Source organism: Lepeophtheirus salmonis, chromosome 4, assembly GCF_016086655.4.
Source record: "Lepeophtheirus salmonis chromosome 4, UVic_Lsal_1.4, whole genome shotgun sequence".
Lineage (NCBI taxonomy): Eukaryota > Metazoa > Arthropoda > Copepoda > Siphonostomatoida > Caligidae > Lepeophtheirus > Lepeophtheirus salmonis.
This window is the reverse complement of record NC_052134.2, coordinates 22,737,003-23,025,360: the sequence shown is the minus strand read 5'-3', so window position 1 is coordinate 23,025,360 and position 288,358 is coordinate 22,737,003. Positions and strand designations below refer to the sequence as shown.

The following is a 288,358-nucleotide window of genomic DNA, read 5'->3' as shown; positions in this document are numbered from 1 at the left end:
CTTTTTATGGATTTTGTTAATTTGAATATCGACTTTAAAAAAAAATCAATATAATAGTAAATAAACATTGTAACCCAAATAATACTCATAAACAAAAAACTAAAATTTTATTGAATTTTTTTTTTTTTTTTTAATTTTACTTATTTCAAAATATTAACTATTTAGTATTTTTGAGAAAAACAAACCCACATCGTCTAATAGATCTATTATAAAATTGTGTCCTCTGGCATTAGAAGAATTTATTGTACAGTAACAAAACAATAAGTAAGATCATAAAACGATAATACTCAGGGAATAAATGTAAACCCTCACACTTATCAATGTACTCTAAATGAAACTGAATAAAAATTCCCCATTCTTCTCATCTCTATTAATACACTTTACATCCTTCTTTGTCGTTAAAAATTAGCAAGATCGACTCTTTTAATAAATTAAAAGTATAAATAGTAATTGTAGCCTTTACTTGACAATACTAAACCTAAAGATGTCCAAAACCCTCAAATTTTCATATACAAAATTTGTTTTTAACATTAATTACATTATTGTAAACTTTTTATTATTCACTCATGCAATAGTCCAACGCCTAACACTAAAATAAAAAACGTGCAACCTAAATATCTCTCTACCCTATTACCTTGTCTCTAAATTCTAGTTCCTCCTCCTAAAACCGATATGTCCTTTTCTTTAGAAATCAAAATATGTTGACCCAAATGTAGTGATACTGTAAATTATTAAATATTAAGTAATTGCAATACTAATTGAATATTGTAAAAATATGTATTTTATGTAGTGTTCACTTTGTAATTATAAAACTTAAAGATGAACGTTTTAATTATTTTATTAAGTTTTAATAAGGATATGAGATGCTTATTTTCAAATTAGATCTTTTTTTTTAAATATGAACATGACTCTCTTTTTCTGAAAAATATAAATATTTGTAATATACATATTATTTATTTGGTGTTTTTATCAATTAACTTATTTTGATTTAAAGGATCTGACACTACATGATATGCATGATTTTTTTTTTTAAATGTGAAAACAATTAAATATTCTTCACATACTTACCAATTATTTTTTTTTCTGTTGATTTTCTATTTCGTTTTTTATAATGGTACTTCGGGTGGACAAAAAAGCTCGTAGTGGCAGTCGATACTTGCTAAATGAGGACTGAACATGGTTGTTCCATTACCCAGTTTTGGTAACAGGCACTTAAAATAAAAAATTTGGGTCCTGGAAAGGATATAAGATACAAACTTTGCCGTAGCTACCTTATCCGTAGAGTGGGTTGTACCACAAGTTCCTGAAGGGGCCCTGAAAACTAAGGTTACTTAAGACATGGGTTTTCAATTTGAGCGCCTTGAGGGGAGGCTAGGGGGTCAGGAAGATGGAGAATTGAGGAATTTTTATAGTCTACACATGTTTCTTAGCTAAAAATGTATATGTGTAGGGGGGCCTTGGCATAGTAAGGTTTGGGAAACACTGACTTAAGAAATATTATAGGGACGGACAAGCTTAGTAACAGGCTCATACCCATAATCTACCCACTCCTTCCCTCTTCTATTTATATCCTCGGGCTCATAAAACCACTTTTGCAGATCCATAAGGAGCTCTTAGGTATTTGGAACTCAAATAATAAAGAAGAGTTACATGGAGGGACACTATGTAACAAAACTATAATCGGAACCTTTCATTTACATTTAAATATTGTAGATGGAATATTAAAAGCTTATAAATTTCCCAAAACGAAAATATGAGATCAGAGACTTATCCTTGGTTAGAAATTATTGTTTCAAGTTCAAGAATCTGAACCTATTGAACCGCTAGACCGTTAAAGAAACGACCTTGGGACTAGATGAAGCTTTTTTAATCAGTGAGCAAGTTATTAAACCTATTATGAACATTTTCCAATTTAAAACTGATAACTGCTGATCACAGTCAACTATAATATATTAACTTATGACGTAAATTAAAATATAAATTTGATTGGTTAATATATTCATCACTTTTTGTGAAATATTTGTCTAGTGTATTGTTTATGTCTTTAGAGTTTTTTCCATAATTTGAGGTGTTTTTTATCTTATATTTTCTTCATAATCAAGTTATCACTCACGATAAACCAATCCATTTTAAACTCGAAATATTTAACTTCATATGCAATTAAGTTTTTGTATTGGCAATTAGTATCGGTATATTGATACATATACCACAAAAATAAGTTCAATAATTCACATGTTCTGATGTTACTAAATATGTCATTTGAAGATTGCCCACTTTTTGTAATTATAATCTAAATTTTATTTTAAAAAGGTATTATCCTAATAATTTTATTCCTGAAGAGAGAACAACTAGTATAAAGTGATAACTAGTGTTTGAAAGATAAAGAGAATGTTTTGTGGAGTTGAAAGTGTAAGTCCTTGTTGTTTGTACTTGGAGTGGAATTGAGGATCGACTTCTTTGTAATTTCTGTCTTTATTATTGCTGGATACGGAGTGGGTTCGTGTTTATTTACTTAATATCAAACTGTCTCGCAGCTAATGTGATGACACCTCATGACAGCTAAGCTGCTCTCTTCCCAGACATTCTTTAAACTGTTAGAGTGACGATTGTTAATTTTCGGTTTCTTTTCTTTGTTAACATAAGGTGTTTCATATAGTTTGAATCTCTGCACATGCCCTAACAGGAGCGTCCGCTGAAGTTTTGGTTGGGGCTGGAGAAGGAGACTATTTTAAAAATTTGATGACATTATAAAATGTTTGATTCTTGCTTTGTTTTATAAAGTACAATTTTTTCTATACCAGAAACTTGGGGAGAGAGGGATTTGGGGTTTTGTTACAATTTGTTTATGGCATAATAGCGTTGCAAGAACCATTTCTAATATCAAATTACAGGTGTAGAGTGTTAATTGCACTGAAATATCGGTATAACTTTTGACAATGAAGCCAAGCTCTAAACAATCTCATATTACACTTAACAGTTTTCCCCAAATGTAATAGTACACGCCCAGTTCAAACTGGATAATATTATTAATGTGTAAAATAAAAACCTTTGTGTCAATAAATAACATTCTCTTTAAAACAGCTGTATTCGTATCCAACAATACCAAACAGAAAAAGTAGACGCATATTTAAAATATGTAAAAAAATACTTATACAATATCCTTATAACCTCTCTTCTTGAAAGAATGTCTTAAAGAGTGAGAAAACATTCATTTTTAGGGGTTATGCAGATGTAAGTAAGGAATATTATTTTGGTATTTTTTATGTTATTACTATGTCAAATGTATATTCTCCCTAGAATATTAAAAAGTTATGCATACAAACACTCTAGAATGTAGGTACAATATATTAACCTATTCTATACTTATACCGTACCTGGTGTTCCAAAAGTCATGAACATCTTGACATCGGTCATTACTGGGATTTTTATATGTTATACGTAAATATGATATAATTAATTGAGATGTGAAAATAGATGAACCACTTGGGTGTAAAATATTAAAATATGATAAAAAATGTTTACCCTGAAAAAAATAAGGTTAGGGCAGACAATATTACTAGAACAAGGTTAGGCAAACAGAAAATGGCTTGGTAAGCACAGCAGATTTATTAAAAAAATATATCTCTTTCTATTGTTGATGACTTCATTGGGGCAATTCTATGATATCATTATCATAAAAGTGGTTAATGAAATATTTCTTAAGCGATACTTTACTAAACATAATGCCAAAAGTAATTTCTTAAATTTAATATATTCTGTAGAAGATCTACAGAATTGATGTTTTCTTAAGCATGGAGACAATGAGGTCTATGATTTTGATGTGAAGGGGGATCTGTGCAATGAAGTATCCTTCCATTAAAGGTGATGAATATCTACCAAGTGAGGAACGAAGAAGCAAGATCCTAAGAAAATAAAATTTTGAAATTTCAAACAGTTTTTTTTTGTACAATCATTGGGTTCTGTTTTATTTAAACAAATTTACATCGACTGTCATTATTTTCTGCTTATAACTCTCACCCATGTGTAAAGCACAACTTAAACATCCTGCACATGCGCAAAGCGTAGAGAAGTGTATACTGCATCATCCTCAAACTATAATCAAGGTTTTTGTTTTGTTTTTCTGTAGCACAAGTTCGAAAAAAAAATAATGTAAAGCCTTGCTTTTGAAAAAAGCAAATGCCCCTTTTTTATGAAAAAAATACTTTTAGAAATAGATTATAATATTACTTTATTAGAACACATTCGAGAAAAGGAATTCAAAAAAGTAATTAACAAAATACTTTCTAAAAAACCACTAAAAGATTACACATGAACCAAATTATTTATCAAATAGGACCCTTTGTTATTCTTAAAAAACCGTTAAATGTCCAATATTAATGTTTTTATATTAACTACATCAGTCGGAAAATATCAGATATCAGTTGTAAAATTTGAAAAAAATATTCAAAAAATCCTGCGCCGTACAGAAAAATCAAGCGCTGACCATGTCTAGTGTTATGAACAGGGTCTTTCATGTAAATCTGAACGATATTTAAATACAACATAAGCAATAAGGAAAGCATTTAACTGGGTTATTTCAATTTTAAAGTGAGAGGTTTAGCGTTAACTGTAACTTATTTGCGTAACTTTCAATACAAAACAAGTATTTACATGTATGGAATGAAACCTGGAGGAACACCATCCTCGAATTAGCTTGGCCTACATCAAAATGATGCTTGGGTATCTAAAAAGCACAGCCTATGACTTGTTCAACCGCCGAAAGAGGAGGGGCATATAAGTGAAAATTCCACCATGTCCTGGAGTGATAAAAATCTACTCCCAAATTCCTTTTAGCCCTAAAACGCTACTTGAAGGCATCTCTTGGGACTCAAATTAACGTTCTTGCCAAAAAGCACCAAGTATGCCGCTCAACAGTCTTCAGGGCCATAAACACTGACGTAGGATGCCTATACAAAAGATATATCCTTAATATTTAATCGATTTTGTTGTATATTTAATTTCAAAACATTTCATACAATATTTTTATTGCTTATTTATTTAATATTCAAAAGAAAATTAGAAATTAAATGAAAAATGGATTTTTTTACAACAAATCTTTTTCAGTTGTATTAAAAGGTTTATTTTTAACTTTTAGCTATAATATGGGCAAATGAAGCTTCCCAATTTGAGCCTTCATCTAACTTGGTTTAGTATGATTAGACACATTTTGTATGAACAAGTGTATCAATTGTGTACATATATGCACTTATCTTTGTCAACAGATAACAATTCTCTCAAAATTATCAAATTCACACTTTTTCACAAATTTACTCACTATTTGATTTTGATTTTAGCCCAACTTTTCGGAGCCAAACCGGAGGTCAAAAAGGCCCCTTGAAGACTGAAACTTTACAAACCTATTTTTTTTTATTAAAATACAACGAAAGATCGAATTAAGAGGTCACCTTAAAAATTGGACACTCTAGTACACACGCTAAAATAAAAATTTAGAAGAAATCGAACTTTTTGTGATCTTTTATACAAAAAAACTTTAAAACTGTACTTTGTGAACTTAAAATGTATATTGCTTTAAACATTAGAAGGCTTTAATGATCACGACATTGGCAAGTTTCCTCTTTTTACTTTGAGAATAAATTTAAAAAATATGCATTTATGGGTGATGAAAGTAATTTTGGGGGTTAGTGTTGGCCTATAAATTATTAATTTTTTTTCAAGAGTGGTTAAAAAATCATATTGCATCCGAAAAATTGTGCGCAAATTTAATTTGCTCATTTACATGAATTAGCCACCCCCTCCACCCCTAAGTTGAGTGGAGTCAAAAAATCATCAAAACTGAGTCTATAATTGTTTGAGTCGACACAACACAAATTTTAAATAACTAAACAATTTAAAAAAATTTAATTTATATTTCACCTCCTTAAATATTAATTAAATGAAAGCAAATCCATTTTTTGAAAGTCTTTTTAAACTTATCTTTTCTATAAAATTATTTATCAAAAGTTAAATTATAGTAATTTCACCTATTTTTTTGCGAGCAATTGATTTTTCTGATTAATTTTCTATTAAATATAAAATAGAATATATGGGAAAAAAATCAGTAGTGCATTTTACTACCCTATTCTATAACACAGAATAGAAAAGTCCCGGGTTTTTAAAATTATTATTCGCTTTATGTAACCGAGTCCCATTATTTTCCCATCAAGAAGCAGTATAAAATTAAAACTTGAACTTGTTTTGATCCATTGTTTTCGAAATAAACAAAAGTAGCGTCACACAAAGGAGAATAATGTACTAACTAAAGAGCATATTGTCATTTCTTTTGAACGTTGGTACTAACTGAAAATTAGAGAAATTAAATGAAAATACCATCTATGTGTGGAGCCCCGGACTTTTCAGCCCATTTGTTACATTTATTTATCGATAATATTGTCTAACTATCGTACATATGGTCAATTAACAAGTAAATTCAAGCAAACACAAACACTCGGCCCCTTATCTCAAAGGCCAGAAGATCAAAACTTGTTTAAAGAAAAGAAAGGGTAATTTCGGCACCCCCGCACCTGGCCCTCTAACTCCCCTGATTTATAGTACAAGGTCTCTTCCAATTCAAACAGCATCATCGATTACTTGAAGAATAACAAATGAATACTTTTGATTTGATATTAAATCATTAAATATAAGATAATGTGCTTCATTGCAATATTACTTATTAACTTTAAAAAAATATATTTCTATTGTTAACCATGTCCTTGTTTTTGGCCTCACATGACCTTGGAGGTCATTTTGATATTGAATAATCTCCTATTAAATTTTCATTGCAATATTTTTTGTTTCACACATTCTTTTGATTTATTTTATAGAACACGACTATACAGATTTTTTCCTCAAAAAAAGGTATAAAAAAGGTAATTAAGTTTATGGTCATCAAAATCTGCAGTCTTTTGTTAACCTAAGTAAAAAATGTTTCTAAATTTTTGTAGATATCAGGAGCAATTCTTTGGCTGTGATACGCATATGAATAGATGGATAGGCAAAAAGGCTACATTTTATTTAAATACTTGTATCGTTCTTTTAGACAATTAAACAATGTTTTATTATAAATATTATTGGAAAACTTTTGATAAAAAGTTAACTTAACTAAATTTGTTCATTTTACTAACAAGTTGTAATGAGTAGTATACGGATAATATTAAGACAAAATCATCTTTTTTACAAAAATATGTAAAATTTTAAAACTTTAGTACCATTAAGCTACCCCTGAATATTCATAGAAATTGTTCAAGCATTGTTAATTATATTTTTTTATCAAAAGGAACGCATTGGAACCATCAATTTTCGACTTTGTCTCAAAAAGTGATTTATGTGGCACCCTCGTACACACACCTACAATATTTCATTAATATTTATGAGGTTTACATCCGGGTATTCTACATACAGTGCACCCTGTATAAAAATTCGATGGTATATGCTCACCCCTACAATATTTCATTTATATAATTACATTATTATTTCTTAGATTGATAAATGCATTCCAGCATTCAAAATATAAAATATTTATTAAGTTTTCTTGAATGGGTCTAATCGTACAAAAATCAAATCAAATCAAGGTTCTTATTTAAATTTTAATATTTTTTCAATTCCATTATATTATAGCTAAAACTAAAGAATAAATCTTTTTATACAACTTAAAAAGATTTGCCTCTAAAAAAGATGTCGATTTTGATTAATTTTTTTATGTTTAACTTTAATGTATCCTTCGTTTTAATGGAGTTTTATACCTTAATTCCCCTTTTGTATAAGCTGTATTCGAGATAGCTCAATAATATTTCGAATACTGGATTTTTAATCAATTGCTATTATTACCTTTAATCGTTATTTCAATTTATAATATGGCATTGAATCGAAATTATATACAAAAACGTGAATAACCCAAAACAAAGCTTTAAAGGCCAGACCTATTGTATAGTAATGCTCGTGGCCTTTTGCTTAAATAAAAATAATAAATGTGAGTTTTAGCTGGTGGGCGCAAATGTTGTTGCATATTGAAATTAAACATAAATTTTGAAGGATAAAATCTCCCTTCACACCCAGAGCGACATCTGTATTCCATTACATTAAAAGATGAACGTTTAACAAACAGTACTTTCAGATACCTTCTGGGATTGAAAGAATTCTTCTTTTATACAGGTGTATTGTTAATAACATATGTATGTACAAACGTATAAACAAATTAGTATTACATTAAAAATGATTTATTTTATTTTTGGGAAAAAATTATATCCTAAGTTTTAAGCTCCTTCAGAACTTAATTTCCTCTTATGTATGTAGATTAGTGGTGGATCAGGCTCGAAAATATCGAGCGAAGTCGGGCTACATCTTCTTGGATTTCGGGCTAAAATATTAAAATCTATATGCTGAAGATAATCCAATATATAAACATGCGTGTTAAATATATTTAAACATCATCACGTATACACTTTTTTTTATGATGATGGAAAGTACTAGTACAATTCGATGAACGGTCTTGATTGTTTGTGTTGTCGTCCTGAAAAGAAAGAGTACCCAAGATCCATTGTCCTTAATTTAAAAAAGAAAATAACGTTTTATGTCTAATATAATTAAAATAATAATAATTATGTCAATCGTGTGTATTTATAGCTGGCCCGTCCTTTTTTTTTGGGGGGCGGATTGGAAATTTGAGTAATGAATTTTCAATTCCTTGTCATTATTTTTATTATTTCTTTTTAAAAATTTGTACATTACAATGTATCTAATAAAAAAAAATTCACCACATAATTTGTAATAAATGTTATCTTCTACTACGTTTATTTTTGTCAGTATTTATTTTTTTCTACCCCCGCTACACGCACAGGTAGTAAGTGTACTCCTGTTCCATCTTGAGTGTATTCTTCTTTTCCTGCACAGGAAACGCAACGCCTTGCATGATGTGATGACTGATGTGTTTTCTCACCCTCCCACACGCTCGAAGATGTCTTAGATAATAGACAAGCAAAATATTGTAAAATTATATGAAAATAAAAGGAGACAATAAAACAAATACGAAAAGAGATTAATTAATATACATAAAAGCAGAGATCTTCCCTTATTGTTTGATAACACTGGATCCACTTTCTTTAAAAGAGTCAAGCTCTATTAGCAATCTCTTAACTAATTTTCCAATCCCTACACGCACGGATTGATCGTTGACTTTTGCCAAATATATTATAACCGGAGCTTCGCCTATGATCCTCCTCAATATTTGCTTGTTGTAGATTCGTGTGCCCTCAAGAAAGAAAAAGATTAATCTCGAGGATTTATTACAGAATTATAATTGTAAGTCCATTTTTGGCTCAGGGTAGAATTGAGGATCAACATCCAAGTAATTCTTGCCAATGTCCTTGATTATTTCCTTATCTCACTCCTACCTTTTCACAGGTGAAGAGGGCTGATCAAATTAAACGTAATGACAGCTAAACTGCTCTCCTTCAAAATATCAGGATTACCATATTGATTTTCGGGTTTCCCGAAAATACACCCATTTTCATCACAAGTAATGAATGTTATTATTCATATTTGTGTGTATAACATTTATGAATAAATAGTGTATAACGTATACTTAAGCTTATTTTTCCTTAGGTGTCAAATATATAATATGTTTTTTATTCAAAATGAATATATAGGATTAAATTTGATTTTAGTTTTATTTAAAAGAATGCATTTTTATGAAAAAAGTTATGATTTTGCATATATTCATCGGTTTGTAAATATAAAAGTATGTAGATTTTCTGTCCCTTTGCTCATTCATAATTTTGCAAAACTTCAATAAATGGCATGTAGTCTCTAAAGACAATTTATTTCAATTGGGCTTGAGCGTTTTTTACTTAGTTCTAGGTAATTTTCCAACGAACAAATTTAGCTAGAGGTAATTTTGCCCCCTATATTTTTAGAAAAAGAAGAAAACAGAAAGTAATATCCTTATTAGCCTGTTTTTCTTTTATTTTTAATCCATCATTTTTTGGGATTTCAAAAATTATCCCAAAATGGAAGAACTGCTATAAATACCACGTGATGTTGATAAAAAATTACAACTACAACAAATATTATAGTTTTACAATTGAATTAACACCACTTAAGTTCAATAATGGGAGTTTCTTATCAGAAATTCACGGCTTACTTTTATTATTTTGCAAACTTTTGCTCCAAAAAGTGGAACCGTCTTGGAGCAAAATAATACAACTCCCGGAAAGAAAATTTTATTTAACCCTTTATTAGTGAACATCCTTTTTCCCACGCAGTTATTGAATGCGGTAAAAAGACAAAACCAACTTATTTATCAACATGATAACCAATTGATCATCAAAATTACGTCGTTTTTTATTTAACTATTTCATCCATTTTTCACTCGTAAATAGCAATTAAAATACTTTAATAAATAAATAAGGCATAGAGAAAAAATAAATTTTTGTTTCAAAATAAGCGTAAAAAAAATGATTTTTGGGTTTCAACGCGATATAATTTGTAATTCTTATAAAAAAGATTCTGTAAATTAGACATTACTGTATGTGAGTTTTTGGAAATCAAACTAGTACACATCACTTTTGGTGAGGTTGTGTGTACTATGAATTAATAATTAACTAAACATAATTTGTTTTTAAAGTCACACAACAGTATGCCTTAGTACTCTAATTGAAATAGAGAAGGATCCAAGAGTAAAAGACAAAGGAACGACTTTTAAGCAAAACGGTTAAATAAACTCACTTAATCTAGATTAATTATTGTGAAATATACGATTAAATCATGAAATGGACATTTTTTAGATAAATAAAGAATGGGATATAACTTAATTAAATATTTCAGAAGCCTGCTGAAAGGTATAAGCTATAAAATGTAGATTTAAAGGAATAAGAAGCATTTTTTTAAATCTCCGTTAGTGGTCCATTTAAATCTTAGCACTTACTAATTCAATAATTACTGAAGTGATTGAAATTAATTTATTTTCAATATATTTCAGTATAAGCAATTCAAAGCAAATATGAGCTCTCTAGCTTACGTACAAGTTGAGAAAATGAAACTAGAACGTGAATAACGAATTTCCATTATCGAACACCTTCTACGCCGTCAGCAACTTCAAAACGTAGGAGAGAGAAAAAATATCTGTCAAAAAGGCCAAACTGGACCCGGAGGAGGTAGAATAATAGCCAGGTCAATTCTCTCAAGTCCATGAGGACCCATGGAAGAGATCTCAGGATTTCACATCGCTCCACTTTCGAGACAAGCAATGAAAGAAACTCATTTCCTCCGTTGCAAGACTCTTTCAAGTCCCCTACAGTCCCCAACACCTTCGACTACACCTTTTGGTTGCATGTCGATGAGAAGTCCTGCATTATCAATCATCAAAACACCGATGCCATCAAAGCCACTGTCAGCCAGAACTGGACCACCATGAAAATATTAAGAATATAAACAATAACTATCTGACAAATCCTTCGTGTTACTCACCGTTTTTTTTGATGAGCACATTCAATTCTCTCCTCAAGAATGAAAGAAAGATCCTAACAGCTAGAGGAAAAAAATAATAATATGACGTTATGACTCGTGAGCTTAGGAGTACTTTAGCTCTCTAAGTGCTACCTGGCTCACCTTAACTACAAATATAGCAAACATGCAAAACGCTAGGTATTACATGACGGTTTTTCATTCATACATATATACAGATAAACTTTGCTATATTAATATAGATTTGTATTTACTGGAATTTGTAGGGTTATTTAAAGAATAAAGTCGATTGATTCATCAATTATCGAGGGGAACTCCATATAGGCTGGTCTCTTAGGCTGGTATGTGTAGATATAAAGTATGTATTTTAATTAATGTATTCTTTATTTTATGAGGACTTGAAATGGACCCAATAAAAAGAAACCAAGGATTTGGATTTGTGAGCAAAGACATGACATGGAAATTGGATTTGCAGCATAAAGACATCGTCCCACCTTTACTAATAAAACATATTCTCTCATTTTTTTAAATCCCGTACTTTTATCATCAGGTCTTTACATTTTGTTTCAGTTCTTAATCTATAGAATAAAGATATCTACATATTCTAATAACATATATATTAAATATAAAGCTTATTTTCAACGTTGTTAAGGGGAGAAATGAAGACATTAACTTTATTGACCGTAAAATTAAATGATTTTTCATTACATTAATAACTATTAAGTCTTATTTAATGAAACACATATAAATTTAATTATATATACAATGATATGTATGTTGAAACGTTTGATCCATGGTACATTGGTACGTAGTAGTGACTTTTTAATTGTCCAATTTTAATGCAGAAAACAAAATATATATAGAAAAAACCCCATTAAATAGTGAATCTCCCTTTTCGCAATCTATCTATATAATTACGTTCATAGATAAAAAAACCTTGCATCAAAAGGATTAAAATGAATAATAATATCTTCTCATAATATGTGTTTGACCTGAATTGCTTTCCATTTTTAATATTTTGCTGAATCACCATGTCAAGGATTGCAACTTTTGTAGAGGAAAAATACAGTTTTATGTCTGGAAAAGGAAAAACGGTTGGTAACATTTATCATTCTTTTTAAAAATACTGTTTATTCTATTATAGATTGTTTTGTGTTAAACATAAACTATAATAGATAATTTCATATTTTTATTATATTACAAACGTATAATATTATTATTATATTAACTTAATAATTAAAAAGGGAATGCGCGTTCAATGACGTCATGATGGATGACTTTACTTTTTTTAAAGTACAAATAAATGGGATTAGACAAGACTAAACTGAAGCAACGTAGCTTAGCGGACAACGCATCCGGGAAAAATTATTCTCTTGAACTCAATGTGCATAGGCTCAATTTACGGCCACTCCTAGATAATAAGATATATAATATAAATAAAACTGATCGAAAAGTATAGAAAAAACGGTTGTTGTGGGTGCTTTTTTTTCTTTTGTGTTTTTAAAAGTCAAATCATTTCTTTGATTATGTCTCCCTCTATTAAGTATCTATTGTTTACATCCTATCTTAGTGCAACATTATTAATGTATTAATAATTTCTATGTTTTATCATTTGTCATTATAAACTTACTGATTTTCTACTTATCAATTCTAATAAAATTTATAACTAATATATTATATCTATAGTTTATCATTTTTTATTTCTGTGTTTCAATTTACCCATAGTAATTTATTATAACTTGAATTCTTGAGTGTTGGAGGATCATTTTTCTATTAAGGTTATGTAAAGATGTAGAGCGGGCATTTTTACCTACTCTTTATAAAAATACTTCTTTGAACTTACAATTTCATGCCATTACTATTCATTATACTCTTGAACCATTAAATTTGTTGATATTAAATTCTTAATTTATCTAAATAATGTCTTATTTAAGGATTTAATCGTAGATTTAGCCATTTTAATTCGAGGTTTATTAAATTTAATTAAGTATTTTGCTTTGAAAGTCGTTTTTTTTTTGTTTTTCCTTTTGATTCCTTGGTTCTAATTTTTCTCGATGACTTAAATTAATAAGTACTTTTATCATTTTAATAGATATTTACGATTGAAAAACAAAATTTAAATGGAGTAATTATTTTTTTAGTTTTAGGGGGTTCTTTTTACCTCGATCACTACAACGTTTTAAAATTTTGTTTACTACCGGAGGGTTAAGTAAGTCATCCTACAGCTTATTTAGAAAAATGCGATTATACATGAACTTTACCTAAGTCTTTTGGAAGCTCTCTCAGGATAATCTACACTCTTCCTCATGCAGTTGCATTTTCCATGCTCATATAGATTAAAACAGCAAGAATAAATGATATTTGCGTAAAAATATACCTTGTAGCATGAATATTATTAGAGACTTTCTAAGTCTCAGTTACAATAACAGTAAATTTTAGATAAATTTCAGTGACAAGTGACGATACAAGAGAAGTCGGATACATCCCAAATATCTACCCCGTAAAGTTAATTTAATAATAACGTTTGTATGGTTATTAAAAGATTGAATGTGTGGTTGTATGGTTGCTATTTATTGTAATAAGGAAATGCAGGGGGCGGGAGATTTAATCTGTGTGACAATCATTCATTGAGGTATGCAAATAATTAGACTTCGGTGTTAGGCATTAAAAATATTTTTACATTTGGACTTTTCCTCTCTATTAAAAACACAATTTTTTTTATAAATGATCCTATCCATTGAATTAATGAGCATTCTACCAACAAACAATCCATTATTAGAAAGCAACCCAATTTCTTACACTTTATACTATATGGGAGTAAGAAATTGTTACGTTTGTACAAAAATAAAACCAGGGCTTTTAGCATATACACGTACTCGAAGGAACAGGAAATAAAAAAAAACATTATTAAATTTTTTTGGTTTATGATGTTCCCAATCATATGTTGTTTTGAGGAAAAAATCATACTTTTTCTTGCTTGTACAGAAAATTGCCAAGGAGAAAATTTATATAGTTGAAAATTTCTTATCATTTTGAAACAAAATCAAAATACCTTGTCCATCCAGCAAATTAGAAAAATGTGCCACCAAATCAGAAGCATTTAGGACCCTTACAAATTCTTCAAAATAAACTAGAAACCCAAGGGTAATTTAAACCTTGGCATGGACACCATGCAGGTAAAAACGGCATACCACACTTCAAAAAGCATTTAGACACCTCCAAATACTTCAAAATAAACCCCAAGCTCATGGGTAGATTAAGTCTGCGGGAATGGTAAGTTATAGAACACCACCGCTTGTTTAAAAATCCTATAAATCCCTTCCAAATGCTTCAAAATAAACCTCAGGTCCTTGAGTTGATTAAGACTACGTCAGGGGTACCAAGTAGGTTAAAAAACAGTGCCTATACATCACAAAGCTTGTAAGCTCCTTTCTAATACTTCAAAATGAACTCTGGTCCATATTTTTTAAGCTGCTTGGTGTCTTTTCCTTAGCCTTTATCAACCAATGGACCCTGAATTCATTGGGAAGTATTTGGAGGGGCCCTAATTGCTTTCTGAAAGGAAAGTGGTGGGGTTAACCGGCTTGGCGGCCATACCATTGCATAAAACAAGATTTGAGGCGGGGTATTGCGATTTTGATAGGGAATGACGGGAAATTTTCCTCAATTTTCTCGCTACCATTTTTTCACTGGCAATTTTCCTTTCTCTTTCCTTTTCTCTTTTAAAAATGTAATATTATTTATAAATAATATAAGAATATTTTTGTAGTGACCTCGATAAAAAAAAATTCACATATACACTAACACGAACTTTATATATTTTTTGGGACTTTATAGGAAAATTATGTAAATTAGTAGACATAGCAAAAGAGTCTTCTTTTTTTTTTTTGGTAATTATTTTGGAGTTCATTTATTTTTATACTGCTTTCTCTTTTAATGACTTTTTTTTCCTTCATTATATTTATTTTCTTCTTTAACACAGTCCATTTTGATGCAGTTGAATTTTAGGATTTTTAATAAATGTAATTTTATTTTTAATTATTATAATGTATGTTAATTATCTCACTAAATTATCCAATATATATATTCCTAAGAACTTAGCGTATGTAAAAAAAAAGAAGCCAAAAATCAACATGGTTCCTATAATGATATTCAATAATATTATAAATGAATATGCAACGATATCCTCATATCACCTTCAACATATTTATTTAAACGTATAACATACGCCAATGTACAGCAATCGCCTTCTCTTCATGTTCAGGCGTATAAACTTCCTATTTCTCCAATACAATTCCTGTTCTCGACCTGAATCTAGTAGCTTCTATTATTATGTGTTATTATGTTTCCAATTATATCCCCCCTCTTTGATACGCTATTTTGAATACGTACTTTCCTCCCAACCTCGAGTACGGGTAGATCTTTTGATCGTCTATCATAATGCTTCGACTTCACTCTATTTGTACTGAATCGACTACATTAGTTAATGTCTTCTTCATAGCGGATTTGTGTGATGTGATGTGGAATCTTAAATTTTGACCATTAGTGTCTTCATTTGGCAAAAATCCACATCGAAAAGGAGTATTCTAGCACTCTAATAAATCATCACGAAATTCTTCGGAGTTGATCGATGAGGAGCTTCACATATTAAGAAGTATCTTCATATTATTCAATGTAGACACATCTATGCACGTCTCTCATTGTTGCTAAATCGTGCACGTATATTTGTGTTCGTAACTTCTTGATGAGCAGAGTGGAGTTTAGTGAAAACATCCCTTTGGCATGCCTTTGGAACAATGATTCTCATCAGGTGAAACTTAGTTGTCCTCAATTCTTCCTCGCAGGCAAATACATCTGACAACTCATCCATCAAGTCCTTCAGGTAATTTCATGTAACTTCTTCTGATATGTTGGAATCTAGGGTACATTTAACATTGTCATTCACTTACGACTGATTCATCCATTCCTGTTTCAGAGGTTGAGGAAAATCTGGGTGTAAAATTCCAAATCCCATGCATGCATGCTGAGAGATAAACATATCATCTTCGCCAATATCCTTTACAAAATGCACAATCTTCTTATGCTGACAATTTCCAAGTCTAAATATCAAGTCAACACATCTTACGACTTCCAATCTCAAGCTATTCACTCCCACAATTTTGGGGTGGCTGAAGAATTACCTGGTTTGCTTGATTGTGTCTAACTCTTTATAAAATCGTAAGTCTGAAGTAGAAGCCATTGCACCACAATCACATACTGCAATTTGGTTTCCGACGAACTCTCCGCTTTTGTCCAATTGGGTGTTTTTCAGCTCACATTCAGGAACAAAATTGACTATTAAACTGAAGTTACATTTTTAACTCGACTTTCTCAAGCATAATATCCTTTTTTCTTTCAGTTCCGGCTTGCGGTCTTTCAAATTGATGAGGAGCATTGAAACCACACTTTCCCTAGACGTTTTTTTCACTCCTTGTCCATAATATCCAATAACTTTGATTCCTCCTTTCATCCATGACTTCTACTATCATCGTCGGCCCCAAAGTTCAATTTACACGCCTCAAAACAAAGTTGTCTTGATTGGTCTTGGACGTTTAAGCGGTCCTACACGATGGTGTATTTCAAATTGAGCTGCAGGTTTTTTCTAAAAGCTTTTGGCGAACACCTTCATCCTTGAATCCGCAAGTGATTAGAGTAGCAAACCAATCCTCTGATTTTATTTCGTAGATGTTTCCCTCCTCTGCTATTATTTTTAATTTGCAATATAATGCATCGATTGTTTAAAAATCTGCTTGCTAACGTCACATAAATCTATATCTAGCTGCTGCAATCTGTTTTTAGCTTTCAAATACTAAATTTTTTGGAAAAAAAAAATCAAAAATGCATAGTTTTTTACAAATTTTTTTTTATAAAATCCAATAAATTCTCAATATTCTTAGCTGTTCCCTTTTTTGAACAAAAAACTTCAAAGATTGAAGTTCTAGAAAACGAATTTCATTTTTTTTTGGGGGGGAATATTTGGAAGGGGGTTTATCCCCTTTAGCCACCCCCTGCGGACGGCCCTTTTACTCAGGATCAAACATGGACGTGCGCTTATAATTCCCTACCAAATCCTCACTGTTACTTTTCGTCGCTTATGAGCACATAAACTTTTTACTTACCATTCATTGTTTATTTATTTTTTATTTTTTTGCTTGAAAAAAAATTTTACAAGTGAAAAAAAAAAAAGTTTTGATTTTGTTTTACTAATCATTAATTACCTACTTAGCGTGCTTTGAAGATCTACACTACCCAATAGGGTTGTTTGATATTTGAAAATAATTGCAATTTGACATATTTTCGGTGAATTTCATATATAATTATATCCTGCGTGTAATCCAAAAATGTAGAACAGATATGTACAAAATTTAGCAAGATACACTTAAAAAGTCATTAAAATGAGGATTTTGAGCAAACAACAAAACTTTCCCTTTTCTCTTTCTATATATTTCTCCCTTTTCCTTATTTTCTCCCCTTCCCTTTTGTCTCTGTCTTCATTATTTGTTTCTATTCCCTATATGTTTAAGGCAACAATGTGGGCACCCTGAAACAATAGTGTTTTAAAAGGCTAAATTGTTTTGGTATGTTGCATATGTTGTAAAAGATACATATGAGGGATAAGTTTTATATCCTCAAAAATGGTGTATGAGCTTTTTTACTTATATCAGTTTGTAAATAAAATAACAGATATGGGCGCCATCTTGTGGCAACATAATACAACTCCATGAATGATAATACTATTTAGAATAAAATATAGGTGTGTGTGACTCAGATAAAGGGGATCTGAAAATTATTCCCAGCATACCGTATTTTTTTAAACAAAAAGCTATTGTCTGTCACATTACCTTGCTGATCATATATTTTTAAAGTTTGTTTATTGTCTATTAAACTAGAGCAATAAAAGTTGTAGTTTAACCTTTCGGACAAACCTGTCTTTCTCTCCAACGTTTCGGACCTGCTGACGGCATAGACGGTGGTACTGAAGGCGTCCAAATGCTTGGAGTTGCCGAATGAAATTCGTCAATCATTTTCGAGTGTCCTTTTCTCTACTTGTAAGTAAACTAATAAGCTCAAATTTGTTTTGTAAATAATTATTTATACTTTAGTATATTAAAATATTAATTAATTTCAATAATTTAATCTTAAATAATTATGGAATTAGTACGTGTTCAGATTTCAATGGACCACCCGGTAATATGAGACCTTATATTTATAGAAATAGTGTTTGGAGGAAGAAAACTGCTGAGTATAATCCCGAAGACGCCATTCCCACCGCCAAGCATTAGGGTAGAAACATTATATTTTGTTTTGTGTTTTTCTACTAAGGGGAATAGACGACTTCATCCCTGATGAAATTTTGGGCGATAAACTTCTATTCCTCCTTTTCTTTTCCCTTTCCACTAAAACGTGTCATGTAATGGGACTTCCAGCACGACAATAACTCAAAGATACGGTTATGACAACAAAGGAGTAGCTCAATAAGAAGGAAAATTAAGGTCATAGACTGACATAACCAGTCTCAAGACTTCAATCGGGGAAAAATAATTTATCGGTTAACAAACTTACAATAAAAGAGAAGGGATCAAATATGTTTTTCTTCCACTTTATGTAGCATATTCTACATATATGAATTATGAATACACTAGAGAAGTTATATTGTGCTATTTTGGAATCTTCATTATTGGAATTGTGAAATGCATTATTAATACAAATATGTTCTATTTTACAGTCACATCTATTTTCGTTCTAGTTTATCGATTCTTAGCCATTTTGGAGATTCCACTTATAGAATTGTCATTCATCATAGTATGATGGGCAGTTGCCTCAAATACTAAGAAAACTCACATTTTTCATATTCTTTAAGAAATTCAGATCAACAAGGACATCTATTTGAACTTTATGAAGATTAAATTACAGCAATGGATCCAGAATATATTTTAAATAATCCAAATCTGTATTTAATGCACTCTCTTACTTTATAAAAAATATCAAGGAGGGTTGTGTCTCCAATATTAAGCATTATTAACCTGATTACAAAACCCTAGATATATCCTTGTAGGCTCTGATGTATAGGAATGTCAATCCTGTTCCGTGAATAAGTAAGGGTAAGCCGATGGCAACTTCAGAACCTATTTTGGATGATATTCTACAAGAAACATTGTGAAGGAGATACCTATTGTTTTTTAATAAGTTAAAGACTGTGATCCGTATCAAGGGAGAAGATATTGAGTTCTTTTTTAAATTATTAATATGCATTTTAAAGACATTAAATCTTATTTTGTACACTTTTTGAGACTCTTATTACAAAATAACAGATATAACCTAATAGTATAGTATATAGTACCTAATAGGAGGATAATTTATAATAACTAATTAATTAGTTGAAATATTGTATTGTTTTAATTCTTGAAATTGTTCCATTTAGTGAGAATTTAAAGTAGCGAAAGATCTAAAATCTCATTGGTATATAATTTATTGTCTTTTTTTTAGTATATTTATTCGTGAGCAAATATACGAGTATGTTGATTTGTTGTATAGTAGCAAATGTAAAATTATTTCCATAAATTACACAAAGACAAATAAGAAACACAAAGTCAGATAACTTTCCACAAAAAGTAGTCTTAGATGGGAAGGCACCTCATAAAATTGGAATAGTTTCAGAATCAACAAACTTCTTATAAGTTTGAAAACTCGAGTAGTTTCTGAGAATGAGGTTTTCAAAAGAAATTAAACCTGGCTCTAGAGGCGGGATAGCACATCTATCGAGCACGTACACTTATATGTATTGATCAAAACCCGTTGTATTTTGTGCCCACCCAATTTTTTGGAGTTGGTAAGCTGAAGAATGAATTTTCTATTCCTATACTGTTGTCATTACTGTTTAACTCCTTAGTATTGAACTTTTTTTCCTACTACATTCATTTCTATTTAAAACCTGGTAAAACATCAATGTGTGCTCATAAAAGACTAAGAAAAGGCTTGAGGATCCACATCAAAATAATAATTTACATTGTAATTGTTTATTTCCTTCTCCCCCTCCTCCCTTGTCACAGCTGATTGTAGCTGATTTAATGAAACGTCATGACAAATGAACTGCTCTCCTCCAAAAAAACAAAAAATTGCCAGGGTTATTTCCTTTATATATATATATTAGCCAAAAATACATTTAAACGTGTAGATATATATTAACTCTTGTTAGTAGAGGAAAGGAAGTCTCCGAGAGAGCAACTCTTATCTTTAACACGGTTCTATTTTTTTCAATTTAAGGGGCAGGTCCAACCGACAAATCGAGACATCCGTAAGTCCTACTGATTCTTTGAATTTCAAAACAATGCACGTACACGCACGATAGTTGTGGTAACCCTGGAGTCCATATTTTGATCACTTACAATTAGATGGACTAGATCAAACAATAAATGAGTCATACTTCCACTTGCTCTCGAAAGTTGATTCATACTTAACTTAAAAAAATCTTTAACACCATAGGAATATTGTATATTAACTATGGACTTGACATAAGCTCAAACGAAATCTGAAAACTTTAACTGGACTCGATCAAAATATTCGAGGAATCAAATTTGACTCTATGAAAATATTCCAGGGCTTGACTTGTACTTATGAGAAAAGACTTGAGACTTGATTTGAACTTGCAGAATAAGGACTTTTCCCCCACTTCTTGTATTAATAACCTAATTAACTTTGATTTACTATAAAAACCTAGGATTACATGCATAAAATAAGACAGATGGGTCTACTAGATGGTATTATCTATATATTTTTTAAATTACATAATTACTTTATTCTCTGTACATTATTTTTTACCTATATATTCCAAAAACACTTCGCAACTTGATCACAAAATAATATTGTAAGAGTGAGAATCAATTGTTATGCAAGGTTCCAACAAAAAAATAACCATGGGTAAATGAAAAAAGATAATAATAACATCTGAACAATAATCTGCAAAATAATTAAATTAATTTCAAAACTATAATAAAATTCCAATTTCCATTCATATCGAACATTTTCAGTACTTCTTGGTATATTAAAATGAGTCTGCCCTGACCAGTAGGTATCAAAGAGTTCTTATTTCTTGCTGTGTAAAGAATAAATAAGAAATGTGTAAGAAAAAAGTATTCTACTTTAATGTGAAATCTATATGTAGGAAGTGATATTACAAGCCAATCTCTAATCGTTATTCTTCACTCCAAAACTCAGTGGTCATGTGCATTAAGAGAAACACTTTTGGGAAATCCCAAAACAGATGTCTTGAAGTCTAAGGACTAGACTTACAGAATGTATAATCTCTCTCTGTGTCTTCAACTCTCGATTTATTTGTAAAAGGGTTGAAGTAGCCATCCTGTTGTGGAACCACTTTTCTTTTGAGTCCATTAAATATAAAATAATCTACATATGTTACTCACATAGAGGGGGCTGTGAAAATTATTCTAAAAACATGCCATTTTTTTATGTGTCAAGATACAAACGGTCACAAAACTTTGCAGATAATATATCTTATTTTAGTTTGTTCATGATCTGTTTCTTAAAAATTCAGTTTTATAAGATTTTGATAACTAAAGTTAAAGGTTGGTATTCCATACTACATATTTCCTTGCTTTCATTAGAATACTAAATAAAGAGTTTTCTAAAACTCAATGAACTATATTTTTATTTACTTTTTAAAGGTTGGAAATAAATTCATATCCTTAAAATTTCGAATTTCCTTTAGAAAGGGGAAGAGTTTAGAACAAAGCTTTTAGGGCTGGTAGAGTGGTTGTACAGCAGTTCGTTTTGTTACAACACTTATGGTCGGCACGTTTTTTCACTCGAGTTCGTACGTATATTTTTATTCAAATATTAAATATTTTGATTACTTTTTGTATAATTCTTTATTTGGTTTATATAGTATACCATAGAATTCTAGAGACATGGAGGATTCGCGTTTTTTTTTTTTTTTTTCATTATATCTGTGTCAAAATGAAATAAAATATCATACCAAGAGAAATAGAAATAATGATTCACAAGTTATAAATTTCATCTAAGTTGACGAAATCAAGCGGTATGGTGGAGTGATAATTTAGATCAATTTCCCAATATTTCCAAGACAGCTTCACCATACCTCAGAACTACAGGTACATTTGTATCAAGCAAAATACTTTTTTCGACGACTGGTGATATTGTGACTGTTAATCAGTCTTTTTTATTAGCGTAAAAGGTAGATAAGGTCATCTTTTTGTAAAAATAAATAAAAATAATGCATGAATAACAGTATTAAATAACCTATGTATATGTTATATCAATCTTTGTTTTTTATTTTTTGGAATAATTTATTTTGTACAGAAAATCAATTATTAAGGAAGAAAATATCGAAAAAACATGAGAAACTACATTTATTCAATAAAAGAAACTGTTTTACTATTATATCGTACCGAATCGCGAATCGTGAAGGGTGTACTGCGGTGTATACCGAACCGTGGGCTTAGTGTACCGTCTCTGTACTTAAATAGCTAAGTATAGATTTATTTTATTTTTGAGAAGGGATAATTTATTTTTTGTACGAAGTAGATATTTAGCATGTTTGTAATATACATAAATTCCCTCATTGAAAAATAGAAGGATAGTTAGATAATTAAAGAATTTTTTAAAGCTCATTATACAGGAAATATGCTTATATATAAGTACTTATAATATATTAATATTTAGGAGCTCAACTGGATGAGTGATTAAATTGATCTAATTGAATAAAGTTTTTTTTTCATTAAAAAGTAGGATTTTAATAATAATATTAAGTTCATCATTAAATTCATTTAAATATATGAACTTTCTTAAATATACTATCAAAACAAGTAATGAACGATATTTATGCTCAAATAAGTAACACTAGTCAACCAATATTTTCACTTGGATTAAAATAATTTATTTTAAGCTATTTATATGTATATCAAGAAACATAAAAATGATCTATATTATCCAAAGTGTATACCTTGGTGGCAACATTTCATTGTACTGTCAACGAACCTCAATGGTTTGATATTTATAAAAAATAAATATTTTTTAAAGCAACAAATCTTATTTAGCTTTTGAAAAATTACGTTTTTTAAAGTGATCGCCAGGGGCGTTGCTAGTTTTCATCAGTTGGGAGGTGGGTCAAGCTTCCCCAAAATTTATAAACACCCTTATACTTATGTAAGTAGGATGATTTTATGTACGAGGTGGATACAAAAAGTGAGGTGACTTTTCAAATTTCGATATGTATATTTGATATCCTGTATTGAAAAACACTGGTCAAACAATTTGCATCAAATTTTGTGTAAAATTAAATTAGGAATGTTCTCCAAAACACTAGAATTGTTGACAGTGGCACACGGCAAAACTGTTCTGACTAAAAAAATCTTTACTTGTTGTACAAACTCTTCTAAGATGACCAGGAAGATGTCAATGACGAGCCTCACTCTGTTAACTATCGATAAAAACGTTGAAGTAGTGAAGCAATTGTTTTTGAAACCCGTCGAATCACTATCATGATGATATTGACATATCAGATAAGTTTTTCCGAAGCTGCTTAATTTTGACCAAAAGAATTTTTGCATCTTTTCTCCAAAAAAAAGCACAACAATCCTTCCCAAGCCACAATTTATTCCGGAATAAATGGAAAATTTGCAAATACCTGTTAATAGTGATATATATACGAAAAATTCCCGTGTAAAAGCTGTAACCCATATAAAAATACTTAAAAATACGTGTATTTTTTCATTGAATTTCCAGGTACGATTTCACAGGTTTGGTTATTTGCCGAACTTCTTTTTAGGTGTAGATAAATGTTTCTAAAAATAAAAATCATTTTTGTTATTTTTGCATCCTTTTCTGAATCGAAAATATTTCATAAGAAAAAAATATATAAAGAGAATAAATCTATCATCTTTGATCACCAAAATAAAAATAATAGTTTAATACAGATAAGTAATACCATTTCATTTTCTTAGTGATCACCAGGGGCGTATACATACGAGGTAAATTTTCAAAAAGTTAGGGAACTTAGCATTTTTTTTACCAAAAAAAAGTTATTTATTCCTTAGTATTTATCTTGTATCTTTCAAAGTAATACACCTCAGATACAATACACTGTTGCCAACGCTTTTTCGAATCTTCGGAGAACTTCTCATAAGTACTTTTCGATATAGTCTTGAAATTTTCCAACGATGTAGTTTTTATCTCCTCAATCGTTGCAAATCTCTGTCGTTTCATTGGTCTCTTCAGTTTTGGTAACAAGAAAAAGTCACGATTACGTCACAAGAAGTTAATAATTTATTAAAAAAGATAAAAAAAGGTCATTCAAAATTAATTAAAAAAGGTGAATAAGCTCAAAAAAAAAATTTTTAGGGATATAAATTTATCCTATATCCTGCCACTTTGCTCTTAAAGTTTTCCCAAAATGCCATTTTTGATGCTTTTGGATAGTTTTTGGACAAAAAGTATATATAAAACAAACGATTAACTGCCAAAAAAAGGCATTAAACTAAAATATAATGATTTTTGAATAATACATTTTAAATATTTTATAATTTAAGTATCAAGTTGCCCAATAGAATGAAGCAAAAGAGAAATATTTAAAACTATTTACTGTTATCTAGCATTTATAAATTCCTGTTATATATACTAGGGATGTAACAAAACCAGTATAGTCTTAATATAGCATTATTATACTTGTTTTAACATTTTTAGAATGGAATAAATCGAGTATTTTTAGATCTTCGATTATACTTAACACGTACAAATGTATCATCTATACCATGTCTACTTTTAAGTATATAAATTGAATTGATCATAATGTTAAAATTTATTTATTATTTGTCTAATTAATACTAAAAAAAATGTATTATTAATTTGTTACATTTTCACTATTTTCTTAAATCTAACCACTTATATTAATAAACTATTATGGAAAACATTTATTTATTATCTGTAATTAATTAATTTGTGTAGAAATACTTGATATTCATAAGTGTAATATTAAAATATGGCGAAAAGCAATTTATTAATTTAGAAGCTGAATCCCGACTCAAAAAGTTTTAAAATTGCAATGACATTCAGATATTCCTGTAGAAGTTAAAAAATCACTTTTCTATCACCTAATCAACTCAGCAGTTCCCAAGAACTACTTAGGAACATAATCCTCTTAGAGTAGGAGATGAAGCAGAGTTAAATTAAGGAGGGATTGCCTCAAGAATTTCAATAAACGAGCTGTGGATGGAGGATGATAACTTTTTCCGCTCCTTATTGGGCCTCTGATCCGATTATTGTATTCCTTTATAGAACTCTTGTAGAAGTATGTTATAATTCCATAGAAGATCTGGAGTAATGGATGTATTCCTTGACTTTTTATATTGTAACTCTCATTACATAAAAAAGATTCTTCCTTCATAAGCCTTCCAGCCTTCATCACTAATATAACGTTATCCATCATACATGAAAGGATCTATCACTATCATACATGATATATGATGGGATTTACACATTGTCTCTTTAGTAACTAAAATTGAAGGTTAACAAATAATGAATTAAGTTTCTTGTATACGCATCAAGACAACAATATAAAATACGCCTTCCTCTTTTTGAATGAGCTGATGAATCCTGACAATGAACAAAATTGGCCTATGGAACATTCAATAGTTAGTATAACAATAAAGATAAGTTATTCGATTATCCATTATAATACTGAATTCTTCTTGTGTCATTTCATAAATATATGCTCTTCGCTGTTTACATCTAATATTGTTTGAGTCTTTATTTTTGGATCTCTAGTACCAGTCATTGGAGGAGCGTCTATAGAATTTCCATCGAGGGGAATGTCACCATGAATATATAAAAAGCAAAGAGTATATCATAAGTGTAATGATTATTTGGGAACTACGGCTTCCTTTAAGTATATTTATGTATATAATTAGCATTAAGATTTTCCATGGTAATAACAATCGAACCTATTTTCATTTAATGTTGATATTACTAATGAGTAATTAGCGTCATCAGTTAGCTGGCTCATGAATAATGACGTCACATCAAAATGTCAAAGTTGTCACTTATTTTCAATCATTCCTTGTGATAACCGGTTTTAATCTGTAACAATTTCCTCAATTAATAACAATAACTATATTTATTGATAGGTATCGCAATAAAATATTATATAAAATTTCCGATAGATTTTACACACACCTCAGTTTCTTATTTTAGAATAATATTTCTAATCCCAATATGAAAATCAGAATTTTTACATTATTTCATATATTTTCTTAAACTTCTATAATAGAAACACAAAAATCACAAAACAGCGATAATTTATACTATCCATTTATCTATTAAGGATATTCTTTTTTAAATTTACAAATCGTTTCCTATAGTATTCTACAGCTTGAAGGAGATACTCTCTGGGACTTTTAGATATTATGTTCGCATAGTCAGTCATCATTTTTATTCATCTCCCTGTAATACCCCAATATAATGTATATATTGCTTCATTTCATGTAGTTTGTATTTCCTGAATATGATGTAACAGGTTCTTTAAGTCAATCTGGCCTTATATCCAGTATGACTAAAAAAATATGCAATTCTGGACCAAGGAGATCATCTTTTTTTATTTTTTTCAGTTATAATCTGAAATATAGGCTTGCCTCATCTAAAACTCTCAAGTTTTTAGTCGAATATAATTTCATCCTCATTTTATCATCATTTAAAATATTGCAGATAGAGCAAACGGATCCAACTCCAGAGTCAAATACCACATGTGATTATAAATGTTCTACATGACAATCTCTACTAAATCATCTGATTTCATAATTTTATTCATCTTCTTTACACAATTCGTTCAGCCATAATCTTTTAATAGTGAGGCTTTTCGGGTGTTCTTTATTCAAGTTACCCTATTTGTCCTTGAAGTGTTTGAACCAGGTATTTTCTGGAGACTGAACATTAATAAATAACTTTTTCCAGACTGTGCCTACAACTAAATATATAGTATATGCTGACTACATTCTAGTTAAAATAACTTTATGTCTAGTTTATTTTCTATAAGCTTAGTGACTTCCTTGAAACCCTTATTCCTGGAGGTGGTGTCAAAAACCAGGGCAGTAATCCTTTTCGTGAATTATCATGTCTCTATTGATGCAATAGCTTATAACTCTTTTGTTGAGTTGCAAATCACTGGCACTCCCAACAGTTTCCCTTTAGGATATCCGGGTTGGATTGAACCTCTTTGTATTTTACTATAGTGCAGCATATGGAGAAGGATCTACAATAAATGATGACACGTATGTCTGAAAATATTCCTGTTTCGACGGGTATGAAAGTATGTTAGTCAACCCCACCTGATTTTGCATGTGGCACTAACAACGGCTGTTAATGTGTTTTCAGATACTCCTAAACAATCAGCAGTACTCCATATTAGTTCTTATTCCATAATTTTTTGGAAAATTCATTCACAGTATAAATCAAGAAGTACTTTAGCAAGTAGTTAAGATCCTCTGAATTCTTAAATATTAATAAACAACTAGCAAAACTAGTTTATCGAAGCTTAATCCAATAATTACTTGTCTAAATTTTACGTTTTTAGAAGTCTAAGAATGTGTATTAAAAAAATGTAAAAGGTTTATCCTTCTGATTTTCAAATTGGTATTAGAAAAATTATTTGAAAATAAGAAATTGAGGTGTGTGTAAAATCTATCGAAAAAAATTATACCTTTTTCACCAAAGAAAATAATATTGATAGATGAGAGTATACAATTTTAGTATTACCGTCCGCCCACCTAAATAATTATTCTTACCTTCATTCCACTGGGCAATCTGGATACTTTAATACTATAATATAAAAAAAGTATTATTTTAAAATTTAAGTTTATGTGTTTTTTTTGCATTTAATCGATTGTTTTATTTATATCTTGTTGAAGTTTAAAATTCAATGTGTTCATATTTTAATGTACCATTGGGTAGCAAGCATTGAAAGATGCAACGTTTTCCTTGTGATACTTTTTGGCCTTAGGAGACGTATGAAATGATGATCCATTTCGAGTCTATAAATATATTTGGTCTGATTCTGCAAAATCAAATTTAGGGGTTGAAAAAAACTTGTCCATTTTTTGTATTTGGTTTCTCTTTCATTCCTCAAAAATTGCTCAAATCAAATACAACTGCACAAAAAAATTCCCACCTGTACCTTGTACATGAATTCATTTCATTGGAAGCAAGTAATTACTAATACATATGAGTCAATAGTTCCTTAAGACGAATAAATTCCATCTCTGTTTGAAAATGGTTTTCTTTTTCATATATATATATATATATTTTTAAATATGTAGACAGAATTAATTGAATGTTAAGATTAAAATTATTTACATTCCTGTTACAATTTCTACAATGGAGAAATATATATTTTTTTAAATTAATAATAATTCATGTAATAGGAGATAGAAAAAGGGCCGTAAAGCATTTGTACCCTTAAGCACGTATGTCAAATCAACTGCTGCATTTTTATTAATACATTCACATCATAATTATTCTTTTGGTATTTTTGGTTGGAGGGTTGGTACTTAATTGATTAGCAACTATTGGAATAAACACACAATCCACGATAATTAATCAAAGCAATATTGTGAATAAGTCTCTTCTTTTATTATTTTAAATTTTTGGTATATTTCAATTAATAAAATTAGTTGAAAAACACTATAACAAACTAAAAACAAGTAAAACAAAATAAATGAATTTTCAATCCCTTAAAAATATGTTTTTGAGTATTTTTAAAGAGTATATTTTAGCAATCTATATTTCTTGGACTCTGTCAGTGAAGTAATATTAAGTAAACTCCATAAAGGTTTGATTTAGTGGTACACACATTTTATTATTTTCAATCCGGAATGTCATTGCTGCAAAATCAAGGAGGACGACAACAAGACATATTATCTCTGAAAAGAGCAAGTTGAGACGAATGGAAAGAGCAAAGAAGATTCTAGATTATCTCAAGACCAACAAAAATCCAGTTTTGCTAATTTCAGATTTAAAAAAATTCACCATTGATGCCATTGTGGTGAATAAGCAGAACAGCCGCTACATCACATCCGAACATCCAGACAATATCTCAGCTTCAGTCGTCAGAACAAAAAAATCCAGCCGGAAACATTGTCTAGGGCGTTGTTGAGTCTGTCTTCCCATTTTTGTGGAGAGGAAGGAGTGGCTTGATGCAGATGCTTACATCGAACTACTGGATAAGAAAGTGCTACTTTGGGCCAGAGAACAGTTCGGGGACAACTTTGCTCTCACTCCTGACGGAGTTCCTTCTCATCGCGCCTCTAATACCCAGGCCATCCTGAGAAACAACTTTCTGTACTTTTGGGACCTCAACATATAGCTGCCCTCCTCTTTAGACACAAAAACCTTGGACATCTCTATCGAGGCGCGTCTGGAATAGAGGATTCCATCAAGGAGGAGTGGACCAGGCTCGAGTTTGACTTCAAGGTCTGCAAGGGATTTATGCCTCGTATTTTGTCAATTTTAAAAGATGAAGGATCACATAGTCAATAAAAGTTGTGCCGACCACTATTTTCCGATGATTTGTATAATAAATGTCCTCACAAAACCTCTTGTTTAAATTTTACTCTTGGAAAAAAAAAATGTGCACTACTAGATGAGATAATCTCTGTATGTTCACCCTTTTATTCACTTTGAGGTATGACATTAAATAGTATTTCACCACGTCTATATCTTTCATCTATCCATTCTTCTTAGTCACAATAATGAGCTTTTTTTAAATTCAGAGCGGGTTCCTCCTAATCTTTGCTGTTAAGACTCATATTTGCTAATGTAGGTATTGCTATAGTACAAATTTTTCTTTCAATACCCTTTTATTAAAAAAAAATCCAGAATATACATTAAAAAGAATACAATACTAGTTTGTAAATCAAACAGACCTACTATACTTACAAAACTAATTACGTGGGCTACTTGAGGATTTCATATAATAGTAATGTATAAAAGAGTGAGGAAAAGCCAAATGTTGCAAGTCCGGTTAGAGTCCAAAGTCACTAACAATTCTAAAACCTTGATAAATTTTATGAAATCAAATTAAGACAGTTTCAAACAAAACTATATTTATTCGGTTATTTAGTAGGATATATATGTATATGGGTCATTCCATTAAAAATTTACTCTTGATTATATTTTTTCCATCCCATTAAATAAGTTTTATAGTGATCAAATAGTCCATTAGTTACATCCATCAGTTTCAATGGCTTATGAATTACAATCGATAGCACAATTTTTGATCCAATTGATTATGAAAAGAAGCGCATAACTCAGAGCTTCATTGGGTTACAGATCTGATATTTCATTTTATGATTTACCTATAGTAGGTAATTTAACATAGCAAATTTTATACAAATCAGATGAAATAAATAAAATAGGGTGTAAATTTTTCATAGAATTCCCGATTTTTAGTTGGATATTATTGATTATTTCATTAAAATAAATATATTAACCAGATTATGGAATCCGTTCTAATTCAAGCTCTACTCTGAAGTTGAATAAAAAAAACCTTTTAGCTTTTGTAAAAGTATGTTCATAATATAGATACCCGAACACATAAAAAGTATTATGTAAATACTAGCACGAACACCCTATCTTATAACTGGACAATGAAGAATTGAAAAGATTTTATTTATATTTAACTTGTTTAACCTCCTTGCATACAAACTTTTTTTGTTATTTTCTGTCGTTTTTTTGTCATATAATCAAACCTATATATACCTTGACAAACCTTGACATATTGACCAAGAGGAAATACTGATTTTGGTAAAAATAAAGCAATTTTTTCAAATGTTTGACCTTGTGATTTATTTATTGTCATTGCCATTGCTAAATTGTAATATTCCTACTCCAACCATAATGAAGATTAAAGATACATAGTAAAATTAACTCGCTAATCCTCTTCCTAATTCTCTTTTTTATTTAATATACGTTCTCCTTTGTCTTTTGTACAATAATTTGTTTTTTGGACTTTTAATTTATTTTTGGGTACATTTTGGAATCAACAACCCATACTTTAAAAAACTTTGAAACAAGGGGAATCGATCTTGTTTATGAGAAAAAATAACTTAGTAACGAAAAATCAAACTTTCCCTCCAGAACCCAGTCATCTGATCTTATAAGAATGTTACATAATTTTACTAACTTAAATAGAAATTCTGAACAAATTTTATTTTATGTTTATCTGTCTCCCTTTTTGAAATAAATGCGTTTTGATCATTACATTAAATTTGATGAAGAATATAATTTTGTTAAAAAAACACTGTTCAATTTAAAAAGAAGTGTAAATTAAAGATTCAAATTTAATTAAAAATATCATTTTCTTGCTTAAGGAAGACAAAAATACTTATAATAATAAGTTACTTGGTTATGTATTATGCGGTATTTTGTTTTTTTGTTTCGCATAAACCATAATTTGTTTTTTTAAATAGTAGTTATGAGTTATTTCTATTTGAATAAGCACAAAAAACTAATTTATTTATTGTGGTAAAAATGGAATTAAATCAAAGCAGTTTGTAACCTGACAAGTATTTTGCTTTCACTCATAGTGTGGAAATAATGCATGAAAACGGGAAAAAAGGTCATTAAATCCAAGGCAACTACTTTATTGTGTTTTCCTTCAGTTTTAGGTATGAAGATGTGTAAGCACATATTTAGAGAAAAAGAAATATACAAAAGATAAACTGTTGTACGGGGTGGAGTAAAATATTTTTAGACTTCATAAAACACAAGATTGATTAAATATTACATCACTTTGTTGCATAAATAGTAGAAAACCAAGGTATCATAAATTTTTATTAGTACTGGGTGGTCAAAATAATTTGGGAAAATCTTTAAAGGCTTATAAAAAATAAACTAGACAGGGTAAACCCATATTATTTTTATTTGAAAGGTAAATTAAATAACTTAAAACTATTTATAATTAGATCTGCCTTTGTTAATAACCTTGGGCACAAGGCGCCAGATACTTTGGGGGGTTTACCTTTTTTTATTTTTTGGGAAGGATTTACCAAAAAGTTTGATGCACGATATTAATGGGAAAAAGTGCCTAACAGTTAAGGGATTGAAGATAACCTCAAAAAAAAAAAAAAAAAAGATTGAATCAAACTTCTGATTAAGAAATTGTTATCTTGGGGGAGAGAAAAGTTTTGGGACAACACTTTTTTTTCGTTCAAGACTATGTAATTGCGCCGCTAAAACCCAGACCTTCATGTGAGACAACTTTCCGGACTTTTGGGACCTTAACATGTGGCGGCTCTTCTCTTCAGACTTCCATGAAGAAGGATTGGACCAAGCTTGAGTTTGGCTGCATAGTCAAGGTCTCCAAAGAATTTAGTCATCCTATTGAGGAAACTATTAGAGTTGTAGCACTATTTCAAGATGATTTTGTTAAACAAATATCCTCACAAAACACTCTTATAAATTAAACTCTCTAAAAAAAAAGTGTATACCTAGATAAAATTACCCCTTTACATATTTTATCAAAAGTCAAGATCTCGATGTAGTTTAATGTTTCAATGAGGCTCTATTTCTAAATTACCCTATACAGTGTTCACTTTCCAATTAAAATAATTTAAATTCCTGTACAGTTTAAAAACCAAAGTGTTTTTTTAATAAGGAGCCATGAGGAAAAAATAATGAGTAATCGAATGTATGTTTTTTGCACGTAAATTATAGAAGTCTAATTGGCTGTATGAGGTTTTTTTATTGCATAAAAAAAGGTTTATTTATAGTCAAATTATTGATTTAATCAAATCTTGACATGTTATATATATAAATAGTTATTGATTAAACTCTTATTAATCCCTTAACACGCAACTTTTCTTAATAAAGAAAAATATTAATATAATTATAGCCGTTTATGATTTAAATTTTAAATATAAAAATACTGTAGCTAAATATTTTATTTGATTTATATTTGTTTCTATTATTATATCTACTATAGAAAACATTACGACAAAAAATTAGGTAATGTTCTTAGGAATGCCAAACTTGATATATTTAATATTTACCGAGTGGTTCATTAAAGGCTGACATTTTGAATTCTAATCTTGAACAAGATATAATTTATTATTAACAATAAAATTTCACCAAAATGAATACTATAAATAGATGTGTGTATGAACTCTCTTAATCATTAATGTAGCCGCCCTTAGTGGCAATCATGGCTTCCAGAGAGGCGGCATAAGACCTGTCACACGCTGCGGATGTCATGAACTCTCATTTCTGGTTGACAGTTAACTCAAGAGTTGGGGCGTTTGGATGACAGCCATTCAGACGTTTTGGGTGCATGTCCAGGGGACATCATTTTGTAGTCAGGAAGGTTGGCATCGGGGCTGTAGGTGCACAAGGAGGGTCAAAAAAGAGTTCAAAAGAACTCACAATACTCATTGATAGGTACTGTATGTAATCGCCGTAGATCCTGGGCAACGCACTCGGGAGAAAATTATTCTCTTGAATTCAGTGTGCGTAGGTCCATGACTAGGTGATTCCTAAAGAAAGAACAATACATACTTCACACAAGATTCCTCGGTTAGATGGAGTTATTATAATAGTATATTGTTTACTTATACTTAATCGGTACAACTCCATCTAACCAATTAAAGGAACATTTAAAAAAACTTTTAATTGCTGTGATCGAAAAGGGCCTCTCCAGCCTCCACCTTCATAAAGCCCTTTCCACCTACTCCTTTGATAGCTTTCTGGACAGTTTGGTGTGAAATCCCGTTATCTCTTGCATGAACCCTCATGGACTTGGCCCTCATTGGCCTATGGTGTTTTCTTTAAGACCTCTGCTCCAGTTAAGCCTCTTTGACAGAGCTTGTCTACTTCTCCAACGTTTTTGACTTGCTTACGGCGAAGAGGGTGGTCCTGGAGACACCCAACTGCTTGGAGCGCGCGAATGGAAATTCGTCAATCACGTTATAGTGTCATTTTCTCAACTTTTACTTAAGCTAGAGAGCTCAGACTTGTTGGTTTTTGTAACTGATTGTTTAAAATTTAATAAATGGAATTGAATATTATGTTTAGATGTCAATGGACTACCTGGTACATCTTTAAAGGTTAATATTATTTAGTTTTTGTTTAACCAAAAAAAAAAAGTTACATATTTCATCATTGTGGTTGTGGTTCTTTTTTAAGCGATCTGCTTCAAACTTTGAATGCTGGGATTTTATTTTGTGTTTATAACATAATGTTATACTCTTTGTGTGTGTGTGGAAGACGGCTAAAAAAAGAAGTTTTATTCAATACAGAAAATTAAGTCTTTTTTATTCTTAAAGCCATTTAATGAAGTTTCATCAGGTTTTATTGGAAAATTGTCAGTTTATGTAGTTAGGATATAAAATTTTAATGCGTGATCATCAATTACGATGCAATTTATAACGTCAGTGAAAATACCTCTGAGAAACATCATATTAATATTTTGTAAAATTTGGTTCGTTACTTCCGGAGATAAGAGAATATTATTAAATGGACGTTGAGGCACTTGAGGCATAATAAAATATGAAAAAGTTTTAAAACTCATCTCCTTTTATTCTCCTTTTTTTTCTTTATCAAAGCTATTCTAAAAATACGTCATATTTCTTTAAATAGTTCATATCAGAAAAAGTGTTTATTTCTTTTTTTTTTAACTTTATAAACATTATGTATCATCTCTAACATTATCTTTTTATGTTTTTACTAAAGATGTCAAAAAACTGGGTGGTCCAGATAAATCTGTATAAAATTTCAAGGCTTATAACGAGCCAACTAAATGAAGATTTTTTAATTGTTTGAAAGCTCCAATTAATTACATTAAATTATTTAAAATGAGATCCGCCTCTATTGATAGCTTTGATCACTCGGCGCCCAAAGCTTTTGCAGACTCGGGCGAACCTGCGCCGATTCAGCTTTGCTATTGTATTGGTTCTGGTTTTGTACTTTTAATTCACATTTCTTAAATGGATGGAGTAGCCCAATGAAGAAATTACACCTTCCAACAAGACAGTGAACCGGCCCACCATACCAAAAAAGTGCAGGATGCTTTAACCACTAAATGTCTTCACTTTTGGAGCCCAAATTTTTGGCCTATAAACAGCCCACACCTGAAGCCGTACGAATTCTTTTACTAGAAAATGGTCGACTATTAGGCCTGTGCAAGTATTATTCGTCTATGAAGGCCCTGAAGAAGTCCATTACCTGTACTTTGGCCAATCTGGGTCTGCACGAGGTATCCCGGGTCTGTCAAATATTCTGACTGTATGTGACACAGATTAACAAAAAAGGCCATTCTCATTATGAATAATTGAATGTAATTAATTGTTGCTTCCATATAATAACAAAAAATATGTGTCTACCCTGATCTAGTTCGTTTGTTATAAGCTTTTAAATATTTTCCCAATTTATCTGGACCACCCTCTACTAATATTTTTATTCCGGTTCCCGCAACATAATAGGTATTGGTCTTTCAAATTTTTTTAATACTTTGTTCACCTAAAAAATACACCAAAAATTTTGTGAAAAGCAATCTTTATGAGTTTAAACAGGGTTTTTGTTTAAGTTTTTGATAACCATTTTTCTTTCTTAACAGAATAAAATTTTGTTTTGATTGAGAAATTTAGAAGTTATTTCATCTGTATTATTACATAATGTAACCAAAAGTTGGCAACTTCGTAATCAACAAATAATTTATATCGGGATCGTTGATTTACGTTTTTTTTTTCTCTCCTGTTTGTTATTTGCATAGAGATGAATATTTCAAATTACCTATTATTGGGTAATTCAAAAATGGAAATTCATATATACATTCGTATATATCAATTTTCAGCTCTGAGCTTCTTCTCTTGAAGCATTTGATAAAAATTTTTTTTGAAGATTTTTGCACTTTGATTTTAGTTGGTATACCACTTAACTAATTTATACATATATTACCGATTTTATCTAGTGGTACACATTTTATTTTTTTCAATTTCTTAAAAGTAAAAATTAAACAATAAGATTTGTGAGGATATTTATCAATCATCTAAAAGTAGTGATCGGTAGGACTTTTATTCAATATGTTCGCCCTCAGTTCTAATAATTGCCTCAATACGAGGCTTATATCCTTTGCAGACCTTGACTATTTAATCAGACACGAGTTTTGTAGGCTCCTTCTTCATCGAAGCCTCTAGACACTGGATACTCCTGTGAAAAGAAGCACACACCCTTTCCTCCAGAAACACTTGTATATTGTAGTCGAAGGGAGTTCGCGTCTAGAAAGGAGGGCGGCCAAATTTAGAGGTCCCATATGTTCGAAATGTTGTCCCTAAGGATGGTCTGGCCACACATGACACGGAGCTCTGTCTCGAGTGAAAAAAAAGTTGTCCACTAACTTTTCTCTAGTACAAGGTAGCCTTTCTTATCCAGAAGTTTGATGTAAGCATCTGTATTGAAATGCTCCTTCCTCACAACAAAAATAGGAGGAAAGCAGACTACTAGATTAGGCCAACCTTGTATAAAACATCATTAGATAGCTATTGTTAATCATCTCATTTTGTTCCATTGTTAATTCTCCTTTAAAAAGTAAGATTGATAAAAAATATTTTTTTTCCTAAATATTTCAAACATTAAATGGTTATATTTTGAAAAAAAATTATCTGAGAAAATAAAAACAGAATCTCACGCAAAAAAAGATTGCAATATTTGTATTATATTCTATGGGGCTTAAGAATAATTAGTGAAGGCTTAAAAATTTAGAAAATTTTAAAAGCCGTTTCAATTCTACACATTTTTATTTTGTGGCAATTTTTGAAGCAAAAATTGGTAATTCAACAATATTCTACACTCGATATTTCCCCCTCTATTCTGAATGACGTTTTCAATATGGGGAAGAATAGAAGTACTGATTGCCTTGATGAAGTCTGAGAACAAGCTGCTCCACTCCTCCATGATCACAGCCTTCAGGCAATCGACATTCAGGTGAGAAGTCTTGTTATTCTTACCTTCCAAGATGCACCAAACAGCGAAGTCGAAGGGGTTCACGTCAGGTGAGGACAAAGGGAATAAGTCTGCCGGCAAGAAGGTAGCCATGTTCTTCATGCAGAAATGCTGGATCTTCTTGGACGTGTGACGGGAAGCTGTTTTAGGTAAATGCATAGTTGTCGCTGGACATTGTGCTTTTCAACCATGGCAAGATATTGTACCTGAGGACGTTGTAGTAGAAGTCGGTCTTGACTTTCTTGTTACCCTTGAAGAAGTAGGGACCATGACTTGAGCTAGATTATTTGTCCTAAAGGTTCCCTTGACCTCAGCTCTTGATTCAGTCACAAAGTGATCATTTCTCCTGTTCAGTAAAGTGTCCTCTGTGAAGATTTTCTTGTCAGCGATAGACTTGTGCACGGGGGAGATCGCATACCCTCTATCATTTTGCTTGGATTTTTGATTGCACAAAAACAAAACAAATTGTAGCTTTTTGTCAGTTCTTTCGAATGGTTTCAAGTACAAAACTGTTTGATTTTTAGAGGTGAGGCTAGACCGCCTCTAAGAAGATTCTAATTTTTGTGTTGCTACCCTGTATAAAAAGTCTAACTTCATCATTTAAATATAATTAGACAATAAAAGTTCACATTAGATAGTTTTGTAAAGGTGTAATGCTTATAAATAGGGGAATGGCTATTAATTCCATGAGAAGCCCAACTTTTCAAATGAAAGAGCATCTTTTAATCACTCTGAAAAAAAAAGTTATCTTACCCAAATTTAACCTCGCATATCCCTTATAGATTATATCCCATTTTTTAATTATACTGCCTGAACTGTTTAGTTATTAAAATGGTGACTGATAGTTTCATTGCTTATAGGTTTTGTACTAGTAATACAATCATTGGTTTGCTTAATTTTATAAACATTAGATCAGTAAAAACCATATAATGTGAAGTTTTTATTATATAATTTAATTTATATGAACAGATTAAACTTCTAATTTCTCCAGAACCCATTTAACAACCACTTTTTATTTTTAAATGCTATTTCATTATGACGTCAAATGTGCAAAAATTCTTCTATAAGATGTATTTGGGCCCTAATTCTGATAAGCTCTTAAATTTTGGGACTGATAAGTCCGTAGCCTTTCTAAATGTATTTTAAATAAACTCGGAATGCATTTCAAGAAAATATTAATTAATAAACATTTTTATAAAAATATTATCTTTTCTTTCTCTGTTTCAGTCTTTTAAACAACTACACTTGGGGAGGCACATGGAAATATGAACACTTACTAATTCAATAATTCATTAAGGTTGATTGATTGACATCAATTCATATTCCGATATATTAAAGCATAGACAATTAGTCACAGAACAAAGCAAAGTCGAGAAAAGGACACTTGAACGTAATTGACGAACTTCCATTCGCGCACTCCCAGCAGTTGGGCGTTTCTAGGACCACCGTCTACGCCGTAAGCAAGTCCAAAACTTTGGAGAGGAAGAAGAGCACTGTCAAAACCCCAAATTGGACCAGGAGGAGTTTAAGAAAACAGCCAATTCCAATCCCCTCAAGTCCATGAGGGCCTATGCAAGAGATCTCGGAGTTTCACTCCAGATTGTTCATAGAGATATAAAAAAATTGGGTGAAAAGAGCCGTGTGAGTATAAAAAAGCCACTTTTGACACAAACATGAAAGAATCCCATCTCATCCGTTGCAAGACTCTTTTAATGTGTCGTTTTGAGTTTATTTTTGATACTTTTGGCCCCCTACAGCCCTGATGGCAACCCCCTCTGCTACACTTTTTGGGTGCATGTCGAGGGGAAGGCCTTCAGTGTCTGTCAACCAAACACCGAGGCCCTCAAAGCCACTATCTGTCGGCACTGGTACGCCAAGATAGAGGAATATATCTGCAGAGGCCTATCCCTATCGTTAATTTATAAATTACCTCTTGTTGAAGTTTAAAATTCAAATTGTTCATATTTGAATGGATCACTCGGTAATATTTGGTAGAGATGTGTCATACATATATATGTAATCACATTTATTTTCTTCGTATGAATGCTGAAACTGCTGAAAATCATAGTACATAAATTATATCCATCTATTCAACAAAACATAAGTAAAAAATTGTCATCTAAGGGGTTTTTATAATATCATAGTATAATTTCACCGTCAAAAATATGTAATAGTTAAATCATACTCGAATATATTTGGTGCGGTATTTAAACGTCTATTAAGAGTAGACTATTATTCTTCTATAAAAACACATGTAAAATATAACATTCAACATATTCAGGATGTAGGATAGTAAAATGAGACTATTTTTCCCTTTTCGGTTGATGTTAAATACATTTTTAGTGTTATTCGATCCATTCATTTTAAACAATAGTAACACTATTGCTATAAATATAGTACCCCATTTACCAATAATTCTAAAAATGAAAAAAGTTTTAACTAAAAATACTATATGGATAAGATTAGTTTAAAATCTATCATTTCTTCTACAAATATTAAACAAAATACTTTGTTTCCCATTAGTTATTATTTACTAATGGGATAACGTAATTTCAAAATTTGTTTACTCAGACATTAGAAACTCACTTTCCTTGTAATTCTAAACGTACTTTAATAACAAGTGAACGAAAGTTTTACTTTTAATTTTTTATTAATTGAGGTTTTCATTAAATGCACAAATAACAAAGGAAACAAATAAGGATCAAGTAAAAAAAAATTACATAAATAAACATTTTATTTTATAATTATCCCTCTTCTAAAAGCCTGCCTCATCATAATACACATGTCACAAAGCAAAAACAACAAAAAAATCTGTCAATATACAACATTTGGAAGACACATGCAAGCATATAACAATAACCAAAACATTATTAAATAAGAATAAAATCAGAAATTCACTGTTAAGCGTACCAGCAGTCCCCATAGTAGTAATATTTCTTTTTAAAAGTATTGTAAGAGCTTAGATTCATAATTAAAAGTCTTAATATTTTCCAACATATAAGGATAGTACCTAATAGCATCAGCACCACATCTCCATCTAGATCTAGAGATGTCCAGAATCATCAAAGAGATACATTTTCTCTCTCAAGCTAATAAGGATGAGCGAGTGAAGTGCTGTACGGCCCTGATAAATTGCGAAAATCTTTAAAACCTTATTACGAACGAACTAGATAGGATAGAACCATGATTTTTTATTGTTTGAAAGCTACATTTAGTGGCATTGAATTATTTAGGATAACCTCGGTCACACGGCGCCGGAATCTTTAGCTGACCACGTGGACTCGTGCAGATCCAGCTTTGTCGTTGTACTGTTTTTTTGTACTTGTAATTCACATTTCCTGTATGTATTAAGTATCCCAAAGAAGAAATTACAACTTCCAAAATGACAGAGTACTGGTGCATAATCCCCCCCTCCCAAAATGCACAGGGATTCTTTACACAAAATTTAATAACTTTTTGGGCAGAGATTTTTGGTCTGGAAAAAGCCTGGAACTGAAACCATGCGATTTATATCTGTGAGGAGGATCAAGCATGAGGGTTTTGCGAAGTACAATTCGTCTGTAGAGACATTACAGAAGTCCATTACCCATACAATGGCAATGCTGGATCTGCAATAGATCACCCTGGTTTTTCAAAGCTTCTGGGTCCGTGTGGCTGAGTTTATCAAGAAAGCAAATTTCCTTATGAATAATTGAATGTTATTAAATGTAGCTTTCAAATAATACGAAATATATGGTTCTACACCATTTAGTTCCTTCGTTACAATCCTTTAAAGATTTCCCCAATTTATCTAGACGACTGAAGTGTACGTTTCAAAATAATTTACATAAATGCTTAACATTTTTTTTTTTTTTTCGAGCTTCGATGATGGAAATTCTCCTGATATTTCTATGCTTATACGACGAGATACTTAAAAAAATCTTGTTATTAAATTCAATAGATAACACATTTAGCTTGTTGCAAGTATTAAACTTTTCTCAAAATTAGCCGTTAAAATTATTTCGGATTTACCTTGTCTACATAATGCAGACTGGTACGTAACTCTCCCTTTGGACATTTACAGGACTATTCCTAAAGAGAGGAACTGTAACAATTTTATACCTACACCATTTTTGATGATGGTATTTCTGTCGGCCTCAATTATATTTATCCTTCTGTCCACAATGCAGATAGAGCGTACAAAAATAAAAAATAAAAATTTATATATTGAAGACATTTTTATATAAATTTATTAAATTTTATTAAAAATAATACTCATTGACTTTTCTTTCAATGAAGATTAAGATTTAAAAAAATAAATATTTCTTTACATTGTTAAGATGGGTGAAAGCTGTTATATACATACATATATCAAATATGAATAGTGAATATGATCATTACATGAATTATTTATCAACAAGGATTGAAAAAGATTTTATTCTTTATATTTTATGAAAAGAAATTTAAGTCATTGACAGATTCATTTGTCAAATACGGAGTTACACAAATATTTTTTTTCTCATGTATTAAAATATGTTTTATATATTAAAAAAACAATTTGATGAATATATATATTTATAAATAACGTTTTCAAATATTCAAAATTTATGATTTTATCACGTTTGATATTGTAAAACTATTATTTATTCTATTGATCATAACAAGCAAAAGTTTAATCATATTAAATTATCAAAAAATTGTGACTTTAATCAAACTCTGGTTAGAAAAAAGTTGTTTACACAAATGCTTTAAGTACTTCAAATCATATTTGCTCCAAAATAAAGCAATAAAAAATCCTTTACAATTAATTATAAAGCAAATAAAAGTTGTACCGACTCCTATTTTCAAGTAATTTTGATATTTTTAACCATAAATATAACATACATAAAATTTTAGGTTAAATGAGTGGTATTTGATGAGTCTTCTGAAATATGCCTTTAACAATTAATGAAATCTTTGATGAGCATTTATTTTTTTTCATTGATCATTTATCTATTTAATTTAGCTTCGCCTACTGTACAATGAGCATTACATCATCAATTACTGTGTTGTGTCGTCATCATTGGCATATGACACTTGTCATTCAGTTAGCTTGGTTATAAGAAAATAAATTTGATGGTGCTAATAAATCATTTTGCCATTTAATATGTAGAAAAATAATAAAAATAAATTATTATTTTAAAATACATATTTTTATCCAATGCCTATTGAACATCTCAATATGGAGTTTTTATTACTTCAGGCAGTTCTCCATGAGGGAGCTGCACAGTTTCATAGATATATCTATAACTAACAAATTACAATTTTTAAATTTAATTTACATATAGAATTCTTTAAAAAAATCCATGCGGCACTAAAGAAACATAGAAAATTAGTCCTTTCAAAAGTATTTGAAAAGTGGCAACTTCCGTTCTAAATAATTTTCTCCTTGCCAAGAAAATATCTTTTAGTTAACAAGCACATTTCGTCACATTGTGCCCAAGCTTTGTATACAATCAATAAGAAAAAAAAATATATTTATAGAAAAATATTTTTTTTATACAGCTTTTTTTTTAATATTCCTTGAATTGGTCAAGTGGAGTTTCACTGATGAAGTGTAAGTAAATATTATAGTATTACAATTACTCCATCTGACCTAGGAATGGTCTTTGAAGTCCATATAAATAATGTATATTTCCTTTTCTAGGAACGACCTATGCGCGAACCTACGCACATTAGGTTCAAGATAATAATTTCTCCTGAGTCCATTGATCTACGTCCTTCCAGCTTTGTAAATGACATATTTATTAATATTTTACGCCCACTTTTATTCAACATCTTTTTACAACTGTAGCTGTTTATTAGATTGATGGATTCTTATAATCAATCCTCATGATTTAACCCTTGGATCACCAAGTACTCCATTTTTTTTTACTATAAATAGTTGTCTATGTTTTATTATATAGTATCATATTATGTGGTTGATTAAAGTGCTCCACATCTCTCTTTTTTGTTATATCCAGATCCTTGTTCAATGTTCTACCTAGTACTTTCATCAAGGGTTATTATGCTTAAAAAATTTAGAAAACCGACTGTTATAATGCAAAAATAATCAGTAATTCACAAATTACCTTTGGATGTATTTTCTCAAAAAATATCCAATTAAGTTTTAGATAACCAAGTTTCTCACTTTCTCAAAGTACAAAAAAAAATCAAATCAATTAAATTAGAAAATAAATATTTATTGAAAACAATTATTGAATGTATCTATGTACTCGTACATATGTTTTAATAAAGAATCCCTTGAGATATATAATTGTGCAAACAAGTAGATTAATTTTTTTTTGCACGCTTTTTATGTTATCTCCAAGTTGTTTTTACTCTCTAATTCCCAGAGACGGTCATAGTAATGTTATTTTAAAAAGGAGTCCATTCCTAATGTTTAAGTATTATCCAAAAAGGAAACTATTATTAAAGCTTAAAGTTTTAAGAAAACATTGCTGACAATTACTCAATAATTTATCACGAAATTTTTTACAATGATATCATTCAATCTGAAAGAGTTATATAATTTTAATTTTCTTATAGTATTTAGGGACACCATGTATATAAAATTCAAAGTGTTCAGATATTAATGGACCACTTGGTAGGGAAACTTATCATAATGTGCTTAGTTTAGTAAAAAAAATATATATATCATTGCTGAATAAAGAAAACTTATTAACATTTTTAAAATAATCTTGGTGTATTGTAGGAGTGTTCGTAAAAGTCCAAGGTATACAAGTTTTACCTAATATATAGACATGAAAGCAATTCTTGTCCATATCTACTCAATACTCATTAAAGATAACTTGACAAAGGAAAAAAGAGGCTTCATCGCTGGTATACCCAAACATTTATTTTTATTTTTTGATATTGCGCTGTAAGTTTATTATTCCTCTGTGATTTGTTATTGATATTAGAAGAACTGAATTTGAGGATCAGTTTATTTTATGGATTTATTCGTCAAAAGGAAGATTCAGTTCTATGGAATGGAGAGAATTTGATGAAGTAACTGATGGGCAAGGAAACCAGAAAAACATATGTAGACATTGTTGTCAAAATAATAGTCCCAAAGTTGAACAATTAGGAGAACATTTGAAGAAATGCACTAAGTATGTTATGAAAGAGAACAGCCGTGCATATCAGACTCCAATGTCAGAACACAATCATCAAAGCAGCCACTAAAAACTCTTCTATAGTTCAATCAGGTGCCAAATACGTCCATAAAACTATAAAAAGTGTTTTATGCCTCTATCGGCAATTTAGTATTGCCGAACATGAACGCATGAAAAAGCTTATCAATATTATTAGACCATTTTATAAACTACCGGCAAGGCAAGCTATTTCTGGTCATTGGTTGGATAAAGGTTGGATATCCAACGAATTGATTAAATAACTATATGGTCGATCTGTAATAATTATACAAGACAGTTGTTCTATAATTAATAACAAACAAATCATTGGTTCATGCCTACATGATGGGCAAAAAAGATTCTCCATTCAAACAGTGGATAGTGGTTCCTCAAAGAAAACAGTGGATTATTGCTTTAAAATTGCAAAACAAGAAATATAATTCTCTGAGAAACCGCAAGAAAGCAAATGAGAAACTTATATCTGCAAAAAAAAAAAAAAAAAAAGAACAAGACGAGGAAGAGGGATGATAATTTATTGTATATGGATGTGCAGCTTCTTTTCTTAATTTAGTATTAAAAGAGATTTCCTCGAAATCTATGCTACCCAAAATTGTTGAGGTGCAAAAATATTTTCAAAACCATCACCAGCATTCAAAAATATACTTTTTTGAATTTTGATATGTTTCTGCATTTTTTCCTATGCTTTAAGATGCAAAAAGCTCGAAAACCATTTTGATAGGGATTTAAGTATGTCCTATACCCTGCCTCATCAACCGTAACGTTTTTCCAACATCCATTTTTCGATAATTTTGCGTAGTTTTTGGACAAAAAGTATTTATAAAACAAGCCGTTGAATGCCAAAAGCACATTAAACTAAAATATAAGCATTTTTGAATAATACTTTTTATCTATTTTATTTTCTAAGTATCAAGATTATCCACTGAAATGAAGGTAAAAAGAAATCTAGATGTTATTTTCTCTAATATTAATTATTTTTTGCGGAAAAGATATTAATATTTTCGAAAGATTTTACACACATCTCAATTTCTTCACTAAAAACAATATTTTTTAGTACCAATTTGAAAATCGTAATGATATACATTTTATACTAGTTTATATATTTTCTTATATTTATATAAATTAAAACGTAAAAATCAAAAAAATGTGATTATGTTTGTTATCTATTAATTTATTGAAGAGATTCTTCTTCAAATCATTGTATATTATATTATATGGATTGAAGGAGATACTCTCTCTACTTGAAATTTTTAGTTATTATTTTCGCAAAGTTAATCATCATTTATTTTCCTCTCTGTCTCTGCAATACCCGACTATTATGTATATAATTATTTCTTGCTTTCCTATGGTCTTCATTTCCTTACCTTGATGGAACAGGCTCTTGAAGCCAATTTGAAAATTTCATGTCATTTACAGGAATATCTGTTGCAAATGGTGAATTTATCCACATTTGTGTATAAAACAAAGTTAAGGATTTGTTCATTGTACTTTTATCATATTTCGTTTCCTCAATGAATAAAAACATCTTTTGGGAATATATATTTATGGCCATCAATCGTGCTTGATGAATTGCTCCGGGTTTCTTCCATGGAAGAGAAGTGAAATTATAGTGTGTTGTTTCATTTTTGATAAACAGCTCTTCGAAATATGTCTAATTTTAAAATTTAACCATCTTCTTTAAACAAATTCCCCTTTTTCCTTTCCGAAATAATGTTTTATTATTAAGGCTTATTTATTCAAGTTACACCATTTGTCCTTGTAATGTTTAAACCAGGGATTTTCTAGAGACTGAACTTTCAAAAAAAAGTTTTTTTCAAAACTGGGCCTACAGTCACTGTCAGTATGTGCTGTTAACATGGTAGATAAAATAAATTGATGTCACTTGGTTTCATATAAGCTTAGCGGATCCATTGTGAATTCCCCAATTTCTGAAGTTGGTGTAAAAAAAGGGTAGTAATCATATCAGTGTATTTGTATGTATCTAATAGATCTATTCGTGCTTTTGTTTGGCATTCTCCGATAGAGCTGCAAAACATTAAGACTCCCAACAGTTTTCCTTGAGGATATCCGGATTGTATCTATGAAAATCTCTTAAAGTTTTGATATCCCTTTGTAGTGCAGGATATGAAGGATGATTTCTAATTAATAATGACATACATGTTTAATTAATTTATGTCTTGAGATCATCCTGTTCGACGAGTAGTTGATGTAGATACAATGAAAATATCTAAGTCACCCCTACCAGATTTTGCACGTGTCAAAAACAATTCATGTTACTGTGTTCTTCGGATAGTCCTAAACGATCAGCAGTATTTCGTATTATTTAACATTTTATAATTTTTTGGGGGTAAGTCATTCGCATTGTAAATCATTTTTGCCAAGTCATTTCATTAATTTTGATTCATTAATAAAAGCAAACAAGTTGTAAAATTGTTTACTAATAAATTAATTCAATAACTTCATGTCGTAATTTTACGTACATATTTATGATAAAAGTCTAGAAAATATTTAAAATAAAATAAAAAGGTTTATCATTTTAATTTTCAAATTGGTATTAGAAATAATACTCTTAATTAAGAAATTTAGGTGAGTGTATATTCTATCGAAAAAATCATATCTTTTCGCAAGAAAGGGCACAATATAAAAAAGAAAATAGCATAGATAGATGAGAGTGTACAATTTTAGTACTGCAGTCTGAGCAAATAGATGTGTCTCTTTATTTTAATTTCACTGGATAATCTTGATACTTTGATAAGAAAATTTATAAAAAGTATAATTCAAAAATGGATATATTTTAGTTAAATTTCTTTTTTGGCATTCAATGGTGCGTTTTACATAATGCTTTGTCCAAAAACTACGCAAAATCATCAAAAAAGGCATGTTGGAAAAACTTTAAGACCGATCAGGAAGTAAATAGGACATACTTAGATCCCTATAAAAATGATTTTGGAGCTTCTCACATCTTAAATCATGGGAAAAAAGTAGAAAGATATCAAAATTCAAAAAAATATATTTTTGAATAGGTCTACTAAGGCATGTTTTGGCGAAAATAAAGGCATAAAGCCTCCGTGACCTAATAAGAGTCAATGGATTAGCTACGATATGTGCATTGAAACTTTTCTTTAAAAAATAAATCTATTTGTTAAAGATTACACCAAATTTGTTTGTGTATTAAAATATCACATCTACCAATTAGCTATTGTTTCTTGATTACCAAAAACAAATTTGATAAAATCATAAATCCATTTATAATCTATTCAAAAAATAAATCAACAAAAGATGTCATTTCTATCTGCAATTTCTATAATTTTTTTGTCATTTCAGATTATTCAAATACATGATAAAAATAGTATTCATATGGAAATTATAATATAATATTTATAAAGACAGCACATATGTGTGTATTTCAAATCCACAGAAGATTTTGATGGCAGTAGAATTGGTATTCTTACTACAAAATGGCAAAACTTGTGGATAATATATTTTATTTTATGTAAGTCTTTCGTAGTTATAGCTATTTTATATTCATTGGTATTAGTAGGTAACAAAATGTAATTGTCATTACTTTATTCATAAATCCAATCACAATTTATCGAAAAAATTGTGATTCTTACTTTTTTTTTATGTTTACAGCTTGACAAGTGTTATATAGTAAGTATTAAAGGATAGAAGAAATATCAAAACAAAAATAAAAGAGTTTTTTTCATATCAGTTCACACTTTTGCAGAAGTGGAGCTCACTGGACACACCTCCCTCATAAATAGTTTTACTTAAGAAGAGTCCTCACTCCACATTCCACAAAAGTGGGGCTATAGTCAATAGTCCAGCCCATCAAACGAATGTTTCCGATGAAGAGATCGGCGTTCTCCATAATCCTCCTCTTCATCCTCAATTTCTTCGTCTGGATCCCCATAATGGTCATGATCTCCGAGACTCCATTGAGAGCCGACATCTGTATGACGTGAGGAATTGTGCAGGGGCTGTATTTGTATGTTGTTTGTAAAAGGAGATGGCACATTTCGAGCTGTAACTCGATGTAAAAGTTCTTGTTGATAGGCTTTATCAACTACTGGATGGTTGATTTGTACTTGTGTCGTTGGCTTGGGGGGTGGCTGTGGTGGAGTGGAGTGCGAGATACTGGAGGATGATTGAAGGGTTGGGATTTTTCTAGTTTGAGGTGAAGGCTCTGATTGGTGTAACACAGTCATTTCCCAAGTTTTATTCTGATATTGAGTTCCTGGGTCTTGATGATGTTGGGTTGAGGGGATATTAGTCGTTGCTTGTTGAGCGGGAGGAGGGGGCAGAACGACTTCCATTTCAGCAGGAGCAGCTTGAGGTGGTGAGACATAGTAGTGACTCACAGAGGTTGATGGATGATTGGTTGTGGTTAGAGTCGTCATTTCTCTGAAATAGTTTAAAAAAATAAGAATTAACTATAGTGATACACATAAACATTTTCTTCAATCATTGTGTCTAGTTTTTTGTTTTTTTTCAAATTCTGTTTCTGTGTTGTTCTTTGAGTGATAAATTAGATTATCTTGATGTAAAGTCTTAACGATTTATGCTACAGGACAAATGATGTGTAAGGTAAAAAAAATGATGTTCAACGGAGCACCTATTATAAACCAAAAAAGGAGTATTTAATTATTCCCTTTTCAGATAGAAAAGATGAATTAACTTCGCAGATTTCACACATGTTATGGTAAGACCTAAAATAAATAAGTACTATCTGCTTCATGACGTCATATTATTTTTGTTTCTTGAACTTTTATTATTATTATTTTATTCAAGAGAACGTCCAAGTATATTGTAATTACGTGTGAGTTCTTTGACATCCCAAAACTCCGGGGAATACCATGTACTAACGCTAGTGTTGTATAAATATAGCAAACGACACTCGCCCAAATTAATGAACCCACAAAAAAATATGAAATAAATACCTAGAAGCTGTGTGATTTTGCTGATTGGAAGACGCTTGCCCCTCGTATTTTCACCTAATCTCTTCATATTGAGCTTGATGAATCGTTTTAGCAAGGCAACAAGAGAGAAGGACTCCAAGTAAATGGAAGCCAGCGATGCATAATATTCCGATTCCTACTTTAGAAAGATTATCCATAAAGAAGTTCACAACGATTCGATAACAGCCCTAGGAGATCATTAAAATTTCAAATTAGATCATTAAGTCATTATAATTATTTAATTTATATGTTGAAAGTAAAAAAAGAAGGAACAATGTAGGTATGTATAGGTATGGCTCAATGGAAAAAGGAATGAGGAAAAAAACTATTATTAATTAGTTGTTGTGGCTATGTTTTGCTTAGTTTTTGGAAGAACCAAAACATTTTTATTTTGTAGCAGTTTACGCGTAAACCTTGGAATAACTTTGTTGGTAGGTTCCTTCTTCCTTTAATGTCAAAAACTTTTGTCTAATTTTTCCCCTTCCTTTTCCACAATCATTCCTTTGTGATAGGATAGGTACAAAATACAATAAAGACACGAAAATAATATTTTTATGAGCTTCAGACCCATTAATTAATCATATCTATTGAAAGGTTATTATGGTTCTTTTTTTTAGTTGCCTTTCTTTATTTTCGCATGATTTTTGTATGTATATACGTTATATGATGGGAAATAGACACGAAAGTATTCATAAAACTTGGAAATAAAAATGCTTTACCTGTCGATGAACAAAGGCAGTGTCTCTATCAGAAGCACAAACAGCCTCTTCTGTATATAAACAGCACGAATGTGGCAACTTCCCTCGATGTCCTGTTCCCCAAGGAGTATTTGACCAATCAGAATGATTAGACAGGCCACAGCAATGTAACTATTTAACAAAAAATTAAATGTTTTTAGAATAAATAACAATTGAAGATCAACTTACAGTTGTTTGAATCCCATCAATGGCTTGAGTTAATCCAGTATCCTTTCCATAGTTATCTAAACCTCTGTCTAAGCCATCATAGAATCCAGATGAGATCTTATCCCTGTATACATACCCAATCACGAATACAAGGACTTGAATACAAAAAATAACCATGAGTAGTGATGAGTACTGTAAGAAAAGGAATGCATTGAATTGAAATTCTTATATGAACAGATAAAAAAATCTTTAAAGAAACACTAAATAAATTGTAAGACAATTCAATAGAATCATTAATAATCTGTATATATTAATAAATTAAGCCATTTATGTCTGTTTCTCTTTCTTTCTGTATGTCTATCTGGATAAAGTCATTTTAATGAAATATCAGAGACCTTTTGTAACATCAAGCATCCATATAAGGTGCACTGTATTAATTTTTATCGTATCAATAAACAGTATAAGTTAAGATATGTATACAATATCAAAAATAAAACCTTGTAGGCGTTTGGTAGTAGAGCGGGCTGGTTTGAGGAGGTAAAACTACTTTTTGGAAATTGATATATGGCTAGTGATAAGAAGTTGATACGTACTGTTGAAAAATAGTATGCAAAATTTTAGGGAGAAAAATAATTTTTTTAGCTGCCGTCAATCCATTAAAATTTTTTGTGTTTTAATTTTGGTAAAACGCTCACTTTTATTATATCAAGAAATATTTAATACAAAAAGATAATTATTATTTGTATGGGTTAAAGCTAATTATATTCAAAAATACATTCTTAGAAAATAGCATTAGTTTAAGTAATAAATAAAAGCTTTCGGAAAATTGGTTTTTAGCCTAAATTTATCAAAAATAAATATTTTTCAGACTTCATATAGTAATACCCAATATTTGTCTTAACAAGCAGCATTTTAGTGTTTTTCTTTAACAAAAATTACCACAGCTAGTGCTGGTTAAGGGGGGACTTGCCCTTAGCCTGGTGCTTTTATGTAAAAAGAAGAAAATTGTTTTTGCACGAGTTGTTAAGGGCATTCTATCATAATACAAATTTTAAATTAAATGATCCCTTCATAGTCAGTTTTTTAATAGTAACTGATTTTTAAAATGCTTAATTATATTGTTGCACCATTTATTAAGATCAGTTACTATTAAAAAACTGACTATCAAGGGATCATTTAATTTAAAATTTGTTGAATATACGATGGAGTTAAAAATATATATATTTATTAGGTTATTATTTATATATTATTTTGTACATTCTTCAGGGACTTTAAATATATCTCCACACCTATTTGTTTTAACCTGGTTATACTTGAAGAGGTATATAAATAGACAATAGTTCTATGTATATCAAATATCTTTAAAAATAAAATAATCAAGAATGAAAAAGTAAAGTCAGGATTGTCTCATTTCTGCAATACTATTTTTCTTGGTTTATTGTTGGGGTTATACAAATATGTAAAACCAGATTTGATTGCTTATAATCCTATGATTCTCAAATGGGTGTACATGGAGAATTTCTAGGAGATAGGTGAGATTTACATTAATAAAATATAATTTTACTACATTTAAAAGTTTGTGCTGGGTGGGAATATACGGTTGAAAACATATTTCGAATGTGTAAGTAATCTAAAACCACTGTTTTATACTTTTGAAATTCTTTTAAATAAGATACCAATGAATGAAATAATAATTTATTCAAAATAAACTTTAATATTTTGAATTACTATGTAATGTATGCTAAAAAATGAGATATAATAAAATAATATAGGACATTGATATTTCAATCCTGATTTGACAGCTTAAAATGTTTTTCCACCCATCTGAAATTTGGTATGTATTTTTATGCATAATGTTTAAATCTAATTGGCCATATTCGATTTTTAACTATTCGGTTTTCGGGCCGCCCTATTTGGCAGGTAAAATCAATCTTGTATACAGGGTGTACTGTATATATTTGGACCCCTAATATATATTCATATTTTTGATCTACAAATTAACAATATTAATGCCAATCTCGCAGGCATTTTACATGTAGCATTGAGTGTGTATACAGGGTGTACGGTATATAGTGCTCCTCATATTTTTGATCTAAGATATAATACTGTAGTAATATTAACAAAATCTAGCAGGTGTTTTACCAGTATTATCGAGTGTGTATACAGAGTACATTGTATCAAGTGCTCCCTGATTTTTATCATATACCTATATAGCAGTGGCGTTGAAAGCTTTCTTCATTACAAAATACTAATTTTAGTTGGTGTATTATGTATGTTCATTAGGGTATATCAGTGGATAAGGGATAAAAAAATAAAATGTCCCAATTTTTTTGCTCAGTTGATTAATTGTGCCAATTGCTCAAGAAAAAAACACACAATCGCGAAATATTTAGGGGTCGCACATCCCTCGTAAAGTTCTGTATTTTTCTTAATGTTTTCCTTTTCCCCCTACAAAATACTTTTAATGGTAGTTTATTGAATTATTTAAATAAATGTAATATTTATTAATAATAAAAAATAGCAAAATATAAATTCCTGGAAGTAAATTTTGTATGTTTTATGTTGTATGCCCCCTTCGCAAAGGTTCACCGATGTTCTTTTTTGACCTAGGAAAATCTTTTACGGTGCTCATATTTGATACCATCTTGAGTTTGCCGCTATTCGTTTGAGCGTCATTAAAGAGCGCAAACCCAACTGCGACCTCTGATATATACTATAAATACTGATTCATCGCTTTTGTATCAATTTCATTAATGATATAGTTTTCATACGATTCAAGTGTTCTTTGAGTAATGTAAGGTCCCGTCGAGATACCACGGAACCATCCGTAGCTTTAAATCATGAGAACAAGTAATGTTTAGTTATTACAGCCCACAAATCGCCAAGTTTGATCCAGAAATGTGCGTCAAATGAAACACGAGATGAAACACGCCGTGGGTGCAGTTTATAAAGCTCCTCCTGGAACATCCTGATTTTCAGGGAATACAAAGCACCGGGAGTACGAAAAAAAACCATGTGGAAGAGATTTAAAAAAAATAAAATAAATAACAGTTAATTCCAAGAGTTAATTCTTTATAATCATCCCATGGTTGGTGAGAGTGAAGGAGACTTTGAGAAAATTGCAAATATTATCCTTCCAACACTATATTCGGAGTGGCATTTTTTCTATTACTTTTCCGTAATGTGTTTTGTTAATTTTAGCCCAGCAATCTCTAAAGTGTAGAAACAAAGTAATTTCTGCACTTTTTGATGGCTCAATGACGAGTTTAGAGAATACAGATCGAAGAATAATCTCCAAAATGTGATGTCGACAGGCAAGGTGCAAGAGCTTCCCTTCAAGTAACATTATAAGCCTCAGAGAGACACCATATAAGCACCCTTTATTTGTTACTGTGGTGGAAAGGGAAAGCGATTTAATTATGTCTCTTATATGTCATTTTACTTAAAGTGATACGATCTCCGAAGCAATTGAGTTTGTCTCCCCCCTATTAATCTTGGGTAATGAAAGAATCTTTTCAACACCTTCACCTGAAACTAAAATGGCTAAACATACAAATTTTTCTTGGCCAACTAAGTTAAGCATTAGTTTTCCCTCCCAATGTTATATTAAAGGACCGTTTGGAGGAAAGCAAGGATTTTCATTTTCTTCCAACGAGGATGAGACTGCTGATGTTGTCAGATGTTGTTCTTCCAGTCATCGATCGCTGCACCATTGTTTCTCCTCCAACCTTTTTCTTTTGTTAGTTTCCCAAGCAGACCCTTTTCTGTCTTCTCCAACCATGCTACCCGACTGTCATGGTCCGTGGTTTTGATTGATGCAAATAAAAATATAACTTTCAGGGATTCACCACGGCTTGGAAATTTAAGTCCAGGAAATCTGAGAATTGGTTTACCTAACAACCAAATTTCATCAGTTCGCTTCATGCATTCCATTGCCATTTTTCCTATCCAAATTGTAAAGACAATGAAGAGCAATTTATTAATAGATAATGTTAATTTTTTTAATAACTCACAGTTCCAATTATTCTGAATAGGGTTAGTGTTATAAGATCAAAAGAAGTTGGCTGAATGACAAATGGCGTATAGCAGCTTTCCTAAGTTCACACCTTACACAAACAAATGATATCTGTTCTTGTTGTAACCTGTTCAAACATGATGAGATGACGACCTGCCAATTTAACCTTGACGCGACAAGAATTCCAAAATTCCTTTGTTAATTTTTGGGTATTGAGAAACCTCTATGTATAAATTTAATAACTTGATTTTTACGTTTGAATAGCTTTTCATTGAATGGAACCAAATTATAAGAGAGCGACCATGTATCACAACTTTTGGTTTTATGACGCACCCTATTGTAAAGGGTGTTTCAATAGGGACGCTCACATTTTACGTTGATAGGTTTCGAAAACAACGTCATATTTGTTATTGTTTTTTTGACAGCTGTGCTTAGAAATAATTGTAGTTTTATCCTGAAGCAGTACACACTCGAGCAACGCTTACAAATTATTAATATTTATTACAAAAGTGGTGAGTCTTTGATCCAAACTTTAAGAGCGTTAACGCCAATTTATGGTCAATGTAATCGACCTGCAAAATCAACAATTCAACGTTTGGTGAAAAAAATTGAGTCCACATACACGCTACATAATGTTCCTGTACCAGTGAGACAAAGAAATGCACGAAGTGTAAAAAATATTGTTGCCGCAAGCGCATCAATTCAAGATGACCCAAATTTGTCTCTTACGCGCAGTTCTCAATCGTTGGGCATCTCTGTGACATCGTTGTGGCGAATTTAGCGAAAAGATGTTGGCGTGCACCCGTATAAGATCAAGTTGACACAAGAACTGATGCCGATTGACCACTTCAAACGTCGGGAATTCGTAAAATGGGCTGAAGGAAAATTCGAAAATGATCCTGATTTTCAATGTAAAATCATCTGCAGCGATGAGGCACATTTTTGGCTCAATAGCTTTGTTAACAAACAAAATATGCGCTATTGGGCCGTGAAAAACTCACACGTGATACATGAGGCGCAATTACATCGCCCAAAAATTACTGTGGTGTGGATTGCATGCTGGCGGTGTCATTGGGCCGTACTTTTTCGTCGACGATGACAATCACCACGTTACTGTGAATGGAAATCGTTACCGCACCATGATAACCGATTTTTTTGGGCTGAATTGGAAGATATGGACTTGGACGATATGTGGTTTCAACAAAACGGTGCCACTTCACACACAGCAAATGTTACAATCGATTTATTGAAGAGTAAGTTTGGTGAGCGTCTTATCTCCAGAAATGGACCAGTTCATTGTCCGCCTCGCTCGTGCGATTTAACTCTTCTAGACTATTTTCTTTGGGGTCACGTGAAAGCTCTTGTCTACACTAATAATCCGTCGACGTTTGAAGTGCTTATAACAAATATTTAACCCAAAATTGCTGCAGTTTCAGCCAATTTATGGGGAAAAGTAGTCGAAAATTTGGTTCAACGATTGGACTTTGTAAAACGTGCACGTGGTGGTCATTCAAACGACATTGAATTTCATTCTTAAATTAACTTGAATGTACATATTTTAACGGCAAATAAAGAAATCGTTGATATCTCAAACCGTTTTCGTTTTATTGAAAAAAAATGTGAGCGCTGTTAATGAAACACATATATATGTATATATGAAAAATATATTGAGGGGCTTCAGATACTTTGGTGGCTAGTGACGGATTCTTATGTCAAGATCAAAAATAAGTGGAGTTTGATATACAATGTGCACTGTATAATATTCAAGGTGGTAGATAAGAAAGGTGTGTCGCATACAACTTTTATTAGTTGACAGAAGTAAGCAAGTCCATTTTATTGATGTCACATATGTGGGGAAAACGCTGGCCCGTACGTTTATTTTTCTCTAAGATTACAAAGAATCTAACTCAAAATATAAAATTTGCCACTTGCAAACTGCGCCTGGTAGTATATAAAGGGGGGATTATATTTTATTTTCGTATTATATTCTTGTAGGTATGAAAAAAATAAAAATGAGTGAATATCTATTAACGTTTATAAATATAATACAGTAAATCATTTGTTGCCTACCTTCGTAGCTTTGAACAACTCCATCTAATTATTTGTGAATATTATTCAAATTTCTTTGTATAAGGGATATAAACCATTATCTTAATATTGGAAAAATAAATGGATATTAGTTTTTCTTAACATGAAACACTCATACCAAAAAAAAGACCTTACAACTATATCTTAATTTGTACATATAGAGTTTATCTTACAAACAGAACTAAAAACGATGCATTGAATAAGCCTCTGTTGCCTTGTAATTTTTATTTTTCTCTCCAGAAAGAGATATATATTTTAGTAAATATTTGGATGATACAGGGAACATCAAATTTTCTAAGGATTTCCTACTTTCATATTGCTGCAATAGTTTGTAATACTATTGCAATAATAGTTGTACAACTAATAATAGGAAGGATTTCGACATTTCTACACGCCTCACAACAATCACAATAACAAATTATCATTTGCATATCCCAAATAAACCCGAATTAATCAATAAGATAAAAAAAAAAAAAAATTACGGAGAAATCATAATTAGGGAATGTAAATTTTGAGGAATATTTTTTATATTATTTTTTCAATCAATTAAATAGATAATAAAACAATCGTATTATTATTTTGTTACATTTTAACTATTGTTTTAAGTAAAACAACTTATAATTATCTAGTTTGGAAAACATTTAATAATTTATTAATTTGTGTTAAGGTCCTCAATCTTAGCGAGAACAATATTCCATTAAGGTGATAAGCAATTTGCCTGTTTGGAGAAGGATTTCCGACTGAATTAGTTTGGTAATTTCAATGATATTCAGATAGTTCAACATAATTCTACAGAAGTAAAGAGGTTTATTATATATTATGTAAAACGCATAATCACTGAACAGCTCCCAATAACTATTTATATGTAAAAACAGAATAGAATATGCTTTGCAGACCAAAATATCCAAAAAATATAAGCATATTATCTTTACGAGTGTACAATCATCTTCCCCTTGTTTTTCAATCAATGACCAGTGACTATGTAGTAATAAAGCAATCAGGTATGAGCTTGAAGTGTCCAGATTTATTATTCATGACGGTTATATCATCCAACACCTTGATAAATTAACTCTCTTGACAGTCATTAAATTAATATTATTGTTTTCATTACTGAGTGAATACAGCAATCAGAATGTAGACGCTAAGCTATAATATTATTCACTGATGCCGATCATAATTTATATAAGTACATTTGCAGTATATGTTAAGAGTTGTATAAAATATGAAATCTCACAGGCGTTCTGTTCAACTCATATTAAAGAAAAAAAAGGAAATGGGAAGTTCTTTATTTAATTTTTTAAATGAATGTGACTTTAAATGAGGTTTAGCAACAAGCTGAAATACACTCACCCTGGCTCATCAAATTATATTTTAAAGAATTCAGAGGCTCTTAATATTCTTTTTGTATTCTTGAGGAGATAACAAATACATGATATAAGTATTGGGTAATTACGTGTAAGTGTGTGTGCTCATGAAAAACAAAGAATAACACCGAAAATGTGTTGTGGAGTTATCTTCTATATTATCAAAACAAACTTTGTATGTTTGTCGACACTTAATATTCCAGATAATGTCAGGTACTGTATTAAATACATTTGAAGCAAAAAGTAAAAACTCTACACACCTCTTTCATCTCGTTAACTTTATTGCATCTTGCGACCTTTCACCCGAAAAGAAACAGAAAAAAACCCAGAAATCAGATGGGGAATATCCAATTATTTCCAGCTATTAAATATTTTTTTCAATAATTGTTGTTAATTTTTCACAGCTTAACAAAGCTCATTAAAATTAACCAAAGCTCTGAACCTTGATTAGGGAAGATAAATCGACAGTTGACAAAAAATCAAGTGTATATTTTCGTGTTACTGATGCCAGCCATACCTTGTTTTAGTCAAAGCTACAAACCAAATGGCGAATCATATATCACTTCATGTATATTTGTTTAAATTTGGTTGAGGCCTTGTATATAGTTGAATATTACAAATGAGCTATATTAATATAAATAAAAATGATTTATATTTCTCTATAGCTAACTTCGTAACCTCCATCAATTCGAGGGAAACATCCACATTTTACCAACAATCTACTCTATTTATTTACAACATATTCTCTTGGGGATATGATCCATTTCAACTGTCAGGAATCCTTGGTTTAAACTACTTACGACTGTGAGTTTAAGTATAGTGTATATTACAATGAAATCCTAGATTTAATCCATTTTTCCATTAAGATTTTAAAGACAATTTTCTCCTTTTAATGAACAAATCAAGGTATAAAATACACATTTGATCAATTGTCATAGTAGAAAGTATACATTTATATATGTTCAAATATTAGATTTCATTCTAAGTAAAAACGAACGCAACAAATGAAGTATAATATATTAATTTATCCCAATATTGGCTTTTGCTTAGATAACAATAAAAATAATAACAGGGTTTCTTAAGGCGTGAAAAATTACTTTATATTATTTGTAACTGATGACATTTTGAAATAAAGGACTAAAGAAAAAATACTTTATAATTATTAGTTCGTTTACTAAATAGTAAACCAATATATACCATTTATGCATAATCATATCAAAATGATTATTTATACTTAACTTTCATTGCATACGCTTAATTTTTAGCAATAAAAAGTATGTACATATATTGTTATAGTTATTTTGAAGCCACGTAGAATAATAATAAAAGAATATGTTGTAGCATTTATATTCTCGATGTTCTAACATAATTAAACGTATCAGTGAGTCAATGATACGTTTTTCAAATGAGAAAAGAAGACATTAAGTTCAAACTTTTAGCATAGTTAGCAAAAGTATTAACTAATAGACGAATAACAATACAATCTTTCTATTTTTTCAAGTTTTAGAATCTACTTGTCAAAAACAAAATCAAGGGTCAAACAATGAAATCTTATCTGATTCAAGAAGAGCTTTTTTAAAAAAGTGATGATAAAAAAACAACATACTTTTTATTTTCCAAAAAATACTTAAATGGTTCTAACTTCACCATTAAAATAAAACATGGGGGCATTAGAGTGGCCCGATTTTGAGGGTAATCTCTGGTATATAAATTTTGTATTAACATACTTTCAAATTCGTAAAATATGAAAAAAATGTTATTTCAAAAGTTTTATCCTTTAAATGTTATTCTTTAGACATATTCAGTCATTTAAAAAATGAAAAAGAAGGTTTTTTTTGTCTAAAATTGATTGAATTCAATGGACCTCCGAGATCTTGATTTTAACGATATGAAGCTATTTTTTTTCATACGATTTAATTAGGATCTCAAACTCAATTTTTTTATGCAATCTAGAGAATAATAATTTTATTATAGCTTTATAATCATCGTTCCATTTACTTTATTGTTGTGATGGAGTAATATATCTATTATCTATGGCGGAGAATATAATTACCGATACGTTTGGTATAAGTTTCAAGGCGTCATATCGGCTCATTACTCTTATAATGAGACGAGAAATATATGAGTAGAAGCAAAAATACCAAATACTCCAGCAATAATTTATTTTTGCAGATCAAAAAGCACACTTCTTCCGCAATCGTTTGATATACGGACTCAATGGCATTTAAACTGTAACACAGTTATATATTTTTATAGTATAAGGGGACTTTTCCCCATCTTTTAATAACTTGTAAACCATTCATGTGTTTTTAAATAAATGGAAAAAACTCCATTTCTTATTATTTTTTTATTTTTATTTTAAACAACTGCATCATTTCATGCATTTGGCTGATTATAATATAATTTAAAAGATTCCAATTCCCTGTAATTTAGAACAAATACATATTTGAATGAAGATAGTAGCTTGAATTGATCACAGAGCCGTTCTTCATTGATTGGCTAGGTAAACGAAAACAATTTAAGACCGATTTTTACATTCAAGGTACATAAGACACAGATTTAAAGATACAATCCAAGTATAGTCATAGGCGAACCCTGACATTTAGTAAACATATATAATCTGAAAGACGCTCCATTTACAAAAGTTTGAGAACCACTGAAATATTACTAACATACATGAACAATAAAAAAAAACGAAATAGAATTCATTGCATGTGTTGTACTCATATTTACATACATATTCAATTATTAAATAAAATTACAGATGTTGTTTGATACCTTATTGGAGTTCCTCTGTATGTATGTGCCCTATTTTTAAAGAGAGTCATAATCATTATATGTATGAAAGGACATACATAAAAAAAAGGTATCATTCTGTATAACATTTGTATTTATGTACCATACACATATGTAGTGTGCATTACATTTTAAGTTTTTTTAGGTCTTACTCAAAGAGAGAAAAAAATATAGAGTTGGCAAAAAACAGCCTAAGGGTGCTGGGAAAAAGGACAAAACGTTGAATAGTTATTCAAAAATATCAGGATTGTTGGGGTGTAATACAATATAGCTAGTCAGATAACAGCTTGATCTTAAACTACTACTTTTGCTGAGTATTGAGGGGAGAGAGGGGGGGGGGTTATATTCTACTTTTTTAAAACTATATTTCAACTATTATCCAAACCAAACATTAATCCTTAATTCTTAGGTACGTTTGAAACAATATTCTGCAATATTAAAGTAAATCCTTCGGCAATTGAGTTTTTCTGCTTCTTAATTAATCTATAGGGGGCTCAAAAATGAAATCCATGCCCTCTCTCGTATATACAAAAACAACATTAATTTTTTAAAGTTTTTACTTCAATTTAAAAAAAAAGTCATTTTAGGTCATGCGTCTTGAAGCTTACTTAATATAATTTCCCATCTATACAAGGCCCCAGGGGATGGATGTGATCCTTGATGGCTGCCACCAGACTTAACTTAGTTGTGTGGGAACGTCTATTAGTGTGTAGCCCTCATACAAAGTAATCAGCCAGATAAAAATCAGGGCTGTTAGGTTTTTTCGGTCCTTGTTCAAGAGGTCGTATCAGTTCTCCTCAATCCAGAGAAGATACTTGATTAACTCAGCAGTTCTGATCTTCTTGGAGTCCTCCTATTACCTCCACAACATCGAAATATTCCTCCAGGGGTTTTTCCAGTTTTCTGGATCTAACATATATTATAAACTAGAATATTACAAAGACACATCTCTGTTCCACTACTGCAGCTACGACTATAGTTCTTCCATTGTGACGAAATTAGACTGAATGAATATGTTTTGAGAGTATAATACATGGGATTTGAAGAAAAAAACGACAACTACATTAGCTTCTGACCCAAAGAGGGTGCTGATTTCATATTCGGGCCTTGTATTGTACTTATAAATTATGAAAAATCTTAAAACCTTATTCTCAATTTGAACTCAAACAAAAAAATGGAACAACGAAAATGTTATGATGTCTGTCGTGATTTTTTTCAAAAGAAACATGTTCTGCCATAGTTAGTTGGTAACCACTCAGTACTTCACCCGATGGAAGGCATAGTCTAACATCTTATTATTAAGCCTTGTGACTATATCCCGCGCTGAGGCTTTAGAGTGATCTCTCTCTTTTTTCTTCTATATCTTATCTAAAAATTGTTAAATTTTTGATTTACTCAATAAATATATAAGAAAAAATGTCACTCAAAAAAAATAAAGAAATATAATTAAATTTTATGTTTATAATAGGCTGATTACACTACGCATACAAAATGAAGATTTTGGAGCACCTGTATGCTTAAACCTACGTTAATTATTGTTATTTAAGCCATACAGCCCGAATATGACCATTAAAACTTTCAAAAGATATTGTTTTGGCCTTGAAGGTTTTTTTAAACAAATCTAGTTTTTAGGGTATTACTACAATTCAGTGTCATTTCGACATGAAATAACTATATATAGATGAAAATAAAGTTAATATAAATTGATACAAACATTTTAATATTTCAAAAAATGAATTATTTATTACTCTATCTTGATTAAAAATAATAACAAATGTATATAACCTCCAAAAAATCGAGTAAAATGAAGACCCTTACATAAAAGCTAATATCTTTTTTTTTCTCTTCAAGTGCTTTAAATCCTATTAGAAGTTACACAATAGACTTTATATGTGTTTGTTTTTTTAAATTGGCTTAAAAAAGGTCAATTTTAATAGATTTTTGGTCAATTTAGTTCTTTATAATTATTAAGATATTTAAATATAATAAGCTGGCGAGGTTGCGAGAATATAGATTACAACAATATTCAGGAAAAAATTGAATCGTTTATTAAATTGATACCGAAATTATCATTAATAATTTAGATGTAAAGGATTAATAGATGCTTCATATTCAAAATAATTAATTAATTAAACTCATAAGCAATTTATTTATTCTAATCTATATTCACGCAAACTAACTACCTTATTTTTTTGAAATTTCTAAATAAACATAAAAAACCAAAGATAATAAATTTAGAAATATTTATATAACGCGCACTCTTATTTCCATTTTGTGTATATTTTACATATCGTTAGTAAATTTGTGTACCTTTAAGTCGTTCTTCTGCTTTTCTTATTTCTTTATTTTCAATACAAGGTATATCCACTATGTTCTTATGTAATATCACCTTTGAGATTTTGAATTACCTTTACGATGGGGATGCCAACTAGAGGTTGCATTAACAAAAATGTTGTGTGTACCATAAACTACTCGATATTGCTGCGAATGTGAACTTGACAGATTGTCAAATGAATAAAATGGCTTTATTTTGGGGTATATTTTTTACCCAGTTCCCTAATTGTGGTATAAAAAGGACAGGGGGACTGATTTCTTAGTCTCCATGAGTTTTAGTGGACCCTGAAAATTTTATTTCCCGCTAATCCTTTAGTAACTCCCGTCCACATCAAGCCAAAATAATACTTTTTATTTGGCTACGCTATTTTGCACTCAATTCTCATCCAACATGGAGAAGTTATTGCTTTACCTCTCTCAGAAAGGTTTTTATTTCTTTTCCCTTTTTTATCGTACAACAAAGAGAGAGTCATTCCTGCCACATTCAACCCTATTAAAGCCTTTATATTTTGATCCTTTCTTAAGATTTTTGATAACCTAACTTGGATTAGGGCGAAACTAGTCGAAAGGGATTATATTATGCTATGATTGATTTATACTAGTGTGTACTGTTTTATTACCTTATTACGGCGTTACTCAGACTAAATTCTGAAGTAAGATTTTTTTATTGGAAAGTTCTATTAAAAAGTATTATGGAGATACTTAACACCCGAGTACAAATTACTATTCAATACTATTACTAGACAAATATTCCATTTAAGTAAACTCTGACCATATTATGCTTAATTATTGTAAACTGAGCTCATATTACTATCCCACCAATTGGTTACCCACACCCGGCCATTGAGGCCATCAAACTATAATTGCCTTCGTAGATTTTATTCAAACCTTAAATGAGCCACCGTAAAAGTAGAAATACTACCTAGGGCACTATATTATTATTAAGGATATGTAACTACTTTATGCTATAAAACTTTATCATATAATATAAATCGGTTTCTTGGTTACCTGCTTGAGACTTTATGTTAATAAACTCTTAGTTTGGACCTTAAAGACTAAAATCTAACTGGGGGTAAAACTTTATACTCATAACATATGGATCGGCACCCTAATGTACTTTGTTTATTTTTGATATGTATGTATGTACATTTTTACTTATGGAGGTATATTGAGTACATATAACTAGGGGAACCCCTCAATTCAACTTTATTCACTTTTTTAAAAGTTTTTTTAATAATTCTTATTGTAAATGAATACATAGGAATGTGTATATTTGAGAAAAACAAAGTTTTATTTTCTTCTATATATTTTTCGTCTTTTCCCTATATAGTACATATATTTATAATAGGTTGGGAAAATTAGTTACTTCGTATTTTTTCCCTTTATTTCAATGCTTAATAAGAAGTGTTACAATCATTTGTTTAAATCCAAGTATTTTCTGGTTCTATGTGATAACTTGTTGCAAATGAGTGTGTGTCAAATTTGTACCCCCCCCCCCAGTGCGTAGGACATAGAAAGGAGCATGTGTTAGTCACTTGGTGAAAGGACCGGACTGTAGGGTGGATGCATAAGAACTTCCCATCCGATATCTGATGTAACCAATCACAAAAAAAAGACGAGAAACTTAGTTTAAAAAACAAGGGTGTTAAAAGAAAAATATAAAATTACATATACTCCAACCTTATATATATTTATTATGGTGTTTTATCATTTAAAGACAAAGAACAAATATGAATGCATTCATATGAACTCGGACATAGTAGACATCAAAATAGATTTTTTCAGTATTTAGAGTGAACCCTAAATACTGTAAAATGAATAATTGTATGTAACTTTTTTATTTCTATAATTAGTAAACCGAAATTTTCCATGAATACTACTATTACAATTATTTAGAAGAATAAAGCCCAAGTGGTCCTCTTTAGCAGAAACTACAGCTTTGACTCTGTAAGACGAGGCATCATCAGAGTAGGCACGGGCTATATCCATGGCAATGTTGCCCTATTGCCAAATTAGGATGGTGCTTTTTGCAGACTCTGTCATTCAAAATGAACCAAATTCTAAAATCAATTGGATTGGAATTTTAAAGGAGGCTGAATGTTCTTGCTTAAAAAGATAGGGAAATGAGTCTTATAATACCTCTATGAGTACCATTCTTTTGAAATGTATAAATCTCTTACCTGAAGTAGGAATTGGCACATGGCTGAATACTTTTCTCCAAGATTGTTGCCATGTGACCACTACTGTAAATATTGTCCCCCTAATGCTACCTATCCTACAATTGACTCTGGTTTTTGTATCCAATAGATCCTATAGGGTAAATCAAATCATTTTGTGAGTTTGAATAGTTTCTCAATAGAAAAAACTTGAGAATTACTGAAGTGTTGTTGGGAAGCGCGCCAGACTTCAACAAACTAAGAAATTTCTTGCATCTCTTTACTTTTCTTTTCTCTCGTATTTAAAAAAGAAATAATAGATGGAGTTGCACAGATTAATTATAAGTAAACATTATAGTGTTAAAATTATTCCATCTGACCTCAGAATTGTCTTTGAAGTCCATATACATAATGTATATTTCCTTTTCTAGGAACGACCTGTGCGCGAACCTACGCACATTATGTTCAAGATAATAATTTCTACCATGGATGTTGTCCGTTCAGCTGCATTGTTCCACAGCGACAAATGTTTTAAGCAAACATTGTTGACAATTAATCAATAATTTATCACGAATTTTTTTATAATGAAATCTATAAATCTATATGAGTTATACAAGTTTTATTTTAATTTAATTTTAAGACAAAATTTAGGGTCCACCCTGTATATATAATAAAATTATTTGTTCATTTTGCCGCAAGTAGTGATAATGACAGCTTATTAGCGGACAGGAAAACCGCAAACACTTGTGAGATGTAGCTGCGGATCATCTTATTCCATTCCTTATTCATAGAGAACTTGAATTTGGAAATGGTACTGAAATGGAATCGGCAGGCTTTGAGCTTCACTTGTCACAAGATATTAGGCTAAGGGCCAAAAGTTTTTTATTAAAGATTCAAATAATTGACACTTATGTCTTCATATGTAAGACATAATTTATTTCACAGTTTAAATTGTTATTTTGATACTTTTTACTTCAAGAAGTAATACGATATCAGCACCCAGATAACATATATACTTATGACAACTTGTAAAAGAACATTATATTTAATAAATAGCCATACCATCGTTAATAACGTGAGTTGATACTTGTTTGTACAAACAATAAATTTATTTTGTTTGTACTCTTTAAAACTAGTTCATTTATAACTATGACACACGATACTATAATTGAGGTAATAGTCGAAGCATATTTGGATTACCCTCAGAAGTATTTTGTTTATTAGAAAATCCCATTTTGAAAAAAATAATTTTAATATTTTTATTGACGAATAAATGATATTTGCAAAAATTCACACTTGAAATACTTTTTTTTTAATTTAAAAAATTAGTTTCCTTCTTCAAAATTGCATGATTTTTTTATTATATATTTTCTTTTTTATTAAATAGCAGTAATACAGTTAAAATTATAGCTTTTTTACTTGATTTGGAATTTTAATAATCGGTGATCAGACAAAGGAAATATAAATATTTTTGTTTTATTTTATTCGAAGCAACTGTCGCAATTATGTGTTTTAATCTCTCAAAGGTATACGTTTTTTCCTCAATTGATCTTAATGAAGTCATCCGAAAAAATTGGGTTCCCAATCATCAAAGTTAAGTTTTCTCAATACCTTCAAAATCATCCAAGTATTGGGAGAAGAAACGTAACATTAAAATTATATAAAGCTAAAGTGGTTTCAAAACATAGCCTTATATAGTTGCAAGATTGTATTTTGCATTTTTTCATCCAAATGCACAAGAAAATCTTTTGGTTAAAAAAATGATAAATCACCACAGAAACGTGAGGTATGAGTATATTCCCAATACTAAGTACCACTTATTATACGATACAAACAGTATGCTGATTTATAAAGGATCAGAGAATAAAATTTGTGTTATAATTTTGCTAGTAAAGTTGGAGGAATGGAACTTAGAATGCGATATAAGGTATTATTTGTTAACAAAGTTAAAAAACTAAAGGTACTAAAAAAAGTTGCATTAACGAGTGGTTTTAAAAATTTCAAAATAGGATAATAAAATTTAATAATTTATGAGGTCGAATCACCAATAAGGATGCTCTAAACGACTATATTTTTGGAGAAAAAGGCCACATTTCTTTTCCATTTTAATCTTTTTAATTCTTAATTGACACTTACCGTTACCCATAAAATGATATTTTTTGACAACGATATTTTTTTGAAAACGACTTTCAGACAAAAATAATCTTATAACACCGTTTACATGTTGGAAACTTTTCAGGCCAATGATGACGTTTATTATCTAAATCCCAATATAACTATCTTTTAAATACAAAATCAAGCTCAAGATATTCAGCCACAAGTTCAAAAAGTTGTATTTTTTTAATATTTAACAAGATTTTTGTCTTGTTCAGGTGGAAAACTTTTAGAATCCGCCTAAAAGAAAACAAAGTCATTCCAAAAACTTTTTTGTACTTACAAAATTATAAAAGATATTTCAAATTTAATTGGCACTCCAGTCAGAGGTGTATAAAAACATGTCCTTAAAAGCGAGAACGGGTTTTTCTAGTCAGGAAGAACAGATAGAACAGATTTAAAAAAAAAATATATAATTTGTAAGTTAATGGATAAAAATATTCTCATAGAGCTCATCAAATAGATGATAAAATATAAACACAAATAAGAAATACAGGGACAGACACACAAACACAACAGAGGCAAACCTGATAATATAAGAAACAAAAAATACCCTTGGGAAAAAAAGGAAAAGAAAAAAATGACAAACAGAAACAGAAAAAGAAAAACAAGGAAACGATATCACAGAGTAATAGTTGAAGTTCATACAGATAAAATTGCCTGTTGTTATATAATTCTAACTTGCTAAGAGCTGCCCTTTTCTAATTTAAGTGGAAGGGTAAACATTATTATATCGTGCCATGAAGATCCATGTTTGCAGTCGAATAATTACTCTAGAGGCCACACAAAGTATTTCACTGGTTCCTCAAAACTGTACATATAGGAGGTCGTGTAGAGAGGGGCTCCTTCTAATCCTCTACCTTATCCCGTTCCAGAAGTATTCCATGATATTAATCAAAATTCCTAAACTATCGTAAAAAGGGTTCGGATTTTTTTTGTGTGAGTGTTGCATTCTGCACAAATAGAATGTGAGTCTCTAAAGACTTTCCCTGTAAAGGAAACCCCCGACACTACTATATAACTAAGAATATGATTCTCAGACGGACTTTATGTAGTGAATAACTCTGTCTTGCTTCTTTGTTGCTTCCATAAACTTATACGTAAAATCTTCTTTTTGTAGCTCCTCATTCTCGAATTAGAAATGTTATATGGATCTCCTCGGTTCATTCTTGATTTAAAGTTGTATTTTTGAAGGATTTTTTCGGCATTTTCACTAGTAGATGAGTTTATTAAGTTTCAAGGACGTCATCCACTGTATTCAATCCAAGTCTACGTCCAATCCTTTCAGAGAATTAATTTTGACGAACTCACTCTCAAAAAGTGAGGCATCCTTGCCTTTCAAAGTATAAAGTTATCAAAAGTTTTAAAACTTAAAACTCATAATCAAAATTTCAAACAATAATTTTTTTCAAAAAAAATATCTAAAATCCAAAGCTATTCACTAACAACTAAATTTTTTGAATATAATTTCAAATATTAACATATTCAAGATAAAATTATAAAATTCACGGTTTTAAAAAATCAATTTAGAAAAAAATGTCAAGTATTAAATTTTTTGATAAAAAGTATCATAAATCTGTAGCTATTTACAAAAAGTTAAATTTAATAAGTAGTTTCTTGGGAAAAAAATTCAAAAATCCATAGCTATTCACAAAAAAGTTAATTTTTTGAGAAAAAAAGAAAGATAAATTTTTTTTTTAAATACACTCATTCACAAAAAAAAAAATTTTAGAAATAAACTTTTTTATGTCCTTGCCTTTCAAAGTATAAAGTTATCAAAAGTTTTAAAACTTAAAACTCATAATCAAAATTTCAAACAATAATTTTTTTCAAACTATTACTTTTTTTTCTTCAAATATTACATTTTCTAGTAAAAAGAAAACAAATCAACAAGGCTACTGCCTGCGGACAACCTTGTCCAACAAAACGTAATTGCAGCTAAGCTTCTCTCCTTCCAAAAAATAGTTCATGTTGCGTTTATTTTTAAATATTTTTTTTTTGCAGAACAGCGGGAAATATTTTATACATCACTGCCGATAATAAAATAATCCAATTGTCAATTTTTTTGTAATTTGTAAAGTTGTTTTTTATGGAGTGACTTTTTTTAATTACTACATTATTTTTGTCAAATTCTATGAAATTTTTTCAACACATGAACACCATGAACTTTATTGGTTAGAAAGTATAAACCAAAGTACTCGTATAAAAGAGTCATAAGATTTTTTGCAATATAAGTATACATTTTACAAAATAAACCAGACACAATCAAGCTTAGAATTAATGATCCATTTAACGGTCATAATATGAAAATAAAGGTTCAAGACAATTAAGCTTTATACTTCGTAGTATATAACATTTATAACTAAATTAATGTTGATAAGATAACAACGTTTATTTTTATTAGTACTGATGCTCATATATATATATACTATTTTTTTGGGTGCTTCAGTAAAACATTAAATGTATTTAAGAGATCAAATCGTTTTCTTTTGTTTTGCGTTTTTTCCTTAAATATTACTTCTTTTTTATTTTTTGCCAAGAAAAATGACTTTAAAGAATTTGATGTCATTCTGAAAAAAAGACAATTTTTTATTAATTTTTTTTCTGAACATTAGCGAAAACTTTGTCAAATCTAAAATACACAATCAAACTTGGTTCCAACAGTCACTTGATTTAAATGTCTCAATGCACTATTTGGTCACATCCGGTTTCCACAAAAGAATTTCACAACATAAAGAAAAATCTATTAAGCGTACCCTTGTAATCTTATAATGAGTATTGCTCATTATGAGGATCCACCGACGATGATTTCACGGAAGCCTTGTGGCCCAGAATTGTGAATTGTATTGCTGTATTTGACAAAAAATTGGCAGTAATCAAAAAAGTCCTATGAGTGTATAACTAAGTAGATGCATAACGAAGAGACGTTCAACTTATTGAATGTAAGGTGCTTTCATTATCTTTAGTTCGTATGTATGTTGCAAAACCATTAAAAAATAATATATTAGCCATAACAGTTATTCATGATCTGTATGTACATATATATTTGGATGAAAAGTATACAAGAAGTGACATATATCATATCATCAACTGGAGAAAAAATGATAGAATAATCACATACCTTGCCAAGAAAAGCATTTTCTCCCGCCTATTTATTATTTTTTCACCAAATATCTTTTTCATCAATTATTTTTATATCTTTTAAAAAAAAAAAGAGCATACATCTATATATTTTGAAGAATAATGCAGAAAAAAAGGGTTTGGTTATTAAAGATGAACCACAACTTGGGGAAACAAATCGAGGGATGAAGAGATACAATTAACACTTGATCTCTTTGTGAGTTGATCGTATCAATAGTGAATGCAATGGAATTACGGAAGAAACCAAAAGTCCCTGGCGAGAAATATAAAATTAAAAGGAAAAACGTGAAGAGATCCTTCTCATCTCCTCGAGAAAACTCCTTGGAAAAAAAAATCAAGAGAAAACAATACTCCTGAAAAATAAAATGCAATCATCAATTCTATCCTACCCTCAACCTCAACCCTATGGTGAATCCAAAAAGGACAAAAAAAATATTTTAATACGTAAAAAGTCCATACATAATTTTTTAGTAGAAACGAGACGGACAAATATAAAATCCATTGAATATACGTTTCCAAGTTTTCGTATTCAATTCATTCCTAAAGCTTCTAACCCTGGTTTACGCCTGTCAAGGGGTGTCATCGTGATTAAATTCTACATTTTGTATTTATTGCTTTAACTCTCGCAGAATTCAAAGTAATATCGGAATGCATTTTGGACCACTCTCCACTCCATACCTCTTTCATTTACTCAAGTAGAGCTTATAAGTCAAGTAGGAAATTGAATGTTTATCTCTTCGAGGATGCGTTGACTCGTTAGAAAAAGAGAAAATATCATTGATATAACGATTAAAAAACTTGTAGAAGGTCTTTATACACCTTCTATGACTTTACAAAAAATTGAGTCGTCTTCTAGATCAGTATTGAAGAAGAAAGGAATGGAAGCCGCAGCAGCCAGAAGACAAGTTTTAAAGAAACGAGGATTCTTAAAAGACACTCAAGACACCTATGATATCAATGTCGAAGATATTAGAATACAAAACAAGAATGTACCTTATTAGAATGCGTAGCAAACTGATAGAGTGCAACATTAAAGGAAAATTTAAAATTAAACAACTGGAGAGCTCTAAACAAATCTATAAAAAAATTTAAAGGCCTTCGTCTTACTTCTGGAAACGGAAGCAATGATCCAGAACGAACTGCACAGGAAGCCCGCTCATGTTCTACTTCTCTGTTTAAGTGTAACAAATGTAAAAAAATTTTAGGCAATGCAGACAAGACAAGAACAATGTAGTGACAGGTAGAAGAACAAAGGCGAGTGAGATTCCAAAAACAATTTTTAAGCAACTCAAACTCCCAATCTCACAAAATCTCTTATAATGAGTTTTTTTAATGGAGTTGTGCCTCAGTTCATGAATACTGGTATCATTATGCTTATTCTCGAGAATGGAGAAGGATCCTCTCAACCTCATCAGTTATAGACCTATCACACTTCTCCACATATCGTACAAGATCCTCACTGGAAGCATTAACAAAATAATTAACTTAACTCTCTATTTGATCATACCTCCAGCACAGAAGGCGTTTATGAAAGGCCGGCGAGTAAAATACGTTCCAATATCCCTTCAAAGTCTATCGAAATGGGCAAGTCAAACGGAACAAATTTTTCTGCCTTGCTAATCGCTTTTGAAAAAACCTTTGATTCGATTAGTCATTAATTCATAATAAACCAGTCTTCAGATGTCTTCCTCCTACATTCATCCTTGCAAAAAAAGAAAAAAAATGTATATGTATGTATGGTATCTTGTGTCCTTAGAGTCTCTTTCCCAAAAAATCATTTACCAAATGCGAATGGAAAATTTTTAATAGAAAGGGGATACAAACAAGGTAATTCTCTCGCTTCTTCTTTGTTTCTGATTTCTACATGTGTGCGCGTCTAAAACTGAACACTCTGAAATTTTTAAAAATAGTTAAATAGTTCTGTAATTTTTAAAGTGGTCGACGAATTAATTTATTTGGCATGAAAGATAAGAGTCTTAGACACATGTCTATTCAATATGGCCACCTATGTTCTCCATTAACAACTCAAGCCTGTACCGGAACTTGCTGCATGACTTGGCAATGAAGCTCTGTTCGAGGTTGCCTCAGGCGTTCTTGAGGGAAGACTTCAGCTGGTCCTTGGACTTGTATTGGACTTCCGACAGCATCCTTTATAAACACCCAAACACTGTGAAGCTAAGCGGCGAATAATCAGGTAAGTGAGGCCTTTTTCTTAAGCTTGTTGAGAAGAATCTTCGACCTTGCGAGGCATTTTTCCTTGTCTACAGACTTGAGGGCTTAACGAGCGGTTCTCTTGTAGACCTTAAGGCCAAGATCTTTCTTAACTATCCGGTCCATGGTCCTTCTGCTGACGTTGAACTCCCTGGAGAGGCCGCTGACGGTGACCTTACCTCTCTTGTCCTCGACAGACTTTTTCACAGCAACAACCATTTTGTCCGACCTTCGAGGCCTTGACTTAGATCTTGTGGTCGCCTCTGGAGTCCCCTTGGTTACCATGCTGTAAACAGTGGTGCGACTGCAATTCAGAACCTTGGCATTTTCAGTGGGAGTTTTTCCCCGTTCCGAAATTGCTACTCGGCGTCTCCTTATATTATCGGCTGTTGTGTCACTGTTGCTATTTCGATTTTGCTATAGTTTTGTTTATAACTAGTCAAAACCCTTGCCTCGAAGTATAAATCGGTTTCAACTCAATAAAATCACAAATATTGTGCATGGCGTAAAATTTAAGGAAATGTTCAGTTTTAGACGTGCGCACCTGTATAAACGATTTCTAATGCAGAATCAATTCGAAACATCTCGTGAAAGGCCTAAAAATTAATTATAAATCATATAAGACTCTTTTATTTGCAGATGATCTCACAATTTTACAACGGGATAACAAAGTGATATACAAATCTCGTTAATAATTGTTGTAGATGAACTTGCTGAATTGAAATCAAACACGATTTAAATGGAATTATTCACTTCTCTTAAAAGTAAGCTTGAAACGTAATTTTCCACTTTCGGAACGCATCCTCATGTACTCTCCTTAGCGTGGTGGTCATAGCGATATCCCAAGAACATGCCATTAAAGAAATTTACGAGTTTTGTCAGAGATAATGACAAAGGACACAAAGACACTCACGATTATGTACGCTTGTAGAACAATGAGGACTCATCTTATAATGAAAATAATCGCAAGATATGTTATAACAATGGACTTTTATACAGGACAAATTTTATACTTTAATTTATAAAGGGGATTGTTACCCTATCCTTTTAATAACCTTGGAATCTTTGATGCTATTTTCAATAACTTGAGAAGGCTCTGTTTGTAATTCATCTGTATTTATAATTTCAATTTTTGATCTTTTGTGGGAATTTTGTATATGTGATAGAATAAAAAATAGAATACAAATTAGAAAATTAACTTACAAAATTATTTTAAAAGTTCTTTTTAACAAATAGCAGTAACTACACACTTGAACGACAATGATATAGCACTTTCCTTCTCTCACTGCTCGTATCAAACATGACCCCCCCCGCCAATGTATCAAAAATATTCTGACCAACTACAGAATAATGATTGAAGTATGTTGTTACTAGCATGTACACATACAATAAAATTATTATCTTGTTTAGTAATAGATCAAAAAAAAAAAATCATATGTTTTAGTACGAGTTTGAACAACTAAAATTCAGAGAGTGCAGAAATGATTCCGCTGTATGAAGAGACTATTGCTCCAAAACTTCTTCCCGACTAAATAAATTTCATTGTTTTAAGGCTAGAGTTTGAACATCGTACTAGTGTTAAATGGTTACAACTAAAAATGCACAGATAAGGAACCCCAAACTTGCAGTAGCATGAATAAATTAAGAAAAACGTCATTTTTATAGCAACACGGAAAGACAACTCAAAACCAATTTGTCATATGTTAGAATACTATGTCTATCTATAATTTTTATTTTACATGTCTTCCTTCACATATAATAACAGCCTCGACACGCCTCCTCACGCTCTTGAGGATGAAGATCGTGTCCATGGGGTAACACATTGTCATGATGGCAGATCGAAGCGAATCCAAATTTAGATGATAGGTGACACAAAAAATTTTCTCCAAGACACCTCAAACTGCAAAATACAGCAGGTTGTGGTAAGGGCTGGATGAGGGCTAAATGGAGATAGGCCAGTAGTTAGCCATATTTTTTCTGCAGGAGTTTTGCTTTTTCTTGGCTCCGTGGGAAGGGGTGGCATCTTGGCAGCCCTAATGGACTTCTTGAAGTTGTAAGCAGTCCGGATGGAAATCTCTGTAGCCTTCTCAGAACAGACACCGTTTTTGATAAAATTGCCTTCTTGTCTGAAATGATTCGGACTCGAGTCTTACTTGAATTGGAATTGTACTTGAAATACGTCATATTGGACCAAGACTCATGGCGAAAGGGAACTATCAAACAACAGTTAATCATACTTTTGGACCCATCATTGAATTAAAACCTAGCCACCCAATTTCCAAGGAATTGCTTTTAAATGATGAGCCTCAAAAAAAAAAATTATATAATATCCGTCTATATTTTTTAACAAATGAAAGGAGCAGTTTTTACTTGCTCTTTTTCTTTGTATGCTACATTTGTTTACAATATTAATATACAAATGAACGTACGAGTGCGAATAAATATTTTTATAACTTTATATTCTTCCTTAGGATACTTTTCCATAATTAAGCTGATGATTCGATCCGTCACATATGTTTCGATATCAAAAAAAAATTCCATGAAACTTAATGAAATGCATCTCCTTTTTTTTTTTTTTTTTTGCAAACTTCCAAAAATATTCTGATGTTTGAAGCAGCCCCCCACCCCTCTTGACAATTTTTAAGCCATGTACTTGGAGGAACTTGGATGCTGGAAGTATTTCACGCCAGGGTGGGAAATTTTTGATGTAACGATTTGGCCACATATCCAGCAACATGAATAAATCCTTCATTATCACAGATTTTAGGAAGATGTAAATCATTAGATGGTTGTTCTATTGTATTTTCATCATTAGTTATATCTTCCTCAATCTCACCTTCAATGACTTGAGAATAAATTATATCATCAAAGTCTTGATAAAATTATATGTTATCTTCTGAATCTGCTTCGCTCAAAATAAGACCTAAAAGGAGGTGCAAGATTAGTATATATACATTAGTGCATTGGTGATACTACAGCCTGTAATATTATACATTTAAAGATTATTATCATTGAATTTTACCCATCCCTTTATTGATATAGGGTGATAAGGGATTATTCAAATGTTATGTTCAATTACATGATTAAAGGCTTTTTTGTTGTATTTTCGTTAAGTGAATGATTAATAAAAACTTTAATTAAAGATCTTTTTTGTTTACTAGTATAGCCAAAACATTATTTATTCTATTGTTATCATCTAATGATGAAGAAGAAGAAGAAGACAAAAGCACTTATAGAATTATCTTCCTTTAAACTCCCTTTACTTATTTATTTAGAGCTATACATACATATGGAGTGGTAATTAAGATATCTCCTATAATATGTAATAATCTCTTACAGAATGATAATGAAATAATATATGGAATGAGCAATAGAAACTTACAATGTAGAGAAGAGGAACAATTCCCTTGGCTGTGAAACAACAGGCAAGCGTTGCTAAAATGATTATGATAATTCCAAGTCCCATTACCACAATTCGAACGAGTGAGAAAAAGTCATTGGAGAATTCAATATATTTATAGAGTTGAAACTCCATCCAAATTCCGAGAAAGAGAATGACAAGTCCACTGAACTGAAATTTGAAGAGAATAAATATTATTGTCAATATCTATAAGAGTTTTTTGGGCATTTTTTATAAGTCTAATTTACAATGGTGTTGTACCCAAAAGATCAAAAATGACTATGTACATAGTCTGTTGTTACCTGTTGTCATAGAAATATATTTTTTTATATAACGTCAAGTACATATGAAGCAAAATTGAGAATATTTCTCGAAAAAAAAGTTATTTTTTTTAAGGACTTCTATAAGACTCTTTTTTTTTTTTCATTTACTCGTCTATTACAATATATATACTTTCAATAAAATATATGTTTTTTGTATACATTAATAATTGGTTCGCAATAAAATAACATTCCTACTTATCTCCTCTCTTTCAAAGTACTCGGTAATAATTTATGAGAATAATAAGAACAAGTAGTAAATAATTAATTAATAAAACCCAGCTTCTTAAGCCCTTTGCTAGAAATAAACAAATTAAAAAGACTGCAATATTTTAAATTCTGCATTTATAAAGACATCGAGGTCTTACAACTTTGCTTGCTGTTTTTTTTAAAAATATATTTTGCATTAAATTTTTGTTACGACAGAGTTGGATTTTAGGCGTCGTTGTTGGGAGGAGGGGGGGTATCGGTGTTACAAGACCGATATCTCAGCCATCTTCCTAGAAGTTAGTGAACGAATTACTTAAGTTGGATTTTCATCCCAATTTTCCATGTCTGAGTTGGACCGACCCGAACTCTGGAGACTTTTGGAGAGACTAAGAAAGTATTTTCATTAATGAGCTTTTAAAAAAACTTTGGAATGAGGAAATGGCTTAATTGACATTAAAAAATTAGGTAATAGAGATAAAAAAAGATAAAGATAATGATTTAGTTTTGTTGAACCGGAGGAAGCCGAATATTTGTCCAGATCAAATTAGGACCAAATTAGTTTTATCCTACAAAAGTTATTATTATTTCCACACTGAAAAACAACTTTATGATATTGGTATTCGACTTAAATTAATACATAGTTTAACAGTAAACATATTCCCTTATAGACCACTAATTATTTTTTAAATTTATTAGTTATAGAACCCAAAACATCCCTATTCTTTATTCTTATTCATTCATACTTTTATATCCATTCATTGCAGGAGCAAAGGGCCTAAAATAGTTTATCACATATTTCGTTGACCCAGTGCAAAAACATGTAATCCGGACAAAACCTTGAACTGAGATATTTAAATTGAAATATTTATGTTACTATATGATCGTCAATATTTAAGCAAAAATATCAAACTTTGCTATCTTCATTAGCATAATTGTGTCCCTCAATTATAAGTTATTTGATAACTTATGCCTGTTATAAATACCAATTTATTCAATGCATTTACCAGATGGTATATTTTTGATAGTTTAAATATCTTAAATTTAGTGCTAAACTCTGGTAACTGGTTTGAATTGAAAAATAAAGTTTTATAATACAAGGATATATAGCTTTTTTATTTAACTAAGAGTTGATACTGTTTACTAAAAATGGTATTTTATACTAGTACATTTAGCTATTGAAGTAGTATATTGTTATAATTATATTAGTTAAAAGCTATTATTATGGAATGTACACCATTGCAGCTAATGCTCAGTGTAAAATAATCACAATTTGTCTGAAATTTTGAAAAAATATTGACTTTTAGCAAACAAAAAAAAATATTAGGAAAATCTCTATCTATTCCTAAAAAGTTAATAACCCCACTTTTTCTTTACTAGTTAGTAGGTTTTTGCGCTGGATCAACGATTTTTGATTAATCTTTACTTTACATAATAATAGAAAAAGTTTTATTTTACACGGAAACCATTGCAACCAAAGAGATGGAAAGGATGTTCTCATTTTCTATCAATTGGAAACTTTTTAGTTATTTTACACTGTGGACTAATATCCATGATATTCACTAGTATTAGGTACAGTATATTTCATTAGTTGGGAAGAATGACGTCATTGATCAACAACCATATTTGAATTTTTGTCCCTCCCCTTTTTGAAGGAAACGTAAAGAGTTGCAAGGATAATGAAAATGTAAATTTTAAGAAACATTTCCACCATTGGTTATTATTTTGGATGTTGGTCAACTTGGAAAAGACATACCAGACCATATTTATCAAAAAAAAAAGAAATGTTGCTCCTACTCAAGCAATACAGCTGTTAAGTTTTTTTTTCTTTTTTAAAGGCAATAACCTTAGTATCCACCCATTAACAATACATATAAAACAATAGTTCAATTACTTAAAATAAAATAAATTCTCAATTTATATCCTAAAACTCAAAAATCTTTTATGTTCACTAATTTTCAAAAATAAAACAATTATTTTATTAGAAATAAATATGGATTCTAATTTCAAAAATCAAAATATTATCATAAGGATGAACTAAATTAAACCTAGTATATTTCGTTTAATTATTCAATTTGTTACGTTAGAGACCAATTAAAAATAAAAAAACAGAACGTAGCATCCTTTTGAAAAGGAATTAAAAATTAACAAAAAATATTCAACGAAGTGTATGAAAAGAAGGGAGATAAGTTTTTAATTTGGCTTGAGTATCCATGCGACTAAATTTGCTTTCTTTATTTTGTACGAATCAGTCTACAAAGAATATACCTAATAATACTTATTTTTTTCTATTAAATATATTTTTCTTTGGATGTCTTTTTTATGTTCTATTATTATTTTCGTAACTTCATCTTCAAATGCTAAAATATTATTGTTACTTCTATAAACTCACACAATGGGAAAATTTTGGTGGTTCTATTTTTGCAACTTTTTTTGTAATACTTTCTTTTTATTCGATGCTTAGAAATGTCCTTTTACGTAAAAGTTGATAAAAAGTTTGTAAAAAAAGAATAAATATTTTGTCATATTGTCAAAACATTCAATATTTTAAGTATTTTACCTTATTACCACGCTGTTACTTCACTGTCAAAAAGATTTAAACTATATTTTATTCTAGAAGGTTGATTTTAAATAGTGTTACTTATTTTATTATTTCGTAATCCAGAAAGGCATTGCTGGAAAATCACGAAGGAGGGCAAGACATTTTATCTCTGAACTGAGCAAGCAGAGAGGGTTGGAAAGAGCAAAGAATGTTCTATATTTTCTTAAGGCCAAAAAAAATCTGGCAAAGTTTTGTTCTTTTCTGAGGAAGAAATTTTCACCATTGATACCACTGTGAGAAGACAGAACGCTCTCTATACCACCTCCGAATATCCAGCACACAAAAAGATCCAGTGGTAAGCAAAGGCGAAGTCTTCCCTTCCATTTTTCTGGAGAGGAAGGAGCGGCTCAATCCAGATGCTGCTTACATCGAACTTCTGGATAAGAAGTTGCAACCTTGGAGTGGAGAAAAGTTCGGGGACAATTTTGTTTTAACTCAAGATAGAGCTAAGACCTAGGCCTTCCTGAGAGACAACTTTTGGGACTTCAACATGTACCCGCCCTCCTATCCAGATGCAAACCGTTTGCTTGGACTACTCTATCGAACCGCATCTAGAGGAGAGGGTATGTATTACTTCTAATAGGAGTGTTCAGTCTCTAGAAGCTTCCATAAAGAAGAAGTAAACGAAGCTCGAGTCTGACTATATAGTCAAAGGCTACAAGGGATTTAGAAAATTATTAGAGTGGAGGGCTCACATATTAAATAAAAATTGTGGCAAGTACTATTTTCAGATGATTTTAAAATAAATATCCAAACAAAACCTCTTTTATAAATTTTACTCTTGAATAATTGAAAATGATTAAATGAACAACCCTTTATTTTTCTACTTCTTTCTCTCTTATCAGGTCTTTGATTGTGGAAAATTTGCAAGATACAATAATGTCAACAAAATGATATGTATATATACACAGAGTGCGGCAATATAACCTCCTTTTTCTATAGGCATAAAAACAGTTTTATACATCAAAAAGCTTTGTTTTTGTTTCATAAGGATAGTACACGCTAAAAATATATGTTTTACAATGTTTTAGAAAAATTATATCAGATAAATGACCACCTCATTAACTAATTGTAATTTAGCTCTTGAATTTGTAAAATTTAGGAATTTGTAATGAATATAAAACAATTTTTTAAATTCATTTTCATAATTTGAAGTTTGTAAAATTCTTTAAACACAAATGACTGCACGTGTAATAATGCTAGAAATCCTTGAAAAAATCAACGTTTTTCAGACTTTTACAAAATTGCCAATCAATAGTTTTGTAATCAACCTATCATTCACATTAAAAAATACATTTGTTCCTACTTTTGTTGACAGCTGTAAATTTTAGAAAATTGTTTCCAAAAAATTGATTTTCTTGTGAAAAGCTAAGGATTTTTGAATTTTTTTTCCAACAATTTAATACTTAAAATTTTCTGTAAAAAATTAATTTTTCACATTTTCTTTTCAAAAAATTTAATAATAAATATATTACCAATAAAACCCCCTTCTAAAAATATATATACATTAATGATACTGAATTTATTAATAATATCATTTCTTTATTAAATCAAGCATCATCGAGGGGAAAATGCTCTCTGCATTCACAATTTTTTTTTTTTTTTTTTTGAAGTAAAAAGAGATCAAAAAGGGGGAAACGCTTTGATAAGAAAGATATTACTACTGATCAGTGAAAAAGATCAAAGTTGAATTGTTCATTCTAAATATTTATTAGTACATATTAATACTATTTAATACGACTTTTTCTATAAATGTTGTTTTCCAGATATTCTCAGATATTCTCATATTTGATTATCTATTACAAATCATTATCAATATGATAATTATTCTCATTTACGGATTTTTTCTCAAAATATTCAAATTTCGAAAACACATATAATTCATTTATTGGGAGTAGCTATGGTTTTTATTACGAATAATGTATTTGTTTATTTTTGTTGCTTTATACATCCATTCTATATATTTAACAATAAAACAAGGTGGTTTTTTTATTATATATATACGGTAGTAAAAAACCGAGAAACAACTTTCGGAACTGTTTTCGAACTTAACATAATCAAAAATATTACTTTCCATTATGGGCAACTTTTTTTTTTATGTATTTGTTTGGAAAAACATTAGTTTTATCCTGATTCGTCCTTTATTGGGGGGGGGAAGAAAAAAACGGGTTTTCTTTGTTCAAAAAATTGGCTTTAAAAATAATTATAATTATTTATTTATTTTTATTATTGGCTTTATGGAGAAGAGTCCCTTGACACTTTTAAAGGTATTGCTTGACCTGAATAATGTTTTATTCCATCAATTAGGAGTGTTAAATTAACATAGGAAACCGTTTTTCACCCATTGATTTGGAAATAACAACAATAGAGTCACACTTAGCAGAATAACTCAAAAACTAAAGAACATTTAGTCATGAAAGTTTGACTTTTGAATGTTATTTCTATTTTAAAAAATACTAACACAACTACCAATGGTTGAAACCCATTGTTTTAGTCTATTTGATGTATAACTTTTGATTTGTGATATATTTTGTGCTAAACCAATGATATGCAAGTATCATTAATACATAATTAAAAGCTATTTATTAGCTGAATCAAAACTTTATCATAATTTGAAAGGGATTTTTGTTATAAAAAAGGGTTCAGAATGAATTCAGTTTGTGTTTTTTCATTTTTCAAGGTTGGTACATTCTATTTTTTTTTTTTTTTTTTTTTTTTTTTTTTTTTTTTAAATATTGAAAGATAGAGCATTTCAAATTTTAAAAAACTGTAGTGGCGTAAAGTAATGGAAATAAAACTTTGATTTCTAGGAAACATAACTTCATTGACTTAGTACTTTTTTTTTTCGATGAACACATAATTTTTTTTTCTATATTGATGCATTTATATGTTCAGCTAAATTTAGGTGCTTTTCATAAAGAAAAAATGAAAAATAGTACTTGTCTAAAAAGATTGTACAAATTGCAATTTCTACTTATGAAAGTATATTATTATTTACCAAAGTATCATCTATATATTAAATGCAAATGTATGTCTGTGTATTTGTCCGAGAATTAAACCCAAACCAAAGAATAAATTTTCCTGGAATTATAATGTAGCTAGTTAAGGCTCCAAAAACGGTTCTGTAAACTTTTTACTTTGGTTTTCGAGCCCATTGGAACCTTTAAATAGCATTTTTCTAAAAACGATTTTTTTACAAACTTTCGTCTATTTGATAAAAAAACAATATATATAATTTAAAAAATTATTTTTCCTGCATGTTTGTCTTTACACACTGTTTTTAAAATAGATTATAAAGAATAAGACAAAGGATATTTTGACAATAATATGAATATTGAGGTAACGATAGTTAACTTTAATATTTTTTCTTCTATAAACATTATAATCTTCTTTAAAAAATGCAAAAGAGTTCAAAATTAATTACAATTTCTTGCTGTTCCGGGCAACCCCGGGTAGACCTACTCCATCTCCTCATAGGAAAAAGGGGCAAAGATCCATAAGGGACAATGATTCTAAAAATTTTACGGTCTGTATTTTTTTGGTTTTATATGAAGCAAAAAATTCTTAATTAAATTTAATTTTTGAATTAACGCCAGGAAAACCTACTCTAGTATTCTATTATACACATATAACTTCAATCATTTGATTCACCAACTCTTAATTGATGAAATTATTGCATTTTATCAATTGAAGTTAATTATTTATAATATACTTACGAGTAACATAGCTGTGGGAACTTTAATATATGCCTCATTATACTAATCAATGTGTAATTTTCATCAAAAATTATAACATTAGTTCTATATTGACCATCCAAAAGAAAATTCAATAATTACATTATATAATATTACAACTTGTTCACGACATAATTAATCAATCATTATGATAAATCAGACACTGCAAATTCATTTGAAGACGTTTTCCCTTTATTGTAGCACATAATCCTTCTTCCGAGAAGAAACCGTGAAGAAAAGGCCCAAAATTAGTTAGCAGTCCAATTTCTCCAAAATATGGAATTATTATTAACTAATTGTTCAGAGTGAACATAAGCCAATTCTAATTCAACCAATCAACGTTCAGATCCCTCATTAGGGCAAAATAAGTTTACTGTAATTTTTTCATTTATAATCTCATTTTTTGGAATTTAAATGGTACAATCTTCCTTCGGAAGTAACAGCTTGTACAAAATCTCAACTTGTACACAAAATATATCTATAGGGTATAACAACAAAATATGGTGCTTTGTATGTATCTACCGAGTGGTCCATTAAAGTCTGATCACTTTGAATTTGAAACTTCAACAAGATATAATTTATGAATTAACAATAGAATTGCAACAAAATTAAGACTATAAATAGATCATAGCCACCCTTAATGGCAATGATGGCTTTCAGGTTTGGGAAGGGAAGTCAGCACTCGCTAGATATGTAGTCCTCTATCATGACGTACCAATGCTGGCTGACAGTGGCTTTGAGGGGCTCGATGTTTGGATGACAGAAACTGCAGGCCTTCCCATCAATATGCATCCAAAAGGTGTTGGCGAGGAATAAAAGATAAAACTAACTTTTGAACAGACATGGCATAACATTCATTTCTCGGTAGGTAGGAGCAAAAGACAGAAATGTGAAACATTTATATTTTAGTACAGGTGTATAAAATATGTCCTAGAAAGTGGGAGGGGATTTCTGAGTAGGATTTTATATTCCTTAGCTATCATCTTTATTATTTTACTTTTGAAGACAGCATATCTAAGTATAAAGTAATAACTAGTACGTATCCTATTGAAAAATGAAGAGTAAGAATGAGGATTTGCACGGGAGTTATAAGTAAAAGTATTTGTTGGATTTAGACTAGCATTGAAGTAATTCCTGCCTTTAAGGCCTTGTTATATACGGAATGGGATTTTCATTCATTTCCTTCCTCTCACGACGGCTTGTACATGATTTAATAACACGTAATGAAAGCTAAACTACCCTGTATTTGTTAAATCTATTATCCACATGTTGTTAAGTCTTTGTCTTTGCCTTCATAGACTAAATGATTTTTTTTCCAGATTTGTTCCTATGATAAATTAGTCATTAACTCTATTGTTAAGATAACAAAGTGACATGACTTAACCTTGGGTAATCTAAATATCTTTTACTATCACAAAAAACGGTGGTAGTCTACATGGGGATAATATATGCTTTAGAAGCAGAGTGCAGTATATTGTTCTCCTCCCAAACATTCTTCTAATTGTCAGAATTACCACATTCATTTTTGTTTCCTTTTATTTTTACATACTGCTAAAAAATATTTTATCAAATGATAGGGTAAGGGTATCTCTACATATTTTATTTGGTAACTCGTTAGGAATGGGTTTATAGATCTAAAGCCGGTCATTAATTCTTTGTTTGGTACTTAACAACAGTCTATGTAAGTCGAAAAAGTGAGCATCATCAGCAGGCTTATCTATGAATCTAAGTAGACGCTACTACGGCTAGGACATTAGGCAAAACCTACAGTTTGGTACAAAACGTAGTACATCCTTTTACAGTTCGTGGTTCCATATGGTATAATAGTAAAATGGTTTTAAAAAAATAATATTAGTGTGTTTTTCAAGTTTTTTCAATATTTTATTCCTGAATACTTTCTTTCCTGTACAAATAAATTATTTCTAAACATACTTAATTTTTCTAAAAACAAAGTTTTATATAAAATATAGAAGGGTTATATAATACTATTATTCATGAATTTATACATATATATATTTTTTTTTTTTCAAAAGATGATCTTGTCTACATTTTCTGGTAATAAACAAGACCAATTAGAAGTCACAATATCGCCAGCTTTTGCTTTATACAGATAATATGAAAATTCTTAATACGTAATGAAAGATACACGTTCTGCACGGAAAGTAAAAAATACTAAACCAAACCGAACTGCGGTACAACCCGTACTGTGCCAGCCCTAGTAGCGACTCTATCTGGAGATTGAATGTACACACTTAGGCCGGTTTTTTTGTTGTGAAATTTCTGCGGTGGAACATGACTACATAGTAAATATACCACGCTTAAATCAAGTGACCTTTAGAACAGGCTTCTATCCATTACGCAAAGAATAATGAGAGATGTAAAAAGTTTTGCTTCATTAACTATTGCATTATGCTGAAGATTACAGCAAGACAATATCTGCTATTGTCAAAGAATGATGTATGAGCCTACAAAAAAAAATATCAACGGGCATCTTTTTCTTTGTCCAACTTAATCTCTTTAAATGTTATGTACATGTGTTCTAATTATGATTCCGTTTTTCTTCCTCCTTTTCATATGTAGTCACTCATTCCTTGAAGGAAACTTATTATTATCATTTGTTGTTAGACTCTTTTGCTGAGGCATAAGAATTAGATGAGGCTGAAAATAGGACAATTTAGGGATGGTTAGATTTAACATAGATGAAAAGAAATCTGTGTACAGGGTGTACCATCAAAAAATGGCAATAAAAATATCGAAATAAACAAACAACAGTGAACCAGTATAGGACGATTAAAAAAAGTCCTTATGCCAATTTCGATGCAATTCTAGTAAAAATTTCCGATGCTTATTCTTCAATATCTTAAATAATAGTTTAAAAATATAATTTTACCATCAGGGGGGTCTACAGGGTTTTTTTTTGTGGAGGGGGGGGCTCTTGGTTTTGGATTTTTTTTGTTTAAAAATCCAAAAATTCAATTTTTTGAATAAAAATTTCGAATATAGAATTTGATATTAGAAAAATCAACAACTGTTCATATTAAAATATATTTATTTTTGGAAAAAGATTTCAGATACCAATAACTAGTCTCAAAAAATTTCATAAATCCTCAGGAAGTCACAAAAAAAATAGAATTCAAAAAAAAATCCACAGTTGTTGAAATATTGATATTTAAATATTAAAATTAGGAAGAAAAAATTCAAATATTAAATTGTCTAGTAGAAAGGAAAAATTGCTGGGGTGGGATCTATTTTTTTTTTTTTTTTTTTTCATAACTTAAAAAAATAATAAATCAGAATTGGAATTGCAAATAGAACACTATTTTCCCAATGCCGATCTTGATTCCAGAAAAGACACCAGATTCTGAAACAAGCCTTCCACTCAAAATCAAAAGATTCCTTGGTACAAAATTTAAACTTCCTGTTGTACTATTACCCAAAGTAGTAGCACTCTCTCAAACAATACAAACAAATACATGCCCAGGTACATTCCAATACTCTACTCTAGAAAGAGAAAAGGGTTTTCTGACGGTTGGACATGAATAATGTCATAGTTACTGCTATGGAAAACGAGAAAATGAAAGTTGACATGGTACAAAAGTCCCATCCCTATTAATAATGAAATTTGTAAATCATGTCACTTGTGAGCAGGGGTGTTTGGAAGGGATCATGCCTCAAAAAAATAGGCAAGTGATGCCACTGCTTGTCAGTATGTTAAAAAAACTTTTTTTTTAAATGATAACCAAGAAAATTAAAAAATAAATTTTGGGGAGAGAATAGCTTAACTATCAAAGAGTTATATTAGACAGGCTGTGAGAATCTATAAGAGCAAGGAATGAACACAAATCCATCACCTTATCCACAAACGACATGGACAGGAATTACTCTGTTATCGCTCCTTAATTCTACTCTGAGTCCAACAAGGATTTACACTTATAATTCAACAATAAATCCCAAGTATTAATCTCCTTCCTTTGTGAGCACGCGCACTAACAGGTATGTAGTCACTGGGGCCTGGTCACCCACAAAAAATAAACTTGAACACAGAAACATCTTTCCAAATAAAATCTCGCCCATAATTATTTTTAGACTCCCCGAAGGAAAGTTATTGCTTCGGACAAGGTAAAATCAATCGGATTTGGCATTCTGAACGCTAAGTCTCACGTTACAAAAAGATTAACTTTAAATGAACCAATGGATATTATGGAGTAAAGAGGCATACTTATTGTTTAAGATGTAGTTAAAAATGGTCCAGATTTACCCAAAATACCCTGTATTTATTTAAAAGTAACTTCTAATGACATCAAAATAGTTATATAACTTATTTTACGTAGCTATTTTTAACAGAATAAAATAAGAAATTTATTTTTGTTGTCGTTTTTATGTTTTACCAATTTCGACCCTTTTATATTTATTTATACGTTTGCAGCTACCCTTTACAGTCTTTCAAATAAATTATTCAGAGAGGAAGTTGTAAAATAGTACCTCTCTACAATATACAAAAAAAAAAAAAAAAAAGGAATCAAAAATGACTTCTTATCTCCTATTTCAATTTTTTGTATGCATCACGCCGGCTTGTAGAAGAGTGGTCTGAAGATTTTCCGACCTTAGAAAGATACATGAGATTTTTTCTGACTTTTTTATTTTCGTTTTCAACATAGTCTCCTTGAAACTTTACATACTTCTCCCTGAGATACTTCAACCTCTATAACCTGTCCAAATAGTACTCGTCGTTTTTCTCTGAAAAATAATGGTTTATTAGACACTTTTGTTTTTTGGCTTAATTACTCCGCGTTGGATTGACTTAGACACGTCAAACTTTAACACAGAACGCATAAATATGTTAGCTATTGTCAGAATATATTAAAAAGCTACACTTTCATAACAAATTATTTCATGATAGCTAGAACCTCAATTTGTCCATGTTCACAAAAACACTACATCAAATCACTCCAACAACTGTTACATAACAACTGCGAGTGCAAAATGGTTAGAACTTTGGTGAGTAACTGACAACAGATGCTAGATAGATAAAATAGGTTAAACATAAGAGTATTGACATCTTCACGTTGAGGTCAGAACCTTTTCTGAACGCCCTCGTATTTTCAAGTGGGAAGGCCAATTGGTACCATGATGACGTTATCAAAGTCCTCTACATTATTACAATTTTTTTTTTTTTTTTCGGGGGGTCCCAAATCCCAAAATTTGACACAATTTTTTTATTAAAAGAAGCAAAAAAAAAGTTATTTATTTTAGAGTTAAAAATTTTCAGAATGGACTAAATTTGAAGAAATAGCAGTTTTCCGCTCCAATTGTTTGGAAATTGATTATTTTTCTTGACAAATATCACATTTAAAATTTGACAGACAAGAAGATTATTATTATTATTATTGTAATAATTCTAAAAATTCGCCAAAAGACGGGGACCAATGACCTTTAGGTCAATATTGTTGTGGCGCCAATGATGACGTGTTATAATAAAAGCAGGCTGAAATTATTTTCGATTATTAAATATAAATAATCCATTAAGTTCTGTTCTTTTAATTACATACACAAATATCTTGGATTCGATGGGTGGAAGCCAAAGTCTTAACTGTTTTATAACATGTGATCAATGTTAAATTAAGATTAAATAAATTTACTTTGAATAAAAAGCAGCAACTTGTAATACTTGTAAATTTTACATAAACAGCATAAAAAAAAGCTTAACCCAGCCGTTCAGTTTGTCAACTAGAAAAAGCCCTCCAGCTTTCTAGTACATATTTTAAACAACTCTGCTCAAATATAAATGTTTCACATTTATATTTCAATCAGATTTGGTATTTTGGAAGTTGGGCTAGTTTTTTTAACTCCTCTAGGTCGATTTTGGTCTTTTTGACAGAGCCCTTCTTCCTATCCGACGTTTTCGACTTGTTGACGGTATACAAGGTGGGCTGGAGACGCCCAACTACTTGGATGTGCAAATGAAAATTCGTCAATCACGTTCAAGTGTCCTTTTCTCGACTTGTACGAAGGTTAGATAGCTAGTGTTTTTCTTTAATATACCAAATTACTTCACCATAAATAAATATTTGAACACCTTACTGTTCAAGAATAATAAGCATGTTTTGAATACGGTTTTTTATTCTAATCGTATTTAACTACATTAATAAACATTGAAAGTCCATCAATTTGTACTCCCAATCCCAAGAGTGCAGTAAGTTTATGAAACAGACAGAACATACATAAATACACATATTATATATGAATGTATTTAGAAAGCTGCAATTATTTAATCAAATTATATTATGTCATTATCAGGAGATATGATTAGAATCTCATTTGCTAATAGATACGTGTCGAATAATAATGTTTAAAATTCATGGGAGCTATTGGGAGCATTTACAATATGTAGTGCAAATCAAAAATTATTCTCTTTGAACAAAAATCAAGAAATCAAACAAAAAAATTGAAATCTCCCTTTTTTTATCAAATATTAAAAAAACAAATAATAGTTGAAAGTATTGAAAAAAAATAGAAACATACTTTTGCGTTATGTTTGTCAAAATAGGGAAAGTGCAAACAATTGAGCACATCTGAGATCCCTTAAATTTTATAAAATACTATGCACTAAAATATATAACTACGGAGTGGAGAGCCGAAACTTGCAGTAAATACGATTTTATATCCATTATTATTTACTACGGGGGTTACTACTAGGCGACTAAACAACAGCTGAAAAACAATAAACAAGTTTTAGTTTGATCCCATGTCTCAAAATGTAAAAATGTCAGAGGAGCAACAAAACAGCAATACGTCTGTATCTTCTCCGTACCGGTGTCATTGCCAAGAAGGTTGCAGAAACTGTCGATATCTCCATCTGGACTGTCCATAACATCAACTAGTTCATTACAGGCCCAATCACCCAAGAAGAAAAAAACTTCTGCAGAAACAATATGGCTAACATCTGGTCTGCCTCCATGTGGTTCTACTTCAAACCCCGGACTTTGCAGTTTCGAACGACATGGAAAAGTATGTTTGCCGTGCCTCTCCTCCAAATTTGAACTGGCTCCCAACTGCTACCATGACAGTGCTGGACTTTGTCGTTTAGACATGTCAATCTGTTCGCCAGTGTGTCGAGGCTGCTTTTGTTTGTGAAGGATAAATATTGAATTAAAAATATTAATCAATATATCTTTAGTTGTTTTTGGGATGTCTTTTTTTGATTCCATAAAAATTACGTTTTTCGTAATTTAGTACTGCCACTACAGGTATTGGGTACAATCTCAATTGAAATATGTTCAAAAATTAAGTTGACTGTATTTTTAGAAAAAAATATTTATTTATTTATCAATGTTCATGTTGTCCCCATCAAAATAATCGTTACTAGATACAATACACTTGTTCCAAAACTTTTTCAAAACCTTAAAGAAATTCACATAAGCCCTTTTCTGTATAGCCTTTAGCTCTTCCAGCGATGCAGTCTTAATCTCCTCAATCGTTATAAATCTCCGTTCTTTCATAGGTGCGTTCCGTTTTGGGAACAAGAAAAAGTCACAGGGGGCCAAATTGGGGAATATGGGGGGTGAGTCATGATTGTGGTGTTGTTTTTACAATTGACCCAAAAATAACCTTTTTTCCAAAATAAAATGGCAATTTTGTTAAGAAAGACTGTCTACACAGCGTTATTTTACTTAAACAAAAATTTACACTGACTTCTGTATCAGCTGATTTTAGTTCTGCTCCCTCCTCCTTATTAGTATACTGAACGTTGATTGATGGAATAAGAATGAGCTCTTGTTAAGTTGTGAGGAATTTCCAACAGTAATTGAATAATATTTCCTTAGTTGGTAAGAATTGGCTAACTACCAATTGATTTTTGGGCTTTTTTTTGGAAAGAAAAATGATATGATAAAATAAATGTAACTTGATGGTACTGACTGCAAATGTGGTCCCATAGATCAACAAGACCATCAAGAAATCCAATAAGGCCATGTACGTATTTCAGCAGGGGATCCAGCCCATACTGTTAATATTGAACAAAAGTGGATGGGTATCAACATGAACTTCTGGTCTAAGAACCTTTGGCGCCCTCAGAACCCAGATCTGAATCTACTGGATTACTCCATTTAGTGACAAATTGAGAAAAGGGCCTGCAAATTATGCTACCCCAATATTGATGACCTGAAGACCTGCGTTAACCAGCAGTGGAGGATCATAAAAAAAGGACTACAATGCCAATGTGTGTAAGGGTTCCGGAGTCGATTGGAGGCTGTCATTGAGGCTGATGGTAGCCAGATTCATACAGAAATGTTCTGGTTAGACAAAAGAGCTGTAAATTTAGATTATGATTGTTACATACACATGCCTATTTAGATAAATAGAAACTTCAGAAAAAGAATATAAAAAAATATATTTTATAATTGGATTGTCACTATGTAAAATGGGCTCAAAACATATGTACAAATAAGCAATTTGGTAATTTAATTAAGTCCATGAAGAAAAACATGCCTTTTTCAACCTTTTAAATAACCCTCGCATTTGTATGTATGTACATATGAAAATCCTGGATCTTTCTTTTTAAAGGATGTTTATATATATGTGTGTGTGTGTTTTGAATATAGTTTAAACAAAAGGGAAAAAAACACATTCTAATGAATAAATTATTACAAAAATCTAAAAATAGACGAAATACATAAAGAAGATATTGTATAAAAGTTTGTAAACCAAAAAATTAACCGGGGTGCTGCAAGGAAATTAGGACACTTTTCAAATTTTTAATTCATAACAAATAGTATTTTTTCAATTTTCTTTACACACTCCTGCAACCAAATACTTCTTCATGTGATCGCCCTTGCTGACGATAATGGCCTCCAGGCGGCGTTGAAAGGCTACGCACCCGTTGTAGATAGTATCTTTGTTCATTCCCTACTAGAGTTCATTTACCGAGGCCTTCAAGGCGGAAAATACAGGTCTTTCACTCGACGTACACTCAAAACGTTTAGACAAGCAGGTTTTATATAGGACTCTAGTGATCCTTGGACAGAACGTCTCATCCCCGATAACTGGAGCAAATGATAATCATATCAGGTGTATTGGTAAATTAAATGTAAAGTTTGGGTTCAATGGTTGAATTTTCAAAGATTACATATTTGTGCCCAGGTATTAATGATATAATAATGCCTTGGTACGCATTGAAATAATTGGGACTTCTCTCTAAGAATTATCCAATGTCTGATTATAATTATAAAATTGCATCAAATATAACCTTTGTTCAAGATTTATTGAGAAAGTTAGTGGATGTATAAGATGAAGGTGAGAAGTTGAAAACAATGAAGAACGACCCTATAAATATAGTTTGGAACGATAATGAAGAACCATATTTCATGCGATCAGCTAGACCAATGGCTTACGCTTTCAGAGAAGATATTAAAAAGGAGTTGGATTTAATTTTAACATCATGGATGGAGAGAAAGGATATGTAAATACTTAGAATGAATTACTATCATGATTGAAAAAAGCATGAAACTCAAGGAGAGAGTAAGAAACCCAAAGTCTGAATACAAGACAGAGTTTCCATGCTTCGGTATCTGAATGGGACTGTAATTGGGAAAGTTAATCCAATAACTTAGATATTAAGGTTAGGGAATTGAAAAGTTCTTATAAGAAACAGGAGATTTATAAACTCTTGAAAATTGGTTTGGTTTAAGTAGCTTGTACAGGTCTGATAGAGTTGGCAATAACTGTCCCAAAAGAAAGGGGCATGTGATGTGCCATAAAGTAGCAGCACCATACACTTTCCAGTGGTCAAAAACTAGATAAAAGTACCTTTTCCATCATATGTATGTATAATCCCTGTCACCTCATGTATATATGTATTTGTTAATAAATTAATACCAAATACATCACCAGAACGTAAAATTATAAAAGTTGGCAGGAGTATCCTTATTTGCTTGGAATACCTGGTACATTGTCCTGATATAAATAGCAAGTGTATATATTATCTATTAGTAATATATCGTACCAAATGCAGTTTCTAAATTACTGATAACACAGGTCCACATAGAATTATGTAGTTCAAATAAAACTTTGAGTGTATCTTATAACATTTTTAACGCTGTAAATTTTAATACCATTTGATGGTATAAAAAATGATATCATAAGATAAACATCAATAGAAAGAAAATAAACACATTTCGTACTCCGTATCTATCAAGAACAAAGCTTTATATCTGATAATGATGTCGACTCTCAATTCTACTTCGAGTACAATAAAAACTTAGACCTATAACTCCCCAACTAACTCTCCGTCTTGTATGAGAAAATGCACTTGCCATTAATTTGTACATAAATGTTCTCTCTTCAAGAATGAAAGAATAATGGAAAATAAAAGACACTGTTTCGATTGTCAACTACTGGAAATCTATCTCACGTTTAGGTTTACTACTATAACCATGTCACAAACAATGAGTCTGTCTTATTCATTGTTAGAAGGAGTTTCCAGCATTGCTCAAATTTATTTGGGGTTGATGAACTTGCCTCTAATAATATAGATATGAACTCTCCTTTTTTTTTTAAATATGACTCGCTGAGCTTTAGCTAAACGCACTCGTTGTTACATTGTTATTATTTTGATCACGAAGTTCTAAGATATTAAGCATACACTCAAAAATGAGTTATTTACAGACAGATAGACAAACGTTCATTCAATAATATACAGGGTAGGGCAACAAAACGAGGATTCGAGAAATAGATTTATAAATACAAAAATATTTTTTTATTTTCAATAACATGCAAAAAATAATGTGTACAAAATATTCAGACAAGGTTTTGCAAAACTTTTTTCACTCAATATAGCCAGCTTTATTCTCTCCAAAGTGCTCTTATAGAAAAGTTCGCTGGGTTCAAATCTGGTGAGGAAGGGGGCCATATCTCTTTGGACCAGGATCGAGCCATATTATCCGTGCAAAACTTTTGCCACTTGACGGAACCTATTCCACAAGCACCTAAGCACCTTATAGTAGGTCTCCTGGCCAATTTTCTATCGAGCCTTGAAAAAGAACAAAGGCATCTTCTTTCCATCAGAGGCCATAACGCCAAGGACCATTTTTTTAATATTTGGTATGTTAAACCCCTTGGACCTATTCTTTTGTTTCCACAAGCCAGTGGTAGTTCCGCTGGTTGTGGAATTGATCAACTGAGAAAATCATCTTGTCCGATAAAATTTTTACAATTGACACATTCACCTTGATCCATGTGAGGGGTTTCTTGCACCTCTCGATCCTCCTGGCTTTCATGCCCTCTGTCAGATTGTGGAGTTAGGTCCTTGTGTAAGAAGCGAATACCCAGTTTTACTTTATAGCCCTCCTGATGGTCCTAGGAGCCACGGAAAAGTCGTTGGTGAGGTGATTCTTCGACTTTGTGGGATCCTCCTTTATATTATTCTCCAAACTGAATAAGAACTTTGTATACCTCTTTAAATTATGCCCTTTACATTCTGGAGAGGTCTCTTTCATTTTTTCTCATTTTGTCCGTCTAAAAAAACCAGGCTCTTACAATGTCCTTATTCTTCATCACATCAACTCCAACATCTAGGAGATCTGAGATGAGCCGACTTTTTGCTTGTAGCTTGCTCATGATGATGAACTGACTAAAATATTAGTATGGTATGTTTTTGTAAAAAAGATGGCGTAAAAAGTATGTCAAAAAATAATCACTAAACATTTTATAGTAATGAGAAAATAAATTTTAATTTGCAGTCCACATTTTACTGTCCTGCCCTGTAGATTATGCAATCTGTGACGTAAGTGGAGGACTCAATGGGTTTCTTTACAAGTTTAATTTTTGTGACGTATTCACAAAATTTTGGCTGGCTATTTGAAAATCCAATAATAACAACTAGTGTAAGAATGATTTCCCTATCATAAATCATACATATGTTAGGATGTTATTCTTCACATAAAATCGACATTGAAACACTTTTCCTTACCAATTATGTAAATAGAAAGAGTGGTATGAAGAAAACAAAATATATATATGTATATGTAAACATTACATCATACACACATATTTGTCATCATCTCCCTTCTTATAGCTTTCGGAATGTAACAGAGAACAATTTGTTGTTGATTTATTTTCTATATTTTTTCTCAAGATTACTAACTTAAGAAAATAAATTGTATGTTTGTTTTTTTTTTTGTTTTTTTTCAATTCGAAGCTTGAAAAATAAAAGGATCTTTGCTTTGATCAACCTTCATCAATTTTCTACAATTTATTATGAACTTTTTTTATTGGTTTTTTTTATTGGCTGTATTTTATAAAAATATATATACCAAACATACACATCATGAGAAAAAATAAACAATGAAGAGAGAATGCGAATATAAAAATCAGAAATACACATCTAAGTTCAAAATTATCCCCCTCAATTATAGCCCCTCACCCCAATTGTACTCCTTTGAAACATAAAACACAAAAAAAAAAAAAAAAGTTTTCATAAAAATATGTAAACATAAACAGACCTACAACAAGCACGTAATGGATGTATAACCCCTTTCTGAAATAAAAAACACACATACAGCCGAGTAACATAGACAACTATAGCACAATTACAAAAATTAGATTTAAAGAACGTTCATAATAATGATAATAAAAGACCCAAAAATCAATCTTCATTCAGGTTTTGTATATAAATACATACATGTAGTAGGAGAATAAGTTCACTACTCAGAAGTTAAATTAATTCTTCGGATTCCAATTTCAAAAAAGCGGGCCAGCTAAAAAAATACACACAATTTGCATTAAAATATATTACATCTTGTATGTGTCATATTTTGAATCTACATTCTTCTTTCAAATGGAAGAGTTAAGAGCTCAACTTACGCATTGATCATAATAATTATTACAGATCTTATTTTATAAAAAGATAACAGTATACATATGGGCTAGATAATATATAATTGGATTATGCTGCAAAGCCACACTTGTTGACCACTACAACCTTGATCCTGTGGTGTGCCCTGGGGCGTTTGGAAGAAGTGGGTAGGAGGAACTATAACCCCCACCCCCCTCCAAAAAATAAAAATAGTTTACTTTTTCATTGAAAACTTATAACTTTTTTTCAAAAAAGTTATTTATTCTATTGCATTTTTTTCCAAAAAAGTGAATTTTACAAATTTTTTCTCGAAAAATTTAATTTTCTTTGAATAGCAATAGATTTTTGAATTTAAAAAAAAAATCGATATATTTAATTTTTTTCGAAAAAATTATTTTTTTTGTGAATGGCTGTGTATTATTGAAATATTTTTTTAACAAAATTTAATATTTGAAAATGAATTTTTAATTTTTTCCCCCAAAATAGAGACCCCCCATAACATAATCTTGTGGACACACCTGGTGCCACTTTGTAAATAGCACAGAATTCTTCTACAGTGATTTTATCATTTCTGTCATCAATGATTGGGTGAGAGTTTCACATTTGGGCAATTTTTTTCTTTTTTCTAAAGTAGCCTACTCCGATATTTCTTAATCTATGAAAAAAAATTTAGGTATCCTATTTTATAGGGATAGTAACTTAATTAGTTTTTTATTTATATACAAATTTAGAAAATAATGATGGCTCGTTGACAACGGTCTCGGGAAAAATTATTGTCTTGAACTTGATGTGCGTAGGGTCGCCCCTATGTAATTCCTAGAAAGTACAAAATACTATATGTTTATAGACTTCACACAGGATTTCTAGGTTAGTTTGAGTCATTGTGATACTATAATGTTTACTTATACCTAATCAGTGCAACGTGATCTATCCAATTAAAGGAACATCAAAAAATATAAATAATAATGATCCAGATTTCAGATAATGATTTAAAACATTCTGATTCTTCTTTATCTAACCTAACGATGAATTTGAAAGGGTAATAAAATTTGTCTTTCATTCGACATATTGAACTTGTCTTGTTAAAAATATTTTTTTAAATTGAGAAATAAACCATAATCTTCAGTCTACAAAACTTAATTAACTTTTCTATAACTATTTTTTTTGAATTATAAATTCACTGATTCGGTTCATATTAAAAAGTATTCAATTTATTAACTAATCCAGATAGTTGGGATAGCTAAATATAAGAGGGAAGAACACAAGTTAAGTTTTGAAGGTAAGTAACAGAGATTTAATAATGTTATCGGGTTTTTTTTTCTTTTTTCTTTTCTGTATAGTTGCGACAACTAAATATATTTCACTTACTTTAAATTATAAGTACCATTCAACAACACATTTATCATTTTCTTAATAGTTAAAACTAAACGATCTAACAGGAGTGTTTTTGTACATCTAAACTTATACAAAATACTCTGCAATTTTATAATAATAAAATTAACCAACTCCCTTTCTGGACGGGTTAAGAAAAAGAAAGAATCTTCTTCCCCATCTAAAAAAATATTTTATAATTGACTAATATTCTTTGAATCAAATGATCCCACACTTTGAATGTATCTCTGCATCCATCTAAAAAATATTTAGTGGTCTCTAGTTCCTTTACGCAGAAAAAAAAACCAGACCTCTCTCTACATAACTTTTGCAGTCTATACATTATTTTAGAGTATGACATACCAGTCTATATATTTGAAGGGTGAATATTTTACTCGTTAAAAAGCTATAATATAAGCAAAATTCTAACTTTTTACAGAGTACTTAAGTTTATTGAATTCATCAAAAGAAGATATTATGCCTTTTGATAAGTGTTTAATCAATAAGTACTTCATTACACACTTTCAAACATGCAGAATTAATGGTATGTGATATTAATCTTATTATAGATTTTCGATATTCAAATAGTTTAATCACAATAAAATAAAATAATCTTTTTTAATCTGATAATGAACCTGCGGGAATATGATTATCAATATGCAAAAACTTGTGGGAAGTTTTCATAATAATCTAAGTAAATCGTCTCGTGGAAAATACAGTGGCAGGACTCAAAAATTAAAAAATCTATTTTAACTTCTATTTATTTTTATTTTGTGCCCTTTTTATGGCAAGCAAAAGTTGATAAATCCACAATTTATACAATTTTTATTCAATATGTCCCTTCCATTCAGAATAATGGCCTCAATACGGGTACGAACAGAAACAAAGTTGACCTTGATGAAGTACGAGGACAAGTTGTTCAACTCCTCCGTGATCACGGCCTTCAGGGCATCGACATTCGAGTGAAAAGTCTTGTTTGTCTTGCCCTCCAAAGCACACCAAACAGAAAAGTAATGCGGCACCTTCTTGGACGTGTGTGCTGGAGTGCCGTCTTGGGTAAACACATAGTTGTCCTTGGGGAATGTTATCTTCAACCAAAGCAAAACATGGTACCTGAGGACCTTGTATTAGACGTGTGGGGTGACTTTTTCGTTGGCCTTGAAGAAGCAGGGAGGCATCTTGCGGTTGTTGTTCGCCACGCCGCCGAGGAACATGACCTGAGCTGGATTTTTGGTGTAGAAGTGATTACTTTAGGCTGAAATGATCTATCTTTAAGAATAATGATACAGATTTGGTAAAAAAATGTTATCAAATCATTATTTGGTTTCTTCTTTTTCACACCTGCAGGTCATATTTTCTACAATTATATCTATTTACCAAGTTTTCCATTAAAATCTAGACTCTTTGAATTTTAAACTTCAACCAAATATAATTTATGAATTAACAATAGAATTTCAACAAAATTACTACTCTCAATAGATTTGTGTCTGATCTCCCTTAATATTAAAGTAGCCAACCTTAGCGGTAATAATACCTTCCAGGCGGCGGCAGAAGGCATGGCGCCCGCTGCGGATGTATTCCTCTGTTATAGCGTCCCAGTACTGGCAGACGGTGGCCTTGACGGCTTCTATATTTGCATGAAGCACACTGCAGGCCTTCTCCACATACACCCAAAAGGTGTAGCTGAAGGGGTTGGCATCAGGGTTGTAGGGGGGCATAAGTGTAGAAAAAGAGTTGAAAAGAACTCAAAGAAGGAGATGGGTTGTTTTCATTTTTGGTGTCAAAAGTGGCCTCTCCACCCACTTTTTGATAGCTCTCTCGAAAGTTAGGAGTAAAACCCTAAGATCTTTAGCAGGGGCTCACATGGACTTGAGGAAATTAGCCTGGGCGTTTTCGTTTAAATCATCGGGTCCAGTTTGGTCTTTTTGGCTGAACTCTTCTTCCTCTCCAACGTTTTGGAAATACTGATGGCGTAGACGGTAGTCCTAGAGACACCCAACTGCTTGAAGTGCGCAAATGTAAATTCGTCGATCAAGTTCAAATGTAATTTTCTCAACTTGTATCTAAGCTAAAGAGCTCAAGTTTATTTTTCCTATTAACTAATTGTTTATGCTTTAATGTATCGAAATATGTATTCGTTGCAATAGCTCATCCTTAATAAATTATTGATTATAATCGCCCGGCATGTAAAACAAAATGTTAGTTCATTTTTTTTTTTTTTTTTTTTTTTGAGACTATTTCTAACATAATTAGGAAGAAGAATTAAGTTATAGGATAAGAAAATTGTATACGTCATGAAGGAAAATGACACAAATTATAAAGTGACGTAGTCTTTGCTATAACAAAAGTAACATTCACATTGGTAAAAAGAATACTAATACCACAAGAAATGAACTAAATTAAAAAAAGTGCGTTGCATCCCATTAATTTAGAGCTTTAGGTTGCACCAACTCGACTTTAATTAAAGTTAGGATCTTCTGACCTCACTACATTAAACATCCGTCAATGTAATTTTCATGAGTATTCTTTTTGAATTCACATAGACCTCTATAACTACATTACTACAAGTTATAATTCGCCATATAAATGTTTGAAGCCCTAAGAAGAGGCAAGGAAAGATAAAACCGCTTACAAGAAAATAATGTACGTTGCAGATATAGTGCTTAAAATGAAATAATGTGTTATTACTACAAAAATCACGTGATTAAGTTTAACATTGCTTTTTAATTAGTGTAATGGAGTTTTTATAGGATAAATGTATTTATTATATTATCTAATACATTGTTATTTTAATTGATGATCAATTTGAAATGGGTGTGGGACTGATGAAATATAATAACAAATTTTACTATTAATTAGTGCTTTATCTAATCAAGATATTTATATATATATGTATTTATTCAAAAATAAACTTCTGAATCTTCCTGTTCAGTTTTTTCTGCCTATCAACATCTTTTTGTTCTACAGTATACTTTACTCTATTAAAAATTGAAGGCAAGGGGAAATTGCATTATCCAGTTAATCCGTCTTGGATTGCTGTAATTCACATGAACTATAATGAGAATTTAATTTCTTCAATAATGCCAAATACTGACATTGTATAATTAATTTGATATATTACTTTTGTAATATTTTGAAGTACTTATGGGACATATGCCTTCTATTGAAGCATTAGATATTATACATGATACTAATTTATTTGGAGGTAAAGTAATTTTAAAGTTGATTTGTATTTGGTGCATGTATTAAGCGATCTTTACTTAAGGCAATTTAGAAGTAGGTTAGTTTATTGACATCACGTCACACTTTCATTATCATCCCCCATGCAATGGGGAGGCTCATACTAGTAAATAAACATTAAGTAATGAATGTAAATATGTATAATCTTCTTCTTTCTTCTCCTTCTATCCTCTCTCACTGACTACGTCACAATTTCAAATAATAATAAAAATACGGGTATAGATACACGATTAACTTATATTTTATAAATATAAGGAAAAAAATAATAACATGAATAATCCAACCCAGTAAAAATAAGAAAATTGTAGTTTAGTTTTAGATAATAATATAAACAGTTACATGAGTTATGATTTATATATACGTATATATCATTATAACAACAGCAGACGGACATAACAATAAACATGGCAATCTTAAGCCTTGGCCCCACAAAGAATTTCCTTCAAGTTGAATTTCCGTATTGCAACTTGGGCCACTTTCCTTGAGATATGGCATGACAGGGATACTCCCTTCGACACAATCCTAAACGTATATTTTGGCTTTCAAAATACCGTAAAATAGTTCAAGTTTTGTTGGTAGTCTCTCCATATTTTTCAGAATACCCTCTGCTAAGGTTCCTACTGCTTTCTCTAGTCTTATGCATTCCTCGTAGTCATGCATTAATATATCTGTGTCACATTACACTAACTGCTAAAGTTATAGGGTGCCATATTGTTTCAACATATTAGTTCGTGTTTTTTTTTCCCTTTTTTATTGTAGCCCCCATAAAAATGTGGAGTTTATCTGGATTTGGATCTTACAAACGCAATCTACTTTTGATGGAACGATTTGGAGCATTTATAGCCAAGTTCATGAGTTTGGGTCTTATGGTCGGGTTCAAAGAGAGCTGAAGGGATTGCTATTGTTGGATGAGTATTTTCATTGCAGTTAAAAACATTATTTATATTATTAAGGCCCCAGTTTTTTTTATCTTCCTGAATTTTGATCTCCTTTTTTCCTTGAAGTGGTCAACTCACTCCCATTATCTCCCAACATATCTTCTTGATCTTCGTTTGATTAGTAGTGTACACTAAGTTCTCCTTACAGGCTAAATATAAATAATTATTTAGAGAAAATTGACCTGAAATGCACTCTTATACTAGGAGAACAGAAAAATTTGCTAATGAAGCATCACATCTATAATATTCATAACCAAATCACCTCCTTACTTGTAATATTTCTATATTTTTACTCTCCCTACTCTCACAGTATAAGAAAATAATCCTGAAAGGAACAATAGAGATGAAGTAATTTATTTTCAAAGTAAGTATGAGTTGAGATAGAGAAAATATGTTTTTTTTTTTTTCAGCTCAACTCATTAATTTACAGAAAAAAATGCAATAATGAAAACTTTTTCTTTTGCTCACTTTTTAAGGATCACATTTTTTGTTTCATCGTTGCGAAAAAAAAACTTTAATCAGGTTTGATTTAATGTAAATATATACAGAGTGGGAATAAGAAAGTTTCTAAAATGACTGAATTGCAAAAAGCGTGTTTTTATCGTCTTAAGAAACGACAGCTCAAAACTAATTTGTGATGTATTTGAATACTATATTTATCCAATATGTTTATCTGCAATATAGCTTCCTACATAAGCAGCTTCGATACGCGCATAAGTGAAAGGATTTGCAGCTCTGAACGATGAAATCATAACGTAGCAAGCTGTCATAATAGCAGCTTAGAGTGAATTTGGATAAGAGTTGCAGCAGATATTCTTCTCCAACACATATTGATATACTAAATCCATGGGGTTGAGGTCAGGACTGGAGAAGGGTGACATGGAGGTCTGCCCGGGAAGACCCCACTGTTTTTACTGCTGCTTGGCATTTTTGTGTTGTTATAAATTCATTTATTGTCCATATTTACAATTTTTCCCAAAAGATTGTCTTTATTCCGGCTGAACAACTCCAAACACAAGTGCATTTGTTACCTTACATACCAAAGTGATCCTTCAAATTTGAAATAATGTAGCTCGGTGATATGCCTATAGTTTCCACGTTCTCCTGCACCTTACATCTCCAATCAAACAACATCATTTTGTGATATTTTTCCGTTTTCACTACATTCAAGAATGTGTTTTTCCAGGGGAAAAAATTGTTTCCCCCAAGATAATCCAAGACTGCACACATTCATGCAAAGTTTGATATAAAGGGCGGACAGGCCAAATTAAATGACGCAGCTTCTTCAAAACTTCAAAGGAGTCAACTGAGGTATGCGTGTTGACAGAAGCAGTGTTTCCATACCAGTAAAGAGGCAGAATATTCAATAAGTTACCAGCTTTTTGACCTGTCCTTGTATCAATTAAAAAAAGCTTGGGAAAAAAGTTATTAGAAATTAAATTTATCCTGATCCACTGTTCATTGAATAAAACAATGTATAATGAAAAGGGGAGAAATTAAAACCACCTAGAAAATTTTGGTTTAAAATATTTTTTTATGAACCCAAGTCCTGTATTACCTCAAGCCATTTGATTACAGCTAATGGTCATATATGGAGTTCAGTGCCTGTACTAAACGTGTATTAAATTTAAATGTTATCAAAGAACGAATAGATGAGTTACTGAACAAAACTTGGTATGCAATATTGAGGTGTTATTGAGGTGAAAGGATTTTTATTTAATAAAATATGAGTTTTATAGTATTTGTACGATATGTTAACATATCAAATACATATTAATACTCTAACTAATATTTTTGTACCAATTTCGATACCAACATAGGTTTAAAAAATGTTGTACTTTTTTAATAAAAGATTTGTTAAGAGCCAATCACACATCCACTTGCAGGATTTTTGTTTAGTTAAGGGCTAGTTGGAAGACATTTTTGTAAATAACATTTTTTTTAATTCCTTGTTTTATAAAGGACAATTTTGTTGATAGGGAGGGGAGGTTCAGAAATTTCAGGGGGTAGACTATCATCAGCATAATTTTTTAAAGTACTGGTTATAATACCTTTTTAAGATAGTACCGTTTCAAAAGTGATGTATCGGTATACCCAACAACACAAATGTCTAATAATAAATGCATTCATTTCATTGATCTAAAGTACGAGGGTAATCTGAAAAATTTCGGAGCTCAACGTGAAAATGGCAGCAATTTTTAAAGAACTGCTAGTCACATCTATCTAATATGTATTGACAGTTACTCATCTAAGTCTCAGCCATTTTGGACTCGCATTTGTGATGTAACATTCGTTAGAGTATTTTTCTGAGAATGGGCAAAATCGAGTATTGAACTATCATTAAATGTTTGTTGTCAAAAATGCCTAAAACAGATAGTCACATTTATCAAACGTCTATTGTCAGTTACTCACCAAAGTTTCCGTCATTTAGGTCAACAAATATATAATAAGAGCTCGATGTTCTCCGTTTTCACAAAAGCACTCACATCAACTCACTCAAACGACTGCTACAGAACAGCTGCACATCCAAAATAATAAAACTTCGGTGACAAACTCTCAACAAATGCTAGATAGATAGGACTAGCCGCTATCTACGAGGGCTGCCATCTTCCCGTAGGGGTTGACAACTTTTCCCGCACACACTCCTATGTCATAATTAAATATACAAATTCATACATATACGTATATCATGATTAGAAATGCCAAAAGCTCTACATCGCAATCAGATTTATTTTTAAAAAACAATCGTCAATGCTGGATGACCCTTAAGTCTTATGATAGCAACTTCAACCTCCGTTGAGGTAGTAATTATTGTATTTGAGATCATTGAAAAGTATATGACTCCTAAATTTTATCTAAACGTGTTCCCATCCTTTAAAAAGTGCAAAAATTTGGAAGGCTTTGGACATTAGATAAAAAAATTGCTACAAATTCAAATGACTATAAAAACGGATAACAACATCATTCAAGTGTTATTCAATGCTTATTCTAATATTTCATAAAAAAAAAAATGAAGATTATTTGAACAATAGCGTTCCTAATTAATAGTTTATTAGTAGAATGTCAATCATTTTAAAAAATAATAATCAAATTAACCTATTAGTTATAAAAATTATAATTAATACCATTTATTTTCTTTTTGAAATACAGTAAAAAGGTTCTTAATTGGAGTTCATATTGAATTTTGATAGATATTTCATGCCTTCTCAGAAAAAAGAAAAAATTATTGTTCTTCTAAGTATATTTATTAAATGAGCAAACTAAATACATCAATAATTCAGTTTATTTGTTGTTGTTTTTAGATCTAAATTATCATGAAAAAATGTATTTATATATATGCCCTAGCAACAACAGGCAAGCTGAAAATATTAAAAGGAAACATTGCAAACTGAATTCTTTATCCTTGACTCATTCTGATAACAGGACAGCCAATTCCTTCTTAAAACAAAAATATCATGAACGAAAAGCAAACCCCCACCAATGTTTTCGGTGGCAAAGCGCCTGAAGAACCTTAATATGGAAGCACAAGCAATCAACTCAAGAATAATACACTAAAATCCCTCTCTTCATGGTCACAGAGGTATTTTCGGTACAGGTTGACAACATCCTCGATATAAACCAACAAGTCGAACACAAAGGACCGTGAATGTTTTTTTCAGCAAAGAAACTATTGAATCTTTGTTACATTTATTTTATTGTTGATACTACCTATGGTGGAGAGTATCATTATTAATAGATTTTTATAAGTCTCAAAACGTTAGATTGGCTCGTTTTTATTACAATGAGAGGAGAAAATAACTTTAAAGTGGAAGCTATTGTTTCAAACACGCTCACAATAATTTATGCATGCAGATGAAAAAGGACTCCTCTTCTAGAACTTAAATAACTGGAGAAGACTTCATTTTTTTATAAAACTATTTTTTGTAATTTGAAACAACTGTACATTTTTATGCATATGACCGATTATATAATGATAATAAAAAAGTGTGTTCATATTTTTTTAAAGCCCGAAAAATGTTTCTACATTTTAAAGTTATATGTTTGGGCTTTTCGAAAAACATTTTTTGCTAAATATGAAAATATCAAACAATTTTTTATTGTTAAACATGTGTAACAAAGTTAACATATCATGGCGTCTGGCTCCAAAGAATAATCAAACTTTAATTATACCACATATAATTTAATTGAGGAGGTGAATACATACATAGAAGTCACGTATTTGCAAACAAAAACAGAAAAATATGAAGACAAAATGATCATGTGGGCGTTATTTTGACACTTCATTTTATAAGTCTGTTTGCAGTTTCTTCTCCAAACTTATTGACGGACATTGTCACCTGATTGAAGTTTTATGTTTTGTCATATCAGGGTTCTAATTAATTAATCTTGGTTTGTTTTGATTTTTAAAAAAGGATATAGAGTGTGTGCTAAATTCAGGAAATGTGTAAAATTCAATGCATTATCAATCTCTTGTGTGAGAAAATAGAGAAGGTATAGTTGTTGGTGCTATAAAGGTTCTTAAAGAGCACATCATCCAGAGGTCCAAGAAGACCAACATAACGAACGACAGTTAGAAATCGGCATACAACTTATTGTTTATTTTAATGCAATCAAATGCATGGGACAAACCTGAACGTGGATACCAGTCGTAAATTGTACCAATTTTGAAGATCTGAAGTTTTGAAGAAGAGGATGAAAAATGTACGGGCCACAGGGAGTGGTGATTGTGAGTAAACACACAGATTTAAAGTAATTATAGTTGGTATTTACTTTGTCATTTAGTAAGATTTTGTCACACACAAAATGGGTTAATTGAAAATGCTCGAAAACATAAGTCAGACCCTTTACTACCGGCTGGTGCATTGAAATCTGATCACATACTAATTCAATAACTAATAAGGTAATTGGTATCATGGAGATGAACTTCTATCTCATGAAATCCTTAAACAGAAAACTACTATAAACATAAATAAAAAGAAATATACTGTACAAATACCAATGATTCTCAATAAACGGAGCGATTTTTTTTTTAACGTTGTACGCCAAAGATGATATTTTATCGTTCCGTTCCAATAGTACTTACAAAAAATTGAAGAAATCAAAGTTTATATATATATTTACTGTTTTAAATATGATTTAAAGGAAACTTTCAACACTGTTTTTCCAACTACTGTTTGTTTCCAACCTTGGCCTGACATTCTGGCAAATGTTCCTTGTCCAAATCACTTTTTAATTCTATACATGGCCATGATCCTGTGATCATTGGCAACCTCATTTGGGTGTGTTTTGATGTGCCAGCATTTCCAGCAGAAGAATTCTATGGCTTCCATTTTGTTGTCTTTGAAGATACAGTCAATATTTATATACAAAAACAATTGTAAAGGATTATTGGAAACTATTGTAAAAATTTGTAGCAAAACTGGAGTTGTGAACATTTTCATAAGTGAAAAGTCAAATATTACTCATGGGGTTAAATCGTTGTCGAGGAGACTTTGGTCTGCTCGACCATCTTGTTTCTTTCCAATCCTGCACCAAGGAATGCATAAATTCAATATGCTTTCCTTCAACGAATTTTTGTGTGTATAGATAGCTTCTTCTAGTTTGTCTATATAGATTATTTGAAAGAATGGAGCACTTCAAATAAACTTTCTCTCATTTTTGTATGAAAAGTAGGAATTTCTGACTATAGAGGAGAGAAAAAAGAAAGATGGTTTTTTACTAATATCTACATGGTACACTTTTATACATAAGGATCGTTTATTCTTATGATTTATTTCTGTAAAATTCGATAATATAATGATTTATGAATCTGTATTTTATATATTTACTTATAAATATGTATGTATATGTCGTGGTTGAATTGCTTAAATCTTTTTTTTTACTATGTTGAATATACAAAAAATAAAAATTTATTCTTTTCAAAATCTGAATGTCATTTCTTAACAGTAGATACATGTTTTCATTTTTTTAAATTATAGTTACATGAAATAAAATAAATAGAAACAAATAATTCCTAATATGACAAACTTCGACTCACATCATTATTTTTGAACTACGGGTGAATAATTAAAAAAAAAAAAGAAGTTAGATTCATGTGGCTTTAAGACTATATTATATAATATAGAAACATCATATCCGGGAGTAATTACCCACCCCAACATTAAAAAAAGATGTATTATTTGGGGTTTGTCACATTGGAAGATGTGTTAGATGCAAGAGAGGTTCATTCTGTATTGGTGGTGCCAAAGAATCAACTCCAGAAATACTCATTCAATCCAAAAAGGTACAAAGACCACATCAACTATCAGGGACAACATTTTTTGGCAAGACCACAAGGACAAATTTAAGGAGACTACGAGGGAAACAATATAGTACAGGACTTCATCAAACGTGTTCGGAATCTTATCCTTACACCAAAACAGATGAACTTGAAATATCGTATCTCGTCTCGGAACTTTTCAAGACCTCTTCAAGAACGACCCGGCAAACTGCACGGAATGTAATAAAAAACAATATTGAATAATTTCATGGACTGCAGGCTCCTGAAGTATATTACAAGAAATTAGGCAAGGTGTGGAGTCCAAATTGGGTAAAAGTCATCAAACTCTTATATGGCTTTGAGGAGCTAGCGATTTTGAGCGAGTGGCCTTGAAGGTGATATGCAAGCACCAGACTCTTATCTCTGCAGTGCGTTTCAGAGGTGCCTCCTCTTCACCAAGAATAGTGGAGGTGGCTCTCAAAGAGTTTAAGTTAACTCAAATGAAGCTGGACTTTTAATTCCTTTAATGCAACGAGAATGTTGTGGTCGGGATTGTTTATTTGTTGACAATTTATAGTGTTGGTAGCTTTTCTTATATGTAAAATTTACATTAAGTTGTGTCAGTAAGAATTATCTTCACTCGAGCAATTGGCTAGGTCTGTGGTAGCTATTCCTGTTTTTCTTCAATTCACCTTAAGGCTGCTAAGCTACATGTATTTAGTGCTGGTATGCTCTCCAACACAACCACTACGTAGGTACGTATGTACACGCTGAATGAGGATGTGTGGGGACGGAGAACGAAGAAGAAGTGTGGAAGGGGGGAATAAGAAAAAAGTTATTGTATATCAATAATATACATACATATATCCCAGATTAGTATGTACTTTAAATGTTTAATAGATTTAAATGTCAATTAGATTGTTAAAAAAAATATATGGCTATCTGCAGTACCTGGCATTGCCTGGACCTTTCATTTGTCAATCAGCAGTCAAACTTTCTCTAAATAATATAAAAGACTGGCGGTAGTGCTTCTCATTGCCTGTAGTTATTTTAATTTTGTATCTAAACAAATAAAAACAAGCGTAAAAATTTATATAATGACACAGTAAAGCGTTTTTGTAATAGTTGCATTCTTAAAGTATAACGATAAATTTTCAAAGTTCTTCAACAAAAAAATTGCAAAATTTCACTGCAAATTCAAGACACTGTTTGAAATCTATTTTTATTGTATAAAATAACTGAGGAAATTTATATTTTTGATTTTTCTTAATGTAAAACTTCATGTATCAAGTTTGTTAAACCAGTCATTTTCTTTCAACTGTTGAAAGACTTACATATCTAAAAATATATCCATACAGAGAAATTAAATGCTTTTAGATAACAGTATCACATATGTTCTCATTTTTAAAAAAATTCTCTGACATAGAAGATTAAGAAAATTGATTTAACCGGAATTTGGAATGGAGAGAAAGGAGGCTCTGTTTATATTTTTAGAATAATCCATCAGATTAATGGACCATAACAAAAAAGAACAAATATTAAATAGAATTTCCACTACAAGGACTAAGTATTATAAATTATACTGAAGAAAAAAAAAGGAAGCTTTAAAGCAGCAGAACCGATGCATCTTTTGATTAAAGATGGGGGGAGTGGATAAAAGACCAGAAAAAGTCAAAAATCTTTTTTAAGTGTGTGTACATTTTGTACATCTTTTATTTAAGGCGTAGATGCATCCAAATAAATAATAATTACGTAATACTGCGACAATTAACAGATCCATTTTTAATCAATGAGTAAGGTCATTTAAATTAAAAGGACAAGCAAGGGAGTCCACAGGATTATATATCAACGGTTTTTTTTATTTTTATTTATTTGATTTTCTTTTTAAATTCACAGCTGTTCACAAAAGTTATTATTATATTTTTATTTAAAAAAATCCACAGCTATTTACAAAAAATTAAATTAATAATTACTTACTCAAAATTTCAAAAATTCAAAAAATTAAATTTTGTAGAAAAACTTTTTCAGATATCCACTACTTTGACAAAAATAATTCAGAAAAGTACTTTTGCACAAAAAAATTACAAAATTCATAGCCTTTCTTACAAAAATCAATTTTATTTGGCTATTCACAATTAATTAAATTTTTTGGGAAAAAATTTCGTAAATCCACAGCTGCTTACAAAAATTAAATTTAGGAAACAAAATTTGAAAAATTAAATGAAACTTCAAATATTATTTATTTTTTTAAAGAAAAGTTCCAATTTTAAATTTTCTAACAAAAAGCTAAAATTCCTTTATTTTTCTTACAGGAGGCTTACAGCCCCTCCAGCCCACCCATTGCAGACGTCTCTATCGTTATATCTAATCATATTTATAGCTTTAAAACTATTATTAACTCTTTAACTTGTTTGAAGGACCATTCAGCTTCACATAGCTGATATAAAATATCTAGAAAATATATATAATCATATGAATTAAAATTAAACAGCTTTTGATAGTTGGTAAAAAACTATCCCATGTTGGTATGTTATAACAAAGAAACCTAAAAAGATATTAGATATTATAACGTTTAATTGGATTTGCTACTAGAAGCTATGAAAGGAGTGAAGTTAACGGAAATCTCTAATTCATTTCCACATTGCAAAGACATAAATAGAAACTACTCCGATTAGCGATCCTCAATTCTAATATGAGTCCAACAAGAACTAATAACTCTTCAAAAACTCACCAGTGTAACTCTCTGTCTTTCATGAGCACACGCACTGGTGATTACTTTATAACGAGTGATGTATTAAAGTCTGCACCCTTTGAATTTTAAACTTCAACAAGATATTCATTAATAATTAAAGATGCAGGTTCAACAAAATTAATACTTTAAACAGATGTGTGCCAAAGCTCTCTTAATCATTAATGGAACTGTCTTTAGCGGCAATGATGGCTTCCAGAAGGCAGCAGATGTCCCAATACTGCCTGACAGTGGCTGTGAGGCCCTCGGTGTTTGGATGACGGTTGCTGCAGACCTTCCCCTGGTGACAAAAGTGGCCTCTCCACCCACAAAGGCACTTTTTGATAGCTATCTGGATAGTCTGATGTGAAACCCCAAGATTTCTTGAATGGACCTGATGTACTTGAGGGGACTGGCTTGGGCTTTTTTTTTTCAACTCCTACCGGTACACTTTGGCGCTTTTGACAAAGCCCTTCTTCCTCAAAACGTTATTTGGACTTGATGATGACGTAGCCGATGGTCCTGGAGACGTCCAACCGCTTAGAGTGCTCGAATGGAAATTTGTCAATTACGTTCAAGTGTCCTTTTCTCAATTTCTACGTAAGCTAGAGGGCTTATGTTTGTTCTGTTTTGTCACTAATTATTTATACTTAAAAAATCGAAATATTACTTAATTTTTGAGCACTCAACCTTCATCAATTGTTGAATTAGTTATTGCTCAGATTACAATGGACCACCCAGCACTTTTTAGAGTTATGCTAAACGGCAGCATTTGAGCATGTTATAAAAAAGAGAAACTGAAAATCAAGATGGTCGCTTAGCATTTGGAAGAATATTTTTTGGGAGAGCTGCTTAGTTGTGATCCCGTTTCATTAGATTCGCTACAAGTCGCTCTGACTAAGGGGGAGGAATTGACAAGGACAACTAGTAGACAAGAATTACTACGATGTGGATCCCTAATTCTACTATAAGTACGACGAGGACTTATGTTCACTTATAATTCCTCAACAACACATTAGTGTTGTTCCACGTCTTTTATGAGCACATGCACTGGTGGATGTGCATTTTACTTAATAATTATAGACAGCGAAACTACTCACTATAAATTTGGTCATGTTAAGGAAAGACACAGAAAATAAAAATGGTAATTTCAACAAATTGTAGGATATTTTGGAAGAGAGTAGTTAAGTTGTCATCACGTTTCATTGGATCAGCTACAAGCAACTGTGACGAAGGTGTGGAGGAGGAAATAAACAAGGACATACTATTAGCCTAGAATTACTATGAGAATTCAGAGTTACTAACAATTTCAAGCAATTTTTTATAATTGCATATGTACCTTCATATCTCTACCTTGTCAGAACGTTGGAAATGATAAATAGTAAAGAAGTCTGTAAATATATATATATTTATTATAATTTATCTTTTTACATTAAAAAAAAAAAACCACCAAATAATTAATATTTTACAAACAAGCAATTTCTGTTAATGATATTTTACATTTATTACCCCTCTTTTTCACAATTTTGTAATTACTTTTTTGTAGAAGTATACCAGAGATAAGATCTATCTATGTATGTTTTGTTTTTTATATGTACTTTGCAATTGTCACATATTAAACAAATAATATTTTCATGCAAATTGTAAAGGTGTGCAAAGTAGAGCTTTAACATTTGGGATAAGAAGTCAAAAAAAGCCCTGACACGGAAAGTACAATTTGAGTATAAAGTTTTTTGCTCAACAGACTAATTTCATAACATCCGGATCGAGTCCAGTTAAATTACTCACAGGTGAAATATACTTTAAAGAGTATTTGACATCCAGTGAATTCATTGTGAAATGACTTTCGAGTGAAAAAGTTATTTATCAGACTGATAGACGACCACAGCAACAGAAAGAACGACATATAGCTGGCCAAGAACAATGAAGAGGTCGTACTGAATCAGAATAGTATGTACCTACCACCATAATGATCCTCGACCAGGTTTTAGTGAAGGCAACTTCATTGGGCCCTTCATCTTTCAACCGAAGTAAAGATTCACCTAGGAGGACTAATCCAAAAGACATAAATCATCTGTAGTGTCAAAAAATAGTGTTTTCTATCCCAAGCTTTAAGTGGATGACTTCCATCCAGGTCATTGCTTGACTTTGCAAAATCAAGAAGGGATATTGAAAAGTCAAATGACCAGGCATACTCAACCAAATACTAATAAAACTGTTTTAAATACTGCGTTTATCATGGATTATCTTCAGCTTAGTCATCAATCAGTGCAGCATGAGCTAAACAGCTTAGAATAAAAATTCGGCATCCGTCCACAGCACTGTCGTCCTGTGAATGAACAAAATCGCGAACAAGCGGCTGAATTTGTTCCAAGGGGTATTAGAAGGCAAGTGATTGGTAAGTCACACCCCTCCGTGAAGGTCAGCATCGTCTTACGTGAGGGCAAGAAGCTGAATTATGCTAATGGCAAAAACGTCTGTGCCAGCTTCATGTACAAGATAGAGCGCGTGATGGCAGCCCAATCGAATGAAATTTTAATTATATGCTTAAATTGAATTGCTGAGTTAATGAGTCATAGCGAAACGTGCATAGAATATGCAGACTAGATATAGACTAACAAATCATGAATTTTCGTTGAAGAAGAAGCAAAACTTATGAAAAAGCAAGAAAATATGGAGGTTTAAAAATTAAAGATTTTATGAAAGCTTACCTCAGCATAACTATATAACGTGCATTCATTATACAGAGTAAGGATTCAAAAGCAAAAATCCTCTTCAAGGCCGTCTAGGCTTAGCTCTAAAAGTTTGACAATTTTGTACATCACACTATTCGAAATAGCTGACAAAAAGCTACAATTTTATGTTGTTTTTGTTTTGTTTTTGTGCGATCAAAAATGTCTGATACTAAGCAAAGCAGCAGAGGGTGCGCAATCTCCTATGCGCACAAGTCAATCTCCTACAAGAAGATCTTCTCAGTGGACGCTGTTCTGAACAGAAGAAATGTTCTTTTCTTGGCTGAATCAAGTGCTCAGGTCGAGGGGACCTTGAGAGCAAACATTCAATTCAGGAATGGTCTGCAACGTCGTGGTGTCCTACGGCAGCAAGATGCCTCCCTACTCCTATGTCTTGCTATGGTTGAAGAGAATGTTCCCCAAGGACAACTATGGGGTTATTCATGACGGCATCTGGTATACACGTCCCAGAAGTTGCAGCATTTCTGCAGGCAGAATATGGTTGCCTTCTGCCCAGCAGAAATCTTCCTTTCGTCCTCACCTGACATGAACCCACTGGACTTCGCTGTTTGATGCGTCTTGGAGGGCAAGACGATCAATACTTATCACCCGAATGTCGATGCCCTGAAGGCTGTGAAAACGAAGAAGTAGCACAACCTTCCTTAGACTTCATAAAGGCCAGTTGTGATTCTGTTTATCTCCATATTGAAGCTATCATTGAGAATGGAGAGGGACAAATTGAATAAAAAGAGTAGAAAATTGTTAAATCACCAACTTTTGCTTACTAAGTTTGCCACAAAAATGACACAAAATAAAAATATGTAGAAATGAAAACGGGATATAAATTTTTTTTAATTTTTGAGTTCCCACCCTGTACATGTTCTACTTTTTTTTTTTTTTTTTTTTTTTTTTTTTTGAGTGATCATCATAAATTTTATTATATATATGATATTAGAATGGATATTTTTTTAATAACCATTGATTACTCTTAATTAAAAAACTCCTTGTGGTCAGTGGTATACTCTTATATTAACTACATTTATGGGTATATAATGAATCTATCACTCAAATATAAATTATACTAGAGAAGATATGTCCGGCGTTGTCCGGAACATTAAGAAATTAAAAATAACTTATGAACTATTCTGTTTTTTTTATAAGGTTTAGGGGGAAAAAATTAAAGTTGAACTATCCTTCGCTCGTCTTTTATGTTACTGTCCAAAATCCTTTATTTTAATACTTTCTTCCTCCATATTCTTCTATAAATCTTGTAATCTCCTTTTAAAAAAGTGTGCAATGATACATACTAACACTCTTGAAGAATAATTCTTAAAATTGTATGTTCTTTATTTTTTGTTATATATAAAATAGTCATTTATATTTAAAAAAAAAAAAAAGTTTTTTAGAAAAGAGCCAAAAAATTGTTACCGGTAACATTTCTTGATCTTTAAAAACCTACATGAAAAATTTCAAGAAAATCAATAAATTGGTTTGTCTGTGATTCCCGGATAAACATACTCACAAACACAGACATTCGGATTTAATATATGGAAGACAACGAAGAAACTCAGTATCTAACTTTTTTATCCAACTATTTTTTATTAAGCATTAGGAAAATGTTTTCCTTCTTACAGTATGATTTTATGGTATATTTAATTGATAGTTATAGATTGATCACATGAAAGTTTTATAATACTTAAACTAATGACTTCATAAGTTTCATTACATAAATTTATAGGAAGTAAATAAGGGCGATCTTTCCTTATGGAACTTACAAAGATAAATAAATATTAGATGATGAGAATTACGAATTGTAGTCAAAACGGCATGTAGATATTATGATTTAAACGTGGTTAACTCACTACAAAATGGTGAGCCAAAACTTTCACAAGGACCCTACAGCCCATTTTGAGAGAGGTCATGAAAGCAGCGAGGAGGCTTGAGAGGTGCAAAAACAACCTGCACATGGATCAAGGCAAATGGATCAATTGTGAAAATTTTGGGGGACAAGAATGGAAAAAATTTACGGGAAAATTGAAATAAAAATTATAAAAAAATTTTAAAGATTTTTTTTTTAAAAAGGTCATCTGGGCAAATTATGCAACAGAACAATACATACGTTTTACTAGCTACGAGTTTTTAACAAGTTACGAGTAAATACTCGCCTTTTAAGTACACAAGCCAAGTTATTTGTGCATATTTTTTTTTTTTTACTTCATACAAAAAGAGATCCAATTGACGAGTTTCTTCACGCAACTACATCAAGTGTGTCTGCAGGGACAGGGTGAAGGGGCTCTAGCCCTCCACAAATTAAGGAATTTTTGCTTTTTACAAGAAAATTAAATATTTGAAAATTGTTTTCGAAAATTTAATATTTGAAATTTAATTTCAGGACGTTTTTTTATTTATTTCTTTTTTTTAATAGCTGTGGATTTTTAATATTTTTCCAAAAATGAAATACTTGAAATATGATTTTTGAAAAGTTTATTCTAAAGTTATAACTTTTATGAATAACTGTAAAAAAATTTTCTTCAAAAAGTTTAATTTTTTGTGTATAACTGTGAATTTTCAAAAAATATTAATGCTTGGAATTTCCTTTTTGAAAAAAAAAATTTTCTTTCAATTCTTATTCCAAATCCCCCCTCCAAGAAATATATTCTTACGGAGTACATACAATATGTATTACAGAAATGATAATAATTAAGCAATTTCATTTGCTTATATATGCTTTTACGTTAACCTAAGCATATATGTGCTTGGGGAAAAAGTGAATAACATTTATTTACTTCAAAAATTTAAATAAAGCTGTATATAGTCTTGTTATGCTCAAAATATATTCAGCTTGAGAAAACAATATGTATTCTCAGTAGACTGTTTGGTTTTTTTTTTGTGCCAAGGGAAAATAAAGGGATTTATATTTTTGTAGTAAACAAAATGAATGAATATATGTGCAAATAAGTGTTACCACATACTACATCTTCCTCATTCTATTTTTTTTAAAGAAGAATCCATAAGCCATAACATTGTTATTAATAATAATATGTATCAAGCTTTGCTATATGTATTTGCATTTCAAAAAGGAAGAAACAATAGGAAGGAAAATATGCAGATAACATAACTTTTGATCATTTCAATGGGGAATATGTAATTTGCAAAAATAATTTAGTCCAAAAAAACAAAAAGTCGAATATTCGGACTAACTACGAGCATATGCATGTACAGGTGATCTTATTTTATTATTCTCAATTTTTCAAGAGTAAAATTTAAACGAGAGATTTTGTGAGGAAGTTTATTTTACAAAATTATCTCAAAATAGTGCTTGGCACAACTTCTTTTTACTATGTGAGCCCTCATCTCTAACAATTGTCCCAATACGAGGCTTAAATCACTTGGATGGCACGATGAAGTTTGACCCGAGCTTGGTCTACTCCTTCTTGATGGAAGCCTCAAGAGACTGGACCTGTGAAGAGTAGTTCTCCTCCACATGTGTCTAAAACAGAATTCCAAGTTCACGTCTAGTGAGGAGAGTCGCCACATGTTGATATCCGTAAATTCCGGAAAGTTGTCTCTCAGGAAGTCGTGAGACCAAAGTTGTCTCTCAGGAAGTCGTGAGACCAAAGTTGGCCTCGTATTTTTCTCTGGCCATGGTAGTACTTTCTTATTTAGAAGTTCGATGCTAACAGTTGCATTGAACCGCTCCTTCCTCTTCCCAAAACTGGGAGAGATAACTTTGCATGTGCTGGCCACAACGATCAAAACAGTGAATAGGTCCCTGGCTCGATAAAAAGTGGTTCGTTTTGCCATATAGGACATACTGCATGGGAAAAGCTTCAAAATTTCCCTCTTTTGTTTGGTCAATTTTACTTGTTCTTGTTTGTTTTGTAAATAATTGAGTCGAAACCTTACATAAAAAATCTGGAGTAACGAAACTTATCTTTCACCAAGTTTGAAGACAATCGACGAATAAATGTATAATTTATCAAAATTTAAATTAAGTGTACTACTAGATAAGATCAACTCTGTATTTTCCAAATCTGTAATCATTATTATATCATTCTTGAAGAGAGAACATGTATTTATAAAGTGTAACTACCAAGGTTTGTGTTCATAAAAGACGGAGAGTAACACTTTTCATTTTACTTTCTGTCTTTCATAAGCACAAGTGATATTCAGATGTTCTTTCTACGAGAATTATAATGTTATATTTTGAAAATAAAAAACATTACCAACTAAAACAAGTATAGCAATCGTTTCAAGTCATATTTTCTACAACTTTAATTATAGGTGTAGGTCCTTGCTGTACTCATAGTAGAGTTGAGGATGGGTATCGAACTTCCGTCATGCTGTGGGGATTATTTCCTTTCTATCACGCTAACATAATAAGTGTTATGGCGCTGTTATCCACCCTAACATTCTTTCAATTGGCAGGGTTACTATATCTTTATTCAGTTTATTTTCTTAAAATACCAACAGAACATATTTTTTTACAAATCTAGAGGGTAATAAACAGGGTGGTCCAAATAAATTGATAAAATATTTGAAGACTTATAAGGAACAAACTAGATGGGATAGATAATTTTTTATTGTTTGAAAGCTACATTTGATGACACTAAATTATTTATAATGAGTCCCATCTTTCTCTTGATAACATCGGTCATACGGCGGTGGAAGCTTTGACTAGCCCGTACGACCTCGTCCAGATCTAGCTTTGTCATTGTAGGGGCAACGAACTTCTGCAGGGCCTCTATAAAAGAATGATACATGTAACAGATCTCATACTCGACCCTCCACCATAGGGTCTGCCCGGGGCTTCCAAAGCTTCCGGAGCCGTGTGGCCGAGGTTATCAAAAGAGACAGATATCATTATAATTTATTGAATGTCATTAAATGTATGTAGCTTTCAAATAAATAAAAAATTCTGGGGTTTCCCCTTCTAGTTCGTCCGTTATAAGCCTTTAAAGATTTTCTCAATTTATCTGGACCGCCCTGTAGTGATAAATAATAGGTTTGGATTTCACATGACAGGGCAGAATAATTAATAGTGTCACTAATATATTACAGGTACCTCCATTTACTTTCTTTAAATTTATGTTCGCTAGGATTCGACCTTTTTAACATCTACCAAGTAATTGTATCAAGCAAACCCATATTGCGCGTAATAGTTATAATTAAATCATCAATAAAAAACGATAGTGGTTATTAATTAGGAGTGATAAGTGATGACATACCACTCTTGCATTGGTGGTAAAACTATTTGGCAGTACAACATTTTTCACTAAACTTACCTATTGTTAGAGAAAAAAGTATATTATTTAATAAATTATTAAAACTCGTGGGATATGAACTTTTCAATTAGTAATATAGTTAATTATATTTCATTTTATTATTTCATATGAAATGATTCAACCATTTATTATGAAAAAACATGCATAGACCCCCTAACATGATCACATCAGCCATCTATAAAATAAAATACCATTCCACTTAATGCAACATGAGAGTGGTTAAATATATTTATGACTTTCTCCCACAAACTAAGAACTCGTGTACCATAGTTTCAGAAAACACTGCTACAAACTATTGATATCTATTAGAATTTCAATCTAACCCAGCCATTTCAATAAATATACATGTCTTATAAAATTTGAATTGTTAAAAAAAGAAAGAAACTTTTTTAATTAAAATCTTTCACAATGCTTAATTGATTCTTTGAATTTTTGGTTTACCCGTGCGGTTTTTTTATTTTCAATTGTAGCGCAAAACAAGATCATGTGTGACTGCAACAATAAAAATTTTTATTTATAGAGTAGGATTCGAATACGATTCGAACTAAAGTAAATGACTAAGTTTCACAAGAATATTCTGAAAATTACTCCAACTCGTCCGAAAATATTTACTGAAATTCTACTTAATCTCACTCAGAAGGATAATACAAAAATTACATAAATAAGTAAAAGTAACTTGATGCATCAAAAAGGAAAAATCGTATCCCATAATATTAGAAGTATTGATCTAACAAGACTCCCCCAGAACTCAAAAACTCGAACTCAATTTTTGACTCGAAATCAACCCTAGTATTCTAATATGTGTACCCCAATCTATAAGTCGAGTGACGAAACGCCCAAGTCAGTTTGAGTAGTTTCCTTGTCCTGATGATATTTTTTCGCGGGCAAATGTCATTTTTATTGTACCACAGATGACGTAACTGTATCATTTTCCATACATCCTTATTATTTAACAAAAATCTTTAATAATAAACTCAAGAAAAGCATTCACACAATGTACACTATATAATAATTATACCTGACCAACCGTTATTATTAACCCATTTAAACGCACAAAGTATTGAAGATCCTGGGTGACATAGGAAAAAGGTTTTTTTTAATTATTAGTTGAAACCCAAAAAACATCCGCCCTCAAAATTAATGTGAGCTCCAGCTGGTGCCAGAAGGCAGCCCCTCTTGATTTACTCAGCCATCATAGTAGCTCAGCCCTTGTTGACGGAGATTTCCAGGGTCCGGGTGCTACTGTGGCGTCTCTTTCAGGCCTTGGATTCCACGTACGTCTACATAGAATAGTCTAGTTCGATACTTTGGTTTTCTTTGCGGTGTGTGCAGGTGCTTCATCTTTTGGAACACCCAGGCGGAATTGTCAACGATTGATTTGATCCATAGAAATACTTTGATTTCCAGAACTTTGACGTACTAATCAGCTTTCAACCTGTATCCTACAGGGAACAACACGGAATTTATGGCCTTCCCGTTGGATTTAACCAGACCAACCATCATCACTGAAGTGTTTGGGGGTGCTCTTTTCTTTATCCTCAAATGTCACTACCTGATCATTGTTCCTGTTGAAAACTTGCTCAACAGTAAAGGTGTTCTCATCAGAAAAGATCACAATAAGTCCACAAGTTCCCTGTTCCCTCCTGCCTTTTTTTAGACCCCTGGTCACCACTTATGGGGACTTGTTCATCTCCTTGGTATAGTCAGCAATTGAGGAATTCGGTTTTTTCTTGAAAACCAACTTCAGGCAGTTGAAGGACACGGAAGATTTCTTGCCTATTCTTTTAGTGTGTCTTAAGTCCTCCCCGACCTTCAACCCCATAGAGACACATACAAACACATATTCTTTAAGGCAAGTTATACTTTGTTGGTCACAATGGATGATTAAGGAACACTAAAAGATCTTGAAAATATCCATTTTACGGTCATGTAAGATATTTCTCACTAGTTTTGTGTTGGTCCTTATTTTGGACTGGACACTTGCGTTCCGTCCAATTCAATCCTGCAAAACCGTCACTTTCCCTCAAAATGTAATCAACTTTTTTTTTCATTTCACAAGATTTACCTAGTTAATTCAGTGAAAAGTGTGAGTTCATGGGGGTTTATAGACAGTTATTGAGTAATATTTGACTCGCTCCCCCGATCGGGCAAAAAAGTTTTTGCGTTGTTAACTATGTTTGAGCAAATATTGATCACGTGGCTTTTGTTGCACCACTTCATTTATGTATAGCACTATGTGTACTTAACCTCTCCAAAAAAAGAGAGTGTGTGCCTCTGAAAGGAAGTCAAAAACTTTTTGTTCTTCTTTGTGTCTTACAATGAGCTTGTTTTAAGCAGGAAACTTATTTATCTTGACGTGTTAATCATTTCATTATCCGTATAATAAAAATATCTCTTTCTTATTAAATTCTGGATGTAACTTCTCTGATGATGATGATATTTCATCATTTAGAGAGAGGGGGGGGGGAACAAAGAATAAGAAATTGATAGCCAGTGGAAACAAAAACATTATTCTTTGGTTCTTTTCTTAGGAAAATAAGTAGAACTACTCCATATTGTAAAAAAGATGTAAAAATATTTATAGTTTTTCTGTATAACCAAATAGCTGAAAGGTCTTTTCACAACTCCTAAGAAAGACTATTCCGAGTATATTGATAAAGGATGATTAGTAAACTTTTGCATTAAAATGTCGCTAAATAACAAGTACAGGGTTGATCTTGGTACACATTTTATTATTTTCAATCCGAAATGGCAAGGGTGCAAAATCATGGAGGAGGACAAAAAAACACATTTTAAATCTGAACAGAGCAACAACCTGAGGCAGTAGGAAAGAGTAAAGAAAAAACTCGAAATTTTTGCCCTTTTCTGATGAAAAGAAATTCACAGTTGATGCATTCTAAAATTTTGGTTCTTTCCAAAGAAATGTGTGTCCTGTTGGTCACGTTGTTCCCTCTATTGTATCACAAAACATTAATTCTCAAAGAACCAGAGATAAGGCCTATTATTAGTTGGTAGTTAGCCAAATCTGAACCAATCCTTTCTCATTATGGAATTATTATTTAATATTTGTAGGGAATTGCTTAACACGAGATAATTCCTATTCAACCAATCAATATTCAGAACACTTATACGAGAAAATGAAAGACATATATCGAAAGTTGTCAACAAAAAATAGTGTAATTGAATGTGTTTCTGAGTTAACCCTGATCTTATCTATCCATTCTGAATTTTTATTATAATTTATTAGAAATTAAAACATTATCAAGCTGAATAAGAATATATATGTATTTAATATCCATATATCTTTTTTTATAGTTCAAAATTTAAAAAACACATATTCCAAAAATATAAATAGTTAAAAGATATTATTACTTCTCTTTATTTTTTGTACAAAAGATATAAATAGACTTGTTTTTATTACCCTTATATGCAAAATATTATTTTTAGAAAAATCATCTAGTTAGTGTTTATTTTAGGATGAAATCAAACATAAACAACTTGAGTTACGTAAGATTTTCTGTGTAAAGATTATCCTTTGAATAATATATTTTTTATAAATGTGAAAAATGAAATTTAACATATTAAATTTATTAGAAAAAAATTTCAGAAATTCATAACATTCTTAAAAAATTTACTTTTTGTAATTGTTTTTTTAATTTACAGGTAATCACAAAAAAATTCAAAAATTAATTTTCAAATATAATTTTTTTTTAAATTCACATTTATTCACAAAAAATAACTTTTTTGGAAAAAATTCAAAAATAAAATGTCAAATATTGAATTATTCATCACGACAGTGAACTATCTCACACCTCAGCCGTTGTTGTTGCAAAATTAATGGAAATAGGTTTCCAACTCGAGATGATCACAGCACTACCAATCTCACGCACCTTCACTCTAATGTCATCCATCACCATTTCATGGATTTATCAATGTTTTTTTTAGTAGTAACTTCAACTGGGCGTCCAGAAAGTTTCACGTCACTTGTGCACATATGGACACTCCGAAAATTTTGAAACCACTTATATACTGTTCTAATAGAAGGTGAAGAGTCCCCACAATGGTTATCAATCTTCTTTTTAGTGTCTTGAGCCTTTTGCCTTTCATAAAGTAATGTTTAATCAATACACGAAATTTTTTTTACGTCCATTTTTTGAAAATCACTTCACTTCCCCAATTCTAACGAATACCAAACAGATATAAATACTCTGATCTAGCTGACAGTTTGTGTACGTTCTTCCAAGAAATGCCACTAACTAAACATAACCTCCCTCGATACGGCTAGTAGTGTCATCTCTCGGACTTTGCTCGGAGTTTTCAAAGGCCACTTGTATACCGGTGGCGGCATCATTAATCAATCATTTTAATAAGCATTAGTTAGGCTTTAATTTGTCTTTAATTCAGAATGCCAAAATATTATTGAGTTTTAGATATGTAAAGTTTTACTAAACTAATTCAAATGTTAAATTGAATTACTTTATTATAATATTAGTAAAAAGGATATCTTGTAGAAGGCGTTTTAAAATTTAGTACTTCTTTCAAATTACCGATAATAGGGCCGATTTGAAGTCCAACAATTGCGTAAGCAAATAGTACCGCGCTAATTAGAGTTCCATAAAGCTATTATTACTCTTTCAATCTACGTTGCTATACATAAAAAATTGTTTGAAAATTTAGTGGCTTTGAGAAGGTGTATTATTCTTTGCTATACATCAACAAACAAGAGGCAACTGACTGCAGATTTCTGTAAACAAGGTAGTGAAGGCCTGGTTGGATGACAAATATAGTAAACGGGAAGACTGTTGGCAACAAGACTCATCAACTGACCATAACAACTCAAGCTTGGTGTAAGGGAAACCTCGCCAATTCTCGGCATCCAAAAATGTGGCCTCTCTTATCACTGGAATGTTCACCACTAGACTATGGAATATGATGCTTCGTGAAGAACAAGGCCAGCGAAATCTCTCGTTACCTGAACTCCTCGTTTGAGAAAAAATTGGCTGATATGTTTAATCACTACGTCATCAAGGTATACAATGCCTTCTGGAATAGACTGTAGGCTATGGTGGTTGCAGAGGGAGGTCATTTTGAGAAATAACTAATGATATTATAAGGTACAATGATAATTAAATAATACTCATGATACAATGTACATTAGGTGAGTTTGAATTTTTTTAACTTTTGATTATGGCTAGTGCGGAGAATTTATCATTTGGTATAAAAACTACTTTTGCAAAATTGCTTTGTCCTACGAGGTCATCATTAGGTTGCACATCTTCATCAAATTATAAAAACAGGTAAAAACTTTTTATTTTGTGAATATATAAATAATAAGAAAACATTTTTAGTTATTTTTCATTAAAAAATATATATCTATATATTTTGTTAACCTATAAAACGTATAACAAAAACTTTTTTCTAAAATTGTTCTAGGGAACAAAAAAAGTTAGAAAAATTTAATGATCTGCGTTTAGTGTGCATTCCTTTTTTATACTTTTAGAAAGGAAAGATCAACTTTTGTGATTTTCTTCTCTACTTCTTCTCTATAGGGATTTTTTAGAAAAAAGACTTCAAAATTGAAAGATACTGAAATTTAGTAAAGATTATTTTCGTAGAGCATGAAAACACCCAAATGTACATGTTATTCTTGATGAAGTTGGTTAAAAGTTTAAGAATTACTTACGCACATTGTATAATGTAATAAGAGCACAAATATAACCCTATTAAAAGTTTTTAAAAGTAATAAAATACTTTTTTCAATTGTAGCACCAACCGGTTCAAAAATATTAGAATATTGCTATCCTTTATACATATTAACTAAACTTGTATGTATTGAATTTGAATTATTTAAATGTTGTTAAACTATGAGCATCCCTACTATGAAATATAAAATAGCCCAACAATTTGAGAGAATGACTTATTTGACCTTTAATTTCCGGTCTTTCTTTGAGTGTTTCTTTTTGAAGGCAAGATTAAAAGATATTAATGAAGACACTTATGTGATTATTATAACTTCTGCTTTTAATATTATTAAACCTCATCAGCACTGTTCCACATTGGTAGCATATTATCAAAATAGTAACTTATTTAGTTGCAAGAAACTCATCCTTTTCGACAAATTTCTAAATAAAAGTTTCTTTATTCGATCCTTTATTTAATACTCGACAACAAAATATCAGCTGGCACTATATTCCTCAGGACTACCATATTACATCCATTCAGGCGTGGTTTTACACTCATCCGATATGACCTTTTTCCACATATCTACTTATAATATAGAAAATATAACTAACAAATATGAAATCAAATCCATCAAAATCAATGAATCCTTATTAGCAAAGCTGCAAAACAAATTCAACTCTCCTATTACCAACATATATTTAGCGGAGAGGGAGGATAGTTGTAACGGACGAGACATGTTACACTGCTAATAACTTTAGAATGTAAAGTTATCTAACCACCCTGTTCTTATACAATTGAATGACTTTCTTTGTTTACGACTGATTTTTGACTTCCACAATACTTTTAATATTGACGTCATAATATATGAGTGGTTGCGTGTTTTGTCAAAATCTGTCTTTCTTACCCAGCAGTCGGTACGATACATAAAATTGAAAATTCTAGTAATAGCAGCATCAAAGACTATGATTGGTTCCGTGTTTTGTCAAAATCTGATTCTCTTCCCCAGCAGTCGGTACGTTACATCAATTTGAAAATTCAAGCCAGCCCGATCACATGATGGTCTCATCTTGTATTTCTAAAAACCTTATACTCGTACTATATATATAAATATTTAATATTTAATTATGTCTTGTTTTTCTGTAATTTCATATTGTACTTTGATAATCAATCACAGTAAATAGTAAAAATATTTTTTTTAATTTTATAATAAAATATGTTTTATTTCTGTAAATGTTTTATTTTTTTATCTTATATATGTAACTATAAGTATTGCCTTTATGCTGACAAACTGTAATATAAAGTAAAATAAATGCTTGAATATAACAAATGGCAGTTTTTACATGTTTTCTCTCTTGTAATATGTCTAATTCTACCCTGTAATATGTTTCCTCCTACCCTGTATCAATGTCTACTCCTGGTGTATCAAGTATCGTTCTTTTAGTTATTTTCGAAAACACTAATAAATGGCTATTAATTATTGCACTACCTCAAAAATACTTTGGGATTATTTATCTTAGGCTGCTACCTATGATATGTTGCCGGGTGTTGAATTATCTTTCAATTTGTTAAACTTATGATAGTTTTGAAAAAAAGGATTTTTTGTTACATGTATCCTAACTCTCCCCTATGCAGAAATAGTTAATGGAAACTCTTACGTGATAAATACCTTAATAAATTATTGTTGATCTTATAACTTTATTTTATGAATTTCGTTTATCATATTTTAAAAGTCAGTGAGTCGGAAGTCATTTTCCGAAATACTAAATCACTTGTCATTATATTTAAATATCACTCGATCGTTAGAATTTAGAATCTCCACATCATAATTAAATAAATATATTACAAAAGCTTACGATGTTACAAAACTGTATACAAGAACAATTATTTCAGTATTCATTGACACTAAATAATAGATTATATTCCTTGACAATGATAAAACATATTACTATGAGATTAACAATTAAAATTATTTTCTTATTTATCAATCGTAAATAATTATGCAATGGAAACATGTTCTAATTTATGTATTTCATTGAGTTAATTTTATATTTTTATTTTGTCTTAATTGTGTATATAATATATATATGAGAAGTGATTAATTTACTACGACTTACACTTATTACAATTATATAATTCTAAATATATAGGTATGTAGTGAAAACGTACGATTTTTGTAACTACTCCCATTGGTCAAAGGTTTATTCATAAGTGCTTTTGCTTCGTTCTAGAATGTCGTAGTAGTTACAAGGGATGGAAGTCTAAAATAAATCAGAACAGTGCTTACTTTTCTTAGGTTCTACGTTTTGTTATTCAATATTTTCATAAATTATAAAAATTATACCTTAAAAAAAGATCAAAAATAACATTTTGAATAATTATAATATTTTAAAATTAATAGCAGAAGACCTACATTTGCTAAAAAATTCTTGATTTTGAATGTATTTCGGTAAAATTTTCAAGTGTATGACAAAAGAACTTATTTATGAAGTAAATGATAATATTTAAAAAGATATAAAGATAACTTATATAAAAACTAAAGAGTCAAAAAGGATTCAAAAATTGAAATGTGGGGACTATAAAAATAATTTATTTCATTAATAATATTGATAATGTTCTTCAACCTATATAAAAATTTTGCTTGTATAATTTTATAATATATGTTTATTGACAATAATATATATATATTAATATACCTATCAATGATTTAAAAATATAAGAATATCCCATACCGTATCTCCTCTCCCATGTTGTCTCTTCATTTAAGGTAAGTATTCATTGTACAAAGATATAATATAGCTCTCAACAATGATTGTATCTTCTTTTTATAATGTATTAACATATAAAAATAAAAGAGAAGGAAAGAGAAAAAGGACCAAAAATCAATTGCTAATTAGCCAATTCCTCCCAGTTAAAAAAAAATGCTTAGAAATATTAGGAATTGTTCATAGCATCTTTACTGACAGCACTACTCAACATTCAGAACACTGAGTAGGGGAAAACGAAGCAGAAAATTGAAACCTGACAACAAAATACAGTAAGTAAATTGATGTTTTTGTAAAGTAATTCCGTGGTATAAAAGGAAAAACCTATACTAGTTGTTGACAAAAATAGAATATCTTTATTTTAAATAGGTTAGAATAATATTATTTATTATTGTAGGTATATAATCAAATTAAATCCTAGATAGTCCTTCTTAATTCAAGTCCAATATCATAAATCTCCTGATATATAAAGACTATATTTATGTATATTTTTCTAAAATCCTTTATAACACTTATAAGAAAATTATCATATTTAAAGAGTTTTCTATATTATGTTGTAAGGATATATAAATTTAAAAAGGATTCCTCATTTAAATACCCTGTATCTACATCGGCATCACCAATAATGGTCATAATATAGTTAATAACTATCAAAACAAGGATTACTGTATACGTAGAAATAATAGTTTAGATAAAATAATTTTTTTTAAGAATAAATGGGGTATTTGTTTTCATATATGGCTGTATATGGCTATCATATATTGTAGGGGAAATCATACTTAGATACATAAATAATTATACATTTATAAAATACATATTTACCCAAAATTTAATACATATTAGAATAATTATAATTTGGTACTTGTACAGGGAGGCCAGAAATAAACTTAAATGACTTTTATGCTAATTAAAAAACTTGGCAACCCTTTTTTTAGTCTGGCGTAAGTAAAAAAAAAAACAAAGTACTTTTCCTTATCTTTTTTCTCGCCAAGTTTCTTTCAGATAACTTGAAAAAGGAATTAAAAGGACCCAGCCGAAAAAACAACATGGGTTTGGAGTATTTTGTGAGGAAGATAAGCATCACATTGAGTTATATGCAGATGATGTTAATATGACAGTCGAAGCAAATTTATGGTTTCAATTAATAAAGAGGCCGGAAGTACTGAGTAAAGTGCTATCATGCCTATCGGTTCATGGAATCCTGCTCAAAATCTCAAACTTGGGAACTGCAATATAAAACAGAAGGTTGATATATTAGGCACCCAATGGGAGAGTAATGATATTTACGAAGATAATTGGAACTAAATTAAGTCCACAGTCGATCAGAAAATAAACCTCTTAAATATACAAAAAGGATATACCTATACAATACTCGTGTTATTCCTGCAATAATTTATAAAGCTACAGCAAGTCCTTTAGTTGCATAAAAGACGATTATTGAGGAAGAGTAAACTTAGTAGACTTTTCTTAAGAAACTACATCAAGGTCATAAAAAGACCAAAAACTTATCTGGAGGGAGGCATAGCCTAGTTATCATTCCGGAAATATATTGTAAAAATTTTGTAGACATGTCGGGAAATACCTCTTTGGAATGGAGAAACACAATTACTGAGACCAGAATTTATAAAAGGCTCATGATGGGAACCATTCTTATCAACGATGTAACCACGACACCTTCTCAAGTGTAGGGTGTGGCTCAACGAGTTATTTGGACTAATGATCCTGTCTTTAATGACAACTTATTATTATATGAATATTGTTAGGAAAGAATATGAGTAAGAAGTTTTTCTTTAGGAAATGAAAGGATCCATCTATTTTGGAGCAACATGCTATCAGCAACGGCATTTTAGCTAGGCGCTATATTCACTCCTTAGATCTATTCAACGACGGGAGATTAAATTTTCCTTTTAAGAGGGCTTCAGGTCTCTATATTATGCCATACCCAAGGCATTGTTTAATTTTGAAGGTGAGACGGATATTCTATCTAATCTACATACATAGGAGACGATTGAGTCTCCCTGACAACTGGAAGAGCAGAATCAGAAACCAAATCAATTGACTTTGCTCTGCTAAACTCAAAAGCTCTTATTACGAGCAGGCTGGCGTCATATGAACCGATTGTTGTGGAAGAAGGGAGAAGTATAATTTTGTCTGTATCGCCAAGTTATGTGGCCTTATTGCTGAAAATTCCAAAAAAAAAGAACAAATACATGGTCCACAGCATCAAAAGTGATCAAGTTTATTCAATCTATGACGTCCAAGGAGGCAAAAGTTTTTAACAGAATAATCAAGAATTTTAGGAAAAGCTTGTCATAGTATCTTATTTTATCGTTTTAATTTTATGTATTGCATTTAATTTGGAGATTTTTTTTTTTCATGTTAATGCATTTATTATGCATGTATAGTTATAGTAGATGTTGTTCAACTCCAGGGTACTAAATTTAAACTATTATGTTTTTTTATGTATCTGTACATAATTGCACTGGAATTTATTATTATTACATTTACATTATCTTTTGTGTTTATATATATTAATACATTAAGGAACCGAGTTTTAAAAAAAAATTATTTTCTTAAACTGTAAAATAAATTTAAAGCTAGTCAGGATATTAATCCAAAATTAATTCTCAATTTTTACATGCGTAGTGAAGTTTTAGTTTATTACTCATATCTAAGTTTGTTTTGAATGCTTCTTCGAACATCATTTTTGTTAATACACATCATTTACATGTAGTATCAATTGATTGACGTTTTATCCATTATAAACTTTTAATATGAATTCAACTTGTAAAAAAATGAATTACATATTAGAATCTTATATTAAGTAATAGTTTTTGATCGTGTAAAACACCAAGAAATCCTGGAAGATATACTCTAACAATGTATGTTTTTTGTTTCATATTTCTCAGAGTATATTGATATTCTTTAACAAGGTTTTTCAAACAAGAAACTATAACCCAGCAATGTTCACAGCATTGAGACCACAAGACAAGTGTATTATAGATAATTTAATGAAACTCATATTATAAAATAATTAAATGCGGGAATGCCTGACCACTAAAATACCGAGAACTCCCAGGAAAACGGTATACCAAGGATTATAAATCCTAGCAAGTACAGAAACCCTTTAATTCCAACTAATTCACAGCTTTATACATTTTTAATAGTAAGAAAATGCAAAGATTATTTTTTGTTTCAGGGTCGGGTCAGGTGACGAAATTTAAAAAAGCTGGCGAGGGCTATAAAAAACGAGTTAACTATTTATGAGAACATTATAACTAATCATATATGGGAGTATGAGCTTAAAATATAATATTTATTCTTCTAATTTAATAAGAAATACTTTAATTTTACAGTAATTATTATTTGATAAAAGGATCTCGATATTTCCTGGGATCCACTCAATTGCTTTCCTTGTAAGAACTACGGGTTCTATGATAATTAGAAGTAGGGACTTAGAATCACCACTTTCAACTGGATTTTATCACACCATTAAAGACTCAATTTTTTTCAACGGATATGAAATACACTTTCATTAACCCCCCCCTCCCTCCCCATTAAGGAATATTTGTTTTGTTTTTTTACTAGAAAATTTAATATTTAAAATTTTCTTTCATGAAATTTAATTTAATTTTTTTTCAAATTTCCTTATATGATTTTTTAAAAAAAAATTAATATAGGAAATTCAATTTACAAAATATTTTCCTAAAAAAATTATTTTCTGAAAACAGATAAAGACTTTTGAAATTTTGTTCCAATGTTTAATATTTTGTGTATAAATGTGGATTTTTGATATTTTTTTCCAAAAAAATTTAATATTTTTTAAATAATGTAGTTTAATGAAATTTTTTCTGAAAAATTTTATTTTTCAAATTCTTATCAAAAAAATTAATAAAAAATGGTTTGTGAAAAAAATTTAGAAAAAAGTTAAAATTGAGATGTAATTTTAGAATTTTTTTCCAAAAGATTTATATATTTTGTGAATAAATGTAGATTTTTGAAATTTTTTTCTAAAAATTTAATTTGTGAAATATTTTGTTCAAAAAAATATAATTTCCAAATTTTTGCCCCAAAAAATAATGTTTCGTAAATTACGTTGGTTTATGAATTTTTTTTCGAAACAATTTAAAATAAAAACTTATTTGTCTAAATTCTTATCGAAAAAATTAATAGAAAAATAAATAAAAGTTGGATTTTTCAAAAAAACTAAATATTTAAGAATCAATAAGGATTTTTGAAATTTTCTCTCAAAAAAATTTAATTTTTATATTTATTACCCAAATAATTAATATTTTGTAAATTATGTTGGTTTATGAAATTTGTCTCAACAAAAAATTATTTTTTTTAATTTTTATCAAAAATATTAGAAAATAGTTAAAATTGAGATATAATTATTTAAATAAAAATTAACTTTTTGAGAATAGATATGGATTTTGGAAATTTTTGAAAAAAAAAAAAAAATTCTAAATTCATATCAAAAAATTTATAAATAAAAATTAGATTTTTAAAAAAAAATTAGAAAAAAGTTAATATTGACATATAATTATGGAAATATTTTTTTCAAAAAATTGACTATTTGAGAATAGATAGGAAATTTTGAAATTTTGTTCCAATGTTTAATATTTTGTGAATAAATGTGAATTTTTGATAATTTTCAAACAAAATTCCAAAAACCAAGCCTTTTGCTAAATAGAATCCTGCAGATTCTCCTGAGTATTTCTTTCTTTATGTTAATTTTCCACATTTCTAAATATGGATAATCTGAGAATGTAGACATAATCACTAAAAAAATATTGAATAATATTTTATTATTTTATATTAAGAGCATGCAGGAACTCTGATTTGTTTTCAATATTTACGTTTATTTTTATTAGGTTAACAAAACACACATGCAGCAATAATTTTTTGTTCGCTAAATAGTCTTATACAAAAAAGTTCAATTTATATTCAATTAAAAAATATAGACAAACCAATATGAATTTTAATCGAATATACATTGGAATATGTGTCTTCTTGCTTTGTTTGATAAGTCATCAAAAATTCTTTCCTTTCTAAGTTATATATAAATAAATTATTATCTATATATATTTAAAATAGAGTTTGTGTGTCCTTTATGGGTACCCATACCACTGGAACTTGAATGCTGAAATTTTTCACAGGTGCCTCTTTTGAACCTTGTCAAGGGTGACAATTTTTTTTATAGTGTGGTTTATTCCTTACCTACACAAAAAATTATTTTTGGAGCTCAAGGAGACTAAATAGGGGTTTGAGTTCTAAATCAAAAGGTGACTGGGTTCTCATAAAACAATTATGTGTCTAAGGAGTTTTTAAATTTATTAAAAATTGAAAAATTTGAGGCCAGAAAAAGAAATCTGTGAAAATAACAGTTTCGTTTTTTTGGTTTTTTTTCTTTCTTTAAAGGTGCAAAAACATGTATTTCCAATGGAATATTTTATTAGTAAAATTTGTCTATAAATATGACGCATAAAAATTGATATTTAAGTGAAATATCTGTAATTTTCTGAACAATTTTTTCAGTTTTTTTCATGTTTTCTCTCTCAGTCTTTCTCTTTACAATGCCAATAAATTCCATTAACTTTTTTATTGTAAAATTAGTGCAATTTTTTTAAATTTTCTTTGCAAATTTCGTTTTAGTAATTTTTTGACAAGAAAAAAAACAACACCTCATCTATACAATTTTTTCCATAGTTGGCATGTTATTTTTAGGTTATAATATTTTTTAATTATAATTAACTTTATAAGAAAACTTATATAACATCTAAAGGTCATCCGCGCCGAAGGTGTCTAAACATTAAGAAAAAATAATATTTGCCATTGTTAACGTAATTCCCCACTCCCTTTTTGGTCTCAGCAGTGCCAGGTAATCCTATACTAGTTAATATACATTATAAATACCCTACAGGCATTCAAAAACTTGTAATAATTTTTCCCTTAAAAATGAGAGATTTCATCATAAGTTTCGAGTGAATTAAAGCTTGTTTGTAGAACAGACCAAGAAAAATTGAAGCATGCTATTTTTATTAAATCATATACAAAAGTTTTAGCCATCAAATTAAACGAAAAATGCATCATTTATGTGCACTCTTTATATGCCAAAATGTATTTGGCATATAAAGAATTATATTAAAGCTTTAAAAAAAAGTGGCAGAAAACTATATTCTTGGAATTTTCTGTCAAACGAAAGATGTAGCTGTTTAGTAAGTGTTTAGATTTTAATGGACCACCCAGTAGAGCAGTCATTTATGTTTCTCCCTGGAGCAATTTTATTTCTACCGATTTCCATCTTCTTGGAACGATTAAATATTTGAACTTTCACACTGAAATGGTAATGGCAGAAAGTACGAACTCTGAACACCTTCTAATTATATTACCTTTTATTTTCATTGAGTAAAATGTCCTACACCTTATATAACCATCACCAAGTAATTGAGTAAAAGGGGAAAATGTTTCTAGTGTTTCATGTCTCCCCTACTTAATGAATTGTTTTCTTACTATAACTTAGCCACAAGCCTGAATTACAATACTGCAAAGCTATAAATGCAAAAAAAGTTATATAAGCAAATTAAAAAATAAACATATATATACATTAGTTTGCAATGCTAAGTAAGAATTTAGAAACCACAATACCAACATTTATTGAATTAGAAAGTATACAGAAACATATTTACAACATTATTTTAATGGTTTATGCACACATTTATCCATAAAAATAATAATATTTGCAAAAATAAATTGCTCAATTTATCTTCTTAGGATTGATATATAAATTAAGCCAGTGGAATGGAATATAGATTTAATTAGAATCTGTAGTGGTAAAATTGTTATTTATAGTACAAAACGTGACAATGACTCAATAATTATCATACATAGAGGATGGTCCAGAATTAGTGGACCTTTACTTATGGATGAACAAATCGAAGAGTAATGTTTTTTATTTAAAAAAAAAGTGAACATATAACGTCATACTTATCATATTTGATAAATGAGAATTTCATAACTTTGACTTTCCAGTGTTGTAAACGTATTTTTCTCAACCAAAAATTATTAAAATACGTGCTTATAAATTTATATGTCAATATAAATTTAAGGATGCTATAAACTATTCAATTTTCTTATCATCTAAAGTATTTTTTCCTGACATTTCCCGGGATATATAAAGTACATATAAAACAAAAAATAAAGACCTTAAAATTTTTAATAAATATTTGGTTTTGGAGAAAATGGTTTACCTGGCGTTGCCCCGGAAATTAAGAAATTAAACTTAATTTTAAACCTTTTTTTTTTTTTTAAATTATATGGTGAAGAGAAAAAAAATTCCAATTGAACTATCCTTCACTCATTTTTCATATTATTGTCAAAAATTCTATAAATTATTCACTTTTTTTTTTCTGAAAAAATTCTCCAAAAATTTTACGATCATTATTTTTTGTTTTATTGTAAATAGTCATTTCTGTATCAGAAAGATCGTTTTTAGAAAAATACTATTTTAATCCGTCAAAGCCTTGAAGGGCAAAAAAATGTAACCAGAACAAAAATTACCTTTCGAACCTACATAAAAAAATTAGGGAAAATCCAACAATTAGTTTGGCTATGATTCCTGGACTAACACACACAGATATAAGCGAAGACTTTAAATAATATAAAAATTCCCAACTTCTAACAAAAAATTACATAATCTTCGATTTTGCCCAATTTTTAAAGATAGGTTGAGAACACTTTTTTTTTGTTCCAAGAAAGCAACAAAAACTGTAATTTAAAAAAAGTAGAAGGTTTGGACCTCACCATAACCTAGGGAGCGTTAGAGGCCTAAATATCAACATCAATTCAAGATTTGTGCAAGGTTGAACTCAAAATGGCTTTCAGTATGTTTAATTACAACATATTTATCAAAATTATATATTTTGATTTTTTTTCTTTTAGAACTTCACGAATTAATTTAGTGAACTTTTCAATGTATTAGCAAATAAATTATTCATTGGAATGCATTAAAACTGGTGCGCCTTATGCGCGAATCCTCAAAATTGGTATTAGTTTTACTCTTCCAAACTTTTTTTTTAGAAAAACATCGTGTAAATATTATTTATATACTTTATTATAAAACTCTGGTCGATGGGCTTATCAAAAAATTTAGTAAAAATAAGGAAAAACTATTAGTTTTCGAAAACTTTGAAGGAAATGTGCACCCTGAAGATGAAGTCATAAAACATTGATTTTTTTTGCTGATTATTTCCATACCCCAAGGCAACTTAACCGGATTACCCGTAATTTAAATTCCAAAAAAGTTGAAAATCATAAAGATCTAATGGTTAGTCTTGAACTATTTTACCCGTATGTGTAGACTTGGACCTCGTTCTGCTGTAAAAACAGATTAGAATCTCAGTAAAAGTAGCGATTCACTGTGTTAACAAAATACTTCAATGAGATTTTAATTAATTAAAATTTAAACATCCTTCCAACTAACTCTAAAACAGTAATTATGTATAATGACTCAATTTACCGTTTTTGAAAAAAGCAAAGAAAAAATCAAGAATTAAAACCTAAAAATAGTTATTATTCATAATTTGATAAATGCCAATCATTTATCTCAAAAGGGAGTCTGGAATCAATTTTTATTTTTAATGTAATTATCTTGTACTTCTATATTTTCTAAATTATTTTGATTAATCATTCGAAAAGGCCAGAAATTGTATTTCAAGTTTGTAAAAATTATCCATCATTTATAGAAAAAATATCAAATAGATTCGATTTGAAAGGCTATAGCGCAACTAAACAAAGTCTTATATACAAAATAACAACAATATAACATAACTTATATTTCTAAGTATCTAAATTCACACTAGAAATTAAAATATGAAGCATCTAATTGACCGATAGAAGTGAATGAAATAAGAAGGCTTTTATATTTATAAAGACTAGCACGAACACGCTATCTGAAAGTAGCCAATGAAAAATAGCTTATTTATTTAAAATTTTAAGCTAAAACGATTTACTATAAACTATATAATAAGTAAATATCTATTATAAACCCTTTTTGTATACAACGTTTTTTGTTGTTTCTGTCCATTTGCTGTAAATATAATCAAACTTGCACCCCCTTTTGACACTCTTGAAAATGCATCATATAATTGACCATGTGAAAAATCTGATTTTGGTAAATATAAAACAATTTTTTAAATGTTAGACCCTGTGATTTATTTATTGTCATTGTCATTGCTAACTTGCAATATTCCTTCTTCAACCATAAATAAAATGAAAATAGAGGATACATACTAAGATTAACTCGCTCATCCTCTTCATAACTCCCTTTTTTAATTCGTATTTTCTGTTACTAAGTGAGACATACATAACACATATATATAAACTATTTTAATTATATTGGATAAACAATAAACGGGCTGTGGTCAAAGCTAAGGGTGACCATTTCTAATGAAAGTTATGTCACATATTTTTGAAACTTCTGTTTACCTATGTCTATAATTAAATAGAAATTTAGTTATATCATTAGTACTTTAATCAACATTTAACATTGGACGCTCTAAATATAGCGCAATAAAATTATAACTAAATCCTTCTGCAAGTGTCCTCACTAGGTGTATACAAGTATATTATAAAGCAAAGTGTGTCTGTCTTTTTATATCCTTGTCAAACCCTAATAATACTGAACAATGCCATGTACTCCCATTAGTTAAAAATATTCCCTATGTATATGAAAGTACTATATGTGATCCCTAATTTTTACTATACTGCCTTGGGAGAGGGGGAATTTTGCATAACGATAACTGGCATGATTGATATTCCTTCGTAATAAGCTCTTTAATCAATGAGGGAAAAAAAAGAATCGAAATAAATAATCTTAATCAACAAAAAAAATCCTTTGGGAAAGAACAATATTGCCTGGCTTTCTATTTATCAAAAGAAGAGGCTATTGTGAAGTGAACACATTGTTATTCATTTACTGCTGTGGTTAGTATGATATATTTTACAGAAAGAAAAAAGATTATAACACCATGTATTGATTTAGTTTTACTGCTTGCCTCAAGAATGAATAAGTGATTCATTTAATGATGTATGCTGTTTTCTTGTTTATTTCTGTTTATTTTTGAGGAAGATGGATTGTAGATTATGTATAATCAAGAAAAGTGACTCACTCCAAGTTATATTCATTTTATTAATGGATTTATTAAATTAATACATTCTATTTATAGACTTTTTTTTGTAGAACAATTGCAGCACTTTTTGTTTTCGACCCATTTACTCGAAGTTGTTTAGACTTACAGGGGCAGCACTCAAAAATTAGAAACTTTTAAAAGCTGTTTTGACATCTACATATTTTTATTTTGTTCAATTTTTATGGCAAACTTTTGAATCAAAAGTTTGTGAGTCAACAATTTTCTATACTTATATTCCATTTTGAATGATAGCTTCAATACAGGGACGAACAAAGAAGCACAACTGGCCTGGATGAAGTCCAAGAACAAGATATACATTCCTCTGTGATCATGACATATAGGGCGTCGACATTCGGGTGAGAATACTTGTTCCTCTTCCACTCCAAGACACGCCAAACAGTGAAGTCCAGGAGGCTCAGTTCGGGTGAAGACAAAGTCCAGAATTCTGCTGGCAAGAAGGCTATCATTTTCTCTCTGCAGAAATATTGTACCTTCAGGGATCTGTGTACCGGGGTGCGTTAAGCACATAGTTGTCTTTGGGGAAAGTGCTCTTCAACCATGAAAAAACATGGTACCTGAGGACCTTGTAGTAGAAATACGTGTTAATATTATCATTGGCCTTGAAGAATTAAGGAGGTATCTTGCTGCTGTCGGACGCCACAACGCGGAGGACCGTGACCTGATCTGGATGTTTGGCCCTGAACGTTCCCTCGACCTGAGCTCTTGATTCAGCCAAGAAGCATCATTTTTCCTATTCAGAACAGTGTCCACTGTGAATATTTTCTTGTCGAATATCGACTTGTGCACGGAAGAGATCCCACAACCTCTGCCGTTTTGCTTGTGTCTCAAACATTTGATTGCAAAAAAAGAAAGCAGACATCAATTTTTAGTTTTTGTCAGTTCTTTCGAATGGCTTTGTACTTGATGCCAGACTTTTGGAACTCAGGCTAGACCCCCTCAAAGAGGATACTGATTTTTGAGTCCTTATTCCGTAGACTTCTCAAATTTTAACTCAACATGTTTACAATAGAGCATTTTCCCGTCATGTCCCCATTATTGATGTCAGCCTAAACAACCAAGTTCTTTAAAAATGAAAATCCTTTTTGTATTAATATTAAGGAAAATAGTGAAATATGGGGCCTTCAAATGGAATTGACAAATAAATGAACCCAAACCTTACCGTCTATAAAAAAATGTATCCCTCTGTTGCCAAGTTTTATAATATATGTGACCCTAAAATGTATTAAAGAAAAGTTGTTAGATTGGGGGTCCCATCTTTCTGAAGGACAGGTCGGGGAAATTTGCCTGGACCTAGTAGTGCAGGTTGGCCTCGAAAACTTCGATGCACAAGTCTTCCGTGAACCTGTAACCCTCTGACAACCAGATCAAGGGCAATCATGATGGCATCTGCATTAATGATTGGCTTTTTCCAGACCCTTCCTTCCTCTTTATAGTCTCATTGTGTTCTAGTCTCTTCTTAACATTGTAGATGGTGTGACAAGTCATTCCCGCTATATTGGCCACCTCTGTTGGAGTCCGGCCCGCACGAAGAAGAGTTGATGCCCTAAGCCTGCGATGACATTTCTAGTCCGATTTCAAAAGTTCAAACAGTAGCAAGTACTTGAGATACAATTACAGACAGTTCTAATTTCTTGACACAAAACCTCTTAAATAAAAAAAATACAAGTGTGTAAGTTTCAGGTTTCTAGCCGGTAGTTACTTAATAAATATTAAAATACACATATATTCTTTACTCCGGAATGAAAGAATAATACTCAAAGTATGAAAGAAAAAAAACAACTAATATGATGGGATGAGCCATAGAGCACTTAAGTCTCTATGGTGCTCACTGACATTGCTTAAGACAAGTAAGACTATATTATAATTTCTTAGATCAAAAATATGATAAATGTATAATCAGAGATTGAATTTTTGTAAGAGTGCAAGCAGTATGACTTTTTTAGGGGGAGAAAATAAAATACTGGTATAAAGAGGAGAACCTTCTACATTTAAAAGTGCATTAGTGAAGTAAAAACAGTATAATTAAATTGATAAATATTTATTTTATTATGCATTTTAAAACAATATACACCAAAGATAGGGGAAAATACTTACTCTAGAAGAAAAGTCATCACTCCGACGACCTATTATTCAATTAGAAACAAAAACAAGAAACAGCACACTCAACAACCGTTTTTCCTTTTTTTTTTATCACAAAAAACTGAGTTTTTTTTCTTTTTGTAGATCCTTTCTTTATATATAATATAAATTGGGGATCACTATATGCAGTGCCTCCTGTAGACACTTAATGCTACATGGAAAATGATGACTAGATATAAGAGCAACATGACTTGATTGTTGTTTCTAAGATTAAAAAAAATACTATATTTTCATTCAAAGTCTCAAATAGAAAACTTTCTTTCATTAATATATGTAGATTATATAAAAAAGTTCTCCTGAAAAAATCAATCAAAATTGACCCTTGTCTTTTAGGGTAAATCTTTTTAATTTTTAATATATAATAGTTTTAGTTATAATATATGTCAATTGAAAAATCTGTTAACTATAATATAAAGCAATTGAAAAATATATGAGCTACATATATATCAATATATACATTCATAAATACATTTTGTATATGTGATACATAAATAATTTGGAAACAATACATTAAATGAACATTTATATACTACATTGTTAGAGAGAATAACAGTCCAGTAACAATTGACATGCAGCATAAATTACTGTGTATGTACATTAATAAATTATTGATATAAGCAAATATAGAAACTTATTTATGCATATCAAATGTATAATAGATATACCAAGGGTATAAAATACATATTAAACCACATATTCCAATATATATTTACTCCTATGTACAACATTGTAGGTATGGAATAGTATTGAGACTCGGTGCGAGAATGATTTTTTTTTCCTCTGCGGTCTTTATCCTTGTCTAAGAGTGAATATTACCCATTTGGCAAAAGCACTGGTCATCTTATTTTTTTCTATTTATAATAACAACAATAACATCCAGATAGGGAAAAATGGTATTTTCAGATGAATAGTTGACTGTATACGGATTTTTATTATGTATATCTGAAGTTTATAAAAAAAACTCACAATTATGAGATTCTTATTAGTGAGGTTTGTTTTTCAATTTTTTCTAATTTTGATTCTGCTCGGTTCAGAAAGTTGTTATGTGATAAAAATAAAACTTATGTAGAATTTCATTTTCCAACAATGTTACCTTTAGGTTGCACATCTACCTTAAAGTTTGCAAGGAGACAAAAGTTCTTTATTTCGCCAATAAGGATTAATAATTATTTTACATAAATTAACTATGATAGACATTATTGTAACTGATAAAAAACATAAAAAATGTTTTTTTTGAAGCTACTATGACAGTTCAAAAAGAGAGAATAACATGGAAAAAATTGAAAATCTCCTTTTTGAAAATGTTAAAAACAAAATGCGTGTTATACGCGGATTATATAATTTTCCTAACTTTTGTCTCATTTTTTATTCCAAGGTATAACTTTTAAAATAATTTTGATATACATATTATAGGTTAGAAAAATGTTTATTAAAATGATTTTATGTAAAATAACTAAAAATGTCTTCTTAGTATCTATATTCACTAAGTAATTTTTTGAGATGTGCAACCTAAAGATGACGTCATAGGACAATACAATATTTCATTAGTAATATTTATATCATATAACAACTTTTCTGAAATAGGTTTAATCGAAATTCAGAGAAGAAAAAAGATTGTAAAATCAAACTATTCTAATAACTAATTTTGAAACTCCCCTTTCGAGGTAAACAGTGATTTATTTGATCACTTTTTTGACAGATTTTAGCGGATTTTTAGTATATACCTCTTTGAACATGTTTTTGGGAGGCTTTCAAGATATATTGATTGAAAAACAATATGAAATGGATTGAAAAAGGAACTCGTAGAACAAAATGAGCGTGCCAGATTAGGATTTATGCCTACAAAAAAGGAAACATCCTAATGAGAATTGGATTCGTAAAGTTTTTATACAAAGATGCTGTAAGTGGTCATCTTGACCCTCAGAGTTTATATTGGTTTCAAATCCTGAATAAATTAAATTCTTTGACACTCATATTTTTTCTGCCAACTATTTGACTTCCAGTCTCAATCATAGATCAAGTTTTGGTAAATAAACAGCTTATATCTACTTTTCTTTCTCACTTTAAATTTAATCTCTTTGTCATACAAACAAAAAATGAGGTTTTAAAGGTTTTCAATTGAAGAAAGTTTAGAACAGCGGTATTAATTTGATTTTAGAGATAAAATATTTCTAAAAGCCTCAGGTAAATTTCATGGATGACTAAAATATTTATTATTATTTTGTTTTACGGATTTGAATGGATTTTTGCAACCGATTTGGGCAAATATTAGTCCGAAGGAATTGAAATTATAACAGTCTCAGACCGTTCTAGGATTTCTAGACCAACCCCAACTCTAGTACAAAATTGATCTTACCTAGTGGTAAACATTTTATTATTTTCAAACTTCAAGAGTAAAATTTATAGGACAGGTTTTGTGAGGTCCTTAATTTAACAAAAGCATCTGGAAATAGTGTTTTGCACAGTTTATATTCAATATGTGAGCTCTATAATTGTCTCATTACTAGGTCTAAATACCTAGCAGGGCTTGCATATGTATTCAGACTCAAGTTGGGTCCACTCCTTCTTAATGGAAGCCTCCAGAGACTAGAAAATTCCTGTTAGGAGTAGCACAGAACCTCTCCTCCAGATGCACCTAGATAGAGTAGTCTAAGGGATTGCATCTGGAGAAGAGGGCGGCCATAGGTTGAGGTACCAAAAATACGGGAAGTTGTCTCTCAGGAAGGTCTGGGTTTTCGCGGAATGATGACACGGAGCTCCGTCTTGTGTGAAAACAAAGTTGTCCCCAATCTCTTCTTTGCCCCGAGGTTTGAATAAGTTTGAATAAGGATATGCATTGAGTTGCTCCTTTCTCCCCACAAAAAGACAGACCTCACCTGTGCTGGCCACAACGCCCAAGACTATGGTTCAGACTGGTTTTTTGTTCTGACGACACTTTTCACTCAAGCTGACCCGAGCTCCTTTGATATGGCCATGGTTGCATGAGAGAAGATTCCAAATTTCACTACTTTGTTACTCCATTTTACTTGTTCTCATTTGTTTTGTTATTAAAGAGTCGAAACTTTACATACGAGTATGAAGACAAGCGGAAAATAAATTTCCGATTTATTACAATTTAAATTAAGTGCAGCATGCACCAAAAGATAAGATCAACCCTGTACATTTGTATTGTTTATATATTATATCTACTAGTATTCAAATAACTCGGTTTGGTTTAAAGTATAGATTTTTATATAAAACGTTAACAAACCCCCTAAAAATTGGGTAAAAAGCACGTCAAAGCCGAATTTATATTTGTCTAATTATGTATCTATGCATTCTATTAAGGACTTAGGCAAATGAATAATGGATGAGATTGTAAATACTAATACGGACGGACTTTAAGGCACAAAAATACTTTTGTCACGTTTCTTTGATTACAGTTAAGTTCATCGTGACGAAAATACATATTAATTATGATTCTTTTATATAATAAAATTGTGATAATTAAATGCAAAAAAAATAAAGTACATAGTAATTGGATTGCCCCCAAAAAAAAAAATCGCTATCCATGACTAAGCTTATAAATTGAAAGCATTTTTGCTATGTTTTAAAACTCAACAATGAACTTGGTATCCATGGCAATTTGAAATGTTTGAATGGAACTTTTTATTTAATTTGAGGCGGGCAGCTGTTAGACAAAGGAAATATGCACATGTAAAACTCCGTATCAAGCAAGAATATAAGAAGGAATTACAACCAAGGTTGTGCTCTTATTGGGCTAGCGGTTCACACGTTCCTGTTCTTGAACAGCTATAGCCGGAACTGACAAAGTCGAACCGAGATCGTCATATATGGTTTATTGGTCTCGGTTTTTATAGCTTTGTAATTAGCTTCAATCAATAAGGCATTTTTTTTTTTTTTTTTTTGTGTTATGTGATACAGTTGAAAAGTAGTTTAGACACCATACGGTGTAAATAAAAGAGGGAAGATGTGGGGTTCAGATTATGGATCCAGGTCTGCTACTAAGCTTGTTGAGCCCTATAATATTTCTTTAAGCTAGGGTTTCCCAAACTTTACTATGCCAAGGCTCCATACAAAAATACATTTTTAGCTGAGGCCACCTTTATACGAAACATGTGTATTATGTATGTGTAACTAGAGAGCCATCCTCAATTCTCCATTTTCCTGCACCTATCCCTCCTCTAGCCTCTATAATAATAATAATCACATTGTTATTTAATTGTGTCATGAGTCGTTCGAGAAGTCCGTAACGGTAGGAGTTGGGTTTGATTGTTTACTCTAAAAACATTAAGTTACTTTTCCACTAAATATTTCTTTTTGTATGTTTGTATTGTTTATAAGGGAACTGAAGTCGAGTCCATATTTCTGGGTCAATTTCGAGTCATCAATATCTGTCCCATATCTATTAAAAAAGACACAAGTCCGGAATCGAGAACTAGTTTATACATAATCCAATTCCTAGGGCAAGCAAATAAAACTCTGTAAAGAGCCGTCAATAGTTCAAGACCGTTTGATCTCATGTGGGCCGAAAATTATTATAGCAGAAAATAGCCTATTGTCAGTATTGCAAGTATTTTTTATCAGTGAGGCAGTTAAGATTTGATTAGAGGGTGAGGGGCGAGGATGCTGACTTTAAATAGCTTACAAATGAGGGGGCCTCAAATTCCTAAATGAGGCAACATCAAATAATTAACTCCTTAGCACGAAGAGTAATTAACTTTTTAAAATTTAGATATCTAATTATAATTGATAATTTTATATATTTTTTTTCCTATTCGTAATTAATTTAAAGTTAAACATTAAAAAAAGTAAAAATTTAGTAATTTTTTTATCAAATTCCTTTATACATAATAAGGAATCGTAAGCGACTGAAAATTTAGTATCGGTATTTCCCTACTAATAATGAATAATTTAGTGAATGAAAAATAAGTGCATGCGACTCGTAAATCTTCACTTAATTTTTTCAAGCTCATTGAACAACATTATTCTTGCACACTTAAAAGTGTGCACATTTTAACTTTCAATTAACTAATTCAATTATGCTTAATATGAAATGGAGTTTGCTGTGCAATATAAAAAAAAAAATAAGTGATACAGTTAAGCTGATAAAAGATAATAAATAGTGGGAAAATATGATTGAAGGGCCTTAAAATTAAATCATTAAGATTTAATTCATATATAAAATGAAAATTTTAATTACAAATATATTTTTTTTTTATAACTTGATAACAGCACAGCTGTTGTTTCTCACATATTTCAAGACTGGAGCGGCTTTTATTAGTTGGCAATCCGAGCAGGGTTCCTTATTTTCCGTGAAATGATCATGATTAAAGAGTCTATAAGGAAAAGAGGAGTACTTCATATCTATCAAGAATGTTTTTTCTGATCTCCAATTCTGAAACCAGAAACATAAGCTGTGAAATAAAACCTCAGTTCATATTGTCTTAATGATAATTATGCTCCAAAAGAATTATAAGAATTAATTTAAAACAAAAACACACAAATCTAGGAAGGGTATTTATATTCTATATTTTTTTTATCGAGGTTATGTGAATTCTGAAAATAATTTCTATACATAGTTTTTGTTTACTTTTTATTTCAAACATTCTTGTCTCCTCTTTACTTTTTAGTCACCTTAATCATGATTATTCATTCTTGAAGACAGAACCAATGAGTTTTACTAATATCTGGAGGGGACCAAGTGTCAATTACTTAACTTCATGTAGGTGGATGTGTATTTTTCATTGCTAAAAATCAAATGGAAAAATCAAATTGACTTTATTTAATATTACTCCATTTTCATTTCAACAGCATCAGAAAATCTATATGAAGTCAGATGCGACAATTCCTATTTTTTCCAAAAAGAGAACACTTTTAAATTGAAATTAAAATATTTTTGATTAAAAAATACCTGTGTAAAGGATTTTTTTTAATCTGGGACTGATACAAATATTACCTTTAACATTTTGTCACCCCGTCAATTACAAATAAAATACCAAAAGTAAAGTTCAGATCGAACATTTTATCCGTTCAAATTATGTATTTCGCAAAGGATATACAATATATATAACGTAAATCGTTAATAGAGAATTAAAAAAGAAAGAAAGAAAAGATTGAATGGTTGAATGATGCTTACTTGATTGACAATATTAATATTATAATGGATAGTATTCTTTTTTTCTTTTCTTTTTTTCATATGTACGTGCCATTTTCATTCTTTTTACTGAATTAATTTTGCCTCATAGCATATTTACTATGTGTCTTTGAAGGATTGATTCTAAGATATTCATTGTTACAATTATTTTTTAGTATTTTATTTTAAATGATGAAATGTAAGCATCACAGTACTTTGAATATGTTTAAAAGATATAATAGCCCAAAAATACATTTAAAAACTAAATAATAATCCTGCAATTATTTATTACATACACATATATGCTAGAAAAATTAGGATTTTTTATAGGAGTACTTCCATTTTGCCAATGATTTAATAAATGAAATTATTCTACTAAGTATTTTTTGACAAACTATAATTTAAAAATATTTTAGTAAGTGTTCCAAAAACGTTTTGTTGTTTTTATATGTAAAGTAATAGCAATTCTATTCAAAGCTGTGGACGCCCTTGTAAGTGCATGTAAAATGCACTTTACGGCATTTTGTTAGATATTTAGTTACAAAAGTGGGGGTTGCAGGGTCATGGTGGCCTATTGAAATACTTATATCAATTTTAGTACAGCAACCCTAAAATATTGGTGTCATGGCAACACTAGTGCCACAACTAAAACTTCTAATTAACATAATATAATTGTCTAACCCCGTATCTTTACAAGATAGACATTCTCCAAAAGCAGTAAGTTCTGCTCCACTGAAGAATTTATCCCGACTGTAAGAACCCTATGCTCTTTCACATTTGTGGATGGATTTCACAGTTGAAACACATCTATAATCATGACAAGGTTTTTATTAACAATACAAATTAAAACAATTAAAAAACAAGTACAAATAACAAAAACATAGACTGACTATAAACAAGACAAGGAACGCCATACATTGAGCAATTAATAAAACAAACAAATGCAACCCACCTTGAAGGGTTTAATACACTATCTCTTACACCGACTAATTAATCTTGGATATAAGTTCAGAAGTTTGTTGAAGCTCATGTTTTGTAGAATTTTATTCATAATTGAGTCTCATAACCTACATGTCTGTTTGAAGTAGTGGTCAGTATACTTGAATATTACTGCATAACTAATACACAACCCTTATGAAACCATTCTATGAACGGAATTAACAAGGTAGATAATGCAAAAGGAAAAATAAGTAGGAGACAGATTAGACTGTCTGTAGTTTTTTTTTTCTTTTTTCTTATAAAAAGGAGCGATTTAATTTTGAAAACTTTTTTAGGATGACTACAAATCTTACTTTTGTAAAACTTCTCCAATGAGTATTTGTATTTTATTTCTAAATATATTATAAGTACATATACGCCTAAGCAGCATATTGAGTAATCCATATTTACATCAAGAACAGTAAAAATATATGAGGAACCCCTCTTAAATTTTCAATGTATGTTTGACATTTTAAGGATGATGAAGCGTTTTCAAATAAACCATTACATTTCTTTTATACTTATATTCTTTCACGATATAATAAACCTTTTTCCATAACTCCAGCGATATTATTGCTCTATGTACAGACATACCAACCTATGTATTCGTATATACTCTACCAATATATGTATATATTGTTTAAAATGATAAATGAATTATTATTTTTTAAGTACATTTGTATACAGTGAAGTGGATTGTAACTTGACGTATAATACATCTTATCAAAAAAGTGAAAAAGGATTTTTTTTTTTTTTAATATTGAGTGTTTTCTATTTGATAAAGTTAACCAAATCAAAACTTATCATAGATCACGATGTGATTTGGCGTTTGTAAGAATATCCTCAAACATGTTCCGTATTATCAAAAACAATTACTCTTCTTACCGACGATTTTCCGACATAAAGCAGATGTGCTAAATAATAGGGTCAAGTTTACAGTGGATCAAAATTGTTCTAATCAGGACTTTACATTTTTTCCCACTAACCTGTCCTGTGCTATACACTTGCACGAGAGTTATTTGCAAGAAATAATGGGTATCGATGTAAATTTGTTAAAATAAAGAGAAACCAAGGTTTGATGATGAAAATCGTGTGTATTTTGGACAGAAAAAAAATGCAAAATAAAATTACCCTAACAATTTGAAAAATGTTTTGGAGGTTAGGAGCTTCACTGTCATAAAATTTCATCCATCAGCTATGACAAGGAAGGAGAGTGAAAAGGAAATATACAAGGACTTTGGTAAGAACTACTCCGATCTCGATCCTCAATTCTACTCTGAGTCGTACAAGGTCTTACAATTATAGGCCTACAACAAATCCTCAAGATTACTCTCCCTAATTTTTCAACGCACAAGAATGTTTAATCAGTTTATGTATATAATTGGATTTACTAGGTAAATAAGTTCACTCCTCGGAAGTTAAATAATAATGACAACAGCTTAAGATTACCAATTTTTTTTTTAAACTGACCAGCTAAAAAATATGCCTGGTTTGCATCACTACCAATGATTATACGATAATATAGTTGTGTCACATGTCAAAACGAACTTAGTTTACATAAATTGGGACCACATGTCCGTTCGTCAGCATATATACTGTAATTGCCTGTCCTGGACAGTTGGACGAGTGTTAATGTAAGGCCCTCATTATTATTAAGGTAACAAAATTCGGGGAATTTTCAAACATGAAAATTTTCCAAGGGACTTTTTGTGAAATTAAAGGGAATGAACAGGAATTTTCGACAAAAAACATTGTTAAAATGGGAATATTTGTTTAACATATTAGTACTTGAAACAAACAAATATAAAAAATACAAATCAAAAGTTGGAACATTAAATATGTTTAAATATTATCTGATTGATACAATTGAAAGTTTGTTATATCGAAATTGAATCTACTTTGTTAATGGGTCCTTTATATTTAGTCTTCACTCTTAATCTCAAATACGAACAAAAAAATATATAGAACTTTGTTAAACATGACATTTTTTAATAATATTGAGATAAATTGTCCCTTAATGTATCTTGGTAGAGCCTTGTAAAAGAAAATTCATGAATGACCTATACAATATATTTTTTGAACAATAAAATCCATCGTATAACCTTTAAGCGAGCCCCTATAGTATTATACTCTCTTTTCCGTGATAGCCAAATATTATCCATGTATTTCAAAGAAGAACATAGACACCCTTTCTCCTCTCTTCCGTTCCTGGTAATATGTTTGATCAGGGGCATCACCATAAAAACAAAGATTTATCATGCTGAAGTTTTAATTTCAATAACTGTAGTATGAAAATTAATCTTTGTCTAGAACTATAACTATTAAAATATATTTTTGATGGGAGAAAGCGAATTTGAAGGAGTTGTAAGTGAACTGAGAAGCTCAATATCTAATTATTAGTCTAGACCAATAAAAAATTTATGGTCTTGAACATTCAGTGGAAAATGAGCGGGGTCCAAGCTTTCGGTTTATTCATAAGGGCCTAATCACCTGAAAAGACAAAATGTAGTTAACTGATAATTATTTATTCGTGGAGAAACGACAACAAAGCATTTGATCAATTTTTGTCCTAATTTAGCTGGCTACAAAAATATTTTGTCTACTACGGGTGCTGAGGCTACTCTATAACTAATTTCATAACCTCTATGAATTTACAAGGAACTACTGACCTATTAAATATGACCACTGCTCCTTCCTTCATCTAGTTATCCCTTCATTGACGGATGTTATTGCAAGCAAGAGATCAACTCCTCCTATTATCTTTGCTTTTTTTAGAAATGCTACCAGGAAATGACAGGTTCATATACTTTTTTTAACTCTATTCTATACTTCTTTAAAACTGTCTTTTAAATTGTGTATAACAGTAAGATATTTCCTATGAAAACAGTACATATATTCTTATGAATCACTGTACTTACCCTACTGGTGAGAGGTTAATTTTTTTACCACATAATTTCAAAAAAAAAATAAAGTAAACAATTGAAAATTGATTTTGAGCAACATCTAGAATTCTAAAATATTTGCAATTAAAATTTAATATGTAGACATTATCCTTCAAGAAATATTTGCCTTTTGACGGCAGCCTTAATTTTAATTTGCACAAGACTCTTGAGTAATGTGGCACCCATGTAAATAATAAACCTTTCTATTTTATATATTACTAGCAAAGGTTGAACCGACGTTACTCGGGCCAGGGAGGGAGATGGAAATCACATTGACAATGATCAATGTTATTTCTTCTTAATGTTTAGACCCCTTCGGTGCGATTGAGTATTGTAATAAATAATATATAATTCGGGAAGAAAATTGTAAACAACTGTTTTGCAGTAATTTAGCAAAAAAAAGTTGTAAAAATGTATTTATTGCATTGCAAAGAAAAACACAAACCTACCAATATTTTTTCCGTATTTGTAAAAAAAGAAGTTGTAAAGAATAATGTCGTTGAAAAAATAACACTCGATACCTGGTTCATTTTTTCACATAATTATTTTTTCAAATTATAAACAAAAATTAATCAATAATTGTTTGACTTCGATTGAAAAGTTCATACTTATATGTATAATAAATTAATTAACCCATCGCTTGGAATGGTTCAATTAATGGAGAATAATTTTGAGGTTACAGATATGTTTTTCTTATCTAAAAAGACGTATTTTCTAGCTTATCTTACAGCCATTTAATGAACTGAGTTCACATTAGATAAATAAATATATTGCATAGCGAAGAAGGATATACATTGCTGGTAAATACATTTTTTTTAGTTGTATTTCATTATCAAATTAAATTAATGAGCTTATATTTTCTCTTTTCTAATGAAAATTAATAATTGATAGAAGTGGGGGAGTCGAGCTCTGCTATGTAATGTTCCATTTTTTGGCATTCTCTTCAACATTCAATTCATCAAATAGAAAAGTAAATTGGGTTTACAAGGGCATGTAAGGTTATATTTGTAGGTTGAGGTATACTCTCTTATAAAAGCTTAGTGAAATATAACTATTCAGAGGAAAATTATTTTCTATTTTAGGAATACTTATAGATTGGAACAAATATGAAAATATCCAAACAAATCTTAGTTTCTACAATTTTATCAAGTGAGCTAATAAATTAACTTTCATTCGTTTAGTACTAATAGGGTGTGAGGAATTAGGTTTTAGTTGTAAGGTTGATTGATAATAGAAATTTTAACATAAGCTAATTTCAAATAAAACAGTTTATGTGGATTTGGTCCAAGCCAAACTTAAGTTAATAAAAAATTTAACAGCACTTCAAAGCAATTCATTCTAGTTTAACGTTCAACTACTGTCCTGAAATAACATCATAAACGGACCCGAAAGAGTCTTGCTTTCAAAGATGTGAAGTTGGAAAATATTTTAACAAATCAAAGTCTGATTTTTAAAATCTTAATACATCGGTTTAAAATTTTGTATCTATGACTCAAAATTTCAAATTCCTCTAAGCCTACTCCTAATCTATTAATTTAAATTATATCACATGATTTTTATTTTAATGTTTTTTTAATTGGCCAGATGCAGTTGAACTGATTAAGTATGAGTAAACATTATAGTATATAATTCTGGCTTAGGAATCTTCTTAAAGTCCAGTACATATACCTAAAGTATATTTCCTTCTATAGAAACGACACGGGCACATTGAGTTCTAGAGAATCATTTCTCCCGAGAACGTTGTCCATTAAGCTACGTTGATCCATTAATTTGCTCGACATTTTGAAAAAAAAAATGGGTTAGAAAAATATGTTTTTGACCGTACATTAACATAAATCTAGTGTTCCAAAATGTGTTCAAAAATGCTTAAAATGCAAAAAAAAAAAAATCTGGAATTCAGATGTTGGATTCTTGACAACGTTAAATTTTAGAAAAAAATCATAAAAAAGTTCTAAATATATCCTTGGAAAACCCCATTTGTTTTTGACTTTTGAGTGGAAATACGGATCCAACAACTGATTCTCATTTTAATAGTAAATACAGCGATAATTAGTGGAAAGAAACGCTAAAATAACATTTTTAGAGTTCAAATGCCGGTCAATTCTGTTCACCAGCCTGCTCCAGACCATATTTTGAAGACTTGCGACTAGACTTGCACTTCTAAGTTAAGAATCGAGACATGACTTGATATTGTATTGGATTTCAGAACATATTAACAAACTTTCCCAAACTCGTTTCAATTATAGAGGCTTATGATTGATTATATTTAACTATTTTATTTTGCACTCAATATATTAAGAATATTATTGAATTCGAATTAAAACTGAAGACTCGAACTAGACTTGATGAAAACATTCAAGGACTTTGAATTGTGAGCCAAGACTTGAGGTTCGACTTTTGCCCTTTGCTGTCTCATAATTTAATAATTAACTTTTCCATAATTCAATTTCCATGACAAAGCTCTATGGTTTTCTATGCTTCATACCTTCAAGCCAAATACGACAAACAATATATATTTTTTATTCTAATCATTGCCTATCCTATAAATGACAACAATTAAATAAATTGGCAAAAGGAAATGGAAATGAAAAAAATCTCACAACGTTTAGGACACTTTAGAAATGGATAATCTCATATTTGATTACATTTAGTTATTAAAGTCATTAACATGGGTTGGTTTATAAAAGGATTTTCATACATATCCTTTGTGCTCATCTCACGTTAAAAAAAATGCTTTCTTCTTTATATTTTCTTGATAGAAGAAAGATATAAATAGATATTAGTTTGAAGAAAATTCTTTTATGCCCTCCGATATTTGTTTTCAAATCCTCCATCAAGTATATATCAATCAACAATCAATAGGAAATTTTAGTAATATACAGGGTGTATCTTCTCTATTAGTACACAATTTTTCAAGAGTTAAATTTAGACAAGAGGTATCATTAGGACATTTATTTAACGAAATCAACTAAAAATAGTGCTCGGCACAACTTTTATTCAATGTGTGATCTCCAGCTCTAATAAATGCCTCAATACGAAGCCTAAATCCCTTGCAGACCTTGACTAAGTAGTCAGACTCGAGCTTGATACACTCATTCTCGATGGAAGTCTCTAGAGACTGGAGGCTCCTGTGAGGAGTAGCAAATACCCTCTACTCCAGATGTATCGATAGAGTAGTCCAAGGGGTTTACATCTGGAGAGGAGGGCGGCTCCATATTGAGGTACCAAACATCCGAAAAGTTGTCGCTCAGGAAGGCCTGAGTCTTAGCGACGCAATGACACGGAGGTCTGTCTTGACTGAAAACAAAATGTTGTCCCTAGACTTTTCTCTCGCCCAAGGTAGTATTTCCTTATCCAGAAGTTCGATTTAAGAGCCTGAGTTGAGCCACTTCTTCCTCTCCACAAAATAGGAAGACAGACTTTGCCTGTGCTTGCCACTGGATTTTTTGTTCTGAAGGCAAGTCTAGATCACATAATGAGTAGTAATGAAAATTGTGCGTATTTTGGGCATGTTAAAGAAAAAGAAACCAAAAAGGACCATCCCTGACAAGTTCAAATTTTTTTGAAGGAGAACAGCTTAGCTGTCATGTCGTTTCATTAGATCAGCTACAAACAGCTGTGACGAAAGAGGAGGGGTATAAGAAAATAAATCAAAACATTTGCAAGAATTACTACAATGTTGATCCTCAATTTCTCTCGGATTTCTAACAAGGACTAAAAATTATAACAACACAACAAATAATTAAAGTTACTCTCTGTCTTTTATGAGCATACACGAATGTTAAATCTGGTTTAGAATATACTTGAATGTATTAGAAAAGGAACTTCACTACTCAGGATGTAAATAATAATAACAACAGCAAAGGAAACTAAAATTCATTCTTCAGATTACCAATTCCAAAAGAAAATGGGCATGCTAAAAAATACACACGATTTACATCACTAAAGATCAGCTACAATCAGTCATCATAAGGGAGAAGGGGGAGAAGGAAATGTATGAAGACATAAAATTATAAATCCATAACAAATTCTTGGAGTTACACTTCGTCTTTAATGAGCACATAAGAATGTTCAAGCTATAACTACTTGTCATTTATAGGGGTTTTAATTACAGGGAGAAGGCATTGTCATCCACTTATCGAATGAGATTAAATAGCCATATGTTTCAACTCCAGGAGTAAAGTAATAATGAGAACTAAAAGCCAGCTAAAAATACACACAATTTACATCACTAATAATGAAGATTTCTACAACCATTGTGGATGTTATCCTTCAAAAGATAGCCCATAGTTCAAGAGCAAAGTAGAGTTATAATATTTAAAATATGCATATTCAAGCGTCAATGACTTTTATAAGGCTTATATAATTTACTGTCAAAAAATTAGAGCTAATATTTTATAAGTGTGGTTCCCAAGGTTTTCTCTTCATCTCATTTTGACTAACAGTCAAAAACTGTTGAGAACCCCTGCTCTACAGAAAATCATATTAATTTAATCACAGAAATGTTAAATATTGAATTACGAGACAAAAGATGTTAGAAGAAATATTTATAGCTTCAAGTAGTCTTGGCCGAATATTTAAGTCAAGGATTTGATTTTATACACTGTTTTATGGTCTTGACAGCTTCACGGAGCCCTAGACAATGTACGATTAAGTCCCATTTGGGAATCACTCTTGTAGATGATAGATTATTTATTAATTAATAAATTATTATTAAACGGGACATGTTCCATACAGAATTTGACATCTGGCCTTTCATCTTCCTTTCTGACATTCATCACTGAGGTAGATAAATAATTAGAAGAGAAAACATTCTAGAGGCTTAGAAAAACACTACTCCAAAGCAAATAATGAATAAAGGGAATATTGGGGAAATGTATTTAATTAATAGCTTTGCTTCGATAAGTCAATCTTTACTTTTTATATTTGTAAGACTTTTATTGCTTGGAAAAAATACACCCGTATATTTGTAAGACAAAATAACTCCATATTTTTAAAGTAAAAATATTACAAGTTTCCCTCCAATTTAGAGTCATATTCAGAGAAAATCGTACGATCAATACTTTTTTAGGGAAATAAAAAATAATATGAAAGCGTAGTCATTGAAACTAAATCAAGAAATGTTACATTTCTAAAAAAAAAAAAAAAAAAAAACAGGGTTTGGGTTATATGCTTTGAATCAAAAGATAGTGTAAGGCCTGGAGACCCTCCTTCCATAATTCACAATAATTTTGGATGAAATATAAAATAGTTACCAACTGTGGACCGTTATTTAATCAGCCTCAAACTCTGGAGCAGAGAAAATTTCATGAGTCTCACATCAAAATGAGTCACTGTAAAACTTCGTATTATGTCATTGAATCCATATTTACTCACTGTTTATCAAGAACAGTCTTGTTTTCAGAATGGTCTAGAGGTTTTTAAAAAATTATATCCGACTAGTCCAGAATTCCGGACCTAATCGTAATAATTTTGTATGCAATCAATATATATGCAGTTATTTTATCAAAGGCCACTTTCATTATGATTAGTCATACTTCATCAAGCATTTGGGCATTAGCTCTAGAACACTTAATTCTTAAAGTTTCTGTAAATACACGTTATCCATTAATTGTTTTCCCATCCCTGATTCTTTAAAAAATACAAAAAGAACCCACCAGGGTAACTCCCTTCACTTTCACAATTTTCAGTATGTCATTACTCATTAGTACAACAGGGTATACATCTGTAATATAATCTTCCCCTCTCTTAATTAAGACACAAACAATTTTTTGAGAGAATTTATTTTGTTCAAAAAAAATTGGACAAGAATAATAATTCATCAAATTTATATAAACTCCTCCAATCATATAAAAACATAAAAAAGTATACGTATACTCCGTTTACAAAAGAACAGGAATATGATTTATTGTTGATCACGCGTCGTTTATATAATACCCTGAACAGTAATTTCATTCCCTGCAAAATTCATCCCCGAACATTTCATTCCCACTTTGAAGAGGGATATTTAGTGACGTCATACGTTTATATTCCTAAATCACTTAGGGTCTAAGCCATGTGCTTTAAATGTGCTACTCCCCGTAAAACCGTCATTGGTGCAGATACTATCTCAAAGAGGGGGGGGGCAATTCGAAAAGCTTGAGAAGCACTGGCTTAAATTAGGTAGAATGTACCACATAGAACATGTTCTACTATTATAAAGTCCCCTGAGCCATTAAATTGCTCTTCAGAAAACGTATTTTCAATACTATCGTAGACCCTAAAAGGAAATAAGGAAGAAAACTTATCAGTTTTTTTTTATATAAGTATTTTTTTGTAGGTGGGAAAGAAAAACATATATATTTTGATCGGAGAAATATAGATTTATATGCTTCAATGAATGTTAGTATGATTATAATCAGACTTAATACCAAATATAAACTGGGGAAACTAACAAACTTTGTTTCTGAACATATTTTGTTAACGTAGTTGAGGCATTCCATATGAAATGTTACCATTTAGTCTCTAAACGTTGTTGGAGGGCTAAAGAAATATATAGGGAATGTTAATAATAATACATTTAGTACTACACTTCAAATAAAAATATATCAATCAGTACGGGCAGATGTAAAAATAACTTTAACTTTTGGTGTCCTCGCAATAGTTGGCTGGATTAAGTATCCTACTGCAGTACGCCCTGAACGTTGTCTAGGGATAGTGCATTTTCAGCCAGTCTCCGATATCAGAATTTAATTAAAAAACTGGAGAGACTGGAAACAGAAGGTCCTGGAAGAGGTCAAATATTGTTTAAAAGCTGTGTCAGCTCTATCATAAATTTAGGGCATTCATAAACCAGAGGAAGAATTTCTTCATCTCTTAAACCCCACCCACGACATAGGTGGCTAACTTCATTGTGCATGAGGTGATAGTGTCAGCGTCGGAGACAATCCCCAGTGATAAACTGAACCAAGGAATTCAGTTTTCACTTAGAAGAATCCAAGAGATGCTTTCACCTTCCGAGTGGGAGTATTGCACGGCTTTGACGGCAATGATCAAGGTTCGACCAAAGTGTCTGCCATTTGTATATGAAATGGGCCATTCTCATAGGTTTCATGACCGAGGGATTCCAACAATCCGGGTAGGAGGTTCATCCAGAGCTCCAGGTTTGGCTAGCATATTAGCCATCTCATTGGAATAAGGAAAGGCAACAAGAAAATTGTTGGGGAAACACAGCAGATATATAAAATAAGTCTTTCCAGTGACGTCATTGGGCACCTTTGTTTGGATAAATCTAATATATAAAAAGTAGGATTGTACCAATACCAAATTTTCAGCCGATCCAATACCATTTTTCGAGTCGACTACGATTCCTTATTATGTATAAAGGAATTTCATAAAAAAAATTAATAAAATTTTACTTTTTTGAATGTTTGACTTTATATTAATTACGGATAGGGAAAAAAAAATATAAGATTATCAATTATAATTAGATGTTTAATATATCTAAATTTTAAAAAGTTAATTACTCTTCGTGCTCAGGAGTTAATTATTTTATGTTGCCTCATATTAGGGAATTCGAAACCCCTCTTTTGATAGATATTTAATTTTAATATTGTAAGCCTTCTCCTTCCTCGGCCTCTGATCTAATTTCAAATACCTCACTAATAAAAAAAATAATTGCTACACTGACAATAAGCTACTTTCTGTTATTTTACTGGTTCGAGCCACATGAGATCAAATGGTCGGGAAATGTCTCTAGTTTCTAACTGAGTTTTATATGCTAGCTCTACGAATTGAAATAAGCATAAAAAACATTGATCGAGTCCGAACTCTTTTCTTTTTTAATGGACCCGAGACGAGCACTGTTGACTCGAACTTGACTCAGAAATATGAACTACATTTCAATTCTCTTATAAACAATATTATTCAATAAACATTCAAAAAAGAACTATTTAGTGAAAAAGTTACATAATTGTTTCAGAGTAAACCAATCAACCTAACTCCTACCGTTACGTACTTTTTGAAAGATTCATGATACAATTTAAATATATGGACCACTAAAAACCTGGTTATTCAAGTAAATTCCTGTACAAACCTGGAAATTTGTTTAAACTTTCTATGTACTTTCCTTCCTTCTTTTCTATTTTTTTTTTTTTTTTTTTTTTTTTGACCGAAGAACGTCGTCTTGTCTAGCTATTTCATAAATTTGTAATTGTGATTTTGTGTCCAAAAATGCGCTCAAATAAGTCATTATATATAAAAATAATTATGCATAGGAATGATTGAAACAGAAAGTATTGAACCGATTATAATGCACCGATACATCGCTAATAAAAGGTATAAAATGTAATAATTTAAATAATTTTGTTACATTGATTCCTTCTTGATTAACACTATATTTATTTGTAGGAACTTTGACAAATTATGTTGTCATTCAAATGTTTTCAAGTCACGTCATTTACACAAAAACTTTACTCTTCTTATTTTCAATGTAACCTAGAGATACACGCTAAATATTTTTTTTAATATTTATAGCACAGTCGGCTGGTTCTTAAACTATTATTTTTCAAAATAAATAGTCCAAAAATATTCTTTTTGATAAATAATGACTACATACAAAGTTAAAACATACTGATTAATATTCTGAAGTACGGCAGGGGTTTTCCCTTGTAAACTTCACAATTCCATCAAACAAATATAATTCTTACCTGAAAAAAAAAGTAATTTCATAAGTAAGAATAATGCAAGTTATAACATTAAACTATTTTAGATTAATAAATATTCTTTTAAAAGTTATTTTATAATTTTCCTCTAAATTGATTCATTCTTATCTTTAAAAATCATAAAAAAAGTTTGTTGTATCGCGTATAACACGGACTTTTTTGGTTCTTTATGTATGTAGAGTAGACCTGTTCAAATTTTAACTTTATATTGAAACCTTCTAATATTTGACTTTTTCCTGTTCTCCAAGGTCTATAAAAACTAAATATACCAGTCATTTGGATTTTTGGACTGTGGTAATGCCTGCCTTATGGGCATTGAAAACTTATTGTTGGTGGCTTTAAAAAAAGGCAAAAAAACCTGAATTTTCTTATTCTTTTGACTATAGATTCGCAATGGCTTCGCGTATAGCGTATGGGTCTCAAATTAAAGCCAATAAGTTGTCCTTCAACTTTTATAAAATGTTCTTTACCCTTTACTTTTTTTCATGAGTAAATTTTACTCTAGATATTAAAAAATGCTTATTTTTATATATATATATATTTTCAATTTTTTTCGTCCCTTTTTATGTGTTCCCATAAGTTATTATTATCTTGACGTATATGTATGTAGCAATCCGAATCTTCGGATGAGTTCATGTGAATGAACAGGTTTTATTATTGATATACTATGTACTTTTGATATAGAAAATATATTCAGTCTTTAGTCAGAAATCATATTGTGTAGTTCCTTCATTGGTGACCGTGACAACGATGAAAATGTCGCCTACCACCCGTTCCCAGGATCTCGAAAATCCTGACCTTGAAACGACCGCACTCCAGTAGTCAAATACATACTCTGGAGTAAATTCAGCATGGCAAGATATTTCCCGTGAACGAACCAGGTGTCAAGAATTTTGTCTCCCAAAGTTCGACGAAGAAAACCCTGAAACATGGTTTTTGAAAATCGATTTCATATTCAAAGGACAAGGCATCACAAATGATTTTGAAAAGCTCTACCCAATAATAGCTCTACTACCACCTAACGTCTTGAGAAATGTTCCGAAGGAGAAGCTATCGGATTCTTTGGAATCCCCGAAGAAAAAAGTTTTGGATCTCTATGGTATGTCCCCTCAAGAACGCATGAAAAAGGTCCTTGATCTTCTGAAGCACGAAGCATTATCGGCTAAGGAAATCCTGACCGCAGTAGATTGTCTCCTCGACCCACTGCGGTTTATACCGGATATCAAGGACATTCTAGCGAAAGAGCTAACAATAGGATTTGTCCCAAGTTCACTCAGAACCCAACGGGAATAAGCAAGGAAATGGCAAAACATTGCAATGGCCTTAAACAATCATCTGCACTCTCACAATCCTAAGAACTAATTAATGCTCCACTACCTTCATATCCTCATCCCCCTCCTTCACATGAGCTCATTCAAGCCTCGTCGTTCTCTCGTCGTCCTCCTTCATAAGACCCTACTGAGCCCCAAATGTTTTTACGAAAGAAAAAACTCCAACACCATCGTAACCAGGCTCAGGGTAACACAGGACGTATTTGCAGGCAACGCTTGACCTACAGTATGTCTTCAATCATCTGATCAGATTTCTAAAGGCACTTTTAATGGACTCCTGTCAAAAAATAATTAGTCCTCAGATCTTCATAGCTGAGGTAACCGACTCCTTGGATATAAAAATTTATTTACAACTTCTATCACCCCGAGTCAAACGGTATCCTCGAAAGATTCCACCGTACCCTGAACAGTGCCTTGTCTTCAAGAATGTACAAAGAGGGAGAATCTTGGATCAAGGCTTTGTCCTGATTGGCCTCCGTTGTTCTGTACCAATCGTTCCAAGGAGTGCATTTTCCCACCTTCACCACTTGTTGGGAGAAGCCCCTAGGCTTCCACTCTCCCTGACAGAGGAGTCGGAGACTCCTAACGATAAAAAATTGTTTGAGAGGCTCCAGGAGATTAAAAACACCCACCGAGAGTCATTCCGGAACTTCCTGTTAGAATCCGATCAACTATCAATAGACTCAAAAGTGCCACTTATGTGTTTGTAAAAGATATTTCTATACGTCCAGCGCTTTCTCCTACGTACCTCGGAACCTTCAGGGTATTATCCAGGTCCCCCGCTGTTTCGAACTAGATCTGAGACATTGTGTCGATTATTTTTCTATTGACAGACTTAAACTGGCCTATGGTATGAGGGATATTCTGCTAAACTTCAGCAAGGATGTACTTTAATTTTAAACATTATTTTAGACTCTGTGTCCTGTGTTAATTTTTACTTTAATTTATTGTTTTATTAGACCCAGAGTCTGTTGGGAGCATTGTAGCAACCCGAATCTTCGGATGAGTTCATGCGAATCAATAGGTTTTATTATTGATATACTATGTACTTGAAACCTTGTAACCTTGAATAAAGCTAAGAACTTAAAAAACAATACCGTTATAACGTACTATCAATACATTGATTCTTAATGGTTTAAATTAGATTTCTTGAATCTAGTATATTTATTTTTGTCGTATTCCACAACTTACAGTAAACAGTTTTTGAGGGGAAAAAATATATATACAAGCATTTTTTTATATTTGTGGTAAAATTTACAAAGTAAATGTCTCACATTAAAAATAAGTAAAAACAAAGGAACGACTTAAAAGAAAATTAATCCAATTCATCAAAAGTATCAAAATATACAAATGATTTCATACAAAAAAAATTGATTAATTCTGACTTGACGTTTTAGAGTCATACAAAAAAGTTAAGCCCATTAATTGAAGTTGTACCGGAAAGAGAAACAGTTTTATAAAATTTGGGATACAAAAAAACAGTTCACTAACGAAGGGTTAACGATAAAAGTTTTCTAATTATAAATAGTTATAAGTTTCTCTGTTAGTTTTTTTTTTTTGTGTGTGTGTGTGCTAAAAGACATAAATTTTGTCTCCAAGGTAACAGTATATAAATATATATATTTTTTTTTTTTTGAATTTTTTCAATTTAAAAAACTAATCCTTTTCAATTATTTATTTTTTACCCCTTTATACATATAAATAAAGATCCGTAAATTTTAGGGAAAATCTATTTTAATCTGATATTTATGAGAAAAAAAATGTACTTATTTCAAAATTGCAATTTATCTCTAACTTCAGGAGTGGCATCTCGTGGGCAGTGTTGGGTAGTAATTCCTTACTTTTCTTGTATCTAATAATGTAATATGTAATTCATAGCTTAGCATTATTACTTTTGATGAGCGTGAACTCACTGCATTAATTGATTTTATATAAAACATTTCATGCAATTTAAAAAATATATATATTCCATTCCAATATAACTCCATACTTAATAAACAAAAATAAGTCAAATAGCAAAATTTATAGAGGCATTCTTTGGAGCTTTTCATGTCATCTATTAAAGGCAATTGAAAAGGCTTTGTAATATTGTTGTGTCCTTTAATAGGTAAAGTTCTTATATTTCAGGGCTTTATTCGCCCATCTATTTTACAGACCATAGTACATTTTTCAATATGACTCAAAATATTGCTTCCGATGGCAACCCGTCTTTCTCCTTCAGTGGGTCCAAAATGAAAATTCAACGACTTTTTCAGCAAATTTAAATCTTCTAAAATCTTTGTCCCAAGCTTTCTAAAATCTATTGTTCTCACAATAATCCGTAAAAATATGTGTGCCCATTTTTCCACATTTAAGGGAGCTTAACTTTTCTTCCGGCGATTTTCAAGGAAGATAAACGCACTTTATTCTCAACATTTATAGACGTAAAAATGTTTTATATCTTTTCTTCTTCCCCTTCTCTCCCAAGCAAGTACAATGAGTTTTTAAAAAAGGACACAGCTCAGTTCTAAATGTATAAAAACTTCTTCCAAGGTTGATTTGAAATAAAGTTCTTTGTATTGCTGGAGGTAGGCTTAGGTCAAAAGATGTTTCTATTTGTCTGTTAATGGGGATCTTTTGCTTATTAAGTAGTTTAGCTACTTGGTAGTATTTCATGGAATTGATCAGCCAATTTTCCTGACAGTTTTAAAGAATCTTAATATTAAAACAGGTAAAATTTCTGGATGAGCGGCGTTAAAAAATGGATGCTTCACCACTTCTTTTGGAAAAAATTTTTTAAGGAGTTTCAATAAAAGATGTAATATATTACGGGTGAGTTTCCGACCATTATGGTGTTTCCAATTCATTCATCGAATAGCTTATCAGGTGGCTCAAAAATATCTAGAATTTCTACTTTTAATTTATCATATGAGTTTGATGTTCTCGTCTCTTTTGCAACTTTTCTTGCCGCGCTGTAGTGTAGTCCCGTTATGGTATAAAGAAATTTGGTAGAGTCAATAGTAACATTATTTAGTTGAAATTGCGATTCTAAAATATAGAAGAAAAATGAAAGATTTTCCATACTAAAATCAGGAGTTCTAATAGTGACATTGGAAATTGAATTCGGAAGCCGATTAGTTATAGTATACTATAAGGATCTGAGTAATAAAGAGATTACCTATAAAGAAAGAATGTTTTCCAGATTACTGGGGTATTTATAGATTAATTTGAAGAGCCGAAAAACAGGCAAAATATAGACCAACTAATATTTGTGCAACATAAAATCTTTTTTAGATTGAAAATGTTCCATTTTATTTATGGCAGCCCATAGAGGGAATTAATTAATTTTATCATTACCCAATTGCAGAGTATTTTATGAATGTTTTGATATTCAAAAACCCTATTGTCAGATAGTTTAATTTTAACAATTCAGAAAATAATATGTATGTTGTTGGATTGTAATAATGAGATTAAGTAAGTGAAATATATCCGGTATTTTTTTTCTTTTCTAAAAAAGGTGAAACTTTAAAAATCATATCAGATAGTTGACGTTCCCCATTGTGCGCACATAGAATAACCTCAACTTTGGTATTCTAATACCTTGCGATCTTGTGGAAAAGTTGCGTAATACAATCAAAGTAACGACATGTGAGGAGTAAACTTTTTTTTCTAGTATATACATTTATATATAAGACTGGATGGAGCATTGGAGTCTGTTCCTAAAGACTTGAGGATTTGCTGCAGTATTATAATTGTATGCTCTTGTTGGACCCAGAGTAAGATTAAGGATCGACATCAGAGTTATTTTTGTGTATGTCCCTGTTTAATTCCTTCTCATTTCACCCCTCATAACAAGTGTTTGTAGCTAATGAAACGCCGTAAAACCTAAGTTCCTCCCCTCCCAAAAATTCTTCACATTCTAAGGCTACCATGTCGATTTTTGGTTTCTTTTTTTTTAACATGCAAAAAATGCTGACCATTTTCATTACTAGGTATACAGGGTAAGGACTTAAAATTGTAAAATGTATTGCCGTTTTTATCTCCCTCCATTCTGAATGATGGCTTCAATACAGGGACGAACAAAAGCCCAGCTGGTCTTGATGAAGTCTGAGGACAAGTTTTCCACTCCTCCGACATTCAGGCGAGAATTATTGTTCGTCTTGCCCTCTGAGACGCACCTAACAGCTAGGTTCAGGGGATTCAAGTCGGGTGAGGACAAACGCCAGACGTATCCCCTTTGGAGAAGGCAGCCATGTTCTCCCTCCAGAAATGCTGCACCTCCTTGTATGCCGAGGGTGTCCTGGGTAAAAACATGATGCCCCTGGGAAACCAGGCAACCATGGCAAGAGCTTGTACCTGAGGACCTTGCAGTAGACTAAAAATACTGATTTAATTATACTTTCATTAATCGCACTAATTGTAAGTAAGGAAATAAAGAATTATTTTGTAAACGTAGCTCTTAAAATAGAAAAATCTTTCTTCTCAATGAAAAAGACGTGTGGCGAGGGGGGAGGGGGTATACCTTTATCCAAGGACTTTCTATGATAATAAAAATAAGAATAAAAGAAAGAGATCAATAAAAGTCATTAAGTCTGGATAAATTAATTTCAGGAAATATAAGAGGGGAAGAGAGACAAGTAGACTTTGAAAGAGTCTTTAAAAAAATATATTCACTTTCGAGTTAAAATTAACTCCTGTTCGAAGATTAAATGTAGTAGCTAACCTAACTAAACACTCAAAAGGTTCTCCTCGTTTCTTTAATAGTGAGACGTCTAACGCATGAACTGAAATAGCACGATACTTTGTCTATTTATTGCCTTGGCCCATAAACTAAATTACGTTCCACCACTTTTTTTCAATAACCCTTCTGTAGGTGTCATCAAACCTATGATTGATTTAGTAGACTATTATCCCCCTTTCTACCTTTTACCCCAAAATATATTACACAAGTACCTTATTTCTTGTTTTGTGTTCATTTTTTACGTAATGCCATGATTTTTAGTTGATTGTCGTCTCAAACAATTATCTACTCCACTTAAATCCAGGATTTTTTTAAATCAAAATGTTTGATTTTGGGAATGGCAATGAATATAAAAGTATTTTCTAATACAGAACAGAGAAACTAGTCTTTCTTTTTGTTTTGTTTGTTTGGAATGGAGAACGGGAAAATAATGCTTAATTCCGATTCTGGTATTTAACTATTTATTGTTTTTCTAAGTTATGAAAAGCAAATAGCACCTCTCCCAAATTAAGGAATTTTTGTTTTTTAATAAAAAATTGTATTTCCCGTGAACACCAGAAATTTGAAATTTTATTAAATATTAAATTATATATTTTAAATGCTTTTCCATGTAATGTAATATTTGAAAATCATTTTTCATCATTTTTTCTCAAAAAAAAATGATATTTTTCATATTTTTTTTCCAAAAAAAAATCAAAAATTCAAGTCCCCCCACAAAAAAAAAAAATATACTTTTGTGTACGCCCATGATGGCTAAATGCTATTTTTAACTATTTTTTAAACATTATGGAATCAGAATGGCATTAGAATCATCCCATCACTAAAGATAGACTAGAGAAAATACTATTAATTCTATACTAAATGTAGAAAGTTAACCTTGTTATAGCAGTACTTCATTGTATTTCCCCAAATTTTAATAACTTGCAGCGGACATTAATAAGAGTCTCAATTTAGTAGTAATATATGTATTGCATCCTACCTTCGTCTTGCAATCTTTTTTTTTTCCTTACGGACATATCAACTCTGGTCATTAGGGATCATAGAGATAAACAATATTTGCCTACTTAGTAGGGAAGCAATGCACAAGGGACACAATTAAATTCTTTTATTGAACATCAACTAATATATGCACAGAAGAAGGTTTCTTTTCTTTTATATTATAAATGTCATTATCCAAAAATGTTATTTTTTATACCAGATGAAGTAAAATTATTATTGTTATTGATCAATGTTTCACTGGGCACAGCCTTGGAAGTTGTAAATTTAACAATTTTATGAAACAAAAAAATTAAGTAAAAAAAGGGTGTTTTATAATTAAAAAATACTTTAGATGAATAGAAATTTTTTTTCAAAAGTTGTAATGTAGTTTTCCAATAAAAAGATGACTTCGTATGAAAAATGACATATAAAGTAGTGCTGTACTATTCATTAGTTTTATCTTTACTTTATCATGTAATAGCAACAAGATACATTTACATAGATGTTGTTCATTAAATCTTAAAGTACCTATTATTTTTGAATAACTTAGATTCTAAGCCTTTGATTGATGTTGTAAAGAAAAATTATATATATGTCGCGATGAAGGCAAGAGGAGCCATCATAAGCCATGTAATTTACGCCGGAAGGATCACCTCGGACATCTTGAAGGCCTTCAATGTCAGCAAGGTGACATTTTGTCGGGTCAGAGATCTTTTGGCTGATGGGGACAGCCTTAAAGACAAACCCAAAAGTGGAAGACCCACCAAAGTGAAGCCTAAAGACGTCATGGAGGCCTTTAGGATCAACTCAACGATGAAGATGTCACACTACGCCAAGAAGAAGAAGGTGCATCTCTCTAAAGTGGGCAAGGTCATCTGAAAGGCTCGAAGAAGTTCGCTCAGAAGAAATGAGAGGCCACTCCTGTCCCAATGTCAAAAAGAACTCCGTCTTCAGCGATATCAACAACTCTTGAATGATCTGAAGCACAACAGCAACTGGGTAATTTTTTTCTCTAATGAAAAGACCTTAACCGTTGACCCTGTCCACAACAAGCAAAATGATTGGGTGGTATGCTTTGGCAAGGCTGACAAAAGCACCAAGACAGTCACAAAGACCAAACATCCGGTCTTTGTGATGATGAAAAATGAAAATGGTGGTGTTGTAACATCAACTGGAGATAAAATGTCTCCAATTTGGTTTCCTGTTGGATACCGGTTACCTGCAGCCAACTACTTGATGGTGTTAAAAGAAAATGTAGTCATTGATAGAACATAAAGAAGTCCAACAAGGCCACGTACGTATTTAAGAAGGACGGGGCTCCAGTACACTCTGCTAATATTGTACAAGAGTGGATTGGTAGCAACATGAACTTCTAGTCCAAGACCCTTTGCCCCCCCCCCTCAGACCCCAGATTTGAATCCACTGGATTATTCCATTTGGTGGCAAATTGAGAAAAAGGCCTGCAAAGTCCGCCACCCGAATATTGATGCCCTGAAGAAGCAACAGGAGAGGGTCATGCAAATAGACTACGTTGTCAATATGTACAAGGGGTTCATATTGGCAACGTAGTCTATTTGCCAATATGTACAAGGGGTTCCGGAGGCGGTTGGAGGCTGTCATTTAGGCTGATGGTGCCAGATTCATAATTAATATGCATTGTTTTGGTAAAAAAAAATTCTATGTACAACATCATCCTGATCAATTATGAGTATTTTAATGACTACTTAGAGGTAAGTCTCTGTACTTTTTCTACAAACGGTATATATATAGTTTACAAAAAACAAAAAATAGGGAAGCATATGTGGAAAAAAAGGTGAAGACCCGCTAGGCCCATTCTATTCCCTATTTTTTTATTAGCAAATACAGCAAACATCAGTAATAAAATAACACTTTGGTTTTAGAGATCAATAATAAATCCAATACTCACTTTAAAAAAAACTATTAACTTCAAAAATACAAAGAAAAAAGATAGTTTCTTAATTGATTTTCTATATAAATATATATATATTGTTTCATTACAATGTTTAATTTAGATCGACTTTTTTTTGTAAATAAAAAAATAACTGATCAATCCCTCAAAGAGGAAAAATATGATGTTTGAACATATTAACGGTAGCTTTGAGTAAGGGAAGACGTATCAATAATACTGCATTAGATCTTTAAAAAAACGGAGGAAAACAGCTCAGTAGTTTCTTTATTGCAAAAAAAAACACGAGTGGTTAATATTTAAAATATCAAAAAAAAGAGAGAAAAAATTCTCAAAATTAGACGATAGTGCGCCAATTACTTGATTTTCGTCAACTGATGGACTATTTTCAATAGGATATAGATATAAGATAAGTTCAAAAAATAATGACCAGAACACTAATGAATTAATAGCTGACAAAAAAGAGGTACATAGGAATCATGTATGATGAGTTAAATAAAATAACATATATTTTTTAGAAATAAATTATGTTAAAAAATATATAATTGATTAAATTACTACCAAGCTACAGTAAAATGCTTAAAATTAATTTTTTTAAGAAAAACTTTAACACTACTTAGTGCAAAATATATAAATTTTCTTTAAATTCAGTATAGGATCAGGTGTGTAAGTAATTTGCACATCCTAATCAGATTATAAAAAGATCCCTAATGTATAATATTTTTATTTTAAACAACAAAACATTAAATAAAAAGATCTAAATAATTATAGGTATTTCTTAATTTTGCTATGTTATTTAACATGAAACAACTCTTGCACAAGTTTGTGCCTGGTTTAAGTTCTCTCAGTCCCAATTTTCCGTTTTTTCATTTCAACGATTTTGGTCTAGCTTCAGCTTTATCGGTCTTGGTTCTTTTTTATACATGCACTTAAAAGCGTTGCTGGAAAGTAATTTTTATAACAGGTCTTATAATTATTAGAATAACTGATCTTAATATAAACATAATGAAACACTTTAACTTCATATTATTTTAATGCAGAAGTAAAATATAAATAGAAGAAAGTTGTAGATCAATACCATGAAACGTGCAAATTGGACTCCAACCAACTTTACAATTGATCTCAAATGATCCTGTAAGGATGAGCTTAAGTGCTATAAAAAATTCCTTACAATCATCGTCTGAAAAATGGCCAAAGTATAGAATACTTCCGGTTCTTTAGAAGTTAGTTTTTTAGGGAGATAAACGAATATGTGCCTCTTGTTGGACCAAGGACAAGACAGCCAATCATTTTTTATTTGAATGCAAGACGCTCTGTTCAAGATATAACTCCATTGGCAAACTTTTGGAGAAATTTTTTGCTTTTTATACCTTGAAGAAAGACGACTTTTTAGTCTTTTTTGAGAAGATTATTATTCCAGAGCTATTACAATCATATATTGTATGCGAAACGTCCTTCCTTCTGGTGTTTTATCCTTTGTATTTTAATAGGGATAGTCCAGTCCTTATATAAACAAACTCTACAATTCAGTGTTTTTTGTTTTGTTTTTTTGCATAGTATATAACTTTTTTTTTATTCTATGTATTCGATTAAAATTTAGTGTAATTTTGTTTTAGTGGACTTATATGTAGATACTTATAGATAGGTGTGAGCAGAAAAACGTGGACTACTAATTAATCTTAATTTTCTCATTAATAAAGAAGCTATAAGGAAGGGCACCTCAGACTTCCATACAACTCCTTATAAATACTAGAGAAGAAAAAGTGTGCGTAAGTACATTAAAATTTCTGAATATATTATATATCGTTTAGTCCAAAAAATAGTAAGGAACTCAGACCAGTTTATGATTTTCAGACCGAAGCACAACACTAATAAACTACTTTGATAAAAATAAACCTTTATTTTCTAATTTCTAATTCGATTCTCATTTGATTTTTTTTTTCCAAATTTATTTGTTATTACGTTGGTACACATGTCCTCAACATGAGCATTTTTAGTTTGTTTTTGACAGATAAAAATATTAATTTTCAATTAGCGTGCTTTGCAATTTTCTACGGTTGAAAAAAAGATATCTAATATGATGACATAAAGCGTAATTTCTTTTTTTTTTTTTTTTTTTTTTTTTTTTTTCTTCTTTGTAAAATATACATATAAGGTTTCACTTAGTACCCAAAACACCGCCATGAATAAAAATAAAAAAGATTTCAAGCATATTATATTTTCAAAGATAGAACACAGATGTATTCCGGACATAATTTTGTTGTATTATGATCTGGATATTAGCAATACTGAGGTCTCACAGATGACAGGGATCAATAGGAGAACACGATGGATCATTTTGTCAGGAGCTATCTTGAGTCAAAGGTCAACTCATATCATTAAGAAGTCCCTGGTCAACTCCATCGTCCTGGAATGCCAGAATTTAGATTTAAAGGCTATTTAGGACTCGAATTGAGGCCTTTATTTAAATAAACAAGGGTTACATTAAATGAGATAAATTTTCAATGACTGTATCTGCTGCTCAGTTTTTATTTTTTGATAAATACTAAAAAATGAAGATTTTACGTTAATTTAAAGTAGATAGATCACAAGAGCGTGGGATTTCGTTGTAATACCTTGTTTCTCCAAATTATTTTTACATTAAAATTCATTCTTATCGTTCCAATAAATGCAAGTACATTATTTTTAAAACAGAAAATCAAATAAAACAATTGAAAAAGTATAAATGAGATGTACAATAACTATTTGTATGTGTATATTTTAATACAAAATACTTTGTATTTATAAAAGCAAGATTTATGTATTGATTAACGAAAATAAGTTAAATACATTAATTAAAAACTAAATATATAATTTCATATATTTATTTCTTAAAATACATAAGAAAAAGGAAAAAAACTTTTTAATATTTTTGTTCATATATTACAAAAGTTTATACTGAATGGAATTAAGGTTAAACTTAATTAATTGCAATTTGAAATTCGGAGAAAAAATTATGCACAGGGTAGGTATTTTAAATCCGAACAATTTAAGGTTAATTAATGTACATATATTAAAATTCATTTGCCAAAATTAACTCACAAATATTCCATGGTGAAGTCAATCCCTCAAACCAACCACCTCAAGCTTCAACCACAGCCTCAAAATGGAGCTTAACCTGGCCTTGATGAAGAACTTCTTCCCATGTTAGCCACTACCTTGAGAATGGAAGCCTGCTAGGAGTCAACAGTGTTATATGTACTTTTATTGGACTCTCCTTCCAAGACACATTGTAGCCAAGAGGTTCTGATCCAGCGAGTTAGGAGGCCACCTGTCCTTTCCCCAAAATATAAAGTTCATAAAAATGTTTGTTTACAGAGTTTTGCAGCTAAATTGGGAAATTGAACTGCATCCACATCAATAAAGAGAGCATGCATATATCATTTTAATGTACCATTTGAGATGATATGTTGTTATCTTTTGATTGAATCGGTTTTGAGTGTGATCAGGCAATAACTAACGATGGAGCAGCGAACAAGGTAAACAATTGTCGAACTCGCTGACGGGGGGGAGGACCCTCTTGCTATAATGAAGGAAAAAATGTACTGTGACCCGGACGTACAAGAGACAAAATGATAGGTGGATGTCCCATGAGAAGTCCACCGTTCCTCACGTCTTCAAAACCAAGTTTCCGGAATCCATTATGACCTTGGGCGTCCTGGAGAGCAACAGGTCAGTGATAGCACAGTCTTGCTTAACTCGAAGGAACGGGTCAGATAGATACTCTGAGGTTTTAAGGACTATTGTCATTTCCTCGATGATCCGTGGCCAATGGAACCCATTCCGTGTTTCAGAAATACTCTGCTCCTGCTCCACGGATAATAAGACTTGGAACCTTCTTAACACCAATAAATCCCTTTTTCGACCCACAAAACCTTCTTAACACCAATAAATCCCTTTTTCGACCCACAAAACCTGCCCCCTAAACTACCCTGATATGAACCTCTTGGACTTCTACTTCTAGGGAAAGTTAAAGAAACAAGTTTGTGCTACCAGCCACAACAACATCAAGGCTCTGAAGGCTTCTATTACCCAGCACAAGGCGACTATTGATATTGTCGAGACGTGCAAGGCCTTTAGGCCAAGAATCGAGAGAGTGGTTGCCAAAAATGGAAATCACATTGAATAACATTATTGATAATAAAATAAAGAATAAAATGAATCATTATAATACTTTTTTTTTCTACTTGTAACCTTGTTTCTCTAAGCAGCTAAATTCAGTTCCCCTTTATCTGCAAGACCCTGTATATCAATACCTACAATTGAAACAAAATAGCATTTAATCAAAAACTCATTTTGCAGTGGTCTAATGCAGGATTTGATGAAAAATATATATACATATATTCCGTAGCTACACCATCAAATGGCTATTGATTTTTTACCATTAATGTATAATGAATGAAAAAAGGCTGCATGTATAAACCTTTTGTCCTATTAGTTTCCTCTCTAAAATAGCTAAAGGCTATTATGAATGCATTCATTTGTAACGTTTCTTGGTAAACAAAAGTATATTAAATAAAAATAGATCCGAAATAGTCGTCATACAAAAGAGGTCTTACCCAAATCCTTCGTATAGCTCCTCCCAGTCTAATTACTGGCATTGAGAGCCTTGAAATGCTGCCTCATCGATTTGGCCAGATTTCTTGTGATCGCATTGTCCACATACTCCATTATCCCTATTTTGTAGCGTCTACCACTGCTCGGGGACTTCTCAAAGCTCTGGCCTCCAGCTAGCATAGTTTTAATATTTTAAACAAGACTGCAGGAGCGCCCTACGGCCTTCATGATCTCTTCGATACTCACTTAGGCGTGAAGTAAATCAGACACGCTTTGCTTTTTCGTCTCACTACTGACAACTGTCGATTTTTGAAAGTTTGTTTTATTGTTTATACCTGGAATAGTCCAAACTTTTAATAGGATGACCTAGTATTTTTGAATATCAGCCTAAATAAGACAGTTTAATTTAAAGTAAAGTCCACGATTTTTATCTCGTACACTCTAACGTATACATCAATGTGGTGAGGCTCGCCTGTTATCTTGAAGATATTTCTTTGCTAGACTGGGTAATAACGACGTTGAGCCGGCATGCCAACTACAAAAAACGCGATCCCGAGCAGAGGGAAGGGAATCCCAGACGGTTTTGAAAATATATGGAGCAATCGATCTGTATTCTCGGATACTTAACAGATAGGGAAGCCCATCTTGGATCGGTAGAATGGACGAACGAATGTGTAAAGATTGGATGCATGGATGGATGGATGGTGGGAAAAAATATATATTATAAGATTGTTTTTTGTATATATGTTTTTCTACTTTACACTAATTGACCGTTTTTTAAAATGATAGTTTTTGTGTTTTGTGTGTACATAGCCTATCTACGATCAACCGGAATTACTAAAAGGAAGAGTTCAGGGCTCACCTTACTAATTCAATTAAAAGGTAGACTAACGTAGCTAACATAGTTAGTTATTGTAGCATTCCTAAAATAAGGAAAGTAAAATACTGGAGTAACATATTTCTGATAGGAACTACTGCATTAAAAATACAACCATACACAGACTAAATATACTTGAAGGGATTAAAAGGTAGAATTCGTACCTACTGATAAAATAATAAAAGATATGAACAATTAAGAATTATCAGTGAAAGATACATTAATGATAAAAACTATGGCCTACGTAAAAAAGGACATTCAAATCATTTAAGCATGATATTCATTGCACCTGGTGGACAAAAAAGTTGTCTCGTAATTAACGATATTTGGCAGATGCTAATCATGTGGTCTACTTTTCACCAATTGGTTTTTGCATTAATAAAGAACATTCAGGGCTTTACATTAACTTATTTCCGAGCCTGTCCTGTTGGAGAGATTACAACATTTTTTACCAATTCTACTGTATGCGTCAAAAGTCCTTGTACATTTTTACTTTATTAGAAAGAGAGATAAAACTAAGCTTAATATTAATGATACAATAAGAAATCATTAAAAAGGGGATCAAGGAAATTTTAGTATGGGTATAACCCTGTATCAACGTCTTATACGTCGAATATACATTGAAAACAAAAATAACAGGTGATTTTGAAGTAAAATATATTTTTAAAAGACAAGTTTTGCAATATTTCCCTTCCTGTGGAGTTCGGATTTTTTTAATAACAAAATTGAAGTTTTTATGCACAGAGCACTATTTCAATTCCGGAGCCACTGGATCTATTTAACACATCATGTACAACGCTTTGTGTCCTTATTTCGTACTGAAGAAAGCGGTGTTGGATAGAATCTAAGCCAATCAAATATCTCCGTATATATACCATATTCTATGATTCTGAAATAAAGCTTTTTACGGTACTAGTATATATATGTGTGACAGGTAATCTATTAATTTAATGCAGACACAATATTACTCCACATTAATATGCAACTACAATATTATTTTAAATGTTCAAAAACTGATAAAACCATGAAGAATTTGAGAGTTTTCATGAAAAAAAAATGTCAAATGATTTATGTTCGAGTCAGACAAAAAAAAAAAAACTATATTGCCAAAAACCAGATCCCACCTTCTTTCTCCACCAAAATACCACATTTGAATTATATCACTTATACTAACTGTTTGATGGAAATCTCCTTGAATATAAATTACCATCAGAATAACGTGCTTTCCAGGATTAAGGCTTGCCTTCCAATCAGACTTGACACGTTTCATTATGGAGAATCCCCTTCCACATATGACAGTAGATATTTGGTATTTAGGGGGAGGACTCAAAAATTAGAAAATTTAAAAAGCCGTTTGCAGTTCTACATATTTTTATTTTTTGCCATTTTTATGGCAAACTTTTGAATAAAAAGTTAGTAATTCAACAATTTCCTACACTTTTTACTCAATAAAATGTGTCCCCTTCCATTCTGAATTATGATTTCAATACGGGGACGAACAAAAGTACAGCTGGCCTTGATGAAGTCTGAGGACAAGTTTTTCCACTTCTCCAAGATCACTGCCTTCAGGGCATCGGCATTCGGGTGATAAGCCTTATTTGTCTTGCCCATCAAGACTCACCAAATAGTGAAGGCCCAGGTGGTTCACGTAGGGTGAGGACAAACGCCAGAAGTCTGCTGGCCAGAAGGCAGCCATGTTCTATCTGCAGATATGCTGCACCTTCTTGGACGTGCGTGCTGGGACGCCGTCTTGAGTAAACGCATAGTTGTTCCTAGGGAACGTGCTCTTCAACCATGATATGACATAGAACCTGAGGATTATAATTTTTGAGTCATCACTCTGTACACAAAGTGATTTCTACCAATATTAAAATATTGGTGGACCTATTTTCTTCCACTTAAGGGTAAAGAGCCTTTGAGACTTCTGGAATATTTCGAATATGGATTTTTAACGTATTCAATTCCCTTTGAGTCCCTTTAAGAAAAAAATATGTGTTCAAAGTTTGATACTTATCAGCGGAAAATAATGGAATTCCATGAAAATTTGTTAAATAAAGAATAACCCAATGATTATACGATAATACAACTGTGTCACATATCAAAACTAACTTTTTTTACACGAATTGGGACCACTATACGTTCCGACAACAAATTTACAATATTAACCTGTCCAAGAGAACAATATACCTGTCCCGGGGGGGTCAGACAAGTCTTAAATTAAAGGCCTGAGACATTTAATCAGAGACTAAGTCTGTGAGGAATTAATTGTTGTCTATTTAGGAAAATACCATTTTAAACTAATTGAATTCTTTACTTATATGTAGTTTGTGATCATATCCCAGGACGACAGTAGCGCCACCTTTTGTTTGTTTATACTTATTTATTTGATATGAAACCTTAACCTTACATCTGCACCATCTTGAGGATATTGAGACCAATCATTTCAAAAATTGGTTCTGATACCAATTTTTTGAACCACATGACTAAAAAAACATTTAAACAATACATAACAGATAAATCAATCATTGAAAAACATTGCTTTAAACACTATTATCTCTTATTTATGATGTTGTATCTAGATGGAGTTGTGTTTAGTAAAGTACTTGTATACAAATGCATATTGAAAATTGAAATAAAATATTGTAAATATGGATGTTTTGATATAATTTAATATTTTATAAATCCGATTATTATAAATATATCTATAAAGACGTAATCATAAAATAAAGATAATCAGTAGTCACAAATGATGAAAATGTGATAACTCCATAAAGACAGACAAGTACGCCAACATCCATAATCCCTTTGATAAAAATATAAAATAAGAACTGACTATACTAAAATAAATATTACATGTAGGAGACTGGAGGGCTGGCTAAAACACTAAACGGTGGAAGGGCATACTCGTAATATATATAGTTTGTATGAATTTGACACAAATGGCTTAATAAATTGATACGTTCTTTAATTGGAGGAAAGAATAATTATGTTACCAGGTTATTGGTTCGTGGGCAGAGTTTTAAGATATAGATTTAAGGTAATGTAGGTGCAATTTACTCGAATGTTAAAATTTTGTTTCGAGAGGGTGGATGAAATTTGTTTATTGTATTGCTTTTAAGGGTTTTCTTGATAAATTTATGAGGGTTTATATTTTCACGAGAAGTAGTCATATTTGTGTTATCCTAGGTTCGGGCTTCCATTCTGTTTGGATTAGCAAATATTTTTTTGAGTTGACGGTAGCAAACATATGTATATTCCCTTAGAGCCAGAGCGAGACTTCCTTATCTTAATTATAGAAGTGATTCAATTAATCAGGAGATTAATTCGTTCATGATCCCTTAGAATTCGATTAATGACTAATATGATTGCTGTGGACTTATACACACTAATTGTGGTAAAATGCCATGTGTTCACACGTGAACATAAAAACAATCTTGGACAAAAATAAATCATATACATAAAGCCGAATATTTGATATATAGATTTGAGTCAATACTTTGTATTAAAATTTGTTAGATGATTTAAAATACACAGGAATTTTAGCTATAGTTTATATTTTATATTTGATTTATGATACTGAATTTGGCCCCGATATGGTCTTAAAATAAAGTCTATCAATTTCTCATATTTTTAATGTGACAATCAATTTTGACCACTTTAGGTACAATTTGCCGCAACTCCAAGGGTTAATAACAATCATGTGTTGATAGAAATTGTCGAATAGTTGCCGAAAAATGAAAATGTAATCCACGCTCAATTTTGAGGAAAAATATAATAACCTGCTTTTGTGTTGACGGACACCATAGATAAAAAAAGGGAGGGGAATTATAAAAAGATTTTCATTTATAATTTGTTGTAAAGGTGGGTTCGTAATTGAACACGTTATACTTTGTAGAAATTTTTCCTTACTTTTTATAAGGGCACTTGAAACTTAAATTTTGAAATGGTTGGAATTAATAGAATTATCATGGATCAGATTATACTTATGTTTTGGTTAAATTCAATTTTGCTTCAATTATACAGATAAGCACTATTATCTATCGATGATAACTAACTACTAACCCAACTCTGACATTTCTCAAGTTGTTATCTTTATTATATCACGCAACTTTTCACCCAAAAATAAACAAAAATAACGACCAAAATCATCTTATAGTTAGCCAAATGAGTCAATCACACCAACTACTATATATTTCCTAAGCACTCCTAGACTATCATTGTCATATTATATATCTACAATATTTTAAAGGAATCACTTATATATATTTCCTAAAATTAAAATTCAGCACGGTATTTTAATCGATACTGTAATATAATATTGTATTTTCATGAAATAATCATGGCGTATCCTGTCACAGGAGGGAATCAACAGCTGACAACAAAATACTTTGGATATTTTTGTGTTAGCGAAGTAACGCCGTGTTCCGTAAGGGAAAAAAAGAGTGGGAGGCAAAGGCGCTAGCGAGACATATAGTACAAAGAAATTAAGACCTTTGTTAACATAAGCTCCCTATTTATGATTTAGGGGGGGGGGCAATGAATTACTTCTATAAACAAGAATACCTCCAACATTTAAAATAGCATTAGTGCAGGGATAGTATTGCAAATAAATTTGAATTTATATATATTTGTTTTATTATGCATTCTTAAAACAATTTATATCCAAGATTGACGAGAATCCTTACTTCAGAGGGAGAAGTAAAAAACCACGACGACCTTTTAAGTAATGATAAAAAAGAGCACACGCAACAACCGTTTTTCCTTTTTTTAATTTCTAAAGATAGATTTTTCATTACAAAATGGTCAACTCTATTGATAGAGCAAGTAGTTTGGACAAAAAATGAGAAACATTAAAAGTATCAATGCTATGAAATCGGTGTCAAGAGTTGCAAATCGTTTTGAACTTTCCAACAATGAAATCTGATCCCAATATCCCTTCTATAAACTTAGTAGCATGCCAATAAGAGATTTTTGTGCCAACTAGTCCCGTTTCCCCCTATCATATGCAATAAATATGATGGACACTACAATAGGGTAAAAAACAGGTAAGAAATATAGTAAATTTCTTCATGTAGTTTGGAAATTGAATGGAGTGATCCATCATATTTTTTCAAGATTGATTGTAAAGCTTCTTATTTTATTTCATGGTAATTCTAGGTATAAGAAATTGATTTTATTTTTTAGTACTTGAAAGGAAAAAATTGGAAATTGAAAGATATTTTGATTTGATTTTTAGTCAACAAGGATTTAAAACTTTCATAATCTCACATGAAATTAAATCCAAGCATGAGACTTAAAGTCTAATCGCACTGAAACATTAGGAATGTCTCTCAAAAGAAAATATATCAACAACTCCAATGAGAGTTGATTTCTAATTATTTCCACTTATTAGTGTTATGAGCCTTGATTCGTAAAAATTCAAACTATTATTTATCGTTAACAATGAATATATCTAACATACCTCTAAATATAGAATAGTCCGACTAAATATAAACTAATTTTATGCTTTTGTTTTCTTTATTTTTTTTAAAGAAGAGAAGTTTGTTATGTAAAGATTTTAATAAATTGCAACTTCAAACTTGACTCCTACTTGAAGTAATATGAATCTGACTTGAAAAAGACTCAATTTACCACAAAAAGAGAATTGATTTTGTAGAAATGATTCCATGTAGTAAATATATCGCTGATTTTATATGTACAATATATTCGATTATTTCTTCGTTGTATTTATTATCTTTTTTCTTATATTTTTCAATATATGTAGAATTAAAATCTTTATTTAGGATCAATACTGTCAAATAATTTAAATTATTTACCCCTGGGTGAAACTTTGGTCTTTAAAATTTTCATTAAAAAGTCAAACTATTTGTGAAATATTCAATTGTTCTCATAATAAAAACTATAAATTCATTATGAAAAAAGATTCACCTCATTTCTTTTGTTGAAACTTGTACAATTTGCTTATACAAGTTAGAACTTTACACAACATTACATTAGAGTATAATATGAAATTCCAAAGCAACACACAAATCTCACAATTTCATATTACATTTTTTAAAATTAACTATTAGCCTTGTTTCCTTAGAAGGATAAAAAGTTTACATTGTTACGCCAAAGTTCAACTTTTAATTTATATGCTTTTACAAGGATGGATTTAAATACTTTAATTGATTGACTAAATAACTCACTTGTACATATGTATTTCTTTTTTTCTTCAAACTAAAAAAAATATTTCTTAATTATAATTAAATTTATATAAATAAATATAGACAAGTTAAATATTTATAATGATGGATAAAGTTCTTATTATTCTATCTGAATAAAAAAATTGGGTTTTTTTATCAAGAAGCCATGAACTGATTATACGGAATAAGTTGAGAAACATATCAATGGAAAAATATTATTACTTTAGATACTACTATAGATAATGTTGTAAATCCTCCTTATTTTTTAGCTTGCGAATTTGTTGTGATTGGGAACCTGAAAAGTAGTATTATTTATCTTCGCTGTTGTCATTTTTCTTCAATTAATGAACGACGGAGATAAAATATTATAATCTTGAATTATGATATTTATTAAATCGTCTACTGTACAATGTCCATCCCTTTGACTCACCTCATTTTCAGGGATGAGATTTTTGTAGAGAAAAATTAAAGTTCCATCCATCTATTTCCCTTTCGAATCGCCATACTTTGTTTTTTCTTTACACACATCTCCTTATAATTTACCTTTTACAAAATCAGAGTTTTTGTATGTAAATGTTCAATTTTGGTTTTTTCTTATTAAATATTTTAAATAATATAACATTAAAAAATCTGTTTTTCATTTTTTGGGACGCTAAAAAATAACAATTTCCTTAATGTGGCCCTTCCAAAGGACCGGTTTAATTTGATTTGGGTTGAAAATGAATGTGTGGCATCCATTTCTTTTAAAAAATTTAAAATTTGATTTTTTATGACCTATTTCTAAATAAGAATAATATTTTTTTGATTGGCCTATTTTTTCAAAAAAAAATTCTTAACTTTTTTTATAGAAAAGAACAAGCTTTGTGTTCATATTTTTTCTTTATATAAAAAATATTTTATTTGTAAATAATTACATTATTACAAAATTTAACACAGTTGTAGAGTCTGAAGCAAGTGACCCTTCCATAAATATAGTCATGCATCCTTCCAATGAAAAGTTTGTCCACTCTTACTCTTTTACTTTAGATAACAACAAACCCACATATTTATCTTTTAGAAAATTTATTCTCACTGTTTCCATATCAATCTCAATTTTGAAGCTCATACTTATTTTTAGTAAAAATCATAGAAAATTGCATACAGGCATTAAATACCCCCTAAATCTTTCTTAATCCATTAATTAGGTTCATTAAAATTAAATCAATTTCAAATACAGATTTCTAAATCAATTAATATTGTAAAAAGATAATTAATTTTTTTTAAATGTATAAAATAAATAGTATTTATTTTGGTTTTTAATGAATGAATAATCAAACAATGTTCTAGAAGGGAGTAGAAGAATTAGTGCAGCATTGATTTTTTTTTTCTTTTGTGTCTTTTTCTTGAATTCCCTATTTGCTGTAATAGTCAGTTGTAGTATTGATATTGAGACTTGGATACTTAAGATCTGTACAGAGTTGATCTTTTCTAGGAGTACATATTTAATTATTTTCAATTTTTATAAATAAAGTTTAAACAAAGGGTTTTGTGAGGACATTTATTCATGAAAATCATCTGAAAATAGTTCTTGGCACAACTTTTATTCAATATGTGAGCCCTCAGCTCTAATAATTGCCTCAATACGAGGCCTAAATACTTTGCAGACCTTTAATATGTAGTCAGACTAAAGCTTGGTTACTCTTTTATGGAAACCTGTAGAGACTGGATACTCCTATTAGGAGTAGCACAACCCCTCTCCTCTTGAAGCTTCTAGAAAGAGAAGTCTAAGGGTTCACATCTGGGAAAGAAGGCGGACACATGTTGAATTCCCAAAAGTCTGGAATGCTGTGGCTAGGGAAGGTCTAGATATCAACGGCTCCATGAAACGGAGCTCTGTCTTGACTGAAAACAAAGTTGTCGCCGATCTCTTCTTTGTCCCAAGTTAGCACTTTTTTATCCAGAAGTTAGATCTAAACATCTTCATTGATCCGCTCCTTCCTCTCCACAAAAATGGGAGGGCATACTCTGCCTCTGCTGGCCCCTGGTTTTTTGTTCTGAAGAGATGTCGTACTGAAGCTGAGACATTGTTTGGGATACTCAGTTGTGATGTAGTGATACCTATGGTTATTCACAGTGGCATCAACGATTAAAAAAAATCCTCACAAAAGAGGAAAACTTTGTACGAATTTTTGTTGGCCTTAAGGAAAATTAGAACCTTTTTGTTTTTTCCAGCCGTCTCAGCCTACTCTGTTCAGAAATAAGATGTCTTGTTGTCTTCCTCTGTGATTTTGTACGAATGTCATTCCACATTGAAAATAACAAAATGTGTACCACTAGATAAAATTAACAGTATATAATTGTAACAAAAATTGATTTGTACAAAATATGTATTAAAATTGATTTTTATCCTCATATAATTTCCATATTTATATACAACCAATCGTAACACATGTCAGAGATGACAGGGGGAATGCTGTTCCTTTCCATAATTTTATTCAGCTGAATAAACTATCAGTAATAATGATTTAAAAACTGGCGTATATGATAAGTAAATCATAAAATGTTGTATTTTCAGAATTTAACAGACAGATTTTCAGGTATAATGGCATAAATGAACCCTGGAAGTATATTTGATAAAAATATATTCGACACTTGTAAAAAAAAAAAGATTTGAATGTTGAAAGAGTAAATATGTACGTTCATATATGTATTTACGTGCGACTAAACTAAAATAGTTATAATGTGAGGTAATTTACAGTAATTGTAGAAAAATATTGTTTGAAGGTATACTTAAAATATACAATACTAAATAGAATGAAAATGATTTATCTCGATTTAGCTTGATTATTTTAAAGGAAAAACATAAAAAAATCCATTTAAAATACTGGATATATTTTTACTAAACTTCAGATAAAAAATTAAACACCTTAAAAAAATTTTAAAAACTATTGAAGATTTCATGCTTGAAAAAATATTTTTTGTATATTTATAAAGTCATCAAGGTATATCGATAGTATAGGAAATGTTTCTCAAGGTAAAATATCCCCAGGAGCATCAAAGTGCAAAAATTTGTTAACTAATGTAATATGTGGCGAATACTAACGTAGCCAAGACTCCATTTTGAGAATAATCATTCTAGCTTATTTTTGTTGTTGACAGCCAACATATGTTCAAAATATATATTTATATCTAAGCCCTTTCTAAGATCATTATAATATGTATTTACTTATTTAATTGTACGTACAATATCTTTATTACTTAATTGCTTAATTTTCTTCATTACAACAAAGGAACTGTTTTTTTAATAAGAAATAAGAAGTTTTCTTTTTAAAAAAAAGCACACATATATTCTGTTAATGTAATAAGAAGCATTCATATAAAGATGTAAATGATAAAGAAAAAAGACAAACCAAAAGAATCCTTTACATATATATTATATACCTACTACTAGTGTTGAGACTCGGTCTGAGACCGACCTTTTTTAGGTTCGGTCTAAAGGGATTTTTGTTTTTAATTAGTCAGATAGAGTTGCACTGATTAAGTATAACTAAATATTATAGTATTACATTTATTCCATCTGACCTAGGAATCTTGTGTGATTTCATACACATAAAGTATATTTTCTTTCTCTAGGAATGACCGGGGCGAGCGAACAATGAGTTCAAGAGAATAATTTATCTCCATTGAGCTACGTTGTTCAATCACAACTAATTACATTTTCTTTGCATATTCGTACCCATACCCCCAATAAACAGTAAGAAATCAGTTATAAGCCTCTTTTTCCCCTAAAAGTATTCATTTTTCCAATATTTCATTTAATTACGGTTTTATGGAAAATAATGTAATATTTTATTATCAAAAAAGACCTACCTGTATTATGTACTTTATTTCAAATTATTTTGTTTGAAGCTTTAAAGGACTCCAGAATTTAGTAAAAGTTATCGATTGAGAACAGGCATACTAAGACTAACTCATTAATCCTCTTCCTTTTTTTAATTCGTATTTAATATATAGACGTTCTACCTTTTTCCGTTAGTACAATAATTTGTTTTTTAGGTTTTTTAATTTTTTGATGCATTTTCGAATCGGCAATATATACCTTAAAGAAAACTTTAAGACACAGGGAATCTACCTTTTTTTATTTAAAAAAATCAATCTATTAGCGAACAAGTAAACTTGCCCTCCAGAGGCCAATGAATCTAGTTTGATCAGAATAAAACACAGCTTTAGATACGTAACTTAGAATTCTGAACAACTTTTATTTTATCTCTGAAGTCTGTATCGGTCTCCGTTTTTTTTAAATAAATACAATGGTTATGTGTTTTTATTAGCGGACAAACAAACACACGACTAGATTATAATATTTAAGGACAGTTTTTCAACAAATATTCCATTAATTTGATTTTTTCTAGACTGAAATGAAATGATATGTTGGTTCAGACTTTGGGCTTAAACCCTTACCCAATATACTTGATACTTTTTCTTTAATTTATTTTGGATCAAAAATTTTGCATTAAACTATACCCCCTTATAACATTAGACCTCAAGGATATTTAGCCTTAAAGAATAAATAAATTGGCATAATTTTATTTAACTTTTAAAAGACATTGATGCAAGAATTAATCAATATGATCGCCGTTTAGTAATGTTATCAAGAGGCCCGTTTAAAAAAGAGAGTAATTTTTACGGAATACACATTTGGCAAACCTTGAAAATGAATAAAAATGTTATCTTGGATTATTTACCCCAAAAAAGTGTAGATTTTGCTATAAGTAAATTAACGTCCTGATCTAGGGCAAATTTTTCTTTGAATCAGTTTAAACTTCTTTAAATGATCAAATTTGTTCGCTCTTACAAAAATTATAAAGCTTTTAGACCGGCTTAGAATTTTCAAACCGAATCTTACCACTAATATATGTACCTAGATTCAAGGACATTTCTGAAAAGAAGAGGAACAAGAAAAAGAAGGCAAAAAATATATATTGTGGCATGATATTTCTCAAGTATCTATGTGACAACTTTTTTCCTCATTTTTTTTTATTTTTCTACTAGTATTTATTTTCTTATTTCGGCATTTATTTTTGAGTGACGTGAATTATATGTATTTAAAAACATTTTTATGTTAAATAAGAAGAAAATGTGGTTTGACAAATCAAAGGTAATTTTCCGGCTCACCATATATGTGACCTTTAATCTAAAGAAAACTCAACGAAAATGTGGCAGAAACGTCAGACGATAACTAAAAAAATCAATTGGAAAAAAGCTTTCAAAAAAAATTCAATTGCTACTTTGAACAATCTGCATGAAGGAATGCCAAAATGAATTAAGAAATTTATAAAAGCTTCTTAAAAATCGAAATATAAAAAAGTAAATAAATGCTTCTGAAAAAGTTTTTTACTCTGTTTGGCCATTTTTTGAAGCTTTTATGAAACAAACATCAATTTCTGGACTTTCTGTATATTAAGGAAAATAGTGAGCTATTGGGTCTCAAAATTTGTAGCAATAAATAAAAGGACTGAAACCTTAGTGTCTATCAAACATCTGCCCATATAATGCCTAGTTATATTATTCTCGTATATGATACCTTAATATGGATTACAATATATTATACAGAGTGGGTCATTGAAATTTAAACACTTACTTATTCAATAATTAATGACGGTTGAGGGATTGGAATTAATTTATATTCCTATATATTAAAGCATAAACATTTAGTTACAACACAAAACAAATTTGAGCTCTCTTGCTTATGTACAAGTCGAGAAAAGGAGACTTGAATGTGATAGACGATATTCAATTCACACACTCCAAGCAGTTTGGTGTCTCCAGGACCACCGTCTAAACCGTCAGCAAATACGAAACGTTCATAACAGCTATCAAAACAGTGAATGGAATGAGCTTTATGAGGGTGTAGAGCCCACTTATGATACCAGCAATGAAAGAAACACAACTCCTCCGTTGGAAAAGTATTTCGTGTGACACTTTTGGCGGCCAGACCGCCCTGATGCCAACCCCCTCGACTACACCTTTGGTTACATGTCATGGGCCTGCAATATCTGTCATCCAAACACGGAGTACCTCAAAGCCACTGTCAACCAGTACTGCGACGCCAAGACATTGGACTACATCTGCAACGAGTGCCAGGCCTTCTGCGGCCGCCTAGAACCCATCATTATCACTAAGGGCGGCTACATTAATGGTTAAGTAAATATTAACTTGATTAAATTAAGTTCATGATGATAAAATGTTTAGAAAATAAATTGTTCAGGTTGCCAATAACAGCAAAATTCACACTCTAAGAATGATTACGATACACAAATAACGGCTAATAGCAACTATCTTCACAGCTTGTTTATTAGGATTGTTCAAAATTGTATGAGTTAGTGGTAATGAAACCGTGGATCATTTAATCATCTCATGTGTCACAGAATGCTTATCAATTAGTAACTTAATTATAAAAGTTAAAAACTCCCCAAAACAATATACAAAGATCATTATTCAATTTATTCAACTTTGAATTTTATTAATTTGTCAACAAATAGAGGAAATATGAATATATTTGTATTTTGCACAAAATAGACATTGTAATCCCGTGGGGGTATATAGAGAACAGCATTATATGGTTAATTTAGTTGTAGAAATACTTGTCTAATTACATTTGTTTATAGCATGCACTTATTTAGTTTGGATTAAAGCTTTTACTTGATTTTCAATTTCAATAATTAATTGGTCAACATGTAAAGTGTATATAAATGATTCAAGAACTCCGAAATTTTGTTTTTAGATCTCACAATTCCTACGTCGTGAGCTCTTTCAATATGAGAATTTCAGAAGTTGTATTTTTCTACAATATCATAGACTGACCCAAACACATAGAAAATGCAAATACATTCACCATACAAAAAAATATTAAATTACTCCTTTATCTTCACTACAAGCGTACAGTAAATTCTTATTTCAGAAATTACTTTTCCGTTGTAACTTGTACAATCTAGAGCAATCCAGAACTTTCCAAGGCATAATAAACAAGTACAAGAGATTCAACCCTCGTAAAACTGCATGAGGTGTGCAAAGAAGCATATGGTGTATCCCAAACTTACAAGAAAACTATGCCAAGAAGTCAAGAAGACGAAGGTGTTCTGTGAAAATGTACAGCTTGCCTAGCCTGCGTTAGAAGTATAGTTGAGTTTATCGTAAGGAAAGACAGAGCAAAAGGAAAACAAGGGAGCAAGACATATGGTACTACTTAATTAAGAGCCTGTTTAACTCTACAAAAATTACATTCCTCAATCATATACCAAATTAAAATTAATATCATTAAATACCTAGTCATTCATATATTGATAACCAATTTATATGATATGGGTTGGTTGAAATGCGGTACAGCAATATACATAATTATTGGTGTGTACTTCCACCAAAACAAGAGTTTATAACATGCCATATTATTAATAAATTACTTTCAAATAGTACTATCAAACGTGACAGAACTATTAAAATCTCATTCATGTCAATGATACGCAATATATTAGTATATGGAATGTAATATATGTACATTATATTAGTATCAACCCATGGACCCAAGTGAGCAAAGGTTTTTCTATCTCTTTAGGGAGCAAAAGATGAAAGATAAAAATACCATTGAGGAGCAGTACCTTTCTTTTTTTATATAAAAAGACATATGTAGCCCGCCACACAAAAGAAGGATTTTTCTCAAAATGGAGTGTGGATTATATTTGTATTCTTTGAAAAATTATCTGATTAATCCTTTGCAGGGACCCCTAATTCCCCTTAAAGTAGCCAAAATTGACCCTACAATAAAAGATGTATAAACTGACGGATTTTATATAAGGTCAATATAAGGGGGCATACATTTATGACGCCCAGAAAAAAAGTACGATTTTTAACCCCTTCCCTTGCCTATCTATGTTATTCCAAAACACTTAATACCACCAGGGGTTGAACATAATACATTTTTTAGCCCCTCCCCCCCTCCCGAAAAGTATTAATTTTTTCTAATGTGCTTCCTTATTCCTTTTGACACTTTTTAGAAATGGAATTTTGTTTGGAGGAGTAGGAATACAATTGCTTATAGCGTAAAAAATTACCCGAAAATACTTCATCCTTCGGCTTCCATACATTTTATGGCTCAGGAGCTCCCACTTGGAAAGGTGTGTTATATTGGAGGGGGTATGCTGGAGGGACTGTTACCCATATTAATTTGTGTCTTAACCCTACCAAAAAATTTTGATTTAGAAAAAAAAAAAAATTTAAGGATCTCTTTCTCATAAAAAAAGGTTTTAAAAAAGCATTTTGCTAAAATTGGCAAAGCTTTGTGAAAAGGCTTACTCCCTCAATGAAAAATTTTACTAATGGACTCGGGCATATTGATGGGGCATCCACCCGCCCCCAAACACACTTTGCTACTTGATTGATCCCTTCATCTTCAAACTTTGTAAAGGGACTAAGAAATATTGATAGTGAGCAAACCTTTTATATTAATATTTATATCAACAAGTCATCAAGGAGGGTTCTAATTTTTAGTTTTTTATCAAGATTATCGCCACCTGATCATGTTTAATGGTACAAATGGATGTGTTCAAAAGGGTAACTCGTCGTTACCTTTATTGTATCATCCAACCAAAAATAGAGGCTTTCAAGTACTCCCAGACTATTCTTGTCATATTATTTATCCATAATTTTTAAATGAATTACATATGTATATATATATTTGTAATTCATAGTATTAAAATTCTACAAATTGTTGTATTCGATACTGTATAATAAGAGTAGCTATATATCTGTATTTGTATATGTGCGACCGTTAAATCCCAACTTTTAATTCCCAGTCAATTCGTTGCTGGTAAATTTATCACCGAACATTGCATTCCCACTTTTAAGAATGATATTTAATGACGTCAAACGGTTTATTTTCAAGTTCCGGTATAATCCTATAGAGTATGTTCCTTGGTCTCATTATTGTGCGATTAAATGCAGAGCTAAATTTGAAGCCAAGATGGTAATGAGCGTCTGAAGAACTAGCTTATTTGTAATTAATAGAACTTATGATTTGTAAACGATTGCTCAATCGTTTACAAAAATCGCTAATTTTGACCCTTTTGGTGAAAATCGCTCATTTGCCCTATTTTTAGTGAAAAATGCTCATTTTTCTAGTCTGGTATGAAACGAATATAGAACATTTGGATTCTAATTAGATAAAATAAAAATTTTAATGATATTTTTGGCGAGAAAATCTACTTGCAAAAACTTTATTTGTGTGGCGATAACTTAAAGGAAGGTTGGAATTTTTACAGGAAACAGAGAAAAACACAATATAAGTTTTTTACTTCAATGAAACCCCGAAGAGGAATTTTTGAAGAGCAAATACAATATTAAACCACTGAAAAACTGTCCCAAAATTTATTAATGTGTATGGTATTTGTTTAAATTTTTACATGAACATATTTTATACAAATTCAGTCAATTTGATCGTGAGGTATTTGAACTTTAAATCGAATTTTGATAACATTAATATAATCAATTTCAGTTGGTAAGGCATGTTATTAACCAGCTAATTTCTTTCTTTTTTGGTTATTCTTGCAACGTGAATACTTAAACACTCTTCTTTAATATGAATTTTCACGTCATGACGTCTCTGTATTTATTTTTTTATCAGTGTTACCAAATAACCAATTTTATCAGGTTCTGTTTACCTTAAAAACCGCGGCTCCGAAGGACTTGTCACTTTTTTGAATTAAAATAAATTAAATTACTCATATCAAAAGGTAAGTTTATCATACTGACGAAAAGAAGAAAAAGTATCTCGGCTTTCTTTTAAGTTATCGCCACACATCTCTTTTTAGAGGGAACCTATGTATATGATGCAATTAGGTTTATGATTAAAATTGGATATGTGAGGGACTCAAATTCCAACAACAGCTAATTATAGGAACAGAAAATTTGTAGCAAACTCACAGTTGAATAATCCCCCTTTGAATTTTGCGGCAAAGGAGAAATACATTTGCACCAAATGTTTCCTTAGCCGGATTGGATGTTGTACAATTTAACTTGATTCTGTTACGGGTTAGGGATCAAAGCTACCTTGTACTTCACAACCTATCTTGAAGAGATAAAGAAATTTGTATTTGAATAGAATCGAAAGGATGCCCTCCCCGCAAATGAAAATTGCAGCAAGTTCTGGACGAGCAAGCCCTTCGGAGCAATTTTTTTTTTTTTTTTTTTTTTCATCAAAGCTAATTTGTCAATTTTACCAAAAACTATTACAATTTTGAAACAGACCGATTACTGATTTATGATTCTTTTGAATATACTTTCTGAAGCTGAAAAAAAGATTAAAACAATTTCTGAAAAATACAAAACAGGCTACAGAGAAAAATATCTTCTTTTTTTACAGAAATCATGATCTTCCATTTATGTAAAAAGTTGGACTTATAATCAGTGGTGGTGATGATGAGATGTTGAACATCTTGCCAAACTTCAAATTTGCTCTAACTACTAATGTGAACGTTGAACGGTATTTAAGTATGTTTAAAACTACTGATAAAGATCGAATACAAAAATTAACCGAAGAAAACATTTTTAAAACCTTGATTTACTCATATAATATAACAAAATTTATCAATAAATTATGGTAAATTTAAAACTCAACTAATTACTTTAAGCTATCCTTATAAAACTATATTTTCTTTAATTACAAATTTCACCATTTGGATATTTTCTGTTCTCATTTTGGCCAAAAATTGCTGAAAAATTCTAAGTCTAGTTATTACTTATGTAGATTTGAATTATGAGGAGAGGAAAGGAAGATAAAAAACTATAGTCGATATTAGGGGAAGAGTGATTACAGGATGTATTTCTATCTCTCAAGGTATGAAATAAATGGACGGGTCAGTATTTCATTCCTGCAGACTATTAAATATATATGATGACGTCATTTCTAATCCATAAACACCTTTAATCATATCCGTCTCTTATTCATTACTAGGCATCGACTCATCTCCATTGCCAAATCCCAGTCCCCTGGGTACAGTGATACACAAAAACTACAAACTAGTTTAGAAACATAAGCCGTATGACGTCAATAAATATCCTTTTCAATGTGGGATTTGGAATGTATTGGTTTAATTTTACTAGGAATTAAAGGACAGTGAATGAATTTACTAGGAATATATTTAATTCCCACTTTGTACCGGGTGAAATCTGAACTTTTTCTAAGTTAATTATTAATGAAGGTTGAGTGATTGAAATTAGTTCCTATTCCGATATAATAAAACATAAGCAATTAGTTCTGACCTCTCTAGCTTAAATAAATTCCAGAAAATGACACTTGAACTTGATCGACGAATTTCCAATTGTAGTTAAGCGTCTCAAAGATTACCGTCTACACCATCAGCAAGTCCAAAACGTTGGAGAGGAAGAATAACTCTGTCAAAAATGCTAAACTGGGCCCGGAGGAGGTAAATAAAACAGCCTAGGGCAATCTACTCAAGTCCATGAGGACCAATGCAAGAGATCTCGGACTTTGACGCGAGACTTTCAAGAGAGCTGTTACGAAAGTAGGAGGAAAGAGCCTTGTGAGGGTAAAGAGACCACTTTTGACACCAGCAATAAAAGAATCCCATCTTCTCCGTTGCAAGACTCTTTTGAGTTCTCTTGTACTCTTTTGCGACACTTTTGGACACTCTACGGCCTTGATATCAACCACCTTGACTACACCTTTTGGGTGCAAGTCGAGGGGAAGGCCCATAGTGTCCGTCCTTGAAACACATAGGCCTTCAATGCCACTGTTAGCCAGCATTGGGACACCATGAGAAAGGACTGAATCCGCAGCGGGCATCAAGCCTTCTGCCACCACCTGGTAGCAATTATTAGCACTAAGGTCGGCTACATTAATCATTAAGAGAGCTCATACACACATATATTTATAGCAATAATTTTGTGGAAATTCTATTATTAGTTAATTAATTATATCCCGTGGAATTTTAAAATTCAAAGTGTTCAGATTTTATTGGACCACTCGATATATGATAGCCAAACAAAATTCTATACATTAACGGGGGATCAACAAGAAATTGTATTCATATCCTTTTGGAAACGGAACATGTGTATAGTATTATCGTTTATTAATCAAAAAGAATATCAAGAAAGACGAGGGAACCGACAGCTGACAACAAAATGTAATGGGTATATTTTTGTTAGTGAGATAAGGCCATGACAACTTGTAACTTTTATTTATAGAAAAATATGTAAAAAAAGTGCACTTACCCAGAAAATAAGATTAAACACGATGAGAAGAGATTTGATGAATCCGAGTCTTGCTACGGTTTGAAATGTCCTTCCCATTTTTATTCTTCAGCACTTTTGTGTTACGAAAGTAAAGTTTTATGAACACACTTAGTTTTTTCAAGTACTAATAATTAATACTGCTTAGTTTGTAGATCCTTACGACTCCACTCTGGATTTGACGTACTCTAATCTCTCTAAAATATGTTCTTCATAAATCATGTTTGGAGGGGGAAAACAATAATAATAGTTGCATTGAATTTCAGGCTTCCATAAAAATAAAAAATATCAAAGGATCATGCCGTAATGCTATTCATACAACACACAGAGTAAAACTGAGTGGGGAAAAAGCCGCTTTCATTGATAATAGACTTTTTGGTTGAGAACCATTAAAAAATAAGAAGAAGGGGGAAGAGAAGAAGAAGAGAGAAAGGAGAGCTCTGATGGAATGACTTGGCATACTGCATACCTAAAAGAAGGATTTGTAAAATACAAGCACAAACAAATATCTTTTGATTAAAAATTGGATTTGGAAAAGAATATTTTCTATAAATAAAGCCTGAAAAATTATAATTGATTTTCTGTCAATGGCAGTGAGATTTCGTGAGGAGTCAAAAAGGATGGCCCGTGCGAAGTGAGTTTTTTCGCTCATTCCTTCCTAAAGAAAAGAATACGTACATAACATATATAAAATAATATCTTTCTCGAGCTTTCATTTTTTTTTTTTTTTTTTTTTAAATAAAAGAAACAAAGAGATTGGATTTTTTTTTTTTTAAAGTGGAAAGAAGGAGAGAGGTTGAGGAGAGCCGGTGTTTTTCTTGTTCACATATTATGCTATGTGTTATAGCTGATAGGGTGGTAAGGTACATAATATTATGTATTACAAAACGTATCCTTCTTCTCCTTTTTTGTTAGCGTCAACTTACTACCAAGGTATTTAACATTTATAATACATTGGCAGAGTTTTATAAAAAATGACATGGGGGTTTGTAAAAATAAAAAAGACCGAAAATCAGGGACATCCACAGGGGGGCTGGAGGGGCTGTAACCTACCCCCATATTAAGTATTTTTTGCTTTTTATACGAAAATTTAATACTTAAATTTAATTTTTGAAATGTTTTTTCAAAATAAATTAAATATTTGATTTTTTTTTTTATTCTTTTTTGTGAATAGCTGTTGATTTTATAATTTTTTTTTAAATTTAATATTTGAAAATTAATTTTGAATTTTCTTTCGAAAAAATTTAATTTTTTCTAAATATCCTTGTATTTTTGAAATTATTTTCCCAAAAATTTATAAATGAATTTGTTTTCAAAAAATTTAGTTTTCTGTTACTATTTAAAATTTAATTTTTAAACAAATTTTTCCAAATGATTTACTTTTTCAATTTTTTTTCAAAAATGTTAATTTTTGGATTTTTGTTTTTTCAAAACGAATCCAAAAATCAACACCCCCAAAAAAAAAAAAAATATATATATATATATAATCCTGGGGACGCCCTTGGAAATGGACGGGGTAATCCGGACGATTTGAAGAATGTTTTAGAGTAGAGCAGCTTAGCTGTGAGCAACTATGAAAAGAACATAATAATCATAAATCCCATCCCCCGTAATTGCAAGGACTGTTATGCTGAAATTACTCAAATCTAGATGCTCAATTCTACTCTGAGTCCAACAAGGACGTACACTTATGTCTTCTGAATAAATCTTGAGTTTAACTCTTCATTAATCATGAGCTCACGTAGTTTTTGGACTTAAGGGTTCCTTTCACAAGAATTAAAGAATAAAGAGAAGCCTTGGAAAATAAAAAACACTTTTCCAGATTGCAAAATAAATAAAAAATATCACACGTGTTAAGATCATATACAATTCGAGACATAATTATATGCATAAAAAGTCTAATAAGTTGATATTTTGTACAGTTCATTAAAAAAAGGCATGAAGCATATTAAATAAGGAATTTCCGGTAGGGGGAGACTGATTCTTGCTTTTGACTAAATTATTTAGAGTTGGTTTGACTTAGACATGCCACAATGAAACACAACATACCTATATATGTGTGCTAATTTTGAATTAAATCTGGTCTATCCTTCAGCTGATTCATGCGTATCAGCACACTAAGAGTCCATACTCCATGCAGGAATTATACGATAAATAAATAAACTGTAATGAGTATTTTATCCCTACAATGCCAGGACAACGGTATCATAAACTATTACTTGGCCATAATGTATGGAAAAAGAAAAGAAGAAGTACCGTTTTATTTTGAAATAGTATAAACAATTGAGTGAGCAGTAAAGACATAGCGGACCGAATAAAAACAGGTTCAGAACGTTACATGAGGACATAGACCTAGCAGGGAAAAAATGTTTCATTGTGACAAAGATCTGGTAGCAAAAATATAAGCATTTTGTAAAGGTTTTAAAAACTTTTTATGCTCGCCGGGTAATTATAATTTTATATACTTCAAAAAAGTTAGTGTAGCTTAAACAAGGCAAATATGGATGTGAGAGACACTCACATTTACGTTAAAGTAACTGGAGTTTCTGATTATACTGAAACTACTCTTGTTATATGGTTTTGTGAGTAAAAAATGTATTACTGCTATAGAATGAACCTTCAACATATATGGTAGATATGAGTACAAGGAAAATATTGTAAAATTATATTTAAACATATATGCACAGGGTAGGGCTGCAAAACGTGGACTGGTCATTAATGCTTATTTTTTCATTAGTATAAAAAGTTTAATTATTATTTTTGATATTCTATTTCCATAAAAAAACTATACTAATCATTAAGTCATTTCATCATCATGGGCATGTCACAAGCAAAAAGGCAGCGCATCTCGGATCTTCTATATGCTGAAGTTGATGTTATGAAGAATACAGACATTGTTAAGTGTTCTTGGAGCCTGGTTTTTAAGTTTGCCAAGATGAAAAAAATAGAGAGGAGTACCAAAAGTATCAAAAGTTATACGTAGATAACATGGCTCGATTCTGGTCAAAAGAAATATGCCCCCCCCCCCTTCTTCACTAGACTTGCACCCATTGGGCTTTTCCATATGGTGCACATTGGAGAGGGAAACCAACAGGACTTCACATCCAAATTTGGACTTTGTCATCGACTCCTGCGTAGCCCTCAGGGGACGCGTAAAGGCTGTGATTGATAATGAAGGTGGCTATGTTGAATGAAAAAGTTTTGTAAAAACCTTGTCTACAGGTTACTTTTATGAGCATATACGAATGTTGAATAATGTTTTGAATATAGGGGATATACTAAGGAAGGATGTTCTCTACTTAGAAATTAAATAATAATTACAACTGCTACAGGAAAGAAAATTCATTCTTCACATTACCAATTCCGAAAAAAAAACTGGCGAGGTAACAAATTCACAGGATTTACATCATTATTGATGTATAAAACATGTCTGCCCTGTATTTAAAAATAAAAGAAACCAAAATCAACATGCTAACCCTGGTAATTTGAAGAATGTTTGAGATGAGAGCAGCTTAGGTGTCATGACGCTTTAGCTCATCAGCTACAAATAGCCGTTATAAAAATAAAGACATATCCAATTCCTTTTCTTGCTAGAAAATATACGATGGAATTACTCCAATGCCGATCCTCAATTCTACTCCAAAAAGGACTTATAACTCCTGAGCAAAGCTTCATTGTTACTTTCTGTCTTTCATGAGCAAACGCACTAGTTATTACTGTATACTTAGTTGTTCCCTTCTCAAAAAATAAGTTATAGTGACAGCAGCATTATAAAAATAAAATAAAACATGTTCTAATTGTTTTTCTAGAAAAAGCCACTCCCACTTTATATATCATATATTATAGATATTTCCTAGAAAGTTCTGCTGACAGAAATCACTATAAAAACTATCAGGAATCGGAGAAAAGGGTGTTTTTCTGGAATTGTATTCGACCAATATTTAATTTACGATTCCGATTTTAGTATCATTATTTACTACTAAAAACTTACATTACTTTAGTAAATTATGGAAAAAAAAAAAAAACTACAAAGTATTTACTTTAAGATATAAAAAACGAACATTTGTATTTGTTACTTGAGTCTTATAATTTTATAACTATTGTAATAAAATAACTTATGATAAAAAATGCTTGAAAACTGAGAAGAAACAAACTAAAAGTGTTTTAAACACATGTCGTTGTTGCGAATTTTGTTATTTTAGGGAATAAGTTTTGTAAAGAGATCTAGGAAAGCTCCCTTTTGAATTTTTCGGAAAATTCGGCTTGAAAAAAGCTCACCGAGCAGAAGAATCGCCTTCCTTTATCCTAGATAGTATTAAAATAGTTTTTGTATGTGTCTCATGTTCGTCCAGCATAGAAAAACAATAATAAAAATGTATTCATCTCAAAAAATGATATAGATAAAGAGAGATACCGAATAAGAGTTGTTCAGAATTCTGAGTTACGTGCGTAGGGCTATGTTTTAGTCTGATCAACCCAAATTCTTTGGCTACGGACGGCAAGTTTGTTTTTTTGGTAATAAGTTGATTTTTTTATAAAAAAGATCGATTCCCCGTCTCTCAAAGTTGTTTTAATGTATTGGTTGCCGGGTCGAAAATACACCCAAAAAAATCCAAAAAACGAATGATTGTACTAAAAGAAAAATACGAATTAAAAAATGGAAGAAATGAAGAAGATGATTGGCGAGTTAGTCTTAGTATATATATTCATTATGGGTGAAGACCAAACATTTTTTTTTCTTCTTTTTTTAAATACCATTTATTTAGATACTTGATACAGACCAATTATAATAAATTAACAATTTTACTTAAAAAGAGAGCAATACAAGATTTACCTCCGTGGTCATTAAATTATGTGAAGAATTTAAGATAAGATTTTTAATATTGTTTTTAAACGGTCATACTGTTAACATTAATGAACCAGGATCAACTTGATGAATCTGAACTTTATAACTCAAATATTTTGTATTCAAATATATATTGTTTCCCACGAGTCAGCCATTCCAATCAAGTAAAATACTAATTTATATAGTTTAAACCCTCTCGAACAAGGTAGAGTATTATTTTTTTTTTTTGTAATTTCTTTCAGAAAAAGTCATCATATTTATAATTTAAAAGATGTATATATTTACGGCGTGTTATGCGTCACGAAACTTCTTATCGATCAGTTGTTCGATCAACTTAATACACGAGGGAGAAAAAAAGATTAGAGAACTCCCTCTTTTGCAACATACCGAAATACAGACTTGAAAGAAGTGGCATTATGAAATTCTTGACTGCTTTCAAAAAATATACTATGATCAGATCAAGAAATAAATTAAAGATGTTTCCTTTGTAGCTCCCATGGCAGATGAAACAACAGATGCTTCAGAACACACTCAAATGGGTTTTGTTCTAAGATACATGCTAAATGAAAAGATTGTTGAGCGCTTTTGGGGATTTTTAACTCCGGAAAATCAAACAGCAGATGGCTTATCTTCTTGATCAATTAGACAAAATCCTTGAATGTAATAGAGAAAAACTGATAGCTCAAACATTTGATATCATACAAGGTAAAAAGAGTGGCGTTCATGGTAAAATTAAATTAGTTGTAAGTATTTTTGGACTCAAAGTAGAATTTGTGATCAACATCGGAGTTATTCTAGAGCAAATATCCTTGTATTTCCTTTTCTCCTTCCTCTCTTGTTACTGCTGATTGTAGCTGATATAATTAAACGTCATGATCACTATTCTTTCTCTCCTCCAAAACATTCTTTAAATTGTCAGGGCTACCCTATGGATCTTTCGTTTCTTTTTTTTTTTAACATGGCCATTCTACAGTGGATTTTCATCATTGTATAAAGATATTTTAAAAAATCTACTTATCTGGTTATTATATTAGACTAAAAATAATGATTTATATTTTAATAAATAAAATTTTGTATAGGAGGACTATTTAACAAATTAAAAAGAGTGTAATACATAAATTTCAACACTTTACTTTTGCATTTGTGTAGATAAATTTTTTCTTTGCTTTTGCTTGCACATTTCATTGCTAGAAGTTCTGCTCTTCTAGCTTTTATATATGTTATTTGGCAATCCCGAAAATTTAAATAATGTTTCGGAGGAAAGCAGCTTATTAGATCAACTCCAAGCAGTCTTGAGATGAGGAAATATACATATTAATCCTCAATTCTACTCTGTGTCCCACACAGACTTACAAATATAACTTCCAATCAAACCGGTGGTGGCTCGACGCTGTTACATAACAAATGGGTGGGTGGATGGCGAATGAAGGGAGAGGAACAGCTGGGGGGCTCGGGGGGACACTACACTTCCCCAACATATCTTTGAAAAATTGAGTACTTTTAGGGTCCTTTGAGGCATATGGAGGGATTGAAATCCTGAAATTTACAGTGGTTTTAATATGATACTTTTATGTTATATATAGTAGATTTATTAGTTTATTATTTTCTAATTTTAATTTCCTTTCAGTTCAGTTTAATAACCTTTCAGTTCGTTTTCAAGTTTTACAATTTTAATATATAAATATAAACACAAATATTCTATGCTCACGGTCTTACCAATAAAAGACTTCATCATGTTTTGAGATTTTATTTTAAATTAAAGTATATTCGACCTTTCCTGATTCATAGCACTCAGGTTAAAAAATTATTTTCAAAAATAAACTTTAATAGGTCAATTAACTCGCAATATTTATTCATATCACTTCTACTATAGAATACTTGGAATTCAGGTGCAAGTCTGTCTATTCAATCATGGGATATATCTCAGTGTTTACTTTAATCTCTTCCATAGGGATTTTATTCATAAAATTAACAAAACCTTTTTGTCGAAAAGTTAAGCAGCTACCGATTGCTTAGTGAAAGGATATTTCTCCGTTATATCAACACACACTCACATATTTTCTTGGTTTCAGTCATGAGTGTTTGTGTGCGATTATCAAAGTACTTTTAATTTCTTAACATTAAAATGGCACTTTTGAGGTTTGTTTTATAATCATGTACTTTTGACACATGAAATTCTAGATATTGCATTTGGTTTTAAATTATTTCTACATAAAGCATAATCTGATGAAATACTTCCCATTAAAACCTGAAATTCTTCATTATTCAAAATACCTGTTGCTTCTACAATAGTTGTATTTGCATTTGTTGTAGTTCTTCAATGCAGTTTATTAAAATTGGTTTAAAATATTCATAAACGCTGATTATTGTACGTAAATTAAAATTCCACCTAGTAGTGGATGGCCGCGAAATGCGACTGGTTTTTATTAAGAATGGATAAATAATCCTATGTCTGAAAGATTAGAAAAAAGTATTCTTGAGCCCAGTGTTACATTTGCCGCATTTTTCATAATGAAATTCAGTTGGTGTACATATGTGTACATGGTGTAGTTCTGCAACAAATCCTCAGGATTATGCTCCATCTTTTATAAGCATAGACGAATGTTTGAACTGGTTTTCAATATAATTGAATCTATTTAGGAAAGGACTCAGGAATAAAATAATAATGATAACTGCCAAAGAAAAGAAAATTCCTCCTTTATACTACCACTTACAAATTTACACGCCCACTAAAAAACACATAGGATTTACATCCCGGTTTATATATTATTCAGTGGTTAGACTGGTTTTCGGCTTTTTAACGCACTACAAAAGAAGGTTGACAATTCCTATGTACAAGCTGCATTGCTCCTCTAGTCTATTATATGTATATCATCAAAGCATTAGTCCGTTCAAGAAATCCTGAGTGTGCTCCTGCTCAGCTATTAATTTCGTAATGTTTGCTCTTTTTTAGCAATGAGCGTACTCCCGCTCAATTATAAATGAGTGGGACTCATTTTTTCGCTCGTATTTGAATTTGACAACTCTTTATGACTGCAATTAAATTCAATTTATTGTAATTTCAAGTGTGCCGTAAGATTTGTGACAACCAAACATTATCTGCAATAGCTTATGATAATCGAAATGATTGGTTTAATTAAAATAGGTGGGTCCAGAATTTATTTTTGTCTTTTGATGTGCTTTGGGGTACAAAAAGTTTGGGAACCACTGTTTTAGGGACATGTATTTAATAATTCGAGCAATATTATCCAGTTAAGTTTGATAATTAGTTTGAGCTTGTATAAATATTTATAAAGTTTTTGAACTGATGGTTCCAAGAAATTTTGAGATCATATGTGCATTTACTACATAAAATTTAAGAAAACTATATTTCAGTTTGGAAAATTCGTTTACAAAAAATAAAAATTTATTTTCCAACGGTATATCTACAAAGGAAGGAGTTGACGTTGTCTCTGGGGGAACCGAGACCTGAGTCTTAACAGAGTTAGAAGCAGAAACAGTAATAAAAACATACATAAATGAGTTAAAATTCGAGCAATTTTATGGTTTATCTAAAATGATGAGCGCACTCCCGCTCAAGAATTTTGAGAGGCACTCAATTGAGCACTGCCTACACATGCTTTGTATATTGTCTTTTGGGATTACCCAAGATTAATAAAAATACAAGGATATACTATAACTGATGTTTGTCTTCCCTACACTTTTTAATAGTGACGTCATCGAGTACAACTGCACCAAGATTAGCTAAATATCGCCTTCCTTAACTATGACTGTAAAAAAACGCTGCTATACTCTATGACGTCAAAATCCGTCTATCTTTCCTCTGAGTTAGCCCGGTACATCAAATTAACTTTAAGATGAACACTTTAATTTTCAGGGTGATTTTTACTCTTACATACCGACAGGTCCATTGAAATCTGAACACTTACTAATTCAATAATTAATGAAGGTTGAGTAATTGAAATTAATTCATAATTCATATTTCGATATAAAAAATTAGCTACAAAATAAAACAAACCTGAGCTCTCTAGCTTATGTAGAAATCCACATTATAGACGAATTTCTATTCTGGCATACAAAGCAGTCAGACGTCATCTGGACCACTGCCAACGCAGCTAGCAAGTCCAAAACATTGGAGAGGAAGAAGGACTCTGTCAAAAAGGCCAAACTGGACTCTCTCTTTCTATTTATGGTGACGTCATTGGTACGAGTCTTTGTTATTGATACTACATTAATTTAAAAAATATAAATTTAAATAAATGATATCATTATCCTAGAAGTGGTTACTCTATATTTTTTAAGCAATATTTTACCAAATATAATACCTAAAGTAAGTTTTTAAATTTAATAAATTATCAAACACTAATGATTAAAATTGAGCACAAATACTGGCTTCATCAGTATTCAATTCGTATTTTCTTTGACGAGCCAAAATACAAGCCTTCAATCTTGCAAAGTCTTTCAGGAATCGTTCGTATAAAACGCCCCTTGGGTTTTTACAAATAACCACTGAACAGACTCTTTTCATTATATTTATCTAATTAAATTAAATATATGAAAATTAAAAAATATTAGGACATATATTATTTTAACATGTGTTACGTCTATGTCTTAATAATTTATAAAACTTAAAAACTTTCTTTTGGCATATTTAGTAAAATATCGCTTCAGAAATATTGAGTAACCACAAATTTGTATTTTCTAAATTTATGTATGTAGTATTAATAACCAAAATTATTCCCAATGGCATCATCATAAATAGAAAGAGAGAGATATTTATTTAATAAATTTTTTGCACATGCCCAACCATATTCTTGTTGCCTATCCTTATTCTAGTAAGATTAGACTAAATTCGCTAAAATGACATATTTACTAAATACATCATTTGAGCTTTTGAAGGTTTATTATAACCTCTATCAAAGAGATGACTTGAAATACCTCAAGTTTGAAGTAGGAGGTGTGTGGCTAGAACCAAGGAAGACAAGAAAGAAACACATGTTAGTGCGACATAAAAAGCTTTTTTACTGCCATTCAAATATGAATTATTTTACCATTCTATGTTGTTAGTTATCGATCAACCTCCTACGAATTTGCTAAATCTGTGGATACAAGACGTGAGAAAGTGAGATCTCTTCAGTTCAGGTAATGAGTTTATATTATTACATAAAGTGTATATTTGCAATATTTTTAATCCTCCAGATGTTTGAAAGAGGATGTCATTGCATCACAATAGCCTAATTTTCCTACCTACCAATCACCACCACTACCCACCCCTAGACCAACAAGAGCCTCACTACCAGCTGAAGACTCCAGTTACAAAACGAACGGCTCAAAGCATTAAAGAATGGTTGTAAGAGACAGTCCACTCAGCAAAAAATCTCTTGATGGAGCTCTCTTCTCAAGCATTGTCTTCAAGATTTACTTTACTGCAAGTTCCAAATGTTGCTCTAGTCAAAATAATCCATTCAGATGATAAGGGATTTGATATTTCTGCCAGCTTCGTAGTGGAAGATGACTTATCATTCAAAATACATCATAATCAACACAAAAACAGCTGTGTATCCCACTGTCTAAGATTTTCTGAAAGAATCAACACTGTAACCGAAGCCATCAACGTTCCAGCTTTTGGGTATCCTGTATAAGTTTGCCCGCACATCACACTTTCTCTTTCTATCTCGAAATTGGAGACAGCTATAGTTGAAGTTCAATTATCGCAACCTTCTAATAAATAGGAAATAACTTCGGTACGTCAAGTGAAGGAAACAAGAATGGAAGAGAAGCAGATATTGACGGATGGAAAGGAGGAGGAGATATTGACGGATGGGAAGGAGAAGGATCTCGACGTTTTCGAGTTATTCTGATAACTAGCACTTCGAAGGGTCACAAAATTATATGGAAAGTATCACCCCGTACCCTCCTTTGAATACTCCATAAGAGCCAAATTCAGAACATCTTCCACACAATGAGACATTCCATCTAATTTTGTAACCCTTCAAAGTGCTAATTATCCGAATATGTGGAGATCCTTCTTCTCTCCATCTGTCAATATATCCTTCAATTCAAGTTCATTCGCTTGACGTAAATTATTACTACTGAAATTATTTCTTATTTATTAAAGGTACATCCACTAACTTAACGCCGAGAATAAAAGGAAAGTGCATTGCGGGGATATCCTATAAAAACAAAACTTATGATAATATTACTCTACTGGTGATAAAGGAGTTGTGCTGTGATTGTATCCCAGGGCACAACTACATTCTCAGGATAATCCCCCTTTTGATGGACACATGCCTCCTTTGAACCTCTGCGCTGGGACCTCAGCTATGAATATCCCTATCCCTTCTAACGGTAGACAGCAAACACATAGGCAATAAATCAAGACACTACTCAAGGGAAAAGGAAACATTTATCGTGGAAGAGCTAGGTACTCTGATAAGGTCCAGCCCCTCATCAATGCCCAAACGTACTCTCTGTCTGAGGAAGAGGTTGCTGTTTTTCAAATGATTAAAGTAGAAATATTGAAGTCGGTCATCAAGGCCATAGAACCAACTAAGAGCGTCACCTGAGAGACTGACGCCTCGAATTACGCCATCGGAGCTACCCTCACCCAAGAAGGAAGACCCGTTGCCTTCTTCTCCCGCACATTCTCTACTGCCGAACAAGGACACTCCTCAATAGAAATAGAAACATACGCCATCGTAGAAGCTCTCAGAAAATGGAGACATTTTCTGTTAGGGTATCCTTTTAAACTTATCACCGAACAACAAAGTGTTTCTTTTACGTTCAATCAACACCACACTAATAAAATCAAGAACGAAAAGATACTGCGGTGGAGATTAGAATTAGCTTGCTTCTACCACGAAATTATCCACCGAGACGGAAAGAAAAACTTAGTTCATGACAACTTATCTAGAATCTGTAGTTCTATCATACTGAATCATAACACTAAAAATTTTGCATCAATGTCTGTGCCATCCCGGTATCACAAGATTGGCTCATTTCTTAAGAGGCAGAAACCTTCCTTACTCAATCGAAGACATAAAGAATATGACTCAAAACTTCTTAGAATGTCAGGAGCTCAACCCTAAATTTTATCAAGATTGAACATGTACTTTAATCAAAGCTACCAAGCCTTTCGAAAGTCTGGTTAATAATTTTAAGGGCCCGATGAATACTCTCGTTTCCCTTTTACTTAAGGGAGTACTTGAGGGAGGCTTGAGCCCCTTTTTTTAAACTAAGTTGTTCGGATCTCTCAGTCTCTACCGTAATAAAATGTCTTGGTAATCTGTTTTCAGTATAGGGATTACCGTCTTACATTCATTCTGATAGAGGAGCATCTTTTATATCTATGGAGCTCAAAGATTTCCTCACCCAAAAAGGCATCGCCACAAGTAGGACCACACCTTAGAGTCCCAAAGGAAATGGACAAGTGGAACGTTATAATGGCATTATATGGAAAGCTATATCTCTCGCGTTAAAGACAAACGTACTCAATACCGATCAATGGGAGAAAGTGCTACCAGAAGCGTTACCCTCAATTAGGTCTCTTTTAGGTACTACTACAAATTGTACCCCTCACAAAAGACTCTTCAATACTGCTAATGGACTGACACTACCATCTTGGTTAATGAATCCAGGACGAGTACTAATTAAACGGCACGTAAGACTTAGTAAATATAAACCACCGGTGGGCGAGGTAGAATTGATATCTACAAATCCCGAGTATGCTCCTGTCCGTCTACCGAGTGGTGTGAAAACTAATGTTTCACTCCATAGTCTAGCTATAAGAAATTTTTGAGATATTGGAAAGACTGCAGATAATGCTAATGGAGAAAGTTTAGTAACCCTGGAAAAGCGAAATTGACTCACACTTATAGCAGGAATCAAATGCAGAAGCTTCTCACGAACATCCTACTATACCCTTAATTCCAAATACTGAAAGCCTGCCTTTCAACTGACTATGTATGAATCTTTCTTAAGCGGCTGAGAATGTGGTGAATTGCAGTCTAGAACCATCACACCGTCTCACCGTATAGAACAAATACTGGACGTATTTCTGTGTAGTACTGGACGTATTTCATAAATATGAGTTGTTATTACCACGCTGAAAAGTATAGTACTAGCTATCTGTAATTTTGTTCATTATTGTCAATTAAATAATGGACTTAATTGAGTAAAATAAAACCCATATTTGGTCAATAAACTTATAGTTATTTTACTACACACTAATTCTGCAGACATTCATAATCTACGATATTCGAAGGTATAATTTATTTTTCAAGAAATGATCCTCATCTTCAAGTCCCCAAAGGCCAGAAGATACTCTCCTTCACTCCTTTCTATTGTCCTGATGTGGCAGAATGTCAGTCCAGCTCATTACGAGGAAAATTTTTCCTCCAACATTATTTCAATTCCATGCGCAAGATATCTTAAGTCAACATCCAGTGCTTTGACAATTGAAACGAAGCTTCCCAGTTCTATTATCGAGTATCTGAAAGCACGGATCAAAAGCTCGGCAAGTCGTGAGTAACGGCCAAAATTTGAATTTGTTAGGGGATTTTTTTGTGGACAGGAAAACAACCAAGCAGCTAAAACAGTCCTCGCTTTCATGATCAAGTCTGCGGGAGAAAATTATATGGACGTTGTTACTCTCGTACCAGTGACAAACTTGACCGGTTTCTTCCCCAATATAACTATATCAAAAAGTCTTCGTGGGAAATTGGCTTCACAGTTATTGCATTGTCTTTCGATAATCATACTGTCAATAGGAAATTTTACACACAGTATCTATGTCATAACGTTCTCCAAACATCAATCCATCATTCTCAAGACGACACGAAGAGGATATTTTTCTAAATAGATACAGTGTATAATTTTAAAAATGTTTACAACTGTCGAAGTGTAAAGAATGACATGAGTGGATGATTATTTTAGAAAAAGTTTGTACAATTCTCTATAATGTCATGTGCAAAAATACTGCTGCAAATATTTTTAAAAAAAAGAACTTCAGGAAGACCCACCAAAACAAAAAGAAAAGTAGTTAAAATTTAGTTGTCTTATGGTTGAAACAGCATTGCCATTATTTTAGTTTTACTGTATCATGTCTTTATTTAATATATTAGACCTGTAATTGAAAACAAAAAATTCGAAAATAAATAACTATTAATATTTAGTCATTATATGTACTATTTTTTTCCTCTGCAAGATATAAAAATACAAATTTTAAATATTGCAAGTACTGGTAATTTAAAATCTCAATCAAGACTTGAAAATAATCTAGAAGTGCCTAACCTATAATTATTTGTTAATTTAATCTTCTTATTCAATAAATTTCTTAGTGATCTCTGCTATATCTACGGATTTTCTCACCATTTGCATAAGATCAGAATAATATCATTATACAATATCATTTGTGCTCAAATAATCTAAAGTTATTTTGCTTTATATGTGGTCATTTCACATTTATAGGTTAAAGGTGGAATATAAATTATTTAAAAAAGCCTACTTACTTGCCCTATTTTGAAATGCCAATAGGTAATCAAGATCATTCGTGGGCACCTCACATAGTGTGTGATACTTGTAAAAAAAAATTAAGTCGACGGATCGAAGGAAAACTGAATAAGACATCGTTTGGTGTACTTATGGTTTGGCGAGAACCAAAAGACCATTTTCTGATTGTTATTTCTGTCTGGTGAATACATTTGGATTTACAAATAAAAATTAAAGTCATATCGGGTATCCAAATTTGGGATCAGCAACCAGACCCATCCCCCATTCTGATGAAATTCCGGTACCATAATATGAAAATCGAATTAGTCCTTCGAGATCCTAATTTTTTAAATAGGTATACTTAAACAAATGATGGATTAATTTTCGATAATATTAGCTATGTTACTCCTTATCAGTATGAATGATAAATAAATTATAATTGTCTCAAGAAGAGTGTCGTTTTTCATCATTTTTCAGCCTAAAAATGGAAATATGTCGAGCTCAGAAGAGGATACAGAAATTTAAAAAAAATTCTTTTATAATCATAAAGGACTTTTTTACATAATTTTTATTCATCGTACTTCAATTTGGTGACTGTCTTAATGGTAAAAATATATCTGAACAATAGTCTCGAATTACTATAATTTCAAATATTACGGAGGCCTGACAACCCAGAGAAAAACTGAGATCAGTTTTGGATTTTGCGCTCAAAATTATATTCTTGGCTTAATTTCATTGATGAAAATTGTTCTAGTTTTAATATAAAAGTTTTAATCTATAAAATTAATTTAATTGTTTTCCTGGGCCTGGGTATTATTTTAATCGGCATGTCGCCTCTTTCCCTAACTAAAGTATCTCCACGTACGTGCAAGTTATATGAAGATCAGTAAAAAATGTAATTTAAATTCAAATTTGATCGCCAGATGATGCCTTAAAAAGTGACGTCATCATTCAAAAAAGAGAGTGGAGGAAAAATATAAACAAACGTTATGCAACAATTTTGTTAATATAAATATTGTAGTAGAATATTTATCGACAAATATTTAATAAATAATAATAAATAGTATATTATTGAAATGGGAGTCCAGGGACTTTGGTCCATATTGGAACCAACGGGAAAAGTAATATCCGTTGAAACCCTTGAAAATCAAATCCTTGCTATAGGTAACTTATTAGTTATTACTTATTTTTTTTATAGAATTGGATCGATAATGCTTAGAACCTTGATAATTTCAGATATTTCACTTTGGCTACATCAATCCGTCAAGGGATTTCGTAATCCAGGAGCGGATGGCGTAGCTCACATATTGGGTCTTTTCCATCGACTTTGTAAACTTTTATTCTACGGGATCCGTCCTGTTTTTGTTTTTGATGGAAGGAATATCCCGCAACTGAAAAAAGTAAATCGGGATTTAAACTTCATTTTGATTTTCTCATCAGACATGACATTTTTTCGATTTCCAGGAAACTCTCTTGAAACGTAGACTACGCAATAAAAAGTCGAAGGAAAAAGTGGCAGAATCTCTAAGAACTAAGGCCATTCTGGGTCATTTAATGACCCAAGTATCTCAAATCAAATCTCAAAGTAGTGTAAACGCAACTATTACAATGCAAAAAGCATTGAAACATGGTCAAAAAGGCTTATCCAGTTTACTCAGTCGCCGAACAGGAAGTAATCAAAATCAAAATCCCAATGAAAAAGACCTTTTTGAACTCCCTCCAGTTCCTTCGCGCTCTGGCATATCTGAAAATGAGGACTCAGATATAGATGAAGAGATATTAAACTGTAAGTTTAAAAAGAGTTCATCCTCCATAATTGTTGATGACATTCATGATGTCGATATAAAAAGTTCCTATTTCCAAAGTCTACCTAAAGATGAACAGTACAATATACTCTTTGAAATGAAAGAAAAGCGTAAAATGAATTCCTGGGCTAAAATGGATGCAATGCCGAAAAAAAGCGGATAATTTTTCGGATTTTCAAGTTCAGAGATTGTTAAAGAGGGCGAATATTCAAAAAACAATGCAGAATGTTGAAAAAGAATTGGGGGACAGGGAGCTCGACTTGATTGATCCACATTTATTTGTTGGGGACAAAAAAGGACTCAAGGCCAAGAGGCTTGCTTCAGATAACAAAACTACAATAATATATGGCTCAAGAAGACGACAAGAGCAGGAGGATTTAAGTACATAGGAGTCACATAAAGTGTAGTTCGTTTTTTATTTTATCTACTTAATATTTATTTCAGAAATGATAGAGAAAGGAATTGTGAAAGTAGATCCTGATTGTCCAGGTACCAGTACAAGTGAAAATAACTCTGCTTCCACCGATGAATCCCTACAGATGTACTCAGATGTACAAACTCAAGAGGCACTACTTCAAATGATTGCTGATAACAGAGATCAATCATCTGAAATTAAAGATGAAGATATTTATACTCAAGAAGTTTTGCTTCAAAGTTTCAAAAGTAATTCAACTGTGATCAAGGATGAGATTGAGGATATGTATATGCAAAAAGAAGCACTGCATCAAATGATTACAGACAGTAAAAGGGAGGAAATAATTGAGGACGACTTCTTCATTCTAGCACCTTCCGTTATGCAGTACTGTAATCAGCGTCAAGGGGGGAAGACTGTCGAAAAATCAAATGATGATGATCCTATTCCAGGCACGTCGACTTCTTTGTTTAGTGCGCAAGAAGAACCAAATGGCAACACTGAGGTAGGTGTAATGTCATCATCCTCTGATGAAAGTGATAATAATGGTCAGATTCAAACAAAAGCTACGGCTATGAGTGAAGATATATTTGGAGATGTGTTCAATGGTAATTATACAGGATCACTTTCAAAGATGTTTCTTAAGATATAAATTAATTATTGCTCATATTCCAGATAAGAATAATATAGAAGAACTAGATAAAATACTTTTACAAAAGTCTGTTAAGCCCACAATGTTAAGAAAAAGACCCATTCAGCGTAGTCATTCATGTTCTGCATCTTCATCTGGAAATGAATCATCTTGTCCTCCGAGTCCTCTTCCTAGTACTTCACTTAATGCAACACTTGTTACAAGCAGCTTTTTTAATCAAACTGACCCTGATTCCTCCAAAAGTGATGATCAACCGCCAAACTACGATGTCATTAAGGAAATATCAACTTCGATGAAAAATAGTGATCATTTATACTTAAAAATTGCGTCTAAATATGTACCATTCAAAGAAACTACTTCACAAGAAAGCAGTAAAAACGAGAGTTGCGTTTCTAATGAAGACAAAAGTGTGCATAACACTTTGGCCGAATCTCTTAGAAAAGAAGGTGACTGCCTAATTAAGGAGATGAATAGTTCAGAAAAAGAAAGTCGGTTGCTTCAATATCAGAATGTGAATTACACTACAAATGCAATTCAATCTGAGAAAAATGATACAGTCTTTGGCTCTGCTGCTCCTGGTTATATTCGTAGTGGGAAGTCTGTTAACGTTCAAGAAGTGGACGTAGAGCCATCGGCTGAGGCGTTGATTCAAGAAAAATCTAATTTATTTGCCGATGATGAAAATAGGCTGGATGTAAGGGATTTAATAAGCCTTCAAAACAAATTGGCAAAAGAAAGGGAAACGATTATAGCTGAGGCTTCAAAGCAAGAGAGATTGGCTGCTTCTATCACGGATCAAATGTATCAAGAGTGTCAGGAGTTACTACAGATATTTGGGATACCCTACGTTGTTGCTCCGGGGGAAGCAGAAGCTCAATGTGCTTATCTAGAAAATATTAAACTAACTAATGGAACAGTCACTGATGATTCCGATGTTTGGGTCTTTGGCTCACGCAAAGTCTACAAAAACTTTTTTGAAAGAGAAAAATTTGTTGAGTATTTCTCTAGTTCTGAAATTGAACAAAAATTGGGACTTACTCAAGGGAAAATGATTTCTATTGCGATGCTGACGGGAAGTGACTACACGGAGGGTATTTATAATGTTGGTCCAATCACTGCACTAGAAATTCTGGCCGAATTTCAAGGTGAAGAACTCGAACCTTTGTCCGAATTTAAAAATTGGCTGGAAGACTATAAACAAAACGATTTTTCTAAACCAGTTTCACGTGTTCGAGAGAACTTTAAAAAGCTAGATCTAATTGATGGCTTCCCTAGTCCCATTATTTTAGATGCATATAAATCACCTCTTGTTGATAAATCCGATGAAAAGTTCACTTGGGCTATCCCTAACTTTGTCGCTATTAGAGACTATGCCACTGAAAAATTTGGCTTCACCTATGGTAAAGTTGACGAAATGTTGAGTCCCATTGTTAAAAGAATAAGTGCCAAGTCTCTTCAAACAAGAATTGACAACTATTTTGTGAGTGATACATTGAATGTTAATCAAAAGGAAATGATAAGCAAAAGAGGACTATCTGCCATTGAAAGGGTGAAGGGAAAGAAAGCTTCCCCTATCAAATCCCAATCTAGCAAAACGAAAAAATCGAGCGGAAATAATATCATCGAAAAAAATAAAAATGAAGTAGTTTTTAAAAAAAAATTATCCAAAGAAGAAAAAAATGAATTGGCTAAGAAAAGAGCTCTTGAAGTTTTGAAAAGGGACTCGAAGTCTAAAAAAAAGTTAAAAAGACCCAAAAGAGTCACTTTGACTCAGCATAATTTATCTGAAGATAGTGATAGTGAGTAATACACTTTCGTTTAACATATAGATTCATGATCATAATAACTTTGTTAGTATGAATTTAAAGACAGTTAAGAGTGATTTTTTTGTATGTATTTATTTACTTTTTATAATTCGACATTAAAAATATGTTGTTATTTTTTCCTTTTACTAACTGATTCGTTCAAAAAGTCTATGGATTTTTCAATCTCTAAAAAAGTAAAGATCTAATAATTATTTTATCATTCAAAACAGATAATTATAAGAAGGATAATTACTATAAATTTCCTCTTTTTCCATTCACCTCAATTATAGCTAATACGTCAGTATACGTTACTTAAAAGATAAGCAAAGAGATAATTTAAATTATCCACTAAAGAATTAATTTAGTGCCTCAATCCCAAAGGCAAATGATACAAATCTATTAATGTTTTGGATCATCTTTAATTAGTGAAAATGCGAATTTTGTAGATTACATTCGTCAGTCACAGCCTTTCACGGAATAATGATTATATTTGTACATAATCAGATATTATTATGTTCTTCAATATTTGCCTTTCCATCCTCTTTTTCATATTTTATTTTGGGAAATTGTTCATTGAGAAAACGTCTAAAAGTTGTATAACTCATAATTTTATCTTCATGGGATGAAAAGTGTTCAACGTAGTCACTATGAATTCTTTTGGTATTGAATTCGGAAGGTAAATGGATATAGGAGCCATTATTAGAGGAAGAAAGATTCGGTATTTCATGATGCTCCAAATAGGTTTTGATAAAATGATTGACTTCTTGATAGTTACTGAGGGAAAATGTGTTGTGGGGCTTTTTCCCGGCATTTCCGTGAACACGAGGTGAGACTCCATAAAGACTCAAATGCTTTCTTAAACTTTTAATTTGATGTAGACTCGTATTTTGAACAAAGAGAAAAGTATCGAGGCAGATCTCAGAACCAAAGAATCTATAGATCGATTTGAGTCTTTGACGTTCCTTTTTCCTATGCGTAAGGGTCGGATTTTGAAGGGAGGCATGAATGAGTCCCATTAAGTACATTTCATGTTCCCCCTTTGATAGCTCGGCTATGTTAAAACGATGGTTCTGCACGGCATCAGCATCTAGTTCTGAGAAACAGTTGGACTCTGCACAGTCACATCCCTTCTTGAAGCGTTCGAGCACTTCATAACTTCCTCCATTGTCTTCTAATTTGGCCCTTTTAAAGTCGGACTCAGCAATAGAGTAGGACTCATCTGTTTCGTTTTCTAAAGATAGCTCAGGATGGAGAAGAAGCTGTTTGTTCGGTTTGGAGGGCTCTGAAAATACAGAGTAGGCATAAGAACTCATTGAGTCAGTATGTAATAGCGGATCTGACATTCTTCAGGTTTAAGATTTGAAGTTATTTACTAGCAGCAACTTTATACAACTACTTACAACTCATTGAAGCTAGATGTCAAGTATATAGTAGGGAAGACCGGGTAGAGTTGCAAAACTTTTTGCTCTTGGCCTTATCACTCGGAGCTGGTTTGACTTAAAGTGACTTAATTAGTTTCACTCAGACGCAATAGAATTTAACACAAAATTCCTAAATTTGTCTGTTATTGATTAATCTATTTATAAATTGTTCTAGTCAGCAGTGTTTCTACAAAGTTGCTTATGAATCTGATTCGTCAAATGTTGCAAGTGACGGCTGCAACAAATAAATTAGACAAAATACTATTAATTTTTATATATGTAAAATTTCTACATATTATTTATTTTATATAAAAAGTAAACTTTAACATGGACAAAAATCATATTTTAACTAAATATCAAAGAATCCCTCGGAAATCCCGAGTTCGGCTCCTCTTTTTTTGACTTGGTTATAAAAATAGCGACAGACAGCTTCTTGGGCCCAAGCCTGATAATAAAAATCCGTTTTTCTTTGCTCGTAATCCTTTGTATCTGTGATGGCCTTCACATTTCGTGATTGAGACGTAATCCATTTACTAATGAATAATTGTGGATTATTAGCGAATCTCAGATAAAATTCTCGACTTGTCTTCAATGAAACAATAGAGTTAACAGTTTCATGTATTTTACTATTTAATGAGAGTATTTCTTGCTGTGACGAAGTACTTAAAAGAAAACTGTTCATTTGTGTCTTCAATGTGTCATCTAATTCTACATCAATATCGAAGCAAGCCGTTTTCTTTTGATCAGAATGCCTGAAATCTTCTACAGATATTACATGATTGATGACAATTGGATCCGGAGGATATAGCAAAGGATTTAATCTTTGAGGTAATTCAGCAAATTTCATCTTGTCCGTTTGAAATATCTGCTTGAGAAATGAGTTACAGCATATGTACTCCCTTTCATGGGGATCCTGCAGATTATGAGATTTAATGTACTGCCATAAGGCAGAAACAATGACGGGTCGGGTTTGAGTGTGTAAACCTAGTAGTCGTGCAAGGCGGGGATCTACTTTATATTGCAAAGGTTGATGGTCAAGTATAAGAATTATGGTACAGCGAACGTTTTTATCTCCAGGCCTTTTGACCTGGAATCCATCAGTCTCTTGTGTTGAAGGTGATCTGTGCCACTCTACCAAGTAATTATCAGGACCATACATTTCCTTATCCAATTCAATCACTAAAGATTTAATAAAAGAAGAGAACTTTTTCTTATTTCTTGAGAAGTCTGAAGGAAGTTTCTCATCTGTCAAGAGCCTTCCTTCCACTCGAAGTTCCCAGGATCCTCCTGAAGATGTCCCATCCTCTTCTTCTTTCCCAGGAAGGAAAATGCTAGAAAGGAAGATCCGAAGTTTCCGTTTTTGTTTCACGGGTCTCTTGAGAGCTTCTTGAATGTCCAATCGTTTCCTCATAATGGTGGAGTCCAATTTCTTTTCAAATATGACAAGGTCCATGTAGGCTTCAGAGTCCACAACTCCCTCCAGTCCTTTCTCACCCTTCACTCCCACAACTCGCTCACTTCCCCGTTTCTTCTTCTTGGAGCTGGAGCTTGTGGTCGAGGCGGAGGGTGCGGAGGGGGCGGAGGGGGCGGAGGGAGAAGTCCAAGAACTCCCCTTCCCGGAAATAGGCCCTCCAGAAGACGGAATCATCCGTTTCATGGAAACACCCGCTCCTTCTTCCAACGACAAGACAGGAGCTGAACCGTACACCTCGGACATGGATCCACTCCTGGATTAGGATAATAAACAAGGGTCAAGAGTCAAGAAGTCAATACGCTACAGTTTTACACTTGAGTCTCTTCACAACCAAATATTCAATTAATACAAAATAATACTTCTTTATAGCAGTCAATTAAGATGCACATTATTAATTATAATAGATGGATGAAATTCACTCTCACAAGTCACAACCCTCTCCAGGACCCTGTCCTGGGCAAAACTTTTAGTTTTATCTTTTAAAAACCAAGTGGCGAAAAGCGCTTGTTAGCTCAAAAATATTCCTTGTCTTAGTAGCATCTCATTTTCAAGCAAGATGTCGCTTTTACTCGTATAATAGATGACGTCATTATATCATTTCCCCTTCATGACGTATACAACTTCTTTATTCCTCCACAGAACTCAAGGTGACAGAACTCATCTTATTAATTTAATTAATCAAAACGGTTCACTCGCTTAGTTTCTGATGTTGTAATATTCAAATGATTATTTTATATTTAAATAAATTATTCAACGCCGCTAGCGTATTAAAGAGCTATCGCGTAGTCAACTAACTTTTGAGTAAACAATGATCACCAGGTCTACAATCGCTACTTGGTTGTTATAAATTGGAATTTGTAGGGAAGACCAAGGGCAGATTGTTGACACATAATTGATATTAAAATAAATGTAACCACTGGTTATAAACCAGCAAAAGTAACAATGAATATGGAGAATATTCATATTTTTTTCCCCACTAATTATATTCCATTAAACAAATAAATTATTCTGATTAATTAACACAGTTGGAACAATTATTTTCTTTTACCCTGACAACGTACCCGCAGCCAGACCCAAAATATAGGTGGGTCACCATGGGAACATCAATAACACTTTAATTAGCTTCGATCATTGTTCAAATCTTACGATGTAAAAAGAATAATCTATGGACATATAAATGGTTATTGAAATTTGAAGGCTTGTAAGCGTTCCGCTATTATTTTTTTCTTCGTTCAGCCATTATTTTCGTTCCGTAATAAAAATAATTCGGTGAATATTAGCGTTCAAATGAGCTACAACAGACAAAAATTGGTTCATTGATTGTCGAGATGGAGGCCAAAAGATAAGGTATAGCCAATTTGATTCGCGCCTAGTACTAATGGAACAGAACGCTAAAATCTCATTTTTAACGTCCAGTGTTCAAAAAAAAAAAAAATCATTCCGTTCATTGAACACATGTTCCATCAAACGCTGTTCAATTTTGGGTTCCGTTCACAAGCCTGGAAATTTGAAACAAAAGAGCAAAGATACTTTTTTTAATAATCCATCCCTCAAGGTATCCCGTATTAATAAAAAGTTTGATTTTTGTAGGTGGCACCATTTTTTTTGGTTGTCTTTACAACCTATACCGGGACCTCCAGGTAATTTTTATAGATCTTAAAATATCCGGTGCAACATAAGTTGAAAATTGACAAATAAAGCAATATAAAAAAATGTATTTGTTAAATTATCAAAATTTAATAAATTCATATTTTATCTTTCAATTGGTTGATTTCTAAATAGTAAACACCCCCACTCTAAAACCAACACTAATCGCCAGTTGGACCACCTGCCCTCCTTTTTTTTTTAAATCAAATCCTTAATGAATCCTTCCAAGGGAACACAAGAATAATTGTACACTTATGTAAATGTCGCAAAAAATTCCCGATGATATAATTAAAAATAAGATTTTTTTTTAACAACACAGAATAAATAAAAAATCAAATGAAAGCTTCAGAACAGCAGATCCTAAACTTTTTATTGAGTGTAGCTCCTTAAGTACTATAATTATGTCCAAACTAAATATTATATACATTTAAAGAGGCTTAACTATTTAAAATGTTCCTCCACTGCCCTACATAACAGTTAACATTTCTGGGATATCTCGACTAAACTTATACACAAAAATTTTAATTTAATATTAAATAGTCACTCATAATTGTAGTAAATAAATAAATTATAAATTGATATTTCCTTGTTCTGTTATTCTAAATATTTATCCATTAAACTAAATCAAATAAATCCTTGAGTTTAAATAAAAAAATTTAATTAATTTTCCTCGTTGACTTAATCTGACTAGTCACCTAAGGATTAGTCCGCTCAAGAAATCCTGAGCTCGCTCAGGTTTAAACCCATTTATGAAGTTAAAAAAAGGCGATCATTCCTAAACTGTATCCTACTAAAACCGCATAAATGTGACTATATTCTAAATTATTGTGCTTAAGTATAGTTTAAATTTATATGTGTCCTTGAGTTATATGATTACTTAGGAGTGTAATAAAAATAAATAAGATCAGGTTGTATGCTATCTTCCAAAAAGTTTACTTTTTCAACTTTTTTTTCAGAAAAATTTAATTTTTGTCCAAAAAATGTAAATTTTTGGAATTTGTTTCCAAAAACCAAGCCCCCCCCCCCCATCAATATAATCTTATGGACACATAATACTAATTTGTGGCACTCCCAAAATTATTGAGCTATCGATCAAAAATTGATGGAATAAGAGGCTTTAAATCTCGAAATTTTGGAAATAAGATAGTATGAGAGAACGTCATCTCTTAAACAATTTATGAACATTAACCTTCAATCAAAGACGACTAGTATAACATTTAAACATAAATATATATATTTGCTACAGCGAAATGCAGCCCTTTATGAATATATAAAAGCCTTTCATCATATTCAAAAGCAACAACTCAATGGTATAATTTTAAGATTTTTTAGCCTCTTGTTCTTGAGGAGCTTCAGATGATTTGTTATCATCGGGTTTCATAGCGGGGAAGAAGAGAACTTCTTTGATGTTGTTAGAATCTGTCAAAAACATGGCTAACCGATCGATTCCCATACCCCAACCTGCAGTAGGAGGTAATCCGTATTCTAATGCAGTGCAAAAGTTTTCATCCAAAAACATGGCTTCATCATCTCCAGATGACTTATCCTTAGCTTGTTGCTCAAAACGTTCTCTTTGAACGAAGGGATCATTCAACTCAGTATAGGCATTGCAGATTTCTTTCTTGCAACAGAACAATTCAAAACGTTCAGTCAATCCTTTTTCAGTGCGATGCCATTTAGCCAATGGAGACATGATCTAATTATTAAAATGAATATATAATATAATATTTGTGAACATGAAAAATATGTTTAAACACAAACCAGACGTTTCAGTTATTTAAGAAAAATATAAAATACTTTCCTGTGGATGTTCCGTGATAAAAGTAGGATTGATACATGTCTCTTCCAAAAACTCTCCGACTAACTTATCCAAAAGACGTGCCGCCGTCCTTGGGGAGGCACATTCAACATTGTGTGCAATACAGAGACTATCCAGTTTCATACGTGCCTCATCAGTGTGAAGTTGATCTGGAGAGGGTAGTTTAGTATTTAGAATTGCTTCCAGACTGGGAAACATGGGAACACGTTTAAATGGAGGAGTAAAATCAATTTCCCATGCATTATCTGAGTTCTCAGGGCCATCCGGATGATATTTAACCTTATATGTTCCAAATATAGAATGTACAAGGCTCGAAAGGAGATTTTCAGTAATTTCGATTAAATCGTTGTAGTCGGCATACGCCATATAGAATTCACAAGTAGTGAATTCTGGATTGTGCGTCATATCGATACTTTCATTTCTAAATTGACGGCCTTAATATGGAAAAAAATGAAATAAACTTATTGCTAATGAAAATGTATAGAATCAATTTACCGATTTCATAAACACGGTCAATACCACCGACAACAAGCATTTTGTGATACAACTCTGGAGCAACTCGCATATATAGTTGCAATTTCAAATCATTATGATGAGTAATGAAGGGCTTAGCCGTTGCTCCACCAGGGATCATATTCATCATGGGTGTTTCGATCTCCAAAAATCCCATTGAATCAAGGAATCTTCTAACGTAAGAAATAATACGTGAACGAGTATGAAACTTTTGTCGAACTTCCGAGTTGATGATAAGATCCAAGTATCGTTGACGGAATCGTGTCTCCTTGTTTTTTACACCATAATGTAAATGAGGAAGCATGTGTAGGCATGGACTGAGAAGAATTAATTTCATTGGCATGACAGAAAGTTCTCCTTTTTTTGTCTTTCCAGGTTTTCCTATTACTCCAACAATATCTCCCCGGCGTAATCGTGCAGTGTCTGTGATAAATTCTTCCTCCACTCCATAGTTTTTCAAACTAGCCATGACTTGAACCTAAAAAAATTTAAAAGTAAGTATGACCATTTAATCATTGGATGAGTTTATCGATAAATAGTTTAATAAATAACTCAATGTAAAATTCAAACATTGGTTGAAATTTCCGTGAAAGATTATATTTAGGGTTAAAAAATAATAACCAGATTCGTAATTGGTACATAAAATATCATTGGAAATAGGTATTTAAATTTATTCGAATAATTAATTAATGCTTCAACTAAGATAGTGAATATTACAAGGTAAATAACCTATGAATGAATCAGAAAATAAATGATGCAAATAAATCATATACGCAGAAAATGATTGAAGATCTATCAAAATAATTGAGGGATACTTTCTTGATCAGACAAAATACTCATTTTCCATAATTACAAATAAACGTACGCCTTTAAAATGAAGCAAGAGATATAATTTAATTAGGTAAGTAAATATTGGCTAAATTGAGGAGAGTATATTTAAAAAAATAAAATACACGTTGGTAAGAGCAAAATATGAATCCTTTTATTCATCTCTATTTTGAAATTCTAACGTATCACCGAGCAAGGAGCAATATAGTTTATCTCTGCTACTAAATAAGCCGTCTCTCAAAAGTTTCCAAATTTTTTACATTCCCTCAGCCGGAGAATTGACGTTAATTTCAATAGAACATTTTCATTGACGTCATAAATTGCATCATAATTGAAGGAGACGCCATTTTGGGGGCTAAAAATAGTTATTTTTACTACACAAAATACACAAATTTCCAATAAATCTTAATTAAACTCCATCAGATGGCTTTATGATTAAAGAAAGGTTTAACAACTCCATTGAATACTACTTGACAAATGAAAATAAAACAAAAAAACACACGGACATTTGAATTAAATCAAATTAATATTTACTAAAAATCCCTTAAATGGCAAATTTATTATTTTTTGTGGATCGATTGGGGACGAGAAAAGCAGGATAATTAGAGAAAAATATCGTATTATTTCTATTGTAATTGTTAATTTTTAAATACACTATGAAAATATGTTGATATAAAGACGGTACAACATATTTTTAATAGATTTTAGTGTCTGATGCATAATACAGCTTGGCAATTGAGGGTCTTTCTATTTATTGGTCCCGTTTTGACACAAAACATTTAATTATTTTCCTTAATATTAATGAAAAAGGGTTTTTATTGCTAACAAACTTGGTTATTTAGATCCCCAAATTGGTCCACATAACGTGAAAACGCTCTATTTAGCCAATATTTACACCCCAAATATAATAAGCTCAGTAAATAAGCTGGATCACCTTTACACCCTCTCCACGGACATCATAAAATATCAGTTTCGCCCCGGATTCTCGAATGGCATGAATGCGACCCGCAACACTAGGAGTATAAAACAAGTTAGTAACTGAAAATGTATGTATGAGAAAAAGAGAGAATTACCGAACTTCAACATCATCCAAACGTGTTCCCTCAGTTAAATCCGAATATTTTTCGATATAATCCGACAAAGAAATGGAGACGTCAAACTTATGAGGATAGGGTTTTTCCCCATTGGATTTCATCGTTTGAATTGCATTGGAACGGAGCTTCAAGTATTCGTTTGGACTAATATCTTCCGCTGCCATCCTTAAATAGGTACAAGAGGGAATTGACTAAAGATCTATTAATACGATAACTAAGTCAGAAACGTTTGCAACCTAACTAAGAAGAGCAAGAGGTACGATAAGCGGTGAGACTGTATAAATAAATAAATAAAGTATATTATAACTAATAAGAAATGTGGATGGGTTCACTTCCTAGGTGGCGGCATAACGAAAAATACACCATGACGTCATCGTGCTATGATGCAATTTCCGTTTTTATTAATATTTATTATTTCATGTAAATACAATTCAAATAATTAATAACAATAATAAGTAATAAGTACGTACCGAGAGTATAAATAATTTAAAAGAACAAACCTAAGGTATTATATTTAGCAGTTTCGCGTTATGTTAGGAGTGTTGATGTGGGCCATTTTGGAGGCTTAAAGAATTATCAGTAATTATAGAAAAAAAACACTTTTTTCCTTAATATTATAGAAAATAGTGAACTATTGGATGTGCAAACGGTACCAACAAAAAAAAGGACTTATGCCTTACTGTCTATCAAAAAAATATTGTTATAAAGCCTATTTTTGTTAATATATCAGATACTACAATGTATTAGAAATATATACTTAAATATTTATACAACCTTCTTTCTATATTGTAGATAAAATTAACCTATGAAAAAAAAAGATATTTTTATATAATTATCCTCCTTTCAAAAAAAAATTGTACAAATCTAGCTATTTGTAGTATATATTACTTTGATAAAATTCAAAAATCACTGTTTTTTACTGGTATCAAGTAGTATTTAATGCAAGTGTTATGGCTTTATTATTCTTAAAGCCATTTAATAGAATTTAATCATGATTTATTGGTAAATTTGTGCATTTTACTTAGTAAAAATATCAACTTTGAGCCTCCAAGATGATGTTTACTTGAATTATGATGCAATTTATTACATACATGAAAACGCTTAAATTTTACAATGCTTTACTTATTGGCCATGGACGGTGCAATTAAAAAATTTATCTAATTTAAGTTTGAAATGAAGAAAATTAGACTAATTAATATTTTTCGATGAATGAATAACGAGACTTTTCATGATGTTAAATTAAAGTAAATTAAGATATAATACGATTTATCCAATATATCTAAGAAACGATGGTTTTTTTACACAATAATTTGTATTATATTAAACAATTATGATGTAAATTTATGGATGTATATGTTATATGATCTGTTCGAGAAAAATGGACAATTGCAACCGTACCGTGTGGCAACTGTTCCCGTCTCCCCTACTTCAAACAAAAACATGTTATGATGCGTTTGTTTATGTTTGGGAACAACAGCTGCAGCTCTACATCTTTATTTACATTAACTTTACTATTTAACAGCAGCTTGTCGATGGATTTTTCATTTTACGAATTTTGAAGGTTTACTCTTAATTAATGATCAATATTAAATAATTGGACGTAATTTATAAAATGACATCTACGCGGGATAAACTTATCGGTCTTATCGATGACATGGAGCTCCTTGCAGGGTAATTAAAATAATTTCTCAGTAATTAAAATGTAAAAGATTCAATAATTTATTAAACCTCAAAATTGTTTATTATTAGGGAAATGATTTCGAATCTCATTGGTGGTGGGAAACCCAAGCGCCTTGAAAACGAACAAATAATTAATTTACTTAAAGATAAACAAAAGAATCTGAATGAAACGATTGAACTAGCTGAGGAACAAGCAGAAATTGAGAAAGGGATTTCTGTTGTCAATGATCAAGTAAAGACTCATGATGGATATATTCGTCAATTACAAAAACATCTTAAGGATGCAGAAACTGTCTTAGTAATTTCATGTTTTATTTATTTTATGATAAGGTTCTGAATATCATTGTTTTCCGAAACTTAATTCGAATTTTACTTCTTATAATTCTTAGTCTACTGCAATTTATCAAAGTCGTCAGAAACTTGAAGCAATCAATAAGGCGAATCAAAATCCTGTACAATCTGAGGATCTCATTAAATATGCACATCGTATCAGTGCTTCTAATGCAGTTAGTGCTCCTCTAAATTGGCTCCAAGGAGATCCTCGTCGCCCCTATCCAACAGATATGGAAATGCGTATTGGCTGTCTAGCTCGCCCTGATATGCCTCCTATGACACCAAATAGAGGATCTGACTTCCATCATCTTCAGTCATCTCCTAGTTCTCATCCTCATACACCTCAACACCATTCAGTTACTCCACAACATCAACATATCGGAGGTGGAAGTGCTCCTGGAACGCCAATGAGTGGCATGTTGAATTCTCCTAAAATGGTTCCTCCTGGGCCTCATTCCATGGGTGGAGCACCTGGATTCTCTTGGCAAGGAGGGGAAATGACTCTCAATATGAGGGATGGTACTTCAATGCATGTAGAAACTAGGGGATCTCATGATCGTGGTGGAGATGATGTTGAAGCAATGAGCACAGACTCATCTTCTTCATCGTCTACTGACTCTAATTAAAATAATTAGGTTTATTTATGTATTATTAAATTATGGCACTTTTTACCTCTTGTTTCATAAGTTTTGACTTGATTAAATATAACTATATTCTTTATTAAAATAAATTGGATTTTTCTAATTTTAATTTTGCATAATGTATCTCACGAGTATTATAACTTTGTTATTCCTCAAATTGATATAAGTTCTTAATAATATAACTGGATCTTTCAGCTGCATACGTCCCTAATTTCCCCACCCCCCATAGACCCATGACACTTGTCAATGATTGATTTCAACTTTTGGAAAAAAAAACTCAAATATCTGTTCATATTTTTTACCATAAAGCAAAAATTTCTTAATTTTTTTTTGGATGGGGGAAGATACAGTCCCTCAAGCTATCCCCTGCATTAGTAGAGATGGTTAGATGACTTTTCTTGTAAGAGTGCGAGGAGAAGGCAGGAGCAAGACATGCAGTACAGCTAGCCGAATTAAGACACTTATTAATTTCAGCTACCTGAGGGAGAAAATGAATTACTCCTATAAAGTGGAGAACTTTCAAAAATTAGAATAACATTAGTTCAGTGAAAATTTTATAATTATATTTATTTTATTTTGCATTTTAAATCTATTTTCACCAGAGATAGGCGGGAATTCTTGTAGAGGAAGATGTTAACACATCATGACTTATTAAATAATCAAAAAACAGGAAGAAAGGGTGCAGGCATCAACTGTTTTTTCTTTTCTAATCGCTATACTTATTTTTTTTTCTTTTTAGACAGATCCCCTGTTAATCCATTAGGGAAGAGACTCAAAAATTATCTACACATATCAACACCTTATTATATTGAAATAATTTTTTAAATAAAAAGATTGATTTAATTAAACGTCTCAAAATGTGGAGGGACTATAGTTTAAAATAACAGGCCTATTGAAAAAAAAGAAGATCTATACGTCTAAAAATGTGTATGAATATTCCTTGACTATTCTTAGGTAACATAAAAATAAACAGATTGCGACAGGGAAATTTTCCGCGTCATTTTTTGTTTTTTTGTTGTTGCGCTAGATAAGGTTTGAAATGCCATCTCAAGCAATGTTCCAAGACATGTGTTGTTTTTCTTGTGTATTATTTTGATTTTATCAAAACTGGAGAAAAAATGAGTGAACAGGAATCAAAAAGGCTTTCGGATTTTCACGACGCGTATGTTGATCCAAAAATAATTTCAAACATTGTCGGCGTAACTATGAGGACAGTCCGGAACATCAGCGGGGCCAAGGAGAATGGGAAAGGAGTCAAGAGGAAGGAGGGAAGTGAGATAAATGGTTTGAAGCGAGATGAAACAATTCTGAAGTCCCTGGAGACCAAGATCAAGGAAGATAAAACAGCATCATTACGCCGCTTGGCTAACAAGTTCAACGTGAACGAGATCACCATCAGAAGGGCAGTTAATGATGACCTTGGCCTTAAGAGCTTAGTCAGGACTCCAAGACATCTCCTCACCTACAGGATGAAGGCCTAAAGGCTTGAGAGATGCAAAAAAGTCCTTAATTACTTTAAAAGTCATCCGTCGACTGTGAAGATCTTCTCAGACAAGAAGATCTTCACATTCGACCAGGTTTTGAACTACAGAAACAACAGATTTACAGTAATATCGCCTGAGGAAGTCCTGGGCACCTTCAGGACATAACATCCAGCCTAAACAATGTGCTGTGGAGTTGTGGCGTCTGATGGGATGAAAATGGATCCTTTCTTCTTCAAGCCCAATGAGAAAATTGGGATGATGCCTAATATAAGGTCATAAGGTGGAAAATCTTAACCTAGCTAAAGACTAACTATCCTGAGAACAACTAAATAAAAATTGATCTGTATATCTCAAATTTGGAGCACATATTCCTTGACTACTCTTTAATAAAATTTAAAAAAATAAAGTATTCTCAGGTGTTGAGGTGTATCATATTTTGTAATTAAATCCTGTGAATAAAGCTACAAATATCAATTTTTAAAGTACTTCCTATATTTTAAGAAGAAAAAATTATCTTAATCAACATATAAGAATTATTCATTGACAAATTAATGTTGAAACGAGATTGAATACTCCATTGGTACTAGTTGCTTTACGTAAATGGGGAGTTTGATGTTCTAACAACAATTTGTCGACACTTGACTTTAAATTAGTCAGGTTTAACTTTAATTTTATAATAAAATTTCAATTTCCGTGTATGAGTTGATGGTCAAAACATCACCAGACCTGGATATTTGCCAACGACAATTAGAGAAACTAGGTCAATTCACACCTTCCCATTTTCTGCCTTATCAAATCAATTTTACAAGGAAAGGCTACCATGTAGAACATCACAAATAAAATAGACATTTAAAGGATTTTATTAAACATTATTAATATTTATACACACATATTCAAAATATTAGTTTATTATTGGAATGATGTACCAAATAATATGCAGTTTCCGTAATTTCGTGAATTGGGTAAATATGTAGACCCCCAATAGTACATGAAAAATATAAAAATATTAGCCGCTAAGTGGTGTCAAAGTCTGTAACTTAACTTGTTAATAAACAAATGGGGCATGCTCAGAAGAATTTTCATAGCGCCCTCTATGTGAGTAACATACACATATATTTATGATTTTGTTTTAAATAATATTATCATTCAGGGAATTGTATTATTTTTTCACATGACGCCGCACCTCTCTGACGCTTTGATTACAAGGTAAAATAAGAAAATAACGCTCATGGTCCATATTGTAGAAACACAGATTTTTATTTTGCTAGTATTGACCCTTAGAGCCCTAGGGGTCAATAGAAACCACTTTGAGAACCTAGTGGTGTATAATTAGAGATTTTTTTGTCTTATGGAGTACATAATTCCAAAATCATAGCACAAAATTGATTTCAAAAGGTATGTAGCTTGCAGAGGTGAATACTCCGATAATCAATAATTATCGGACAAGAAAAATTTAAGCAAATTGATAAATTAGATGATTAGTGATTAGCTAAATACCAAAATTGTAAGCATACTAATCGATAACTTTCATTTGTTCAACTCTCAATTCTTTGAATTAGTGATGTCCAAATGAATAATCTCTTTTATACTATCAAACATAATTTCAAAACTGGCGATCATTGAATTAGAGTCGGGTATTCTATGTACCGACTCCGTAGCCCTGGTACCAAGGTTCTGATTCCATAGTACCATAATTCTGACTCCTGCCTTGTCCTCATTCCCTTTTCCCCTCACAAAATGATGGTAACTTTATTGACTACGGACATTGCCCCTGTACTACCCGTAGTATTACATATATCTTATCTTTTAAAGTATAATTATGTAAAAGTACTCTTACAAATCTTATAAGACAAAAGTTTGTTTGGTACTCCCTAATCCTTACACAATTGTACTTTAATACTTTTTCCTCTTCATATCTATTTAAAAAATAAATATAGGTTCACGAAAAATTCTAATGTAATCAGTTAAATAAAAGTTTCCACATTTGAGTGACTCTTGCACGAAAATAATTTGATAAGTACTCAAATAAAGCAAATTTATACCATAAGGTAGCCACATTTTATTAATTTAATAAGATATTACATTTTATTAATTTAATAAAATATTGCATTTTTATACATTTAGCATTAGAAATAAGGGTTAGCGGGCTGTTCCAGATTGATTAAAGTTAGCGAATTGGTGAAATGAGAAAATAAGCGAAACATTGGGATGCTTTTCAAAATTGTGCCATATTTTAAATACTTTAATACATAAAATATCTGTCTGATAGGTTCTGTTATTATATTTTTTTTTTACCCCGAAATATATGTAAACAAAATAATTTAATTTTCATATTTGCCCTGGAACATATAATTTTTGCAAAAAATAGAAAAATCCCAAAGGGAACAGATAATAAACTCTATTAAAAGCTGGGCACACTTCCAACTCAATACGGAATATTGTTTCCAGCTACAAAAAACTATTGGAGGATGGAATTGAGTCTGATAGGAGGTCAGGGAGTGGAACTAACAAAATCATGTATGCATATTCCCTATTCCTGATGGGGTAAAAATAAATCAAAATGTTCATTTAGACTTTTTGAAGACAAAAGGATTGAAACAGTTTTTCCTCGTTAAGAAGTTTGCTTCACTCAGGATTCAGCTCCAGTTCATGTGTCCCAATCAGTTCAAAACTGGTTTTAAAAAATTCAGCATTCTTGGGACAAGTCTATGTGGTCTCCCTCTTCAGCTCATTTAAATCCCCTGGACTTTAACATTTAGAGAATGTTAGAGAGGGAGGTCAATGCTTATCCTGCAAGAGATAAGCATTGACCTCATGGTAATCCTTAAGAAGAAATGGAACCAAATTTCAGATGATATAGTATGTGCCCCTTGTAATGCGGTTTGGAAGAGATTGGTTGCTGTAAGAAGGCCCATGGTGGCCAACTCGAATATATTCATATTTGAAATATTTGTAATAGCTAATTTAAATGTTTCAAAAGATTTCAATAAACTTAGGCTTATAGTTTTTGATTTCGAGCCAATTATTTAAGGAAGAATTTTAAAAAACAAACCTGTAGGGTATTTTGCAGACATAATAAATTGTACGAAAATTAAAGGGGACTCAAAATTGATATTTTTACAACATTAAATGAACTAATTTACATTAAATCCTGATGTAAATTCATCAAATGACTTCAACAATAAAACAAACTTAGCACCTGCATTGAATACTACTTAAAAGCAAATGATAAACTATTATATTTGAATTACATCAAAGTAATAAGTACAACAAATCGCTAGATCTGTACTCTTTTTTATAGAAATAGATTAGAAATCAAGAAAATGAGGACCATTTCAGAAAAAAATTTATTCTCTTCATTGTAATATTTATTTTTATCTCCATTTTTATAGCTTGTATAACGATGGAAAAACATATTTTTAATACATTTTTGGGTCAAATATCGGGTGGTCCCTTGAAGTCTGAACACTTACTATTTAATTCAATAATTAATGAAGATTGAGTGAAATTAATTCATGTTTCGATGTATTGAAGCATAACAATTAGTTACAAAACAAACCTGAGCAATCTAGCTTACGTACAAATCGATAAAATGACAGTTGAACTTGATCGATGAATTTCCATTCGCACACTCAAAGCAGTTGAATGTCTCAAGGACCACCTTCTATAACGTCAGCAAGTCCATAATGTTTGAGGGGAAGACGGGCTCTGTAAAAAAAAACGAAACTAGACACGGAGGAGTTAATGAAAACAACACAGGACAATCCCGTCAAGTCCATGTGAGCCCATGTAAGATATCTTGGTGGGAGGGGGGATGGAAGTGAAGGAGTGAGTCTCCCCCCCTATTGAAAAGAGAAGTATAATGGCCGACTACATTCGGAACATATTCTTCCCTGTGTTTTAGATTGAATAGGTTTTTTTCCTTCATCGCTCTTTCTATAGAGTCCTTTAGTACATTTGAATAAAGTTTATTTTTTTTAATATCAGCTTCCTATTATTTTATGATTTTATAGGATGACCTTTTTCTGCTATATAAATATTTTAAATAATACTAAAGGAGAGATAATATAAAAATTGCTAAAATTTTGAACATCAGGGATACTTGATTTACTTTGTAAAACTTATAAAAAAACTTCCATAAAAGCTTCCATAATTCTATATTGTAGATCCATTTACATAGAATTTAAATTTTTAAATTAATATTCTTAATTTAAATTCTTCAATTTCTTTCTTGAAAGTTGGAAATAGGATATGTTACACGACGAGAAATCAAAAAATAATGATTATCACTTTGCCCGTGGCGGTAGATTATAGGTAAATTGACCATTGCCAACGCCCAAGAAAATTAATTGATTAAATTTTAGCGGACAACGAAAAATTAGGGGATGCCCGGATCTATTAGCTTGTTAACTACAGGGTGCGTGGACAAAATCTGCCACATTTTAAAGACGACATTACTCCGTCAGCTGATGTCTGATCCATCTGTTTTTGGTGTTAAAATTTTTTCGGGGCATAGGGCTTAGTTATTGTTTGCCACTTGTAGTGATATCATCATTTTAAGTGCCCAAAAAAGGTAATTATGTTCAATGAGAGAGATCGTAGGTACGCTGCTATTCAGATTATGCTCAGTGATCACATGAAATTAAGCAATGCTGACATCTCTAGCCTTCTACCAATGCCAGTTAGAACGGCCAGAAGTCTCAGGAAGCACCTGGAGGAGTCAACGTTGTTGACAGGAAGAAGAAGGAGGAGAAGAGCACCAGGATTGTCCGGGACGTCACCTTCATCAACAAGGTCAGGGACATCATCGACGAGGACATCCAGTGTTCCATGAGAGCCATGGCAAGTCTGTTGTTAGCGACAGGCCGTGGATGTGGCAGCAGGACTTGGCTCCAGCCCACAAAGCTAAGCGGACGGAATAATGGCTGAAAAGCAATGCTTTTGCGTTCGCACCCTTCTCCTCTTGGCCTCCTTCATCACCGGATTTGAACCCGTTGGACTACTTTTTCTGGCCTTACGTGGAGAACATGACCAACCGCTCCTCTCATAACACCAAGCAGCCTCTCATCGCCTGCATCAAGGAGAAATTCAGGGAGATAGAAGCAGTGCAGATCCGAAATACCTTTTCTCAGTTTCGTAGTCGCATTGAGCAGTTTTTGGCCGCAGACGGCTGCTACATTGAATATATAGCTGCTCTATATCCTAATAAAGATATTGGTTTTTATTTTATTAATAAATATTATAAAATAAGCTTGTAGTTGTTGTTTTTTGAAGTGACAAATTTTGTCCACGCACCCTGGATAGAATCTGCTTCAGATGCTGTCTTTTGCGAGGTCAAATTATGTTCTTTAATGATCTCTATAGCTATAGATTATAGGTTTACATTAAATTTTTTCAAGCAACAAATGGAAGTGTTCTATGATAAAAGTCAATTTTGCACTTTAACTCGCATCTAAAATAGCCACAAAAGTTGGCCCCTCGATAGTGGTGGACTTGAGGAATTAGCCCCTCTGCTCACGCTAGCTCCACTACTTCAAATTATAGTCAGATTGCGACCTCCTCTTCAAAATGACTGAAGGTGTACATGTAACTTAATTATTTTAGAAGCTTCGAAGGTAAGTGTCTGATTTCATAACCAGATTTGGGAGGAGAGTTAAATGACAAAAACTATCCAATTCATTATTTTTAGTGTGTCTTGCAGCCTTTTCTTCAAAAAGAGAAATGATTAAGGGCCAAAGTGAGTGAGTAAGATGCCAATTGTTGCCAACTGAGGAACTATTCTTCATTTGATCAAGTAAATCATTCAAGTCGTTACCTTTATTGTATCACGTAATCATTTGTCTGAAATTCTTCACAACTATGGAAATATTTTTCATTATTTATTTATAACTTAATAAAACTAATTCAAATTCAACCAATAAAAGTTTAAAACACTGATAAAAGGAAAATAAACAGAAAAATTGACAGCTGATAAATCAAATAGAGTGAAGCTGTTTATGTTATTGAATCGGGAATCGTTCACAACTTAGCAATAACTAATTCAAGATCAACCAGTCATGGTTCAGAACACTAATAGAAGGAAAAACTAGAAGTAAAATATCGATAGGTAACAAAACATTACGTTGTGCATTCTTATTTTATTAGGATGATGTCATAAATATATATATATATTCTAATTTGTGATTGATTCAAATGTTTCGATCTTGACTATCAAAACAAAGAAAAAATAATATTTAATAGTGAACCTATATCTGAGTGTAATACAATTTCGATTAATACTACACATATATATAAGTAATAATATTATTATTTTATCTAACTAATGATCTTTGCTGGATGTTCCAGAGATTTTTCTTGAATAGTATTTCCATAATGAATATAATAGAGTCCATACAAAGTGCCAGAATTGAAAGATAGAATAAACCTTGAAGATCTACAATGGTGAGCGGTGCAGTTACTACTTCAAAATCCCGTTTTTTGACTTGTTTCTCATTATTAAAGTCATCTTTCATTTTATACCATGTGCGTTTAATCCAATGATTCACGAGACCAGCCTCTTTAGTATTTTGCAAAAACTGAAATAGGTATTCAATGTGTTAACAGTATAATAAATTAATCATGAATAGAAAACTAGTTATACATACTTTATCAAAGGTTTCTCGCCATCTATTATGTGGATAAAAAGCCCATCCACAATAGTTATTCATAAGAATTGGAGTTGGAGCCTTATGCACCAGAGGATTACCTCCCGATGTTGAGTATCGGACAAAAATAATTGGCTCAAGACCAGACTTCCAATCAATTTTAATCATTTTTTCTTCCATGACTGGATTTAACTAAAGAATGGACAAAGGTAGATAAATGTAAAAGTCTAAATAGATAATGAGCATCTTATCTAGTGGTACACATTTTATTATTTTCAATCCGGAATAAAATTGATGGAAAATCACGGATTAGGCCAACAAGACATCTCATCTCTGAACAGAGCAAGCTCAGACGGTTGGAAAGAGTAAAGCAGATTCTAAATTTTCTCAAGGACAATAAAAATTAGCACAAAGGTTTGCTCTTATCTGATGAAAAAAATGTCACCATTGAATATGCATAACAGCCACTACATCACAGCCGAACATCCAATTAATGTCTCAGCTTCAGTGGGATATGTCTTCAGAACAAGAAATGCAGTAGCCAGCACAGGTGAAGTCTGCCCTCCCATTTTTGTGGGGATAGAGAAGCAGCTCAATGCACATGCATACATAGATCTTCCGGGTACGAAAGTGCTACCTTAGGCCACAATTTCTTTTGGGGACAGCTTTGTTTTCACTAAAGACAGAGCTCCGTATCGTCACACTGCTAAGACTTAGGCCTTCTTGAGATACAACGTTCCGAACTTTTGGGGCCTCAACATGCGACCGCCCTCCTCTCCAGACTCGAACCTCTAAAACCATTCTCTCTAAGTGCGTCGACAGGAGAGGATGTGAGCTATTCCTCACAGGAATGTCTAGCCTATAGACGTATATGGATCTATATGGAGGCTGCTGCCATCAAAAAGGAATAGATCAAACTCGAATTTGAGTACATAGTTGAGGTCTACAAGGGATTTAGGACTTATATTGAGATTATTATTAGAGCTGAGGACTCATATATTGAATAAAGTTGTGCTGAGCAGTATTTTAAGATTATTTTGTTAAATAAATGTCCTCACAAAACCTTTCGTTTAAATTTTACTCTTGAAAAATTGAAAAAAATAAAATGTGCAGCACTAGATAAGATTAAGCTTTGTATATGTACAAAAATAACTCACATCGATAACTGGAATATATTTCATAACCCTTTTTTTCTTCCCAAAGCCTCTTAAGGTAAGGATCTGTAGTCTCTGCCATGATCCTCTCTTCATCTTCTCCATATAGCACCATTCCCCAAGGAAGACCACTATCGACGACTCCCTTCACAGTTTCTATGGGAGAAGTGTAACGAGGATTCGTTAGAAATGCTTTGAGTTCTCCTCCGTAAGCAGAAAGCAAAATAAAACTATAATAGAGCCACACTGCAATGACACATCGAACAGCAAACGCATTTTTGGACTTTGTATCACGAGTAATACTCTCTCCAATATATGTTCCATAGACATACCAAAAAGCATTTTTAAGTACAGCCCAATCCTTTAGTTCGAAGCCTGTAATTCTTTGTTCTAAATTTGCTATAATATAAAATGCAGCACTACAAATGAATATGAACAAGGCCATGCAGAGCCAAACAACAGGAGTAAAGGGATTTATGAGGGCTAAATACTGAGGGAATTTTTTTGCATTTGGTGCTACGATTACCAAATAGTCATCTGAGAAGTGAACGGTTCCATCAAGTGCCTGTTAACATAAAAATAATCAGGTTAATTTATTATGTGTAGTTTTATACTTATACTGGCTCAAAGTTATAGTACCACTGGAATTTTAAATGCAGGATATCGTTTTCTCGTTATTTGGGTCAATTTAATCTAAGGTAGAATTAGAAGATTTCTAAGATGTTGATATTTTACAATGCAATTTGCAGTAAATTATTTTGGTATTGTGAGATATGAAGACTCACACAACCAGTGGTGTGTCAGTCCTTATTTAGAACTGATGATTGCAGTCCCATCCAGGTCAGTCCTGTATATACGTTCTAAAGCTTACAAAGTTCGGCCCTTCTTAAAGTTACTCAACTTTATTTCTTCTTGTTTTAATCAGTTCTGGTACTGACAGTTCGAAGAACTCATCTTAAGGACTCGTAGAACCAGTTATAAGACTGGACCAGATCGAATAAAGCAGGACTGATACAACACTAACTACGACTAACTTCTTCATCCCTTTTCAACCTCCATTGGCAAAGGGAAGGACATAAAAACCTATTTTTCTTGTTGCCAACTTTTAATTATTATTTAGAGAATAGTTATTAATTAGTATTATGTACATTTAAATGATGATTTTATCAAAATAAGTATGAGTGACAGAGGATGAAATGACACAGATTATGAAAAAGGATGCCCTTAATTGATATAAATTAATAAAAAGATACAAATCCTTATATTACCTTATCAAGTTGTAACCTTTATTGTATCACTCAACCTTTCCTCAGAAAAGAAACAGAAAAAATGCCCAAAATATGGTAGTTAGCCAAATAAGTCAATCATACCGACTGTTATATATCTCATAGGTACTACACGACTATTACCGGCATATTACTTCTTCACCATTTTTAAAATGAATTATATGTATTTTTCGTAATATTAATATCAACATAGTATTTTATTCGATACTGTTTTATAATATTGCTTAGTAATATTCTATTTAAAGCGTAGCTATCTATACATTTGTATTTCTATTTGATAGCCAAAATTTATTCATGTAAATTATGAAATGGACAATATATATCATTCGTTGTATATACATATATATTACCCATCTTATTATTTCCAGGAATAAATTTTGGCTATCATATAAAAATACAAATGTTTAGCTATACTTTTATTAATATTAATAGGATTAATAATAGTTTGGCAGGACTTAATAGATAATTAGCAGTTGGTGTGATTGAGATATTCTCCTAACTACCTAATGATTTGGGCCTTTTTTCTCTTTCCTTTTGGAGGAAAGGTTGTGGGATACAATGAAGACAATGACGTGTATCCCAACTTCTTTCCAACTGTGGAATTATTTTTCAATAATTGTTAGACATTGTTCGAATTAACAGTCAGCGTTCAGAACAATGATAGGAGAGGAAAAATTAGAAACATCGGCAACTGACAATAAAAATATATAGTTTTTTTATGTGTTAGTGGCTTTGAGCGTTCTTGAATTATGAGCATTCCTTTATTCGTAGACCAATTGTTAAAATTTAAAATCTTGTATAATAATAGGTGAAGTAAAAAGTTTTGAGCGTTTTTCCGCTGTAGTTTGACAATAAAATTTACATAGTTAGGATTATCCGATTTAAATGGTTTCAAACCGTTTTTTGGCTAATCTGCAGTTCCTGGGCGTTAGAATAAGGACTCACACGCCAGTCCAACTCTACGACTTCCATTATTTTATGGACATTTTCGACACCCTTATTACCAGAACGAAATCGTTGGAACCACTGCTTTTCTGTTGCATTCGGTTTCTATATCGGGTCCATAAAAAGCACAAAAAAATTTTTGATCACGAGCTCCACATTTTTATCTTGGGCATAGGGATATTGAAGAATGTATCGATTTTTTTCAATTTTTTTATTCCATTTTGAAGCGCTGTAGTACACATACACAAAACTGTGAATTAACTTATTTTGGGTATATATTTGAGCTTTTAGCATATTTCAGACATTTTTTTTAATGGAGAGATATAGCTCACTATATATATCTAGCGAAAGCGCTCAGAACTTTTTACTTTACCGAATATATAATTATTTTTGAATTACTTCTACAATCATAATTCTTATAAAATTCAGATGTACATACATACTACTTTAAATGGATACAAATAATGAGAAAATGCTTAACTCCCATTTAAAATTCTACTGAGACTGCAATTTTGAAAGAATCTACATAGATACAGGGTATATACTACAGGAAAGTGTTTTACCATGCGTCGAGAAAATGTTTGAAAAATTGCAGAAATTGCAATATCGATTGTATTATAAATCACGTCACCAACAACTCCTGTCCACTTTCCAGTTTTTTCATTTATTTTTCCCCATTGACCATCTGCCGGATTGATTATTTTGAAATTGAAATTAAATTGTTTACTTGCTTCTTCGATTATAGAATACTCATAGCCCCAATAATCCTTATATTTATTCGTTTTAGTATAACCCTCTTCCTTTGTTAATTTCGTAGCAAGCATGTGATGTGAATAGAGATTTGTTCCAACTTTGAATTCATAGGAATTAAAGTCTTTCAATTCATTGTAAATATCCTTTGTATGAGACAGCTGAAAAAATAAAAAAATAATTGAATTACTATACAGGGTTGGTCAGGAAAACGTGGACTGCTCATTCATTTTCTCATTAATATACGAAGGTTTATTGATTATTTTTTGACGTTCTGGTTCAACCATCCTTTGTGCATAAACAAACTATAATAAACATTTCGTCATCATGACTGAGCCAGAAGCCAAAAGGTCTCAGATCTCCAAGATACTGAAGTTGAGGTGGCAAGGATATTGGAAATTGTGAAGCCTGTTTGTCAAGGTGACCGGATGAAGAATGATGGAAAATACCTCTCCAGGAAAGCAGGAAGGGGAAGACACAATTTAAAGAGGGATCTTGAGTTCTGGTCTAGCTTGAGGAAAAGATAAAGGAGATCCCTACCAAATCGATGAATTGCCTCGCCAGTAACTTCTCTCTCACTGATATACCATCAGGAGAGCCGTAAGGCGTAAGGGGATACTGGGGATTGTTTTCATACATGAGGACCCAACACCACCAACGTCATGAAGTACAAGAGCTTGAGAGTTCACGTTTTGCTGCCCACTCCATTACACATACGTGACATGGCTCAAACAAAATGGCACAACTATGATTGTTTTTCCTTCTTTGGCAAGTATATACTCAACACATTCATTATTGCTTATTTTTAAATAACATTATTAAGCAAGAATAAAATAGAAACAAAATACTTGAATGATAATGTATGCAATCAAATTACAGCGGGTACATTGTATAAATTTACCCGTATATGTTACTTTCTCTATCTATCTGGAAATTGGAGAGAGAGCGATAGTGGATAGTTGAAATTCAATTATCTCAACCTTTTAATAATATGGAAATGCCTTTTTAAAGCGAAGATTATATTATGGGAGTAGGACAATTGCTCGAATAAGTTTGTACGTTAAATTTCCAATTATGTAAATTCATGGTAATGTTTAGGTTCGTCCCATAATTTTATTGTAATGGTTCATTTGCAGATACAAGATAAAGTCGTTGTGCTTTACCTAATGAGACGTGATCTACTCCGGCCTCATCCCTCAGTCCAATATCAATCCAAACCGGTATAGAAAAAATTACGTAAGACCGAACCGAAAAAAAAATTCGGTGCTGGACCGAGTCTCAACACTAATTTATATATTAAAAAAAGCCCACGAAGAGAAGGCGGGAGTGAGACATAAAGTACATCTGAATTAAGATACTTATTAATCTCAACTCCCTGTCAAATGATTTTGGGGGAGAAAATCAATTACTGCTATAAAGAGGAGAAGAAGATTTAAAATACTATTAGTGCAGGGAAATATGATGATTATATTTATATATATTGATTATATTAAGCATTTTTAAAAGCAATTTACAACAAAAATAGACGAGATTGCTTACTTCAGAAAGAGATCTATTGAGTAGTGAAAAAAAAGGAGAAGAAGAAAGAGCAAACGCAAGATTAGTTTTTCCTAATCAAATTTTTAAAGGTAGTTTTTTCATTAGAAACTATTCAACTTGAGATAATTTATATTTGTGGCGATAACATAAAAGAAGGTTGGAATTTTTTAGAATGAAAAAGAAAAATCGAAGAGGAGTTTGTAAAGAGTCAAATACAATATTAAACCACTGAAAAACTTTACAACAAGTTATTAATATGAATGATATATGTTTAAACTTTTACATGAACATATTGTATACAACTTCAGTCTATTTGATAGTGCAGTATTTGAACTTTAAATCAAATTTAAATATCATGAATATAATCCATTTCAGTTGGTGAGGTATGTTCTTAACCAGCTAATCCCTTTCTTTTTTTCGTTATTCTTGCAACGTGAATACTTAAACAATCTTCTTTAATAATAATTTTCACGTCATGACGTCTCAGTATCTTTTTTGATCATTGTTACCAAATACCCGATTTTTATCAGGTTCAGTTAACCTTAAAAACCGCGGCTTCTAAGGACTTTTATCACTTTTTTGAATTTATATAAATTATAGTACTCATATAAACGGATACGTTTATCATACTGTCGCAATATAGAGAAAAAGTATCCCAGTTTGCTTTTATGTTATCACCACACAAATATGTGTTTAACTAACATAAAGTGCTATGATGAAAGGCCGTTGCCTGCCCAATTTTGACCTACTTGTCATCTTAATACATAATTACATTTTACTCGATATTTCGTATAAAAACATTTGATACATTAAAATTGAAAATTAAGAGCGATTACAAATTACCTTATGATCCTTAGACCAGGCAAAGATCGGATAAGACTCCTCTTTGAAAAAGTTATAGTTATATATGATATATTTTCGATTCAATGGAATGTAGAGCATCACACTGACTTTTGCATGTCGTTGAATATTATTATGTGAATAGATTATTTTCATTTCTTCTTCATCATTCACCAAAAACAGCAATCTTTAAAAGATATTAGTAGTATTACTACACTTATAAGGATTTAGGGTTATAATGAACATTCTTGTAAAGAATATGGAAGATCATGTATACATACATACGTTAGGGAGACTGGGCTAATTTAAGCTGTAGGGTAACCTACCTTTAATTGCTTCCTTTAACTATTTTATTATTTGCAAGAGCGTCCCCATGGGATGGCTGGAGGAGCAGTAGCCCCTTCCCCCCCCTAAATTAAGGAATCTTTGCTTTTTACCAGAATTTTTATTTTGGTCAGGATGATAAATTTTTACGCAAAAATATGGGAAAAAATCTTTTTTTGAAAGATTTAATTTCCCCGAATAAAACGTCATTCGGGGAAATTATGCAGCATAGCTAAAAATTTAATATCTGTAATTTTTTTTCAAGAAATTTAATTTTTGTGAATAGCTGTTGATTTTTAATTATTTTTCAAAATATTTAATTTTATGAGGATAGCTTTTTATTTTTGAAATTTAAATCCTACAAACTTAATGTTTGAAATTTATTTCCAAAAAAATTAATATTTGAAATTTATTTCCAAAAAATTTAATATTTTGGAAATAGCTATGGATTTTTGTAACTTATTTCATAAATTCAATGTTAAATTTTTTTCCCAAAAAATTTAATTTTTGTAATTTATTTCATAAATTTAATGTTATGATTTTTTTCCCAAAAAATTTAATTTTTGTAATTTATTTCATAGATTTAATGTTAAAATTTTTTATCCAAAAAATTTAATTTTTGAAATGTTATGTGAATAGGAATGGATTTGGAATTTTAAAAAAAATAATTTTTTCCAAAAATATTCAAAAAACCAAGCCCCTTCCCCCAAATATAATACTGCGGATGCCCTTGAGTTGTCTCCCTCTAGGGGTTTATATGGTTTTAATTCCTTTGATATCCCACTTTTTGTTCTCAAAAAAAATATTCAAAAGTATCAATTCGAAGTAAAATCAATAGTGAACTGGAGATAATTTACTTCTTTTTATTATGCGTTTCTGTTTTTATAAAATTGAAATAAATTTAATAATACGATATCCATTTTGTCATCGTATTATTAAGTTAATTTATATGTAAAAGTGTAATTTTTTGTATTTTTTTCTCTACTAAAAAGAGAAATCCCAAAAAATGAAAATAAACCCATAAGGAATTCAGTCCTTGGATCAATCCATCTCTACCAAATCTATATGAACAAAACAAAGTTTGTCAGTCGACGTTTTGAGTCTGCGCTTAATATCTTAGAACTGCGAGACTACTTGAACTTAGGCATAACATTGAGGGTGTGTAGGTAAAGATCATATTAAAAAATAAAAGAGAAGGAGAGTACATATTAGTGTTGAGACTCGGCCCTGCACCGATTTTTTTTCGGTTCGGTCTTGAGTCATTTTTTTTTAGACTGATTTGGATCGATTTTTCGCTAAGACTGCGATTTCATATAATATGAAAGACAATTTTTTTTCCAGATCAACCGTTGTGTTTGTTTTTCTTTGAAAAAATCAATGACGGTTGATCTAGAAAAAAAAATTGTCTTTTTATAAATTGAGACGGAAAAATATCGGTCCATAAAATTGAGACTTAAAAACAGTCTTATAAAATCACTTACGACCGAACTGGAAAAAAAAAATCGGTTCTGGATTTAGTCTCAACACTAATATCTATATTATTAAAGCAAAGTTTGTCTGTGGTTGATGTCTAATAACTCCGAGTAATGTTGGGTAATTTCACTAAAATACAATATGAAAGATCCAGAAATGTCAAGCACGCTCACTAAAAATTACTTTCCATGTTCCTGGTGTTCTGAGGCTAAAATTAAATGTGATAGCCTTATGGAGAGTCTAAAACAAGGAAGCGTACTTTCAAAGGCTTGAACTTCTACTGGAATCCGACTTAAGACTCGAATCCGACTCAAAATGAGAAAATTCAGCTTTTATAAAGCCTACAATTCGAGATTTGACTCGAACACTTAAAATATGATTGCTTTATACCAATGAATAAAGAGTTACTCGTTATTCAAAGTAAAAGGGGCTTATTAACACCCAAAACTTTCATGTATTAAGTGTTTCGTAATCTGAGGGTAAAATAAATTTTTTTAACTATGTAAAAATTGCATTTTTTATACCTCGTATCGGCATGATAAAACCCCAAGTCACGTTTCTCATCGCACCATAAAATAGAATCATCAAGGACTTGAAGCATCTTTGGAATGAGTTCCTTACTATTGAGATGTACAAAGAGAAGCCGTTGATGACGACCATTAATGAAAAGAGGTCGTCTTTTATAGATTTGTCCTTCCTATGAATGAAAAAAAATACTTAAATTTATAGGTGCATGCCAAACGTTTATGTGGTTTTTTGACCATATAAAAGTGAGTCAAAAAAAAAAAAAAAATGATTTGTTGCGGATTAAAAATGTCTTTATTTGAAAAATATTGAAAAAGTAATGCAGGATTCAATAATCACTTAAACTTGAAAAAAGAAAAGAAAAACTCAACTTCAATGCAGTCGACAATTATCTGAAAATGACTCAAATTCCCCTAAAATATTATATGAAAATCTCTTATTCAAATGATCAAACTCGAAAAAAATAGAGTATATATTAGAGGTGGATTGGACTTCGGCCTAAGTCAAGCTACGTGGCGTTAGATTTCGGGCCATCTCACGGGATTTCAGGCACAAATATGAGAATCTAAACAATAAATGTATTCCAATATATTCTCAGGAGAGATAAGTATATTTAAAACATCAACAGTAAAAACTAAATCATGAAGTCAAATACTATAGAATCAAATCCCTATCAATTTAATTAAAAGTGTATCATATTGATAAACTTATTTTATTGTGTTTATTACTTTTCGATCTGACGATTAATACTCCTAAATTGTTTCCATTTATAATATTGGAGGTTGATTGATTAGGTCTTTAACGGGTGTCAGGAGGAAATAAATCATAAGCATAGTATCTACAAAAGATATTCGTAAGTGTAACATTCACAAATAAATAATTAATAACGTCATCTTTTGGTTATTTTTCATATGGTGTCAAATTGGGGATGACGTCATCGATTATTCGTAAAGTAATTATTTTACTTCTGAAATAAATGTTCGGGTCACATGCTTAACAAAATGAGGTTCGGACGGCGTGCTTTCGGGTCTAGACCGAATCCACGTCGAGTATGGACGTGGATTCGGTCATTTCAAGTTGCTTCCATAGTTTTATTGAGTATTCCTTATCAATTTTGTTGTCATATTTTTGGTTGGGCTTACCTTTATTTAGTCTAAAAGGCGCCTAGTTTTTCACTGCCTTATTGAAGTAGTCGATCTAACTTAATTATTGAATACAGATTTAATCAATTTAATGCTATTTTTCTTTTCCAAATGCTTTACTCGAATTCAACTTGACCTCGTTCTCAAAAATTCAAACTCGACCCATCTCAATATTCAATTACTCCAAGTCGACCAAACTTGATAGTTATAACTCGAATACATCACTATAAAAAATATATAGAGTAGAGAGCCAAAGATTGGAGTATCATTTAATTATATTACGAAGTTTAATTACAACACTAAGCGACATCTGAAACAAGTTTTGTCTTTATTCCGTGCTTCTAAGTGCGTTCCAGCTCAGTCTTGAATATCATTCCTAAACTTAATAAGGTCGGTCCTTCATGACATCACTCAACTTTATTTTTTCTATATTTAATCAGTTATAGTACTGATAGTCCAAAGGACCGTTCCCAAGGGCTGATAGGACCAGTCCTAAGACTGACCTGGGCTTTGTCAAATATTTAATAACCGACACAACACTAGGTGTCACTGCCAAGAAGGCTGCAGAGACCATTGGTATCTCCATCACGACTGTCTACAACATCAAGAAGTCCATTACTGTCCCGTTAAGCCAAGAAAACCCAAAAATTCTGTAGCAACGACAACACTGATTTCGTAGGGTCCACACACAGTCCTGACCTTAACCCCTGAACTTTGAAGTTTAGATAAGTATATATAATATAGATGTTCATCTAATCCATTTTGAGGGTCAAGGGAGCCTAGTTCTCCCACAAAAATACCGCCTATGCTCTTGACACACTTCGTTTTATGGAAAATTGTATGTTACATGTTTCACAATGTCTAATATATTATTTCAATAAACATATTTATGACTTAAGAATTAGTCTTAAAAAATTCATCACTTTTTCTACGAAAAGGATTTGCTCTTTAAAAGAAAAAAAACTTTTATACAAAATCTAAGAAATACAAACTTTTTAACATTCTTAGCAAAAAAATATCAAAGCAATAGTTTTTGCCATTTGTATGCACAACTAAAGAATAAAAAAGTTTAATTTCTTGAATATATAACTAATAATAATTTTCAGAGAATGAGTTAGTGATAAGATTTCTATTTTCTCTAAAAGGACAAGTTTATCATTTGAAGATTTAATAATAATGGACTTGGAAATGAAAAAATTAGTTATATATTTAATGTCGACATATTAATTTATCTGGATATGAAGTGCATTCTAAATGAGGAAATATTTATTTCAAAGAATATGAATTTTTGATCTCTGTTGATTATTTTGCTTCTGCAATAATATTAACTGGGACTATAGGGGCCTACTAATAAGTGTCTAGCAAAATATGATTTTGAAAATGAATATAGATATGAACTGAAATTTAGATTGGCTATATATAATAATAAGAAAATTTTAAAAGCCGTTTTCACTTCTACATATTTTTATTTTGTGCCATTTTTATGGCAAACTTTTGAAGGAAAAGTTGTTAATTCCACAATTTTCTACACTTTTATTCAAAAGCTCCCCTCCATTCTGAATGATGGCTTTATTACGGGGGCGAACAAAAGAACAACTGTCCTTGATGAAGTCCGAGGACAAGTTGATCCACTCCTCCGTAATCACGGTCCTCAAGGTATCGACAATTGGGTGAGAAGTATAAATCTTCTTGTTCTCCAAGACGCACTAAAAAGCGAAGTCCAGAGGGTTTCTTGACGGGTGAGGTCGAAGGCAAGAAGTCTGCTGGCCAGAAGACAGCCATGTTCTCCTTGCATAAATGTTTTTCCTTCTTGGATGTGTGTGTCCGGGTGCCGTCTTGGTTAAACATGTAGTTGTCCCTAGGGAACGTGCTCTTCAACAATTGTAAGACATGGTACCTCAATACCTTGTAGTATACGTCCGTGTTGACTTTCTCGTTCGCTTTGAAGAAGTATTGAGGCATCTTACAGTCGTCAAACGCCACGACACCGAGGACACTGATCTGAGCTGGATGTTTGGGCCTTTAAGGTTCCCTCGACCCGAGCTCTTGATTCAGTCAAGAAGCGATCTTTTCTCATGTTTAGAACAGTTTAAGCTCTGAAGATCTTCTTGTTAGAGATTGACTTATGCTCGGAGGAGATCGCACATCCTCTGCCGTTTTAGACTTCTAGAACTGAAGCTAGACGGCCTCGAAGAGGATTCTAATTACATAATGTACATCTGTACATAAACTTTTTAGGACTAACTATCTTTATTATCAATGTGTGTAGATAGAATGTAAGACTCACACCATGATTTAAGTAATTTTAATTAGAAATCCTCCATGACTTAGTTAATTTAGTAGACTGAATGGACAAAATCAACACATCAATAAGTAAGTAAAAGTATTTGTTGAACTAACTCAAAAGGCAATTAGTATTTATTAATTACTAGTGTACAGTTGCGTCGTTAATCCCTTTTTTTAGGGGAGGAGCTAAAATTTTCTGAAGGCTGAATTTTTAAAAATCATTTATTATATATATATTTATTAGCTTGTTATTGGTGTTATCACATATGGAATCCAAAAATTTCTATTTTTTAAGTGATCCTATATTGAAATATTAAAATTTACTTCTCATCGTGAATGAATCGCTTTATTGTTTCGATCCTGGTATCTCATTCCCGAGGAAGGGGTTCACTCTACTCCCTCATGAGGTTCGGTGGTTTTCTTCGGATGAATTTTTCTCCCTTAGTCTCACGTAGAATTAGGAATTCTAATTCGAATATATCTCGAGATGGATGATCAAATTTGAAGTATCTTTCTTCGATTATCTCGATCTGTCTTACACAGTCATTTAATTATTAAATTGGCATTGAAATCGGAAAAGTATGCTGATAATGTTGATCATTTGCTAGTACACCCCCATAAAATATGGGATCACGTAAAAAATACAAAATAAAACAAAAACCCTTGGAGATCTATATTTTTTATATAGATCTTTTTTTAATTCTACATTGAATATTTTTCTATAATATAAGAAAAACATGAGATAACCCCCCTCCCTTAATTGTTCCCCTGTGTTATTTGTAATACATTTTTTTATTATTGAAGAATGATGAATTTTATTGCGGAAAAGAAAAATTATATTATTGTCAAGCCAGATTGATCGAATTCAGACTAAACTTTAACTTAAAACTACATAAAAATTGTAATTTTTGGGAAGGTCCCCATTGACTTACTTACCTTCATAAAAAAGGTCGTGTAATTAATGGCACTTCCTACTTTCGACTGATATACTGGACAGGGCTCAATAGGAAATTCAGCTTGAAGTCGTTCCATTTCATCTATAAAAAAGAATATAAACAATTTTATATGGTTTTACCCAATAAATATTTAAATTCTCAAAGTTAACATATATCTAATATGAGAAACCTTTGTTCAAGCTCAAGTTAATTACCTCATAAATACATTTCCCATAAAACAGTGGTTCCCAAACTTTTTGTGCCTTACTTGAACTTGTAATATACTAAATTTAAATGGACTAATAAAGTGTTGTCAAATTCAAATGCATATATAGGACCAAAAAAATGAGCTTATTTTTAACTGAGGGGAGAGCGCTCACAAAATTATTAACTAAGCAGGAACATGCTCAGGATTTCTTGACTAATGCCCTGTATAGACATGTATATTTGAGTTTGTAAATAAATTAAATTTTGCCTCTAGGACAAATTTCGAACTATTATTCCTCCTTGTACAAATCTTAAGCTTCGCCTATGGTGTACCACCTGAAAAAATATCATGATTTTCAAGAACTACTATCGAGTTAAAACTAAATATACGACAGCAACAGAGATTTACCCTATTTATGACGTTCCTCTACGTACCACTAGAGATATTTAAAGTACTGGTTTAGTAGGTTATCACCAGTGAACCGTCATTTTTTTGAGAATTTACAATCATCATAGCAGGGAATGTTTGTCTTATTATATGAGATTTATTGACTCCCAAATTCAAGAAATATGCAGAGAGTCTCACATTGTACATATTTAACTGAGTCCTAGAATATCCTCCCAAAATAAAAATCGAATTACCTATATCATATTGAAATATTGAATGAGATTTGCCAAATATAGCAGAAAGTAGCTGGTTTTCATGGCGATTTTTCTTCCATGTGGTATTAGAACTCGTTACTAGAAACATATCCATATTCTCTAACTCCAAAAAATCGTTTAAGAATGTGATCAGATCCTCTACGTCTATTGGCAAATCGGGGGATGATTGTCCTTTAGATTTTGAAGCCATTAATAGAAACAGTATAGTAAAAAAGATTCCGTGTAGCTTCGTCATGTTTTTGCATTGGATGTAGGTATTGAAATGATGTATTTTAGATTAAACTATCATAAGAATGACGGGAGGGGGGAGATGTCCTTGTAAGTCCTAAATTATTAAATAGTTCGTTTGTAGTCTATATAAATACTTAAGACAATAACTTTGTTCTTTATCATTTGATTTGGTTCTTGAATATGACAATGGTTTTTGTTATAATGTTGAATAAAATATTAACTTATTGTTAAATATACAAAACTATGTATCCAACTTTAATTTCTCAGCATGCAAAATAGTAGGGGCGTCCTCCAGATTATATATATATATTTTTTTTTTTTTTTTTTGGGGAGGCTTGTTAATATGATTTTTTTTGGAACTCAATTCCAAAATAAAATTTTTTTTAAACAAAAATAAATTAAAAGTTAAAGTTTTGCACAAAAAATTTCAAAAAATCTGTAGTTATTGACAAAATCAATTTTTTAAGAAAAAAGAAATTCAAAAATCCGTAGCTATTCACAAATTAAATAATTCATAACAAAATTTTAATCATTTGTAAAATAATATATTGGAAATATTAAATTTGTAGGAAAGAGTTTCCAAAAATGTATAGATATTTGTAGAAAATTATATTTTTTGGAAATAAAATCAAAAATAAAAAAATTTTTAGGAAATAAATTTCATAAAACCATAGCCATTTACAGAAAATTAAATATTTTGGAAAAACATTTGGAATATAATATTTTTTGGAAAAAAATATCAAATATTTAATTTCTTGGAAAAAATATCATAAAATCCACAGCTTTCACGAAAAATAAATTTTAAATTTTTGGGAAAAATAAATTCAAAAATCCACAGCTATGCAAAAAAAAAAAATATATATATTAATTTTTTCTCTCTGCTGTATAATTTGCCCGAATGACGAACAAAATTTCTAGTAAAAAGGAAGACTCCTTAATTTGGGAAGTGGGCTACAGTACCCAGAACACTTCCTGCGGACGCCCCCTGAATAATTATTATCAAGTCTTTTAAAAACCAGTATTTTCATACTTTCTAAACAATGATTACACTTACTAACAGGTTCAAGGTCAGTTGAGTTTGATATTGACTCGTCAACACACAAATAAGCTATAAGAATTAAAAATAGATAAGTTTTATTTCAAAAAATTCTATTGGGGCCAAATTACGTCTCATAAACTGAATATGGGTTTTAAACTGTGTTTAAAATTATTGGGTATTGCAACTCATCCAAGAAATTTGAATACAAAACCTATAATTGACCGAAATATGCCTATGAAATACAATATATGATATAAAAGATAAATTGGGGATTTATTCCTTTTCTTAGTTCCTGGTCAAAGAATGTTTTTGTGATTACTTATACCATATATATTTATACATTAATTGAAATATAAAAAAATATTGCATTATTTCATTGTATATTGAACATACAAGGTGGGGACACAGAAATTAAAATATTTTTAGCCTCTGTTTTAAAAGTGTGACAATTTTTTAATTGTCACCATTCGAAGGAGCTGACCAAAAAAGCTACAATTTAATGTTTGTTTTGTTTTTTTGCGATCAAAAATGTCTGAGCAACAAGCCAAACGGCATAGGGTGAACAATCTCTTAAGGGCAAAATTCGATCTCCGAAAAGAAGATCTTCATAGTGAACGCTGTTCTGAACAGGAGAAAAGACCGCTTCCATGCTGAATCAAGAGCTCTGGTCAAAGGAACCTTCAGGATCAAACATGCAGCTCAGGTTATTGTCTTCGGCGTCATGGTGTCCGACGGCAGCAAAATGTCTCCCTACTTCTTCAAGGATATTCAACACGGACGTCAACTACAAGGTATTCAGGTACCATGTCTTGCCATAGTTGAAGAGCAAGTTCACCAGGGACAATTATGTGTCCCGACACACACATCCAAGAAGGCAAAGCTGTTCTGTAAGGAGAACATAGCTGCCTTCTGGCCGGTAGACTTTTTGCCGGACGTAAACCCCTTGGATTTTTCTTTTTGGTGCGCCCTGGAAGCAAGATGAACAATACTTCTCACCCGAATGTCGATTCTCTGAAGGCATTGATCATGGAGGAGTGGAACAACTTTTTCCTCGGACTTCATCAAGACCCGTTGTGCTTCTGTTTGTCCCTGTATTAAATCCATCATTCAGAAGGGGGTGGGGGGAATATACTGAAGAAAGGGTGTAACAAATTTTTGAATTGCCAATTTTTGGTTCAAAAGTTTGCCATAAAATAGCACAAAATAAAATTATGTTTATCTGAAAACGGCTTTTAAGATTATCTAATTTTTGAGTCCTCACCCTGTAGGTATAATTAATGTAAATTCAATAGGATAAAGTACTTAGCTAATCTGCAGATTATATGGCTTAATATTAAGTATAATTTTAAAGAAAAAACCAAGTAGATTTGAAAGAACTACGGTTTAACGTCAACTCCACTTTAATCATTGAGTATATATAACAAATTCCAAAGCTTATTTTTACAAATAATAAAGTGTAAATACATACATTTTTGACACAATACGTTTTTTGTGTGAAACAAATATGTCCTTAAAAACAGTGATCCCCAACCTTTTTCTAACTGCGGATCGGTCAACGCTTGAGAATTTTACTGCGGACACGGAAAAGGGAGCAGGGTTTGAAAGAATAATAAACGTGAATCCACTTTGTACTCAAATGGAACTTTATTAGCACATTGTTGCAACAATATAACGCAACTAATAGGTGAAGTAAAAAGTTCTAAGCGTTTTTTTCTTTTTGTCACAATAAAAGTAACATAGCATTATCCAATTTTGATGGTACCAAAAGGTTTTCCGGTTAATCTTCAGTTCCTGGCAACGGAATAAATGCTCACATGCCGGTCCAACTCGACGATCTCTATTATTTTATGAACATTTTCGACGTTCATATTATCAGAACGAAATCGTATCGGGTATACGGAAGAATGTATTTAATTTAATTTATTTTTACTTCCATTTTGGAAGGCTGTAACACAAAAATGGCTTTACCAAACTGTCAATGAACTTTTTTACTTAACCTAATATAACATCAAAAACTGAGTGTTTCACTATACCAATGGGAGTCCTGAACTTGTTTCTTTGCAACCAAATAGTACTCTCTAGGGGCATGTTTCTTACTCATATTGCTAGTCGGGTTAAACTTTGGCACACAAGTGAGAAGAATACGGTCATTTCAAAATAAAAGACTGCTCGACTTAAACTGGGCGGGGGGGGAGGATTTTCTACTCTATCTACAGTTGGTGGGAGAAAAAGAAAATATACAGTTTTTGGCCCCCAAGCTTTCCGGTCCTCAACCCCATGGACTATTTTGTTTGGAGTGCAGTTGAGCGACACACCAAAAGATCCAAAACAATACAAAATCCAAGCTGATGTCTAAGATCCAAGAGGAATTCTGGAATCTGCCAAGCAGACTGTCATTAAGTCCCTCTTTATTATCGTCCCAAACTGAGATAGTGAATACAACAGAAAAATAACTAATTAATTCTTTTTCCGCCAGGTACTGATTATCCACGGCCGGGACCATTCTGAGGACTGGATGTTTGAGACCCTTGCTTAAAATTATTACCCAAAGCAATAGTTTTCAAAATGTGATTTAAGCTTATCCTCGGTCATTTTGTCAAAACCCTTTTTTATTGCTCTTCATAACGGGGAAATGCAACTGATAACAACGGGCCGAACGGGCTGAGTAATAGATTTGTGGCTGTCGATATAGTCAGTGATGCTACAAACTAAATTATAAATCTTTTTGTAGGTAAATAGTAGATGTTTTAAAAGGGCGATACAATGGGAAACTAACCTTTACTATTGAGAAACTTGAACTGATGAAATCTGGACTAAATGGGTTTATAAAATAAAATTATGCTGCGCCCCTAAACTAAATAGGTTCACATTCCCACCTTAAAGATAATATATCTTTTTTTTTTTGGGGTAAATTGTATAAGTTTGCCTTGAAATCATACTGCAAGCTGCCGTTAGAAAATGGAAATAAATACAAGAAACCACTCTATAGCAAGGACATTTAAACTGGAATTACTCTGATGGCAATCCTCAATTCTAGTACTTACATTTATAACTCTGGAGCAAACCCTCATTGTCTCTCTCTGTATTTTATGAGCACACGCTTATTACTTTATACTTAGATGTTCCATCTTACAGGCATAAAAAATAATGATAACAGTTTTAGAAAGTAAATGGCTCTATTCGGATTGTATACAAGTATGTCACCTGCTTTCTATTACGTATTTTATACAAGTATGTCACAATCGATAATGCATATGCCCCATGATGTAGATCCGCTGGTTTTTTTTTAGCTGGCTCATTAATTCGTAGTATAAAGAAGGAATTTTCTTTTGTTTAGCAGTTTTCAATATTATTTAATTTCTGAGTAGTAAACATCCTTTGCTAAATAGATGCAATTATACCTGTTCGAACGTTCATGTGTGCTCATAAACCCTGAAGATTTGTTGGAGAGTTATAAGTCCTTGTTGGACTCACAGAAAAATTGGGGATCGACATCGAAGTGATTCTAGGAAATGTCTTTGTTTAAATCAATTTCACCTTCCTCTCTTACCACAGCTGATTGTAGGTGATCTAATAAAACGTCATGAGCATCATTCTTTTTCTCGTCCAAAACATTCTTCAAATTATCAGGATTGCTGTGTTGATTTTCGGTTTCTTTTACTAAACAGTCCCATTCTAAACTGGATTTTCATCATTGCAATGCCCCTATGCATCCCGTATACATATTTCCTGAACATATTTGTTAACTTCATATGAGTTAATGTAAATTGATTTAGAAACATTAAAACAAAGAAGTATGATTCAAATGAAGGCCTTTATATTATATCCTAGGACCAAAATAATATTTAGACATAGAACGTTCGCATGATGGAGTTCTCAATACATGTTTGTATGATGTACAATTAGTACAATACCATCATAAGTACTTATATATTATGTACATGATAATTTGAAGGTATTAGGTATTTTTTTATCATATACACGTACAATTAAATCATTAATTTTTGTAGGATAAATTATTAGTACTATTATGTACAAGTTCTAGTATCTCTCGTTGCTCAGAGTTATTATGGGTCGACGAACAGTCAAAAAGATAAACACATTTTGTTTTAATAATATAAAAGACTAGCATGAGCTATCTGGCTTTGTCCAGCAGACAAACTTTACCTACAAATTTAAAAGATAACTTCCCAAGAAATCTTTAGCTTTAGTTTCCGTTTTTCATAAGCACACTCACACGTGACTCCTCAATACATTGATAGACTTGACATTCTTGTAAGGAAAGAAAGAAAGCGAGGAGAAGACGGGAGACAGACATATAGTACTACTGAATTAAGAGTCTTGTTGATACCAGCTGCTTGTTACATGACTTTGCGTGGAGAAAATGAATCATTGCTATAAAGAGGAGGGCCTTCAACCATTAAAATAAAATTCGTTCAGGAAAAATATAATAATTATATTTATATTCACAAATATTTATTTTACCGTATTAATCATTTTTCAAACAACTTATACCAAATAATTGTGATAATGCTTACTTCAGAGAGTAAAGTTAACACCACAATGAGCAAAAAAAAAGAAGAAAGACCACACCAAACAACCGTTCGAATTTATAAGCTTAAATTTTTCCACGCAAAAATGTCAACTTTATACACAAATGATAGATATTCCCTTCTCAAGAATGATAATATGATAATAAACAACTAAAGAGAGAAGAAACTACTATGACGTTATGACGGATAACTGATGAGCCAGGGAGTACTTTAGTCCCTTGAACGTTACTTGGTTGAACCTTAGCTACACACACTTTATGCTATATGCAAAATGACTGCGAGATTGCTTTAATATAACTGCAAATATCAAGATTGCTCAGCACAATGAAGGTAAAGAGAAACATTTAGGTGCACAGACTGCAGTACTAAAATTGTAAACTCCATCTCTTAATATTATTTTATCAATGTTAAAGTATGGGGAAAAATGTGGAAATATTTTAGAATTTAGAAAAAGTATATTTTTGAATAGGTCTAGTGTGCCCCTGTATAGATGTGCGATACTACATAACTACAACACACCCTCGATATTTTATTAATACCACTACATTGTTATATTATATATTTTCATTCAAACACAGATGCACAAACCTTGCCACAAATTCCAGGCACTAAAATTAGTTAATCTTTGTTGAGAAATATTCATAGCTTAACATCAAGTTCATTCGAAATGACATATCAACATTCGGTACACCGATAAGGAAAAAAGAGGCAAACAAATGGACAGCTGAATAAAACTACGACGTCAGTGAGGAAACTAGCCGTGAGAAAAACTTTCTGTGCACAAAATTCGCGGCCATAATTTCAATTTATATGTAATTAAGTTGTACATTAAAATCATTGGGGTGAATTTTCGGCAAGACGATTTTTTTCCAAGATCCATAAAGTATAGTGTGGATTTCTATCTTATCTAAGATAAAATTACAATTGCTATTCAAATGTGCTTCAGCCATGCCAACTTAAAATTTCTCATTACAAAATACACTTGAATTCAATGACCCACTCAATATAATACTATAAAACTCCAACCATTCTCAAACTATTCACTAAATTGTAAGATTATAATTTATAATGAAAAAAATGTGAGGAAGACCAATCCTTACTGAAATTTGTAATTTGACATTTTAAAAATGTTAAACACAATATATTCGGGATCTTTTTCTCTCTGATATATTATTGTAGTATCGGTACTTCCTGAAATGGGTTGGAATAATTAGGCGTTGGCTAAAAGCCTAATTTTTATTAAAGAATATAGAAGATAACTTCCTAAGAAATCCTAAGTGTTACTATGCCTATGCCTAAGCACACTCACTGTCAACCTTTATCTGTGATAAAAAATTTTTAATCAAGTCAACGACCATGGCTAATGAGGGGAAGAGGTATGAAGTAACTTCACTTCTGCGGCCCGGACTCCCCTTTTAATGATGCCATCTAGGCTACTAGAGCATCCCGGCTACAGTTTTTCGAGTTCAGAAGAACCTACATGAAAGCCACGATATGACTAAAAAGCCCAATTGGACTCAAATGGAGCAAAAATGGATTATATCTGGTTCCGAACGGACTAAAGGCTCACTACAATGGACTATTTAGAAGTATTTAAAGGATAAGGTACAGTGATAGGCCTTGGAAATGGCCAAAGGATCCAAATTCGTATTCCAGCAAGATGGTAAGCTCGTACTCACTGCCAACATGACTGAAAAGGTTCTTGCCAACAGCATGCAAATCTGGAACAAGAGCATCTGGATCAATTCTCTTGATTATTATATATTGTGGCACATCAAAAGTCAGGCCTGTCAAGTGTGCCATCCAAATATTGAGGACCTTAAGGCCTCCATCGATCAGACCTAGGCCTTAATATCTAAGGACTGCCTCATTAGGGTATGTCAGGTTTCCTTCGGCGTCAAAAAAATGGTCATCAAAATGATCCCTTTTCACTTTCTAATAAAAAAATAAACATACATGGAAATTTAACGGCAAAATTATTAATCTTTTTTATATCGAAGGAACCAAAAAATCAAAACCTTCGATAATGATGTCAATTCTTTAAACCAAGTGAGGAAAACGAAGATCACGGTGTTATTTTTTTCCAACTATAGTGAGCTACTCAATAAATTTTTGTCTACTAGAGTTGTTGAGTATATCGGGACCTTCTTCTCTAACTTCTCCTAAAAGAAGCAATTCATGGGATTCATATAGGGGGAGTTAAAGAGCCAGGTGTAAGGGTATCAAAATGATACATTCTCTTTAAACAAGTTTTGTGCCTTGCGGACCTTGTGAGAGGGGGTCGAGTCTTATTGAAACAGGAACTCGACACCTTTAGCATCAGCTTTCATCCAAGGTATCACTTGGCCAAACAGGATTTCACATTGCCTGTCAGCACCAACCCTTGGGGGGGGGGAGAAGCGGGGTCATGATGCTGGTCAGACACTTGGTTTCATAGACGTGGGCACATTAGTTATCTATGTGGGCGACTATTGGTCTGTATTTCTGAATGTTGTGGGATCTGCCGACAGTAGATTGTTTCTCATCTGAATAATAGATGATTCGGTTACTATGGGACTTCAAATCGTTCAGATATTTTCTTCCATGTGCAGCCTGGGTGGCCTTAATTTTGTCTGTAAGGATATGTATATGGTGGAAGCGGTATGACTTCATTCTCAAGTTAGTGTTTATGGCCCTCGAGACTATTGCACAGCTTACTTGGCTCTTTTTGGCAAGAACGTTAATCTGAGTCCACGAAGATGCTTTCTTGGACGAGGAGTCTGGGAGTGCGTGTTTTTCATCCTCCGGGACTTGTGGGGTTTCTCATATATGCCCCTCTTCCTTTTAGCGGCTGTAGACGTCGTAAACTGTGCTCTTTGGATACCCAAGCATCTTCTTAATGTACGCTGGGCTGTGTCCCGCGCAATCTAGTTTGATGATAGTGTTCCTCTGGGTCTCTTCCATCGTTAATACTTGTTTTGAATTAAAAGTTGAAGGAGTAAATTAAAGCTAAGGCTAAACCTCTCACTTTAAATTTAAATAACTGAGTTAAATGTTTTCCTTATTGTCCAGGATGTGGTTAAAGATGGGTCATTCATTTTCCATGAACGACCCTGTAGAATGATTTCATTCACTTCATAAATTGCATCATAATTGAAAGAGACACCATCTCGACAGCTCACAGTTGCTATTTTTCCTATATAACATGAACAACTTTCCAATTAATATTAATTTAACTCCATCAATTGGCTTAAAGAATAAAAAAAAAAAAACACCCAACACCTGCATTGAATACTATTTGATGCCAATAGTAACCAGGGATCTTTAAATATTATCAAAAAAGTAGGATAGTGAGAGAGAAATATAAAACTCTTTCCATTGTAATAGTTAATTTTTATCTAAAATATGTAAATACAAATGTATAACGATGTAATAACATTTTAGAACATGAGATATAATATCACAAGGCATTTTAGCGATTACTTTTTATACATATTTAGGTTTATGTCCCTTTATTTGTTGGTCCCATATTGACATCCAATAGCTCACTATTTTCCTTAATATAAAAGAAAAAAGGTTTTTTATTGGTGAAAAAACTTGATTGTTCATGCTCCCAAAATGGCCGACATCAACAATGCTGACGTCACCTAAAAACCCTTTATTACTCTATAACTAGAAATGGGATTCGTGAAAGAGTACGAGGAGAATGCATGAGATTGACAATATGGTATAACCGAATTTAGAGCCTTGTTAATATCAGTTGCATTTTATTTGATTTTAGGGGGAGGCAATGAATTACTGCTATAAAGCGGAGAATCTTCAACATTTAAAATAGCATTAGTGAAGCAAAAACATTCTAATTATAATTAAATTAATAAATATTTATTTTATAATGCATTTTTAAATCAATCTACATCAAAGATAAGCGACAATACTTATTTTAGAGAGAAATGTTAACACTCCCACGAATATTGAAATAATAAAGAAAAAGAAGAAAGAGCACATGTGTCAAATTTTTTTCCTCTTCTAATCAGGAAACATAACTTTTCTTTACATAGGTCCCTTGTTTGTCTATAACTACCAAGTGTTCCATTAAAATCTGAACACTTTGAATTTTAAACTTCAACAAGATATAATTTATTAAATAACTATAGAATTTCAACATAATTAATACATTAATAAAGCAGTATTTGGATGACGGACACTGCAGGCCTTCCCCTCAACATACACCCATAAAGTGTAGTTGAGGGGGTTGGTATCAGGTCTATAGGGAAGCAAAAGTGTCAAAAGAGAGTTCAAAAGACTCATTTAAAAGATTGTTGCAACGGAGGAGATTTGTTTCCTTAATTGCTGGTATCAAAAGTGGGATCTTCACCTTCAAAAGGCTCCTTCCTTCCACATTTTTGATAGCTCTCTCGACAATCTGGTGTGAAACTCCTAGATCTCTTGCATTGTGTCCTCATGTACTTGAGGAGATTGGCCTATACTGTTTTTTATAACTCATCTGGGTCCAGTTTGGCCTGTTTGACAAAGCCATTCTTCCTCTCCAATGTTTCGGACTTGCTGACGGGGTAGACGGTTGTTTTAGAAACGCCCAACTGTTTGGAGTGCGCGAATGGAAATTCATCCATCTCAATTATCAAGTTTTATCAAGTGAGCTCATGTTGGTCTTGTTTTGTAACTAACTGTCTGTGCTTTAATATATCGAAAGATGAATAAATTTCAATTATTCAACCTTCATGAATTATTGAATTAGTAAGAATTCAGTTGTGAATGGACCACCCGATAACTAAACAGCTAGTGACGCTCCTAATTTCTTCGGTCTAATCCAGCCCTTTACACCCATCTTTAAATACTACAGAATAATATTAACTCATAAATAAGAAGAATCACTTCAATGATGTAACAAAGTATTGAGTTTCCATTATTAAGGACTAAAAAGTGCAACTGGACTATGGACTATTCCAGACTGAACTAGAATCCAATTCTCCGTCCTAAATATCCAGAAACAAAACACTATATACAACCTCTGTGAATTCAACCTTTTAATAGAATTAATGAGGTGAATTCTCTGAAGGAAAGAAAAGTTACATACGACATAAAAAGAAAATAAATAACACCATCTGTGTTATAATAAGGAACTCCTTGCATGAGGAAACAGATTTTACGTAGATCGTGTATCTACTCAAGCTTACAAGCACGTTTGACCACTTGGCTTAGAGCTTTGATATATGTAAGCAATATTTTATGAATCCCTCCCCATTAACTTTGGCATAGAATCTTGAATCTAATAATGAAATGAGTATTTTTTTTATTAAAAAAATAGACGTAATCGTAGCTATTAACAACATAATAATTTAGATATTTTATGTATATGGGTTACATACCCTTTGGACTATTATATGCAGTGCGTCTTCGAGAAAGAGTACAATAAACGTACACATACCACTTTTGACTCCTTGCAGGCTTACACTCTCGAGGCAGTGGCCAACATGGGAAGAAGTTCTTCATCAAAGCCAGGTTCAGCTCCATTTTGGAGGCTGTGGTTGAAGCTGGAGGTGGTTGGTTTGAGTGATTGACTTCACTATCGATCCCTACATTTAAGAGTAACATATTTGTAAATTACAGAATTAATTTTGGTAAATAAATTGTAATATACATTATCTTTAAATTTTTGCAGATTTGAAATCCCCATTTTGAATGTACCTATCTTGTATCTCCAGAATTAGATTTACACAACATGTTTTGATCGATGATATTATACTTATCCGTGCAGTGAATATTGTCTACGAGTATAGGGCTCAAGATAACTTTATTCAAGTATAGAGTCAGTGATGTAGAAATCAAGTATTAAGTTTTCAAATTCATGACACGTTTCGGACTCCATTGGACCCCTCTGATTACCTTTCAAAATTTGATTAGCCCAACAAGAAATTGGAAAATAGATTAACTGGTTTAAAAATATCTTCATATAGATATATCCCTTGGTTTAATGTGAGTGTTTATTTTTGAAATGTTCTATTTCTTTATAATCTTTACCATTATTTTACTATAGAATTTATAATTATTTAAAATCTCATTTCCCCGTTGATAAATGAGAAAGCTAACGTCATTAGCTCTGCAACAAAGTTGAACAAAGGTTATGTTTTTGTTTGTTATTCACAGGATTTAGCCAAAAGTTACAAATGGATACTTGCTACTAAGATTATATATGGAAATCCTTTTTTTTCCACCGGAAAAAACAAAATTGCAATTTTCACAGATTTCTTTTTTTTGTCTAAAGGTTTTATTTTAAATAAACAAAGAACCCGTACTTATTCGTAAAGTTGTTTTTAGAGACACCAGCCACTTTTTCAATTATAGCTTTAATCCCCAATCAAGTCTCATTAGGCTCCAAAAACTTTTGAAATTTCGAAAAAGTTTAATATTTTAAATTATGTTCTTGTTAATGAATATCTATTCGTGTAATAGGCCCCTTTATAAATATGTACTTTTAAAAAAAGAGCATATGTAGGTATATAATTTTTGAAAAACCTAGGCGTTTTTATAGTATTTATATATATTGTATAGGTCTAACACTCATGAACCAAGTGCTAGACTCATGGAAACTTGCCTCATGTCCGTGCCAAAAAGTATATTTTAAATGAATAAATAATAATAATACTTTTAGGATAAGAAGGAGTGGTTCAATTCTACAATTAACTTTCCATTTAACAAAACATATGTACATATATTACAGGATTTTTTTTTCTTATGATTATCACCCCAAAGGATATTTATGGTTGACTCATGAATGAAGGTATGGGTTAGAATACATGTATGTAAAATATATTTAAAGTATTTTCAAAAAGACACGTACGATGGCCTTTGAAAAGTCCATGCAAAGCTCAAGAAATGGTACTACTGGCAGGTATCGAGGTTATGTTTAGTTAGTAGCATCTCTTTTAAGAACACATACAAATTTTCAGACAGATTGGACTACTTGTTTCTGTTTGGGATTTGTTTGAATGGAGGAAGTGGAGTGATTTTCAAAAAACGGACGAAAAAGAATTTCCTGTATTGATTAAACATTACTTCATGAAAGGCAAAACAGCTCCGGCGACTAAAAAGGAGCTTGATAAAAATGATGGGGACTCTTTACTGTTGATTAGAACAGTTTGTAAGTGGTTTCCAAATTTTCAGAGTGGCCGTTTGGGTACAAGTGACGCTGAACGCCCTGTTACTTCTCCTGAAATCCATGATATGGTGATGGATGAAAGAAGAATGAAGGTGTGTGATTACTAGGTTGTAGGCCTCTCGAGTTGGAACTCTATTTCCATTAATTTTCCGACCCCAACTGCTGAGGTGTGAGCTGGTGCAATGTCGCTACAAAAATAAGTTTTTTATGGGGCAATCATTGGCGTTGTTTTGCTGCTGTGTTTTCAAACGGTCTATTAACGATAAATGATATGCACCTGTAATAGTTTGACCCTTTTCCAGATATTCGATGAGAATTATTTCTTGCGAATCCAAAAGACAATCGCCTTAATCCTTGCAGCCGATTCCTCGATTCAAACGAATACCAATATTAGTAACAGGAATAATGATTGACTTTAGTGAAACAAATCTTAGGAAACTAAAATATGGAGGCATATTATAATAAATGCAACTTTTAATTCTTTAAAAATTAGAATAAAATTATTTGAAAGTAAAAAAAATTTGTTTTCCTCACTTTGTATCACGAATATGATTCAAACACGACTATATTATCGTATTTGCTTAATATATATACATTAAAATTACATAATACATGCGCTGTACATGCATAATGAAGTTGTAAAAAGAGCCAAATAGTTGTGTAAATATGAAATTATATTTGCACTCATAATTTGACTCTTTTATGAAATTGAAGCTTTCTAGGATTTAGAATTTACGAGACTGCATTTGCGAGCCTGATAAAATACAACTTATGTAATTATTATTTTAAATATCATTACATATGTTCAGATTGCGTAGCAAAGGAGCAGGGGAGGTTATGGCTAGGGATGCAAGTCTTATGCGTTTTCTGTACAAGGTGGTCCAGGGAAATCTGGACACTTACTAATTCAATGATTAATGAAGGTTGAGCAATTGAAATTAATTCATATTTCGATATATAAAAGCATACACAATAAGTTAGAAAAAAAAAAGAAGCTGAGCTCTTTAGCTTACGTCCTAGTCGATAAAATGACTCGTAAGGGATCTACGAATCGCTATTCACGCACTCCAAGCAGTTGCCCGTCTACTTTGTCAAAAAGTCTGAAACGTTGGAGAGGAAGAAGGGCTCTCTCAAAAATACCAAACTGGATAGGGAGGAGTTAAGGAAAACAGCTCAGTCCAATCCCCTCAAATCCATGAGGGCCCATGCAAGGTATATCGGGGTTTACTACCAGATTGTCCATAGAACTATAAAAAACGTGGGTGAAAAGAGCTTCGTGAGGGTGGAGAGATCACTTTTGACAGCAACAATGTAAGAAACCCATATCCTCCGTTGCAAAACTCTTCTGAATTAGTCTTTTGAGTTTTTTTTTAAAACTTTTGGCCCCCCTATTGTTCTCATGCCAACCCTTTTGACTACACCTTTCTGGTGCATGTTGAGGGGAAGTTTAAAATTCAAAGTGTTCAGATTTTTATGGATCACTCGGTAGCTAAAAAATATACCTTATATTACAAATTCAAATTGATTTTTTCAGTTTAACTTGGTCATTTTCTTATAGAATATTCAATAAATATGCCATCTAGGGTTGCGTATAAATGTTTCAAATTTAAGTAAGTCAATTATTTAATTGATTGTTAAAAGTAATTAATATTTTAGAAGCAGGAAGATGGACCCAAATTCAAATATGTTTCATATCCAATGTACTTGATTAGTATTTATTGATTAAATGTAAGTCATCTAAATCTTCTTATTTATATTTAATTTCATAACTTTTTCTACCTCTAAAATATTAATTACTTACATCCTTCACTCTAAGCAAGATATAGGCTGTTCTTGTACAGGATTATTCGCCATGTTAAAAAGTTCAAAATTTATAGATGGTGGTTTTTTCAGTATTATACTTTTTGTTTCTTAATGTTATCGACGGTATAATACCAAGTTTTATAGACTTGGTATTAGTCATTTTTTGACCATCCTTTTAAACAAATTTCTTTTCTTGTGTATTGATGTATTTGGTTGTTCATTTCTTTGGGAAAGTAATTTTAAACGGAAACGTTTATTTATTTACTTTTCTTGAAAAATAAAACGGGCAAAAAAAATACCTCTAAAGTAGCAAACATGAATGGTTTTCATTAAAAAGAAATTAAAAAAACAAAAGTTATTTTGAAAAGGGGTCGTGTCGGGGACAAATGAAGTATCATATTTCAAATGAAAGGACTATATTATATGTTACAAAATTAATTAGGCATTTCATGATTTTTGTTCAAGATTGTTTTTCTGTTGAGGGAACAAATCTAATGTTTCTTCACAAGTAAATATTGTAGATCATTATGAGCAGTTTAAATTGTTACTTTGAAATCTAAGTGATGATACTTATAAATAAGTGTTAATACTTACTAAACCATTTACATAGTACATATATTTGATTTTTACGGGATATACCTATTTAGATAATACCTTGGTTAATATGTTGAAAAATATGACCGTCTAAAATGTCCCCACCGTTGTTTATATATTAGAGTGTGTATGAAGTATTATATACATATATTATATGTATTGAAACTAAGGAGAATTTACCCACTATATACAATGTATATATTAGTATTGGACTCAAGTCGAAAAATTTGAGGTCTTCGTGTTAAGACAATATATCATGTTGGAGAAAAAGTAATTTGTATTTTTCGCTTTATTTAAATGCTAATTCATTCGTAACCATTTTAACAAAAAAAAATGCATATTCTTTTGGAACTGTGCAAAGAAGCAATTTATATTAATGGACAGTAGTCTTTAATAATAGACCCTTTATATCAAAATATATCTAGATATTAATAATGTTGTATAAATGGACAATTGTTAAGAAGTTAATTAGTATTAAATTGAATTCATTTCCCCTATGGACTACTTAGTAGTAAGAATGCAGTCGTACTAAAGTTTTAACGTTCCATGCGGCTAAATTCTAAATACAAGAGAAGGGAGTAGACCTACATAGTGTATAGTACAAAAGAGCCGGGGAGGTGCCTTTGAATACTACAATGGATTCCTTCAATATGTAGGCTTTGCTTTTGGGAAGTTTTGGGACAAAAATCTAAAAATTCACAGATCATTACAAAAAAAACTTTTTCGGGGGAAAAATTAGTAAATTCAATTTTTTTTTTTTAAATTCCAAAAATTCAGTTTTAATTTTAAATTTTTCAAACAAAATACCAAAAATACACAACAATTCACAAAATAATTTCTAAAATTTATTTTATGAATCCATAATTATTCATAAAAAATGATTTATTTTTGTAAAGAAATTTGAAAAAGGAAATTTCAAGCTCCAAGTATTAAATTTTTTTGAATTTTTTTTCTAAAATCAACAGTATCTAAAGCCCCTCCAACAATGTGAAAATAATTTTGATAAACAGGTCAACGCTAAGCTATTTGCATCTTCTATTATTGTTATTGACAAACATCTACCGTACACTTCCCGATCAGCCTTTCAGATCAGTTGAGATTCCTGGTAATGGCCCTTATCTATTGAATGGCTCATCATTAAGGTTTTTTTTTTGCAAATACGCTTTGAAATCATGGTCTCTCTTGCTGTTCACCTCCAAACTCTTCCAGTTCCTTCTTGACAAGCAAACAAACAAATACAAACTCCAGACATAGGACATGTCTATGTTTAAATAGTTTGCAATTTCAACATTTTATCGTTCGGCACAGTACATTTATGCACCAAAGCTACGTCTCAGCGTATGTCTGGTGGAAATAACAATTTCATCAAAACATAAATTTAAAAAAAAAAACATTTTTGTTTAATACATTTAATTATATTTTATTCGAATATACAGGGGTGAGCAGAAGTATCCGGACAATATGCTTTAGTAGGTTAAAATATTAGTAGATTGCATTTTAGGTCAAAATTTTGTACATATAAAATTTAAAATGAATAATTACCTGTTTTATCATTCAATATATTTGCATTGATCACCATCTGTAAACGGGAAATAAAGTCTGAGCAAGCCTTTATTATCTCTTTCTTTTTAGGAACGGGACACGTTCCTCTTCACAAAGAGCTTCAGGGATCTCAAGAAGCTATTGGATGTTCGTTTCAGCCATAGTACCACAACATTCTTAAGAAGTTCCAAGTTAAACGACCTCAAGGAGGTCAACTAAAGAAAGTTGTCAAAAAAAGTGAGGGGGTAAAGTAATTTCGTATTTCCTGCCCTGCCATTGATTGAACTTATTCGACATGTTTTATATTTTCACTTTGTAAAAAGGAAAACCGCTCAAAAGCAAACAAAAAAATTTACAATGTATACGGAACCGATACTCTTTCGGTTCGTGTTACACAACAGATCGTTCAGATATAGTAAGTTGAATAATGCACCACGCACTGGCAGGCCGGTCGTCGAAAATATCGATAAAATCAAGAAAATATTGAGATAAACCGTCTTGTTAGCAGTTGTAGCATCGCCCAGGAGCTGATCATCCATTATAAAACCGTTTTGAACCATTTGAAGAAGACTGGATACAAAAAGAAACTCGAATAGGAGAGGAATCGTATTCCATCAAGACAACACCAGGCAGCACACATCTTTGATAACACACTAGAAGCGAGCTCAGATGGGAAGTTCTTATCCATCCACCCTACGCCCAGACCTAGTAAAAAGTGACTAAAACCTGTACCTATTCATGACCAACGCGCTTGTGGGTACAAATTTGGGCTCAATAAAGGCCTCTGCAAATGGGGACAAGGGCTTTTACTAAAAGGGCGTTATAAAGTTGGATTCTCGTTGACAAAGAGCAATCAAACAGATCGGTACATATTTGTCTTAAATTGAATTATCATAACATTTCTTATAAAGCATTCAAATAAAGCGAAAAATACAAAATTACTTTTTCTCCAACATGATATATTTTCTTAACACGAAGACCTCAAATTTTTTGACTCGAGTCCAATACTAATTAATACATTGCATATAGTGGCTAAATTCTCCTTAGTTTCAATATAATACATATACTCTAATATAGAAACAACGATGGGGACATTTTAGACGGCCATATTTTTTCAACATATAAACCAAGGTATTATCTAAATAGGTATATCCCGTAAGAATCAAATATATGTATGTAAATGGTTATGTAAGTATTAACACTTATTGATAAGTATCGTTACTTAGATTTTAAGGTAACACACACAAACCCGGATCTGGCACCAAGTGACTACCACATTATAAAGCATTGTAATAAAGCGAAAATGCGAAATTACTTTTCCCCCCAACCTATTATATAAATAGTAATTGTTAAGATGTGAAGATTATAATAAGCAGAGTTCTTCGAAATACATTGTCAATCCGTCACCTTTATTATATTTCACAACCTTTCCTCAAAAAATAAACTCGGAGAAAAGGCCCAAAATTAGTTGTTAATGACTAATTCCTACCAAACTATAGAACTATTATTTAATAATTGTTTAGAATTGTTTAAATTGCTAATTAAAGAGCTAATTTGAAGTCCACTAATAAACGTTCAGGGTGCTCATAAGGGAAAACGAAGCTAAAAAATTGGCCGGCGACAGCAAATAGATATAGTACATTTTTATGTTAGTAAGGAACACCGTGTAGTCCGTTCCGAGTTTACTATTGGACGACGTATGATGTGTTAATTCATATCTTATATACAGACCTTTGCAGATAGATTCGGACCAAGTTTATAGCACTCAAACGCAACAATAGTAATATCAACTAATAGCTTTTTTATCAGGAGAGGTTCTGTAGGGTGTATTTATAACTTTCACAGAAAAATAATCAAGTTTATGAGGATGGTGCACCAAAAAAGGTCCTCTGTGATCGAACTCCATTGCACAAGACACTCTGTTCCTGGCATCAGCAAACTCCTGATGTACTTAAAAAGCACCGTCTATACCATCATCAAGAGGTACAAAAACATGTAGAAATGTAACATAAAATATGTGCTCACATGCTGGTCCAACTCGAAAATTTCCATTATTTTATCGACATTTTGACGTCCATATTACCAGAACGGAATTGTTGGAACCACTGCTTTGCTGTTGCATTCGATACTGTACTGGGTCCATTATAAGTACAATTTTTTTGGGCCGCCTGCTCTGCATTTTCACCTTTCTAATAGTGATAGTGAAGAATGTATCGAATTTTCTCTTTTTTAAGTGTACGCTTAACCTTTAAGCATACTCTAAGTTTTTTTTTAATGCAACATATTAATTGTGAGATTTAGCTAGCTCACCAAAGACATGCAGCGAAAAGGCTCAGAACTTTTTACTTAACCTAATACTCTGCTAGTTTATGATTAATGAACAAATTTTGAAGTTATTGATGGAGGTTATGTATTTTTATTATTTATCTATTCCAACGATGAATATGAAAAATGGACAGAGAAATGGGAGATGTCCAATAGTTACATAACCATAACCAACAAAATCCCACTTTTTTTGTTGAACAAAAACGAAATATATTCAAAATTAGTTAATATTTATCGGTAATTTGAAATACGGTCTTAGCTTTTATGTATCATCATCCTCAGAGTCTTCTAAAGGATCCCATAAATTTTGCAGTATTTTTAAGATTGAATGGGGTACAATATATATTTTGAAAGCACTCATGAAAATAGTTAAATCCTCTTTTATTAACTCTCAACCTTTCCTTAGCATAAGGAGTATGAGAAAAGTCCTGAAATCAATTGGTAGTTAGAAATTTACATCATTCATTTAACAGTAGGGACATTCAAAACTTACTCATATTGTATTCGAGTTCAACAAAACAACCTTTAGATCCCTAAAAAGGGGAAATAATTAACGAAGAGAAAAAAGGGTCAAAAGTTGATGGGGTTGGAACTTACGACAACCATGTAAATAAGAATCAAAGAATCTCTTTTTTTAAGTCAAATAAATGTCTATTTTATTTTCTCTTTTTGTAAAGGAAAGGTGGTGAGACGCCATGTCATTTATAATTAACTCAACAAATCACCTGCAGTGTAGTGTAAAGCTTCTCTATTTTAAATATATTAAAATATATTTGTATTGGAAAACAGACATAACTATGATAAATTACCTTGATTATTGACTATGTTTAATGCATTTATATATCATTCTACAATCTACATGTATTTTTAAAACTGTTATATACATATATTGATAAATCATCATTAAAGTAGATAAATAGCTCTATCTTAACTTTAATAGTTCTGTTAAACATTTTGTAAATCATACCGGATTGTACATATAAATCTGAACACTTACTAATAAAATAATTAATGAAGGTTGAGTGATTCAAATTAATTCATATTTCGATATATATGAAAATGTAAATGATTAGTTTACACCTTGAAATAAAACAACATCTGCAGCGTGTTTCAAGATTTTCACCGCGGTCTGGAACCCATCATTGCCGATTAGGACTTCATTAATGATTTACAGATCTCAGACACACATCTATTTATAGTATTAATTTTGTTGAAATTCTATTTTGAATTAATAAATTATATCTTGTTCAAGTTTAAAATTCAATGTGTTCCGATTTTAATGGACCACTTACGAATGCTGCTATTTTCACGTTGAGGTTGGAAACTTTTCAGACCAACCTTGTAAAATTATTTCATTATCCCTTTTTATTACTATTTCCAACAAAGATAGGCAGGAATGCTTCCTTTGTTAACACAACAACGACCTATTAAATAATGAATAAAAAAGACGAATGAACACTTCCAACAACTTATTATAACTCCCCAACAAATAATCAGTCTTTCATGATCACACGATTACTTTATATTAAGTAATTATTAATTTAGGAACAAACTACATAGTACCAAAATAATTTAAGACTTATTTTGAGATCATTACAAAATGATATATGTTTTTATTATTATTTAATGCGGAAAAATGTTCGAATATGAAGTCAAGCAGTGCATCACTCCTATTAGTCATCCTTTTCTATTCTCCCTCTCCCAGTAACTAGGGATGCAGCGCGGTAAATAATAAACCTCTCCCTAGACCCAGCGGCAGGATAACAAATGCAAAGCTACTAAGTCCATTTCTAATTAAAAATACTTAAATTTAAAAAACGTAAGAAATGAATTATATCATTAAAACAGTTGAAACAATCTCCAAATGGGCGCAGACGGCTTCTAGTGTATCCCTTGACTGGAGTACATACACCTGTGAAGCCTTAATAGAATGGGCAATAATTTAATTTTACAAGCAGCTATGAGAGGGCGAGGAAGGAAATAACCACAAACCCACTCCGTATCTATCAATAAGGTTGAACCTTTTGGTAAGGATACAAAAGCCTTGAAGAAGTAGGGAGGGATCTTGCTGCCGTCAGACGCCACGACGTCGAGGACCATGATCTGAGCTGGATGTTTGTTTCTGAAGGTTCTCAGGACCTGAGCTGTTGTTTCAATCAAGAAGCAATCAACAGTGTCCACTCTCAAGATCTTCTTGTCGGAGATCAACTTGTGGGAGGAGGAGATCGCAGACCCTCTACCGTTTGGCTTGTTGCTTGGACATCTTTGATTGCACAAGAACAAAACAAACATCAAATTGTAGGTTTTTTTTTAGCTCTATAGCACCAAATTGTCAAACTTTTAGAAATTTGACAAGACGGCCTCGAAGATAATTCTAATTTTTGAGTCCTGCCCATGTACACTCATTATTACTCCCAAAAAATCATTTGTCTTATTATTGATTGATTTATATTTATCTATCTACAGTAATTAATGAATAATGGTAACAGCTTTGGAAAATATATAATACTTTTCAGATCGCCAACTTTAAAAAATATATCTTGCACTAAAATCATACTTTATGCTACTCTACCACTGAAAAGCAGTAGCTACTTAATTTTTCCTCTTTATTAATTTTATAATTTATCGACTTGAATCTATCCTTAACTACTCCACTCATTTTGACTCAAGTTAAAACAACACTAATTAAAAGGTCTACTTGTCTTGATTTCCATTTAATTGAGTACTTGCATAATCATTTATTAATATCAAGAAGGTGTGCCTCCATTTTTTTTGATAACATGTTTATACCCATGTCTTATTATAATCTATTGGCTTAGATCGAGAAGGACTCGAGTCATAAAAAGGTTGATTCCCTTACCTTAAACATAAAAGATAAGATCAAAGATGAACTTTAATCGATAAATATATATTTATTTATATATATAATTTACAAAGTTACAAATAAATTCTCCAAAATTTATGATCATGCATTTCTACCTTCATATTAAAAAAAAAAAAAAAAACTGTTCATTATCAGATTCTAAAAGCACAAGGGATATTTGTTTATTTACAAAGAGTAAGATAATTTCATCAATTTCGTATATTGAAAGATTAGTTGAGATCGAATCAATCATTGAAAGATTAGTTGAGATCGAATCAATCATTGAATGAGTAAAACTTGTATTCAAACTTTTGAATAAGGAAAATGTCTTAGAAATTAAGGTGCAGCTGTTATAAAACAAATTCTTAATACTTAATCATATTTATAAAAACAGATACCGAGTACTGGTCATTAAAGTTTGAACACTTTGAATTTTAAACTAATTTATTAATTAAGAATAGAATTTGAACAAAATTAATACTATAAAAAAAAATATGTGTCTGAGCTCTGTTAATCATTAATGTAGCCGCCCTTAGCGGCAATGATAGCTTGCAGGTGACGACCGATGGCCTGGCACCATCTGCAGATGTAGTCCTCTGTCATGGCGTCCAGTACTGGCTGAAAGTGGTTTTGAGGACCTCGTTGTTTGGATGAAAGACACTGCAGGTCTTCCCCTCGAATGCACCGAAAAGATGCATTCGAGAGGTTAGCATCAGGACTTCAGTTGGCCATTACTGTTAAAATAGAGTCTAAAAAAACTAAAAATACTCATTCAATGAGTCTTGGAACGGAGGAGATGTGTTACTGCATTACTGTTTTAAAAGTTGTTTCTCCACTTTCACAGGGCTCTTCCCAGCCACTTTTTTGATATATCTCTGGACAGTTTGGTATGAAATCCCGGGATGGCCCCACATAGACTTGAGGGGATTGGCCTGGCCTGTTTTTTTTAACTCCTCCGGGTCCAGTTTGCTCTTTTTGATTGAGCCATTCTTCCTCTCATCGTTTCGGAGTTGCTGACGGTGTAGACGGTGGTCCTGAACAAAAACATCTGCATAATCATAATAGCCTGCCTCCAGCCCTGATCTCAACCCCCTATAACTTTTTTGTTTTGTTTAAAGATCCAAATCTACCTAAATCCGAGAAAATGTGGATCCATCCTATCTTTAACTGTGGACGGACAAAATGAATATATCGGTGTAATTTCATTTATAATGAGTCTAGCATCCATTATTTCATACTTTTTTTTCTAAACCTAAATTTAATCACGTAAAATACGCATTATAAATTAAACGCAATACTTATATCATCCAGCAATGCTTCAATTAATAAAAATATTTAAATGATTACTTTTGAAAAAGACAAAATTTTAACACTTTACTTCTTTATATATATTTATCCAGTTTATCATTCTCCACAAAAATGTCCATTTGATTTCTTCACTATCTTCTCTATCCCTCATGGTATTTTCCTTTATATTTGTCCTTGCCACGTATATGACTGACTATTTTTTTGCTATCAACCCTTCTATTTTGAATTTTTGAAAATTTGGGGAATATTATATTTATAAAGTAAAATAGCAGAATGTCTCCGTTTATTATAAGATAACAGTAAATAACTATAATCGATTTATTTTAAAAATGGATAAGGGTTTCATTTTTCATATGTAGCCTTTGACAAAAAGCTTTCCTTTGGATTGCCGGAGTAACATAATCTACGCTTTGGAGAAGAACATGTAATTTTTGTCAATTAATTACAAATATTGAATTCTGATCCAATAATAATTAAATACAAAATTTTAATTCTTTTCAGAGCCAATTCTTCTTTTAGGGGATAGTCAAGGTTAATAGAAATTGGAGGATTTTCACTTTTTTGTAGAGATGTGCATTCGATTTTCTTAGTTAGTTGAGTTCATGAATTAGTGGATCTTTTTTGGTCATAGAAGCCTTACTAATTTTTATAACCCGTGATACACATGAATGATTAAATGCATTAACATTTTCTATATTGGGTTAGGATAATTTGTCAAATATCTCTAAATATATTTAGTTTAAACTTTCCACAATCTCTTTTTTATTTTTTCCTTAGAGCTTGCTCAAATTCTTCTCAATGTATGAGACCTCTGGAAGGGATAGCATCTTCTTTCAATTTTCCTTTTAAAAGTAATCCCAGAAATTCACCTTCTAAATCCCTTTTGTAACCACTTTCCTCAAAATTATTCTCACAAATTCTAGGGTCTTTCCCAAGGGGTCATTTTGATGACAAGTACTTTCATATTTCTTTCTCCTTCAGGGATCCTTTGGAAAATGATGATAAATTCCGTTTTTAGGGGAATCACAAATGACAACTACATAGCTGAAAGTCTTATTGCGCGAATCCATTATACTTTAGGCATTATCGTAATATTAATAACTATATAACATATTTATTGCTTATAAAATGTAAATGAAGTATAAATCATACTCCAGGGATATCAAACTTCTCCCTCTTGGCAGGCAACGTAGTCCCAGTTCTTAATTTTGGCATTTGTGTAATTTTGTTTGGTATTATTGTTATACTCTATCCTCTCAAAATTTGTTTGTCTTGCGTAGCAGTCGGTACGGTACATCAAATTGAAAGTTCTATAAGGCCACATAATTTAAAATATATATAAATAATTGCCACACGGACGGGCATAAGAAGAACATTTTTTTTTGGATTACCAAGTCTCAGGCAGTGCAGTATTTATTCCCCACTGCTGATTTATTAGTGCAGAGTGAGGATGCAGACATTCGATATCGGATCCAATTTTGTTCATAAGAAATAAAAGGTTTCCACAATACTTTTTTCGGAACTATGCTAAAGTGTAAAATCCCCAGTCTACTACAAGGCCCCTAACAATTGATGCGCCACCTTCCCACCTCTGAGATTTTGCCATTTTCGATGCGTCCCTTACTATTTTTGAGGTCATTGTCCCAGGTAAAAAAAGAATGGAGTCGGAGGGTCAATTATAATTAGTTGTTAATAAATTTAAAAAAGGAAATTCCTCTCTATGCTCAGGAGTCAGTTTATTTCTGGTGTTCTCATATTATATTAAGGAGTTTGACACACCTCTTACGTTGTATATATCCTTGCTCCCTGATCTAATTTCCACTGCCTCACTGTTCAAATGATAAACACTTGATTCACTGGCAATAGGCTACTGTCTCTAGTTCCTAACTGAGTTGTATATGCTTGCCCTAGGAATTGAAATTTGTATAAACCAGTGCTCGACATAGAAAAAACAAAAACAAAATTAACTTAATGGTGTTAGAGTAAACTGAACTACTCAACTCTTAACGTTACAGTTCAAATATATGGGGTACTAAAAATTTGTTTATTTCTTAATTCTTACTTTCAAGTAAATTTGCTTTACAAAACTGCAAATTTGCAAAACTGCAAAATTTCGTGTGTTGATTAAACATTACTTTGTGAAAGACAAACACTGCAGAAAACTAAATAAAAACTTAAAAAACATAAAGGAGACTCTACACCTTTGATTAGAACAGTTTATAAGTGGTTTCAAATTTTCAGAGTAGCCATATGGGCACAAGTGAGGCTGAACGTTCTGGACATCCTATTGAGTTTACTACTCCAGAAGCCATTGATAACATCCATGATATGGTGATGGATGACAGAAGGGTGAAGATGTATGAGATTGCTCGAGCATTTCGAGCTGGAACTCTATTTCCAATAGTTTTGCGAGACCAACTACTGAGGTGTGAGCTGATGCATTGTTGTAATGGAAAATTACTTTTTTGTTGGCCGGTCCTCTGTCTTTTTCTTGTACCTCAGTTTTCAAACGGTCCAATAAGAATTAATAGTATGTACCTGTAATAGTTTTACCTTTTCCCAGATACTAGCTGAGGATTATTCCTAGCGAATCCAAAACACAGTAGCCATAATCTTTCCAGCCCATTCCATCTTCAAAAAATATTGTTTTTGGTTATGTGGGGAATTCCAACTGGTCGAAAAAGGCGGAGCTGACAAGTGGGGATGGTCCGGTTAGAAAAAGAACCACTACTTGATAATTTTAAATCCCAATCATTTACAGACTATTTTAAAAACCAAAACACCCAATGTATGAGGTATTATAAGTCATGTTGGGGTAAAAGTGACAACACTGTTGGGTTGACAGCTCTTCCTCAAAAACTCATTCCTGTGACTTCTCACCTTGGTGTAACAGGTGTGTAGAAGAGCTCCCATTATGAAGTAATTACTCATAAGTGTATTTATTGTTATAGTTACTTTATTTAGTGTGTGAGTATTGTGATGATATTGTATGTTAGATTTGGGAATGCGCGGGGAAAAACGAGGCACGTTCAAGATGACAACTTCCCAGAAGCAGAAGACATCGAAGACCGGGTTCTTGATCTGGTCTCAGACTCTGCAGCAAAGGCTGTTTCTGTGGAGAAAAGCCTCAAGGTATTCTGTGCTACTATGCATGATTCGTATCCTCACGTTGCTGCGGCGGCGTTCGAACTACTTGTTGCATTTCCCTCCACATACCTGTGCAAGTCGGCGTTTTCGAGCATGATTGAGATCAAAAACAAATTGCAAAACGGATAGATTAACCTAGAATTTGATTTGTGCCTCCCATTTCAAAAGGAGAATTGAGGCACTCGTCAAGGCAAAAAAAAATGCAAAAGTCTTATTAACATCTTGCATTATTGCATCAAGTGTTGCATTTTCGTATGTTTTTAAGGGGAAAATAAATTTGAAAAAAAACATTAGGAATCTTTTCATATGTATTTTACTTACATGTTATTTATGTTAGTAAAAAAATATAATATACACAAACAAAAATTAAAGTCTGTAAAATGGTACAAAAAAGAAAAGTGTATATTTACGAACTAAACACTGTCTGTGTTCGAAACTAATTTGTCAAAGACAGATGATGTTAGGTGAAAATTGAGAGTTGGCTGACTACAAAGTGAGGAATTGTAGAGGAAAGGTATACATATTTTGTTTTTTTCTCAGAAAACGTTTAGTTTTTCCTAATGTATTTAAATATTATGCAATATTCTTTAACATTATAGCTCTGCAACATTTTCCTAAAACCATTATAATTTCTCCATTGGTGCAATAACCTTACATCAAAAAACAACCAATAATTACTATTGATGATGCTAAAAATATGAATCTTTGACTTTTGACCTTTTTAAAGACATAAATAAATCATTTATGAAACAAACATATATGAGATTTTATCAAAGAAAGAAGAAATTGAATTATTATCTTTTATAATCTTTTCAAATTCTCAGCACTCTCATGTCTAGACACCCTGAATACTAGTGATGGGACTATTTATCAGAATGGGAGAATCAGGATTTTTTTTTTCTGGAATCGGCATCTCAAAAATAATGTTTAATTTGCGATTCCGATTCTTATTTTTTATTATTTATTACTGTTATTTAACTATTTATCAATTTTCTAAGTTATGAAAAAAAGAAAAAGAAAAATAACATTTGAAATGTTTTTTTCAAGAAATTAAATTTTTGAAATTATTTTTTCAAAAATTTTATATTAGAAATTTATTCGAAAAAATTTAATTTTTTTGTGAATAGTTGTAGATTTCTTAATACCATATTGTATATTTGAATTTTTTTTTTTCCAAAAATTTCAATATTAGAAATTTAGTTTTTGAAATTTTTCCAAAAAATTTCATAAACCAACCCCCAAAAGTATTAACGAATGTTGGAATCGGTATTGGGAATTTTTATGAGAATCGCATCGGAATCGGCATGGGTTTTTTTTTTAATCGTCTTATCACTACTAAATACAAAATCTATTTTTGTATACATTGATAATGAAAAATAGATTAAAAAATATGTATTCATTTCAAGGCTTTATATTAGAGACTCAAACTATTTTATTTACCTACCTATTTATATTTAATACCTTGGCAATCTCAAGTATTATTTAATTTCTTGAAGGGGGTTGGGGGGCATCTCGGAAATCTTTTATTGTATCCTTTATATACTTTATGAAGAAAGAGATAAATTATAAATTTAAAGCAATATCCGCTTTACAAAAATTAAAAATCGGACATATTGTATTGTGACATTTCGTGACCATTTTTTCAATTCGTCTCGTGACATTTCGTCCAGTTTTTGTCTGGTGTAGTCACGTTTTGCATTCTCATTTAACCTATACTTCGTTTTGACACGTCATATTTTTTTTCGCGTCATTTCGTATACTGTTTATTTTTTTTCGTCACATTTTGTCTTTCATTTGTTTTGTGACGCTTTTGTTTTCTCATTTCTTGTAGTCATCGTTTTTACTCTTTTGTTTTGTCTAGTCCTTTTTTTTGTCTCTTTGCTTCTAATTTTTTTCAAATTTTGTTTTGTGTTATTTCGTCTCGTCATGAAGATAAATTTTTTTTTTAGTCAAATAAAACAGAAAAACTACAATTTTGCTTCGTCTTCTTCATGTTCAGCAAAATTAACACTGCATGCACAAGGAAGATTGAAAATTATTTCAAAAATTATATGTCTGCATAATCAAATCAGCTGGGGAATATATAAGTAAACATGATTTTCAAGGCTCAACAAGATCTCATTTAGTTTAATTTCGATCATTCTGGGATTTTCTTCATTTTCTTAGCCCTTTCGAAATTTAATAAAAAAAATTATTTGAAAAACGGGTGGTACATAAACAGCTGAATTTTATACTTCAACAATATAAAACTTATTAATTAAAAATATAGTTTCAACAAAGTTCGAACGGCAAGTTGATCCTTTGTCAGGCATATGCATATATATTAGCCATTTTAGTATTTCTATAAAGAAATTTTGACCATGATATAGAAATACAAATATATAGGCTATGCTTTCAATAAAATATCATTAAGCCCTTTTATAATACATTATCCAATAAAATACTACAAATATAGGACTATAATATTATGAAATATTATTATTATCATTGTAATTCATCCTAAAAATTGTGGATAAATAGGGGCTAGTATGATTGTCTCATTTGGATAACTATCAGATGATTTCCGGCCTTTTTATGTCTTTTTCTGATGAAAGGTTGCATGATACAATAAAAGTAACGACGAGATAAATAAAGTGCCTTACACAAATTATCTCCTTTATGGTACAATAAGCTGGGTCTAAAGTATCTAATAAAATACTATTTAGATTTTAATAATATGTAATTTATTTTAGAAATGGTAAAAAATATAGTATGACAGTGATAGTCTGCGAGTATATAAGATGTAAATAACTGTTGGTATGATTGACTCATTTGGCTAACTACCAGATGATTTCGGGCCTTTTTTTTCTTTTTCTTTTTAGAGAAAAGGTTGTGTGATACAATAAAGATAACGACGTGTAGGACTGATAAATTTTATAAGGACCCGACTGATAGGACTGTAGTATTTCAAGTTTTTAGACCGATCCAACACTATTTAGCCATTAGGATATTTCACCTCGATAAATAAATCACAGCGATTTTTTTTAATTTTTGGCTAAAGTGGAGGTGGGCCGGGGTTGCATAATTGTGAATTAAAGTCAACTCAGTACGCATATAAGATTATAACTAGAGTAGGTTTGCCTGGAGTTGCCTAGGACATTAATAAGTAAAAAATAATTAAGAACTCTTCTGCTAAATAGAATACAAATTTTTTTTAAATTTTAAGACTTAATCTCAAGTTGGTTTCAAGAGTATAAATATACTCATATAGGCATTATATGGAACTATTGTTTCACAAAATGAGCAAGAAGTTGCCATTTCTGGGTCAACCCCGAATTCGCAGTCTCGCGGCCGCTTCAATGAGCATCAAGGAAACCTCCTAATATCTCAAAATTCCTCAGGTTGGAATGGCGAAGTACTGGGACAAAATACAGTTAAAAATCTACCCTGCCGTAATTCTAGGCAACAAGGAACCCTTTTAACATACTCCAGCCCATGGGGTATGCAGGTGAACTACTGGGTCCGAGTCACATTAAATTTCTTCAACGCCGCTTCCCTAAGCATCAAGAAACCCACCTAATATCCCAAAATACACCCTGGCTCACAGTTTGTATGTACATGTGAAGGCCTAGACAAAAATAAAGTCCAAACTAGGGACTAAGGGGCCTTTCTAATATACTATAGTACTCCCTATCCCACGGGTTGTGTAGGTGAACTGCTGGGCCTCAGACAAGTTAAATCTATCCCCACCTCTTCCCTGAGCTTTAAGAAACATTCCTAATACGTAAAAATATATCCCAGCTCTCCCGTTGTACAGGTAAAGTACTGATCCTCAAGGCAGTTTAAACTACGACACCGCTGCATTTCTAAGCCACTAGAACCCCTTCTAATTTGTACACTCCTTCATTATAATTATGTATTCTTTAAATAATACATACATTGATATAGTTAAATATGTTTGGTTTTTTTAAACCTTTCTTTTGATTAATTTCTATATACTATATCTATATATCTATAAAATTATTTAATAAGTATATAAAGGAAAACCCAAATGAAAAACCTTTTTTTATTTTTTTCTCCTTTTATTTATTTGAAAAAAATCAAATTCATCGGAATTTGAATAGGTGCTAATAATCTACATATGATAAATATTTAAGAAATCTTAGATTAAGTAAGATTATTATAGGTACAATACACGGCTATATATAAAGGGAATGAGTCGCTTCTTTAGATGAGGGTTTTTCAATAGAGCTCATTTTTCAGATGCTGTAGTGTACAACAATTATAATTCTTCTTAAATATATATATATATATATATAATCAGGTCTTCCTATATTATGTATACTAGTGTTTCCATATCCCGGGAATGTATCGGGATCCAGTTAGAAAATAATAAGGGAAGTGAAATCATTCCTAAAATATAATCAGGTCTTCTTATATTGTCAGAGACGTCTGCAGTGAGTGGCCTGGAGAGGCTCTTCCCAAATTCAGTAATTTTTGCTTTTAATATAATTTTTTTTTTCATCATTCAAATTATGCAGCAGAGCAAAAAATCAAGCCCCATTCAAAATGTAATTTTGCTCACGTCCCTGAAATGAGACACATGGGTGTCTCATTTCGCAGGAATCTTTCAATAACGGAATTCCGTTACTAAATAATAAGTAAACACTGTGAAATTTAAGTTTTTATTTTTATACTTAAAGAAGAAATAATAAATTTTATTCTCATTTTAAACTTAACAGGTGAAAACTTGAAACTTAAACAAGCAAAAAGAAAATAGCCTGCATTTGGAAACTATATATTAAACAAAAATATTGATAAATCTTTTTCTTATAAATATCCAATGTCAAATTGAATTATTCTATTCGGTGGCCATTGGCCTCACAGATTGCAAAAAGCCTCTTGCAAAAAGGTTTGCAAGTACTGCGATTGAAGTTCGGGTCAATGGCAGTCACTTAAGTTGATTTCCGGCCACCCTTTACATTTTTCTCATCCAGTATTTCCCGGGAATGTCAGGTAGTTGAAAAACACCTGGAAATCCCGGAGAAAAAAACCATGATGTATCCTATACTATACATATTATGGTATTCATAATCTCAAATTCCATGTATCCAGATAAACATCTATGTAAAGAATTTATTTCCAAGAAAGAAAGTAACAACAAAAAATTATAATAAATTTAAAATGAAATCTTTCTTTTTTTTTCTTCATTGAAATGTGAGTAACACAAAACCCTTCTCATCCTACATTAAAGTGTACTGTACATCAATGGTTTATTATAATAATATTCAAACATGAAGAAACATGAGAAGAATTAAATTAAATTATAATACTATTATATAGGTATTCAATACGCAATTTATACGTTGATTCATAAAAATAAGTAGAGGTGTCTTGAAGAAGAAATAGTTAGGTATTTTTGAAGGTTTCAAAGAACAAGATATTAGTTTGAGGAAAAAGTAATTTCGTATTTTTCGCATTGCTTGTATAAGAAATGTTACAATCATCCGATTTAAGCCAAATATACCCCGTTCTGTTTGATAACTTGTTGCCAAAAAGAATCCAACTTCATAATGCCCTTCTCGTAGAACACCTTGTCCCTATTGGCAAAAACCGGAGAACCAATTTTACTGGCCTCTACAGAGGTCAAATAAATAAATATATATATATATGTAACAAATATAAATATATATGAATAAGTGAATCTTTGAATATACATATAGATCGTTTCTAGATGGAAAATGTCCTTATTTTGAAAACATACATAAATACATAAAATTTGTGATAAACATAAATACGAGTATGTAAAAATTAAAGTAATTAAATGTAACTTAACAAATAAAATAAGTTATTTTCCTAGCTTATTTCCTTTTCACTAGACTCTTGCTTACTTTATTGATAGATTTTAGTCGAATAAATGTTCGAGTACGTATACATTTGTTGATAACTTCATGAGGTTCATTAGGATATTTACTATGAAGGATTTTCTCATCCATAACATCCATAACAGCTTAGTATCAACATACTGGTTGTCTATTGAAATCTGAACACTTAATAATTTAAGAATTAATTAAAGTTGAGTTATTAAAACTATTTTATATTTGAACATGTTAAAGCATGAACAATTAGTTACAAAACAAAATAAACATTTGCACACTCCAATCAGTGTGTTGTCTCCAGGATCACCATCTACGACGTCAACAAGTCCGAAACGTTGTAGAGGAAAAAGGGTTCTGTCAAAAAATGCTAAACTGGACCCGCAGGAGTTAAAGAAAATGGACCAGGCCAATCTCCTCAAGTTCATGAGGGCTAATACAAGATATCTCTGGGTCACCAGACTGTCCAGAGATTTTTTTTTAAGTGGGTAGAAAGAGCCCTGTAAGTAGACAGGCCACTTTTGACACTAGCAATGAAAGAAACCCATCTGCTTAGTTGCAAGACTCATTTGAATGAGTCTTTAGAGTTCTTTTGAATTATTTTATTACAATTTTGGCACCAAAAACCCTTATGCCAACCCCATCGACTACACCTTTTGTGTGCATGTTGAAGGAAGGCCTGAAGTGTTCGTCATCCAAACATCGAAGCCCTCAAATCCGCTGTGAGTTCAGCACTGGGACGTCATGACAGATGAATACATTGCAGTGGGTGCTAGGACTTTGGCATCCACCTGGAAGCCATAATTCCCGATAAGGACGGCTACATTAATGATTAAGAGGGCTCAGATGCACATCTATTTATATTATTCATTTGTTGAAATTCTATTGTTAATTAATGAATTATATCTGTTTCAAGTATAAATTCAAAGTGCTCAGATTTTAATGGACCACTTGGTAGTAAACAATAAAAAATAATGATCTCATCAATAAATCTCAGCACTCCCCAGAGCAGTATATAGAATCAAATAGAAAAAATATAGCAGGAGTAACTGCGGCTCTTATCGGATATCGTCTCAACTCTGCAAGTTTCTGTGGATGGATGAGTTTACAAGACGTACACTTCGATTAATTGGTACTTGCTGAGTAGGATCTTTGAAAAATGATGTGTATTCTCTCGCCCTTTTTTTGTTGCAGAATGTTACGACAGTAAACATTTGATTCATGACCTATTTTTCACTTTGTTCAAAACTATATGTTCTAAAAATACTATTTTGCGGTTTACTTCTATCGATATTTTATATAATTATCAAATAAATGTTATAAATCCACATGGTCATTTTTTGTGGTGCTTGGTAAAATGATTGCAGAGAAAATTGTTGTGCGTGTGCACGTCTAAGTGTATAAACGGGTAAAGAATAAATTTTTGCAATATACGCAAAAATAACAGAACAGGAGCAAAAAGAGTGTACATTGCTTTCTATCTCAATTTCTTATCTTTTTTGTTGTTGTTGTTGTAGACATTTAATTAATTCCCTTTTTTTAATTCGTATTCAATATACCAGTTCCCTTTTTCGTTAAACAATAATTCGTTTTTTTGAATTTTTTTTGGTGCGAAGCGACACCCCATACCTTAAAAAACTTTCACACGATCTTGTTTTTTTTATGTTTCACATATCATCTTTGAAAATGGAACTTATCTCAACAGATGGAAAGTTTTTTGGGAGGATATTGATATCCCAGGCCTTCAATTTTTCATATCTGTTGAGTGAGGTATTACTGAAAAATCTAACACCCTTCTGTATAGTGAATAAAAAAAAATATATTTTTTCTTTTCTCAGCATCAGCACTGCAGCTAGAAACTTCAATTCCTAGAACTGAGAAAGACATTAAAAAAATCTAATTTGCAAAGACGATCACATGTCTTTAGATATTCGTTGCAGTTGGATAGGATCTCAGTCTTCTCGATGTTGATGGAGAGACCAACAGTGGGGGTACGTGGGAGATGGAATATGCCAGTTTTTCTTGTGTTCCCGTAAGAAATACAATAAGATCATCTGCGTATAATAAGTACTTAAGTGATTTATTGTCAGACCTTCAAGGGTGGAGTTGCATTTGGTAATCTCGTTTAGTCCATTTATTGCGATTAGAAAGGGTGATGGCGATAGCAAATCACCATCCCGAGCACAACTTTGAATGAAAAAATTAGAATGAGCACTGGGAATGTCAATACTCGATGATGAGTTCCTAAGAATGGACGAGATCATGTTAAAAAATGCATACGGGAGTCCGTACCTATCCAACTGTTCGACAATGAACTTGGGTGAGTCAGTATCGAATCCCTTTACGAAGATACAAAAATTGTAGTACATTTGGTCGATACACATTAGTCTATATAATCTTTTATAGAGTGCGGTATATCATCCAGAAGGCGTGACACCAGAAATCCTTTCTGATCGGTTTATATAATGTATGGACAAATTCTGAAAAGTATTCGATTCAATATTCCGGTGAGTATTTTATATGAGGTATTTTATATGGCTCTGTAAATTTTTATGTCATTCTTTGACTTGTTCTTCTTTAGGACTAAAGTTAATAATGATCCAATGCTCTTGCAATCAAGAGGAAAAAAAATCTTGAATATTTCCTTAAACATTTCTTCCAAGATTGGAGAAAGTAAATTTTTAACCCAAGGTCCAGGGTTTGTAAATTTTTTTTCCCAACTTTGGGTAAACTTCTGTCAATAGTGGTGGATCGGTTCTAGGACTGATTTCCTAATCAGTCTCCCCCTCATTCCTTCTATTTCGGTCCGATCTTTTTCTACTATTCAACAATTCTAAGTACACATGAAGATATGAGTTTAAAAACTCTTTGTCACCAAATGAATCTCTTCAAATACTGCAATTAATATACTTTGGTACACATACTTCTGAAGGTTGAATTCTATGAAGATAGATGTAAAACCCATCTTGATTTGTGATTATATCCTTGTAGCTTTAATTATGAGAAATATACATAAATATGTATGAACATGACTCTGTATCTACTACGTATTTGTGACTGATTAGATTCTTTAATGAAGCTTTAACTAACAACTGTAATCGTAGTCGTAGTATAGCATAGAACATCAATATTCCTTTGTGTGAATTTGTACATTCTTTGCATATTTTATGAGGATGATTTTTTTTCAAAATTAGATGCTCCAAAAATAAAGACCCTTACATTTCAAGAATTACAGAGAGATTTTGTGCAATTGAATAGAAGCCAATAATCAGATTTATCTTTGAGCGTAGAATCCAAAACTAATCCCAGTTTTTTTTCTCAGTCATCTGAATTCTGAAAGATATATCTGGGATTTCAGTAAATCGGGACTCTTATCGTTCAAAGTCATTTATCACCCTAACAACAATCAGTAAATTTAAAGTAGGAATAATAAAACTTATGTTAAAGTGTCTTTTATGATTATAAAGTGATTTTATTGACTCCGTATCTTGTTATGAACTCGATGTATTTCAATTTTTAGTTTGAGAAATGATGAAAAAGTTTCGAAACTCTTCTTTAGATTCTTATAACTTATGCAATTGAAAAATGATGAAAAAGGAAACTCTTCTTTAGATTCTTATAACTTATGCATAGTGACGAGGAATATCATAACTTATATCATACAAAAATATTCAATGTTCAATGAGATAAAGGAGGTTTGCCTGGCCTTGCCAGGGACATTAAGAAATTCAAACTAATTCAGAGCTCTTCTTCTTTTTTAAAGAGCTTATAAGATTTAAAGAAGAAAAAATACTCATGTTGAACTATCGTTTGCTCATCTTTTATATTGTTGTGCAAAGATCCTTTGTTTTATTATTTTTTCTCTCTTTTTTTCATCAAACATCAATTTATGTCAATATTTATGTTGCTGCATCCTATATTTTTTCATGAAGTCCCAAAAAATGTTGCCATTATGAGACATACTAAATGATTTTATAGATTATATTAATCATTAAATATTTCCAGTGTTATTTAAGCATTTGCCCTGAGTCATTTGCCGCTAAGTCACCTTGACGCTAATTAAGGTAAAAAATGAGTAGGGATACGTTTTTTTTTTTTTGGTTTCTTTTTTTTTTTTTGTAGATATTATGGATACAATAATAATTATTATTTATGTATTATTGTTTATCTCAAGGGAAAAACACATAGAATAACTATTCAGGATAAACAGTTATTTTTTTTTTAATAGTTACCATCATCATCATATTAAAACAACACGCCAAAAGATATTAATGTACAAAGAAGGATCATTAAGTACATGTATAACCTCAAGAGAGACCTTCCTTATTTAAGCTGTACGGGATATTTTGATAATGTGTTATAACAATGACTTTGAATGGATTGCATCATTAATCATTTGGATATCTTTTATCACTCGATAGGATGAACTCATTTTCCTTTAATTTCCAAAGGAATGAACAGAGACTTGGATTGAGTCCATATTTTGAAGACTTGCAACTCAACATGTTATCACAATCAAACACAGTAGATCAGTGATGTTAATCGGGAGCATTTTGGACTTGTTAAAAAATCAACATGATCATTTGAAGGAGAGCAGCTTAGCTGTTATGGTGCTTCATTAGATTAGCTACATGCAGCTGTGACGAGGGAGAAGGAAGGATAGAAATAAAAAAGACATCGGCAGGAATTACTTTGATTTCGATCCTCAATTCTACTCGGAGTCCAACAACTACTTACAATTACACCCTGGCAACAAATCTTCAGGCTTACCCTCCGTCTTTTATGAGCACACACTATTGCTCAATCCACTTTCGGATGACTCAATAATATATTGCATGTAGTAGTCAATCCTACAGAATGAATTAAATAATAATGGTAACAGCTTGAGAAAATAAAATTTATTCTTCAGTTTACCAATTCCAAAAAGACGGGCGAGCTAAAAAAATAACTAGGACAGACAATGTTCAGTACACAACTCACTCGTGAGAAGAGATTATCTTGACCTCAATATGCGTAGGTTGGATTCAAGGTTGCTCCTGAAAGAAGGGAATATATATTATCTTATGAATAGGGTCAATTAAATCAACCAAAAGAAACTTAAACATATATTTAAAACAAGATCTAGCGAAAATAATTGCAAAAGGTTATCATTAGTTTCCACCAAATATGGAAATAATGAAAAAAAAAAAAAAGCATGAGTGCAAATAGTACTCCTTTGGGCATTTAGAAAAGTATAAGATAATATTGTTCGAGTGGTATGTCAACTATTGATGTTTGAGTTAAAATAAATATACGTCAAACTACTAATAACTTTTTATAATAGCTTTTGATATTATAACTACTTAATATTTAAATATTAATATTGTACTGATTGTAATATTTGTGCCTTTTAAAGGATATCTAATCTACACGACTTCAGATCCTCTGTTCGATTTCATGTTCAAGGGATCTCGCCTCTTTGTGCATCACTCGGTGGATCTCATCTCCTTTAATGGACTTCTGTCAAAATGAGTTTGACACCTCTTGTCTAAAGTTTTTTAGAGACCAATTGCATAATAAAGGCATTTATAGTAGTGTTGTAATCAAGTCCATCTTATCCAAGACCAGGAATTTAGGGGATTGAGACCAATTTGAGATCTAGAGAAAAACAAACTATTCTATATGTTTCTTTTTTTAGAATAGGATATAGATGCTTTGGTCGTGACACTAAGGCTAAAACATTGAAAAGATATAGAAAGAAAGACAGAGAAGAAAAAAAGAGATAGAAACAAAGAGAGAGAAAAAGAAAACGGATTTGCTCCGAGGACTTCCCTGAATGTACGTTTTTTTGGAATTCCTATTCCTAAACACTATGGGAATGCAACGAGTCCTCTTTTGTCCATTAAGCTTGAAATAATTTATTTATACAGTTTGAGACATGAGGCTTAATGTTATAACAAATTGTATAATATATCTTTTCTTTTCTCCTTTTTTTTTTTTTGTAAAGAAAAAACTAAGTATGAAAATAGAATTAGAAAAGGAAAAACGGTTAATGAATTTCCTCATTCTTCTTTTTGTTGATTATTAAGTCATTCGTAGTTGTGTCAACATCTCTCTCTGAAAGAATAATTCTCGCCCATCTTTGTTGTAAATTGATTTAAAATTGCATAATAAAATTATTACATATGAGTTTAAATATAATAACAATATTTTTTCTGCTATAATGCTATTTTAAATATAGAAGGTTCTCCTCTTGATCGCAGTAATTCATTTTCTTCCTCCAAAATCATAAAACAGGCAGCTGATATTAACAAAGGTTTTAATTCAGATATACTATATGTCTCCCTCCTGCCTTCCTCTCGCACTCTTAGAAAAAACTAATCTCTAGTTATTAACATACCTTATATTTCAAGTTACCTTGGAAGGATCTATGAGTCTAGTTTGAAAAAGCAAATAAAAAACAAAACAGAAATGACGTCGATGGAATTCCATGTATCTAAAATTCTATAGCAGGCCTACCCTCTACTGTTCACGGGGTCCCTATTTTCTTAAATCAATTCAATAAGCAGGGCAAATGAGCCGAATGCAGTGTTAATTTGTGCATGTGTAGGCCTTTGGGCAAATATAAATATGCAAGCGTCATTTTTTTTCTTGCTTTGTCATTTTTTTTTTTTTTTTTTTTTTCGGGGAAAAATTTCAAATCTTATTTTTTTAAATAAAATGCAGCACTTTTGATTTTTTTTTAATCATCTTTTTCTTTTTAGAGAAACATAAAAAAATGGCTCTTTTCAACTTCTTTCGAATTTCGATAAGTTGTGATATGATAAGAAAATGACCAATGCAATAACAAAAAAGGTTGTCAATAAAGATTAATAATTATTTTCTAATAATTAATTATTCTAACCTATAAAATAAAAGTTTTTTTTTTCAAAAGCTACTCTATAGAGCAAAAAAAGAGAATAATATAAGAAAATTTAGATATTCTCTTTCTGAAAAAAAAATATATATATTTTTATAAAAGAAGAAGAATACTTGGAGCATTTCAAAATGTCCTAACTTTTATCTCTTTTTTTTGTTGCATAGAACAATTATAAAAAAACTTGTCAAACATATTTTATAACTTAAAAAAATGTCCATCAAAATTATTTATGCAAAGAAAGTAAAAATGTTTTCTTAGTATCTATATTAACTATGTAAAAAGTGTTTGCCTTTTTTCACTATTTGATCGAGATGTGCAACCAAAAGATGTCCTTGTAGGACAAAGGAAGTTTGCATACGTCATTTTTATACCAAATGACAACTTTTCCAAAATTAATGTCTTCGAAAAAGTTGAAAATCTACCCGCTCCTCTGTACAAAATTTGTACTTATAGCATCATGCCTAAAGATTTGATCCATTATGTACTGGTTGGTCCATTAAAATCTGAACACTTACTAATTCAATAATCAATTAAGGCTGAGTTATTGAAATTAAGTCATATTTCGATTTACTAAAGCATGGACAATTTCTTTACAAAAAAAAAATTGAGCTCTGTAGCTGAACTACAAGTCAAGAAAATGATACTGTGATCAACGAATTTCCATTCTTTCACTAGGTATAAGCAGTTGGGTGTCTCTGGTACCACCTTCTACGCCGTCAGCAAGTCCTAAATGTTGGAGAGGAAGACGTGATCTGTCAAAAAGGACAACCTGGACACGGAAGAGTTAAAAAAAACAACAGACCAATCCCCTCAAGTCCGTGAGGGCACATGGAAGAGATCTCGAAGTTTGTCGTCAGATTGTCCAGAGAAAGTTGTTGGAAAGTGCCTTGCAAGTGTACAGTTTGACACCAGCAGTAAAAGGACCCCATTTCCTCCGTTAGAACTCTTTTTTGTCACTTTTGTCCTATAGCCCTGATGTCTGATGGCTTACAGTGTACCTCATCCAAATATAGGGATGTCATGACAGAGGACTACATCAACAGCGGGTGACAGGTCTTTCGCCAACCCCTGGAAGCCGTCATTGCCGCTAAGGGTGGCTATATTAATGATTATGAGAGCTCAGATACAAATCTATTTATTGTATTCTTTTGTTAAAATTATATTGTTAATTCATAAATTATATCTCTTTAAAGTATAAAATTCAAAGTATTCAGATTTTAATGGACCACTTGGTATAACATTATGCTATGTCCAAAGTAGCATTACATTGCCTTGATATCATGGTTTAATACCAGGAATTTTTATTCAAGTCTACTTACACACAGGTAAAAAAGTAATTTAAGAAGTGTCTTATTCATGCTAAGAAAAAAAATTATTTCAACATTTTTGTATTAAAAAAATGTCATCCTCCCAAAAAATTATAGGGTGGACATGTTGGAAGTCTTTTAAAATATAAATTTTATCATATATAAGCTATGTGTTGGGTCAAAAAAACAATCCTGCGCAGTGCACAAATATCAAGAAACGGAGAAAATACCAATTATTTTTTAATTATTATGCAGGGTTTATGACCTTTATTTAACATTTCAAATGATTGTCTACTATGGAAAAAAATTTAAAATATTAAATTTTCTAGTAAAAAAAAAAAAATCCTTGATGGGGGGGGGGCGGGCGGGGGAAATAACCCCTCCAGCCCGCATCCTGTGGACGCCCCTGCCTACCTATATATGAAATAATTTATTTTTTTCCGTTATAATTCTAATGTCTTGAAATCAGAGAATGTATTGATCAAGCATCGAGCTCCAAAAGTCATATTTCTTTGAAGTTATAATTATTGTCCAATTCTAAGAATAATAAAGATTGATTTTTTAACTTATAATTTTGAGTCGTGGGTAAGAAATTGATAATTTTTTCCAAAGTCAAATTTAAAGTGACTGACTGACTTTTCTTGGTATTATTTATTAACAATTATTTCATTCTTATATTGGCACTAACACACTATCTTAAAGATAGCAAATGAAAAAGATTTTATTAATATTTAGTTTGTTTATCTTCTAAAAAAATCACTATAAACTATTTATATATAATACGTAAATTTCTATGTAAAACTTCCTTGTTTTTTTTTGTTTTTTTTGTTTTCCGTCCATTTGATATAAATATAATCAAACTTGTACACCCATTTGACACTCTTGAAAATCCAACATATGGTAAACCCTGTGAAAATACTGAGTTTGGTAAATATAAAGTAATTTTTTCAAATGTTTGACCTTGTAATTTATTTGTTGTTATTGCCATCGCCAACTTGCCATGTTCCTTCTTAACCCATAATGAAGAAACATACTAAGACTAACTCGCTAATCCTTTTCTTCCTTCACTTACCTAATTACCTGTATTATTCGTATTTAGTACATGTTCTCCCTTTTTCCGTTCGTACAATAATTCCTTTATTGGATTTTAATTTTTTTGATGCATTTTCGGATTGACAACTCATACTTAAAAAAGCAAAAAAACAACTTTGAGACACGGGGAATTGATCTTGTTTTATGAAAAAAATCAACTTATATGCAAAAAAAAAAAAAAAAGTTGCCCTTCAGATACCAGGAATATAGTCTGATCAGAATGAAACATAGCCCTACGTACGTACTCTACTTCCCGACTCTCCAGACAAAGGAACCTTTTTTACGATTGTGGAATAAATACTTAGTTGATCAATGCAATTTTTTTTAATCGACGTCAAACATTTTTGGCTATCCGCTCAATCAACAAACACTCAAAGTTTGTAAATGATGTAAATCGTGACTATTTTGTAGCTGGTCCTTTTTTTCAATTGGTAATATACAGAATGAATTTTCTTTTTGTTATGTATTTCATATTTCCTTTCATGATGTTCTTATCTTCTTGTCTGTTCTTTAGTGTATTAAAGTACTGTGTTTTACGTATTATAAATAGTCTCGTATTGTGTAAATAAATTAGAGTATGGTTTTGTATTAATAAAGAATACATATGATCTTATAAACAGTGTAGTCTTATTCCTCCACGCCATTTCTTCTTCTCATTTGTCTCTCGGTCATCCTGGATCTATCCACCTTATAAATAAGTTTGTGTCTCTCCCTCGTCAAGACGCAACACTTTTCCATAGCTGTTGTCATTATTATTTAACTCCGGAGTAGTAAACTTTCATTCCGGAGAAAATTACATTATAATCCAAACCGGATAGATCATTCATGTGTGCTCATAAAAGACGGAGCTTAAAGATTTTGTTGCTGAGTGATAGTTGCAATTCTTTGTTGTACTCAGAGTAGAATTGGAGATCGACATACGAGTAATTCTTGCCAACGTCTCTGTTTATTTCCTTCTCCCCCTCGACATTTCCTGTCAAAGCAGGTCTAATGAAATGTCATAGCAGACAAGCCTTGTCAGGGTTACCATATTATTATTTTTTTTAACGTTGTTCCCATGATACACACAATTTTCATCACTATACAGCCCAATATTTAATATACATATTTCAGTCAATTATGGACTTTGTATTCAAATTTGTGTTATTAGTTAAGATACCCAAACACTTAAACGATAGCTTAGAACCTTTTTTGATTTAAGATACTTATATTAGTTCTAAAATCGTCCTTCAAATAAAAGCTATCATTGTTTTATTTTGATGATTGATTTTGGCTACTTTAAGGCTGATTTGCAGGTCATTCTAAGGATGAATAAAGATAACACTTTTCTACAGCAAAAAAATGATCAAAAACAACATATGCTTAACCTAGTAAAGTTTGATCCCTGGATTCCAAATATGGCTTTATTTTTTCTCTATTACCCTCGTGGCCTACAAAAAAAAAGCCCATACATTTTTTGTTATTTTTGACTATTTTTAAGGTTCAAAGCTTTTTAAGCGCTTGCTGTTGAAGATAGGGATAAATTATGTTAATATATTTTGAAGCCTAATGTTAAAAATTCTTAAACCCATTTTTAACATGTCTGCATCTTGCTCATAACTCAAGTTATCTTTGTTTAAATTAGAAAATAAGTGATTTTTGTCTTGAAGCTCATAGCTTCAAGACGAATATATTCAAAAAGTTTAAGAGTGTCTCATTTGATAGCTGAAAATCTGAACTTTAATTTAAAAAGAAAAGCTTTCGCAAAACCGCTCTATATTGTTGTGAGTTGGAGATAAGGTCATAACAATATTTCAAGGATAAAACTAATTTTTGAACTGATCTCATAAGGAAAGTCCATATATTTGAATGCCATAGCTTAAAGAAAGAGAAATAAAGATAGAGAGAGCGAAAAAGAAAAGGAGCAGCCAGAGCTTAATAATTGTGAAATGAAATCCCTCTTGAGAGTAGGATCCTAATTTTAGGATTATGTGTTCGTCAATAGCGACGAGAGCATTTTGAATCCCTCGTAACTAAATCCCCGCTGAACTGCCATTGGCCTCTACGATTTGATTTTGTGAGGATTTGCTCCGAGGACTCCCTTGAATGTCTGATTTTTGGAATCCCTCACTCACTACAGGTCTGCAACGAGTCATCAGGTTTTCCATGGAGCATGAAATAAGCATGCATGAGTGGTATATTTCAAACTAGAGAATTTTAGAGTCAATATAAAATGATAAATCTTTTACATGAAATAAATCTTAGATCGCCATCGGAGTTGATGGATGGAGGTGTGCTGATAAAATTGGAACGTAACATTTCTTAACATGATGATTAATGTGCAGGCATCGAAACATCACGGAACAAGGGACCCTTGATATGTGACACCAAAATTTTTTGAAAGCGGCTCTTACTTACAAATGGCTGACAACAAAATATAATCTATATTTTTGAATTAGCGAGGTAAATCACTGTACAAATAATCATTTCTAAGTTGTTATATCATACTCACTTATTATCATAAAAAAGTCATAAAAAGAGTACCATGATAAATTACGGTATCTATGTTTAAAGAACTCTGACATGATCCTTCACTGATTTGAGGGTTGGTAAGGTAATGTGACACATTAAGAACATATTTTTGAAGATGTTTTATCATAAGAATTAATATAATTTCAAAATGATAGAAGAAGAACTTGAGGTGAACACACCCATTACTATGGCTACTAATAATTTCGTTTATATTTTTTTTACCTGTAGGTAAATGATTCATGCTAATAAAACTGTCGAATTTATAGGGTTTTTCTACAAGATAGAGTTATTTGATTTATTCATTTTTTTCATAGCATGAATGATTTTTTTCAAGGGGCTAAATACTTTTTTTACCAATGGGTCCCGTTAAATATAGTTAATCGTTGAATATTTAAAGTTTTGTGACTTAACCAACGCATTTCAAAATGAAAGGGATAAATGCTTATACAAGTATATTATACCAAAGCATTTCATGAGTTGATGGTTCTTTAATATCGAGTTCGAGTCCCCATCTCTCTGATATTAAAAGTCAAGATAGAG

General features: G+C 31.4%; 7 protein-coding genes, 1 long non-coding RNA gene and 1 pseudogene across 13 annotated transcripts in view; 3 read left to right on the top strand and 6 right to left on the bottom strand.

Annotated features, from left to right (window-relative positions):
* The window catches only part of LOC121116536 (uncharacterized), a 16,434-nt gene extending 3,786 nt beyond the window's left edge, over positions 1-12,648 (top strand). The window contains exons 2-4 of one of the 2 annotated variants that reach the window (XR_005863895.2): positions 11,012-11,676; positions 11,763-11,837; positions 11,892-12,648. This is a non-coding gene — a long non-coding RNA (uncharacterized lncRNA). Of the gene's footprint in view, positions 1-11,011; positions 11,677-11,738; positions 11,838-11,891 lie in introns of both variants that reach the window. The other variant, XR_005863894.2, reaches the window with a different exon arrangement.
* Positions 12,649-47,987: 35,339 nt separating this feature from the next.
* Positions 47,988-191,277, bottom strand: LOC121115646 (tetraspanin-6). 2 transcript variants are annotated; one of them, XM_040709736.2, is made up of 6 exons: positions 190,921-191,277; positions 76,207-76,395; positions 50,587-50,757; positions 50,380-50,529; positions 49,643-49,848; positions 47,988-49,106 (listed from the first exon to the last, which is right to left on the bottom strand). In XM_040709736.2, exons 1-5 carry the CDS (start codon positions 190,996-190,998, stop codon positions 49,693-49,695), a joined length of 744 nt encoding a protein of 247 aa, XP_040565670.2. In that variant the 5' UTR covers positions 190,999-191,277; the 3' UTR covers positions 47,988-49,106; positions 49,643-49,692. The 2 variants fall into 2 exon arrangements, with proteins under 2 accessions (XP_040565670.2, XP_071743834.1); XM_071887733.1 differs by having other exon boundaries at positions 76,207-76,463; positions 190,917-191,275.
* Positions 191,278-206,244: 14,967 nt separating this feature from the next.
* On the top strand, positions 206,245-210,097 carry mus201 (rad2 superfamily protein mus201). The gene is given in 6 exon segments (XM_040709737.2): positions 206,245-206,437; positions 206,510-206,673; positions 206,738-207,226; positions 207,228-207,459; positions 207,523-208,098; positions 208,166-210,097. Coding segments are annotated over 6 exon segments (3,333 nt in total). The 5' UTR covers positions 206,245-206,349; the 3' UTR covers positions 209,950-210,097.
* A 249-nt stretch (positions 210,098-210,346) lies between these two features.
* Positions 210,347-211,363, bottom strand: LOC121115649 (uncharacterized). The gene has a single exon (XM_040709740.2). It carries the CDS (start codon positions 211,288-211,290, stop codon positions 210,448-210,450), a length of 843 nt encoding a protein of 280 aa, XP_040565674.1. The 5' UTR covers positions 211,291-211,363; the 3' UTR covers positions 210,347-210,447.
* A 269-nt stretch (positions 211,364-211,632) lies between these two features.
* LOC121115648 (SWI/SNF-related matrix-associated actin-dependent regulator of chromatin subfamily D member 1) lies at positions 211,633-213,372 on the bottom strand. The gene has a single exon (XM_040709738.2). The coding sequence runs from the start codon at positions 213,083-213,085 to the stop codon at positions 211,718-211,720; it is 1,368 nt and encodes a 455-aa protein (XP_040565672.1). The 5' UTR covers positions 213,086-213,372; the 3' UTR covers positions 211,633-211,717.
* Positions 213,373-215,705: 2,333 nt separating this feature from the next.
* LOC139905172 (lysine--tRNA ligase pseudogene) lies at positions 215,706-216,182 on the bottom strand (annotated as a pseudogene).
* On the bottom strand, positions 215,706-219,095 carry LOC121115650 (lysine--tRNA ligase). The gene is made up of 4 exons (XM_071887732.1): positions 218,723-219,095; positions 218,584-218,662; positions 216,804-217,299; positions 215,706-216,742 (listed from the first exon to the last, which is right to left on the bottom strand). Exons 1-4 carry the CDS (start codon positions 218,905-218,907, stop codon positions 216,267-216,269), a joined length of 1,236 nt encoding a protein of 411 aa, XP_071743833.1. The 5' UTR covers positions 218,908-219,095; the 3' UTR covers positions 215,706-216,266.
* A 1,098-nt stretch (positions 219,096-220,193) lies between these two features.
* On the top strand, positions 220,194-221,486 carry MED4 (mediator complex subunit 4). 2 transcript variants are annotated; one of them, XM_040709742.2, is made up of 3 exons: positions 220,194-220,414; positions 220,493-220,721; positions 220,813-221,486. In XM_040709742.2, exons 1-3 carry the CDS (start codon positions 220,356-220,358, stop codon positions 221,380-221,382), a joined length of 858 nt encoding a protein of 285 aa, XP_040565676.1. In that variant the 5' UTR covers positions 220,194-220,355; the 3' UTR covers positions 221,383-221,486. The 2 variants fall into 2 exon arrangements, with proteins under 2 accessions (XP_040565676.1, XP_040565677.1); XM_040709743.2 differs by having other exon boundaries at positions 220,228-220,414; positions 220,493-220,655.
* Positions 221,487-228,749: 7,263 nt separating this feature from the next.
* LOC121115652 (glutamate receptor ionotropic, kainate 4) lies at positions 228,750-262,633 on the bottom strand. 3 transcript variants are annotated; one of them, XM_040709745.2, is made up of 11 exons: positions 257,108-257,134; positions 256,851-257,011; positions 255,056-256,761; positions 254,784-254,990; positions 242,726-242,826; positions 238,361-238,533; positions 236,043-236,226; positions 233,474-233,821; positions 230,683-231,244; positions 229,526-229,717; positions 228,999-229,456 (listed from the first exon to the last, which is right to left on the bottom strand). In XM_040709745.2, the coding sequence occupies exons 4-10, from the start codon at positions 254,926-254,928 to the stop codon at positions 229,686-229,688; spliced, it is 1,545 nt and encodes a 514-aa protein (XP_040565679.1). In that variant the 5' UTR covers positions 254,929-254,990; positions 255,056-256,761; positions 256,851-257,011; positions 257,108-257,134; the 3' UTR covers positions 228,999-229,456; positions 229,526-229,685. The 3 variants fall into 3 exon arrangements, with proteins under 3 accessions (XP_040565678.1, XP_040565679.1, XP_071743832.1); XM_040709744.2 differs by lacking the exons at positions 254,784-254,990; positions 255,056-256,761; positions 256,851-257,011; positions 257,108-257,134 and adding an exon at positions 243,574-243,912 and having other exon boundaries at positions 228,750-229,456; XM_071887731.1 differs by lacking the exons at positions 254,784-254,990; positions 255,056-256,761; positions 256,851-257,011; positions 257,108-257,134 and adding an exon at positions 262,538-262,633.
* Between the last annotated feature and the right edge of the window lie 25,725 nt (positions 262,634-288,358).

Excerpts from the sequence above, each read along its gene's own strand:
- LOC121115646 (XM_040709736.2), bottom strand. The coding sequence starts at position 190,998 with ATGGGAAGGACATTTCAAACCGTAGCAAGACTCGGATTCATCAAATCT. Across the intron at positions 76,396-190,920 it reads TGTTTAATCTTATTTTCTGG|TTCAGTGGACTTGTCATTCT; the intron begins GTAAGTGCACTT and ends TTCAAATTTCAG. Across the intron at positions 50,530-50,586 it reads TTGATGGGATTCAAACAACT|TTACATTGCTGTGGCCTGTC; the intron begins GTAAGTTGATCT and ends TTTGTTAAATAG.
- LOC121115649 (XM_040709740.2), bottom strand. The coding sequence starts at position 211,290 with ATGTCAGATCCGCTATTACATACTGACTCAATGAGTTCTTATGCCTAC.
- LOC121115648 (XM_040709738.2), bottom strand. The coding sequence starts at position 213,085 with ATGTCCGAGGTGTACGGTTCAGCTCCTGTCTTGTCGTTGGAAGAAGGA.
- LOC121115650 (XM_071887732.1), bottom strand. The coding sequence starts at position 218,907 with ATGGCAGCGGAAGATATTAGTCCAAACGAATACTTGAAGCTCCGTTCC. Across the intron at positions 217,300-218,583 it reads TCCGTGGAGAGGGTGTAAAG|GTTCAAGTCATGGCTAGTTT; the intron begins GTGATCCAGCTT and ends AAATTTTTTTAG. Across the intron at positions 216,743-216,803 it reads TGACCGTGTTTATGAAATCG|GCCGTCAATTTAGAAATGAA; the intron begins GTAAATTGATTC and ends TTCCATATTAAG.
- MED4 (XM_040709742.2), top strand. The coding sequence starts at position 220,356 with ATGACATCTACGCGGGATAAACTTATCGGTCTTATCGATGACATGGAG. Across the intron at positions 220,415-220,492 it reads GACATGGAGCTCCTTGCAGG|GGAAATGATTTCGAATCTCA; the intron begins GTAATTAAAATA and ends GTTTATTATTAG. Across the intron at positions 220,722-220,812 it reads AGGATGCAGAAACTGTCTTA|TCTACTGCAATTTATCAAAG; the intron begins GTAATTTCATGT and ends TATAATTCTTAG.
- LOC121115652 (XM_040709744.2), bottom strand. The coding sequence starts at position 243,829 with ATGACGAAGCTACACGGAATCTTTTTTACTATACTGTTTCTATTAATG. Across the intron at positions 242,827-243,573 it reads AATATTTCAATATGATATAG|ATGAAATGGAACGACTTCAA; the intron begins GTAATTCGATTT and ends TCTTTTTTATAG. Across the intron at positions 231,245-233,473 it reads AAACATTTTCTCGACGCATG|GCACTTGATGGAACCGTTCA; the intron begins GTAAAACACTTT and ends TTATGTTAACAG.